Source organism: Blennius ocellaris (assembly GCF_963422515.1).
Source record: "Blennius ocellaris genome assembly, chromosome: 15".
Classification (NCBI taxonomy): Eukaryota; Metazoa; Chordata; class Actinopteri; order Blenniiformes; family Blenniidae; genus Blennius; species Blennius ocellaris.
This window is the reverse complement of record NC_137664.1, coordinates 8,088,377-8,376,734: the sequence shown is the minus strand read 5'-3', so window position 1 is coordinate 8,376,734 and position 288,358 is coordinate 8,088,377. Positions and strand designations below refer to the sequence as shown.

The 288,358-nt window shown below is 40.5% G+C and overlaps 8 protein-coding genes across 13 annotated transcripts; 3 read left to right on the top strand and 5 right to left on the bottom strand.

Annotated features, from left to right (window-relative positions):
• Window positions 1–7,756: 7,756 nt before the first annotated feature.
• On the bottom strand, window positions 7,757–18,597 carry tmem38b (transmembrane protein 38B). 2 transcript variants are annotated; one of them, XM_080510169.1, is made up of 6 exons: window positions 18,229–18,597; window positions 11,703–11,859; window positions 10,799–10,983; window positions 10,436–10,523; window positions 9,581–9,698; window positions 7,757–8,657 (listed from the first exon to the last, which is right to left on the bottom strand). In XM_080510169.1, the coding sequence occupies exons 1-6, from the start codon at window positions 18,350–18,352 to the stop codon at window positions 8,364–8,366; spliced, it is 966 nt and encodes a 321-aa protein (XP_080366295.1). In that variant the 5' UTR covers window positions 18,353–18,597; the 3' UTR covers window positions 7,757–8,363. The 2 variants fall into 2 exon arrangements, with proteins under 2 accessions (XP_080366295.1, XP_080366296.1); XM_080510170.1 differs by lacking the exon at window positions 18,229–18,597 and adding an exon at window positions 15,756–15,850.
• Window positions 18,598–72,550: 53,953 nt separating this feature from the next.
• prag1 (PEAK1 related, kinase-activating pseudokinase 1) lies at window positions 72,551–87,617 on the top strand (the record flags this gene model as incomplete). Its single annotated transcript, XM_080510625.1, has 5 exons — window positions 72,551–72,808; window positions 72,917–74,667; window positions 80,760–80,905; window positions 82,753–83,519; window positions 85,185–87,617. 5 exons carry the CDS (start codon window positions 72,551–72,553, stop codon window positions 86,322–86,324), a joined length of 4,062 nt encoding a protein of 1,353 aa, XP_080366751.1. The 3' UTR covers window positions 86,325–87,617.
• A 3,785-nt stretch (window positions 87,618–91,402) lies between these two features.
• On the bottom strand, window positions 91,403–96,231 carry edf1 (endothelial differentiation-related factor 1). Its single transcript, XM_080510478.1, has 5 exons — window positions 95,980–96,231; window positions 93,656–93,707; window positions 93,013–93,173; window positions 92,110–92,203; window positions 91,403–92,020 (listed from the first exon to the last, which is right to left on the bottom strand). Exons 1-5 carry the CDS (start codon window positions 96,055–96,057, stop codon window positions 91,959–91,961), a joined length of 447 nt encoding a protein of 148 aa, XP_080366604.1. The 5' UTR covers window positions 96,058–96,231; the 3' UTR covers window positions 91,403–91,958.
• Window positions 96,232–97,052: 821 nt separating this feature from the next.
• LOC308140341 (uncharacterized protein) lies at window positions 97,053–99,021 on the bottom strand. Of its 3 annotated transcripts, none has more exons than XM_080510068.1 (4): window positions 98,887–99,021; window positions 98,010–98,170; window positions 97,803–97,907; window positions 97,053–97,414 (listed from the first exon to the last, which is right to left on the bottom strand). In XM_080510068.1, exons 2-4 carry the CDS (start codon window positions 98,145–98,147, stop codon window positions 97,250–97,252), a joined length of 408 nt encoding a protein of 135 aa, XP_080366194.1. In that variant the 5' UTR covers window positions 98,148–98,170; window positions 98,887–99,021; the 3' UTR covers window positions 97,053–97,249. The 3 variants fall into 3 exon arrangements, with proteins under 3 accessions (XP_080366194.1, XP_080366195.1, XP_080366196.1); XM_080510069.1 differs by having other exon boundaries at window positions 98,010–98,167; XM_080510070.1 differs by having other exon boundaries at window positions 98,010–98,199; window positions 98,887–98,995.
• A 1,037-nt stretch (window positions 99,022–100,058) lies between these two features.
• golga2 (golgin A2) lies at window positions 100,059–119,076 on the bottom strand (the record flags this gene model as incomplete). The annotated part of the gene is given in 28 exon segments (XM_080510555.1): window positions 100,059–103,485; window positions 103,644–103,836; window positions 104,282–104,388; window positions 104,482–104,643; window positions 104,799–105,099; window positions 105,230–105,321; window positions 105,766–105,865; window positions 106,035–106,259; window positions 106,466–106,579; window positions 106,854–107,072; window positions 107,236–107,378; window positions 107,933–108,020; window positions 108,760–108,867; window positions 109,166–109,255; window positions 109,447–109,588; window positions 109,712–109,770; window positions 109,930–110,036; window positions 110,135–110,228; window positions 110,958–111,020; window positions 111,152–111,190; window positions 111,737–111,817; window positions 112,630–112,689; window positions 113,239–113,302; window positions 113,817–113,866; window positions 115,293–115,361; window positions 117,572–117,712; window positions 118,988–119,064; window positions 119,067–119,076. Coding segments are annotated over 28 exon segments (3,267 nt in total). The 3' UTR covers window positions 100,059–103,216.
• A 3,332-nt stretch (window positions 119,077–122,408) lies between these two features.
• hspa5 (heat shock protein 5) lies at window positions 122,409–126,033 on the top strand. Its single transcript, XM_080509957.1, has 9 exons — window positions 122,409–122,542; window positions 123,051–123,203; window positions 123,304–123,535; window positions 123,644–123,781; window positions 123,871–123,983; window positions 124,084–124,474; window positions 124,591–124,828; window positions 124,912–125,079; window positions 125,198–126,033. The coding sequence occupies exons 2-9, from the start codon at window positions 123,088–123,090 to the stop codon at window positions 125,764–125,766; spliced, it is 1,965 nt and encodes a 654-aa protein (XP_080366083.1). The 5' UTR covers window positions 122,409–122,542; window positions 123,051–123,087; the 3' UTR covers window positions 125,767–126,033.
• Window positions 126,034–126,339: 306 nt separating this feature from the next.
• On the bottom strand, window positions 126,340–129,624 carry rabepk (Rab9 effector protein with kelch motifs). Its single transcript, XM_080509714.1, has 8 exons — window positions 129,435–129,624; window positions 129,054–129,124; window positions 128,815–128,969; window positions 128,078–128,233; window positions 127,472–127,636; window positions 126,931–127,080; window positions 126,673–126,822; window positions 126,340–126,594 (listed from the first exon to the last, which is right to left on the bottom strand). The coding sequence occupies exons 2-8, from the start codon at window positions 129,104–129,106 to the stop codon at window positions 126,371–126,373; spliced, it is 1,053 nt and encodes a 350-aa protein (XP_080365840.1). The 5' UTR covers window positions 129,107–129,124; window positions 129,435–129,624; the 3' UTR covers window positions 126,340–126,370.
• Window positions 129,625–137,130: 7,506 nt separating this feature from the next.
• Window positions 137,131–286,209, top strand: rgs3a (regulator of G protein signaling 3a; the record flags this gene model as incomplete). Of its 3 annotated transcripts, XM_080510106.1 has the most annotated exons (23): window positions 137,131–137,209; window positions 146,765–146,815; window positions 148,931–148,989; window positions 149,074–149,168; window positions 149,969–150,037; window positions 153,424–153,484; window positions 157,030–157,120; window positions 173,598–173,665; window positions 187,634–187,715; window positions 188,333–188,438; window positions 189,017–189,449; window positions 191,330–191,369; window positions 191,655–192,034; window positions 193,564–193,641; window positions 197,715–197,826; window positions 202,998–203,041; window positions 219,631–219,765; window positions 249,887–250,888; window positions 270,984–271,054; window positions 281,739–281,840; window positions 282,706–282,767; window positions 283,832–283,998; window positions 284,113–286,209. In XM_080510106.1, the coding sequence occupies 23 exons, from the start codon at window positions 137,131–137,133 to the stop codon at window positions 284,311–284,313; spliced, it is 3,588 nt and encodes a 1,195-aa protein (XP_080366232.1). In that variant the 3' UTR covers window positions 284,314–286,209. The 3 variants fall into 3 exon arrangements, with proteins under 3 accessions (XP_080366232.1, XP_080366233.1, XP_080366234.1); XM_080510107.1 differs by lacking the exons at window positions 137,131–137,209; window positions 146,765–146,815; window positions 148,931–148,989; ... (3 more) ...; window positions 157,030–157,120; window positions 173,598–173,665 and adding an exon at window positions 183,584–183,838; XM_080510108.1 differs by lacking the exons at window positions 137,131–137,209; window positions 146,765–146,815; window positions 148,931–148,989; ... (14 more) ...; window positions 249,887–250,888; window positions 270,984–271,054 and adding an exon at window positions 277,328–277,477.
• Window positions 286,210–288,358: the final 2,149 nt, after the last annotated feature.

The window sequence follows — 288,358 nt, the reverse complement described above, 5'->3', positions numbered from 1 at the left end:
TTCCGTGGATTAATGGCTTCTTCTTTATCTGCTGCGGCTGCTCCGCTCAGATGTCTGGCCGGGCCAGGAGTCTCCTGCTGGAATACTAATGACAGACAGACAGACAGCTCCAGCTCTCCCTGTCCCCAGCCCCAACCAAGCCCACACGAGACGTGTGTGAGGGCGTGCGTACGTGAACATGTGTGTGGGTGTGTGTGTGTGTGTGTGTGTGTGTGTGTGTGTGTGTGTGTGTGTGTGTGTGTGTGTGTGTGTGTGTGTGTGTGTGTGTGTGTGTGTGTGTGTGTGTGTGTGTGTGTGTGTGTGTGCCCCTCTCGCCTCCTTTGTGAGGTAGTCGCTGTCCTCCTTGTCCAGGCTGACACCTGCTTTGCATACAGGAGGGGCCAAATGGCGAGCAGGGGAGGGGCAACGACGGTGAAACGGGAGTCCCCCAGGACATGGAATAGGGACACACAAGGGACAAGAGAGGAGGAGACGAGAGGGGGGGAAAAGGAGAGCAACCAACAGCAGATTAGCAGAAGGAAATAAAGCAGAGTGATGGTTTCAATGAAGACACCAAAGGAGGAAATGACAGGGAAACAGACAGAAATAAGAACAGATCCCAGCAAGTGGAATACAGATTGTTGCCCTTTTCATTTGAGGTGGCACACTTGTATGGACTTCCATTCTGCAGTAAATACCCTCCTGTAGGGCGTAGTTATCCCATGGTAACTCCAAGTCCATTCCCCCAGCAAGGTCACATTTACCCCACACAGACACTGGGCTAAGAATATCTCATAGGTCCTTTATGAAAGGGAAAATAACCAACAGTAAACGCCATCTGCTTCCTCGGTGAAAGAAGAAGAAGAAAAGGAGAGGAGGAGGAAAGAAAGAGGAGGGGGAGCAACTGAAGCACACCATGTACCAACTACTGGCCATGCTTATGTGAACAGGAATACAGAGGACAACAAAAGAAGACTGTACGCCCCAATCGTACCTCATTTCCACATCGGAGCAGGAACCAATGAGGGAACATTAGCGGCATGAGAACATCCAAGTTAACAGTGCAATTCCATTTTGAGGGGATGCTCCAGCTTCAAACGTCACTCTTTCTTCTAGATGTAAGCCAGTGCTGCCACAAGTTCAAGAAAAAAACAAACTACCAGATAAACATACGTACAAAACAAACTGTGAGGAATAAAATTATACTTTCAGAAGCAGCAGAAGTAGCTTACCACCAGAGATAAGTTAAAATGATGGCCACAAAACTGAGCATAAATTTAATTTTCACAGCTCTTTGAGTCTTACCCTCTCAGGAAAAACCCTGGCCAATATGAATACTGAATACTTATTTGGCAAAACTACCATTCAGAGACCTCATATGACTTCATCCACAAAGATTCATGAGCTCCTCTGAGAAGCACAAAACTTGAATCCCTGAAAAATATAGTCTGATTTATCAGATGTGGACCTCAGATATAAGCTCTCCTATTAAGCACATAAGCTGTCTTTCCCTTTACCTTCTGGACCAAGTTGAAATATTTCACACAGGACGGTAACCAAACGAAGAAACAAACTGGTAATATCAGCATTTGCAAGTCACCCAAAGTTAGACACTTGTTTGTCATTTTTTCTCAAACAATAACAACAAATTCAATTCTGATTGTGCACATTTCTACTCAATAACAGTTACTACCATAGTTGCTTCATTAAAAACTAGTGGTTTCACCAGTGCCTTAAACGCTACTATACAATATCTTCGTCGTCATCACTCTCTAATGACTCACCTATTAAGTTCACTTTAGTTTATTAAACATCATGTTGTGGTTCAACACACATTGTTTTGAGCGCTTTGAGTAAACTATGATCAAAGTCCAATACAGCAATATTGAAAAGCGAAGTTAACATTAATTCGACATCGTGAATGCAACACAGCTGAAAGCTTTGCTGTTCATCAAAACTACAGATTTCTGTAGAAACACCGAATTTATCCTGCATTGACAGCAGTTTACCAACATTGATCTATGTGGATATTTCCAAGTAAATTGTGCTCTTAGCCAATAAAGGACAGATGCTGCAGGACAGATACAAGAGGAAGAATGATTTCAGCGAGCACTGTGTGGCCTCAGCTCGTTAAAAAACACAACTCTAATACTGTTTTAAGTCCAGGGTAACACATCATTCTTCTTAGTGACGTTTACACTGACTTGCATATTTGCATGATAAACCTGTTTTTTTGTTGTTGTTTTTTTTAAAATATATATAAGCCTTTTCAGTGTTTTGGTCCTTCAAACAGCCAGCATGTTAGTCACATTACTGCAGCTTCATTTATTTGGCACTCTCCTCGCAGCTGTTCTTTACAAATCAGATCTTGGACAGTGGAAGACACATCAGGCCGTTTCAATCGGAGTTCAGTTGGAGCACCATGAAGGGACTTCTCTGTTAGCTTGTGTGTGAGAGAGAGAGAGAGAGAGAGAGAGAGACTGTGTGTGAAAGAAAGAAGCAGAGCTAAAAGGGATGTCATGAGGTGACTCTTCATTCCTGCACCACATTCTCTTCCTCTCCTGTCCTCTGTTTCGACACCGCTAAGTTAGTCCCTGTCTGTTTCCTTCTTGCCCTCTATATGCCTTTCTCTTCCCTTCTCCCCAACTCAGTCTTTCTTTTCCTGTGTGGTCCCAAGCACTCCTCTCCTCACTTTCATCTCACTTGAAGAGCTAATGAGTCTGATTGCATCACCCGCCGAGTCATTTGTCAAAACTTTGGATTTAAAAAAAAAAAAATACAAAAAAAACCCCAGACTTTGATCGTTTTCTTTTTTTTCTCCCCTTAAATGCCAAAAGGAAGAACTTGTCAGGGAAAAATAATGAATGTCTTTGCTGTGATGAATCACCTACAAAACTTTATATTGCATTAGTTCTATTTCTTTAATTGATATGTCACATGTGGCAAACATCAGCTCAGGAGAGACGGTGGGGGTGAACACGTCGTGTCAGTGTGGGAAGAGATCGAACAGCATCGAGCCTGTGACATTGCTTTTCGACACCACTGAGTCGGAGCAGGTGCACAGCCACAAGACACAAGATTGCAGGCAGTTTAACACTTTCAGTTCTTTCAAGATGAATATTAAAATATTTCCCCAAAATAGGATATTTATACGAAAAATACAATACTTTCTTCTGATCAAAATTGTTTTATTTTGGGTTTTTTCTTGCTAATTTTCATTCCGTTATTTAACATTCCGATCAGTGAAAGGAGAACAGAGAGCACATCATAAATGCTATGACTTCTCCATCTATATGCAATGAGAAAAAAAATGCAATATACAAAACACAATAATCTGCAGGGGAAAGGTGCAAACTTAACACATGGAAGCTCCCAAGCCGTCAATTAAAATGGAGGTTGTCTTTCTGTGAGGCGGGAGTGCTTACCAACTACAACACCATGCAGCCTCAAAGTTTCAACAGTTAATAGAGTCATCAACACATTTTGCAAAGATAAAACTGATGACATGTTCTCAAGACGTGAGAGAAGGTTGTGAAAAAGAAAAGTTGTGAAGCTTTTGTCTGACTTGGAGCCGTCAGGAGATCTGCTTTCGGGCTCCATGGAAACACTAAGCAAAGGAAGACGCCTCTCCTGAAACAAAATAGGAAAGATTATATGATTGCAGAGACTTTCCCAATAAGCTATTATCACCCTTGAATGATGTGAAAAGAGCGAAATGTTTCACATGAGCAACAAAGTAAGAAAAATGTGAAACATTGTTGAATTGTGGTCCGAACGTGATGTGGCTGTATGAAAAGGAAAAATAAAATCTGAATTACAGTCAAAAGAGCCATTGTAAATCATTGTAAATCTCATTGTGAAGTCAAGGTTTTGTGCTCTTTCTGCAAGAACACAGGTGGGACAATCGTACCAGGGAAGATTGAACCAAAGTGAGTTTGTGTGAAGTTGGAAAAATGAGATTCGCAAGGAAACAAGTGGTCGAGAGGAGGTCTGATGATTGTTGCTTAATACATCGTCTGGTATTGGAGACGTGATGTATGAGAATAATGATGAAAAGTGAAGACTATGAGGGATTCGTGAGTCCATCAAGCCTTCCAGAAAACTCACCTGAAGTCAACTCCTTCTAACACACACAAAGAGAAGCTTGAAGGGATGGATCAAACTGGAAATAGCATTTTGAATCAAATCTAATTTAAAACTAGTTAAAAAAAAAAAAAAAGTAAATTGCTTGATTGCACCACAATGGAGGAGTGGTCGAACACATCATGTGCGAGCATTCAAACACACATGCATTCAAACACACATGAAGAGGGTCTAATGTACTCGCACTGTGCTGTTGTTCTTTTCCCAATAATCTTCAGTTTCAAGTTCGTTTTGTTCTTAAACCTGACAGATGAAAGTAATTCCTGACAATATGACAGCATATCTTGTAAAGCTGGGGTGATTACAAAACAGTAAACTACAGAAAACCAATTTTCAAGCAGTCTCACTTGAGCCACAAAGATACATTTTAGGCTGCAGTGGACAGGCTGACCAAAACTGGCCAGTTGATGGTTGAGGGAAAAAAAACAAAAAACTGCCTGGCCTCATGAATTCCAAATTCTGGTGAGGCTACAGATGGTGGGCTCAGAGTCGGGCTTCGGCGGCATTAATTCACGGACCTGCCTCATGTCAACGGTCCAGTCTGGTCATGATGGAGGTGCAATGGGGTGGAGAACACTGTCTTGGCACAGTCTGTGCCTGTCATTATCAACCAGTCATCGTTTTAATGCCATAGGCTGTTGTAGTATGGATGCTCACCATGTGCGTCTAAAAAGTGATCTAATAATCCGAACGGGGGGGGTTCAGTGTTGAAGCTATCAAACCAAAGTGAGCACAAGTGAGAAGAAATGGAGGCGTGTAGCCTGAGGTTGGTAGGAAATTTGCTAAAAACAAGTTATGATGAAATTATGTCTGTTTTGTGGCCGACATGACAGAGCCTGAATCGAGAGCAAAGTAAGTCCGGCCCACAGTGGTGATCTGAATAGGACCCCCGGGGTGCATAGAAAACTGTTAAATAACAACTCTATTTAAAATATGGACTACACATATGCACTCACAGCAGAGGTGTGAATGTGTGTCCGGATTTGTGCTGGTTTCCCGCTCTGTGGTCTCTCTGATGGATTGAAGGGTTTGAAGACTGTGCATGTGTGTGCGTTTGCACCCCAAAGCTCTTTGTGATGTTTTTTTTTTTTTTTTTTGATGGGCTCAGCCTTTGTTGCCACTCTACATGTCACATGGACATGCACTGACACAGACAAACACATTAAACCAAACTAGGTCAGTGTTGTTGTAGTTAAAAGGACTTTTATTTTTCCTGATGTGACTCTTCTGTGGGAGAAGATGCGTTGAGCCAAGAAAGAACAAGGAAGACTTCAATACCAACACGGCTTTACACTACTGGTTTTACGAAAATGGACAGAATTAATGATAGAAAATCTCAATTGACTTTCATCACATCTACACTCATCTTAAAGTCTCTGCGAGTTTTGACAGCTAACTATACAACCTAACTAAGACCCTGCGAGTCTCGATATGTATTCACAGTAGAGCCTCACAAGCACAGCTAAACCACACAACACACACACACACACACACACACACACACACACACACACACACACACACACACACACACACACACACACACACACACACACACACACACACACACACACACACACACACACACACACACACACACACGGAGCCATCATTGGCTCTGCAGAGAGGGTCCCCTCCTGTCCCCATCCTTTCTGCCTGCAGCTGCCGGCCAGCCTGTCAGTTCCCAGGCATCAAGCCATCAGAGATGACGCCTCCTCACGCCACCAAGTGGTAATCACCTTTCCTGCACCTTTGAGGCATCAGTGGAAATTCAAACCTTACCTAAAAAAAATTTGGTGCACCTATTTTGAGCGCAGAACAAATCCCATTATGAGAAATAAATTACTTATAAAGAACTTTATGCTAAAACTGTGTTGGCACAGTCATTAAACTTTTTTTTTTGTAAACTTCAAAATGCAAAAACAGTATTTCTGTGGTCAGTCACTCAAGAGTAATTTACCCAAATAATGTAATTTGTAAAGTGTAAATAAATGCATAGGAAAATGAAAATGGTGTATTATCTTTAAAAGTGTTCAAAGTGATGTAACAGGGGCAGTGATGGACTTTATGGGAGCAGTGTGGTGTAAATGGGATGTATTCAAATTAATTTCGGTGCTCATGTTCATGTTCATTGAAGTTAGCTTCTGCCAACATGTGGCACACAGTTTTGTTTTCTATTAATGGAAGAAAACAATGCATAAATAGAATAAACGTGGCATTGTTTTCTAAAGGAATGTTTTTTCAACTTATTGTACCACGCAAAAATGCAAGCATGAAAGCAGCCACAGGCGCTGACTGTCAATGTCAGACATACCCCGATGGCCTCCAAATATTCAGCCAAGCTGTCGCTCTGCTCCCTCTGTTTATGTGTCCGATCTCTCCTGGGTTTGTTTGTGTGCAGTATGCCACGGTCTTGGTACGTCGTTGACCTCTACTTTGTCACTGTGTGTTGAAAGTCACGCTAAAATATGTATAGGAATGTCTACGCTTTTGCATCCAGGTGCATTAGTGGTCTTTGAGCGCGTCTGTCTGAGTGGAGGATATGTGGATAGTTCAGGGCCATATGATGCTAAATCCTTTGTATCTGTGACCTTTGTTCAGGTTCAAAGTCACGTATGCGCGTTCTGCGTGTGTAAAAGCCAGCTTATGTGCACACATTTAAGGATTAATCCTCCGTACTTGACACATGGAAAAGCGTCAGAAGAAAAGGGATAAAAAAGAAGCAGAGATGTGCTACGAGGCAGGTGAAGCATAGGGATCGACGGGCTAAGCCCAAAGGAAAAGAGGGAGAATGGGGCTCGACGGTGGGGGGGCTGCTCACTTCAATGCGTAATTGTGGGGGGGTCACAGGTCCGGACCTCATTAAGAGAATTGTCTGGGAACATTCAGGCTCTGAGCTGTTGTCATGTCACCTGCCTTCTTGTCATGCGAGGCAGTGTGAGGAAAGCGGCGGCTTAATAATGTGCCTTTTTTTTTTCTTTTTCCACTTTTTCCAGGTCACATAGTTCACCATTAAGAGTCAGAAAAGATCAACACAAAGCAGTTTTGCAGCAAACACTCCTGAGAAACAAGCTCATAATTGACATGCAAACATCTGACATCTGTGGACTGGAGGCGCTTTAAAGGCAGGTACATCATCTCAACCGGCATCGCTTTTGATCGCCTTCTCTTTTTCTCTTCGACACCCACCCTCTGCTTTTAATTTGTATTCACAGGGGGGTTCGTTGCCGTCTGAGGTTACACAGACGAGAATTGGGGGGGATTTGGGGATCTCTCTCAAGCAGCTTTTTAAAGAGGGCGAGGTATCAATCAGGTGCTGATGTTACACTGATGCAACATTTCAGCCTATAGAGGAGCTCGCCGAGCTGCTTTATATCAGCTTACGAGCATCTAAAGTAGTTATCAATTATTCTCAGACACACGATACTGAGAGAAAATGTAGTTTTTGTTGAGCTCATAAAGTGTGATTCATGTCTTGTATAGACACGTGTACTCAGACTACTAATGCTAATCGGCTTTGTGATAAAAAATTTAGGGAGTGATTGGTACAAATCTTTTGAATCCAGCGTGACAAATCACAAGACCACTTTTGACAGCGCATTTAAACATGTTTTTATTCTCATGCTCTCAATTTTTTAAGTCAAAGCATTCACCGAAGAACCAGATTCAAAACTGTATTCCGCATCATACAATCAAGAGTGCAATTAGTATAAATAGAAGAAAATACCTGCATGTCATAGAATATAATTTCTCTTTATAAATGTAATCATTTCAGAGTAAGAAATTCAGCATATACATAAAGCAGAATATATACAGAGAGGAAAAGAAACAACAACATACATACAATCATCGATCAGCAGGTGCACAGCACTGGTCCCTGAAACAAGAAATATGAGGATCAACTGTTTGTTTTCGGTATAAATATATATGTATTTAAGAACGCGCTACACTCTGTACTGCAAGTGTGCAATCAACCCGAGGATAGCTTGACGTTCACGTCCAAACTGTATGGACGTTACAGTACTTTAAGGGTGGGGTGATTATCACAGGATGAGGTGCAGGCTCCGTCGAGTCCAATCTGAGTGGAATTTAATTTCAGTCGGCGTGAGGAAACGGAACAACAAGCTTTTGGAAATAAGAGAAAAATAGAACTTTAGGTGAGCTCTTGACATGACAAATCTGAATCATACGTGACTCCACAACCTTGTGGAGGGCAAAAGGCGCTATGGGGCACGAGCTGACTAGTCGGTCTTCTTGCCGTTCCTCGCTGCCGAGTCTTCTTTGGTTTCGACTGGGCTGCTTTGGCCGTTGGCGGGAGAGGCCGGGCTCCGCTGCTCTGCCGCCCCGTTCAGCTTGGACTCTTTGGTCGAGGCGGTAGAGGTCTTCCTGCCCCGGGCGCTGTCGTCGATGCAAGATTTCGTCATCTCGCCGGTGATGGCGGCGTAAGGAGAGCAGCCGGTGAACAGAGTCTTGTAGATGACCGACTCGATGGCTGCGAAGGGCGAGGTGGAGGAACCCGTCAGCATCATCCTCGACTGAAAGGAACAGAGCAAACGTGTCAAAGGACGGGCAAAGCACTGGGAAGAAGACAAGAGGAAAATACTTTTGAGATGAGATTATGTCTTTTTAACCTCTTCATTCACGTCACCTGTGTAGACTTGGCATACTTGTCTTGTGAAAAAGTGCTGAAGCACATGCAGATTCATTTGTTTTAGTACATTTCAAATCATTTTCAAGCCAGTAACATTTATAATACCATAACATATGGTCAGAATCATAAAACAATTATTTTAACACGGAACCTTCATTCATAAAAACAGACATCGATTGAAGAAATCAAGTGTGTAAAACAGCCACTTATTTCACATAAATAGCTAACCACATATGTGACAGTGGTCTAATCTTATAAAACTACTATGGGAATGTGCAATGTACTAGCATTTACTTTTAATTAAGGGGTGACAGCATCTAATCTACATCATCAAGGGTGCAAAATAATAAATCGCAGGTTTGGACACAACGCTTGAATCTGATGAAACGGTTCGCCATTAATTTGGAAGATCAGAGTCTTTGGGAGCTAACAGAATGAGAGTTGAAAGAAGACGTGGTAGATTTATCTGTGTCTCAGTCAAGAGCACAAGTTTCCCAGAGAAGGAAAAAAGTGGATGATGCAAGCTGATGAAAATGATGCAAAAGCCCCAGCCCTGCGGGTAATACCAGGCTAATGTGAGTCACCGCGGCTAGAACTTCAAACAGGGAGAAAGGTCATTTAGAAGACAAGACACAACACATTCCACGGGAGCCGTGGCACCAAACATTGGTTATAAAAACACGACATAAATTCCGGAGAACACAACACGAACGAACGCGGTTAAATTGAGCACTCTCAATAAACCCCTGGGTTTGCATCCTGATCACGGCTGCATGTCTGAACGGCACCACGGACGGGCGGACTGACCTTGTTGACAACGGTAAAGGTGGTGTAAACCAGCATCAGGTGGTGCTTCTGGACAGGCAGGTAGTGGGTCTGCTGCAAGGCAAACAGCACCGCCCCGATCAGGGTGATCTTTGTGGGGCTTGACAGAGACGCAATGAGAAAGATCAGTTATGATCCCAGAATTTACGACGGAAAAAACATGAGAAAATGTCTACGCGGCAGTGAGAATGACACTTGAAAGACGGCAGATTTTATACGCACATATAAACCAGAGTGGAGGTACATAATCACATGGGGCTGCTGAGATTTTCCGGTCATCAGAGGAACATAACTCTGCTTAAAGTTTTTGATGAACACAATGGTGCCAATTGCACCACATCCACAGTTTTGTTAAATGCACGGTGTGTATTTTTCTTTTGATCTTCTGATTTTTCTCAGAATAATGTAAATGTGCTGCACATAGACTCCAGATATAATTAAATTACTGTTAAAAGATGTTGTTGTGTAACATAGAAGTGAAGTGTATACGTTTTAAACTACCAATGAAGAAAAGGTCCAATACGTTTGTCCTCCCTCCCACTTGAATGAATGGCTGTAATTCATAGAGCGTTTTGTGCAGGTTATATTATTCCTGAGCAAACACTCAAAGGGGTAACTTACTTTTAAATTACGTTTAAATACACAATCACCACTGCAACTCAATGATACATGTTTTTTTGTATTTCACAGAACATTGAACAAGTTTTCTTCTTTAAAGCATTTTGAAAATATTTTTGTTTGTATTCATTGCAGTAAAGTGTATTTCATGAGTACAAAATAACAACAACACCAAAGCACATGATTTAGCATCAGTGGGTGGAGTTTGTGAAAACTTACTAAGACATTTTGAGAAGCTCATTGGTCTCTGGTTTCCACACGCCCCGAACGAGCTGCTCAAAATTACTGATCAGACCACCTCCAGCACCTAAAGAGGAAAGAGAAGCGAGATATCGTTAATACATACCATCATGTGACACGTGGAACGTCAATATTTTGAAATCTGTCACAAACTGATGCTGCTATAAACAAAATTAATGTGGGGAGATACTCGATGTGGACTCACTGCTTTAACCGACACTGCCAGTGAATACAATGATAATCCACTCATCCATTATTTTAATTTTGAAGAGTCGTGACACCCAGAGGCACCTCAGAGGCGAAACCTCTGTATGTGACACATGTACACAATCGCACACTGACCTCTGGCCCACCCAACAGCAATCATAACCAGCAGGCCATCTTTGTACTTGTTGTGTGCCTGCGTGACGCCTCCGAGGACCTTCCACGTCCTGGTCACCTCCTTCATTCCTGACAGCACCAGCCTGAGGGGCAGCAGGGCAGCGCAGCAGTACACCAGGTCCATGGGGCAATAAAACACCAAATACCTTTAACAAAAGAAAACACTTGGATGACATGTGCACATACATATACCAATTTCTGACAGAGGTGTGTTCAAACTGCAACAACAAAGTCAGGGATTATATTGACAAAAGTAGGAATGTAAAGGAAAAGTTGTTTTTTTCCCCAAAATAAATTAATTCACACATCTTCTATATAGATACATTCAAATATTTGAAGCCTTGCTTGATTTATTCTGTATAATGTTAGCTTATAGGAAAATTATAACATAAATTGAAGAAAAAGAAAAAAAAAACCTCAATGATAATATTTAATCAGGTCTTTTTCTTTAAACCAAAATGGTCACAAATAAACTAAGAATGGCTTAAAACTTTCAGTTTAGATATCATTTCCATAAATACCTGGAAAAATAATGAACGTTTTGTATTAATTAGTATTTCACTTCAACACATCATACTTCAGAAAGGTTGGCAAGCACCTGATACTACCAACAGAGGGCAGTATTTATTTTCATACAATGGATGGAATTATACATACACCCAGCAGAGTGTGCCAAAGGACCCACAGCTAGAAACACTACAATGACTCCTCTATTTCATCATGTGTGATCCACATTTCATGCTCCCTTTCCAGAAGAGAAAGACATAAACAATGAACCATTTGTTGACGTGTTTGCCTAAAAAAAAAGCCCCCCCCCCCCCCTTTACTCTCAATATAAATATATCTTTCAGTCTCAGAAACTTACCAGACAATTGAAGCAAGTAGGACACTGGTGCTGTTGGATAAAGGTGCGACTGGTGGCTCGGCCAGCATGATCCCGGACAGCACGGCTCCACCGAAACAGAAGAGCATGGAGCTGAACCAGCAGGCTAAGGGACTGACTCTGGACACCTCCAGAGCTCCTGCACAAACACAGATGATCCAAGTATCAGCATCAAGCAACGACGACAAAGTCCACTATATGCAGTCGAATTCCCATATGAGCAATCCTACAGGGTCTCGGCAGGTGAGTCTGGAAAGATGGGTCACAACTTGGGTATAGTGTGTATTCTTTGTTGTCGTTTTTTTCCCCCAGGCTTCCTCTCACAGTCCCCCCCCCAAAAAAAAACGTGTTTAAAGGTTAACATGTGCCTTTAAACTTGGTGTGCATGTGAGTGTTATTGTCTGCGTCTGCATGTGACGGACTGGTGACCTGTTCATGGTGTGACCCGTCACATTTCATCCACACCCCTTAAAATAAAGGACTCAGCCCTCAGCTGTGAATCAACCGCTGTAAATGATGTCACTTCCTGTATATACAAACGAACCAGAGGAAGAAGCCGGGGGGGGGGGGTCAGCCCTCCTCTCCCACAGTCCCACTAATCCAAAACCATTTACTCATATATTTCTATATCATAAAACATAATAATATTCAGTTTTTGTACCCCTAATTATACCTCAGAGCAGACACTGACAATGATTATGGGTTTTCTGAAGTGGTCATCACCGAAATCAGTGTTATTTGTAGATGCTGTGTAGGGCCCGTCATTAGTGAAAACTTGGCAAAAAAAAAGAAGAAGGATGCATTCAACAGTTTTGTTCTACAACTGGCCAATAAAATGGAAGAATAAAACACAGTTGAAATTACATTTTGTATCGTGTTGAATTCTGTGAGTCAAGTCTACAGATGCAGGTGGTCTACATGGAAGGAACAGGAGTTCCTTCCATGTAGATTTAATACAATGACGCAGTTTGTACAAAACTCAGATAAATCACTTCAGTAGAAGAGAATGAAGGCTGCTAAATGTGGCTAAATATTAACCAGGTTAGAATAGAACAGTTGATCAAACAGAGGTGCAGCACTAGAGCCTGACTTCACAGTTCAAAGTTCAGAGCAGAGGAACAAACGCCTTCAGTCAGAGTCACTGATGAGATTTCCTCACCGAAGACACCCCATTTAAAAAGGACAATGTAGTCCTTTTTCACCCACCATTAGAGCCACTTTCATGCTAAATTCCTGATATGCAACAGTCATGAGTTAAATACATGGCGAGTTACATGTGTTTCATGGGAACTCGCTTGATCACAGTTACTAGTTACCTTTGAAAACAGAACAGTTGCTGACTAGTTCCTTAAAATAATCAGTTACTTGAAAAAGCAGGTTCTACTTTAATTGTCTCAAATAGGATGTTTTCAAAAAGTTCACATTGTTGGATTATTGACACATGAGCTGAGCCAACACCCCTGCGAGGGTCAGTCAAAAACTTGAGCCACTAATTAAATTCAGTACAAGTTCGTCAGCAGTATATTTTAGAGTTTCATGAGTCTGTATGAACTGGATTAGTTCAGGACTGATCGGTGTTTCTCCCTCCCGCGAACAGGACACGCATAAAACCCCACAGAGATTCACGGTGTACATTAAGACCTACTGTACAATGTGACCTGTGGCAGATCACTCGTCGTAGTCAACCCTGAACCACCAGCCTGCAGTCACTGCCGCTGCGCACAGGACCGGACTGGTAATCTCAGGATTACAGACAGATTATAGAGTCCTGGAGAGAGATCGGTAAACCAGGGGGATTTGATACAGTAGCTCTATCTGCCCCGTCTGCAGCCTGCCCTGGACTCTTAACTGCCCCGCACACAAGTTCTCACATGCAAAGTGAATGAAACCAATAGATTTCAATTCAGTCACCGGTTAAACGATTTGTAGCGGCAGATAGCAACACATCAGATGTCAAGAGGCATGAAAAGCATCGGAAAAATAGCAAAATCTTTACTGGCGGAACATGAGTGGTCGCAGACATGAAGCAGTCGCATACTGCTTCATGCAGACTGAACAAAAACATGCAACTGAACTGTGATTATAATGTCCACAACAATAATCTGTGTCGCGCTGAATGCAATAGAATAAAGCATAATGGAAAACTTTAAATAAAATGGCATCACTGGTATTGATGTGTTTTGACCGCTCCCCTCCTGAATCATGTGATCCTGCATGTTTTAGTCGACAAGTTTTAACCTTTCCTCATGTAATCTGAGAAGTTTGTAGTTAAAAGCCTATTTTCACTTTATGAAGAGTGCATGAGCGCAATGGTCGACCGTAGCTCACATGCCCCGATCGGAGACGCTGATAACTACAGATCTGAACAGATTTGCGTTGTGTTTGGCGTCTGTGTTGACAAAGTCTGCCGTAAAATTATATTTTATGGTGAAAACCACATTGTCACAGTGAGAGAAAGAAGTTCAGGAGAGCAGTAAATTGACATTTGCACGCCGAGTCATGCGCAGGCTCCGATTTTTAGCACTGGACTTAAAGAATTGAATTTGTGCTCGAGTTCACAGAAGCAGTGCGACAGAAAACAGTGTTGCTCCGTCGTCACACTTACTCGCAGAGCAAAACAAACTGCTGCAGTCGGTGTCTTCGTCCGACTGGCCAGACCACAAGTGTTGAGATGAACGAGAAGAATGTCAAGAGTAAAAACACAGGCTTTAAAAAATGTGACTACACTGTAAAAAAAACAAAAAAACAATCTAAGGAAGCACTGTATAAGATGCAATAAGTTAAATTTTGAAAACGTATGACTAAACAAAGAACTCCTGACTTATTTAAAAAAAACAGCTTTGCAGGTAAATTTCCTGTAATGAGTAAAACTCATGACACTTCGCCTGACGGATTGAAATGTGAATAAAACACATCTTAATAAAGGCAAAGAACACACTGAGATGTTCCCTTTTTTGTTGCGTAATCATGCTTGTATTTACACAGAAATATAAACACAATGCACGGACTTTACTGCTCCAACAAGTTGAGCTACACGTTCGCCAAGATCAGATCATCTGAACTGGTTTTACATTAAAAGGCACATTTACAAGTCAAATTTAAGCAAACTAGCCCACAGTGTTGATCGCGCTCTCAGACGTTTTCTTCTTTAAAATGAGAAGTTGTGATGTGGAGGAAAGTTCCTCCACTCATTTCTCTCAAAAGTTTAAACCAACCGACGAGCAGATTCGTCCTCTGGGTCACTTTGAAAGAAAGTACCAAGCTCACATGGATTACCTCTGATTACAATACTCAACCATAAGTCCACAGTTACAAGTAAGATGGTTGTGACGGTGAGATAGTTGCTGCTCAGCAGCAGCCGGATAAAAACCCTCCATTTAGGGCTTTACCAGAGAGACGCCTCACAAACATGCACACAAAAACAGCCTCACCGGCTGTTCCAGGAGAAACTGACCGCCACAAACGTTTAAGATGGGATCTTCTTTAAAACGGTGACAAATGTATGCATGAGAAGCAGAAGCTTTAACATTTTGACGTTTAACGATTTAACGTTTAATAATTAACCAATAAATAAAATACTATTTCAATCGATATATTAAGTGAGGACATTAGGTATGATAATGGTTTGATCAGAAAATATAATAAAAAAAAAAAAATCACATATTTTTGTGGGAACCACTGCTCCTTGCAAGTTTGTGTCTGACACACGAGTGTTTGATGCAAAATGAGCCTTTTTCTCGAAGTTAACTGGGACAGGCTCCAGCTAAAGATATAAGCTGAGATAAAGAAAAGCAGTTTGCTTATTTGATAGTCACACATCCGCCTCTGACCTCTTTTTACTAATCACGCTGATTACCACCCTGATCTGCTTTGTTTTCGCCTGTTGCTCCAACAATGTTTTCCTTGTTTCTTGACAGCCAGGGATTTGTCAAGAATGAACTGATGGCTTCATTTAAAAAAATATAGATTTAAACATTACTTTTATATATATATATATTTAAAAAAATTCCCCTCTCGCCCTCCGCGGGCGGTCACCTGTTTTTCTATTCCAAGCTCGGGTCCTCTACCAGAGGCCTGGGAGCTTGAGGATCCTGCGCAGTATCTTTGCTGTTCCAAGTACTGCACTTTTCTGGACTGAGATGTCCGAGGTTGTTCCAGGGATTTGCTGTAGCCACTCCTCCGATATGTATATATATATATATATATATATATATATATATATGCAAACAAGAAAAGGGATAAAAGCGACATCAGAGATACTCAATTTGTTAACAATTTCTTATTTTTAAATCTACAAAAAGGCTTTTTTGTAGAATAAATCCAAAGTGGAAGACTGTTTTCATTAAATGATTGAAATACGTAACTTTTCAATTATATTCTATTTGTTTAAGACATGCCTAATCACTTCTACATTCATTCCTCTTTATGTCTTTACTTCTGGTAAAGTTGGTTCCTCTGCCTCCCTCCGTACACACAACCATGACAAGATAACAAAAAAAGAATATTTGGAGATTTTCAGTTTGAGAGCAGGACCACAGATTGTCCCACAGCCACTGCTCCTCAACTCTGGCTTCCTAAACAATCCCCTCACGGTGTTTACAAATGGAGCGAAAATAGCTCCACATTGTGACGAGCTCTCGGGAGAACTGGCATGCTCCTTCTAAGTGTTCTGCAGAAAGCTTGTTTGCATTCACATCTCGAGTTCTCCTGTTATAAAAGTTCTCTTATGGTGTGCTTGAACGTCTCGAGGCGGACGGGAAGCTTGAGTTTAAACGAGGGACAGTGATGGGAAAACGGAGGGTTGAAAACTTCATTCCTTTCCTTTTTGGGGGGAAACAACAAGTGTCACTGCCGCCGTCATTGTTTAATATCTTCACTTATGTTCGTGTTTCATTGAGTGAGCAAGTAGTTTGTACCCCAATATCCGTGCACATTTTAAGAGCATGTGTGTGTCCCCGTCACTCGCCTTCCAGTAGACGTGGCGGAGGACAAAGGGTTAGAGGGTCACAGCAGCTCAGATGCTTGGCGAGGCAAGTTCAAAAATAGACCATGGCTTTCCAGCAGGACTACAATGGGTCGCATGTGTGTTGCTGCATGTTTGTGTGCGTGTGTGTGTTGAAGGCCAACTCGCTTGTGCAGTTAAAAGTCCACCTGTCGCCAGAGTCACTATCTCAGTGACATAACATGGCCCAGTGCCACGTCTTTGGACTGACCTGGAACTACGAGCTGCAAAAAAAACACACAAAAAAAACCACTCAAGCTTACAACTGTTCCTCTTTATTCACTTCACTGGTGCATTTGGAGATTTTTTTTTTTTTGGGGGGGGGGGGGGGGGGGGGGGGGGGAATCAAACATCCGAGAGGTGGGGGATGACTGTCGCTACACCATCAGACGAAAAGCCTTGAAACGAATGGACACATTTGCTCTTTTCCATGTTGACATTATACAAATTGTGTTTAAAAATTTAGAGCAGGAGATTGTTCTTGAGACAAACAGGTGTTATGTGTGTTATTTTTAACTTATCTTGAGAATCTTAGAACTGCTTGATACACTTAATGGTTAAGAAATAACGTCTTCTTCACCTGTGTGACGTAAAAACAAGGAAAACCTGTTTCTGCCTGTGCGGATACTTTCATTCCCGAAAGTGCATCATCAGAGTTCAAATATATTTCTTAAACATAATTTCATCCCAAAAAAAAGTAACTTGAATTTACCTGCAACCTCTGAGATTATAGTCCCTCAGGTACTAATCTTTCAATAATTGATCATTTATAGAATGAAGAAGAAAAACAACCTTATCACAAATTTTTTTTAAATAAAATGAATGTTTTAAAGAGTATAGGTTTAGTACAATATTTGTTTTGCTCGTACTTGAGTAGAACTACTGTTCTGCTTATATTATCCTCAATGTAAAGTAGAAGCATTATTGCAAAAATACTGAAGTACAGGTTATAGTTTCCAAGACCACATTTTCAAGATGTTGGTCTTGACTCGGTCTTGGTTTAGGTGATCTTAACTAAAATACTAGTACGTACAATGTACTCTTTGCAAAGTATTGCTTAATTGGAAATATATACATCCAAAGCACATTTCTCAGCGAAACTATGAATCTAGAAATGACCCCAGGTGAAAAAAGTTATGCAGATCAAAAAGTTGCTTTAACAACAACGGAGTGATTCAGATGTAGTAAATTGTGCTCAAGTTTTGATACAAGTACATACTGGTAACCCGTGTGAGGAATATGTGAGGTTTTTGACTGTTTAAATATAATGCACTGATAAATAAGATGGCATTGGGTGTGTTGCAAGTCAGTAATGTCACTTTGGAGCTTTTGAAGACTCGTCCATTAATGGCAGCTGTTTGCCATTAAAGGAGGGTAAATTCAGATAAGATAGCTGGAGGCCTGTGATCCAGCATCAAGTTTCATTGGGCTGAACTTGTTTGACACAGAGCTCAACAAGCCGCCTTTAACCCGGGTTAAAACTTCAACTCCCCCCCAGCTGCTTACCTGGCTGCTCGCGCAGAGCCATGATTGACACGACGTAGTGCGACATCTCAAAGTAAGGAAACATGGACAAGTTGGCCAAGCCGTGGGACAGTTCGTCCAAATGGAGCAACTCCAGCAAATCCATTGTCCCTCTTTTTTTTTTCTTCTCTTCCCTGCAGCTTTTCTAGATCAACCCAGCGGGGACTTGAGGAGGAAGTCAAGCTCGGCTCCAAGTTCGAGCATCAACACTGGAGCCCGGTGGTCCAGGACAGCTGTGTCTCTGATCGGGAGGGGGAAACGGCGCTGTCAGCCCGTCACAGCTGGTCAGTTCAGCCCGAGGAGAGCCGCTCGTAGCCGGACTACAGAACCGCACTGCTAGAGGATGGTCATCATCCGTGTTGCCCCATCAACGACGCTGTCAGCGACGCATAGGCGGAATTCCTGCTCGGCGCTCCGCCATGCTGGTGATGTGGCGGGCGGAGCCAGCGCCGCGCGCTGATTGGAGGACGGAGAGCAGCGCGGGCCAATCGCGTGTCACCGCGAGGCTTAAGCGAGGGCTTAAACACACCAGCGCAAACAAAGTGTGCGCACCTGAAGCACACATTTTGTGTTTAAAGAGTTCATATCGGTTGAGTTTTATTTGCCTTTTTGTGATGCTTTGACTTATTGGATTAAACAAGATTTTCTTTTTAATGTGATAATTGTACCTCTATATAGTTCACTCTACCTGCAACATGATTCATGTCATGTAGTATGTTTTATTTTTTGTATATTATCCATCCACCCTGCAACGTCTTGTCCTCTGTCGGTTCGTCCTTGTCACTTGATAACTTGCTAATTGGTGACTTTTGGTGTGAATGTGAGCGTGTGTGACTGTCTCTCTGTGTTCACCCTGTCATGGTCTGGTGTCATGTCCGGGGTTTATCCTGAACATTGGTTTGGTGGCGTGGTTGTGATAAGAATCATGTTTCATGATAATCAAACTAAGCTGAGCACACATCAGAGGTCACAGCAGATAAACAAACCCATTATAAATTATTAATGGTAAAGAAAACACTCACATTCTAGCATTAAGATGAACTTTTTTGAAACCACAAATGTGGTTATTTGTTCTCTAATAAATGTCTTTATTATTATTATTTAATTTCCTTTAAAAAAAAAAATTTTTTTTACCATTTTGGTCAATACTAGTTTGTGTGAAATCTACAAGTAAAGAAGGGAAACACTTTTCATATGAATTCAATTAAAAGATTCTCTTCTCCATTAACATTCTTCAGTGTTTAAGCATTTCAACCTCAACCAGGAAGGTCTATTGGTCTGACGTTTGTGGAGCTTTTGTGTTGGTTCTTTAACCTGTTGTTAAAGACATATGTGAGAAACTGCAGAGGAGCTGTTACTCTACCACTGCAACAAAATATGAACATTTGAACTAATTATTGTGTGCAGTTGCTTTGCACGCTGTACACAGTACACAAGTAGTACAGAAAATGTTGGCATCACAATATTTCTGAACCAGACTGATCCTGTTATCGTGCAGTGAGTCCCGGCCTAACAGCTTAAAGATAAGCACTAATCATGTTTTTGCAGTAACTCATGGAAACGATACTGAAACAAATTCAGAGGGTCAGCGAGGGGGAGGTTTGTTGATTATATTTACTGCACACTCAGTAGATTCACACACTCACACACACACACACACACACACACACACACACACACACACACACACACACACACACACACACACACACACACACACACACACACACACACATATGAATACACTGAGTTAAGATTTAAGTTAAGATTTAAGGGTGTGAAGATCATAGCAATAATCCAAACAGTATGAATCAATGTGATGATAAATTCTAAGCTTGTTGCTGAGGGACCTTTGTATGCAGGACCATGACACCTGGTGGTGTCAGGACACTAATGTTTTATTCCCATTATAGAGCCACTTGTTGACACAATAGCCGCCCAGGCTATTATTTATAGACTGGGATGCACAACCTTGTTTGATCTCTGAAATAAGCCATTACCTCAGAGCCACGTGAAGCAAATAAACAACACACCTAACATTAATAATGTTTCTCTTTTTTTAGAATAATTCTTCTAAATGAACTTATATAGGCTATAAAGTATATGAATCTGGGCTGGTACGTTCATCCTGCTGACAGTATGGGGTCAAATGAAAACTGACAGGAAAAAGTGCAGCTTGCTGCCACCAACGGACTGTATACAGGCATTGAACTTAGAGATAAGGTAGCATATCAGAACTTGAATGAATGAACAAATGATAGGTGACCAAGATGTAATAAAACAATTTAACAAATGGATCTAAAAATGCATGTTAGAGTCCATTGTAACATTAGCATTCAAGGCCAGGCGGTTGTTTCTACATCGTAAGATACAACATTGTACTATTTGTACCTTACTTGTTACAGTAATGGAACATAGATTCGTTTCAACGAGCCAATCCAATCATGTTTTACAGGTTTTCTTGCTTTTTCTATTTTTGATTTATAACACATTGTCTATGGTGGTCCGGTAATTCAATGAGTTTGAGATAAACTTTAGCTCTTATTTGTTAGTGCCCTCTTGTGTAGGTAACAATTAAAGCAATGTATTAATCTGAAGTGAAGTTTTAAAGAAACATGAACACCTCATGTCTCTTTGAAACCTCATGTGTTTTATGAGGATCGGCTCAGTATTTTGAGATATCTTGTTAACAGACAGACAAATAAACGTGGATGATTTTAGAACCTCCTTAATGGAGGCAATAATGGTCGACAGCAGTGTGCACAGATAAACACTAGGTGGTAGTAGAGTACTTGCCTTTAGGCGTCAGGAACAAGCAAGTGCCTTTTATCGACGTTGGGCCCAGTTTGCACAACAACCTTTGAAGTGACAATACCTCTGTTAAATTGGCTTTTTATAAAAATAAAAAAATAAAAAAAAAATTTAAAGCTCCAACAGTACAAAAGTCATTGTCATGTTTGTCTTTCATTTTCAAGAATGAAAAATTATCTAATACAAGAAATAACTACTACACCGGTGATTTATCATAATACTGTTCTATAGTCTATCAACAGTTTATTAACAAAATGGCATAATCATTATTCTACTGTCTCTGCTGTCCTACAACAGACCATCCACTGGCCTGGACGATGAAGAAGATAAATCACCAGAGTACACAACAGACAGCAGAGAAGCAGAAATGTTGGAGTTCAGAGCAGGACGATGGTTCATGGTCAGTTACAGAATCAGTGTTCTCTGATGGTCAAAATGAGAAGACTATTTTGACACTGCAATAATAAGGTCGCCATGTGGCGCACAAGGTGCCCTTATTTCTCACTGAGCACCTGCCCTCAAAATGTCTGTGCGCACCACTGATTGTTGATATTAGTGGGCTTCTTTTATGTGCTACATCAGAATGGATGTAAACATGTCGATTACTTCCCAGCAACTTTATTTGGTGCAATTTTACATTCTAATGTGATCCTCTTTAACAACTTCTGCCCATCAAAAGATGACTCTGTTTCACGTTTACTGTAAATATTTGGTAATTTCAGAGGTTTTAGTTGAGGGTTGAGTTAACCTGTGGTCTTTTGTATTTGCGGGTGTTTATATTATAATATTTAGCAAAACAAAAAGGAGAACAATGGCTGGTGACTGTGTTGTCAGGTTTTGAGTGAAGCTGCAATAGGAGGTATTAGCCTCCAGAGGACAGCCATTGACCAGCTCACATTTCAACGTCTCCCCTCATGCATCTGTCTATTGCTTTACTTTACCTAACTTATGATTGCGAGGGCCATCCCAAATGCACAAATTCCACAGATACACAGGAAGAACATGTAAACTCCTCACAAACCAGGGATCTTCTGGGTGTGAGGCGAGAGAGATAATCACTACAACAATGAGCCCTGCCCTCGAACAATTTCAATAAAATTATACCGAGAGTGACTGGCGACATTTTATTTTAAACACAGCCATTAAGATAAGCCATTAAGATAATGGTTTGATTTAATGTGAAGAAACCTCATGATGATCAGTTTGATATTAGTCATCAACTGTTATGCTTAATTCTTAACTGAGGCGTGCAGACAAAGAACACTGCTGGCATACACCTCTTAGTGAGCTTGGTACCACCCATCATGTTGTTGTTACCACTGTGTTAGCAACTCCTGCAAAGTTTGGCAAAGTCAGCCATGATGACCTGATGAATATCGTGAGGAAATAATGTTGAAAGAGAGAGTGTGCAGGTGATGTAATCACCCATTGAAAACTATTATTCACAGTGAGACTCCACCCGGGACCACTCCTGTGTGTTCGTGCTGGTGGCCAGCACAGCACCGAGATGTGTATCGTCTTGTATAAAACCTCTGACTTGTTCAGAATGTCGTCAGTGGAAGGTGCAGATTCACTTCTGTGCCAGCATTTCGGAAGCAGCGAATGACAACTCCCACCAATATATAAGTGGACTGTGGCTGTTTCAGGTTCAAGGCTTTGCGCTTGTAGTTGCTTTCAACACACAGTCTGTACATTACACCCTTCTTATCAATACCTTCCCATTAGTAGAGGATTAAACTATGTATTTAGTTTCTACAGTTGAGGAAACCGCCTCCCATTCCTCAGATTTCTGGGGCCCACCTCAAAGACCCAGAGGCTAAAACTGGGGGTTTTCACAACAACCGGGATCTTTATTCAATTATGTCTGTGGCTGCTTCAAAGCTCTTGGCCTTAAAAAAAAAAAAGAAGAAAAAAAGTCAGGAAGGGGTAAAACCAGATTAAAATCGGAAGTATTTGTAATAAATATGTACAGTATGTGAGCACTTCTGGTCCTGGAACTTGTAGGCGTCCGTTCATGTGAAACAATTAAAGGTTAAGTGCTTCTAAAAACTGAAAAGAAAAGAAGCAGTCTGTACTTCAGTGAAAGCTAAATATACACTACAATTGTTTAGTTCCTCAAAACACACTTCCAGAAAGCTGATGGTGGTGTTATGTCAAACTGATTTTATTTACAAAAAAAAAAAAATTACACAAAGGTTCTGAAACACAGACTGTAAATCCATGCAGCCTCAGGTGTCATTATTGTGCAGTTAGTTACGTTAATGTCTTCTTATTGCACAATAGTCAATCCACAGGATGACGAGTGGGATCATTGGGGCAATAGGAAAATACCTGCAAGTCAAGCAAGTTTATTTCTTAGCCGTTGGTTGCTGGGTACAAGGTCTCTTCTAACAATGTCTCAGATCTTATTGTTTTTTTCTTTTTTCAATGTAAACAGCTGCCCACAGTGCATCTGGAACTGATGACTCTAATGAAAGTACTGAAAGAAAACCAGAAATCGTAAAGTTACAGGCCGTAAAACCAAAACAATGAGCTGAAAGGAGATAAAATGCTCCATCGAGCCGAGTGGAACTTCAGAGTAAAGTGATAATTATGTGGACTTGTTACTACAAGTGGCCTCTTCACATACACATACTCTGTTGTGATTGTTAAAAAAAAAAAGAGGATTCAGCAACTTTTAAATTATATTATCGTGTGTCTACATACTGCATAGAGGAGGAGATAAAGCATTGCTCTCATTCCCATTAAAGAAGTGTTTTTGTTTTTCCCAGGAGTGTCCATAGGGGTACATTTTGTCGAAGAAAACGCAGGCTTTTGGTTTGAGGTTTTCGATTGGGCAACTAAAGTCAGACATAAGAAACAGATACTAAACCACGCCTTTTGAAAGATGACATCAAGATAGTGTGAGTAATCCAGGACATATCACACACTTGTTCTTCAGGTCTTCAAAGTTCACAGTAAACTGCCCGGGAAGATATCGCACAACAACAACAAAAACGATGTATTTTATATCACGTAACAAATGACTACACTAGCACTGAAGCGCTCAACTGGTCAGTTGTGGACAAATGTAGGAAGAAAGCAGAATCTTTGGTATGGCGAGCACGAACACAGAAGTCCATTAATCAAACTTAGCCACAGCGAGCCGATCCATTATGTGTGTCAGGAGTGATCTTACTCACGTTCTGAGGACCTTTATTTGTTTGCACGGTCACACTCTGGGTAATAAAATTGTTTTGAATGACGAAACAAAAAAGAGGCCCATATAATGAAAATCATCACATCTTCGGTCAAAGTGGTAATTTAAGTTCCAGTTATGGAAGTAATTTTAAGGTTTGGGGTTTAAGAAATAAATGTAAGTAAATGCAGCCTTCTGTGAAGTGATGGAAAGAGAGTGAGCGTGAGATAGCCTCTGTACTCTGCACTAAATTACTTTCAAAAGGATATGAACTTGTACAGGTAGGATTTATTTTTCCATCTTGTAAAGGAAGCTTCAAGCAGAAGGTTTTGTCCAGGGTCAAGTTTTACAATTATTTGCAGAATGACGGGTCATCTAAGATTACACCTTTAAATTTTGGAAGCAGTTTATCTTAGAGGGGTCTGGAAATAATTAAAGGTTCTACCAAAAAGTGACCAAAATGAGACTGTAATTGCTTCATATTGACTCTCCTTTGTGTGTTTGTTTAAAAGCGAGCTTCCAGCTGATCCTCCAGGTTCACAGCTGTGGCTGACTTCTGCTCCACGTGCTCATGGACTCCTGTGAATCACTCATTCTGATGGCTTTTAATTATACTGTGAAAGACTAATCTTCCTTAAACTGCCAGCTTACGCTTCTGAAAACAATTGTTCTTCAAAGTTGAACTCCAGTGGCTGTAAATGATAAAAGATAAATGTTCTATAATTGTGCAGATGAGTTCAGTGGTGTTTGTTTTTTTTACTGAACTTAAAACTATTATTTTTCATGTTGTATTACTTCTTCAGTAAAGTCAATACATAACTTTAAATGGACATACGTATACCAGGGTACATGGAGGAGTAGTGGCTATACTGCTCTCATTTGTGAACAATTGGTGACTTTAAATTGCCTGTGTTAATGTACAGTACATGACCCTGAATTGGATAGAGTGGTAGAGAAGGTGGATGTATTTTCATACTGTTTGATTTTTAATGAAAACACATTTTAACTACAGTTATACCGGTTCCACACTGTTTCACCTCTTCAGGCTTGTTGAGCTTGTTAGAGACCTTTTGGATGTTTTCATGATCCACCCCAGAGTTGAAGTTAGATTTTGAAAAGAAAATAAACAAATAAGAAAAATAAACAAAAATGATAATGAGATCACCTGGTCCAAATAATTGAAGGGAAACTATGTGACCTAAGTGCATTTCAAGTTAACAGACATTAATGTTGAAGGTGTATGAGAAAAAGATAAAAAACATAAAGTTGTTAAATGAAGATGAAGAAGCTACTTCATGGATATCACTTACCTACAATCAGACATATTTAATTAAAGTTACAACTATTTATAGCTCTCATGATAATTAAAGTTGTCAGTCCTTATTTATTAGTTGTTATATTACCATTTCTTTTGTTTCTGCCACCTGACCTAAAATGTATTTGACACTACTGTTCTACATGTAAGAGAAGAAAAAAATACCTCAATCATGATACATTTCTTAGATAGTTCCTCTGCAGGTAAATAAAAAGAGACTTCGTTGACATCAACGTCTATCTCAGACCTGATGAGTCAGCGGCTGTGACGCGACACCTTCCCACGTTAATCCCCAGCAACACAGCTTAAAACAGAAACAAACCCCAAATTGCCTCAGAATAACCAGTGACATTTTGTGGTCGGCTAAATATGTCAAGTGACAGCAACATAAAACCCAAGCTGTATTGCGCTGCAGCTGTTTGAAGAACACGGGTGGGGGTATTTACAATGGATACCTGGCTGTGATTGTTTTCACGAAATTTACTTGACATAACCGCACAAGCTATGCCCAGGGGGGATCAGGTTCCCAGGATGGGTAAAGAAAAATAAAATAAACAAACACTCGAGTGTAGCTACAAACACAAAGCTGCCAGCTTCCACCTCCGCGACGCTTTATTCTTCTCCGGAGAGCGGCAAAGTGCTGAGGCCGCGCACTGAGTCTTATGATCGAGCTTCCTCAGCAGACACAGAGAAGTTGGTCAAACAAAGATTCGCTTGTCCTCGTCGCTGACAGTGTACTCGTATCAAAACAGAAGTGTCGTCTGCTGAAGCTCAAAAGAGGTTCGGGATCGGCTGCTTCAAGCGATGCCAGCCCTCCTTCCAATTCCCCGTCTCTCCTGACTGTATTCAGCTGAATATATCCACTGCAATTACTCTCAATGTGTCAGGCAGGAATATTGATCGGGCCGCATTGATTTGAAATTCCTAAATTGTGTAGTATGAGCAAACACCATTCCATAAGCCATATAAGCAAGAATGATTTCATCCTTTCGCCTTAAATCAATGAGGCGTAAATATTGGATTTGTCATCAAAATTAAATGCCCTTGTATAGTAGAAATACCACAGAATGGGAGTGTTTTCATGGTTTGTCTACATTCAAAGGGAATGTTTACGTCTCACTCAGCTACATGTTCTGTGCATCTATTTCACTAAATCTGTCTAGGAATCTGGTTGGATAGGGAGGGGATGGGGACTGGGGCCTTACTTGATCACAGAAATCACAACCGTCACACACTCACATAACGAACGATGAGGGGAACGAAAACTGATTACTCTTACATGTATTCTATCAGCCAATGTCATGGTTGGTGCTATTAACTCAGTTATCTCACCCACTCTATGATCTCTATTTTGAGATGATAACAATGCAAGTGTGCCCTGATGTCTTCAAATTTGTTAAGATTGTCACACATGGACTGCATGACAACAAGCAGTCTTCTTTCTATCAATAATCTAAATATATATTCTAAAATGTTCCAAATGTTATTTGTTTGGCCTGTTTCATCACAGTTTGTGAAAGGATTTTTGTAATATGACTGACCGATACAAAACAACAACAAAAAAAATGTATTTGAATTCCCATGTATATGTTTAATGTGATGGATATCTGCATGAAAGAGAACTGCGCCTCCAGCTCACAGCTTTCATGGTCATGCAAGTGGTAAATAATTGACTTTTATAACTTTCTCTGGAAAGTGACTGTGACCAATGTGACCATGCAGCACATTAAATGCACACAGAAGGTCAGTCAGTGAGTCAGCTTGTTGCTTTCTGCCTCAGGGAACGAGATGTATGTGGGACATTGGCTGCCTCTGGGTCTGGCTGGAAAAACCTCTCACCCTCGAGACCTTTCCACAGTGCTCACACACACACACACACACACACACACACACACACACACACACACACACACACACACACACACACACACACACACACACACACACACACACACACACACACACACACACACACACACACACACACACACACACACACACACACACACACGAACGAATGCAGTGAACTCTATCTGTGGCATCCTCTACCACATGTGTCAGCCTGACCACACAGCGACGCAGGGAGTCGTGTGGCTGGCGTCACTCTGTGGTAAATTAGTAGTCGTGTTATAAACAGATTATTTTAGTCTCTGATTACGTGTGTACTAAATTACGGCTCAGCCTAAACACCGCAGACTCTGCCCTAGTGCTCCTTCTTTGATTGCACAGACGAGGTCTTGACAATAATTATTATATGAAAGTAACGTGCACAGAATTAAGGATAAAGACATTTCCAAAACGTACACAGCTGAATGGAAATGTGTGTTAGGGAGATCAAGGGTTTTAGTTATAGCTGATAGGCAAAAAGTACATATTTTTTGCCAGGCAAATGGAAAGATAGTTAGTGAATTTACACCCCAGAAGTGTCTTTATTACAGTCTGAAAGATTGTTGAGAAGTTGAAAACTATATGCATTTTTTTTTTTTTAAACCAACATCTTGCTCTGTAGTTCACAAAATGCCTTATACTAATTACTTCCCTTGTGAAGCATTACTTCATCTCAAGTATGTACTTAAGTTAGGGAAAACTAGTCAGATGAAATAATATAGCTGCTCAAAACTCATTTTTGTCGAATGAGAACTCAAATGTTAGACATTTAAATATATCTCAACAGAAATACTTCTGTCTTTCTCTAAATGCTGGACTTTAGCTTCTATGTAACCTACTTTTTTCTATTTGCATTCTCATTAAGTGAAGGATATGAGGATCTGAGGACATATGACGAATGTCCGATTATGATCTCCTTCCATTTCCTTCTCTATTTCTATCCGGATGCACTCAGTATTTTTGCATACAACCCAGGAAGCAAGAAGACTTAAATGCTCCGATGTGCCACGCCGTCGGGATTACACACCCTCCCAGGGCAGAGTTCTCTTTCTTTTTTTGTTGAACTACACCCACCAGTTTATAAAACAAATAAAACACACATTAACACTGTATTCATCATGGAGTCAGACACATGGGCAAAGGGTGGAGGCTGAATTACATCCTCCTCAAAAATCCCAACCAACCCCTTCTAACGCTATAAAAAAAACACACGTAGACCCGGAGATTTGCAATCAGATCAAACCGTATCATTTCAGGAGAAGCAAATCTGGGCGTTGTCTGTTTCTGGTGAAAGCAGACATAATTGGTTGGAAAGACTTTGGTGAAAAAGCCTCGACTGAAACTCTGAAGGTTTATGTTCGTCAAAGAGAGTTGAGTGGAAACTCAAGTGGTGACTCGAAAATAGAGTGTTTCTCTCAAATCTGGTGTGTGATTTATACCCTCCAGTGTGTGTGTGTGTGTGTGTGTGTGTGTGTGTGTGTGTGTGTGTGTGTGTGTGTGTGTGTGTGTGTGTGTGTGTGTGTGTGTGTGTGTGTGTGTGTGTGTGTGTGTGTGTGTGTGTGTGTGTGTGTGGCTAATGACAGGAAAGAAAAAAACCTGGAAGTTTAACAAGCGGACACGTAGAAAAGTGAGAGCGAGACATAAAATACACTCTGGCATCAGAGAGGTCAGACCTTTCACATTGACCTCTCACACTGACCTTTAACTCGTCGACCAGCAGCGATAGAAGAAGACCCACAACATTGCACCATGGGAATGAAGGCCACGTTCCCATGACAGAGACTCACAGGCCTCCTAAATTATCTCAACAGCTTTGCAAACTGACTAATACAAGTGATCCGTGCTTTTGGTTGACAAGTCATTTATCATGGCTCACAAGGAAATTAATATGTGTTGCAAATTCATGCATGGACTTTAAGCAAATAAATATTCAAACCTGTTATTTTCTCTTGTTTTTCAACCTTTCATCATAGTTGCTCTGTTCTTGAGAAGATAAAGGATACATTTGCAGGACGTTTTAGGGGAGAAGTGTTCTAACCCTAACACTAATGTTCCCACCTATTAGACCTCATTTTAAATATTAATATATGCCAATAACACAGTGTAGGGACTCATTTTCTCAGATTCTCAATTATTTACTGCTGTTATCGTGTAGCATTACGTGTGTTATGGTAATTATGATGATTAATAGTATGAGAGTCAGCTCCATTTTATTTTTTTACATAAAGTCTGATTGTCATTATAAATATTTTCACCAACTGTCCATGTGTCACTTGGACCAGTGCTTCCTTAGCTGTGCTTAACTGAGATTCCCATAGATTGCCTCAAATGGCTCCAACAAATAGACAGCCAAATATCGCACTGTCTGAGACAAAAGTTCATGTCATGGGGGAATTGTAAAATCGGTCGGCTTGATGCACAGTTCTAAGATGGCCGATGTATTGGTCATAAGCTCACGACCACTATCGGACCGCGTCTGACAATTGGGGAGTCATAGCGGCAGCTGCAATCACGTCAACTTAAACAAACCAATAGAAATGCACAATGACGTGACATGGTTATCCTCCAATACCAGAATGCTAACATAAAATGTTAATACATGCTTACAAGTACTTTATTCAAGCTCTCTTTGCAAAATTGGCCTCCCCAGTTCGCCTATCTTTCCGAGCCACGGCCACGTCCATGTTCTCCTCTTCTGTTTTGGGGGGAATTTTCTCTAAATATAAGAATACCGCAAGGGCGAGAGTTCTGTCAAAGTTTAGCACTTTGATTTTTCCTGAATGGATGGCGCACAATTATGATGTTTTATTCTCATGTAATCACGATGACACGATTACATAATCACATCAAGTCAGCGCAGATTCAGCTCATACAGTCTGCAAAAACAATTATAGAAAAATTTGTCTCGTACAGTCCTGAACAGTGTGAAGGCTTAAGCCTGAAGAGAAGCCACAGACCAAGTTAGGACACTAAACACACAAAGATGAAAACAAGGACGTCTTGGGGTAAAAAAAAACGTCTACAAAATATATGCTAATATATACAAAGCCTTCTCTGTCTGGATGAGGCCAAAGAGAAGCCTGTAAAAAAGCCATCATCATTTGTATTAGTCCAATTAGAACTTGGTGTGTAGACGAAATTCACTCATATAATGTATTTTCACTATCAAGAGCTACTGAGTTCAACATTTTTATGTCATCCAGATGTTGAAGCCATTATATGTTAAAAATGAATAAATAAAAAAGAGTTCACTATAGCAGTACACTAGATCTTTATAGGAAGCAAAGAGACAAAAAAAACATATAAAGTTGAAAAGTGCCAAACATGGAGGAGTGTCGGGCTGCTGCAACATTTCGCCACATTGGGAGGCAAATATGGAGATCATAACCTCCAGTGGGAAGAAGAACATCCAGAGCTCAGTTGGTGGTGAAACTCCCCCTTTTAGATTTGACGGAGTAGGCACTAAAATACAGAAGTATGCAGCAAGAAAGTTGTAAACTCAGCTTAATAAAAGAGAGTAGCGTGGTGACAGAAAGCAGGAGGGGAGCAGATTAGCAGGGTGAGATTAACAGAGTAACTAGGTTGTGTCAGACTCCTCACCAGATGCTGCACAGTTTTGCTGTTTGCCAACTGGAGCGAATGCAAAAGCGACCGACGTCAGCATAGGCTTGTGCCATTAAAAAAAAATAAAAAGGAGAAGTCTAAATGTGACTTCAAATGACTTCATGTCTGACCCGCAGTGGTTAGCCTTTCGCACATTTCACATTTCAATAATAATCATCAGCTAAAAAAATTCAATGAAAGCAATTTATGCTCATTTAAAAGCAAACTTGATGTTTCATATTGACTTTTGGAAAATTTTCTCTCTCTCTGTCTATCCTCTCTCTCCATTAAAAGAGTGTGTGAACACAGCAGAGATCAATTGAATCTGCTAAATCTACTCAGACTCAGCCAAAGTCTGTGCCTCCTCTCTGTTTGCTTTCAACTGCAAACTACAGAAAGAAAAAGAAAAAGAAAAAAAGCTTTAGAGAGTTTGTGTGTCAGGATAGATTGTGGGAAAACAGGCGACGCTTTGCACCCAGTGAAAAGATTCGCTCCCTCGGCGTTAAAACCACAGTGAAGTCTTCTCCGACGCGCTCCAAAGCTTTCTGTCAAGAGCACTTGGCACTAATTGCATCTGCTCAATCTTGAGTGACATAAACATGTTTATGATGGAACTGTGATTGCCAGATGACACTAATAAACATGTTCCTTTATATCTTGAGACTAATTAAAACACCTCCATTATGCAATCAGCACCATTTTAAGTCACGCTGTTTAAAAGAAAAACTTAATTGCCTCTTTTTTTTTTTGTATGTGTGCGCATTGCCACTAATTCCTCATGCTCCAGACAGGCATTTAGATTAATCAGGCATGACTGGGGCAGTCGTCGTGCTGAGGAGGAATTCTCCTCTCGACTCTCTCCGCGTTTGATGATAATTGGTACTGATTACCACCTCTTACCGTGTGTACTCAAGGCTCACTGATGAGGAATGGCATAAACACAAAGATGCTCACAAACACACTTTTGTGTGTTTCAAATTAGCTGTAAAGACAAAGCAGATACAGTTCACCCCCATTATCTGCGGCGGTGCATACCTGCAGAGGAGGGAGCATGTTTATTTGAGGTGTTATGTCTCTTAAAGACATTCCACAGTGGGGTTTTTTTCCCACGCTGAGGGCAGGGTGGAGGTGCAGGGGCTCGAGGCCAGACTTTGTGTTGATAGTTGGGGCATGAACTGTCAAAAATGCCTTGTCTGTCAGCTTCAATACATAATACACATTCCTCTGAGACATGTCCAGACACGTTAGAGAAGACCAAGCAAGGACAAGGGTACTTTCTCTCCCAGCTTTGGTAGTTTAGAGAAGGGGGATGTTGGTTTCACGCATGTGAGTATGTATGTGGGTATCCGGATGAGGGTGTTCCAATGCAGCAGGATCGCTGCTGTTGTGTCTAAAGTTACCCCGGTATATAAAGCGTTGCATAAAGCAATGTCATGTTTGAATAGAGGGCAGTAACAGTCAGTCTTTTTTTTTTTTTTTTTTTTAAAGAGTTGATAGTGCATCTATCATTAGAGACGTAGTTAAAACAGGAGAGAATAACACAGGCATGGGTTGTCCTGAGCCGTGTGGCTCCAAAATAGATCTTATCAGTGTGGCTCCTGTTGCCAGACAGGGTGGGACGAAAGACAACGGCTCACTCTGTCTATTTACGCATAGACGTACTGGTGGACGACACACACGCACACACACACACACACACACACACACACACACACACACACACACACACACACACACACACACACACACACACACACACACAGGCACCTTTCACTGTAGCATCCCCAAAGCTCACAGCGTCAACGTATACAGACCCCCCCCCCCCCCCCCCCCCAACATGACGGGGCCAAAGAAAGAGCAGAGAAGAAGAAACCCACCCCTCCCTTTCTTTCTCACCACCAGCTGCCAGAGAGGGGCAGCAGCTCTGTGCTGTGGGTTGCTGATTTATACCCTGCAGGTGTCTGCATGGCCACGTCCATGCATGCATAAGTCCACACACGTGTGATGTCGGAACAAATCAGCCTCTTCAGTGTATTGCACTATTTAGTTAAGGTCATGGAGAGAAACACTGAGATGAATGCTTTGAGACCGCTCTATTGACTCTTCACAGCGCCTCTAAGAAGTCCCTTCTGCGGTGTGACGACAATCAAATTTAGTGTGTGTGTGTGTGTGTGTGTGTGTGTGCGTGTGTGCGTGCGTGCGTGCGTGTGTGCGTGTGGACACTCTATAAAGTATGTGATTAATTCCTACAGAGGCCACATAGCGCAGGACAGCAGTGGATTTCACGTATAAATGGCAGTTGGCCCACATATTCTCAGATCACAACATAGGAGCAGATCGGTTGTAGGAAGCAACAATGCTGCTATGCATTCAGAATACGTCCTTGTACATGTTCAGACTACTACTAGGTGTTCACACATTTCCCTTGTATTTGTTTTTGTTTTTTAATGAATTCCATCACCAACAAATTACACACGGGCATGATCCTGATAACAAAGGTTGCCCATGCACTAAAAAGCCAGATAGAGGTAATACCTCCATGTAAGGGAGCTTCATCAGGGTCCACAAACTACTGTAAACATATCAGTGACTCACACTGTTGCACAGGAGGACATGCTCCTGCATTTTAATGAACATGGGTGCTGTCGTTCTCTTTTCTGCTCTCTTCTTCTTTTTCTGAGTTTGTCGCACACTAACAGTGGCTATTCAAATGTGTTTTATTCTGCAGCTCAATGAAGTCTGGCACAAGAACCCACTTTTCCTTTTGCAGGACTATGTATTGAAGTGATTAAGGATTGTGTTTTAAGACATTCCTGCCCAGAAAGCGCATCATATTTATGATTGATTATAGGATTATAGGATGTTAAGAGTACATTTTCCAATTTACTCTTAACTCACATGATTCTCATCCTAAATAGTCATTTTTGGATGTGTTTTCTAATTAAAAGATGTAGTTTTGCTGATGATTGCAAATAAAAGGTTTTCATTTTGGGGGGAAATTATTTAAATCAACCGACAACAATCATATTTGCTTCAGACCAGCAAATGTAATAGTATGCATGTATTTATTACCTGTCATGTATTTATCTTTTAAATGTTATACACTTATGATGCTATATTTGAGTTTTCCACTTTTGTTATTCTGTATTAAAATCACTGCAAGCACATCTGGTAAATACCATGAAGGCACATTTGACAAATATGTCACCACCTATACACGATCGCTGCATTCACTATTTTATTTCACCTCTGCCAAAAACTGAGGCTACATGATATTGAACCACACACGATTGTGCACTTGCTGGCTTGTTGACACTGATAAATACAAACACAGTTGACGGGAATATCACTGAATTAGATAACAATAAGTTTTTTTTATTTTTTTATTTTTTTTAATAACTGATGACACATTATTGACTATATTTTCCCCTTAATATCATTTCTCTGACGAGGTTTCCACTCGGGACAATAATTCCTTCTTTCAAATTGAGCTGTTGGCTCCTTCTTTTGTTCTGTTATAAGATGAATGGACATGATATAGGAGTTACAATTAGAAAAAATGGAAGGAAAAATAATGGAGTGACAAGAAATAAAGATGTTGGAGTGGGCAGTTGGGTATTGAGAGGGCTCAGGTCAGAGCAAAGTGCTGAATCAGCCCTTCCCAAACACCCATCACAGGATCTATTCCCGATTTTCCCCAGGGAGCAGTTATGTTCTCATGGCTGCACTCTCTATATAACCCGAACACTCACAGGACAGACAGCACTTAGTGACAGGGATCACATTACTAGGATGGAGCAAAGGCTCCACATAACTGCTCATATATCCAATGAGTCAAAGTATAAAAGCAGTGGAAGCTCGTGTGATTAAAGATATAAAAATGGCTGGAGTTTCACTATAAGCATTGTCATCATGTAGCCTTTATTTCCTTCTGTCCTAGAGGAAACGTATGAAGTCAAATGTACCGAAATATAACGGAACGTCTTCACACGTCTGTCAAAACAATCCTGTTTGTCCCCGGCTCTGTCTTCCTTGTGGTGCTCCCCGGCATTCAGCCCACTGGCTGCATTCTGACATTTAAACAATAGACAGAAACCTGGAGTAGGTCAAGGCTGTCACAGATATCACCTAAAAGCCAGCTGAGCTGACCGAGGCGGCCCCCAGCCTCAGACCGACCAACCTTTCTAATTGGCCGACAGGAAGGAAGCGGATGAATGCAAGGAAGTGAGGTTCATTGAAAACACCCCGCGGCTGCAGCGGTGGCCTCGCCTGATGGCATGAAATGAAAAAAAAATGAAAAAAACCTGACTCTGCCCATGTCTGGCTGCTGTTGCTTAGCAACAATGATTAAATTCAATCACAGAGATTATCTGCATGTGACTCCAAAGAGCAGGGTGCACTTTACCCCAGACCTGTGTGAAGCCATGATACACTGATGTGTATCTCAACATGACTACATCAATTAACCATTCTATTGTATCAGGACCAGTCAGGTATCTGGGCCTTTATAATTAGTCATGATCTATATCATCTTATCGTACTGGCACTCTCCAAAACTTTATCAAGAGATTATTCACACTTACTTTATTTAATTTTTTATAGGGGACTCAGATTATTTATGTAAAAATGCTTCTTTGTATTTAGGGAAACAAACTGTTTATTGACCTTTAAATGTATGATTGTCCTGCTACAATAATCGGCCACCGGATATATTATATCAACCAACTGAGAGGTGTGGGATTAATATTCAGTATCTAATAAAAGCTGTTTAATGAGCTTGAATGGTCTCTGGGCCTGGTGATGTGGGAGTGAAGTCCCAGATTTTAGCAATCTGTTTAGTAAAGCACTACAGAGACAGCTTTAAACAAAAAAGGAGAGGTCAAGTCTCTATATTTTACCCGCCCTCATCAGGGTTGGTAATGATTTGAGTTCTTGATATACAAAACATCAAAAACAAGTAAATGGGTCTGAACTTGTGTCCTATCTCTGGTCCAGACTTTCTGTTAACATACAAACAGTTAACTGATGACCCGAAATGGCCTGTTGATGTGACTGCCGGTGTGTGATTGTGTGTCTCTCTGTGTTTGTCCGGTGATGGACTTATGACCTGGTCCAGGTCTACCCCGCCTTCACTAGATGGTTAGCCTAAGATGGATGGACAGAAAAACTGTTGGTAATTCTTAGAGAGGTATTGTTAGGTTTGGCTCAGGAGAGGACTCAATATAACAGACAAGGAAACCACAAAGACACTCATATTCACACAGAAACACAAAGCAACAACCAAAACACACAAAAGACGCCCAATATATACCAAAGCCACCAGGTGAAAACAATTGCACACTCAGGCACAGGTGAAAGACATCAGGGCGGGCAGCGGCAATCAGACACCACAAGGGGAAGTCAAGGATCCTGAGATGAGAGACAAAACAACACAGGAAATAGAATGCTTACCGGGACAACTATTTCTAAATGGAGAGTGGAGTGGAGAGCTTAAGGAGTGCCAGACCACTGGGTATTTTACATTTTTGCCCCCACAAGTCTGTGCCAACACAGCTTGAAATACGAGACACGCACATGCACAGCCAAAGCAGATACGAAGAAATACTGCTCCTATCACGTGTTTCCATAATCCATTCATCAAAAATACATTTATTAAATCAGTCTGAGAATCCACGAGACATTGCTCTGTTCTCCCCTGGCTTTATCTCCATGGTTTTCCCCTATCCTCTGTTCATCTCCTTCCTCCTTCGCCTTCTCTCGTTGCATGTGTCTGACTCACCTTTCATCTTCAGTCTTGTTCTTTGTGCTTGTGTGGAAACAACAGGTGGAGACTTTTCTCTCAAGGTCTTCTGGCCCTGTAAGGAGAGATCTGAGGAGGAGAGTGGGAGCGTGTTGCCCCTACTGAGGCAATAAATAATTCATTGTAGGTTCAGACGTGTTCATTTCATATTCATCCTGCTTGGGGTACTGCTTTCTTTTCATGTAAAGGTGGAATGCAAAGGTAAGAGAAGAAGAAGAAGAATGACAAGGATAGCTATCATAGAAATGTCACAATGTAGGGTGGTGGAAAAACTCAACAAAGTATTTTTTTATTTTTTTACACTGTCTTCTCTTTAACTATGTCAGGGTTTTTTTTTTTCTTCTCTCCTTTGGATCCAAATGTTTCAAATCTTGTTTGAAAGTAGGTACCTAAGTTTGTGTTCTTTTTTTTAATTCAGCTTCAAGTCTTCAGGTTAGTTTTGCGCTGTGTTCGGGTATCCATTTAAATTTTGACCTTGAGTGTGGTGGACTTGTGTATGACTCTCTTTGAATACTAATTAAGTATAAGATGAAAGTTGTGATGATTTACTGTGGGGTCCCCCATACCAAAGATCAGTTTTTATTCCCTGGAATTTATTGTCAAAAGATTAGAATTATTTTTGTTTTGGCTGCTTCTTTCCAGAGTCACCTCAGTGAATCAGGTAATCCAGATATTTGATTTGGTACAAGTTAGGGAGGGTTTAAGGTCTTTACTCAGTTGTAAAATTAAAACTAGGGAACTTAGGGACTTAACTTGGGGAACAAGATGCCAGTTTCCCTAACCTCTAGCCCATTTATATTCAATATGCAAATAACTTTAGAAGCAAAGTTATAAAAGAAGTGCAATCTTTATTATCAAGTAGGTTACCAGAATAAAATTACATATTTCTCACTATATTTGAAATTTGATCTACCATAATTGGTATTGTCAACAAAAGTTGAATCAAGCCCAATATGCCATAATTTCTGGACTATTAAATGCACCTGAACATAAGCCTCACCCACCAAATTGGCAAAACAAAAAAAGTTGGAGTTACGTGATGCACCTGAACGTATCGCCCATGTATTGGTGGCATGAAGCTCATTAATCCTAAAAATCCATAAAATAGAGTCACTGTTCAAGCTGCAGGATTCAAAGCATGTGAAAAAAGTAACACTCGTACTCTATTCTATTCATTTATGCATTTTACATTTGTCATCTATACTTAAATCTTACTTTGGCGACTACCACCCTTTGTTTCAATCAACATTATTATCGACAATTCATTCATTTGTATCAAAGAGTCTGAAAACACAACTGAATACAGGCGGAGCAACAAACACACACACACACACACACACACACACACACACACACACACACACACACACACACACACACACACACACACACACACACACAACCAGAAACTGTATCAACACTTAGTGCCACAGGACAGACAGAGACAGCTAACAAAACCACAGAAGTTATTAATCAGCACACTGATACGAGGAGACAGATGGTGCATATGCGTGTGTGTGTGTGTGTGTGTGTGTGTGTGTGTGTGTGTGTGTGTGTGTGTGTGTGTGTCAGCTGTGACTGTCATACTTGTTTGACGTAGACCTTCCCAGGTGTTGCCTCCCGGGCTTTGCTGTAGGAAGCACGGTGTGGCGCCGCATTTTTCTGTGCCGGTGTGTTTGTGCAGATGTGTCCGAGGGCAAGACTTCGCTTTCATGAGTGTGTTTGTTTTCCTGTGTGTGTGTGTGTGTGTGTGTGTGTGTGTGTGTGTGTGTGTGTGTGTGTGTGTGTGTGTGTGTGTGTGTGTGTGTGTGTGTGTGTGTGTGTGTGTGTGTGTGTGTGTGTGTGTGTGCGTGTGTCTGGTTTAAGTGTCAGTGTGTTGTGCGAGTGTACATGTCATGTCATGCCTTTGTCAAATCCAGTGTTGGAGGTAAATCTCCTGCTGTGCCTCAAAGCAGTTGGCAGAGACAGAGACAGAGCGAGAGAAAGACAAAGGGAATTTTCTTAAAGCCGATGCTGCTCTCACGTGTGCATTCTTGCCATACCAAAACCCAGTCAACGCCTTGATTAAACAAAGGAAAGACATCTTTTACTCACTGTATATTTGGTCAGGAAATTCCCCCGAGACCCAAAAGGTTGTGAGACAAGAACAAAATAAAACGATCAAGAAATGAGATGCATTTTTAAAGATAGAAGCTGATAAATGATGGCTATGAAAGTAAGCAACAATGAAATAGATTGGATAATCTCCTAAAATTCAGACAGTAGTTGAAAGGTTTTATTCAGGGTGAAATAAGTTTAATTTAATGCTGCTGATTGATCACTCTAGAAACAGGCTTTTAATGTTATTCATGGTCAGGAATCCAAAAGTTAGTTAGATTAATGAGGGTCTGATTCACTAGTAAACATCAGTATAGTGAAATAGTAACTTTGTTTTAGCTAATGCTAATGCTAAACCTGTACGAAATAATAACGACCCTTCCACAAACTTTAACTGCATTACTTACTTTAGAATAGCAATTAGTAACTAACCCTAACCCTAAATTAATTGCATTTCAGTACTGGGTCAAACATTCTCCACAACCTGTGTTGATATTAATTATCCCTTTTAGAGATACAGGTTACTGCCATATGCCACTATTTTTGTCAGTAAAGCACTCAACTATGAATCCTATTTTGAAATTAAGAACACAGTTATAATTCCTCTTTAATTAAGCTCCTACTTTTTTCAGAAATACTGCGGTGGAGGTGTGCTCTTGAACGACACAGTCCTCTATGCTGATTTAATCTGTATCCACAGTAACTTGCAAGCCTTTTTTTTTTTGCAGAACTAAACAACAATTATCTGGACTGCAATAGTTGTGAAGTGATTAACACTCCCACCTCACAGCTCAGCTAATGTGTCACAGCAACATTACAATAATACAGCGAGGTGCATAGTGTTAAAATCTCATATGTGAGGAAGACATTCAGAAGATATATAAGATAACACAGTAGGCTATTTGAATCACTTGTAAGGCACGATATCACTTTTTCAAGAATTTGAAATCAAGTACATTTTGGATGCTTGCGTAAGACTGTCCACCCCATTGCTGTATTATCTGTTTAATTCAAAAGAACTGCAAAGTAAATCTGTATTGAAAATATGAGAAGAACCATCAACCTGAATCACACACTATATGAATCATTTTGGACAAAGTCCTCTTCTAAATGTAAGTTATACTGAGGTTGGTATTTTTTGTTTATTGTCACATGGCTGTCTGACGCAGTCATCACTGTATCCTGGTATGTGTGCTGATCATGACAGAAAACTAAAACAAAGAGGGAAGTGTGTCACGAAAACAATAGGTTTTGACTTCAGACTGCGACGAGGGGAGACGTTGGAGCGAAGCGGCCGTCACCTGCTGGTATTTACACGTGCTGGAAGCAGGAGGCTGGCTGATTTCACTTCCCTCTACAAGCTCAAAATTAGGAAGTCCAACTGATAAGCAAGAGTGACCACGGACACGGAACAAGTCATGCATGTACGCAGGCTTAGTCACACCGTGTGACTGGCCTGCGACCGCGTGCGCAATTATGAAACATGATTCATGAACAGAGAAGTGCTTGCACTGTTTTCTTTTGTGTGCAGCACCCTAAATGAGCTTATTGTTTCGCTATCTTGCAGAGGGGGGAGAAGAGGCACTCGGCAGATTCCCCACGACGGCCAAGATTTATCATGTTTCCCACAAAAGTGTTTTTCTCATCAAAAAACAGCTTGAGGGAAACAAAGGGCCGTATTCTGTACTTTGCAGTTGAAATCAACAGAGGGAAATAATAACACTCACTGGCACATATTCAGATTGTTCCAGCATTAATGAAAAGCTCAGGAAGCACCGGTGAAATTCAGGCACCGGAAAATTCTTTGGCCTTATTCAAAATGTTTGCGTGGGAATGGAAAAAAAAACCACACACACAAAAACAGGGATTAAAAACCTGCTGTAGTGACATGCCGCTGACTGGTAGATGGTCTGTGAACCTTTAGAAACTCCCAAATGGCTGAAAGCATCTTGAGGATATCCTGCTGATACTGGTGTTTCCTGCAGGACAGCAGGTCAAAGGTCAACGCGTGACAGTATGTTTGGAGCCTCAGAAATGGGAAGTCAATGTGTTTTTGCCTGTAACCATTCAGGATGAGGTTAAAATAGAATCCTCCCCATAAAAGTGTCGATGAAGTTTGAAAGAGTACCGGTACTGTAAATTCATTTGGATAATAATCAAATTTCAACTGATTACAAATAGGAAAGTAATTGTGTGAAATAGTGTAAATCTAGTCAAGGTATGAGTTCCTTTCTAACTGCACTTCAATTTGTTGTCAGTGGCAGATGTTAAATTCAATTAAATATCAATTTGAATATCTACTTTCAGAGCATCTTTCTCAGATAGATAAAGGTGAAAATACTCCAGATATGTGGAGGAGCTCCAAAGTATTTTGAGTCTTATTCTTATGAGAAATAGCAGTAATCTATTACCCCTCCAACCCCCACACCCCCATGATCAAGACTGTTGAGCCATAACTGAAAGAGACTAAAATGTGTCATGTGAAGGGTGGTGAACTCCTCTTCGTGACACAATTAAGAGCTTAAACACCTGGGAGACTTTCAGACTAGCATCCCTGAAAGTACTCTTCCACATTAGGGAGTCAGTTGAGGGGGTTCTGATTAGGATGTCGACTTGTTTAGCAGGTTTAGCAGGTTTACCAGCCACGTCCAACTGGAACAAGGACTACAGGTTGCCTCAGGGCCGAGAGATCATATGATTGAATCGCCTTCAGGGTCCCTCCATAAAAATCTGGCGGACGTTGTGGACAACAGGGATGTTTAGGCCTCATTGCTCTGGATGAACACGTGTGGACTGAGAAAGTGGACAAACAGATTTCATTGCATGAGTAGTTTTCCCAGAAACACTTGATATGTATAGTCATAAACATGATTATGCAAATGGAATCCTCTCATACTGACAATAAAGTGGACCTCAAGTTCAACCTCGTGATTCATACTGGCTCCTACTGTCCAAAACCAGCTCTTTGCATTGTTGACAAGTCTTAATGACTAATCTTATGGTCATCCTTCCCCCCAAAACACACACACTCTCTCTCTCTCTCTCTCTTTTCTTTTTCCCTCAATACCACAAACAGAGCATAGCCAATTAAGTAAGATGACCAGCAGAGCTTGGGGTTACTGGAAGTGTACAAAAGGCTTTTGTACAGCTGCCCCAAACTGACACACATTGGTTGAATGTATGGGAAAAAGATTAACAATGCATACGTTACTATTTGACAGTGGCCACCGAGTCCCTCTGTGATTCACACGCTTTGCACCTCATTTCTGTTTCTTCACGCCGCATCTGAGTAACGTCTCTCGCGCCAATTATTTTGAGAGGTGAAGCCTGTGAGAGTAAGAGGCTGGAAGGACGGAGGTTTCCGGTGGTATTCATCAGTAAAATAAGGACAAACTTCGCAATGTGTTTGATCTCTATACAGAAGACGGGAGGCAGGAGGAGGAAAACATCATTAGGAAGTATAGTGGAGAAAACACATTGATGTCTGAAGTGAGGGGAACACACAACCTGAGAGCGAAGACAGAGCAGAAATTGGGGGGATTAAATGGCGTGGAGAAGTGGAGGGGGGCGACAAAGACCGGCCCCTTCACACAGAAAAAAAAAGGGAGAAAAAAAACAACATTGTTCAGGCAGAAAAGAATGATTATTAAATGAGACAAAGGAATGGAAAAGAAAAGGAAAACAGTAGGAAAAGAAAAGCAGGACAGAGGAGTGGGCATGTCTTTACAGATTCAGACGGACAATGGATGCATGAGACAGTGTCTCCCCAAATTCACCATAAGGTGTAAAAAAAACCAACAAAAAAACCCCCTGAAAAGATGAGCGCGCAGCACGGTGTTTGAAAGTTTCAGTGTATTTTGTATATCTGAGGGAATTTCTGTAAAACTCAGTCACAGTTTGTTGGAGACATTTATTTCGTTTACTCATGCTTTGCTGATGGTTTTTTTAATATTTTTATTTTGTCAAGAGTTGCAGTGCATTGACTTCCCAGGGCCACTGCACAAATAACTTCCAGCTCACAAAATACATCCATGTGTGCGAGCATGCTCCGCAAGACAAACACATTCTGACAAGCATACAAATGAAGACAGTTGTTTTGATGCTTTCACATCCCCCCCCCCCCCCCCCCCCCCCCCCCCACCAACACACACACACACACACACACACACACACACACACACACACACACACACACACACACACACACACACACACACACCCTCCAAAATCATTCTCCAATCTGGGCAGGGCTGTATGAAATTGAATAATTCAACAGCAAGGCGAGTGCCTTTACTCAACGTTTCCCTTCCCCAAACACACCTGCGTTGTATGTGCTGTGTGTTTGTACAGCTTACAAGGTCAAATCTATCAATGTCTCAGACTCTGAAGATGCGTTGAAACAATAGGGCTGAACTGCATGAGCCCTAGAAGAGGATTAAAATGTGATCTGACCTCTGACAAGAAAGAAGGAGTAAGGTTTCTGATAGTACTTACATATGAGAGCAGCTACATTATTCCACAGGTTGCTACAGCAATATCTTGTGCAACTTGCTACATGAACTTGGGTATTTTTTGCAACTTCCTGTTGCAACTGAGATTAGAACGCAGGTCCCCCAAATACCAGGTCAAGGCTTAATCCAGTGCAGGACCAGGGGGGACCTGGTAAATCCAATAAATGTGAGGCTGAATTAATTTATCAGCGATGAGCAAGCAGTTGATAAAACAAGACTGGCTGTGTTAATATCGTTTTCCTCTTTTTGCCACAAACTAATTTAGCAACTATTTTAAACATTTCTGACTGTGAGCCTGTGGAAGAGAGCTGTTCCTTTCTTTTTTCAGATTAACCCTTCTACCATTTAGCCAATGGGCACCCTGTGGCATTGCTATTGCTATGCTATTTCTTCCTTCTATTGTCTTGTTCTTTTTTTATTGAATTGTTCTGTAACATGTGGTATAGTACTTTGTATAAATAAGCTTTTTAGGGGTTCTCTCCATTGCTCTATTTGAGACTTTTCTTCATGTTACACACAGCAGTCCTGAAATTACATAAAGTGGATCAATACACAACACTACATGTGAGAATACTACAGATGTATCCAAAACAAGGTATGTGTTGCTGTGAAAGCAAATTAATAAATGAATCGAGAACACACAAACAAATTTGAAATGTCATCATCACCTGAAAAAAACAAAACATATTACTAAGAAAATCAGCATTTAAAACAAACAGCAGAAATAAGTGATATCTCATAAGAGGCTGAGTAAAAGTAGGATGGATGGATGGCTGTTTTTCCTCAACTAAACAATCATAATCAATTAAATAGGACTAGATGAAAGTGAAACTTGAATATTCCTCCCCAATTCTCATCCTTTCCTGAGACGCAAATCCTTCATGGGTCCTTTTAACAAAAACGATAACAGCAACATATTGCCAAAGTTGCAAAGCACAAAGCAAATTTATTATACATTTATTTTAAATGTATTTATCGTCAAAATGTAAATTTTCACCTTCGTCATGCGAAACATGGATCGATGTTAAAAGTGCAAGAAAGCAAAGGTGACGTGTTCATATCCTCTCTTTGATTTATGTGACATTTACATGGAGATGTTCCATTTGTATCTCCTCCACAGTAAATGCCACCAGATACGGGAAGAAAGGTTGTAACCTTAAGGATTCAGTGTATTGTTGTCTTTCACCTCTGTCCCGGTGACGGCGTCAGCGAGGAATGCAGATCTAATCATGACTGCTGGGCGAAACTGTTCAGGACAAAGTAGTCATTACACTTTCCCCTTTTCCCGTGCTGGAGATTGTTTCCAATAAGAGGGAAAGTGTGTGTGTGTGTGTGTGTGTGTGTGTGTGTGTGTGTGTGTGTGTGTGTGTGTGTGTGTGTGTGTGTGTGTGTGTGTGTGTGTGTGTGTGTGTGTGTGTGTGTGTGTGTGTGTGTGTGTGTGTGTGTGTGTGCAGCAGGCAATTTTTCTCTCTCTCTTCTCAGCCGAGGACTTAACCGAGAAATTAATCAAAATGGAACAAAAAAAAAAAAAAAACTGAACCCAATCGAGATAAAAATGTGTCTTTGGGGCTTTCTACCTCGGAACAGTTTGGGCTATAATGGAATATTCAAATTAGGGTTTCAGGGTGGTTGTACATTCAGAGTATTTTCTTCTTTTACTGGTGCACCTCTACCGGAAAACACTTCCCACAACACTATCAATCATTAGCATGTTGATATTATGTCAGTATCAAGAGATATATAGATCTATACTGAATGGGCTTGTCTTTCACGTAAATGAAAACTCTTCTTTCTCACTTCTTTCTGCAGTTCAGTGTCATTTTTTGCTGCCGGCAACAGAATATTTTTGGAACCTGCAACGCAAATTCAAAAATAATGGGATGATGATGTGTCTCATAAACACATTGTATTTATTACCAATAAAGCATAAACAACATAATAAAAAACTGAATACAAGCGTTAGATGATTATGCATTTGTTTGCAGTTTCTTCTTGCTTTGCAATGTTTCTGCCTTTCTTAAAGAGGATTTCATTAAGTCTTGTTTGCATTCAATTGCATTTGCAAACGACACAGAATTTTGATTATCTTTTTAAACACTCTGTGTCCTTTACAGTCTTTTCATATGGATAATCCCATAAAACTCGATAGGTGATTATGGATATGTATTTACAATCTCTGCTGTACAACACTTATGGCAGCCATTAAATTGAATTATTTGCAGATGTAATTTCTTGATAGGTAAAATACAAAATCTTGGGTTGACTATTTCATTCCTCTCTTAGTGTTGCAGTAATGCAATGAAATATTTAACAGTAAGTTCTGTTAGCTCAGTTACCTCTGCTGCTTGACTGTCAAGGTCAGATAAAAACCCCTGCAACATTTATGTGATATTGATCACACACACACACACACACACACACACACACACACACACACACACACACACACACACACACACACACACACACACACACACACACACACAGACTATATAATTGAGCCTTTAATTTGCATATTTTAATAGCTTAAGTGAAGATGAAGAGAAATAAAAATGCCATCATGACGATGCCGCCAAGCCATACGACAGACCCATTAATGTGTGTTCATGTTCATGAAGCAGGGTTTATTTTACCTGACACAAAAATTGAGAATATATGTCCCACCTTATTCCTAAGAACCTATTTATTCCCCATGACTTTGTGCTTTGGAATACAATAGATTTCTTTCAAGTGAATTTTTAACAGTGTTGCTTCACATAGATTAGTAAAGTTAATTAGTACAGTAAATAGAATAACATATTAAATAGGAATATATCCTTTTGTATCTCGACACTTTAACAACTGATAGAGTTGGGAAGTCTCAGCTTTTCAGAAACATCTGAAGTGAGTGAAGGTTGGTTAGCAGAACTTAAATCTTAAAATGAACCATAAACAACATTTTCAAACCAACTAATGCAGGTATGAAACAACGGACACTTCAAAGCCACATGGTGCAGTGGTTTGCACTATTGCCTCACAGGGAGACGGTTTGAGTCAAGTTTTCTGTGAAGACTTTGATCACCCTGTGTGGGCTTGAGTTTATACCCGATATTCCAGTTGCCGGGGTGCATGGTGGAGCAGTGGTGAGCACTCTCACCTCACACTAAGAAGGTCATGAGTTCAAATACCAGCCGCATGTTTTCCCCGTGTGTGCATTGGCTTCCTCCCACAGACCCTAAATTGCACCTAGGTGTGAATGTGAGTGTGTGTTTGCCCTGTGAGGGACTGGCGACCTGTTCACGGTGTATCCTGCCCTCGTCCATAGCTGGGGTTGGCTTCAGCGCCCCATGACCCCTGCACGGGATAAAGATGGATGAATGGTGCCTTCAAACCTGAGTGTAGTTGTGCGTCTCTGTTTGTCCTGTGATGGGCTGCTAAGTCGATGTACCAGGATGTACCAGGATGTACCAGCATTTGCAGAGCAAATAGAGAGAATATAACCAAAGAGTCTCGTGCTAAACAGTTTGTCCATTCTGCATCAGTTGAGTGGTTTATAGTCAAGGTTTCGGAAGTGAGCATTAATCAGGTTTATGACATTGTCGCACAGCAAAATGTTTATAGTACAAAGTCGTGGCTGCCTCTAAGGCAGCTCACTGTAAGAGAATATTTGAAGCAATAAAAACACACTCAGCTACAAACGTATTGGGCACTGTGGGCTATTTGGCTGTCCTGTTAGGGCTCTTTTCAAGCAAGCCCATTAAATTGCAGCTTTAATGTAGAAGGAAGATGAGACTGTCAAGTGTAAGACTTTTAAGACTGAATAGAACAGTCCCAGAAGGTCACAATGAAACAATAAGGATAGTCTCAGATGCACCTCAGTGCTCCTGCTTGTTTACCGTATTTAATTATGCATGAATGCAGGTTGTTTTCTCTGTTTTTTAATCAACCACTTGCTTTCTCGAACAGCAAGAAAAGAGAAATTTAGACCTGTATACAAGCCATATACAGTTAATTTTAAAGCATAATTTTAAAGCATAATTTAAATGTTAAAATAAATTTGAGGACTATCTGTCAAAACAAGCTGGAATTGAAAAGAAAATGAAAAAAATTTAAAGAACCAGACCTGCTAAGCAATTTGCAGGGTCACAGACAGCAACTAATTAAACTGCAGCTCTCTAACAAATAAATAATGAGAATGCCACTGTTTTTACCCATCCGCGAATTGTTAAAACAATTAGAGAGGAGGGTTTTTTTTTTGTTCTCCCCCAAATGGAAGCATCACTCTCTTTGTACTCTGACCATCTATTATTGCTGCAGGCCAGTGTAATTGCACTGAGCCCATTTTCTGATTCAGCACATCCACTGTGTTAGAAAAGCAATCAGAATTGTCCCACAGCGGTGCAGTTTATTGCTCCAGTTGCTCTGTCTTATTTCAAACGACATGAAGTGAACCGCTGCTCGGTTATACTCCGAGGAAAAATCAGGGAGAAGTTTTTGTTTTGTTTTATTTTTTTTCCTTCAATGTGTTGCTGAAGCACTGGTTTTGCAAGGGGGCACCCTGCCTGCTGAGCTTTGCTGTATTATGTCTTTACACAGGATTTTCTGCTTTTGCCCTTTTGACATTTTGGTCTTATTGTTTCCTCTTCTCATGACCTCGTCATGATATGTCAAATATGTCCCTTTCCTCACCTTAGTCCTCAGTGTCCTGCCATGTCTCCATATCACTCGGCATGTCTTCACCTATGATGTGTGTCTGCATGTGTGCGTGTGTGTTCACCTGCTTTTTATTCATCTATTTTATCTTTGCACTGTTTTAAATTTTTGTGGAAGCACTTTGTGTTGCTTAATGTATAAAAAGTGCTATAGAAATAAAGATTATTATTATTATTATTCTGCTATCCTTAACCTCCACACCTCACTTTTTCATCAAAATTGATTTAAACAATAAAACAAAACACTTCTAATGTTTATATTTAGACACACCAGATTAAATCTGACAGGGTCTATATCCTTTAAAGCACAGTCACTCATGAAATGACTGCTCCATGACATTTAGGAGGATTATTAAGCATGTTTAAGGGGCCTGTTTTATTTATTAATATGCCTGGTGATATAGGGTATTTTTTTTAATCTCACAAAACAGATTCATAATGAATGTTTTTCTTCACACCAAAATCTCATCTGGATCATATCAGCAGCAGGTTGGTCTGCATTATGGCCGACTCACAGGTGAATCCGACTGTTTGAATACTACGGTAAGTGTTACCTACATTAGTTGTAAAGCTTTAGCAGCCTTATATGTTTTGGACGACTTGTGCGTTGGTATGTGTGTCATCTGTTCTGTTGCTGCTTCATCTTTTGAAATTATTTTACTTACAAACAGCTGAAATCTACAACATTGTGTATTTATCCGTATGCATTGTTGAGTCAGACAGATAAAAACAATTTATGGAAAATAGCTGCATGCTTTGTCACTTTCGTCTTAACTTTTGGATTGGTTACCCCTGAAAGTTAGCAATTATTTTACAAAGTAACAAGTAACTGCGATAATGCAAAGTGACCTTGCATTCTTATTCAGTCTGAAGTTTGTTTTAGTATCTTGCCTCCTCCAGTTTTACTGGATACAACAAAGATAGATCATGTTGGAAATGTTACATGTTTTGTTTGGCCTGGAATTTGCTTTGTGTCCTCCAGAATAAAATGGAGACTGTTATGAGGAGAAAAGGAAATCAAAGCTTCTTTTATATGTTGGATGGATCTTACACATTAGAACACAATCCAGTATCCTCATCTTTTCCAATTTCCATCTAAATTTCTGTCTTTGGCATCTAATGAATTATTTTCAACACAATAAGAGTTTAATGCCTTCCAGTAGTCGGGCTCAGTGACACTTCCTCCTTCTTAAACTGCACTTTGTCTCTGCATTCGGATCCTGAATGACTCTACAACTGAGTTTGATGAGATGAGATGAAGACAGTACAGGCCAAGAGCTGACGCACAAAGACTCAACGGCGGTCAAACATTTGTGCCTGTTTAGGCTCAAATCTCCATCTAAGCTCGCTGTGAAAAGAGTAATAGAGCAGGAAAAACCTGCACCTGTGTCTGTTCCATCAGCGAATGACAAGTGATTAGTGATCTGTGTTGTGATGGGGCTTAGCCAACATGCACACAGAAACCAGACAGGAATTTCTGGTCTCTCCCTCACGACAGGTGCTTTACAAGCCACTAAAGCCCCTTTTTTCTGCTTGTTTCTGGGCCCAATTTGACTGAAGGCCAAAAGACTGAATATGAGAGGGGGGGGAAAAAAGCAAGGCAGAAAGTGAGAGAAAGATTTGAATCCAGACCACCCACCGTTCTCAGGACCTCTGTCTCTTTTTTTTTATGAGTAATCAGAAAAACAGAGGGACACGCTGCCAAATCCTTCCCCTTTGTTTGCCAACTGTTTGAACAACAAACCTTGTAGCTCTATTTGGGATAAATAAGCATCGAAAGTGGTTTTGTTTTTGTTCGTTGGGCACGGATGATGCCTGGGCTTTGTCACGTCTCCAAGTTTCCAGAGAAACTGGAATTCCTGAGCAGAAACACGGAAATCCGTATAATTCATTGAGCTTTTGAAACGAGATCACAGGTTGTAAGTATGTTTAGTTCTGTTTCCATCCTCAATCCAGATTCATTGCAATCATTTTAAGGCTGCTGTTTTTTTTCTCAATAGAAGATTTTATGATCAGGCAACCCCCCCCATTCACAGTGATAAAAATTCCGGACAATGCCGGTTTCTGCTGAGCGCAGCAGTCTGAGGCAAACTCTGCTTTTAATATTCCTGCCATTGTTGTGGCTTTCCTCGCCCTGCTGCTAATCTGGAAGCTGTTTGATATGTGAAGCCAAAGCGCTCCGGGGCGCCTTGTGGTGGGTATTGATGTTCTTTATGAATCTTGGATCAGTGAGATTGTGTGGGAGCAAGAACAGCATTTCCGCTGTGGGTGGATGGGAAGTTTGTGGTCATCACTTATTCTGTGTGTTTTCTTTTGCTTTCCTTAAGTTAGCAGGAAGAGTCTGTACAATGACGGATCAGACGGGAAGGTCGCAAAACTAACAGAACTATGTGTCTGTTTCAGCATTTCTTTATGCGTTACACTTTGCGTGTGTGTGGGCACCTCCGTATGAGTTGCGTGCTTCAAAGGAAAGTTTGTATGCTCTTGACAGCTCTCATTAAGCTCGGTTGAATGGATACTGTAACGTATTAATTCATCATTTGGCATGGCCTGCTGCATGTGTATTGAGTCAGAAAAAGCAGCATGAAAGCCATTGAGAGAAACTAAAGGGCTTAACGGCGAACAGGAGGTAGATCAGACTGCATGGTTTAGATAGCTTTAGTGCAATCAAAGACATCAAATGTAAGTGATACATGCCTTCGCTTTCTTGTGCAGAGCCATATGAAGTGGTTTTGTTGGTGGAGCAGGCTGTCCTGCAACCCCCAGGATTGGTAAGTTGATCCACTGACTTATTCAAGTGTCCTTGGGCAAGATACTGAACCACAAGATGTTCCCAATGGGGTACAAGAACCGTGTGTGAACTGGAGTGTGAATAGGTGAATGTGTATCATTATGTAAAGGCACTGAGACTGCTGAAGGGGTCAAATATACAAGAAAAGTCAATTTGCTATTTATGAGAAGACAGAACTGATATTGAAAATCAGTAATCAGTTCCAACCCTCAAAGGTGATTGTCATTCTCTTATTAAAGCTCAGCATTATATAAGTTTGTTTTTTTGTGTTTTCATGGAGTGCTCTTGAAAACGGTAAAAACTTTAAAAAATGTCAAATAAATACATTTTTTTAATTAAATCATATTCAACACAATTAACATCACGTCACGTAAACTATCTGATTAGGTTTGCCTTATCTAACTGACATGACGAGGTGTTGTAGCTCTCTTGATGATCTGATCATCAAGAGAGACGACAACATCTCAGATTGCTGCCTATTGTGTCCATGTGTGTTACGTGAAGTCACTATGTGACCCTTCTCGCATGGCATTGTGGCAAAAATGAGGGAGATATAAGGCAACTTGTCAATGCAGGAACTGCATTGACAATGCAACAATGCAACTCTACCAGACCAAAGCCACACACACAAAAAAACTAAAAAATCCTCTGCGTTCGTCTCTTCCTGATCACACTCTCAACAAGGCGAACATTTTTTTGTTGGTGCAGTCTTACATAAAGTTGATTTGTCTTCTTGGTAAATCTTGAACGTGGCATGTTACAAATAGCCACAGTGCAAAGCAATATGGGATGGATCGACTGATTGAATGAGACCACATTCTTGGAGCACATAAACAGTGTTCATGTAAGCAGAACAATCTCACCCCTCAATCAGAAGGAATTCAATCAGATCGGTAAACACAGCCTATGACTCATGTCTGGCTTACAGACTCTCAATATTTGTTTGTGGACGGCCGTTGTCACGATCAAACACAACCTGCGTTCAAATTCTGACTGTGTCAGGAAATTGCACCTAAAGTTTTGACAGCGTCAGAATTTTGTGGGTGATCGTGGCTGCTGCAGCGAGCTCCACTAAACTAACCAATAGAAATACAGTATGAAATGACCAAACACTGGCGTGAAGAGCGAAATGGATTCTTTGTGGCTACAAAGGAACAAACGCATCAAAAACAGAATAAGGAATGCAAACAAAAAGTTTTGGGGGATTTCACTCAAAACACATAAATGCCACAAGGGCCAGCGCTCCGTTCATGTTTTCCTTTGTCATGATTGGACATCATACGGTTATGATGTTTTAATCTTGCGCAATCACGTCGACTCACAAACGTTGTAGGCGGCGATTCAGATTTAGTTTTTGTTGTACAATGTGCAAGTACAGTGTGGCAAGCTGTGGACTGAAAAGAGGAAAATCACAGCCTGTAGCCTCATCATATTTAACAATGAATTGTGTTAGTTTTTGCATTTACTGTTTGCAAAAAGAAAAACGCTTTTTATTCCATTGTTATCGTCATTCATTAAGAGTGTAAAAAGGCAGAAGTTCCTTCAGTGCCTGCTGACATGCAGTGTATGAAATGGTAATGACTTTTATGTCCCAATTTGCACTTCCTGCAATTAAAGCTTAATCTCAGCCTGCATCTCTTCCCCCAGTCACCATATTATTATTAATCACCACATTTTAATTTAGCATCATAAACACTGACCTCCATTCGCCGTCTGATAATAGCTGCGAGAGCGAGCAGGTGCTCTCATCATACTAATGCAGTGGGTTGGTAATGCGATCCCCCTGCTAGACGGATCGTAAGGGAGTGGTTTCCTATGTCATCCCTTCAAATCCCACGGGGCAAAAATTATGCTCATATGAATTATTAAAAAAGACACAAGCCCGAATGACTTACAATCAGCTGCGGGTTTTTTTTTTTTTTCCTTCACCTTAGATCACCTAATCACATTACAGCTTTCATTCTATCCGTAAGTATTTATGTGGAAACTTTTCCTCGGGATTCATTATCCTCACATGCAAAATTCCCAACATGCTGCATGGAACCACAAACCGCAGTTCGTGTTAAGTAACCATCCATCTCTTCATCTCCGGCCCTCCCTGCTGAGACAAAGTCTGGTATGAGAATGTGTGTGTTCAGTATGAAGGAGGAAGAAAAAAAAAATTAAGTGTGCAGGATCATTTGAGCATGTGTGTGGTCAACCATCAGCACCACAATGGCACTGAGTGCCAGATGTGTCCCTGATACATTATAGATGATAACGGCAAACATAAGGTCTGCATGTGGCTTCCACATCAACGTCTCATCTTCATCTGTCAGCTCGATCATTTAGAACGGAAGTGTCCCAATGTTTCATGTAGTATGTTCACTTATTGGTGCTTTGTAGCTGTAGAGTTTTTTTTTTGTTTTTTTTTTACAATAATACAATGTTTCCTTCATTTGACAGCCTTCACCTACATCAACATTTTATTTTATTGAGTTGCCTGTTTTTGTGTTCATTTAGTTAGATTTTCACATCTTCTCTTCCAAGGTGGAAAGATAGCAAATAAATAATTGTATTTTCGCTATGTAAATTATTGATCACAGGACAGTTAAATCCACTGCTTTATATCTGAAAACTACATCACGATTAACTTAAAGCATACATAAATCTTACATAGAAAGACATTCTTAATCTACTATTTCAAATCTTAAAAACTGTTCTGGACATTGTGTCACGGTACTGAGGTCAATTGACAAGCTTTCACACTGAATTAAGACAATTCTCTTCTTTCCCCTTCCTGTCTTGTGTTTTCTCCCTCCGATGCTTTCAAATTGGTGAGCAGGTGTTTGGGTGCAGCGGAGGTTAATGCATCAGTCTTCCATCTCCTTTGAGACCCGAGTCCACCCTCGTGTTCCATGCCATTAAAAAGTAATTGGGATTAATGTACACACACAAGCACAAACACGCATACGCTTCATGTCAGATTAATTTAAGTCAGAGCATCTGTTTTGTGTGGTTTAAGATACACAAGCTATACTCCTTCAGTTGTCCCTATAAATTGAATTGTGATAAATTAGCGTGTTTTGAATGTGAAAATAGTTCTAGCATTGTGTGGAGCTATTCTTTGTGTCCCAATTTCACATTCATGTCGCTTGCATTTTTATAGAACGAAAATATTTCCTCAGTAATTTTCCATTTTGGACAGCAAAAAGTGAGCTCTTCCTGTTCTGCATTTTCAGTTTTTGCAAAACCTTCATGACGCCATCGCTAGGACTGGTCTATGGGCAAAGCACAAACCGACAAGTAGAGCCAGAGGAGTGAGCACCAATACACAGGTGCAATGAACCGTACATTATGGCCACAAACCCAGAGGATATTTTGGCTCAGCAGTTAAGGCAAAATCCATTTTGTTCAAGTAACCAAAGTGTCGCCTTCGGTGTCTAATATCTACTTCCTCTTAATGCACTGTGAGTCATTAGGCCAGGGAGAGGAGGTTGGGGTGACTGGAGGAGTGCATTAAACAGTCGACTTCAACATGCTCTCTTATTGCACATTGACCATAGGCATTATTGCAATTCATCACTTTAAGCATAACAATGAATATCCTGTTCAAAATGTCCAAATTGTCACTTTCAAAGCAAAATTCTTTGCTTGGTCATGATAATGCCCCATTGTTATAGAAAATAAGTTCTCCGTGCATCACGAGCCATACAGCAGTGTATAAAGGTTCAATCCCAAATTTCTGTGATTCAGAGGTGAACGTGCCCCTCGCATGGCTGCTGTCGCTACTGGTGTGTGAGCGTGAACGTGTTTGCTAATGGGTAAAAGTGTCTGATCCTGTAAAGTGTGTTGAAAACTGCTGAAGCAGTAAAAAAAAAAAAAAAAAACATGCACCACATAAATACAGTCCATTTACACTCCTGCCACGGTTTCGTTGTCACATTGAAGCAACACCTACATGTTATAGCATGACTTTTTAAACCTTTGAATAAATAAAACATTCCCCAGATAGATGATTACTAACGTGCCTGCTGTTTGTCACTGTGGAAACTGTGAGTAAATTGTCGTGCGGGTAAAAAAAAAAAGAAATCTTCCCACAGCTGCCACCAGTTTATTTATGAAAAACTCTGGTTATGTTGGTTGGCCTTGACTCAATGTTTACATGTAAAGAAGATGACCAGTCAGTGTTCCTCTGCAGATTCCAGAACACATAGCTACAATAAATTTGTAAAAAAAAAAAATAATAATAATCCTGTGTGCATATCATGGTGAAGATAGTCATTAAAGCTGGATAATTGTAATCACGATCCCACCGCCACAGCCACTGATAAGCGCAATGCAAGAGGAGATGAATGCTGATTTGAATGCAGATGAGACGGCTCGCAGACGCATCGCGCCGTGTGAAACCTGAAAAAAAAAAATGTAAAACAGGTTTATCCATCATGGCAGGATTACCAGAGTGAAGCACAACAGATTGTTTTCCTCGTCAGACACTTCATTAAGAATCTATTCTGGTTTGCAGTGTGAAAATATCAGCTTTGATTTGTGCCTCTTCGAAAAAGGTTTTACTGAAGCACGCTTCCCTACTGTAATAACCCTCCCATATCGATTTCCTTTGAACTTGGTTAATATTAATGCCTCTGGGGCTGTGTTTCTCTCTCACGGGCTGTATTTTAGGACTGCAGTGTGGTTTTGCTGTGAGGCAGATTTTAGCACTTAGGTGTTAGAGGCGTCCTCCTTTCAGCTTCAAACATCATTTTCTGCTAATACACTGACATTTGCAAACGCATATTGGGTTTTGTTGGGTTTTTTCGCATTTCTGCACGAGTTAAAAAATGTTAAAAGAAAAATGTCAAGCAATAAGGCTACTTTATGAAGCTGTGTTGGGTAAATCCCACTTGAGACAGCTTGTAAAGCTTGTTTCCTGTCTGAAGAGATGATCCGGTTTCCTGGTTTCAACACTGACGTTATTATTCTGAAGAAGAGGCATGTAAACAAAGACTGCGGTGAGTAAGCTCGTGCAAACCAGCCTAAATCCAACACCTTTTGTCTTGGGTTTCGACTCAATACACAGATGTCAGCAAGTAAGGAGGCCAAAGATTGACTGATTGAAGCAGTTTTGTTTTTTTCCCCCTACAACCTTTGGCTAACCTGTGAGGAATTTCAAGGTTTACCGATCAAGCAGCATTTTAGATGTTGATGAAGATATGAAAGGTCATGCCTTGCTTAGATTGATCTCGCAGCGGTGTTCAAGAGAGGTGCACTTCTCTAGTTTCTTTTAGAACAGTCACAAATATACGAGTGGCACTGGCTGTGTGGGGAACAATCATGATAAATACTGCAAATCCACTAATTTTGCAGTAGTTACTGATTACTTGAAAAAAAAAAAACATAATGCAGCTGCATTTACTAAGGTTTGAGTCATTGCTCATTGCAGCTGTAGAGTTGCTTTCTCAGGCGGCTTAAGTGTTAGCCAATCCTGTCACCACAGTATAAAAGATGAATTTCCAGCCCCTAGATAAACATTAATCCCCCTTGGTAAGAGTTGTCCACTGCTGTCTGCTGTTTTTGTCTGTTGATCTCTGATCTCTATCAATTTTCTCAATCATTATCAGACGTTTCACCTGCAGGCGTTACACCGCTTGCAGTTAAAAATCCCTGACTTTGATAATGACTGATTAACTCAACTCGACGTCCACCTCGCCGATATAGCCTCAGAAGATTTTAATGAGTGAATCGGACATTAGACTGACACACAGTGCTGACAGCAATACAACTGCACAATTAAGGAATCCCGAATGAGAGACGCAATGTACTATTCTAAGTAACTTGCCGTTCTTGTTCATGCGGCTACCTAGTAACATGCACAGCTCACTTTAAGATAAGTTCACATTATGAAATGTTCGTAAGGTTTATTTGCTTCTGTGTGAATACTAGAAATGCTTGCGTGGGACTGTGTTGATCAGTTAGTAGCACCCAGCACCCTGGTTTCATTTCCTGCAAAACATTTGAACACAGTCACACTGATAAAAAAGTTTTGCTGAGTGGCAAAGAAGAAGAAGAAAGAAGCAGGTCATTGTAAGGTGGCAAAAACTGATCTAAACTTAGAACGGCCCCAACAAAACTCTAATACAGATGCAAATCTGCGATATAATCACTCAACCACAGTCTGTGAAAAATGAGACGTAAAGTATCAAAATATGCTGTTTTCATCTTTGTTCTCCCCGACAGACAAAATCTATTTCTGAGAATGTGACGGGCTATTTTTACATGCTGAAGACGCCGCCTTCTTGTTTACCGTGTCTCTTCTGTCCCACTTCACTGCACACCCACTTCTCTTTTACTGTTTCTCTGTCCCAGTGTGTCTGTGCTCTTCAAACCACAGATTTAACAAGCACAGATTAAGACAGAGCCGACACACCCGGGGTCCAGCTTGATGAGAGGTGCATTCTCCACATCTGTTCATGTAATTACACAGCAGTCTGCTGCCATTCTCACTAAAACTGTGCTCTTTTGTTCTCATTGGCCTGGATTATTATAATTTTTTATTTTTTTTTTAACTTTGTGTTAAGCACTGTTTTCTTGTCCTGGCTGTGTCTTAGTGTGTTGTCTCTTCTTTTCATACTTTCGATCCATTGAAGTAATTAAGTGTGTACTATGCTGAGTGGTGACACAAAAATGTAACTGGAACATGGAGCATATTTGGCAACTATTTATTTAAAGAACATGTTCTATCCTTGCCCAACCATCAAATGCATCCATGTGCACAATTGGGTATATTGTAAATCAAATAAATGGAGAAAAACATCTTAGTTTACTGAATGAAAATATGGATAAAAGCTAAAAAAGCCAAAAGCAATCTATAAACCCATTAGCTGTCAGTATGGTGACAGTTTAGCCTCTGGGGACGACGGTCAATATTTCAGAGATTCTGATCTGGTATTCAATGGGTATCCACAAGGTCAAGACTCCCTCTAAGGTGCACTGGAGGCATTGTTCAACGACAATCAATTTTACAGTTTTTCGAAACTCTATAAATAGATAACTGCATATGAATAAGTGTGTGTAACCAAAGCATTTGAAATTAGTGAGAGAAATAATGCACAGACTACAAACTGACCCAACAAGAAGACTTCTGCTAATCATAAACTCCTCCTATTGTCTGCATATTCAGCATCTATAGTGTAATAAATTCATATCATTGTTTAAGTCTGAGCATATCTTGGATGTCAGCCTAATTCTTACACGTTTACTGGAAATGAGCTTTTTCTTATATCTTGAAAACTTTGAAATGTGATTTGGGTATGCAGCAAGGGATGATGGTATTCAATCTGTAGATTCAGTCAGCTGTAATATCTTAAAGTTATTCAATGTGAAGCAAAATGTTAGTATTTAGCTTGAAGAGCTTTTTGTTCCAAAGTACTAAAAGACATTATGGAGGAAGCTCATGCTTACTGCAACAGAAACCTGCCATTTTGTTGTTTTTATCTAAGAGTATTAAGATATGTATCTATTCTACTCTATTACACTTTTATCTAACTGAGGGTTATGGTGCAGCAAACCTTGAACGAGCCACCAGGGAGACAGGCACTCGCACAGAGTCACTCTCACACCTACTGCAAATGCCTTTTTCTAGTGTCAATAATTAACTTTGAATACATGTTTGTGAACTGTGGGAGGAAAACATGCAAACTCCACATGGAGAAGTCCCTATACCCAGGCAAACTTATGCTGATAATTCTCACTTTCATCTTGGAAAATAGTGAATGTATCTCTGTAGTAGTATCAATATAAAGACCATATCAATGAAGCCAACAGGTTACTACTGTGAGCAAAGCTAGGAGCTCTACTGGTATAAAACAGTATATACCAGCTTGAATTTAGACAATAGATATGTTACATCACCGCATAAGCACATATACACATGTGAAGACTCCTATTCAAATGTGAAAATATCATCCAACACACATGAAACCGACACGTGATGCACATGCAGGCAGTCAGCAGTGAGAGAATCTGATTCATGTGCTGTTAATGAAGGCGATCAACTCCGACTCTTTTCATGTGTAGCCCTCCTTGGTGTTTGACATGATATAAAGACGTGCTGACCTCTGGGAGGTCATCGCGGGGTGGAGAGATGAGGCAAAACAAGAGGGGGGGGGGGGGGGGGGGGGGGGGGAGTCTGGGGCAAACGTGCGTCTGGGAACCAAGTGTGATTCACACGCTACTCATCCCCACGCAGCTCCGTTCCACACTGAGCCCGAGGCACTTCACTGAGAGGCGGCTTTGTTTGGAGTCCGCCGAGTGTTTGAGAGCGAGAGTTGAAAAAGACCTCCTGTGAAACAAATGCACATTTCATTTGTCTCCTCCTGAGTAATCAAGGCTCCGTCGTTCATTCACTCACTTTCCTGCTTTACTAAAGACTCCAAACACCCTGCAGGAAGATTTAAGTTATGGAGGAATGGGCTGCAGAGCCGAGAAAGATGAGATGAGCTCAGGAATCCCAAAGCTTCGTGATTTTAACTTCTTGCTTTGAAGCGTATTTATGTTTTCTGCTTCAGAGCCATTTCTAAACTTGTAGCCTGTTGATGTTTCAGCACACGTGGCACTAAGTGGATACATTGAAAAAGGGGTGTCATTACCTGCAAACAAGCCTGCAATTACAGGACAGGCCCCTTGACTTCTTGGTGGAGGGGCTGAGAGTGACAACAGTTTAATTACAAGGCTCAAAACGTTGCACCGATTCCCTCAGTTATCATTGTCTTCATTTAAGGCTTTTAAACAAGAGAAAGTTGGAATGATCTCCTCAACATTTCATCCATCTTCTATACTGCTTACGAAACAGTGACATGTCTTTATTTAGTTCAGCAACATGACTAATAGAGGAGATTAATAAAATGCCAATCTTCTGAAACAAAAGGAAAACTGTTTCTCTGTCTTCTTGCTCCCTTTTATATCCATTTACCATTTACCATTTTATATCCAGTGTTCCTGATTGGCTGCCCAATCAGACAGGAGCTCTGCAATCAACTCACATGTTGACTCAAGCTGCATTCACACTGAGCCTTGCACTAAACATAAGAACTGCTTTTTCATTGTCTTTCTCTGTGTCCTTCATACCCTGCTTTTAGAAAATATGCCCTTGAAAATATGCAGAGTGCGGCGCCTCGAGGCGAGCTCCGTTTCTTTGTCTCGGTCAAAGTCGGGTGGACGGGTCCGTCCCAGATACTGAGAGTCATCGCTTCATAAAAGCAAATGCAGTGTTGATGAGAATTTAACAGGGAGTCTAAAGCTTCATCATTGTTTGTCCCTGATTGTCCGGACAAAGAAATAATCAATGCAGGGCAGATTATGTTGATTTTCTTTAAGTAAGGTGCTTGATGGATTTAGTGCAGAGTGAGAGGGAAGAGGGTGATCGACAGAGTTCAATTGACTGTGAGGATTGTCGAGGTCTTAGCACAGAGGATGATCAATCCTGTGGGAAATCAGACTCACACAGAAGGAAGAGACATTTCTGTAAAGATGTATGAAATGTTTAACCACTGTTGTAATATTTGTTGCATTTGTATGTTGTTGAAGAAATATTTTTTTTTCTTCCTTTCTTTAATGATTAGTGAATTCCTTTTTAATGTTGTTTAGCTCTCAATCTTAATTTATAGTATAATTTATCTGAGTGTCACATTATTTAACTTTTTGTGGCCACAGACTACAGACCACGGTGACTCGATTCTAGCAGAATAAGGGTGTTTATGAATATCAGGCTGCCCAGTGACTTCATATTCTAATCATTGACAATGAGCTTCTTGTCACGAATTTTGCGACAAAGCCGTAGTCATTTGTTTTTGGATGAGACTGCTGTAGGTTTAGACTGCTGAGAAACCTTCTTTAATGCACTGAATTATCCTCTTTTCTGTATCCATATAGCCACACATCACCATTGCATGTCATAAACATTACGTTTATTTATTTATTTATTCAATTGTTTATTTATCTATCTATCTATCTATCTATCTATCTATCTATCTATCTATCTATCTATCTATCTATCTATCTATCTATCTATCTATTTATTTATTTATTTATTTGTCTATCTATCAAGTTACACTGCAATAAGTCTAAAATTGTCATGATATGTTGCAATACAACTGATGTAAACTGAACTGTAATGAAGAAATGCACAGATTTATAGAAGCTGGAGGCGTTTTTTTCATGATAATCACATGACTTGACATTTGCTGAGAGAGACCGGAAAAGAGGTTTGTGGCAACAAGTCTAACCAGGATATCTGACTCAGTTGTGAAGCAGGTGTTTCACCCTCTTGTAGGCATTGAAAGAAACAGCTGCAGACTGTTTGGGAACTCAGTCAAAGCCAATACGTCTGATTTATTGAAAATACCGGATGTGTTACACCAGTGGTTAACAGGTTTTTAATTGTTGAAAATAACTGCAACAACAAAAATTCATTGTGATCAATAGGTTTATTTTTAAGATGTACCGGTAGTTTGATTTGCATTTAACCTATATATAAATTATCCAAACTCTACTTATTACAATATGTGGACATTTTGTGCTAAAGGCTCCATCCAATCAATTCATGGCAAGCTCAAGCAATTAATACATCATAATACAAGCATAATCTGACCGTGTGAGCAGTCTAGCACATTTTATATAGGATCTTAGTGAATCAGTTCGAGCGAGTTGATTTCCACTAAAGTTTACTATACATCAATCACAATACCTTCCTCAGGATGTTATGAGCGACAAGTTCAAACATTATCTCTGAGCTTAAAGTGCAGCAGGTAAAATATGACAAATATTTATACTGAACATTTTATCTACTATTACAGTGTGGTTAATATGCTTTGATATATATTTGATTCTTGGCAGTTACAGGAGCTTTTATTGCAATGGGGTAGCAGATTCAGAGTCTTGTCTAAGTGAGGGTGGCTGAAGGTAGAAAATCTTGATCTTACTTCTTGTACATGTCAGTCCTCTGGAGATTTTAGATGTATATTTTGGATAATAATATTAGTGCGTAGATGACTGTGAACTACATGAACTGAACAGTCTGTATTTTAGTACATAGAAGAAATAACCGGGAATATACATACCAGGACATAGACAGGAGAGAAGTGCTAAAGTCGCTGCATAGATGTTAAAATCATTAGTTTGCAGCCGCTCTGCCTATTTGTGTGGGTGTGAGAATGTGAGCTGGAAAACGCCCCCCTCCGAGTAACGAGGGCTTCTTGGCTGGCTTGTTAAAATTATCTGAGCCCTCCTGTGAACTCACACACTCCCAATGCCCTGCTAAGATAGCGGAGCACGGACTGACCTGGACACCCAACAGCTAATGCATCTGGCAGATGGCTCTGCATGCACATTTGTGCATGTGTGTAGGTTGGCATGTGTGTGTGTGTGTGTGTGTGTGTGTGTGTGTGTGTGTGTGTGTGTGTGTGTGTGTGTGTGTGTGTGTGTGTGTGTGTGTGTGTGTGTGTGTGTGTGTGTGTGTGTGTGTGTGTGTGCGTTTGTACATCTGTGAAAACTATGGTCACGTTTGTGTTTATGTGTGTCAAGTATTCAAGCAGAACAGTGGGCCACTCGCAGGGCAAACAGGTCAGTGGTGTACGATATGTATTAAAGTGGTGTAGTTTGGGAGGCCGAGCAGCCAATCACAGAGGGAACAGCTGGTGTGTCTCCGTGTCTCCGACCTGCATGTGGATCTGACTGTAAAAACCGTGATCAGCGGGGTTTCTCCATTCAACCACTTTTTTTTGCAAATAAATGTAGCAATTTAGTCTATAGTCGAGCTATCTCTTCAAATCTTCTTTTTTTTTTTAAATCTCTTCAAATCTTTATTACATGTATTTAGTAAATGAAATCAAGGTTCAAATATGATTGAAATGTTTTCCTTTCATGATAACTTCCATGTATCAACAGTTAGAAACAAACAGATGCAGGAAATTGTGAAGTATTTGTGCTTTCTTGCTGTACTGGGATGGATTTTTCAAGTATCTAAAGTTTACTTGAATATACATTTTTTTTTTAGCAACATTGAAGTTTTACTTTCAGTACCTGATTGCAAACATTTGAACTTTTTCTCTTCCTTTCCTTCTCATCTCAATGTATAGTTATGGTGAAGGTTTAAGGCACGGTAGAAAGGGAATAGTTAAGTACAAGACTTCCTGTTTTGAAAGAAAGACTTCCTTTTAAAGTATCAAAAATACAATCATGCAATCTATTATTTATACTTTTTAAAAAAAGTTGGTTTATTTGGTCTCGACCACTATGTCTCATTGTATCTTGACAGTTTATTCATCAGTTGTTCTTTGTTCCACCTTGTGTTAATCTTTTACACAAACAATAGCCTGGATATGGTGTCATGAGGTTTTTCTTTTGCTGTGTTTCAAGGTGACGAAGTATGAGATAAGGATCTCGTGCTGTGTTGTATCGTGCTGTAACTGTGGTGAACTGATGTCTGGAAGACAAATTGCCCCTTAAGGACATGAGGTGTTTTACATTTTTAATTCTGATACACGTAAGTAACAGGCTCAAAGATTTGCCCAAGGTACAGCTACTGTGACTAATACCATTATGAGTAATATTGGCGAATTACATAGAGATTACGTATGAAATTCCCCCAATCTCTATAAACAAATGATGTGTCCCATTGAAGTGTTTCCTAATCAGAAAGTCAGCTTGTAGGGACAGGTACAGGAACGCAGAGAGCAATGGAGGCGGTCGAGGACAGTAGAGGGTTTTCTTATAGAGACTATCGGAGTAGATTTGTGTGTATTGTTAGAAAAAGAGAGAGAGAGAGAGAGACAGAGACAGAGAGAGAGGGAGAGAGAGAAAAAGAGGTGTGGCTATGCCTTGCGTTATCTTTGCATTCCTAACCGCACCAACCCCTCTACACCACTGCCATGGAAACCCAGAGGGTAAAACACACTAAATCAGATGCCCGCCTCTCTCTTTAATAGAAAGACACACACGCACACGCACACGCACACGCACGCGCACACACACACACACACACACACACACACACACACACACACACACACACACACACACACACACACACACACACACACACACACACACACACACACATTTGTACCACATCACTTGTGGGGCCCTCTCACTGAAATCTCAATGTGTTCCCAAGCCCCTAACCCAACCTTCGTCATTGTAACTTCAGCCTTAATACTGAAACTTCCCTCATGATGGTCTCCCTAATGCTTATTCATGTAAATCACTGTGTAGTCCAACATTATTCTGCACAAGAAAGGTAAAGTCCAGACACCACAAAACGTTTCAGAGAGTTAAAACAAGACCAGAGTTTTAAAAAAAATAAAAAATGACACATATATGCACAAACTCACACAGCAAAACGTGAATTCCTGGTTCTCAGCTGCATATGATTACACGAGGGGGCAACTTTTAAATGTCCAGGTTTTTATTAGGGACGACCTGTGGAGAAGAAAGTGGGTCCCGAGGGAACTGGCGTACATTCTGCCCCCTCTCACTCTTTGTACTGTTTCCGACAAGCAGTAAACAGACTGACTGCAAACAGAAGTTGCTCCCTTCCTTTTCATCTTTCCTTTCAAGCACCTGTTCAAAATGTTCAGATTTCGCTTGAAGTTTGGTCCCCCCCCTCCTTATTTCACGGTGTACAGGAATCGGAGAGAAGCATTGAGTTTCAAGTGAGAAAGTCCAATGTCTCCAGTGACCGTCTAAAAGAGTATTCTTCACATGCAGGCCAAATGCAAACAAAGACCTTTTGGTGCAGTGACAGGATATCTTTTATGGGGCCTCCTGTGGTAATGGGAAGTGACACTCAGAAACCAGAAACAGACAGAAACCTGAGCAGCACAATACCTGGTTTGTCAATTAACCCAAATAGAGAGAGAGAGAGAGAGAGAGAGAGAGAGAGAGAGAGGGAGAGAGAGAGAGAGAGAGAGAGAGAGAGAGAGAGAGAGAGAGAGAGAGAGAGAGAGAGAGAGAGATTGCTTTGGGAGATCGCTTTGGGTTTCACTATATATAACTTAAATTATACTTTAAATTGGTCTCATCTCATCCATACACTAAGAGATTAACTGTGGCTGCTGGTCCTTCAGTTGAAATGACACAAACCATCACTTCAATAAAATGTACAACAAGAAAACAAATGGTCCAGCTCAGAGATTACCAGGACTTTCATCTTGTCAACTCCTCCCCACGCAACCCAAACCTGGGTAAAGATGCTTTGATGCACACATGGAAACACTGATGAGGAATTATTGGGTGAGAGCCAAACGTTGTTTCTCAGATAATCTGAAAATGTTGATTTTAGTCCAAAAAAAAAAAAAAAAAGATACTGGTAAATATCAAAATATTTTTACAGATAAACAGCACCTCAGAGCTCTTCAATGTCATATTGAAGTTCATGGTGGTCAATTCACTAGAAGGATTGATCAATTCGGAAGAGCTTGACAATACAAAATGGTCTTTTGAACTTTTTTGTATCTGTTCATTTAGTTTGTTTTCTAAAACTATATGGAATAAATAGTCACCAGGATTTGAAACTTGGACATATTTAGCTATTCTGACAAAACAAGGGATTATATTTTCCCCAAATAAGCAAGCTATTCAAATGAATATGGTTGCATATGATAATTACAAATACTTAAAATATTTACTTACTAAACACGTTAACTTATTAAATTCAATGTCCTCAGTGGCTAAAATGGAGTCTGTTCACTAAATAGGAATTCATGAATTAATTCTTATTCATGGACATTGATACTGTCTATTCATATCTAATTGTATAACTTGTCAACTGCAATGCAGTGCTATATTTTCTGTGTATAAAAAACAAAATAAAAAACAAAGAGAGGAGCAGCTTTGAGACAGAAACGATTGACCTCTTATCTATGGATTTTCTGGAAGTATTTTCTATCCAACTTTAGGTGGTTGAAGGTTGGAGCAGATCCCCACTGACTATAGGTGAAGCCAGGATACACTCCCGGACACACACATACACATTCACACCTCGGCCAAGAGATTAACTGTCGGGGAATCGAGGGGGGAAAACTATAAATCATTGGATAAATTTCACTCTTCGCTCAAGCTCATTTGGCTTTAATTCACGCTGTGTGTGTGTGTGCGTGTGTGTGACCGTAAGTGCTCTAATACTGTACTTATCAAAGGGCACACTAAAGGAGATCCCCTGCTGCTCCGACTAACCTCAGGATAGCCTTATGTCATCAGAAGAAGTCTATTTCTTGCTGCTTTGCATTAAAAACCTACTTATCTCCGCTCTGGATTTCATTTGAAAAGATTGGCTCTTTAATAATACAGTGAAAAGAGAGCAGGTAGAGTAACGTGACTGCTTGCAAAGCCGTGGATACATACAGTCGGATGGGGATTGTAATGCTTAAATCTATATCAGACTATATTGCAATTCCATTAAGTATTCAGTGTGTATTATATTAATGTAGTGATCAAGGTATGGGATTGGAAACACATCAGGGTAGGCAAACATCACAGGCGTCATATGGAAGGCCGTGTTTTAACCCTCCTGCTGTTGTATCTGTGGCCAGGACCTGGGCAGTTTGTGATTGGCTCTCCTCCAACGGCATCCTCGTGCTGCAGAGTACAGCGAGGTTCCTTCTCTCCCGCTCTCTCCCTCTCTCTCCCTCTCTCTCCCTCTCTCTCCCTCTCCGTCTCACACACAAGCCCACTGCAGCATGCAGCGTGCCAACAAACTGCTAATTCATCAGTGTGCACGGAGTAGCAGAGGCAGCCAGATTGCCATCAACTGGCTTTGGTTGCTTTTTTTTGGTATAATTTATGAAAAGATGAGCAGCTCAAAATGCTTCATGGGACTTATTGTACACATTCTGAGAAAGATCAGATAACACAAATCTGGATGATGGATGGATGGATGGATGGATGGATGGGTGGATGGATGGATGGATGGATGGATGGATGGATGGATGGCAATGAAATCAGCTGAAGCTCTGATCTGAATAAATTTGATGTCAAATCTGATGTAACATTTTTGTAATGCTTCATTTTTAATCTTTTTTTTTTTTTTACTCTGGGGACCCAGCTAAAAGGAACATACAAAAGAGCAAGCACAATATGAATGCATAGCATGCGGTTAATGGTCTTGAAGATATAAGATGAAGTGAGGAGGAATTACAACAACTACATGTTTCACCTTCCCGAAATCCCCCTCCGCTATATGATTTCTGCTGCAGAAAAATATGTGCAAATGAGTTTTTCCTTGACGCCAGTGTCTGCAGGGGATTTCAGTCCATGTTCCAGCAACATCTCAGTTTTACATGACAGCTCCTCTTGTGACTTTGCAGAATGACACCTCGCGTGGTTAACAAACAACGTCTCAGCACGGATAAAAGACGCAGACAAGATATGCTCCCTTCTGCACACGCTGATTAGTACACCGGTTTATTTCGCACACGTGGATAGTCATTCAGACAGTGCCTACAATCCTGAGCTCTCCTCAAGTGCCATGGCACATTTCCGTATGATGCACAAGCTATGTAAATTACCCAATTAACAGAATCACCACGCTGCCAGAAATAGAACGAAAGGCAACAACTTCCTAATCCTCCTGAGAGGTTTGCAACTCTCTCCAAATGCAACAGGTGGTCTTGTAAAAGATATCACTTTTGCTGGATCGAGTCGCTGCCGTGCCACTTATGTTGATTGTCTCAGCTCTGCTATAAATCCTCATAGGAGCCTCGGGAAACTGGCGCTTTCTGTGTCCGTGCAGTTGAGAGACGTGTGGTAAGAAAGAAAGTGAGCTCAGCCATGCAGTCCTTAGATTTGGAGGGTGACCATTTTTTTTTCTACATTCCTGGATTGGGCATGCATCATTTTCATAACCATAACTCCTAAACTGTTTGTGAAAGCAGATGATTAGAGCTTTACACAGCAGTTATTATAGCAGTAAGTATGGCCTTTCAATCTCAGACAAGATTCACCAGTGTGTGAACCATCTGTAACACGAGCTCCCAGTCCAATCAATACTTGAAAGTTGAAGTCATCTTGGAAAAAGAGACACAAGCACTCAGTCAATGAACCCTTTTTTTTTAAACAATTCTACAGCTATGAAGTTGAAACAAATCTCATCAATCTAGTATTAAAAAGGTCAACAGAGCTGCTGTTGTGTGTTTTTTTTTCATTGTCTGTCAATGAGGCGACAGCAAAATGCCTAAAAAAAAAGCAGTGATCAATGCAGATTCCACAAGCGTTACAGACAGTTGTGTTTAAATGCTTCAAAAAGGCAGCAAGATAATACCTCGTTTCAGTGTTATTTCTCGGTCAGACATGAGAGGACACGCTCAGTTAAAAGGTTAATCTCTCAGGATGCCGGGCTTCATCTGACACTGTGCCTTGTGTTTTGTGGCTCCCTGAGCTTTGCCTCCTTTTGCTGTCAGTAATGGAAAGCAGCAGGGGGGGGGGGGGGGGGGGGGGGGGGGGCGCTCGGTAGCACTGGCAGTGTTTTTCTATCACTCTGTCACCCAAAGCCTTGATGAACAGAAGCAGAGGGTTGTAACAGCAGGGCAGGGGCAGCAGAACCCAGAGAAGACTGCATATTAACATCCACTTCAAAGAGCCTCTGATCAAGACACGTTCCTATGAAGCATAAAGCTACAAACTTTTAAGTTGTGTAAGTATCTATATATTGACTCGATTGTGTATTGAGAAAGTTCTGAAAGGCATCTGGACAAGGGATGTAGTGGCAATCTGTGAGTGTGAGGCAGACTGCATGGCTGTGGCTGCTGAGGATTGAGGAGCTCCTCCCACCTCCCTGTGAGATTTCCCCACGCTGCTGCAGAGCAGAGGAGACTCCTGCTCACTACCTCTGCACACACACACATACTCACACACACATACACACACACACACAGTGCAGCAGCAGCAATAGCAGCAGTGTGCCCAGCGCTCAGCCTGCAGCAGCACCCTCTTTAACCTGAAACACGGGAATACGGGCGGATATCAGCTTTTCTACAGGGAGATCAGAAGAGCTGCATTTGACCTGATCATAATTTTTTTTTTTTTTTTAAAGAGCTTTTGGGTTGCCACTGAGGAGAGAAAGTCCGAGCAGGTAAGGAAAGCAGCCTGCAGGCAATACATAACCTTGTCCTACTACAGCATGGTCGCGTTGTATTTGTCAGTTATCCTCCCTTCATTTCCCTCGGATTCACCTGGTTCAGTGTCTCCAAGGATGATGCAGGTTGAAGCGACTCGTTCCATGTGCGCATTTCTTATGTTTTATTAATGTGGGACACGAAAATTGTCAGTACAAATAGATGATTTGTGTGTGTGTAGAGGGAGATCATTATCCTCAAGCAAATCTGGCAACACGTAACATGAATAACAAAGCAGATTTTTTTTATTTTTTATTTTTTTTTATTTATTTATTTATTTATTTCACCACGTGGGGTCCACCTGATCAGCTGATAGAAAGCAGCTGCTGTCAAGACGTTAAAATATATCACGCTTAACTGGAAGTTTTAAGAAAAAGTTCCCAAGTTTTGGGCGGAAATTCTTCCCCCTCTGACACCGGGGGTTGGGGGGGGGTTGAATGAATGGGTTGTGGTGTGAAGAGTGATCAAGAGAGACAAATGTGGCTTGTAAAATAATTTGTATTCAAAGTGAGCGACTGCACACAAAGATGTGTCCTGCTGATGAGACTGTGAAGTGGACTCCACTTACTGTGATCGTCAGTGACTGTGGATGTAATCCAATTACATTTTGTTTGTCTTTCCCTGTGTCCTGACACGGCAATTCTGTTAAAGGAAAAAAAAAAAAAAAAAAAGGCCGTCAGTAGGACAAAGCAATGAATCAATACCATTAATAACCATCAGATGTGCCCGGACTTCATAAACGTGCGCGTGTTTGTGAGATCACGTGCGTGTCACATCCTACTTCCTGCAGGAATGATTTCAGCTTTGCCAGTTGTTTTTTTGGCGTTTAAAAAGGAGCTCTGAAATTCTTTTGTCGCCGTATCTGCGGGCTATTTAAGCTCCTGCCAGCCAGTCTAGCGAACTGCCTCAGCCTGTTTTTCAAGGGAAACACAAATGGGTGATTTTAGCCTGAAGCAGTAGATAATAATGCTTTGAATCTCTTTGAATGGAGAAGAAAAATTGGATGTGTTTTTTTGAGACCTCTAGTGGCTGTGTGTGATGATCAGTGTATGTACAGAGGTCAAAGGGACATGAGGTTTATTTACTGTCTTGGGTGAGGTGGTTCAATAATATAAATTCCACACCTTACCAGCATCTGGTCATTTTTGTGTCCGTCTTACTTTTGTAGATACTTGATTTCTAACATGACCCTGAGATATTCCTCATAGTCTGAGCTTTATATTGCATGGATTTTGTCATGTGGCTGAGCTTCTGGTTCGTTTACCTTGTGTGTGTGTGTCTGTTTTAGTCTACAAGAGGAAGTGAGAAATATTGGACCTTGAGCTTGAGAAGGTGTGGGGAATGTAGACAGGGGGGTCTATCTCTGTTCAAACAAGCAGGGCTGAACATGTCAACAGGAGCCAGACAAACCTACAGTTTAAAGTGTCCCTCAATCTCGTCTGCAGACTAAAAAAATGTTGAACATTCTCTAGGTGAACCTCCCACCCTCCCTCCTGTCCTCCAAATTCCCTGCTGGGAAAGTAGAACAACTGAGGCCAAAGTGACAACCTGTCATTCTGCTCCCCGAAAACAGAAGGCCTAGTAGCCTAATGAGCCGCATGTCTCCTGTTCAGACGTCTCTGCCTCTGACTCATGCACGACAGCGTAAGACGTCTGTTTCCTCTGTTGTCGCAGGAACAGTTAAACAAACAGGGAGGTTGTGGGTGCCTTCCTGCCTTAACTGACTCAGGCGGGACAAAGAAAACTGTAAACAGGCTTTATCTTCACCAACACTGGAACTCCTCATTCCTGTAGGGGTTAGTAAGTTACAAGGACAACAGACTTGAATTACCTCCAGATTCACCACATATCACCAACAAATTATTTATTACAAAGTGAAAGCCTGATATAACAGCAGTTTGGATTGAACTTAAAGCCTGAGTGCATATGGGCGATTTCTGACTGTCACTGAGAGTAATTGTTGATCCTCCTGCAGATATTTTCAGACAGTCAACCTAAATAGTGAGCTTATGTTGCCGTGTGTCAGTGCAGCACCTTGTTGAGAGCTAATTAAAGCTGTGTGCGGAACATTAAACGGACCCCCAGATACGAGAAGACAAATGATCCCTCTGAAACAGTGTTGATCTTCTCACTGTCAGTCCACTTAAACAGGACACAACAAGGTGCGTGTGTGTGTGTGTGTGTGTGTGTGTGTGTGTGTGTGTGGGGCTGAGTTTGTTTGTGAGAGGAGGTGGACACACATGTGGAGTGGCCGGGTGTGTGTTTTTGTGTGTAGACGTGGGGGGGGGGGGGGGGGGGAGGGAGGTTGTAGTGGGTGTGAGATTCACCCTGGTGAGACTTGCGCCTTTTAGACATTCCTGACATTCCGACCTCTGGGACGTTTGAGGCTCCTCCGTCTTCTTCGAGCATGTCGGGGGCTGCAGAAGACTCTGGAGGTCTTTTATGTTGCTGGGCTCACACCGGCAGGCCCTTTGGTTGAGTAGAAACCACATACCCTCTAATTTAAGAGAGCCTGGGAACATGTAGCACAGCACACATCGGCTCTTCTTAGGTTACATCCACGGATGACACTTAAATCTTAACAGAGGTCCTCTGTGAGCGTTGAAACACTTGTCAGCCTGGACTCCTTCATCACAGCACTTGCATTTTCAAACAGGTGTTTGACCTTTTGCTAACTTCTTTTGCACATTGCACATTTTTGTCATCTTGATGGGGAAAAAATAGTATTGAAATTCATATTGGGAATGAGACAAAGTATTTCCTCTCAGGATATCTATTTAATCTCATCTTAGTCTATTTTTTCCACCTTGTTTTAAAAAGTTGCAATCCTTCAGGTCTAGGATTTATTGGGTTATATGAGCTGTCCCTCGTACGAAGGTGCATTGAGGGGGGTTAATACAATGGAGCAGTTCATTTTTCACATGATTTAATTTAATCACTAAAACTTCCATGCATTTACTTTTTTTATTTCAAGGTTTAATGTGTTATTCTTCATTTTAGCAAATTAATCATGGAAATATAATCAGAGTGCAATAAGATATTAGAATATTTCATGAGATCATATGTTTTTCCTAATTTTGTAATCCTATATCTCAATTGTCACAATCAAAATGTTAAAGTTTCAGTGTGGAAAGACTAAACAATGAACTTTTTTAATGCTAATATATATTTGGTGATGCTCCTGTAGTTTGAAGCAGTCAGAAAAGTTGTGCAATCAAAGCACTTGCAGTTAGCCACAGAGGCATGTGGAATTATGATTATGGCACGGCCTGTAAGCTAAAAGTGATTACATTGACTTCTCGACTTCACTCTTGATAACAATGCACCTCTTTCTTCTTGATGTCGTTCCATACTGCCTTGTGATCAACATCTTATGGTGCTGCGATCCTCTTGTGTGCCAGCCATGAGAGTTCACCCTGGATCGGCGGGATACCTTCACAGCAACTTCTGACCGAATCCGTTTGAGCAAACCCAAAGATGTCAGCGTGCAGCGACTTTGCAGAACACGTGTGGAAACCCGGCTCTTGCAAGAACTGCTTCCACCCGCTCAGCGCGCACAAGACCCTCTTGGATGGCAGCGTTCCAGCTGCATGTTTGAAGGGCAGCCTTGGAGGAGATGAAGACGCTGGCGTAACGGCACCTTCACTCTACAGCAAGCCGACCATCGCTGTCAAACCCACCATGATAAGCGTCGACACCAACGAGTCTACTGACATCAACATGAACATAGAGCAGGTATGTTTCTTAAATGGGTCTTTTCTGTGACAAGTCATTTAATGTTTTTCTGTTTAAAATGAATCACCCTGTTTTTTTTTTTTGTTATTGTTTCTTTTTTTGCAACAGGAGAACGTAAAGAGTCCAGCAGAGCGATTGTCCCTGAAGAAGCTCTTGGATCTGTCACCTATTTACATTGACAGCAATGGCTGCAGTAAGACCCTTAGAGATACGGTTCTTCAGAGCCCAGATGCCAAGATGGACTACAACAACTGCTTTTCTATGCCTCCTTTGTCACCCACTATCTTACCAAAAGATTCCATGATCATCAGCAGTATCTTTGTAACCCAGGAGGATGGTAGAGGCTCTCAAAATGTAAAGAAAAATGCCAACGTGGACTCCTGCAAGCAGCAGACTAGTGTGGCTGCTATCAAAACCAAGAGTACTTATAATGGAACCGGAGTGGCTGCCAGGGCAAATCATCAAGAGTCCCATCAGGCGTCTGTGGAGATACCTTTGTCAGTGGACATTGTTCCATCCAGTCCTGCCAAAGTTTATAGCAATGGTGTAAACACTGGGAGTACGACTACTGTTACTACAAAAACATCCAGCACTTCCTATACATCAGTTTTAAGTGTGGAAACTACAACCCTCACTAGCCCAACATCCCCAAACTCTGTTCCTGTCCTGTCCAAACAAAACAGCCTGTCAGACTCCTCTTGTTCCTATCGTAGCAGTACAGATTCCCTTCATGGTCCCGAGGGGTCAGGAGGAAAAGGAGACACTTCAGGAAGTCCCCAAAGCCCACCAACCATCAGTAGCTCAAAGTCAACTCCTAACTCTCCTGACGGACAAACTAACTCAGAACCCATTTATGCTGAGAGCACCAAGAAAAAGCGCAGGCCGCAAGAGAACGGATTGCAGTCCCAACCCGAGTCACCAAATCAGACCAAGCAGTCCCAGTCCTCTGAGCAAGAGTCCTTGGGAGACAGTCAGAGAGCAACTATCACTGTGATGGCTGCTCACACAGAGGATACCAACAAGACTTTCTACCTGTGCAGCCCAGATTCAGCTGTCAGCACCCAGTGCCACTTCAGCCCCACAGCGCGTAAAGACCCCAGCAGCCCAGCTTTCCGCTGGCCCAGCCCCAGCCACAGCTCACCCGTTTTGGCCACTGAGGTCTTTCTCACTCCCACTGTGCACACCAAGCCCCAGTCTAGCCCGCCCATTCCCCCAAAGAGGAGCAGTCGCTCCCCCAAACTGGGCACCTCCAGCCTCTCTCCGTCCATGTCTTCCCTGGTTCCTCTTCCCGATCTCCCCAGACTGGGTGCTTCCAGCCTCTCCCCATCTCTTTCGTCCCCAGTACCGCTGCCTGAACTGCCCATGCTTTTTCTCGTCTCGGCGAGAGAGGGCCACTTCAAGGTCCCGACAGAGAGCCACAACGCGGCCTCCGAACGCTGGCACAAGCCGCACCACCACAGCTCTGGGTGGAACTGCCGCATTGAAGAAGAAGAGGAGGAAGAAGAGAGGGAGCGGAAAGAGATGGAGAAGAAGAAGCTCGCTGCCAGCTCGGGGACAACCTCTCGTGTGACAGGCCCGGTCAATAGTGCTGCTGTCTGGAAGGAGGCCAGGGACTGGAAGGCCCACAGCAGCCCCCCTCTGATGACAGAGCCAGGCACGGCCCCCCCGGCCTCCCCCGACAATGGTGCCTGTCAGGGGGAAACTGAGGGCACCGGCACAGAGGAGGAGGGCAAGCATATCGGGAGCATGCCGGCCAAGCAACCGTTGCATGGCGGTTCACCAGAGCCGCTGGCAGCCGGGAAAGGAGCTGCCAACAATGAGCCCAATCCGCCGCCCCCACCACCTAAGAAACTGCACAGGTAAGAAAAACAAAGAGCTCCTTGTTTAAAGCTCGTAGACTCACTTATTAACTCTTAAAGAGGACACAACACTAATATACCATCATGGTTGAATGAATTTTATGACAACTTTTGGAAATAGGATTGTTTATTAATCAACGATTCTTTTTCTTTTTATGTATAGTTTTTTTGTTTGTTTTTTTTAAACATGTGACACAGTATGTGTCAGTTAAATGCACAAATCATATCAAAATATCCTGTGTTGGCAGTGTCCAAATATAGCTAATGATGGTGAGTTGTGTTAATTGGTGTTAAAGAATATTTTCTTTATCCTCAGTTGTGGATATTTAAAGAGAGTGAACATCTTGGATGCCTGCAAACAAGTAGAAGATAACACTAATAGACACAAATCAATGCAAGCAGCCATCAAAAAGAAAGGCGAGGATAAAGTATTATTCACAAGGTGGCAGCAGTTTAAATCGAATACACGCTTAATTACAGGCTCATAAAATATGTGCTCACAGTCAGAGATGAAAGCAGTGTATTAATCAAACTTGAGTTGCCCTGTGTAACGGTGTGTCTCTGTCCTTTTGTTCCCTACCTGTGACATGCATTAGCATTAATGGGACTGTAACAGCCATGTGACTGTGGCTTCATTATATTACATAATTCAGCACTTAGCAATACACTTATTCTAAATGCATAAAGGCATTTTGCTCTCATGTGACACTGTATGTACACAGAAAGCGAGAGACGGCTGGTGCTTATGGCCCATAGCATGTGACTGCGTGTATCAGCACTCTGCACTTGCATGCATGCAGTCTCACTGCAGTCATCTTTGGGAATCTTGCGGTGCCTTCTCCTTTCACAGAATCATTATTCAGCCTTGAATCAGCCTCCATTCTGACGCCTTGTGATCATTCAAACTGTTCCTGCATATTCCTCAATGCGTGCCTTGTTCTATTCATTCTGCCAATGGGACTTTTTTCAATTCTAATTAACACACAAAATGGGTCTGTTAAACAGTGTTTCTGCCATGTCATGGTAGTGTAAATTTGTTTTGGCTGCAGCACAATAGACATATTTGTAAAGGAAAAGGCCTTTTTTTCTGTTACAATGACAACTCTGTCATTTCCATGTTATCAGATGAGTAAATAATTATATTTGCACTGTTGTTGCAATTGCACTTTCAACACACTGCACATCCTGGTTGTTTTTAAGGCTTGGGAAAGGATATTTAAATACAGGAGGACATTCAAAATAGGGAATGTTTGCTTTTGAAGGGCTCACAGCAATTGCAGCCATTAATTTGCTGGAGCAGGAGCAAATGAATCCCCTTAAGTCTCAGAATACATTCGCTGCCTGAATCAGTAAGCGAAAGCAGAAAAATAGAAGAGGCCGAATGCTGCAGTTATTAGAGTGTCAAACAGTCCCCTTAAAATAATCTTTGCTTTGTCTGGGCAGCACAATGAGGTGTAAAATATTCACTGCAGCTTCCTCCAAACATGCAGATGTTCTCTCGGCGTAAGCAAGACTCTGCAGAAGCCTGGCAAATACAATTTTACTGTCAAAACCACAAATTGCTGATCATATTTCAAGGATCCTTATGTTTGTGGTAATTCTAGTAAGTAACCATTTCTCATGTTATGACATTGCTGACATTCTGTGCAGATAAAAATACCTTGTAGAGACACATGTGGGAAGACGCCTTTAGTCGGCTGGTGACAATTTTGGCTGTCTGGCGTTCCAAATGTATCCGCAGGTTTAGTTTGTTTAATCAACAAGTGTGTCTGGTCACTACGCTTGCAAAAGAGACAGCACTGCAGCATTATGATTTGGAAATAACAATTTGTTCTAAACTGGGCTTGAACTGCGTTCAAATGAATGGAAAAGAGTCAGAACACATGCACATGAAAAAAACGTACATGCCCCCCCATGAAGCAGCATTTTGATTATCTGAATCATTTAAAAGCTGCAGATGGTCTGGCTTTTTCTGCCTTCTCGAGCCTTTAGGCACCAAGGAAAAGACAGCATTTCTGCTCTTTTACACTTTACTACAGGTCAAGCACCGACTCAGGTGGGTGGGTCAGCCGACAGGATTGTGCGGGTCCGTGCATTTAGCTGCGTCATGTGTGACTGCGCATTGGGAAAAGCTCTTCAACAAGGAGGGCGTGTCTGATGATCAGTGAAGGTTGCAAAAAGGCGGGGCTCCCGTGAACAGATTGTTGCTCCTGGCAACTCCCAAACTGTCCAAACCTGGCAATGGTTTGTCACCACTAGATGTAGAATTTATAGATAAGATCAGCTATTCACATTGCAGCCTACTGAGTTTGACTTGGGGTCTGAATTGCCTTTTGCTCTGTGAACTACTGCTCCAAGACATGGTGCCCCTCCCTCCGCTGAGCCGCCTTGAATAGATAACGTGTTGTTGCCGTCTGACAGAACTGAAGCTGCGCTAAAGAAAAGCAGTAGGTGAATGAATGAAAATAGAGCTATGGGTGCTTTATTTCCATGCATCTAATGGGTGCTGTTGCCTTTCCTGCTGAGACACTTTAAATACCCATATGACTCGTGTGGGACCAGGGTTGTGTTACTACTCATGGCCTGGCTTTAGGGAGCCACCAGTCTGATCCGAGGGCATTCTGTGCCCACCAACCCGACAAGGACCTCTTATTTCTGCAGCATGAGGTAGGCACAATGACTGTGATTTGATTTTTTTTTTTTTTTTTTTTTTAATGTTATGGGTCTTTTTTAATACATTGATTCAGCGTATATATTTAGTCTTGCAATAGGTGACAGTCATGCTTTTGCTCACACAGAATTGTGGTGCAGTTTGTATTTCAGGAAGAACATATAAAATCACAGTGAGCAGTGGCCTCTTTTTTTACTTCTCTATCAGGAGCTGAAAAGCTCAAATTCAGAGGTAACTTTAAATGTCACACTTATTTCCTTTCTGATTGATATCCAGCTTTTACTGTTCTGCTAATATCGTATGATTGTTATCTATTTGCATATCCTGTTGGTAGGATTGAATTAGTTATAAGAACTCCCATATATACAGTGGCCATTGCGGACCTTTATTGTGCATAAATCTGTTGTTTTGCATGTAAATATAAAACTGGGTTGCAAAGAATGAGGAGGCAGCCAATGGGAAAGAAGACAACAAAGCAAGGCTGGAGCAGGTTGCAAGAGATAACAAGGATTTTTGTGTCAAACATTAATGGATCTTTTGGTTATACGACTGTATAGCCATGGCAAATAACCTCCTGCCATGGGAACAACAACAATGGGTGTCTTTCTGCTCTGCAATATATTGTACGATGTAGGAGTTGCACAATGAGCAAGGTAAAATGTCACCCAATTCACCAAGAATGCAATAAATGCTACTGTTAGTCTTTATTTGGAAGTAACTGAACAGTCTTCTACCACAATGACATCACAGTTCATTTAGTTCCTCTGTGACGCATGATTAAAAGATAAAAAAGGTAACAATTTTGTTGCATGGTAAATAAGTAGATAGCATTATGTGGAACTTGTGCTCATATTATGACCTTTTGTACTGCGTATGGCAGGCCGAGTCAAATCTGCTTTTCTAGCCCAATCCACTTTCAGTTAAAAAAAAAAAAAGACTCAAAAAAAGACTTAAAATACATCATGCATGTATATACTTTGTTCCTTTCACATCAGCATTCTATATATATATTTACCACTGACAAGCGGCAAAATAAGAGTGAGGAAGTGAAACTGGTCGCGTCAAACTGATACACAACAACACTGCCGCCGTTTAGCTCAGGTCCCGTTTTACACCATCACACTCGTATCTGAAGCTGATTAGCTGTAACCCCAGTCTGATCTCTGTTTAAAGCTTTCCCAGTTCCTCTCAAACAGCTTTATTATTATCACACACAAGTCAGGATAGCATGCGTGTCAACAGACAGTGTTACTTACTGTAGCGTGGCGGTTTATATTTCAATCCTGTGCTGCTGTTGTTGCTGAGTTGATATTGATAACACAGTGTGGAAGTTGTGTGACAGGCTTAACAAGGACATCGTTGGGGTCTTGTGTGAATCTTTCGAGGAAACGGACAAGGAGTGGGGTTATAATTATATAAGAAAGAGGAAAAATTATTACATTGAGGTTCAAATCTTTTTTTTTTTAATGTCATGTTGTGTATGATGCGTGGCTGGCATGTAAAAATCATTTGTCAATCGGAAATGCATTTTTTTCTTTGTAAATGGTGTTGAGAAAACAATTAATAGAAAGATCAATCATCAGAATGCAAAGTAATTACAACCTTTCAATGCTCACAAAATGTAAACATCGTCCTCTTTGCGTGCCCTTCCTCAGAGAGCTCAATCATCCGTGCACATCCTCCCTCTGGACAGAAGCAATGACATTTTTTTTTATTTTTTTTCACCGAGGAAAATCTCATGTTTTGGATACAAATCTAAGAGATCTCAAGTGAGGCATGCACAGGCGCACACGCATGTGCACGTACCCCTAATCCCTTCACCCATTACCATTTCTCCCGTGCCTCAGCATTTCCATTGCCTTTCATCACGGCTCTTTTGTCTGTAAAACGATAGCGGATCTGTTAGCTAAGTGCCCAGGGAGAATACCTAACCCTTTGTCTCCCCCCTGTGCTCCTCTCTTTTTCTCCTCCTCATCTGTTTGTCCTGCTGATTTATGGAGGAATAGAAGTCAGGGGCCGGCGAATGAATGGGTAGCGGAGTCATTTTGTGATGGAAGAGAGGAACGAGAGATGAAGGGATGGAACCTTGCTTCCATGAGCCATTAGCGGGAATAATGAGACAAGTGAATGGCTGTCACTCAGCCTAATTGGTCACCTTGATTAGAAACTCTGCTCATGCACAGATTCCACTGGTGTTAAAGGAGGTCATCGGGGTTGTCAGGAAAATGACTAAGAAGAAAAGACGGAAAGGAGTACCACTTCTGGACTGTCCACTACGATTTGGGGCTTTGCAGATACAAATTTCGAAAATTGTTTTAGTTACATGTTATGACTCATAGTTGAGACATAATGGCAAGCAGAAAGAAATTAAGTTGACTTGTTTTGCACTTTTAGATGTACAATCCGTAGTCGACTTATTTGTACAAAAAAGATGTGTGGCTCACAAAGCTGCAGAAAACATGGTCAAAGACTGGTGTGCAAATAGTTGCTGATGTAGCCTCATGTTGTTAACCACAAACTTGGTTTGTGGGTGTTAAATAGGCTAATTTTTAAAGTTGTGAAGTTCTTTGTACATCTTAGAGTGTGCTATATTTGTATTCTGAATGTGACCGCAAAGAGCCTTTTCTTCTCTAATACTTGAGTTTAACAATTCATTATGAACTTTTTTTCAAAGTTGTGAAAAATTTGTATGCAATACATCAGTCATGAGCAAGACACATGGATTTTCTCTGTACATTGTGGGTTTTAGGTTTACATAGCTCCACATGAATACACCAACAAAGTTGTTCACTGGAGTCATATGGAATGGAATGCTACGGTGTGTCACTAAAGAGTCATTTTATGGCTTAAAATAATCAGTTATATACTTAATTTTACTTTGATCAAAAACAACAGGAAGTGTGACATTGTTTTCAGTAAGGTATGTTGTAATAGTTATACATTTATTTGAAATGAGTGGGGTTTACTTCCTCAAACAATAAATTCCAAACACTTCTCACAGTAGGATGTGTAATTTAACCCTTATATTGTTGCTGCTGACAGAATTTAGTATGCCTAATTCTCTTCTCCTCTTGGACCGTTTATGACATCTGATGAATTTATTGTTGCGGCCGGATATTGAAAGCTGAAGTTATCTTTGAATGGGGGCAGAAGCACTTATTGCACATAATGACAATTATACAAAATAAATGCTGAATATAATAAGTCATAAGAGATTTCAATTGAAATGCTGTGCCTTTTTTGCATGGTTATGGTAACCTGGTGGCTTGCAGGAAGAGGAAGTGAAGTGGCTCCTCATTTACAAACAGGTCGATGCATCAATTGCAGCAAACACAATGGAGTCAACAAAGGCTGATGCATGTGTGTTGAAATCCTCTTTTCCTTCTGATATTAATCTCCCTCCTTGTTTGATTTATCACAGGGTGTCCGGTAAGATGAGTGGCAGCAACATGGAGCTGGACCGCTGTAGCCAACAAGGCTCAGCTGGGAGCCCCACTTCATCCCTGCGGGGTCTGAGCAACACCAGCCTGCCAACTGCCTCCACTGACAGCCTGACAGCTGACCCCGGTAAGTGTCAGCTTGGACCAGTGTACAGGTGTTTTGAGTGGTGCTTTGTATCCAGTGCAACTGAAACGCACATCATGTGATTGTGTATAAATGGCATGAAACTGGCGTCTGAAAGGCTCTTGGCCTTTTCGAAACTTGTTGCTGTAGAAGTGCTCTTTCTTCAGCTCTGAGGGCGAGGAAATGGGGTGAGTACAAAGTTTTACAGCAGAAAAGGGCAACCAGAAAGTTGATTTAGGAATGTAATAACATAAGGAAGGAATAAACCAGATTTGGACCGTATATTAATTTCAATCATACACTAGATATTTTAAAACTGAATGTATTTTGGCTCAATAGGCCTGATCGGCTGCAGCTTTGCCTTTTATGAAAACGCGCTCAAACGTGAGAGGCTGATCGACTAACGGGAGGTACTTGGGTTCGTGTCTAACAGCAAAACTATATCCATTTATTGTGATTGTCTTTATTAATATGTAGTATCTGGTATATACAAGATCTTGCAAAATACTAGGAGTTTAAGCCTGTTGATTAATGTGCGACACGCTGATGTGGAATGCTTGCGTTCTTTATTTTGCATTCTTGGCACATTTGAAAACGTTTGCAAACCAGCTTAGTCTTCAACAGAGACGCTGCTGGTATTCATCCAATCATTTCATGGTGAATGCAAGCAAATATGTATAAAGTAAAAAACCTCCAGCAGATCGTTTCTTTGTAAGCAACACTTGAACCGCACAAAATCCGATAAGTCAATTCAAATCAAAAGTCGTAACAATAATTTTAATGTCACTTATGGTGTTATTCTTGGTAAATTGCTCAGAAAACCCATGCAAATTGAGTGAGCAAGCCAATTTACAAGCTTAGTAAATTATGCCAAGTGTCATTTTCCGTCAATCAGTTGGCTCTTTACATTAAAACTCAACACACGCCCTTTGTCCATCACCATGATTAAAGTTACTCATTACTGCTATATAGCCACAGTCTCTCAGCTTATCTCTTCTGTGGCGTCTCTGTTATGTGCACATACTACTTATAATATCAGGAAGATGAGTTGCATTGTTAAATTCTGGATTTACTTTTCAATATTGAAATACGGTTTGGACTAAGTGGCGTCCGTTCTTTGAAACTTAGTTAGAAACTGCTGCCGTCGTTCACATATAGGCTTGAAACCGCCGCGGTGCTCAGACGTTTGTAATTGCTGTAACTTCCTGAGCAATGTTGTTTGAAGAGATAATTATGGACTCTGATAACGAGGGAAAAAGGGCTTGGCTACATCCTACAGAGTACTTCTTTTCACTTAGCAGTCCTCCCCCTCTGTGAAAGCAGTTATTGAGGACTGCACCACGCAATTATCTCAGTGCCTGTCTCCTTTAGTGTAAAGTCAAGTTCCAGCCGTAAGTCTTTAATTGACAAATGGATCATAATTGGATGGAAGATGTTTTGAGTGTCACCTTAAAGCCGGGACTGTGGAAATTTCCATCTCTTTTGAGGAAAGGAGGTATGTGTTTGGATTGCGGCTGTGCGGCAGGCAGTGGCAGAAGTGGAGCGGTAAATAAATCACACTCACAGCTGTCACCCAGGAATATGCGCGTGGACTGCGAGCACTGCGAGGTTAAGAGAAGTTAACTTACAGGGAGACTTGGGCAGGTGGGATTCTTGCTGTTGAACCACAAATGTGACAAAAGCTGTGTGCAGGTCAGAGTCTATGTTTTCTTACAGGTTATCTTGTTTGTATTTTTTTTTTTTTAATCCAGTTTGGCACGTAGGAACACCGAAGCCAGATCTGATAAACAGATATTTGAGTCAAACTTTGATCTTCAAGCCATCTAATTTAATATTTTTCTCTTTCTAAGGCTCTCGAGATGCGACACGTCTGTCGTGCTCGTCGCCGTTTGCACGGAGTCCAGTGGCTTCGGCTCCAGGGTCTCCGCACCCGCCCGCCTTCAACACCTTGGGCAGCCAGCCGCCGCCTCTCCCGGAGAAGAAAATGGTCAACCGCACCGTCTCGGCTCCTGACAGCGCCAATGGGAAACCCTTCGTCCGAGCCTACCCGCGCCTCCCGTTCACCGGCTCAGAGAGCAACGTGTGCCGGTCCACTGATGCCGGCTCCCGATCCAGCTTACCGTCCAGCCCTGTCGACCCACGGCCCATCTTCTCCTCCAATGAGTCTCTGGAGCGCTGCCACGCCCCGTTAGGCCGGTCTTCGAGGTCCCGGACTTTGGATGAGCCCTTCAAGACTCAGGGCCGACTGGGGGTACACTGCCGCAGCAGCATCACATGCTCTTCATCCCCACAGCTTAGTGCACCTTTCTCAGCCTCAGAACCAGGTTTAGCCCCCAATCTGGGCTCCAGTTTACAACTCCAGACCCTTCTGAGTAACATTGACAGCAGGGAGGGCGTTTACTCCAAACTGGGCGGCCTGTACGCGGAGTCTCTTCGGCGCTTGGCTCTAAAATGTGAGGATCACTTCACTCGCTCCCAGAAGAACCCTCTCCGATTTGAGGAGAGCAACTGGTCCCTGTTCAGGCTCACGTCCAACAAGCCCAGCTGCAACGCAGGGGATGCTGTTTACTACTCCGCTGCCTGCGCCTCGGATCCCAGCAACTCCTACGCTGTGAAGGTAATGCTCACACAATGAGCCCAATTTGAAAGGATGTTTGAGAATGTAATTTATTAATAAATTGCAACAGGGTCATGAAACTAATCCAAAAGCAACTACCTTGATATAGCAACAATCTGGAAGAGGAAGGTGGAATACATTTGGTGTACAATTTGAACTTTCTGTGTCTATTCACTTTACAATAAAAAAAAAAAAACAGATGATCATATGTAATACGGCTTTTGTGCATTAAATGGTTATAATGAGTCATTCTAGTAATCAAACTGTCCTCAGTCCAGCTCTGTTTGCTGTTACTTATTAGTGTCAACTAAACTAAAGGCCAATGCCAGACTACACATTACTCACTGCACCATCTTGTGGTTTCTCATGGTATTACATGACTGATTAGCATTGGCTCGTTGGTCGGATTCCATTGAATTTGTAGAGAATATTAATTTCAAGCCACAAAAGTATTGCAACTCTGAGAAGTAAACTAAATGTAATAATGAATAATGTAGATTAATATTCAATCTTTAAAGATTTAACATTAATCAGATCAAGAAAGATTAGAAATTCTGCCACTGATGTATTCATCAAATGAATATTTCATGGAAAGAATATTTTTACACTACAGTAGTCGGTTCTCACATTGTGTTGTTGGCTGTGTGCTTCTCTGGAGAAGTGTTCAAATATTTTATCTCTCAACTTCGAGGTTGTTGCTCCCCGAACCAAAGTGCACATCCGTTTAGACGACCTGTACTTTGCTCCAGTTGACAATTTGTGCTGAAGATGTTTTTTTTTTTAATACCAGTTTGAAAATGGAACAAGGATATAGAGGTCTCATTTGTCCTCAGACCACAAATGGGATGCACCTAGTAAATTCAGATGTTTAATATACACAACTAGGAAGAAGGGTGTGGACTCAATATCCCTGATCTTTGTCCTAAATACATCATGATCACACAAGACAGCGACTGTCTGTGTGTGTGCATGCATGCGCGTGTGCATGCATGCGCATTTGTGTGTGCCCACACACTTGCTCAATATCTGAAGGCCCAATTAATCTTTAAATTCCAGGCAGGATTTGTTTGCAGACCAGCCCTTCTCGTCACGGCCAAACACACCTAGAAAATGTAGAGATCATCCAGGAATAATTCAGACAATCATAACCTCAAATCACCATCTACTCGTCTTATTCAGTGTGAGTGTGTTGCAGTTGTATTGACTTGAATCTGAAACTTGTGAAAGTGGGATTTCAGTCCAGAACGGATTATAGTAATAAATCTGATTTCCACACATAACAAGAATATTACCAAACCTTTCCTTGGATGCATTTCCATTCATTTTAGACCTAAATATTGAACTTTATACAGAGAAGTTCCCATTTTAATGCGATTACCAAATGAGGAGGTGCTGTTTCAGTTTACAGTCCCGGAACTAACCTGCCCATTAAAACGCTCTTTTCAAAAAGCTTTCTGCTGAGGAGAGTTTCAATCCACATCAAAGACGCTGATTTCACTTGAATGAGAGCAATGGCTGAATTGGCATCGACCTTGGATCTGAGCTAACAAGCATTCCTTTCTTGTGTTTCTTGGCTCCACTTCCTTCCCATCCCTGGAATTCCCCCCCTACCCCACCTTTCTCTCTCTCATTCTGCTTCATCCCTTTGTCTGCATACTTTTACAGATCTGCAAGAGTCCGTCCATAGAAGCCAAGCAGGGCCATCTGTATGGCCTGTCGGTGCAGCAGAGCATACCTCCCCACTTCAACCTGCAGCAGGACTGTGGCCACTTCCTCGCCTGTGTCCCCCAAAGCATGCTGCCTTCTGATGAAGTCAAGCTCCCGTCCACGCCTCAGTCCTCCGCGTCTGCGCAGGGCCAGCAGGCGGAGCGAGAGCGAGTGGTGGTCATCACCCCTGAAATCCCCCATCAGACGACGGCCGACTTCGTTCGGGAGTGGGAGGGTTTCCACAAAGCTCAGCCGGAGATCTACGAGCGGCGAGTGTGCTTCCTCCTGCTGCAGCTCTGCAATGGCCTGGAGCACTTGAAAGAGCACGGCGTGACCCATCGAGACCTTTGCCTTGAAAACCTGCTGTTGGTGCCTCACCAGCGCAGGTCTTCCCAGTTCGGCCAGCAGTCCACCGCCGACAACATCGCCAACAACAACGGGTCAGACGTTCAGCGTCACCTCCCCCGACTTCTCATCAGCAACTTTGCCAAGGCCAAGCGCCGCTCCTCTGAGGACGCTGCCTCGACCAACGTGGACCCGCGCATCAAGCGCGACCACGCCAGGTTGGCGCCCGAGATCGTCTCGGCAGCTCAGTATCGAAAATTTGATGAGTTCCAGACCGGCATTCTGATCTACGAGCTCCTCCACCAACCCAATCCATTTGAGGTGAGTCCAGCACTGAAGGAGCAAGACTACCGCTGCGAGGACCTGCCGGCAGTGCCCTCCGTCTCCCTCTATTCGGCGGGCCTCCAGAAGCTGGCCCAGCTTCTCCTCCAGCCCGACCCCATCAAGCGTATCCACATCCAGGAGGCCAAGCGCGTACTGCAGAGCCTGCTGTGGGGTCCCAGGAAGGACCTAATGGAGCAGCAGTGGGAGAGGCAAGGACAAGGGGGCGGCTTCGTGGACGGCTCCCGGCACGAGGGCCTCCTCAACTGGCTGGATGTGAAAAGAGCCCTGCTGATGATGAAGTTTGCCGAGCGATCGCTGGAGCCGGAAAGGAACGCCGAGCTGGAGGACTGGCTGTGCTGTCAGTACTTCTCCTCGGCTCATCCTCTGTCTCTCTGCCACACTGCTGAACTGCTCTACTCACTAAAGTGATCTCACTTTCCAAAAAAAATAAAAAATAAATTCAATAAATACTTGCGAGTGGAGCCATAGTTGTGTGTGAATTTGAGTGTATGCAAATGACCAATAATGTAAAAGCTATTGTTTGGACACTCCGGATGGGTCCAAAATGTGTGAACCCCTCCGAGAAACTGTGAACTTGCCCACCTGTCTGCGTCACTTCTGCATGAACGAGAGCCATTTGTTAAGTCAGCTGTCCATTTTGTACTGTACACTTTTACACCATCAGCATCCTGCTGCAGACAGTCCACTTAAGAAGAATCGACCTCCGCAAACTGCTGCTCCTGCTGTCACTGAAATATGGACCGAACGACAATATTTCACACCTTATCACCTTTTTTTTTTTTTAACAAGCTCATGAATACGTCCCATTTAAAGGAGAATTATAAACATGACTCGTGTTTGTATTACACTTACCAAAGTTTCCGAGTTGACACTGTATTCTGTGTACTTTATAAGTATCAGTGGAAACATTTCATGCTGCGAGGACAGGCTAACAATCCATAACACTTTCTGTGTGTTGATGCTGTGTCGTGTCTGAATGTGCGGCTAACTTTGTCTCTGTGTGTACGGCTCATTGGTATGATGATGAAAACAAGAGGTCCCAATATGTTTAGTCATGGGCACATAGTCCTGTACTGTATATTGTGTGAACAGCAAACATGGCTTCAACGTAATCTGCAGAATACTAGTTTTTTTTTTCTTCTGTGGATACTGGTTTACTAGTTGGAGTGATCAAGGCACATAAGTGTGTTCAATTGGCCAAAAACTTTGGGGAGGGTAACACATTTAAAAAATGGCTTCTACTGAATGGACGATACCCAGTTTTCCCTTATAATTACTTTTAGCATATATATTTAAGTCTTTTGACATTTGTCACAGTGCCTTTTGTTTTTTTGTTTTTTGTATATGTTACCGTGACTCAAGCCAAATGTAAATATTACTCATCATTCGTCCTTTGTGAAACTGGCCTTTCACAGAATGTTCTCGCAACATCTTTGTACAGTGATTTGTAGATGATATGAGATGAAAATGAGCCCAAGCAGGTCTTAAAAAGCCATGAATATGAGGAGCAATTAAAAATATTTATAAATTAATTTGTTATCCTGTAGTAGTCACTGGAAGTTTTCAGGTTTTTTTTGTTTTTTTTAATTTTAATATGTGGGTTATTATTATATTAAGTTTTTTTTTGTTTATTTGCCACAGCAGTATCTTTTTTTTCCTTTTTCTATATTTCTTTTATGGGCTGCAGAGGACGCTTCAGGTTCTGGAGTTTTTATCCCCAATAAATAATTTGCTAATAAAGTCCAGAGAGGCAAAAAAGGTTAACAGCCTGCATAGCGCAGGTTTTTTTTTTTTCCTCCATGACTGAGTCAGAGACAGCATGGCCTGAACTCATAACTAATGCGGTTTTGATTTGAACTACTTTATGTGTGCCTCACTTATTTGCATCCATCAATAAACTGCATATATTTTTTTTCTCACAGTGGTAACTGATGTCTTTATTTATTTATTTTTTTAATGCACATTCATTAAATGACTGGCATATCCATGTGACATCCAATGTAAAGTCATCTATCCTTATGTGTCTTACTGGGTTTTCTGAGTAAATTATGCCAAACTGCAATACCAATAAACAGTTGGATAACTTGGAAGAACATTTTCAGCAGGAGACGGTGTTGCAGTTACATAAGATACAAAGAGAACTCTGCAGTGAATAACAAAATAACATTAGATTTTTCAAGATTCCCAAAATTTAGAAGCTCTGAAGGCAAATAAACTCCTGCAGTTATAATTAGAGGAACTCGTGCAGTTTCTTGAAGGATAATCTAAATGGATATAAAACTAATGGGGTGAGGAAAAAGCTGGGAAACTCCACTCAACTAATGGAAACACATTTGATTTTGTGATGTACACAACGTGCACTGCACCAGTCAACACAACAGGTTGGTCGTGTTGTGGAATCTCAATTAGAGTTTGGAGCCTTGGGCCAAAACAGACCCCAGACTTTCTCCCCCCCCCACCCCTGCCTGCCGTCACCCCACCCCACCCCGGCCCCTCACCCACCCCCCTGCCTCCGAGAACAACCACCACACCAGCACCACACAGCTTTCTGCTTCACATCACTTCTTCAAAACCGCTGGCAGCTCCCTTGTCATAGGTGGAACTATGTTGCTATGGTGTTTTGACCAATGGAATGGCATTTCCAGGAAGGCAGTCAGTCTCTCTCTCTCTCTCTCTCTCTCTCTCTCACCAAGTGAAGAAGCCTGTTGAGCAAGAATCCAAATAACCCCCCCCCCACCCCTCCCCCTGGTAACAACAGCAAGGCCTCTTCTTTGTTTGTCCAGTGAGCACCGGACAGGACGCTGCATACTTTATGTGGAGGAATATCAAGTTGGGCAAACTTGTAGCACAAAGAGCAAGAACACAAAAGCAAACATGTCCCACACTGAGATCAAACGGGATGGGATGGGGCGAAGTGTAAATGCTCTTTAAAGCAGTATCGAAGTAATTAAGTTTACAATTAAAAGAGAAAAAAATGTCCCCATCACACATAATTTAAGGATTTCTGTACACAGGGCATACATGTAAGCAAGTGCTTCATTTAATTAATGGAGACAATGAAATTGTTCTTAGGATGAAGGGAACATGGTCCTATCAATGCGTCACTTATATATGCTACATCTTTCAAAGAGTGGATGAGCCCCCCTCAAAGAGATTAAACCAATTCCTTGCCACCACTCCCCCAACTCTTAACAACTGTGAGGATAAAAAGCATCACTCTTCTCGTGCTTGTTGGAGAGTTTTAATTAAATGGTAGGTCTTTATATGTAGTCTGCAACTGTTCTAACACTTATGGTTTTGCTGTAAAGCTGATCTTGTAAATTAAGTGTGTCTTCATAACACTTAATTGTGATGGATGGAAAGTTTAGTTTACTCAGCTTATGTGGGAACAACAGCAACAAAACAAAAATGAAAAAAAAAACAACACAACAAAACATAAACATAGCAGAGCAAGCAAAGCAAAAAAAACAAACAAACTAGTTAATAATAAATAATTAAATAGAATAATTAAAACATTCACTCCGCATTTATTTGTATCTATCAGTTCTTAAAAATCAAAAGGGAAAACCATCCCAATGCCCTCCAGATGCTGCTGTATCCACCCTGCAGCTCTCTGGCGCCCCCAAGCTGGGGGTACACCAACATCGAGAACCACTATTAGACAAATATATACAAGTAAATAAATAAACAATACTACTAATGAATGTTGTTTCACAAGCAATTAAAAAAAAAAAAAAAAAAGACAATAACTTGTATAACGTGGTCATGGATGCAATGCACTTTTCAATACATTTATTCCCTTTATTTTGAAACATTAAGAATCCCAAATAGAACAGGGTTATGGTGATACCTCAAGGGCTCTCTTTTGTGCACAAGCTTTAACTCCTCGTCCCACTAACAGTTTAAATATTCTATACTCGTTCACTGGGCCTTAAGGAAATTATCAGGAAAGTTTGATGGACAAGAGTTTCTATTCACATAGTTAAAATGCTGCCAGCGGCTCATTGGGCGCAGCCTGGAGTGTTTCAGCTCGCTTCCTTCCATCAGTTTAACATCGTTGCCTATAAAATGTGCTGCAGTATGTGGCACCCAGCACTTACAGCTTGTTAGTCCCCAACAAACACCCAGAGGCCATGAGGCTACACGTGATCCAGAATGTGTTCGTTCGTCGAGGACATTTTGACAGGTCAGGGGAGGAATAGCCCAACTATGACAGTTGAATTCCATTTTCTTGCTTTAGTTACAGATTCTTGGGAGAGAATGGTCTTGTTGCCTCACTAGGACAAGATAACGATGCAAGCTTGAGGTGGGATTGTTTATCATCCACAAAAGACATGAAACGTGGGCTTGAAGAGCATTTCAACGTGAAGGCTCCAATTCATTTGAAACGTAGCAGGAGCTGAAGATACTGTAGAAACTGGAAGGGCTTTTATCCATCAGCCGACATAAATGCACAGGTCTTTATTATTGTGCTCCGTCCCGCTTGCACTGCACTTGCACATGCTGCTTTTGCTGTTCTGCAACAATGAGGTCCATCAATCTTTAATAAAAACAGAAGGCAGCCTCACCACAGGCAAAAGTAACAGGGAAATCAATAAGCCATGGTCTGAAGTGGGGCATGATAGAGGAAATGGGGAAGCGCAGCAAGTCACAGCTTCATCAAGGCCAGTTGTTTTTAGAGATGGAATGTTTTATTGAACTGATGAACAGCTTCGATTGGACTGTATAAATGTTAGTCAGTACATCTGAGGTTAACTGGTGACGGGATTTAGCATATGAACATGCATTTGTCCTGAAAAATGTGTACTCTGCCTTCTCCCAGTGAGCTGGTTCAAATACTATGTGATCCAGATGGAAACGGTTGTCTATTTTAAAGACACAAGCCTAAGCACTGTCTTTAAAAGGAACTTTTAGCTCATAAAAACTCCAGAGGGACCACAAGATGGCTTATTGAGGCTGTGTTGGCAACAGGTGGAGCCAATTCCCCAATTTGTGATTCGTTCATGTCAATGAGAACAGTAAAAAAATATATATATATATATCCATTAATGACTGTAGTATGATAAATAACTTGTATTCTCGTGGAAGCAGGGATTAACAATAACCAACTTCTTGTTTTGCTTTTGGGTTTAAATACATAATTTAAAAACAAAGATTAGCAAGTTGATATTGTTGTTGTTGGTGTGGACATTTTTTCTTTTAATCAGGAAACGAGATTAACAGCCAGTGAGGAAATTAAATACTTTTTGTCAAGTCTTTTAGTTCCTTTACCAATGGCAGGTACGACGCAATTGTGGTGATATTCTGCCATCTAGTGGCCCACATTGGAACTTTATAGCCTCTCCTTCAAATTAATTTGTATTTCGTCACCACCACGTGAGGAATCCAGAATATTCTCAATGAGCGAAATCTGTTGGAAGTGTTCAAGAGGTAAGACTGGCCGTGTTTTGACGGCATAAATTCACACACACAAAAAGAAAAACAAATGAAGTGTCAAACTTTATTGTGAGACCAAAACAAAGTACAGCATTAAAACATTTCAATACTGTAATGACATCCAGCCACTGTCTGAAAAGTGTGAACAACAAAAAAAAAAAAAGATGCAATCAAGCACTTTTGGTTTAATGTCATGCTCAGAATCTAAGTCACTCGAACTACTTCGTTTGATCACGATAAAGATTTCCCCCTTTTTTTTTTTCTTTCTTTTTTTTTTTTTTTTAAATGATGGACCATCACTATCCAGGAAGTTAAACTTTATCCATGCCAAAGCCCAAGCAGGTGAACAGTAATCGACAGAACCTGGCGTTTGTGATACTGGAAAATGAATTGGATCATTTGTTTTAAGTGGTCAACAGAGTGTTTTGAGAGAAGGTGTTAGTAAGCAGCCTGCGACGAAGCAGAGGAGCACCAGGTCCTCGGACAGGATGCTGGAGAGATCAGCCCAGGTAGAGGGAGGGACGGGAGAGGCACCAGAGGGGAGGGTTTTATTAGAGGGGATGGGGGAGGGGGGGATGGGGGGGGGCTGATTTCGAGGCTTTGTTTTCATTTCTTCTTGGGTTTGGCCTCCAGGGGTAGGCCAATATCCCTTCCACGTAGTTTCATCCCTGTTTAAAAATACGTGTGAGCTCACGTTCATCTCTTTAGAGTTGATCAGAAGGGGTTGGAGTAGGGGGGGGGGGGGGGTTATTCTTACCAATTATTCTCTCAATCTTTCCCAGGACCTGGTTGTTGGGAATCGCTCGACCGCACTCGTAGTCGGCAATGATTTGAGGCTTCTCGTTAATTTTCTACAAAGAAAGGTTTGACACACAGTTTAGTATTTTGCCACACTGCCCGAGCATCGAGTTATGAAAACTTAACTGCAGTAGGAACTCTGTATTGCCTGAATGGGAATATTTTAAGCAGGAGTCGTCAAACTTAAGGAAACTGAGACTCACTTAAAGAGCAACAAGAAATATGAAGAGAAACTTTTTACGAGCCTCTGGAATTATTAGAATTACATGGCTCACACTCACTATGAATATATTCACATACTTTTAAGAGTTTAACAGTTAATAGCAATAATTCCCAAGAGTTAGAAACACTATATAAAATATTTTTCTTCATCTACTTTTGTTTCACCACTTGAGGATCAGGTGATGCTATTTTGTAAAAGTCTTTGATGTAAAAAAGTATTCAAAATGACACATATTACAGCACTTTTTTTCCACAAAAGGTGAAAACTCAAATTTTTAAACATGTTTATTATTTTTACCACCTCATAGATCGTGTGCTGTGGAATATGCGCTCATTCATCTCCGTTTGATATAAAGTCTTGGTAAGTCACAGTTTGAGGATCAGAAGTTAAATTACGGTAGTAATAATGCAAAAGTTTGAATAAAACAGCTTTTCTACTTGACTGCTGAATGGGTTTTCCGTAAATAGCTCATATTTACAACTTCAAGCTCAATGTGCTTTAAACAACCACAGAAAAAAAAAAACACACATTGGAGATAGACATTAAATCCCTGCACTATCTTTTAGACCATGCCTCCTCAATGATCTCTAAATTACATGCCAAGTGTCACTGCTGAAGTGTTGCAGTCTGGATACTCACAGTGGCCAGGTCTTTCTGGGTGAAGCCTCTTTCCTGTCTGCCTTGCTGAATGACCTTGCCGACCTCCAGAGGAACCCTCTCGTGATGGAGCTCCTCCGTCTCTCGGTCCAGTTTGGCAGTATTTTTTGTCACCACGTGTTGTTTGTTCTGCCCCGCAGACCCTGTGTGACGACCGGTGAATCAGCATCACATGACACGGTGCGCGTGCAAAAGCACAACATTTTCATAACGCAGGTGAATCAACATGATTTCTTTCTTGAGAATAAGACTTGAAAGGGTCTTCTCATATCTGCGATCCAATATTGAGCTCCAGGTGTATGGGGACTCGTATGGAGTTCCATAACTGTTGCTTTAAAAACAATAATTCACATTTGTTTTTATGGGTTGGGTTTTTCTCTTTTCTCTGTTAAAGGCACCTAGGAATGACTTTGTTGTATTTGGTGCTATATAAATAAAGTTGAATTGAATTGAATGACCTTTTAAATAAAAATAAAAATAAAAAAATACAAATATGAACTGTGTAAAATTTCAGCATTAGTCTTACATTTGAAACAAAACAGCAAGTACTTAGTGTACCACTGAGTCAAGCAAATAAATGCAACAATGGTCTTTAAAAAAAAGAAGTTAAAAGTCAAAAGTTTACATTTCTTGGTTGTCTCAACATCTTCTCCACGTCTCTGCGCAGCAGTGATAGCCTGGAAAAGAGACGGACAAAACAAAACAAGTCAATAAATATATAAAAATCAGAGACAAGGTCCAGGTTTATTCACTGTGAATTACATGACGACCAGGCTTGTTGTTACACCCTGATCAGCTTATGACTCAATGATTCCAGTCACAAACGTTAATAAGTAACCGTTCCACTTATCTCAGATTATTGACAAAGTTAAATAAAGATTACAAACACTGTGCCACATTCACATCTGGTTGAACATTTCAGCCTTAACTGAGTGACTCAGCTTATTCCATGTACAGTGGCAAAAGTATTCAGCCCCCCTGAGTCAATTACTTTGTGGAACCGCCTTTTGCTGCAATTACAGCTGCAAGTCTTTTGGGGTATGTCTCTACCAGCTTTGCACATCTAGAGACTAAGATTTTAGCCCATTCTTCTTTGCAAAACAGCTCAAGCGCAGTCAAATTAGATGCAGAGCATTTGTGAACGGCGGTTTTCATATCTTGCCACAGATTCTCGATGGGATTTAGGTCGGGACTTTAACTGGGCCATTCTAACACATGAATATGTTTTGTTTTAAACCATTCCATTGTAGCCCTGGCTTTATGTTTAGGATCGTTGTCCTGCTAGAAGATGAACCTCCGCCCCCAGTCTCGAGTCTTTTGCAGACTCCAGCAGGTTTTCTTCCGAGATTGCCCTGTATTTGTCTCCATCCATCTTCCCATCAACTCTGACCAACGTCCCTGTCCCTGCTGAAGAGAAGCACCCCCAGAGCATCATGCTACCACCACCACGTTTGACAGTGGGGATGGTGTGTTCAGGGTGATGTGCAGTGTTAGGTTTCCGCCACACATAACGTTTTGCATTTAGGCCAAAAAGTTCAATTTTGGTCTCATCTGACCAGAGCACCTTCTTCCACATGTTTGCTGTGTCCCCCACATGGTTTCTGGCAAACTGCAAACGGGACTTCTTATGGCTTTCTTTTAACAATGGCTTTCTTCTTGCCACTCTTCCATAAAGGCCAGATTTGTGGAGTGCACGCCCAATAGTTGTCCTGTGGACAGATTCCCCCACCTGAGCTGTGGATCTCTGCAGTTCGTCCAGAGTCACCATGGGCCTCTTTGGCTGCATCTCTTGTCAGTGCTCTCCTTGTTCGGCCTGTAAGTTTAGGTGGACGGCGGTGTCTTGGTAGGTTTGCAGTTGTGCCATACTCTTTCCATTTCCGGATAATGGATTGAACAGTGCTCCGTGAGATGTTCAAAGGTTGGGAAAACTTTTTATAGCCTAATACTGCTTTAAACTTCTCCACAACATTATCTCTGACCTGTCTGGCGTGTTCCTTGGACTTCATGGTCCTGTTTGCTCCCCAATATTCTCTTAAACCTCTGAAGCCGTCACAGAACAGCTGTATTTGTACTGAGCCTATATATACTATAGACTATACGTTTGCAAGCCACTGTACTTCTCTGCTTATTGCCACTGAAAAAAAATAACGTCTGTCTTCCGGTATTTATAGTGGTAAAGAAACATTTCAGACAGTATGAACTTTAGACGGTATGATTGTTATTGTCAAACCAGATTTTAAGGCGTGTACCTGCACCAGGTGTAATGTCAACAATATTAAAAGCCAACAGGAAGCGTATGATGAAATCTGCTCCCCGCATAACACAAACACAGTCTGCTTGATCAATAACAATCTATGTTTTATGTTTAGTTACTCATCATTTCCACGAGAAGAGGAAAATTCAGGACGGTACTTTCAAACTACAACTGTTTATGACATCTCGGGACGTTAATCACTGGAAAATCAAAAACCTACGCATTCACACTGGGTTTTTAATGATCGCCTGCTCCAGCAAAAACACTTAAAAGTGTGTTAAAAAAACAAAACTAGCGTCCAGAAATGAAGCCAACGTCAACTTTCGGTGCCTTAGCTTAGCTTGCTAATGCTAGCTCCTTTCTGTTGACATAGCGCGATTTAACTGCTGATTAAACCGAGTGAGGTTTCGTTTGACTAAAATGTGATATCCAAGTTAAAATGCTGATAATTAGTTAATATACGTAATCTCTAGAAACACAGACGAGTGTGTTTTAGTTATGATCGTATGAGTCATTGACGTTAATGGTAAAGGCAAGCGTCCATCGCTCCGAAAATGTCGAGTATGACACTAAATAAAGATATTAAATGGCAGCACGGCGCTCGGAGGACATCCAGAGGATCTCATTTCAGAGGATATTTTCAGTTCGGGACGAGTGAGGAGCAGAAGTGGAGTGTTTCGTCCACAGTCACTGACCTGCTTGGATTTGGCCTGGGCAGCAGTCGGCCCCTTCTTCCTCAAAACAGTCACGGTGTCCCAGTCGCTCTCTGCCATGTTTCCTGGGCTTCACAAAAAATACCCGTAAACGTTTAGAAGATATTACAAAAAAATTAAATAAAATATGTAGGAGTCACTTGTGTTTTAGAAGAGGGTCTTTTTCAAAGGAGGTTGGTGCTACTTTAGTGAATCACAACACGCTCCTTGCTCAAGTGTCGTCCACGCGTTCTGTCCGAGCTTTATTTACACCACCGTGATGAACAGTGAACAGCAGCAGCGCCCCCTATTGGTACAGCAGGTGACGCGCAGCAGCGCTCCCTGCCGGTCAAGCGCCAATGAACCACGTCATCCACTGTCACCCTGAACTTTCATGTTTTACACACGTGCTTCATCACACAGTTACGCAACAATTGCTATGTCACTGAGATCAAAGTGCACCAACTTCAACAATTAAGATTGAATATTCATAGTAGATTAGAATAGGATTTAATCAGCGGTTTGTTTTTAATTCACAAAACAAAATAACCCTAATTAAAAACTGAGGCTGCCATTGGGATGCCACTTTATTCTTTAGAATAATAGTTGGATTATAACACACTAAAAGAGGCAGAGGTGGCCTATACTTAGAGAAGTAGACTTGAGATGTTTGCGTGGTTTGAATCCCACCACTGTGAGTCCCTGAGCAGGACTATTGAACTGCCTCCAACGTGCTCTCCTGAACAGTATAAAGTGGGATGGATGGAACAGGGAATTGATCAAGATATTTAAAGTTTTCCAGTTGAAAAACACAAAACCTAATAGCTATAGTTTATCTTCATGTTTAAGTATTTTATATTTGTAAATGAGCATAATACAGGCTGGTAATTCAACTATGTATCAGTAATCCTTTATTTGTTGCAGTTATTTAATAAACAGTATATGTTTACAGGCATATGTGTATACATAGACTAACTTTTTATGCTGGTATTTTTTATGTCACTTTTAAGTACCTACATTATTGAACTAAGAATGAATAAGTCCATTTACTTTACACAAAGACAGAACCGACAACGTTAGACGGATACGCTTTTATCAAAAGTCACACCACAGTTCACCTTCACAAGAGGTGCTGAGAAAAAAAAAAGTAGAAAAATGACATAAATTCTACGGCGACAACATGTGAAGAAAGGAATAACTAAACAGTTCACAATACTCGTACATTACTCTGCAGCTGCAGTCGGAATGTGACATTTCTTTTCCCCCCCCAACATCACCAGTTACAGGACATTTCAGAGGCGGCGTCGCTGTTGCGTCGGGTGCGGATGGGGGACCAGCCCATCTCGGACAGGGCGTCATCAGCCTGGTGAAGACGTCCCCAGCGGTAGCTGTGCTTGGAAGACTGTTTTCCTGTCCATACTCGAGGCTTTGGATTCATCTGTAAACAAAATGAGAGAAGAATTTGTGGATTTTTTTTTTTTAATAAAGCATACCGTCAGTGTTCATTCCACCTTCTCCACATTTTTTTTTTTTTTGAAAATGATCGCTAATTTTACACTTTTGCTTCCAAATTGTATTGATAAGGTGTAAAATGAGCAAACTATTTAGATGCAGAATGGAATCCCACTGTGTCAGATAACCTGCCAATATTCTAATGCTGTTGTACAAGTTTCAAAGTCAAATCAAAGTTAACAATGGGATTGTTTTGCCTTTCTTTGCTCAAGTGAAACACAAGGTTTTCAGTAATAAGAACTTCACAATACAAAACAAAACCGAGAATTCTACATGGATTTAATCGACTTCTCATGAAGCCATTCATTTCATACCTGAACAAAGACAGCAGTGTTCATGTGAAGCGTATCCACTCGCTCAGACAGGTGATTCAACCACTCCAGATGGTCACTGACGGACTGACTTAAATCACCATTGCTCTGTATCACAACAAAATGACAAAGACAAAGTAGATATAAACTAAAATGGAGTTTTGAGCATTTAGTCTTTCTACATCACGGTGGCCATTGTGATGGTTGTACCCCAGAGAGGTTGTCCCTCAGCTGAACGGCAGCGAGACGAACGTGCTCCAGTTTGTCGATCTGCTCTTTCAGCCGGTCGTCGAGCTCCTGCATGACCATCAATCCTTCATCCGGCCTCGCCCGGCTCTTGGTGGCCATAGTGGCTCACAGAAACAGACCTGCTGAACACAGCACGAGATGGACGATTTCACTGAATGAAAAGCACAAACCACAAGAGGGAGACAGATTTTTTTTTTTTTAATTTTTGACAGCAGTTTTAAGGTTTCTGTGCAGAATGACTTACAATAATAATCCTAATCTGCCCAACAGTTTACAGATTCTTACCATTGTGCTGTCAGGTGAAGATTTGAAAAGAGTGTGTGTAGCTAATGAAGTGGCCAGCGAGTGTTATTATCAGAAAGGGTAAACTGTGCAATCCTAAAGATTCAGTAACAAGTAGTTTCTACAATCACCAGATGAGCCTTTTATGTTAATCAACATCCACAAAAATAAATGGAAACATCAAGAAAAATGCATTATTTCCTGGTCTCACCAAAAACACAAGAAAAATGACAACTGCGCCACATATTTTAGTTTTTTAATAGAATGAATAAATTAAAATGAGCAAGATTTGAGAAAGATGGCAGCCATGTTTTTTTTTTTTTTTTTTTCTATTTCAACACTTATTGGTTGAAAAACAAAAGTCGACATTCCGTCTGGTTTTAACCGACACTTGAATTTAACCGCGAGAATTAAGCTAAAGTTTATTGTGTTTTATCGACCTTTTAGGCTTTAAGTCGACATTAGAAAGTTGCGCTTGCTTCTCGGTAGTTTTAATGTCTGCAGAATCCGAAGAGCTCGACTACTATGAAAAGTTTCAGACAAGAAGCGGAGTTACCTTGTTTATCTGGAGGGGGAAACACTCGGTCGTCAGTTACGCCCGGTCGTTAAAAGGGAAACTTCCTCGCAGCGAAGCGGAAAACATTTGCTCGGACCCAGAATGTGTTCAGACTCGCCTCTTTTGTCCCCGAAAACATCCCAGGAATCTGAGGCCGATGACGTCACGGTGACTGACAGGAGGTCGCGCGCTGGTGTCAATGTAAACAGAGGAGCGTTCACTCGACACCCTTTAAGATAATGGGTATAACCAGATGAATCAATGATTTTACATTTCAATGAGGGGAATAAAAAAAAAAAAAAGATTTTTTTTTTACAGACGAGCTCGGTTAGTGGACAAGAGGTATAATCATGTGTTTGACAAGATATTAAAAATACCATGTGACCTCATGGAGACAATCCCTGCAGGATTAACTCCATCGGAGCGGAAACACCAATCACCAGCTAACCGTACCTGCATATTTCTGGACCGTGGGAGGAAACCGACGCACAAGTGGTCATTATTCTTTAAAGCAAAGTGTCATTGGCTCATCATTGATCTCCTTATGGGCACAATGAAGCAGGTGTCAAATTGCAAGTAGTTGATGCTACAAGCCAACAGGCTCATTTCTGAAGGTGTTCATGAAAAAAGTGATTTTCATTGAGGAGAGATGTCAATACCATGGTCTTGACCACAACATTACATAATCATCATTGACTTATCTTCAGCAACAACAATGCTTCAATTTCTTATGTCGAGGAAAATTCTTTACTTCTGTTCTACTTACCTAAAATCACAAACATTTTGAGAAAAAAAACCCCACCAACAATTGACACGTTTTCAAGTTGCTCAATCAGTTTTATTCAGGAGAAGAAGAGAAAATATTACTCAAGAAAAAAAAAAAAATATAATCAGAAAGCTTCTGTCAGAAGCAGCACTCCAACAAATCATTTCTCTCAATGATCCTTCATTTCCAACTTTTTCACTTCGAGGTTTAGATTCAAACTGATTTGTTGAGATACTAACTTAATTCCAAATAAATAGAATATCTTCTCATTTTTAGTCAACATTTGTAATAAATCACAGCCAGTCAGTAACCGCCAGACACCGCGACTCCATACGACAGACATACAACCCACACCACCAGTAAACGTGGCAGAGCGGGTCCCCCCCCCACCCACACACCAGGCATAATGAATATACAATATGTTACACAGGTACAGTATATACACACCACCTCTTTTACAGTAGAGACAATAATTGCTTTCTCGTTCCCATTTGTATCACGTGTAACATATTTAACAGTGAATCACAAAGCAGGGGAAATCTCTTCATCCACTTTGTTATTATTTGTTATCTTACAAGCCCCAAAATCAAAACTAAGAGGGTTTTTAATTGGTGTTTACATCTTGGGCTGACCACTACCAAAAAAACAAAAAAAACAAAAACCCGAATAAATCTATACTACATCCAAAAGAAAACCCAAATTTCAGCCCAAGGAAGAAGCGAGGAAGTAAAAAGTGAGGATGATGGTGTAATTGTACTAAAAGAAAAGCACTTGATACTACCAAAGTGGTGTAATTCAAGAAAGATGCTTTAAACAACACCAAGACATATGGAAATTATGTTTAGAGTGTAATAATCCTTTTTTTTGTATCTGTAAAATACAAAACTCTGCACAAATGCTTTCCGGCCTGTTACTCTTGGGGACAAACGAAGCCAACTGTGTAGTATTTAAGTTAATCTGAAACATTTTCACGACCATAAGGTTGCCGGTACCTACTTATTGTTTTCCTTAAATAATGGTGCATTAAACATCTTGCTCACTTTGTAATTTGCACGGAAACTAAAGATTTTGGTCTCGATTTGATTTAAATCAAGAGGAAAATGAAGCTAAAATGGGTTTTGTCTTGGTTGTGAAAACTAAATCGCCACACTGAAAAATCCCCATTACTCTTACTTAGATTTCCGTTTGAGATCTACTGTAAAGCCAGATGCTGGCGCCGGACATGAATTCCCCGTCATCACGTGTCGAATGACCATCAGTGACTCAAACAAGCGTTACAGAATATGACCAATGTGGCTCAAGTTTCTAAAAAGCTGACGTTTTATAACCTGATTGGTCCCTCACCTTTGGAAAGAAATTACTGGACTCTCATAGTAATTTCACGTTCGGCTTATATTTACACTGCAACTGTATTCCAGGAGCAACAACTATGGATAAATTCACCTGAATCCTCAGCAGGAATAGAAAGCTTCATTGGATCCCCATTTTTATTTACTTATTTTTTTGGTCTCCTCAAGAAGCGAAGAGGCTCTGTACGGTGGAAGCGTCTCTGTCCAACCAGCCGGAGAGGACAGAGCAAGAACAAGAAGCTTTGTACATGTTTAGTGCAATACTACTTATATAATATGATAAAATTCTACAAAAACAAAGAAAACAAATCATATAACTAATGTAATTTTGGCTAAATAAGAACATTGTGATTCCACACACACACTCACACAGTCCAGTTGTTAAAGATGTGCAGTAGTTTATCTCTGATATGCAGGACTACAAGTAAACGTAACAGAAACCAGGAGGCTCATGGTGTTAATCTGCACAGAAACTAACGATCTGCTCAAACTTGTTAAATTTGACCGGCTCACAACAAACCCTGGTGTGATTGCAGTTAGTGCAGTTTGTTTAAGTACGACCGCCACCGTCTTAAAAGATGCATCCACCAGACTAAGAGCCCCTCCGAAGGAGCAAGTCTCTTCATCTCTAAATGACTTTTGGTTGTAGTTGATTGATGCATGACCGCCGCGCGGACTAAACACCCTTCAAAAAGACTAAACACACCGTGAGAAAGGCATCGGGAAACGGCAGATATTGTTTGCTTTTGTATATTAAAAGAAAAATGCTGCATCTCCTGGACTCTAAATGCCATTCTGGTTTCTTAAAAAAAATTAATAAAAAAAAAATCACAAAGCACATTTAACCCCATGTGTGTTCTCAGCATCTATCAATCATTTTGTTTTGAACCAGGAAATTGCACTCCTTAAACACTTCACAAAAACCACAAAAGTTCAGTGGAAGAAGCTCTGCAGAAGAAAAAGTAAGTTATGCAACATGGATGTGAACTGAGTCCGAGAAACAAATTAGCCAAATGCCCCGAAGCACCAGAGAACCAATAATCTGAGAAAGACGACTTATGAGTACAGACACTGAGACGAAAGTGACCTCTCCCAGAACGGTATACCTTACTCATGGAGAAGATAAAGTAGAACACTATGAAGAAAGAAAATGAGAAATAGTCATTCCCAGCAAAGCAACTCCATCTCATTCATCATCAAGACGAGGTGGAGAATCTGCCCAAATACAATCTGTAACCTGAACTGATTCATTGTGTTCTACTATTTGGAGTCTTTGAATTACATTTAAGCCCTAAATTATTCTGATCAACCACTTGTTCAGAACAGTGACGATCTTACTCAGTCCCACAAAAAACAAAACAAAAAAAAAAACACTTTACAATTTCATCTACAAACAAGGGAGAAGAAGAAAAAAAAAAAAAAAAGACAACGAAGAAAAGGAACGGTACCTATCAGCAACATCTGCTTCCATCTTACTGATCTCGGTTGTGCAACTAAAACTTCAAACCAGAGCAGCAGCTGCTGTCCCAAAGTCGATATGTGCACTCGTGTCTTTTACCAACTTAACCTTGCCTTCATTATTCTCCCTGCATTTTAAATTAAACCACCCAATCTCCCATCCTCCCGCTGGAACCTTCTCTTCACATTAAAACAAAGACAAATACTTGGGTTATTACATTCAGGTGCTCTTAATGCGATGCTCCATTTTGGCATGTGCACAGTGAAACAAAACGGAGATTTGCAATTGAATGAAGTTGCACACGAACAAGCCGCTCGTCTATTTTTAAACAGCTCCGTGAAGTACTATATCAGTTGAAGGGAAGGAAAATGAAGCTCCCTTTATTGCACATATGTTTGAGAAGGGAATTTTAAAATTGCAGGAAGGAGGATAATCAAATCTCGTTTAGGAATCCTGATCATCTCCTCTCGGGGAAGAGCATCACAGATAAACAAGAAAAAAAAAAAACCCCAAACAAACACAAATCCTCTTTCAGTTCAAGCACAAGAAAGTGCTGGCAAACAGAAAAAAAACGGGGCATTTTAATGCGGCTGGCTGAAGATATGACCGGTCGTGTGCAGGGGCTAATCTTTTTTCCGTGTTTGTGAATATGATCAAATAAGCTACAAGTAAACTGAGAGGAGGGACTCGACATTCCCCGGACTTCACCACTTGTCCAATATCTCAACACACTCACGCGCATACACCTCTCACGCCTCACACCACCAGGATCTTGACTTCATCCTGCTCGTCGGGTCGATAAAAGAAGGGGATGCAGGGGTTCTCCCCGAGGAAGGGGGGTGGCCGCGGAGCCCCCTGCGGGTTCTGGATCTCGTGGAGCAGCTGCATGATCTGCTGAGCTGTGGCGTCTTCTTTGGGTGCCAGCGGTTTGGAATCAGTCTGAATGGCCCCGGTTAGATGCGCCTGGGAAGAGGCGGACTCCGGGTCCGCGGTCGGCTCTGATAGAGGGATGACCTCCATGGCTTCTGCGCCAAAGAGATAATCATTATAAAAACACACCGTTTAAACAGTAAAGTAAAAAAAACTTGTACATGCTGGTTTTATTCCAGTTTATTTGAATGCAACTTTTGGTCTCAACTGTTTGCGGTGATCTCTGTTGTAGAACATCTATGGTTGTGCGTACCTGCTCCGTCGACTGCAACCAGCTCTGGGTGTGTGTGCGCTCGGTGGTCCGTGTGAATGTGTTCCTCCCCGACGGGAAGCAGGTCTGGGTTTGCGGTGCCCACGCCAGCTACGGCTCCGGTGTAACGGTTGTACCAGTCGTTCCTCTCTGCCACCAGCCTCATGACGAGATCCTGCAGCTCCGCCAGCTTTGCCTGATTGACAGCGGAAACGGGTGACGGGATGCATGCAGAGACTATGCCAGGTCAAGTCTTCGTACAGTGAGAGCGACAGACTTCCTTCTCTGAAATAGCATCTTTCAGTTGTTTTCAAGAAGCATGTGCCTGTAGTCTTGATAACTCGCTGTACAGTGATCGTCTCTATCCTCAAGGCTCCAACTCTATCTCGCCATTTCATTTCAGCAAATGTCAATGTTATCATGGCCATTTAAATTATTTTTCAACGGAAATCTATTCCAATTCGATAGAGCAAGACTAATGAACATGGCGACAAAAGAAATGAAAGCAGAGCTATTCAACAGTTGGTATGTCAATGTGAAACTTTATTATATCAATGATAGAAAAGCTCAAAAAAGGTTTCGTGTGGAAAAAGGCTGAAAGTTATCCCCCGCTTCAAATTCAGCAAAGTGTTCAACAATACCTTCATCTCCTCCTTATCCTGGGCCAGCATGCTGATGTATTGCTCTTTTTCGTGGTGCTTCTGTTTCATGATGGCCCGCTGGCTCTGGTACAGAGCTATATACTCCCCTGCAAAATCAAAGGATGAGAGACGAAAATGTTCACCAAGTATTTAAATATGAAATAGAACAAAATGGACAGTTCAATATTTCCCAGTCTCACCAATAGTGTCAGTCTCTCCAGACAGCTGGATGCAGCGGTGCTCCAGCTCCTCCACCCTCTCTTTCAGGTCGGCTTTCTCCTGCATGAGGCTGGTGAAACGCTGCTGAAGCTTCTCCATCGCAGCCTGAAGAGCCTGATGGACTTCTGCCGGCACGCCTCCATCTGGTCCACAGACCGCAACAATTAAGAGTTGATACAAACTCCTGTTACTATTTGTAAGGTGAAAGTTTTACAGGCTGTAAACAGCTTCCCAGAGTGATGTTAAACAATGAAAAAAAACTTGAAAGTTGTCACACAAACATTGTGTTTTTCCTAACCTGAATGCTCGTGACTGTGATCACAGTGATTATGCTGGTCATGGCTGTGACCGTGACCATGACCATGATCGTGACCATGATCGTGATCATGGTCGTGACCATGATCGTGACCATGATCGTGACCATGATCAAGTTCATGTTCATGGTCAGCCCTGTAGCTGTGTTGTTGCTGCTCAACACTGAGAGCCATAGCAGCCTGGTGCCGGGCTGCCATGTGAAGCCTGTGCTCCTCCTCCAGCTGCCGTCGGGCCTCGTCCCGCTCTGCTTCCAACTGTGACAGCGCTCCACGGATAAATTCCTCCTGTGTGGGCAGGGCAGTGAAGAGCAACAGTGAAAGATGGTTACAAAAAAAACCAAACCAAAGTGTTTTGTGGCGTTCGGTGATGCGCATGAAAACTGAGACTAAATCATTCCCCCTTGGCTCGTCTTACCATCTCTTTTTGGCTGTCAAAGTCATCTGGGATCACTATAGAAGTCGACTTCTGTGGACTCTCTTGCAGAGACTGGCTTTCCACTCCATCTCCTACATGACATAAATGACATTTTTAAAGTCCTCAATGAATAACACGGCATTTAAAGTGATTATTTTCACATTTATGGTGTGGCTGCAGCAATCACTGCCTCTGCCGAGCGCTCAAACGAATATCTTATATTCAAAGGTTATAAAACAAGCTGCTCTTACATTACTTTGCCTTTGGGTGGCACAGATTTGAGACTGCTGATGCTGCAGCTCTGCTTTTAGAGCTTGTGAGGCAGTTTACATCAATGATACTATGTCATTGTTTGCTGAGAGCGACTCCTCTTTTCACTTTCTGAGCCTTTGATTTATTTTAAAGCAAAATGTAGGAAAACCACAAAGTCGGTTGAACTTTTTTTGATCAAAACAACAATGTGCCACACAAACAGGTAGAGAAGGTTTCAAAATTGACTGAATAGACAAAAGGGGTAAATGATAAGAGAAAGATACCCTGGTCTCTGGAAGATGTCATGAGAGCTGAGCTGTTGAGCAGCTCCTTCACTTCAGCCTTGAGGTTCTCGTTGTCTCTGACCAGATGATCCAAGTACTCCTGGAAAAGGACAAGTTAAATGAATGAATAGACGAAAAAAATAGCTCATGCATGTTTAAAAGTCTGTAAGAGACCAAACAAAGAAGTGATAGTGAGTTTTGGCAACATGACTTTTCGATATCAGGGACTATACGTTTCCTGGATGAAGTTTTAACTTAATAATACAGACCTGGGCTTGTTTGAGCTGATTGTGACTGATCTCCAGCTGCACTCGGCCGTGGCTTTCGTCATGCTGCAGCCGGTCCATGAGCTGGGTCTGCTGCAGATACTGTTGATGGAGCTGTTCCCTCTCTGAAGCCAGGGCCTGGTAGCCAGCACAATACTGCTGCAAGTGGGCCACAACCTGATCTCTCTGCTCTACCAGACTCTGAGACTCCGTAGACTTCAGCTCCAGCTGGAGGAGACAAAAAGCAAAGCCAAAAAGATGCTGACAATAGTCGACTGCAGTCAATTTAATTTCTCCTTTGGATGTTCTTGTCAACCTTGGTATCAAAATAATGAGCCGTGCTTCACTTCGTTGCAAAATGGACGGTGAAAACAACATCGATCCTGCAGACTTGCAGCTGTGTTTGTGTCAAAAAGTGACGTATGAGATGTTACCTCTTCTTTTCTGTTGTGCAGCTCCTCTTGCAATTCGCCCATTCTGCGAGCCAGCTCTTTTTTCACATGCTGCTCTGACTGGATGGCGGTGGTTAGCTCCATGTTCTCATTAGTCTGTCAGGTGCAAAGAATGAAAGGAATTTTGGCTTAAACTTAAAGCCTTTGGCAGTAAGACTAAGGTCATGAACGGATTTTTTGATTTATAATAAAGCTATTGCACTAAAAACATTAAAATTAGTCAATGACAAAATGAAAAGCTGATCATGCAGTATTCTGCTGCCTATCATCTTAGAAACAGGCTGAGACAGAAAATAATAGAACAATAACAGAAGTAGAAGTACATGTATCACGCGACGACAGATGGACAGCATGATGTATTTAACCTCACCAGTTTGACGAAGCCGTTCTGCAGCTCAGCCAGCTGGTCCTTCAGCGTGCGGTTCTGGGTGAGAGCGCGGCTAATAGTGGCCTTGTCCGACTGCACGTCCTCCAGCATGCGCCGGCGGTCTTCCTCCTCCTGGACCTGGCTCTCAACCTGCCGCTCCAGGTCCCCGAGACGCGTCTCCTGCTCGGCACATAGGCGGCTCAGCTGCTCGTTATCTCTCAGCTGGGGGGAAATACGTTAGAGGATGAGTTTAAAAAACAAAACAAACAAAAAACAAAAACAAACACGTCACATCAGAATTACTGTTGAGTACTGATCTTGCATATAAATGACAAATTCTCCCATAAACCAAAAGATTTGGGGGAACCAAAAAAGAAATGCGTACTTGTGCCTGGTACTGTGCAGTGAGAGCTTCCTTCTCCCGCTGCAGGCTGTGGAGGGCTTCTTGTAGAGCCACCTCACTCTCTGAGGGTCCTGAAGGCTGAGGTTCTGCATCATCCTGAGCTTCCCTCTCCTGGGCCAGCAATGCTATGAGAAAGTAAGGATAGTGATCCTGTTAAACATACCAGACTGCAGTAGCCGTGCCATCTGCACATTGTATTTTAATATTCAGCTCAAACCATCACATATTGATGATAAATAATTATTACCAATAATAAAAAAAAAAAAACACTGACAGGAAATTTAATTTTGTTTTCAAATACTGATGTAGGGAATGAAAGACTGAGGAAAATGACTCTTTTAAAGCTTAAGAGTGGTCGGAGCAGCCGATGGCGCAGATTGTCAGCCTCGCTTCCATCAGTCTGCCCCAGGGCAGCTGTGGCTACAAATGTAGTTTACCACCATCGAGGATGGAGGGAATGAATAATGCAATGTGAAGCGTCTTTGAGTGTCTTGAAAAGTGCTATATAAAACCTATGCATTATTATCATTATTATTAAGGCAGATGACGATTTTCACTGCGGTAAACAAGCATAAAACAAATACACTGTTTCCAAACCAAAGCAATTGTTCACAATAAACACAGATGAAACTTACTGAGGATGAGGAATAAACATGGCAGAGTTGTAATGGCCTCTCACCTGCAGCATTTTTTAGTTCTAAAATGGTGGCTTCCAGTTCTTCAACTCTGTTTATGTTTCTGTCCCTCTCCTCTGCAACCAACGATACCTTTGTAGACACAAAAATCGCCATTAATCAATCACTCTGTAAGAAGTGTGTAAAAAAAATTACAAAATAATGAAAATACAGTGAAATATAATCTGTGCATATTTTTTCTGCTGTGGCAACATGAAGCAATAAACAGCAACTCTGGTGTTCAGCAGCTTCTCTTTTTATTTGGAAACATTTACAACTGCTTTATGGAGGCTTTCTTTTGTCTCACGTCTTTGGGAGCTTTCTTCCTGATTTGAGCTTCCCAACACAAAGCAAGAGGAGCACTGTGCCAGGAAATGCTGCACTTGAGATTGGCTTTTGTTTGCACTGTGGGAGAGTCTGCAGGTTTCTTTGGCTTCATTCTCCGAACTGTTTTAAGTGGCTTCTGACTTTAAATCTTTTGTACATGTATGAATTATTGGCCAATATGAACATTGATGTGGGTGGCACTGTACAGGAGTGACTGTAACCTCCTTTTAGGTCTTCTGGGTTGAACTTACAGGTTCTCAGTGATTTTGCATTTACATGTTCTTCCTGAGCCTGGATACATATTATTCCCAGATTAACAAAGACAAGCTTGTTTTGTTATTGTTGAATAAAATTTGATTTGGATAATCGTTATGTGGCGCACCGTCTCAGATGAACCCTGACTTTTTTCTAATGTGAGCCTTCTGAAGCCCCAAAATGGCTAAAGCGGTGACATATAGATGCATGGATGGGCCGACCATAAGTTCTCATTCCGTTGCTGACATACCTGTGTTAGCAGCTGTTCGGTTTTGTCTTTCCAAACACGACCTTCCTCCTGGATCTGCTCTGCGTAACGATCTCTCTCTGTCTTCAGCTGGTCAATGGACTCCATCAGCTACAACAACACAAAACCGAATTGTGATTAAAAAAAAGTGAATTTATAGCATTTAGAAGCTATTTGATTGTAGCCTTGGGAGTCAAGTGTGCATTTTTGTGTCGTAAATCTCAAAATGTCAAAAATGTAAGTGACTGGAATTAGGAGAATAGATAGATGGCATATCGAGGTTCATGGGTATTGATGTAATGATAAAAATAAATACAGCAAGAGTCATGGTTATCCCTGTGAGAAACAATGTCCTGCTTTACAGCACACAGATCATGAGGATAAGAGGAAGAGACAGGCTTGTCTTTACCTGGTGATTGTGTACCTCCAGCTGCTGCTTCTCTTCCAACAGTAACTGCACCTGCTGGCTGGCACTGCTGGGATCTGACTGACTGGAGTACTGGAGGAAAATCACAAAAAGCATAAAGTTGAAGCAAAAGGCAGCAGAAACATGAGGAAGATCAGGCTGTTGGAAAATAGACAGTGGTTTGTCTATACAGACGTGGTGTTGAGTTGGTCCACCACTCCCAGTTATTGCAACAGTTTAAATGTGTCCGAGTTGTGAAATTGCTTATTTGCGGATTAACCCACCTGCTGCAACATGAGGTCAGCAAACTCGAGCCTCTTGCGGAGGTCTTCCACCTCCAGCCTCATTCCACCATTATCCTGGGTGCTCAGCTTAAACTGCTCCGAAAGCTCAGACTTCTGCTGCCTCACCTCCTCGTTTAAATTACTGTCAACACAAAAATGCATATTTAAATCGATCCAACCAGAATAGAAAGTGCTGCTGATTTCAAGGTAAGAAAATCATCCCCTCTAAAATGGAAGGAAATGCCTTGTGTGTGAATAAACTTACTTTACTCTAAACACCTCCAGCCTCAGACTGTCTCGCTCCTTTTCAAGTTCTTTATTGTGCTGAGATAAAAAAAAAGAAAAAAAGAAACCATTTATTGGACAATGCAAAGACACTCAAAGATCAATTTTAATCAAATAAGTTCATCTTAAAGTGCATCTACATCACCAATTTAACTCTGGATTCTGAATTTGTGGGGAGATCACAGCAATGGTAGCTACCTTGTCAAATTGTTTCTGCTGTGTTGAGACAGAAGACAGAGTTCTTTCCAGCTCAGACACTCTCTGCTTTGTTGCGTGCAGACGGTTGTTGAGCTCGTCTGCATCAGCTACACACAAGCACAGAAAGAGGGAGAGGCACACAGTGTGAAGTACCTACTGTCGGGGTGAGATGTTGCCAAGCTCATTAAATAACAAAGACACACACCGGTCTTCTGCCGTGCCGCCTGTTGCGTGTACTGTAGTGCGGTCTGTAGCTCTGATTTCTCCGATACCAGTATGCCAATCGTCTGGATATGAACCTGGGATAAGGACAGAACACAATTAGTTATAACACTATCTAATATAATGAGCATTGATCCACAGCATGTAACTCTAAACAACCTTTGGGAAGGGGAGGTGGTGTTTTTGGATTGCAATTACATTCAATTTATTTCTAGGTAACATTTTACATTTTAAAGTCAAACATTAAACTGCAGAAAAACGTTTTTATTATATAGATTATTACTTTGTTATTACTTACATTTAACAAAGCTTCTTGACAAAAACATTGCACAATTTGAAAATCTGTTTACTTGTTACATTTTCTTTGGTGCCACATTTGTAAGCAACATCCAATGCAAATTTGCCAAATGTTCTCAACCAGTGCTTAACAGTTTGTCTTTATTGTCTCATGAATTTGATATGTGGAGTCTGAAGAAGGAAAAAGTAAATCTAATATATTCAACACTATTTGTACCAAGTAAGCGAACGTGGTTTTCTTCATCTGTATTGTTCACCTGAGGATATAAACACCTCCAAATAAAGAAAAAGCTGTTTGAAAAGATTTAGAAGACATTTAATGGGCACACCACAAATACTCCCTTCTGCTCCACCCACAATTTAATTCTCAAAATGTTGCACAAATTAAAATGAAAATAATCAGGCTTTATGAAATCTACTGCCAAGAGGCATTGTTACAACTAATATATTGCACCAAAAAACAACTTCCATCAGACATGTCCTCTGTATGGGTTTGGAGAAACATTTACCTGCAATTGCTCACGCATAGCCCCCTGCTCTTTTGAAAATCTCTGCTCAAATTCTTTCCGCTCCTGGAGGAAGTTAAGAAAGAGGGTTGAAAGAATGAAAATAAAAGATAAAAGAAGGTTAAAAAAAACAAACAACAACTTTAGGAAGGTATATATGAGATTGAAGTGAAAAGGGAAAAGAAAAAAAAGCTAACCTTTTGGAGCTGGTCGGTGAGCTCCTGAGATTGCTGTGCCTGGTAGACCAATAGAGTAAGAATTAATGTTTACTAAAAAGCAATTTTTCATCATCCATAAGTTTAGCTTAGTGACACCATTTTCTTTAACTGAGCAAAACCGTGGAGCAAAAGACATCACCTCCATTGCAGACGGGGCATTGATGGTGCAAACCATAAGAGAACCAGTTCTGTTACATTCAACTTTAGCGGCTGTTTGAAGCCTTGTGTTTATTGCAGTTAGTTTGCTAAACAGGCTTGAAAAGCCATCAACACTACAATTAGGCAATACCTCAAAGGAAATATTAGCCTTTGTCACAATGCACACCCCCACAGGGCTCCTTACTCTGAAGTGATGCTTTGTAAAAATGTATTTTAGTCACACTCAGTAAAGTGTGAACAAAAACTAAGAAAAACCGCACATGCTTATTCCAGGTGATGATTAGTCAAGATGACATGCATACATGCACTGATGCAATCTTTTTTCATGGGGTGAGAAAAAAGGGTTTCTCCAGTCACACAAAGACATACACATACACACAAATGTGCAGACACGCAGCTTCTTACCAGCTGGTCTAGCTTGGTATTGAGCTGAGAGTTTGTTAGGTTGCTGGATTCCAGGGCGGCTGCCAGCTCCTGGTTCCGACTCTATCACGTGCACACATGCGTCCAGGAAAAAGGGAGGGGCAAAATAAAGGAGAGGGGAATAAAGTGCAGTGGCCAAAAAAAAAATCAAAAAAAGGAAGACATGGGAGGAGATAAATTCAAATGTAAATCATTATCATGGAAGAAAACAATAACACAGTTACAAATGGCCCAAAATGTGGTTTCAATGAGAGGTGAAGGAGGAAAATATGTGATGGCTGCTAAACCCAGCTGGGAAGTAGAGGAGCCTTCAGGATCATTTGGTGTCGTTTGCAAGATGTTCACAAGATCCACATGAACTTGTTCATCATATCTGTGACCCAGTGCTAAAAGACTCCAAGTACTATTTATAAAACCTAATTAAAAATCCTCCTGCAATGTGGATTACACACACACACACACACACACACACACACACACACACACACACAGAAAGTGCTAAGATACATTTCTGGGCAACATTTGCTGCAGGATTTTGATAAATCTCCACAGAAATTGCTATAGTAAAGAACAAAGTCTACTGGCATATGTTCATTATCAGAAAACTCTGTTTCCTATTTGCAGGCATGTCATTTCTACTTCCAGTATTATCTAATTATTAGAAATTAAACTTGTGCACATATTCACTTGGTGGTCAAAATTGACGCAGCTGATACTGAGAACCTCCCATATCCTATACTAGTAGTAATGAAAAATATGACACTGTAAGCAACAGGTAATTAAGACACTATTGATATGATATACATGTTTCCAAACTCACATTTAATATGTCAAGACATGAGAAACATCAGAAAAATGTTAGCCGTCCGTCTTACCTCCAGTTCTCTGTCACTGACAGAAGGTGCACTATCTCCATTCACGTACGCAGCAGATGACTGCAATGACACAATGAGACCAACATTATTGAGACGCCGACACAGGAAAGCAGTTTTTTGATGCAGATGTCTTGGGGCGACCAACGTTTTGACAGTAAATTTCCCAGAGTGCAACAACAACGACTGTCCTTTAGAAGTTTGATTTTTTTTTTTTTTTTTTGCTGACACAAAATAAAAAAGAAGTAACCATATTTGAGGCAGAGCACGTGGGAAGGGGCAAATCCCTACAGCTGATAAGAGCTTCAGAAAAACTTGATAAACAAAATGAATTTGCATAATCAGCAAAGACAGAGAAGATTTATCAAGCTGGTCCGCTGTACCGGCTGAAGCTGTGCCACGGTGCCCGAGGACACTGGAAACAACTTAAACTGCTTCCAGTGCATTCCTGCCAAAAATAGATGTGATACACCCTCATTGAGAGTCCACATCAGTTGGCATTACTCATTGTTAAAAGCCTAACAGTGTATGGCACAAAAATAGAGTGTGTGTGTGTGTGTGTGTGTTTGTGGGAGAGATAGAAAGATGACAGTGGCGGCTGCAGCTCTGTACCTCGGAGACCAAGCCATTTAGTTGTTGTGAGAGCTGTCGCAGGCTCTCTGTGGAAGAAAGCGGTCTGCAACACAAGACAGACACAAATACTCAATCAGAGCTTCTAAATATTTTACATTACAAGCACTTTGAATACATACTGGAGCAAAAGTAGTAGTACTCATTATGCTGGATTACAAGTGAATACAGGTCTATTTATATTAATTCGGTGCACTCGTACAATCTGATCTGATTCAGTACAACAGATCTGCTACTAATTTCACATTTACAAAGGCATTGATATTCAGTCAATATTGAGGTTTATGTCTCGCTTATATTATCCCTTTTAAGACTGCAGTTTGACATGTTTCTAATACTCTGTGAAGTTGTCATGCATGTTAATATGTTGCCTGGAAAGTGACATGAAAAATGTATGACTGGGGCTGTTCTACTCGATCACATTGCACTGTGCAAAGCAATAAAGTGGCTGAGAAGTAAATCAGCGACACAGAAGCTCCCAAGCTGAACACTGAAGTCACATGATGAACCTAAAATCTATGAGATGGCACCAGTGGAAAAAGTGAGGAGTCGTAACGTACCGGTTCTCATCCATAGAACTATCATTGCCATTTGTGTCGGGGTAGTCCTGCTGAAAAGACGAAAAGAATAAAAGTGGACGAAAGGAGTTAGCCAAATGAATCAAGAAGAGAGAGAAACTAAGTTCATCAGATAAAATCTTTTTTTCTTTAGATTTGTTGCTTTTAATGACACAATTCCAATTCTAAGAGGCATCAATTACACCAAGGTCCATTATGATGCAATGAGGCAATGGCCTGGCAGGGTGAAGAACGACAGCTGCAAGATACGCTCTGTGGTGTTCGTGCTTGAGAAAGAAACCAGAGGGAGACACACACCTGCAGGCCAGTGCTGTGACCAACAGACTCGAGGTTAGTAGCAGTGTTAGCGCTAGCGGGGTTAGACACAGGTGAGTCGCGACCAGGCTCGCTGTTCAACTCCTCCAGCTGCTGGGAAGCCGACGATCCCACAGCCTCCACTTCACGGAAGGTCTGACGTGACACACACAGACACACACACAGTCACCATTCAGGAAAAACACAAGTTCTGCAGAAAGAGCTGCAAATTTCCTGTGCGTGCAGGAATGAGTATAATTTGATGACTTCTGACTTAGAATAAGGTGAGATGGCTGTTAAGGTTATGATAATAAGTGTGTAGAATTAATTGCTAAATCTACTGTCTGGACAGACATGGGTAATAATAAAAAAAAGAAAACCAAAGACATTTTGGGATATTAATTTTGTATAAAAATAGAAAAACTCTTAAAAAAATAACAAACAAACAAAAAAACCTAATGTAACCTTTGTTGTGACGATGAAGAAATGCTTTGGTGCCACTGCCTAAAATGTTTTGCCTCACTTCTCTCCATTGTGCAAACATCTGCTGAGTAAAACACGAAAAGGACTGCATTTATTTGTCTTAAATATGAACGACAGTTTTGATAACGGACAAATAAAAGTTTGCTGTAACTTGAAGTTTGCATCCTGATTTACAATAATCTGTGAAAGCAACACAACACAACACAACATGCAGAACAGCATAAAACAAAGGTAAATATGACAAACACGAAGCCATAGAAAAAATATTTTTTGATAAATAACATCTCGTACACACATTGTTGTTTGGTAAAATGCCCCTATTGATGGACTCATGCATGGAAGTTCTAGAGACTGCAAAATGTCAACAATCCTGTTTGAGAAAAACAAGACAAATCACTCAACCAGATCAGTAACTCTTATGTGAATTCAGAGGAAATGAAAAGAAGCAAACTCCACATTTCTAAACCATTAATGCGGTCTTGTTTGAAAAAGCACATTCATAAGGTCTTGCCAAGTTTCCTGGTCTATGTGACAAAACATATAAGTGCAACTGATGAAGAATGAGGAAGCAGGACACAGTATTAAACATCACCAGAAGATCTGCTATTTACAGCTGAGCAGTGCGGGGTGAGACAAAGCAGGGAGGAATGAACTGAAGAAAGGGAGACAGAACAGGCTCACCTGACAGTTGCCATAAGAAGGGAGGGCTACTCCATTGCTTTGACTAAGTGCTTTCAGAATACTGTCAAACTACAGGAAAAGGAAACAAAGACAGAAAAGACAGATGTGAAAGGGGAGAACGCAAATCCAACAATGACAAGAGAGGCAAACAAAGAAGCAGATAGAAGCGGTCACTACAGGAAGGAAAGGGTGCAAACATGAAGGGTGTCCAAGAGGTCAGTAGAAATTAGTCGAATCAAAATATCCTAATCTGAAAAAAGTTTTTTTTTTTATTATTATGTAATGAGAGGTGCAACATGTGCTTACATAATTATAAAATAAAAATATTACTGTAGTGCAGCATCATCATCACCGAATACAATCAATGCTGCAAAAGGAGAGCGACTGAAACAAGAGAGGACAGAGATAAAGTGCACAAGTCGGAAATTTAGAGACCAGGGAGCATGCATGTGCGACAGGCCTCTGAATTCAATCCATCGTCTGTGTGGTAAATACTGGAATCAAATCAACATAACTCCCAGGTTAACAGCAAACTGAGCGGCACACTGGAATCCATGTTAACAGTGAGAAGCAGGTGACAACAGTCACATGATTGAACTCAGCCATGAGTCAAATGCCAATGAGACCCACATTCGATGATCTTATCCCGTCGAGAAGTGGTGTGCATGTCCTCAAGTGTTAAAGGGCTTTAAACAAATCACTCAATAAGTGGCCGTACTGAAGAAGAAGAATTAAAGGTGATGAGAGGTGGTAGAGAAGCAAAATATGGGTATTACAGAACTCACTGCGAGAGAGGGTGTCACAGGTTGACACAATATTTCCACAAAACTACTACATTGGATATGATGTCTATCTGACAAGTCTATTTATCAGTTTTGATATCACGAGTCACTGATTCAAGTTTGGCTCGACCAGAACAAACTCTAATACAACAACGCTGTCCGCGTCGGGAATCGTGAATGCAACCATTCAAATTGTCTCACCGAACAAACAGATACAAACTTCACTAGAAGGTGCATTCACATTTGTTAGATTTGGTTCAATCTAAGTAAACCTTGCTGCAACTGCTCCATTAGTGCGATCCATTGGTGAACCCGAACCCAAATCCACAATGACGACAAGCAGACAATCGAATGATCTGAGTTCACTTCTGGACTACCTTTGGGTGCAGATATATTGACCTTTACATGCTGTATGGACTGGAGAGGAAATAATCCCACATGCATTGCATTCATTCATGTACGGAATATACGTCACAACAGGTGATATGCATGACTTTTATTGACATGTTTGGGGCACCTGGCAAAACTGCCAAATTAAGCACAAAGCATACAGAAACAAAGTTCCAAGAAATTACACTTGCATTCACAAAGTCATATGAATATTATAGAAGATGCCAGACGACATCGTTAGCTAAAGATGAATTCATGTGATCGCTCAAAAATGCATCTCCAGACTGCTTCAAAAGCATGGGCCTCTGTCTTTAAAGCCTCTGACGTCTAATGTAACAGCAGCAGAACAAAGCAAGCAGGTATTTATAGAGAAAGAAGAAAAGTTACAGCTCGCCAAACTGAAAGCCCGCTATAATATATGTTCAGGTACTATAGGCATAAAAGACTATTCAACATTTTGTTGATAAAGCTGAAACCCAACTGAGACTACTGAATACAATTCAGAAACACTCATCAAATTCGCAATATAATAAAAGTTCTTGCAACCACTACAAAAACGTTTACATACTCATATCATCTTTGCTGTACTAAACATGACGGAGTTATGGTTATACAGTACATTTAACTACCTATACGTGTTGGAAAAGCTTTGCAGAATGGAAACAAATATAATTTCTTCATCCAACTACAACAAATTGTCAAAGGCCACTGCTGCTGTTGGCATTGTGGCTGTATTTGTGTTGTACAGCAAGCAAGGAAGCATTTGTCAACTTAATAAAAACCGGCTACTCTACAGGCAATATAATGTGTGAGCAATACAAATATGCTTAAGGCAAAACTATTATTCATAATCAAATGGATCCGTTTCACCAGGTATGTCGTATTTTCAAAGCACTATGTAATTGTATCATGATAAAGTGAGACACTTTGCTTCTTAGTAGCAGCCAGTTTCAATCTAAATCTTTCTCGTTCATTATCATATGGCCTTGTGCCCCCTTGAGCAAAAATAAAAAATAAAAATAAAGTAAGGCCTCAAATTGATTGTGGGGTAAAATAGCAGGATTGTACTTAAAAGAAAAATAGGGGAAAAGTTAGTGACGAACTTACATTATCTGGAGAGTTTCTGTCTGATGGGGGCGTATCCAGTTGGTTCGGTCCTTTCACCTTCCTCTTCTTCTTGGCCCCCGCTCCACCTCCTCCTCCCTTTTCTACACTAACAGGGGAGCTCTTCTGCTGAAACTCCTTCAGCTGAGCAGCACATGAGGAAATATAACAGATATATGAGCAAAGGTGTAAACCAGAAACAAGAGACAACAGGAACGTAAGGCAGTCTATTTCATAGTACAAATGTCTTTCGGTTCTCTTTACGCATTCAGCAAGTCTCCAGGACTGCTTGGGCTAACAAAACAACTAAAAACACTGTGTCTGAAACAGTGTGAAAGTAGCTTGAGATGGAGCAGTCATGCACTACTAATTTATCCAGTTTCCCGGTTAGATTTGACATCATGGGTGTTCACAGCTGCTTGATTAACCTGCTTGTTCAGCAGATTACTCTACCGAACCCAGCAAATTGAAGCTCATGCCTTGTGTTTACTTTAGATCGTCTCTGCATGCTCTATGACTGAGAAATGCCAGAGCACGTTTGGGCAGGGGGCCCATGACAGCTGTCCATGGGAGACCTTGGGGAATTGTGGGCACAAACCCATGGAGCCACCATTTCTAACGTGGAGCGACAGAATCACTATTATCGCCAAGACCTCTCATTTAAGAACATCATATGAGAGCAAGAAACGCTGACAGGTCACATCCTGAAGCTAACCTCTCTCATCCTTCCTGACTAGCTGAACAACACAGCACACACTGCAGAACAGAGCAAGGGGGGTGTCAGCTGTCAAAACAGCCCCCATCTCCATATCCAGCTAGCCATCGTAGCCTGCGAGCGGCTTTTTTTTTTAAATTTCAAAACCATTGTCTTTTAGTGGTTTTTTTGGGGTGTCTAAAACACTCAAGACAGGACGAAAAGCTGACCTGCTGCTCTACATAGTCTCCATATGCACGCGTAGCCAACTATTCATTAGCCCACCCGCTAACGTTAACTTGCATCAGTGAGCACATTAGGCGGTGCTAATAAATGCATTAAACGTTTTAAAAAAAAGAAAAGACAAGTGAAGCCAACGGGCAGTGAGTTCGTGAAGTAAATCGCGGACTAACTAAATAACGCTGGATGCTATAAATGTCTTTTCCGACTAAAAATAGTCAACATAATCTGGGAAAGTTAATGCTATCAGTGGAGGCCCACAAGAAGCCCCGGGATCTCCTGCGCTAAGAAGCCTCAGACAGGAACAAGACAGGCGGGACGAGCGACAGCGCAGAGGTCGGACGACGTGTAATGACAACACCCAAGCTCCGTAAAGACATTCATAACACAGGCGCTAAAATACACCGCGAACACACACTCCCAGTCAAGAAACACTCCTGGTTGTTCTCGGGATGACGAGTCAGGTCAGTTGAAAAATACTTTACCTTTTTCTTAGCTGCAGCGAGTTTTATTTGCCTACTCTGGTCGGCCATCCTGCTGCTGCTGCTCTGGTCAACCGACCGCACCACGTCATCAGCCCAGTGCCAGTAGAGACCTCGGCCGAGAGAGGGCGCTACAACCATTTATTTATTTATATGTATATGTATATATGTGCGTATATTTATATTTACTCAAAGTATTTTTCATACATTTTTTATTTCAATATCACCTGACCACAGCTAAATATTTTAGTAAAAAAAATGTTTTACAGCCATGTACTGTCTTTGTTTGTTTTGCAACAAGCAAATATGAAATCTATATATGTAATGAGTGTTTTTGACAAGTTTCTGTCACAATTTAAACATCAAGGTTATGCACCAGAATGAAGTATACAATGGGGTTTCATTTACAGTTTTAGTAAATGTAATATTGATTATCTTTTACATAAAATATATAAAAGAGGTACTTGCATGCAATACTTAAAATCTGCCAGGGCCATATACCCTGTGAGTAAGTTAATGTAAGATGAGCTGAAAAACTTCCTTATATGACATATTTAATGGGTTTTGGACATGACATGATGACCTTTGACTTGTTTCAGATTACAATATGTTAATTCTTCAAATTTGACTGACCTCTTGGGCATGTTTTCTCCCTATCGCACACTCATTCACAGTTCATAGGAATGAGACAGGCCTGATTTCGAATAGCCAAAACCTGACGCTGGAGCAGGAAAACCTCAAACTGAATGAAAAAGCTCCTCAGTTTACACCAACTACAACCTGCTTCATCATCACTTACTTTGCATTTTTCAAAACTTTTAATATTATGTGATGTTTAATGTTGATAATTTTCGAGAATATTTCTCAATTTATTATAAACAAATACATTCTAGTTTTTTCCTCTGTAAAGAGTGCTTAACCTTTCTAAAACTAATTACAACCCAATTTTCACGTTTGAATTTTAAATGCATTTTAAAGAATATCAATATATTTGACTGGTTATACAACCCAAAGTAAATGTAACAAATCCAGATGCAAAGAAATAAGTAAAATACAAAGAAAAGACCGTTTGGATAGTTTTCCACTGATTTTGAAAAATAAAAAAAAGAAACCCAACAGCAAACGTCAAAAGCCTTCAGTCCCCTCAATCAATTGTTCCTCTTTTTTGTTTTCTCCTCTAGGTCTGACTATTACAAATAAAGGCAACGATTTATGTTAAATGTTTTATTTTCTCTCTCTTTCACTTGTCTTTTCTTGTCTTCTCTCACTCCATACTATCTCTCCTGATTGTTTTCTGTACTCTTTTTGTTGTTCTTTGTCCACTCTTTTCCATTCACCCCCTCTTATTCCCATTCCTCACCTGTCAGATTTACCATTCACTTCCTTTGTATTTTCAGCTATTTTAATGTGAGCTTCATTTAAACAAATCGGAATCAACCAACATTCAAAAGCAAGTAAAATGTATCTAATTTGTTCAGAAATAAAGTGTATTCAGTTGATGGCTGTATTCTTTTTCAACATCTGTTTATAAACTGCTGATTTCTTTTTTGTTGTTGTTTTTGAGTGTTTACATTTTTCACAAGTTTATTAACATAATGATACTACGTATGTGGTGACAAAAATCAAAATGACCTCTTAGAATCAACATTTTCTTTCAGAATTCAAATATTTTGAGACATAGGGAAAACAGAAACAAAACTTTCACATGAACACACTTTAAGAAAATCTCAAGACCGGTTCAACAAGAAAGGTTGGATGACACAAACAAAAATACTTCTACCAGAATGCCTTTTTCCTTCATGGAAATCTTTATTTTTTCTGTATGTTAAATCAGTGTCATACACCAGTCAATGAAATGTTTTGTTGATATACCATATACCTCAGACGAAAAATACTTTAACGAATCATACAAAGACCTTCAAAAACACATCTCTGTCTGACACTTTCTTTACTGTTTAAAAATGTTGGCTTATATGCTTAGTTGTTTATAGAAACAACCATATTTCATTAATGAAAGTGTTCCCCTTCATTCTTGAATGTTAAATATGTGGCTGTGTTAAGTTGTTTTGCTTTTATATTTGGAATTAGTTAGCTGGGAGCAGCAGCAGCAACCAGCAACCTGTTGGATGAAGGAAATTACCAATTTACTGTCTCTTTAGAACAAAGTTAAACTAGGTTTAAAGAAAACACATTTTGCATTTACTACATTGCAGCTAATACTGAATAACATTTGAATAATGTGTAAGTTTTATCTTGATTTTTTTAGATGAAGTCAAAATGGAATAAGACACCTTGCCAGAAGTGCATCAATACAGTGATTTCTAATAAATTCTTGATGCAACCCAAGAAAATAATCAAACTAACATGGAAAGCTTTGGAAAACAGAATGAGATCGCAATATATTCCTGTGGTTTCACCAGACACTGACATAATGACAGGGCCTGGAGTTACAATAGAAGTGTTTTGTTGAAAAAAAACAACCCCAACCCATCATAGATGGATAAACGTCATGAATGAAACCATTTTTTTTTTCAATTTACAGCCACTAATATGTAGTATTATATTTTTTAGCTTATATCACATCTATGACTTTAAATTGGATTATTTAGGTTAAATTTGGAACTGGCCTCCCAGTTACCTAACATTGACCTAATTAGTTTTTTTTTTCTGATTGTCCTTACAGAATGTATTACACACATTGCATTACAAATTCTATTGGGTATATGAATACACCCTGCTTATATTGGCCTGTGATAAGCAAATAATCTCTCTCTCTCTCTATATATATATATATATACTCATCTATCTGTGAATACATGGCTGATTATTGAAATGAATACAGTAAGCTGGACATGCATGCTATAACTATTGTGATTGTCACAATATATACAAGTAGCATTATTTGATTTACACTGAATGATGAAATGAAAACACAATCCTGTTTGTCTGATGTAACTTTTTTGTCAAAGATGTAAAAGATATGCATTCAGTATCATGTACACAGTTTGACAACTAATTAGTCATCGCAGTTGAGTCATCGTTAATTCGTATCATACTAACACAGCATCCCCAAACCCCCTCCTTCATAAAACAGCACCACAAAGTCATTTGAATATATAGAGAGTCAGGAATTTAAAAAAAGGCAACACAAACTTGGAAAATTTAAGGTATGTCGAAATGCGCCCATCCCGGCTGTTAGACTGGCGTGTCGCTGCACCAACAGCTATCATGCGCCCGTTTGACAGACAGCCAATCAGCGCCCGCGCAGTGGACACGAGCGATGACGTTGCGTCGTACTGTCGTGTGCAAATCAGCTTCAGCCAGCGTGCTGGATGCCACCAATCGACGCGTTCCAACGAGCACCCGATAAGCCAATCGCTGGCCTCCACGACGGGGAAGAAGCGACGGCTTATAAATGACGAGAGCTCAATTCATTCAACATCACTTGTGAAAGAAGAAAATTCAGAGCAGACAAAAGAAGTACAGGTAGAGACACGTAGTGAAAACCAGTTAAGACACTGGCAAGGCCCCTAATTCACCGACAAGACTGCATTCAAGGTACGTGGAAAGATTTTTATTAATGATATAATGGAGTAGCGCTTGGTGTGGTGTTACACAACGATACGTCATTTTTATCATGCTGAAGCTCATGCTTTACGGCCATTACGTCTCGAAACGACATTAATGGATTAATTTGGTTTCAACTATTCCATATATTTCGCAATGGTTTCACGTGTACACAAAGTAAATATATGATTTGCGATTGGTTTTCATTGTGACATTTCGCATACTCGTGTCAACGCTGCATGCTAAACCGTTTTAGCTTGATACCGGCGGATAGCAAAAACGCTCTCACCCATTTTGTGAAATCTAGTAGAATGATCACGCTTGATTCCCCCGAAGCTATTACGTTTTCTAAAATGTCTTTTTCGAGAACTTCCTTGGTCGAGACCACGCTTTCTTCTGTCATGAGCCTTAGCAGTTAGCTCCTCCAGCCTCCGAGGGAGAGCCCATGTCGTAATCTGCAGCGCCACGTTGGTTTTAATTCGTACCGTTTCCTCCGCAGGATTTTTCTCTCAAGGTTTGAGGACAAACAAGCAAACATGAAGCTGTTGTGGGTTGTAATGCTGGTCGCCGGCACCGCGTTTGCCGATGACGACGACAAGAGGGACAGCGTGGGGACTGTGGTTGGAATTGATCTGGGCACCACTTACTCATGGTAAGGCGAGAAATTAATTAATCGCTTATTCATTTTGTGAAGACAGTTGTATTGCTAATTTTTGATTTGTGTAAATGACATTTGATCTACTTCCCCCTAGTGTTGGAGTGTTCAAGAATGGCCGTGTGGAGATCATCGCCAACGACCAGGGTAACCGCATCACCCCCTCCTATGTGGCCTTCACCAGTGAAGGGGAGCGTCTGATTGGTGATGCTGCAAAGAATCAGCTGACTTCTAACCCCGAGAACACAGTTTTTGATGCCAAGCGACTGATTGGGCGCACTTGGGGTGATTCCTCTGTGCAGCAAGACCTCAAATATCTGCCCTTCAAGGTGAGCCTTAAGAACTATATCTGACAGCTGGGGTTGGAGTGGCTTATGGGTGATATTTGAAGGGGGGGAAAAAAAGTGACGTTGCTAATGATGACATATTTGTTTCAGGTTACCGAGAAGAAAAGCAAGCCCCATATCCAGATTGACATTGGTGGTGGTCAAATGAAGACATTTGCTCCTGAGGAGATCTCTGCCATGGTGCTGGTTAAGATGAAGGAGACTGCTGAGGCTTACCTTGGAAAGAAGGTAAATAAACTAATATCATGCTTTACATGGTATCGGTTCGAAATGATTGATGTCCAAGTTGATCTTATTTTTCTCATGTATCCCCTCAGGTCACACATGCTGTTGTCACTGTCCCTGCCTACTTCAATGACGCTCAGCGCCAGGCTACAAAGGATGCTGGAACCATTGCTGGACTGAATGTGATGCGTATCATCAATGAGCCGTAAGTGTCCCAACAAGATTAATTGGGGGGGGGGGGGGATTATAGTAATATTCTGTTTCCTTCTGTGATAATAATACTCATATTTTTGTCTTTTTTGTAGAACTGCTGCTGCTATTGCTTATGGCCTGGACAAGAGGGATGGCGAGAAAAACATCCTTGTGTTCGATCTCGGTGGCGGCACCTTCGACGTTTCCCTCCTGACCATTGACAACGGCGTGTTTGAAGTGGTGGCCACAAACGGTGACACTCATCTGGGAGGTGAAGACTTCGATCAGCGTGTCATGGAACACTTCATCAAGCTGTACAAGAAGAAGACTGGCAAAGACGTGCGCAAAGACCACCGTGCTGTGCAGAAGCTGCGTCGTGAGGTTGAGAAGGCAAAGAGAGCCCTGTCTGCCCAGCACCAGGCCCGCATTGAGATCGAGTCCTTCTTTGAGGGAGAAGACTTCTCCGAAACACTGACCCGTGCCAAGTTTGAAGAACTGAACATGGTAAGTTCTCTTTTTCTTTTTTGTTGTAAATATTACACATTCACAACTTTTTTTTCTTGAACATCATACATGACAACAACTTGACCTTTGTTTTTAAAAAAAAAAATCTTTTTCAGGACCTGTTCCGCTCCACCATGAAGCCTGTCCAGAAAGTGCTGGAAGATGCTGACCTGAAGAAGCCTGACATTGATGAGATTGTCCTCGTTGGCGGCTCAACCCGTATCCCCAAAATCCAGCAGCTGGTGAAGGAGTTCTTCAACGGCAAAGAGCCCTCCAGAGGAATCAACCCTGATGAGGCCGTGGCATATGGAGCTGCTGTTCAGGCTGGAGTGCTTTCTGGAGAGGAGGACACTGGTAAGTTGCCACATCTACATTGTTGCACTGAATTGTGCTCAAAAACTTTGCATTGTATACTAAATGTCTCCTCTCCATTCCAGGTGATGTGGTTCTTCTGGATGTGTGCCCACTGACTCTTGGTATTGAGACCGTTGGAGGAGTGATGACTAAGCTTATTCCCAGGAACACTGTGGTGCCCACCAAGAAGTCCCAGATCTTTTCTACAGCTTCCGACAACCAGCCAACTGTCACCATTAAAGTATATGAAGGTGAGAGTTAAAACTGAAATGATTGCACAACAAAAATATGAAGTATACTTTTCTTGGTATTTGTATGTAGTAGATTGGTATCTTGCACAAACCTAATTGTTGACTCTTGTCTCTTTAGGCGAGCGTCCTCTGACAAAGGACAACCACCTGCTGGGCACCTTCGACCTGACCGGCATCCCTCCCGCTCCCCGTGGTGTTCCTCAGATCGAGGTCACCTTTGAGATCGACGTAAATGGCATTCTGCGCGTCACCGCCGAGGACAAGGGCACCGGCAACAAGAACAAGATCACAATCACAAATGACCAGAACCGCCTGACACCTGAGGATATTGAGCGCATGGTGAACGACGCCGAGCGCTTTGCTGATGAAGACAAGAAGCTGAAGGAGAGAATCGATTCCCGCAACGAGCTGGAGAGCTACGCCTACTCCCTGAAAAACCAAATCGGCGACAAGGAGAAGCTCGGCGGCAAGCTGTCGGATGACGACAAGGAAACCATCGAGAAGGCGGTGGAGGAGAAAATTGAGTGGATGGAGTCCCACCAAGAAGCAGAGTTGGAAGACTTCCAGGCGAAGAAGAAGGAGCTTGAAGAGGTGGTTCAGCCGATCATCAGCAAGCTCTACGGCAGTGCAGGTGGGCCTCCACCCGAGGGTGAGGGCGAAGGCGAGCCAGAGAAGGACGAGTTGTAGGCAAGGTTGAAGTCATGTGTCACCACTTGCCTCTCTGGTAGTGGCAACAATCAGTTGGACTGATGGGACTCAAATAGTGAGAGGGACGTTGGAGAAGGAGTGATGACAACAAGCAACCATACTGATTCCTCAGAGAGACCTTAAAGTGACTTTCAGTGTGCAAGAGGTGTTTTTCTTCGCTGAAAGGCGGAGGTTTTCGTCAGCCCGGATACGAGGCTTTTGCTGCTGTTCTCAGGCAGTCATGATGGGGGAGTTCTGTAAAGTGGAGGGGGGATGTACATGGGGTGGGTGGGCTGGTATTTGTGGGAACATAAATTGGGGTGTCTGTGGGTTTAAGGGCTCTTTATGTTCACAGGCAGTACTAAAAGTTATTTATTAAATCTGGTCATTGTACGTCTGCAAGGACATTCAAATAAATGTTTCATACAAACTGTCATTTAGCCGTCTTATTCTTTTATGGGTTGAGTAAATGCCAAATCACTTGCTGAATCCAGCACATTCACTGGTTTGAATGAGTTGCAGTTTGAAGTTTTCTTGGTTATATGCAATATCCAGTTAAAAATGACACTGCGGTATTTACAAATATTTTATTGCCACAAAGTCTTCATGTCACAACAGTTACAACACAGTCGTCATGTATGACACCTTGAGTGTCCATCCCTCCAAAGATGAAGGCCAGATTTACAACCTCGGGGCCCGCTGGGCTCTCTGCCTGCTCATTTCCATCCTCCTCACGATCCAGCTTCCATGGCAATACACACATGGAGTGGTCAAGACGGTTTGGGGGCGGGTCTCCTTGAAATTTCATTACCATCCATCTGCTTTTGTCTGTCACAAAGAATAGGATTAATATGCACAGCATACTTTTATTTAGCAGTTCAGTTAAAAACCATAAAAGTAGAGTACCAGTGTTGAATCTGTACATGGAGTTAGTGGCTCCATCTGCCGTCATTCCTCCAAAAGTGTAGATGTTCTTGCCCAGCACCAGAGCTGAGTGGGCTGCTACTCCGGGGGGGATATCTCCTTTCATTTGCACTTTCTCCCACTTCATGTGCTCTATATAGAGATGGTAATTATCAAACACTTCAAAGTATAAAATCACCTACTAGATGTTCAATCTGAGATGAATGCAAAACACTCCTGGAACTGCAGGTGGACTGTTACCTGTGTCAAGAAAGTACATATCATTGTAGAATTTGTCTCCAGTCATTCCTCCATGTATGTAGATCCTTGAACCCACCGCTGCAATAATGTGGCCGTGTCGGGCTGGTGGGTGTCTTCCATGTGTTTCTGGCTGGGACCAAGAGGAAGACGCTGGAAAACAGAATTTGTAGGTGTCCTTGAAACATACATAATGTTGCAGCACTTGAAGTGGAATAAAGTCCAATTTTCAGACTATTTAAATCGACAAAGTAAGTATGTGAAATATCAATCTTAATATAATACACCTACATATATAATACAGAGTCGGCTTGTTTTAGATAAAGCAGACATCTTTCTGAGTAAAGTTGGGACATAGCAGGCATACAATAACACTGTCATTCTGGTCACTTAAGTGAGTTCTTAATTCTTTCCATTTTTGTACTCCGTCAGTAAAAAAGTGAATTAGCAAAATGAGTGATCTAAGATCTTTGACAAAATATCTTGTGTGGAAAAGAACTTCTTGTTTCCCTGAGGATAAGTAGCAAATTGACGCGACACAAACCCGCATCAAAGATGTGAACTTTAGAGTCTGAGACGGGTGCGGCTCCAGTTTCTCCACCAGAGAAGACGTACAGTCGGTCTCCCACGCAGGCTGAGTTAGTATGGTATGTCCTTGGACTGGGGAGTTCTCCATTTGCAGGTACATTCTTCCAGCGAGGTTTTTTATCTGAACACATGCGTGCACAAAATGTACAGATCGAGCCATTTTAATTAAATCTGTGGTAACACACGGAGCACAATCAAATTTGGAAGTAATTGGAAAGTACAGATTACTAATCTCTTCGGCATCAGGCATCCTTCCTTTTATCTTGACATGAATCATCTGTAACTACGTCATTAAAATTTAGGTTTGCAGGGGAGGGGGCTGGAGCATTTTCAGGCTCGCTTTGCAGCATGTACACGCTGGCTAACGCATGCACATCACAAGGCTGACACAAATAAACAGACAACAACTCACACATATATTCACATATCCATAAAGGTATATTACTGAAAGCACTTCACTTATATAGTGCATTTCCACCAATTCAGCAGTCAGTGCTTCATATAATTCTTAATTACCCTTTAATGTACAGTACAAACTCACATACAGCGTATTGTGATTTACCTGTTAGCTGCACATTTTGGATGCAGTTGCGATTGCCAGTCTGTTGTGCCCCACCAAACACCCAGAGACTCTGCGGGGAGCTCTCAGGCACAAAGCAGCAGTGCTCATACCGTGCCTCCAAACCTTCCCACTCAGGAATGTCCCATTCAAGGTTATCTGGTGAGAAAGGACAACAAAACAAGACAAGCATACATTTTGAGACCCACTGTTATGTATAGAATAGAAAAAACAAAACTATATTAATGTGTATTACTATATATAGACTGTTTAAGCTGATACAGGATGCAATATCCAAACACTTCATAACTTGTATTATCTTAGTGAAGTGTGGCAAAGAAAATGTTCTATTTTCACACAATATTTCTGCAGCATGTTAGTTGCTGACTTTGCCCTTTAAAGTGCTGTTCAGCCACAGGCACATCTAATGTGATCCAAATAGAATGAAAAGACTCCAAACCAAATTTAGTATGATTTAATCTGAACGTGTACAGGTGCAGCTTCAAAATTTCTTGTCATATATTAAGGGTCCCACTTTAGGTTGAAGGATACTGTGTCTTTTTAAAGGGTTCTGCTCTTGTTAACAATATATTTATTGCTTTTTTTCTATTTGAGTGGCTGTTAAAGTGTCAAAACAATTACTGTTAACTGCCTTAATATCTTGTGTTTCCTGAAAACTAACCACTGAAGCACTTGTTATGCATAATAATCATACAAATGTTCATTGGAGACATTCTCACCCAGATTTATAATGTGGGATTCTGAGAAACTTCCACTGGGATTGGCTCCTCCAACAATGAGGATTCTTCCTTTTCCTCCATCATCCGATGGAATAAATATGCAGGCGTGACCCACACTGACTCCCGGAGCACTTCCTCTGGGTATTAAGGAATACCTGGTGATAACAGAACAAGGTCAGAAGAAGAAAGATAAAAAGTAATTTTCTTTTTAACATCTGAATTGGCCTTAATCAACTTACCATTGTCCCTCCTTAGGTTTATCAAGAGGATCCAGTACCTGGAGAAACTCCATGGCTGTCAGATACAGAAGCTAGACAGAATATTGTGATATTGTTTAGTAATATGTCTTGTTGTTAGGAGTAAGCTGTCACTTTTAGCGTAAGTGAGAAGATAGATAGATAAACATATTCGTAATGGTATCCACAGAAGGACTTATGTGAAATGTCACATGAATCAAAACTATACAAGGGCCTACGTTTTTAACTGATTTAAAGTGCTTCCTTCACGAGAAAAACGTGATCAAAGGGACTGAAGGTAAAACACTCCGTAATAGCTTAGCAACAACATATGCACGAGAAACTATCGCGTTCAATCAGTACACACGAGGAGCTTGCGCTGACCTGTTTTCAGGAAAGACGTAGAAGATACGATACATCCGCATCATTCAACTTAAATCCACCATCTTCGAATGTCGTACAAATAAATTACTAAAGGAAGTCAACCATAATGTTCCTAACTCGTCTTCGGTACTGACGGCAACCCGTAAAGACACATGCAGCACTACGCAAGGTTTACGTTAACTACGTTACCGGCCAATACGACGTTCAATTGCTACGGTTTCTTATGCGCATGCTCAGTTCCGTCTCATTTCCGGTTTACCTCCACACATGATCACGAGCGCCCTCTACAGTTGTACTTTTTTATAACATCAAACATTCGCGCAGCCACATAGCACGAAAAGAAACCGAAAAAGAAATGTAAAACTGTTCAGTTTAAGTGAAAACTAAAATGTAATTATTCGTGCTTCGGACAAACAAGTAAGGTATAGGTGAGTACCATTTATCTTTCTGGATAGAGAGTTGTCATGTTAAAAATCAAATATTAGATACAGTTTTTAAAACAGCCAGCGTGGTTTATTGAACAATAAACAAAATACAGGGGTTAGGAAAGAAAAATAAATATATACATGTATAAACAAAACAATATTTGCCAAAGGCAAAACGTATGTAGAGTGTACGAATAGAGCAAAAAATAAAAATAAAAAAGCAGGACTAGAACCAAAACTGTGGCAGGGAGGTGATCAAGTCCTTGATGGGATTCAGGTGTGCTGCCTCGCCTCTCTGCCCTTAAAGGAGGAGCCGCCCGGACACTGGTGTGACAGCCGGAAGAGACATAACGCAGGACTGCAGAGTCTGCATGGGACAGTGTCAGTTTTGGGTTGGTTTTCATTTTATAAAAGAAGTAATGGTTTGTGGCCACACAAACATTTGAGTAAATTCATTTCGATATGCCTTCTGCTTTAGATAAGATAACCCTATCAAAAATTATAAGATCTCTGGTTAGCCAGCAACTGAGGTTTATATTTTCCTACATCAGTTATATGGTTGGATATATTTACATCTGATCTTTTAATGTTTTCTTTTTTTGTTGTCTTGCTTAAGTATTTCTCTTCAGATACAACTTTTATTGAGGAAATGGCAGTCAGTACTTAAATGGATAGGTAATAGTTTGCACCTGTTGATATTAAGTGAAAGTCCTGAAATCATTATTTCAAACAAAAATGGGACCATATATATAAACTGGCAGTCTCACAAAAGCAGCTCGTGTGTTATTGGTGTAAGTTTGTCTGAAAGGAAACTACTTTAAATACAATTGGTGCATGTCTTTGTTGTTTAGTCAATAAAAGATGAGCGACTATATACATTATAGTGCCCTTTAGCTGATGCATATCAATGTCCAAGTAAAAATAAATGTGTGGAGAATTAGGAAAAGAAAAATCAATCAAACATATATACCTCTTTTCATGTAGATTGGCACAATCCAAAGCGCTTCACATGAAGATTGACACATAGACAGACAAGACAAATTCAAGTAAAACACTAGAATAAAGTACCTCCATTGTTCAAGAAACTTAAGATCAGTTGCAACAAAGCCACTTAATGTGGCCTCCAAAATGATTTCTATTAGTCACTGTTTGCTGCAGATTTATTACTTTCCTTTCAGGCTTATATCTACTAAAGTGTCTGGTACCTATCTCACACAGTTCCATTCATCTACCTTTGTTCCTGCTGCTGTTGTGAATAGAAAATGTACAATACCAGGAAAAGACAAACAAGCTGAACTGCAGAAGGGTGCACAGTAGGGAGTGGTGGCCTCTTACAGCTGTGTAGATGACACAGTAACTCCCCTGAAAATTATCCCTGACAAAACATTATCATGCAGTTTTCTATATTTGATATTGAAAATACAGAATGAAATGGACACAATAAAGGGCATCTCTAAATGTTTTTAATACAATATTAATATTTATTTTTCTCATAATTATAATTGCTATTTTTAAAATGTTTCATATTTAACATTTTCTATAGACAAATTGATATTCAAGTAGTTTTTGTTCTATTTTTCTTCATCTGAACTCACGACTTGTAAAAAATTAATTTAACCTGATAATATCCACATATTTCTTGAGGTTAGATGTTTTGATGACCTTAATTGTCAAAGCAAAAACGTGATTTATAAAACTTTTGTTAACAAATACCTGTGCCTCTATTAGTGACGAGTGCGTTCAGTGAGATTTAATATCACGATGTTGCATTTATTAGTTTGTCCAGTAGGGCGCGCCATTGTATTTTTGAACTGACTTGTTTGTGACGCTGTCTTGAATCAATGAGATGCTGATATGTACAACGTTGTGCTCCTCTTTCATTTCTGTTTTGATGTACTGTTCTCAAATACGAATTCTGAAAAATATTTGAACCTCAAACCTATCAATCCGCACACTTCTTTGCTGTGAACAATATGAAAGGCAATGTGTCAAAAAAATAAATAAGTAGAGACACAATGAACAAGACACTTAACATTGAAACTGCTAGTGATTCATCCATATCAGAATTAAAATAGAAGATACCTTAAGTACTTTTATCCAGCAGCCCTCTTAACAAATTGAATCCACAATAAAGGCAACACTCAGTTGTATTTATATGTAAAATAGAATAGGAATAACAGGAGCAGCACAGATGACCATTACTTCATGTATAACCGGAATGAGCCTCTGAATGAGTATTTCAGCAGCTGCTGGCTCACAAATATTGGACAGTACAAGATTGGAAAAACATTGCCTGGTTTGATGTGTCTCCATTTCCTAAGGTCATAATTTGGTGTAAACAGCATCAAAGCATGGACCCATTCTGTCTTTTATCAACAATTCAGGAAGCTGCTGGTGCTATAAGGATGTGGCAGATACTTTGGACTCCTTCGTATCAATTGTTTGAACCCCACTATAACTATGCTCAACCCACACATCTTCTAATGGCTGCTTTCATGTGTAGGTGTGCACTTGACAAATCTGCAACAACTGTGATGCTCTCATAGTGAAAATTGAACGAGAATCTCTCAGGAATATTTCCAGCACCTTGTTGAATCAATGCCTGAAGATAGATGTCTCAAGAATGAGACAAACTCAACATTGCGTGCAATTATCTCAACCGGAAGTATACAGCAGCATTAAGTGACAGACTGTCATAGTGCAGGCGTATATCACGGTTAGTGAAGTGAACAAATGTCAGCCTGTCAAATCTTTGGTGTACACTGAGTTGTATTCTGAAATAAATAAATGAGCAAGTGTACGAAAGGCTGAGCATGTTTGGATTTTGCCTTTTAAAATATGTTTGGCAGAATTTAAAATACATGCGTGCTGGAAATGTTCCATTAAAAACTGTTTATGAAGAAATTAACCTTGATGAACAGTGAATCGGTTTTTCCATCTTAGAAAGGTTAAATAAAACTGTTCAGTGTTACCTTTGATTCGCACTCCAAAGGAAGGTTGTCCAAAACGTTCAATGTTACTTTTAAAGTGGGAATCCCATTATGTGCTCTTTCCAATTTGTTCAAAACCAATTTTTTTCTTTGAGGCAGATTTTATAGCTTACAGTCATATTAAGCTCAAAACATGCCCCGATTTGAAGAGTGAAGCACATTTCATAGATGCTGTCTTCAAAGATATATTGCGCCACAGGGTAGACTGACAATTTTCAGTTTTTAACCGACGCTTTCCCATCATTACAATTTAGCAGTGTTTCTAGCATCAATCCACATACAAACATGAATTCAAAATTGTGGCAGACCTAGCAATTATTTAATAATTTGACCCTGTGCATCACATTTGATAATGTCATGGGAAACGTTGCTGTCAAAACATCTTTACAAACTGCAGACTTTAAGTAGTGAATTTGTGTGACGGAAATTATGAAAAGGGTGCTTCACAGCCATGTTGAATAGACAGTTTTACAGTTTTTGTATAACAGACGTGGGAGATTTACAAAATCATTGTAGAACTGTCAACAAGCCCTCGGACCCTTTGATGCAATGCACAGCCCCACAATGGCTGTATGTCATTCTGAAATGTATAAGAGAGACATGGGCTTTCTCGGTGCATCCTCAAAATAAGACCAGGTGTAGAATAGAAAAGACCACAACTCGCTATGCTCAAGGCAACTATAACTCACAGTGGCACAGAATTGATGCACTGGAACAAACTGTGATGTACATCAACATAACTGTGTAATGATGTACATGACGGCCCTGAACGCTCTTTATTCAGCCAGTAATCAGTGATTAACTACCGGTTGGTAAGTGAAGAGAATCCAGGTTATCGGGGTCATTTGAATATTGACTTTATTAAAGGTTTCAACCTCAGACAAATATCCACATAACTTTTCAGGTGTCGTCTTTTTTTTTTTTTTTTTATGTTCAGCCGTAAAATGGCACAAATTGCTCGATCTATCCACTCTTGCCTCTTAAAAAGACAGTTTATTGTTTGAATTAAAACATTTTTTTTTACTGTGTTTATTGCATTTTCCACCACCTGTTCTTCTTGGTGACTGTGTCTTTGTGATGCATAGATGACTCGTCCAGACTGTCCTTTTTTTCTGGAGGCTGGGGTAAGCTCCATTCCTCTGTGAACGGGATGAGGAATGAGACACAAGGAGTGAAATATTTGAGGAAATGAAAGCTTATTTAATATAGACCTGTATATTCCAATACGACCAATTGTAAGGGGATTTGTTCTTGGAACCTTCATGTTACAGTTTTTTGCTCAAATTATGAGAACAAATCATTGTGTGTCTCTTATGAAATGAATCTTGAAACATGGTGCTGTAAGCGTACTACAATATCCCACTGAACTCATTGACGATATTCATTCTCTTTTCCATTTTGTTTTGTTTTGAGCTGCATTTCATTGAAATTGCGGCACATTTTAAGCCAATGACGGCAAACTACAATTTGCTATACTTGGGTATTAAGCAATTGAATGTTGCTTTTACATGCACTCAAGTTATGACAATCAACTCTTCCTACATCATAGTCCTTTTAGCTAATTTTTATAGAGAAAACTGCAAACACTTAAATATCCCAAGGTGTCTACTCATGTTATTGCATCAAAACATGCTAACATCCAGTTTTTTCTAATAAACAATTGAAGACAGATCAAAACTTACATTTTTAATCACTTTTCTTTTCTTTTAGATGTTTATTAATAGCTTTACCTATTCAAGCATCCAACTACAATTTATTGGTGGGATTTGTTTTTACGTAATTAGATTTTTTTGTTCTCATCTTGCTTTTCTTGTAATTAAATGTTTTATTTATTTACTTCCTCATCGAAGTGGCCATGCGCTCCATGCCGTTCCCACCTGGTGCTCGCCCGTCCCCCTTGTGACTGTGTGGACATCCCATCATTTTACAGTAACAGAACTCACCCCGTGTCAAAACTGCACTGTCATCTTAAATCTTGTGGCACAAATTGAAAATTCATCTCATCTGAACATGTCCCTCTCGCACCTACTTATCTCCCCCATCTTAATTGAGTCTCACTCGCCTTTACCTCCTGCTTTCCAGTTGCACCTGATATTTCTCCTTCCTCAAATTTCTCTGCCTTGCAAAAACTAGATCGGTTTACCTTGCGGCCCCTTATCATGCCTAAAGCTATTGGTGACATAGGACTACTACATCTTATCATCCTCGCACTGTGGTTTTGACTCAACAACTTGTCACTTATGAAACTGACCCTCAAAATATCTAAAATCCCCACAACTGCACTCAAGTGTCTCTAAGTTGGGCTGTATAAATACTATATAAAACTATATTTTTGGGTTGGATTGGAACTCTGTGTGTGTGTGTGTTTGTGTTTGTGTGACTGTTCCTGTGTTTGTCCTGCCGTCATCCATGGTCAGATGCCATTGTCTTCAGTGCCCTTGTGACCCGAGACCATTAGAAATATACCTGGATATTATATTGTTTTCCTTTCCTCATTAAAGCTAAAAAAAATGCACAAAATGTCACTCACAATGATGGCACTGTCTTGAGGTAGAACGTGTTATATGACAGTTTGGAGTGGAGCTATTAGCTTCATCATTTTGGTAGATTTGCAACATTCTTGGGATACATACTGTATAGGTTGTCTTTAAATTTTAAGCTCTGTAATGTTATTGTTTTTGCTTTATTGGAATTACAAAAACTTGTATGTTTATTTTCTTTACATCCGGGTCTGAAATTGATATGTGGAAGTTCTATTCTGGTTCAGTCTCACACAGTCCAGGCCGTCTCTAAAGCAGTTTTTATCTGTCCAGCTTCCTCTTTCGGGAAGCAGAGTGTGCATTTCAGAGAGTGTCTTTGTTTTCCCCTCACTGTAACTGATAAGGACCAAATGAATCGGGGACTTTTTCTGAAAGGACAGAATGAGAGGAAAAAGGAAAACGATTATGACTCCTCAAAGTCCCGAGGAAGGGACCAGAGGCAGGAGAAAGAGATAACTGGAGATACAATTTCTGTCAGACAAAAATAGTTCTCAACGGTGCTTGCTTTGTGTACAGTACTTGTCAGTTTGAGACTCAACACTGTGTGTGTTTCACAGGAGAAAAACCTTTAACCAGTTTCTTTTTTTTTTTTTTTTCAGCTTCTTTATATAAAGCTTGATTTAGAGGCCGTCTTGTTTGGGGGCCGGCAGTTTACTAATCAGGATTAAAATGGAAGGTTCATCTCTAGGTTACTGGTACACTGCCATCGAGCACTTTGTAAAAACAATGACTGAGGCTATTGATGTTGTATCACCCAGAGGTGTGTTAATTCATGCTGTCAAGTAATCTGGATTATAAGCACGCAAACACAACACGGGATTAGTTTTATCTACTCCACAGTGCATGCTCACTGATGATTTAATCCAGCTATTATAAACATGTTTTTGTCTTTCTCTTTGTCTGCTTGAGTGCTGCTTTTGTTTCGGTTTTTGGTTTGTTGTTTTAAATTGTTGTGGAATATATTCTAACAAGAAAAAGTACCCAAAACCTTTTGACTCACCTTTTTAATCTCACGAATTATCTCCATTGCTAAATAAGGGTTGTGAGCGTGTCAGTAAGCAGTGAAAGACTACATCCCTTTGGAAAGAATTCTAACAATAGCACAGGGAATGTTAAATTAACCTTGTCTCTCACGTTTTATTCATACCTCTGTCTATTCGTATTCGTCAAGTGACTTCAATTGCATCTGACAGCTGCAGCTGGAGAATACTGTGATCATCCATGTCTTTGGCCATCTGTTACAGTGTCCTTTTTCTTGTTATTTATTTATTCATTTTTTTGGTAAAGGCATGTCAAACATACTGAAATATTCCAAAAAGCCACTCGCCTACCTTGATTGGGATTTGTTAAACCCCTGATGACACTATAAAGGGTTTGATTTCTTATTCGCTTGTTCGAGCAATGCACTTTTTAAAAATTGAAACAAGCCAGGGAGAGTGATAGATTTGTTTCACTCCTGGGGCATCATTTACAGGTATGGGAATGCATGTTACTGTTGGAAAACCATTGGAAAGTGAATTTTGCATCATATGACCCCTTTAAAATAATCCATATTGTATATGTACGTCTCATGTCTATATATGCTTTTAAAATATATTTGTATACATAGTCTCTGTCTTTACATTCCTGCATATTGTCCACACACCGACACACAAACAGGCATCAGGTTTCTCTCCTGTGTTCTTCATAGCTGCTGAAACCGGCTCGTCTGCTGTAGCTGCACCAGCATGTCCTCTTCAACATGACTTGTCTCAGAGTTTACTTGCGAAAACCTCCTGCCAACTCTCTCGAGGCGTCATCCTTCCTCCTCAGTACCCATGGTGAGGTAAATTCCTCTTCTTTTTCAGTTGTGGGGGTAACGGACTACAGTTTTATTGAAAACATTTGTCGACCTGAGATGTAACGGTGTCTCTGTATCTGTATTTATCCATGTCTAATCTGTGTGTGTGTGTGTGTGTGTGTGTGTGTGTGCGCGCGCGCGCGCGCGCGCGCGCGTGTTATTCATTTACCACAGTAGCTGTGAAGGAATGTGTTTATGTTAGGTAAAGGCTTGAGTCCCATAAGACTGATACCACAGACATTTAATCCTGTTGTGTGTCTTCAGATGAGAAGGATATTACCCACAGCGACAAGTGGGCTCAGATGTAACGTCATGTCCTTTGGTCTGAGGCCTCCCTCATCTGGTGACACCCTGAATCATTTATGGAGGGTATTATTCAAACGGAGGGAGGGTGCATCGGAACTGTTTATGGAAAGTAAAGCTTCATTAATTATCCAGTATTTAGCAGTCAGCGCGGATGAATATGGATTAGGTATTACAGGGTGCTGGTGGAATTTAAGATTGCAACTTTATTAAATTTTTTTTAACATTTGTAACACTCAGTGCAAAGCTTTGTGCAACATTAATTAATTTATATAACTTTATTGTCACAACTCTAAAGAAAATAAGCACACAGATGTCGCAAGGGATCCCATCGGTACACATGAACAGGCACAATAGTAAGATTACTTTATTCAGCGTTCATATAAAGCTTATCTTTTAGTCAGAAAAAAAAAAAATCTGATTGACAAAAAAGTGTCCATGTAAACGCAACTCACGATGGGAAGAGCCGACATTGAAGGATCAAAAAGTCACATAGCTATGAGTGCTTGGCTGCCAAAAGCCAGTTATTCCTGTGGTTATTTTTCTGACACCTCCTGCTTAAAACCCAAAAAGTCTGAAGGATCATGAGCCCCCGCTTTCAGAGTCTGTATTCATACTGAAAATCAAGATCAAGCGAGCTTTTGCCCATCTACCACTGTGTTGTGTTTGTTTGATCAAAGTCACATTGAGAGCCGTCTTTGCCCAAAGCCAAGATGTGGAAGCTCCGTGTGCTTTGCAACAGGCTTTGCTGGGTTCAGACTGCTGCAGTTGTTGTTTCTTTTGTCTGATCTTTAAATTTAAAGAATAGAAAAAGGTACTTGCACTTATATGCATATATGCCCTCTGTCAAAAATAACCTGGCCAAAAATAGTGTGGTTTACATTTTTAGCAGTACTTTGATATATTGATATTAAAGTTAAGCAATGACTTTTGTTTTAAGAGCATATTGAAAATGTATAATATATGTACATGATGATTTGCTCACTCATTAATTACAGCTTTTTTCCATATGAGCAGGTGGTGTCAAAACATAAGGCGGTGTAGCCGTCACTAATAAATCCTTATTTTTTATTGAGAGAGTTTCATCTTGTTCAATGAGTAAAATTACACCCAAGAAGCACATTCAAACCATTTGCATTCAACATTAATTTGAACTTGGACATGCATCTTTTCTTTTATAGCTTCACTGTTTTCCCTCTGCAGCTTTCACATATGATATGTGTGTTTTGGAACTTGCTAAAACAAGAAATTCTAGGCTTTTATTCGTCCATCATTCTGAATAATTTATGTGGTCTTTGTGCTTTCTATGTTGTTCAGACTAAGTACTCCGTATGTTTGAGACACTGGCACTCCACATCAACAGAATGTGTGCAGCATGTGTTTTTACTTGGGCCTTCCATCACTGTAGCCATTATAAAAGCATGCCCTTTCAGAAGTAGGTCAAAATTGGCTATGAACTTTGTTTCCCTCAGAAAATGCCTATTGTTTGGTGAAGTGTGCCTTTGGACCTCTTGGGGGTAAGATGTTCATTCAAAGAGTGAATTACTACCATGAAGTAGGTGACGGCCTCATGCTTTCTTATTCTCTTGGGCTTCAGTTGGTTATTTATAGTTAAGTGTAGTTTTCTGCTCTGGATCGGTTCTGAAGTAAGACATATATTATAAATTGACTGCTATCCACTCTGGAGCCCCACTATCATTTCTCACAGCAAGAATATCCCCAGTTTCGGTTTGGTTTGGAGTTTTTGTATACTCTCCCCATACATGTGTGGGTATTTTCCAGATACGACTTCCTCCCTCAGTTCATGAACATGTGTTTGGGGTTATTGGTAAGTCTAACATGGCTGTAGATGTGACTGTGATTGTGTGAATGATTGTGTCTTTGTCCTGTGATTAACTGAGAACCTGTGGGAGGATCCAAGATGCGTGGATGTTATCTATTGTATTTGATGGTACTTTTTATAATCTAGTTGACTTATAATTGCATCATTCTCACATGTTAAATCTGCAGTTTGATGCAACGTCTTCAACTTCCTGAACCCAACAGTCTCGTCTCTCAAAACACGATAAAAATAAACAACAAAACACCTTTACAGTCCCAGGCTCATAGAGACGCTGCTAACAGTTATAAATACCTTTTCTTTCCCCCACTTGACGGCCCATTTTTAGTGCCGTGTAATTTAAAGTGACCAAAGTCTTGGTGTGTAGCTCCAAACTTCAGTGGCTCGAACTAAGTTTCTTCATTGTTCAGCTTTTGTGTCTCTTCCTACCTTCGTCCTTGAAGTATAAAGTTGATAAATGCACTCCTTACCGCGGCTTGAGGCAATGCCTGAGTCAGAGACGGGATGAATCAGAGAGGAGTAAAAGATGAAGGCTTGAAAGGAGTGACGAAATGAACGGCAGAAATGTAGATGTTAAAAAAACTTCTCCTGATTCAAGATGAATTGTTTTGGGTTTTTTTTAATGATGCAACTTGGAGAATGACTCATTGGAATAATTCCTGTATATTATAATCCTTTTGACAGTGAGTAGTCACATGCAATAATGGCTAATTGAACTCAGAAACCAGATCTTAAATATGCAATTAAGATGGGTTGTACTTCTGGTATCGGGGGGGGAAAAACGCCAAACAAAAATTGTTCTGGCCTTTTTAAGTTGATATTGCACACTATTTTTAAGAAGTAGGACTGCCGCTAAATTACTCTGCAGCAAAACTCCGTCATTTCCAAGTATATTTATATATCCTTCAATGTCGCTCTTCCTATCATTGTGAAGCAGAATTGACCCGCATTGGATGGTTCACCCACTAATAGGGAACGTGTGCTGGGCTTAGACTGTTGTGAGGCAGGTTAGTTTTACCCTACTGATGATGTGTTTTTGCAATAGAGAGCTGTTCCTATTACTAGCAGTACGACAAAGCGTAACCAGAGCCAGATCTGGTGTGCGTTTCTTCCACAGAAAATAGGATTAGAGCTCCGTAGATATGCAACGTTGCAACAGTAAACTCAGCCGGGGCAACTTGATGCCTCAAATTTTCCTCTCAAGAAATAATTTTTCCCAAATATTTGGCCAAAAACTGGAGTCTTAGGAGTTTCCAAGACATGGATAAAATCCGTCCTCTCCTTACACTTTTTTTTTTTTCCCTCTCCTGTTCGGCATCAAAAAAATATGTGATTGAGAGCCTTCCGGTGTCAGAACAGTTTTTGCTCTTGCAACAGGAAGAGACTTGGATTCTCCTCTCCAACCTGTAGAGGAGCATGTCATATTCCTCTGTGGGAGAACCACCAGACTTTGAATGTTGATCTGACAACCAGTTCATACTCCTCATCTACACACTGTTCCAGTGCATGCTGGTGGAAGTCATGTGATCCAGTCATTTGCACAAAGCAGAGATGAGGTCTTTGTTGTCATAATGAAGTGCACAGAGCAAAAGAAATTTATTGAATACCACATACATGCTAAAATCTTTCAGAATTAATGTGCAATTATCCGAATATTGAATCCCTGTAGACCTTTCTCTTTGAAGCCATTAAGGAATGCTTGCAGTCTTTCTTCTGTGAAGGCATATTGCCATTTGACAAATGGGTATCTCCCTCCGTAAATTCAGCGGGCACAATAAATTTGATCTGTTACCCCAATTAGGCAATGCAGCAAGAGCAAAGTTGTAAATTTTTTGGCAGCTAATTCAAAAGAACAGTTTTGTGAAGTTATATAAGGAGTCCATTAAAAGAAATCCGGTGATGAAATGAGAGGACACCTTGTTAATCTCTCTGCTCTTTGTCTCCTCCCCCTTTGCCTCAAATGGGATGATTTGGCACTCGCCCAGACGAAACCTTTAAATCCTACATACAGCAGTTTCCAAACTTTCCAAAATGTCTCCCGTTCTCACAGAAAATGTTACGGAACAGGGATTAACTCGGCTCTCTTTTCTTGTTCCTTTGTACTGATAATTGTTACTTTAACTGTTACATAAAGACTGACAGGGTCTTGGCATGGCCCTACTGGGTGTGCAGGTTTTCAAATGTAAATCTAACAAATAAGTAGCAAAGCCTTTTGAAACCAGGAAGAGAAGAAGTGGGTGGTAGTGGTGCACAATGAAGAACCACACAAACTCAAGCACATACACTATATAACCTTGTCTTCAGCTGGCCTCTTTTCTGTGGCAATTTGATTGATCCTGTTTTTGGAGGTTACATACTTCTTCATGCACTTCTCTGGTTTCAGAGCATTCATTCCTAAATTGATTGAGCAAAAGGAAAAAATCTCAAGGGTATTGAAAGAAAGAGGAGGACATGGCTCTTGTGTCCTCAGTAGCAGTTATTCAGATTAAAGTTGCACTCATTACACATTTTGTTGGTTTTTGGTTTGAAAACACATAGACCTACTGTAACATCTGCAGCAAACACACATTAAAATAAACCTTTCTTTCAGTGTTAATATGCATTCTTTTCAGAATGTGACTGCACTCAAAAATCACGGGTCTCTCCAAGCCCAGGGGTGTGAAAATGAAGTAATGCTTACAACGCAACAAAGGCTATAAAAAGGTATCAAAGACCCTCTAGCGAGCAAATCCCATGTTGGAAACGTCATCAGAAATGAGTTGAGTTTGGCTGTGAAAGTCAAGACAAGGCCAAGAAAACTTAAGAGAAAACTGCTGGTCTGCAGGAGAGAATGGCAGACAAACCCACCTCTAGGACTGTGACATTTTTTAGTCGTTAAACTAGTTGTGGCTGATTTGGAACAGTTACCAAAAAGGGGGGGTGTACAAACAAAAAAACACAACTTGTGACCACATCAATGCAACATGACAGTCCGGTCTAATTTTACACTGGGATTAAACTGGAGTACCAGGGAAACATGCCAACTCCCCAGAGAAAGGCTCCCAACTGGACTTGAACTCAAGGTTTTGTTACTGTGAGGAAGGACCGTAAGCAATACACCACTCGAGGCAAGTGTAAAATTTATGAACATTTCGAAGTGTAAAAAAATAAATGAGTAGTGTTTCAGTTTGTTTGCTTTTGTCTCTATAAACGTCCATAACAAAGGTCCATAACATTATCTAATCCCGTATCAACTATAGATTAAACTAGCGCAGACACAGTTGTGCTCATCTCAGACAGAATATAGCTTTTTTTAGTCTAATTGAGCTGGTCTGTTGTGTCTAAAGCATCCTTTTTTTTTCTTTTTCTTTTTTTTAAAGTATCTCAGCTTTTAGTCTCGGTCTTCATTCCTAAATCATCCCTTTTCTTATCTCACTAATTGAATTTATATACATTATTTTGCTACTCTGACGGATTACAACTCAAGATAGTTGGATAAATTTTAGGTGCCTACGAAGAATGATCACAATTCATGAAACATGGGGGTTTGTTGGTGACATCGAATATTTCCGCAACTGATTCAAATGTCAAAGTCCCTTGTAAACAGACTGATACTTGACAAAGAAGAGAAAACCTCTGGAGGCAAATTGAAATCAGGTCAACTCGTCTTGGTCACACATGTAGGAAGAAGTTTCATCCCTTATCTAAATGATCATGCTGAGCACTATAGACGGGGCTGACTTGTCTTATTAGATGGCGGAGAAAAGTCAGGGCAGAGAAGAGAGAAAGACGAGAAATGGAAAAACACCAAATTGTGTTTTAATGATGATGCAATCCAGTGAAAATATTTAGTGAATAAGCTTCATGCAGACAGCTCATCATGATGATATTTCCACTGTTGAAAGGGTTATATATATATTTTTTAACTACGGTTATTAAAAAAGCTCATTGCTGACCTTTTATTTTCCTTTAATTTAATTATAGACTCCCCTTTTCTGTCTGTAAAGGTTGTGCGGTGTCACATCTCTTAACACTTGGGTGTGTTTTTTCCTGACCTTCCTAGTCTTGACATTTCAAATTCTGTACCGCTTAAGTGGACAACATCTCCACAACCAGAGGGTGCACCGACCGCTGTAGCCCAAAATCAGAATTTTGCATTTGCATTTTAATCATTCATCAGCGTTTGCTGAAATTTAGGAACATTTTCTAGTTTCCCAAGTTCTTGTGCGAGCCAAACTTTACTGCCTGATGATGGAAAGGTTTCTGATTATGACAGATTGTGTGGTCATGCATAAATCCAAGTAATTTATTCAAATGTGGAGCAGTTCACAGTTTCTGAATCATCAAGAAATCGTCTTTGAAGGGGTTTCTTCAAAGCTAATCAAACACTATATGGAATAAGCCTTGTTTGATTTCGCCCCATTTAAAAATTTGAAGTTAAGAGAAAATAGGATTGGATGGATAGAACAGGATGTAGTTAACAAGTGCATCTAAATAGTTTTTTTTTTTTTAAGGCGAGATTTAAAGGAGTACAAAGACAAGGCTTGCAGGTTGATCCAGAGCCACAGGTCACTGCTGACATAAAAGGCCATGTTGCCCTTGGTTTTTAATCCAGTTCTTCAAGTCATTCAGAGGGACCTGTTTGAGGTCCTCAGGCTACATCCAGGGTCAAAAGGAATCAAACATTTAATTATGCATTGATGGCATCATCTATAATATATTCACATGGCTTCGGTTTTCGAGCAAGAATGGTGTATTTCTCAATACAGGTTTTGATAGGCTAATTTCATGTAATTTGACTTTCAGTTCATTAACTCGTCCATTTACGTACAGAACTGGCCTTTTAAAAATATCAAGGATGATTAATATCGTCGCAATTCTATATAACCTCACAGAAACTTGCCTCCTTCTACAATGAACAACAAGACATTTATGTGTTTTTAACCTCATCCTTCTGAATATCAATATTTATCCTTGAGCATTACTCAGAAAGGTTGGATGCATGATGTCCTCTGTCCATAGATGTGTTTGAGTGCAACTCACATGGGTTTGTGTTGTGGGCGGATTTTCATTTATGCATTGACTGTCGGAGATGTCTCGTCTGCCGTGCAGCATTAAGTCACTCCTCCACTTGTAGGCCATAACCTCGGTGTCCTGCCCTCACAGAGCGTCTGCTTTCCAAACAGACGGCGCTGTTCTTTTCATTGGCATCCACTCTTAATTCTCTCCTCTCGCCATCGAGAAAAAACCGCTGTCAGTTTATTTTTTTAGATGTTGTATATTGAACGTCCACATTATGTTGTGTGCTCTCACAGTGTTATAAGAATGAAGGAAAATCCTATTACAGGATCAATACAACAGCTGTTGCTGCCACCACTTTATTGCAAACATGAATAGCTTTTGAACATCATTGTAAGCATATTGAGGGCTACTTAAACCACATGAATTTTCCATCACCGCAATGCAAGAAGCAAGAAGTGATAGCATCTGCTCCTGTATTAGATTCTGTAAACAGCCCTATATCAGAAGGGTCTTTACTTTCTATTCTTTATCTTTGATCTGTATCAGATCGAAAAATTATGTTATGAAAGAAATAACATTTTCAAAGGACTAGAATTTTACAGCATTGTTGTGTTTCTGTATTTTCTTGGTAAACCCATGTTGGGTAAAACGTAAAGCCAGATAAAATAAACAACAGCCATGGATATATGCTAGTGTGTGGCAACCAACTCCAGTGTTTCATTTATTGAAGAAAACAAAATGTATTTTGTGGGTTTTTCTTCAGCAAAACAGAACTCTCAGAGTTGTATGCATTTTTTCCAGCTGCTTTGACTTACAGTGGTTAGTATTCTTTTGTTCTACTTTTCTGTCTACTTCCTGCCACTCTTTTGTGTTCTGCGCTCTTCATTTTCCATGCGGTTAAAGGCCTATGCCTGCAGTGTGATATAGGTTGCGTCTGGTACTTTTGAGATTGCTTCATAGCTGCTTCAGTATAAGGCATGTTCAGACCAGGAAGATTTTTCCTGCAGTTTTTTTTTTCTTCTTCACTTTGTTCTCCCACCACGGGCAGGAGCATAAAACCATGCCAAGTTCAGTGTGGGAACGACAAACATCCCTTGTACCCAAGCTCTGAAGTGCCAGCGGCGTTATCACACGCCGAGACTCCCTCATTTAACTTTACCCTGCACCCTTATGAACAGGATTAATTTAAACTAGCACAAAGCCAATGTTAGCAGTGGCCATGTCAACGCGACTAACAAGTCTCCCGGAGTTATTAGCAGCACTCCGAGATGTACAGGAAAGAGAAAACGGAAGACAGAAAGAAAGTGAGTAAACGCAAGAGAGAGTGACAGCTGATAGATGCTGGGCAAAGAGAGTGAAGTACATACACGCACACACACACACACACACACACACACAGAGACACAGACACAGACACACACACACAGACACACACACACACACACCTACTCGGAACCTCATTTTACCATTTAACCAAGCAGTTTTAAAATTTATAGATGGACCCGAATCCCCATGAGAAGAAAATGTCTCATTATGGTGGCTTCAAACTTAAAAACTGAATTATTAGAAACATAAATGAATCAGTCAATTCATGAATGAAAGTCAGGAACTCTTGGGAAGGAATAGAAAGGGAAACTCATAAAATGTCAGAGTGAATGGCTCTGCTCCAAGGCATTGTAATGTGTTTTTGGGAAGTGTTGCAGTTTAAATGGCTTCTTTGGAATGTGGCTTGCTCAACATACACATCCCATATGATGCTACATTTGAAGCTATTTGACATTTCATTTTATTGACATTTTTTGTTTAAATGTTTACATTTTCTTCTCTTAGAAATGTGTCAACCCATTTTAAAGAGGGGTTCCAACATAAGACAATCACAGGAATTAAAGCAAAGCAGTTATCAGTATTAAGTCGGATGTAGACAAAATAATATTACACCCAAACTTAGGCAAAAGAGAACAAAGCAAAAAAAGACTGGTGTGAGATCAGTTATGGGCCATCAGCAATTATGGTATTTAACAAACTCTCATTGATCACATAAACTATCATCTCAAGATAATAAGACCGTAGCTGCTTAAACATAATGATAATAGAATGGATCTAATGATGTTTGTTTGGCCTTAATCGATTGCCGGGTCTTATCCTTGTGACGTCTACGCTGTCTATTTGTGTCCAGTTAAAAAAAGTAGTTAAAAAAAGTATTTGAAATGTACACAAATGGGCAGAATAGAAAAATAGGTATTTTTAAGTGCATTTTGCAAATCAACTTGCATTTTATTGTTTAAAAACATCAAAAATGAGGGTCATTCATTTGCCCCAAGTTGTTTTCCGACATGAAACATCTTGTCCGCAGTTATCAAACTCACATTTTCCAATTCTCCTTTTCAACAGGACAACTCAAGCTGTCAATCGTACAGCAGGATGATGAGCTTGTCATCAGTGGTGAGTCTGTGCATACTGGACTATTGTTAATTATTTGGAAGTACTATACTGTTGGCGTAGACACAGTGAAGAATTGATAGGATAATACAGTGAGACAACTCAATTTGTATGATATGCATTGCATTAGTTGCACCATATGAGTGCTGAATGGCACACTGCAGATCACAGTTCAGTTGACCATTATTGAAAGAATGTCTAGATGAGTGGGTACATAAATCCAGTTTATTTAGGTTTCCAAGCAACCAAAACCATGCGCTGTCCTATTTCTGTGACTCTCCTCCAGCTCTCCTCTCTGTATTCTTTCTTGCTCTTATTACTCGTGAAAGGCCATTTTACTTTTCAGAGTCCAACCTGGATGTTTTTTTCCTCTTTATTCTTGAACAGCAGTACCACAACTAGAAATGGCCACCAGTGTGGATGAATACCCGAAAAGCTGTTTCAGTTAATGGCACACATAAAATACATGTGAGAGCAACACGTAAAAAGAAAAAGAAAAGAAAAAAAATGTTTTGTCTGTGGTTTGTTTTCACAGAAAAAAAAAAATTCTTGTACAGTAATTGTGGTCAAAGTGCTCTGGAAGCTTTAATTTTCTACTCTGTTTCTGTGGTCCTTGTGCTACAGCATGTTTATCATAAAAGGGATACAAATAAAAAGGATATAGTCGTGTGAACTGTATATAATTAATTAACCAGTCATTTGGTAAGTTTAGATTTGCATGATGGGATCAATAAGCACAGCTTCACAGACCTTAAATGATTCGATTAAATGCAGCTCTGATTAAGATTGCGCCATCTAAATGTTTAGATTTGACTGGCTTTATCTGATATTATAATTGGAGCCGACGATGTGGTATAACCATGACTCCATGTAAACAGAACATTGGGCTGCTTTCCACTGCCTGAAATCTGTGTTTATATCTGTGACACAGCATCACCGCAGCAAGCCTAATTTATCTTATTTCAAAAAACAAACTCTTCAAGATAAACGGGCTCCTGGGTTAACCTGAATGCATTTTGCAAATGCCCATCATCACAGTGCAAAGCGTTATGGGATTGATCCACTGACAGAATCTAATGATATTCTTTGTACATATCATCTGCAAATCATTTTCTTCCATGTTCATGTGAACCGTCCAATCTGTAAAACTAGTTCTAACCACACACTGTGCTGCCCATGGCGTATTTACATGTCAAGTCTATTTTACTTATATAATACCTTTTCACTGCTTTTTGCAGTCTCAAAGCGCTTTACACGTTCAAGCACTCATGCACGAATGACATCGGCTGCCACGCAAAGTGCTTGTCCACTATTGGGAGCAGCTTGCTGTTCAGTGTCTCACTGAAGGAGGCTTTGACACATGGCCAGGCCTTTCTGCAGAATATCCAATTGCTGATCACTGAATTTGAGCAGCTATGGCCACTGTAATGTTGTCCATGCAAACATTCCAATTTACTCTTATATTTTCCATGAGTAAACATCAATCTGATTCAACGTTGTGCTATAACTAAGCAGAAAATACAGACAACAAGGTGTCTTTATTGCAAAGCTTGAATATGGTTAAAAAAAAGAAAAGTGCGTCAAATATTGATTTACTCGTCCAGATAGCATCTTTTTCTATGAAGTATGCAGATCTATTTTTGGTCCGCGGCCTCTGAAAATATTTGATTGCTTCTTGCAGATCATTTTCACAGCTTGTTACTTCAGAAGTCACACATTCTCTCACTCTTGATCCATATATTTCAAAGAATCTAAACTAGGAGTGACTTTATAGAAATCAGATGAGCTAGTTATGGACATAATTGTTTTTTTCCTTATAGCAAGAGCTTTACTGGTGCATATCAACAGAACATTTAACTAAATTCTGCTTGACTGTGTGCCTTTTGGTTTAGTTATACAAACCCACGTACTTTATAATTAAACCTCATGGCATTTGCCATGCAACATCATGCTCTCTCTCAAAATATCAACAGTATCTGAGCTGCTGTACACTGAAAATGTGTATTTTCGAGTGACGCTGAAAAATTTTGACCTTAAAAACAGGATGTGCATTTTGGTGATATGTGTGTTTGGAAAACATTAATTTCTTCACCTGCATTCATGCAAATGTGTTGACAGTTTTGGAGGCAAGGATCATGTTGACTGAGTCCCAAGAACCATGTGACTCGTATGTGAAGGTATGTACCACAGCATGGTATGAGGGAAAGCCATTTTAGAGCCTCAAAGTTTACCAGACATGGTTTCTAAATACTTTTATTCAGATGGGCATGTTTCCTGACTCCGATCCCAGTGAGAGACCGAAGACTCAGATGGTCCCATGTTGTAGGAACCCCATATTCTTACAAACCTTCTATTTGTAAGTATTCAAAATTTTTTTTCACAATGTTACATATTATTCTATAAACTGTGTATGTCAGTTTGACCCCGGCAATGGTCAACAGACATGATAATGAGTTTGTGGAGCAATCTGGAAACCACACAGACATGCATGCAGAGAACAATACGCTATAAACAATTACAATTGCAGCATACGAAGTTGGATTTGTGTTATGGGTGACTCTCAACTCTACGAAGTCCCACGTAAATATTGACGAGGTCTCATGTCAGTCTGGATGTCGCCATTGTTATTGTCCCGCTATTTGTGCATGTGCAGCAGAACTATTTACCACGTTCATGGTGTGCATGCATACTCGCAGCCTACAACGAGACGGGCGCCGAGCGTTTTCAGAAAGTCTCATTTTCGCCTGTCTACACGGCGACGGAGTCTCAGCATTTTCGAAATGTTCCACCCTGGGAGCCCTTTCCAAAAAGTTGCATTTTCAGTGGCTCCGAACGCCGTTGTCGTGTAAACAGACATTCAAATCCCAATGGAAGTTTTGCAATCTCACTTGAAATCATTGAATCGAACTCACAGGAAAATTCCCCCTCTTTCCTCTTGTCTCCGTGTCGTCATGAAGTAGCTTCAGGTACAAGTTTTACGATAAGCACCAATATTTTGCTGAAGTCCATATATTTCTGACAATATTTCAAACAAAGGAGAATCTGCCTTTGTCTGTCCTTACATCAACTTTTTATCTGTACAACACCTAAAACTCGCCTCGCTTGCTGTTTCTGAAGACACAGTGGGAATTTAAGGCTTGTTTCCTTTGTTTTCAGTGTTGTCACAGAGGAAGACCTTCATAAGAGGCTGCTCTTCACGATGTGGAACTCCAACTCGGCAACAAGGTACCTGCCAGGAAACTTACAGATGGGGATTGACACAAAGGAAAATCAAAATTGGATTTGCGCATCCTAAATACAGCAGGCAGTGTTTTTTTTTTTTTTTGTGAAAAGCTGCACGCCGTCAGCACAAATACAGGGTTTTCCACCAGGGAAGCAAAATGCCATTTTATAATTGATGCTGCTGCGTGGGTCCATTTCTTTGTAGCCTGTTTCTGAATCTGACCGGCGTGAATATGTTACTCTCGCCTCCCTGCCTCAGCAGTCTGAGGCTGAAACAGGGTCATCGCTGGGGATGGAGGACATATGGCTGAATGACTCACATTTTCTTGTGCAATGTTGAACATTTAATGCAGAGAACACTGAGGAATCACTGGGTTTCCCTCTAAATCCCCTTAATGATTATTACTGTTGTCCTTTGAATAAAAAACAAAACAAAAAACACAAATCATGTTTTTAAACAGACGTGTACAATCTGGTCAGTATGTACAGTACGTGCAGTGGTTGAGTTTAGACTTATTGTAAAGATAAAGATCCTTTAAGACAGTTTCTGGGACAGAGATTAAGAATGATTCTCTCTTCCTTGGTAAGCAATTAAGCCTCTATTAAACCAAGTGTTTTCCTGGTATTAATTGGGAAAAGCCAGTAAGAGCACATGTTCCCAAAAGATTTACACATTTGATATTGTACATTCTTGCTGGATCCAATCGGTACCCGCTTGCTTGAATCCTGAAACATTCTCAGTGCATTTTTAGTGAAAGATGTGAAGAAATGATGGTCCTCTTGTGCCAAAAGCTCCGTATGAAAGAAGTGTAATGTAAATATTATTCTGTCTAGTATAAAACAGCTGTGACCAAACGTACATATAGTTGTATGCACGTGGCTTCGTTCAAAAACTCTGTCGAAGAGCTATTTCACACATCACCGAGGAGTCTGCAGATGCTCTGTGATGCAAAGACAACATAAACCAGGGCAGCATCTGTTCAGTACAGGCTGTGCAGAGCTTCAGATAAACAGCAATCATCTAAAAGGAAATCCAGCGACAGCTGTATTGTGGAGTAAGTCAGGGAATAGACCTTAATATCAACCTGTTGGGTAAATAATCATACATACGTTATTCGTTTTGTAATTTGTGGACATGCTTTTTTCATGTTGATATCAGCAAGAACCAGACTTGTGGGTCAATGTATAGCCCTGTGCCTCCAGTTTTCATCTCAAAAGCAATTTTTTTTTATTAAGGCCCGGCTGAAATGTCATGAATTGTGCTTATTCAACTTCCCCTCTTGTGCTGCTGGGTGGAAGTTGCAGGAAGTGGTGCCTCTTCAGCAAATCCTCTTAAATGCAACCGAAATGTTGGCCAGAGTGCTACTGCAGCCAAACTCGGCTTACTTGGACGTGAAGCAGCACTGTGATGTATGGGCGCAAAGGCAACACGTGCAGACTCGGTTAACTGTGTCTAATCTTAGTCAGGCTGTTTGATGGACTGGCAGCTTGTCTAGGCTTTACACCGCCTCTCTCGTCATGTCAGCTGGAGGAATAAAGACACGACAGTTGCTTGCAGATACATTTTAAACATAATTTCTTGCACAGAAACTGTTGCCGATGAACACAAATGTGAAATTATAAGATTAATAAACTGATCACATGAACAGCTTGAATGCTTTATAGTCTTGCGTTTTAATCTCTCTTTTTAGTTAGTTATTTCTATCTGAAGAGATCTGCTCTACAAATGTGTCTCTTTTGGACAGCTGCCAGCTTTTCAGAAATGTTTATTCACAGCCGTGGCAGGTTGAAGACTTTACAGTGTTTGATCATAAACTTGGAAGGGAAAACAAAGGAAGAAGAAAATGGGAAATCACACCGCACAACGTTCATTGAAACAACGCATTCTTGGGCTTCGCTCTTACAGTTATGCATTATTCAATTTGCACAAATAGATAAAAAGGTTAATTAAATCAACTTTGATTACAACGCTCTTGTTAATATGTTTATTATTATGGTTTGTACTTTCATAGAAATACAAACAATTGTCCTTTTGGAATGAATGTTACTCAGTGTTACAATGTGATCAATGAATCGAGTTTTAACAATGTGTGCTTGTGGTGTGGCTTCACGGATGCAGGTTTTTGAATTTCGGATTTTAAGTGTCTGAGATATTTGGTTGGCCAGGGATGTGCACAAGTGTCAAACTGATTGACATGCAATTTCACAGAATATATGGCTCCCAGTCACTTCAGTGACTGTGTGATTCTCCTCACTACTATTTTTTAAGAAATGTTTGAGTGAGTCATATTTGACAAAGGTTCCATCCATACATTCATAATTTATACCAAATCAAATTTCAAAGTCACCATTTCACTCAACAATCCTAATTTTGGTTTATGGGTAGAAGCCAGATTAATACACGCACGCGCACACGCACACACACACACACACACACACACACACACACACACACACACACACACACACACACACACACACACACACACACACACACACACACACCTTTCGCTGTAACATGAGAGACGTAACCATGACATTGCTCTGTTATCCAGAAATACTTTGTCCAACATCAACTGTTATTTATTAAAAATGGTTTACTTACTAAACAAATTCAGAAAAAGTGCAGAAGATAGACAACAAATCAATGGTTGAAAAAAAATCAATGTCCCATGCTTTTTACTTGCTTTGATACACCTTTTAGTTTTTTCAGATCCCATTTAAAATGCCTGAAAGTTTTTCAGGCTCTTTCCACTGACTGGAGCCAAAGAGTATTTCAGGTGGTCATTAGTGCTGACAGCCAGTTTGGCTTCAAAAAACAACACCAACAGCTACATTACTCCTGTCCAGCTGTGAGGTTGTCGAGAGCGATCCCTCTCTGATATGCATAATTAATCATCCTCCACCCCCTCTTCTACCACCATGAACAGGCTGCCATAACTAAGTTAGGGGATATTTGTTCAATGTCAGTTCGTTGGTCATGAGAAAAATATTTCCCAAGCGTGGCATTTTTGCAGCAATGCACTTTTTATTACTGTTTTATTTGTGTTCATTATGGTTTATTATGCTTCCGACATCGTCAATTTCACCCAGAGGATCAATTTTATGGTTTGTGTTTTATTATAAATGAGTCTTGCATGGCACCGCGGGACAAGAGTGTGCTTGACAAAAATCTGACGCAAAGATGAAGAGCACTATAAAAGTTTAAACGGCATCATATTGATTCACTCGGTATATATTTTTTTTTAACAGTTTTTGGAGGGTTAAAACAACCCCCAACATATTTATAGTCTGACCTGACTGGGATGATCTATTGGCTTTACGCAAAGGTATCCATAGATCATATCTATTTAATCATTCTCTCTGTCTGTCTGTCGATGAAACAACAGGATGAGTGTGTTGCTTGGCTGCATGAGCTTTGGTATGCGCTCCCTCATGGAACAAGATAAGGTAAGTTGGAATTTGGTTTAAAGACATTCTGTAAACAGTCCTTTTTGACATCAGCTTTTTGTGTGTTTGTGTCTCTCTAGCAGACCATGAACGTTGGAGCCTAATTCAGTGTGAATGATTCCCAGTGACCTTAACAGTTGGGAGGAAACACTTTGGGGTTTGCATGTGTTACTGCACAGCAGTCTCGCCTCGAGATATCGAACTGAACATACCGAAATGTTATGGGTCACATTGATGCTTTCTTCATTTAGGTCTCACAGAATGTCGTATCTGTTATATTCCAAGTATGAACAAGAATCCAACATTTTTGCCATCAAACACAATGGTAGGTGCACTTATTCATTACAATACAATACAATACATATAATGCAGTTAAGCTCCACACCACTTCAAATAACAACAACTTAACTTCAAAAATTTCTGTCAAAACTAAATTACACAGTACATACACATGAAAACCAATTTATAGGCGAGCTGTTCGACTGGATCGCATTTTCTTGGATGAGTGGACCTATGAAGAGGGTATGTCACGCATATGCTCTGATCACAGTGATTCCCTTCCCGTTGTCACGTCTCCATTTTATTGCAGTAGTCAAAGTTACGTAACCAACAGGCCGGACAAAACGCAAAGGACTGTTTTATTTTAAAATCCACGAAAAGCATGGCTGCTCACTCACACATAGAAGGTTAAAGTCATGTTGTTTCATCTAAAATTCTACTTGGCATGTGTAAACTGCAGCAAAGTAGCTTTTCAGTAGATGTTGTAGTGTTGACTTTGTTTGCACTAATAAGAATTTTTAGGAGGTGGACTCGTTAGAGGCTTTTAAGTTAAGTTGGTCTTTATATATAGACCTGCAGATGCCATATGTGCTATACTCAACTACTATAGTGATTTGTTGAAAATATGAAAACATGTCTTGAAAGATGAACCAAGCTTTTGGGAGACTTTTGATATCACTGGCAGAAATATTACAGAAATAGATTCTGACAGAGCTTTGCAAATCAAAAAGTTGATTCCTCTCGTTTGTGTGTGTGAGCCGTCAAAAGCAGCACATCACGTTACCATCACACTTATTCTCTTTTACATGTTGCTCTGGCCAGTGTGTCTGGCCTGTCGGTGTGAAAAATGCCCCTTCAAAGGGACAGCGAAACAAAATGAAGAGTCTGCAGCTTGCTTCAGTCATATCAATTTATCAGTCACAAATTTACAGATGTTTATGTTGTTTTACAGATTATTATATGAACCATTTCCATGTAATTAATTTGCATGCTTACATTTTTGAAATAGAACTAGTTACAGTGGAAAATAATTACATCAATGTTGCCATCATTGTCTTCTAGTCATGAATGTGGAAGTTCAAAAGTTCATCTGTGCTCTTTGAGTTATAAGTAATAGCCTGTGTTCCACTGTACAGAATATCCCCGTAACTGCATTTTTCTTTCAATTCCTTAATTATTCAGCTCTAATTCATCCTTCCGTTGGCTGTCTGTGTTTGCTGATGTGAACATTTTCCATGCTTTAGCAGACCGCAGATTTCCCGTTTGAAAGGAAATCCATGTTAAAGTGGTTATATGGTACCAGATGCTTAGTGTGTTGAGCACTTATGATAACACCTTTTAGGACATTCTTCTTGTACTGTACTGGATGTTTTTAGCGTATAAAGTAAAGGACAGGCAATGCCTCTACACTTAAAAAAAAAATCTATTTATATATTCTTGCTTTTACAAATGCTTAGTTGTCCCCTTCCAGATGCATAAAGGTAAATTCCTAAATGAACCTGGATTAGATATGTTTTTCTCAATGATGCCTCAGTTTCATATTTTCACAACATTAGATCTCAGAGCAATAATTGACCAACATCAGTGCCTTTTTTATCCCTTGACTTTTTTTGAATCCAAAAGTCACAAATGTGGATCAATGCGAGAAATGAGAAATCGACATGAGAAAAGGGAGATACAGGACACAAGCGTAGAGGCCCTGCCAATCAAAAATGGGTCCAACAAAGCGATCGAAGCCAGACTGCAGAAACGCTGAGCATCAGGAACTTGAATATTGCAGAGTAATGGCCAGGTCAAGCATGCATATGAGCACCCTCCCAGTCAGACATGGGAAAGTGAGATAAAAGAGCCTATTGAATCGACATTCCCAATTAGTAGATTTTCTTAAACCTCAAAGTTTTGCTTGTAATACATCAAGAAACATCCTGAAAGAATAATTTACACCTACAACCTAACCTAACGTTTTATTATAAATCAAAGACCTTTTAATTTTGAATCCTTCACCCAAACTTAAATAAAAAAACAAGGATAACGAGTATGAACTCAGCTGCAAAATGACCAAGCTTCTTGTTCTCTCGTACACAATCCACTCTCGTATATCTTGACTGCATTTTCAATTAACTTCCGTGTCAGCTCTGAAAGCAACAACTGAGTGGAATTATGTTTTAACTGAGCCTTATGGTTTCCTTCCTTTAACATTTATCCCAATGAATATTTAATTGGCTTAATATGGTAATGAGGGAGATTTCGCTTTGAGTCATAGGGAGTTATGTCTCTGCCTCCTCCGCAACACATCCGTTCTTCTTTTGTGTTGTTATTTTTTTTCCCATTCAACCCTTCCTAGAAGCCCATCCCTTTCTTCCCCCCTTGTTGTGGCTTAAAAGTGCTGGCTGCTATGTTTATTAACCTGCTTCACTTGCTTGTCACATCTTGTTATTTGTTTGCACCCTTTTAGCTCGTTGTGCTTTTTTTTTTTTTTTAAAGAAAGTTCTGCCTTTGCCCCACACTTCACCCCGTTAGTCATATGTGCATGGCGGTATTGAACTATGGAATAAATCCCTCCCCTGACTTTCAGGACACACACCTTCCCCCCCTCCCCCCCCTTTCCTCTATGCGAGTTCCCTGCCCGACCTCCCCCCCCCTTGTCCCACAGCCTGCAGAAATCTGTCCACTCAGATAAGATGCTTTTAAAATGGAGATTATTGTCACTGTCCATAGAGTCACATTATTCCTTACAAAAGAGTAGACGCGCGCGCGGGCGGGCGGGCGTGTGTGTGTGCCTGTGTTACACAGTAATATGATGGTAAACCACATCAGTGCTTGTTGACTGAGGCCACATCAACGGGATTATAAATCAGACTCTCTGTGCCACAGTCTATGTCATTTTATTTACCACACATGCAGTAGTTGCAGATACACTCACACACACCATCTGGCTCACAAGGCAGTACTCAGAAGTGGCGGCATCAGCTGCTCGAATAAGCTAAAGCATTGTGAGTGGTAAGTGTGTGTGCGCCCAGTGTTTGCAGCCCTGGAGGTGCAACCAAATGGAGCCCTTGCTTTTGTGTGTGCGTGTGCATGCGTATGTGTGTGTGTGTGTGTGCACGTACAACATGTTTATGCAGAGATGATTCATGTTAAATATAGCTCTCATTAAGTTGAATCACTTGTCCTAACATCAGCATCCATGCACAAACGTGTTCACACGTGGGAGACTCTGAACCTAAAAAATACATAGCCCTTGTGTGTGTGTGTATGTGTTGTAGGAGGTTGGAGGATGGTACTACCTCCTTGAAGAAGAGGTAGGGCGGAAGAAGCATCTCAAAGTGCCCGAACAGCACAATCATCACACCATTGGTAAGTCATCTGAATTATTGATCAGATTGGATGTTTATACCTGTGTATTGTAATTGAAATGTTCCTTTTTTAATTTCAAAGGCTGTATCAATTGTAAATACATTTTGGTTGAACTCTTCATCACGGTTATTGTGCAAATTAGATTATTGTGACGAAGCTAAGGTTTAAATATGCATCACAATTACAATTTTACTACAATGTGTGGCCACTGATAGATAAATGTTTGAAATAATGCCCTGCTCATCTGAAGTTGATACATAAAAGTCATAAATGCTAAATGGAGATGAAAACAGAAATGCAATTATTTGTTCAAAAACAAACATAAAGGTGAAACATTAAAGTACATTAATTTGGAGTCATAAAATACATCTGCAAAAAATATTTTGGTATGTTTGTGGATGCTGTCTTCATCAGTCTTTCAGATTGGGAGGTGAAGCGACTGGGGAAGTGAGGGATTAAGAGAGGAAGAGAGAGAGGGATTGGGAGAGCGATTGAGAGAAAGACAGAATGGGATGGATGGAGGAAGGGAGGGGGCGAGACGAAACCCTGACGCGTCACAGTTGTGAGAGAGAGAGATAAAGAGAGAGGGAGAGAGAGAGAAAGAGACGGACGGAGCTTTCCCTTTGCATTCGCTACTGGAATGGATCTCCCCTTACTCACTGACACACACACACACACACACACCCAACTCACACGCACGCACACACACATACGCACACACACTTGTTTGGAAATCTTTTTTGTTTCTTCTTCTCACCACCTTTGAGAGCTCCTTCTCTTCCTACTTATGTTTTCACTCACTCGGTGGAGGTGGTGGTGGTGTGTGTGTGTGCATTGCTTCTCTGTGCCAGCCATAAGGGCAGCTTAGACTAGGTGAGTACTCTGTGTTTTCACACTGTGTTTTTAGAAGTTGTGTGTTGCATTGCACGGCAGCAGATTTGCAGCATGGTGCATTTTGAGGATGCTGTGGCAATGTATGCTCTCACTACTTCTGCTACCCAGTACTTCTCTCTTCTGTCTTTCTGACTCTTTCAAAGTTTTTTTTTTCTTATGTTATTGTCTTACGTATTATTTAAATTGTTTATGACTTTCGTTCTCCCCTTTGTCCCATCATGCCTGTGCCGCTAATCTGTCAAATCTCGTCTAATTTTCTGTTGCTGGCTAAATTGGTCACAATTGCTTTTCATGGGAAACCCCTTAAGGGAGCTTACTGTTCCCATTCAGTGGATTATTATGTACACTGACCCTATATTTTTGTCTACACACACACACACACACACACACACACACACACACACACACACACACACACACACACACACACACACACGCGCGCGCACGTGCACAAAACCTTCACAGTGAGCTATAAGAAATAGAACATAACTCCAGCTCTCCCTGTTCTCAAGTGACACAGAGTCTCCTCTCCTTATTCACGTCATTCTACTGTGGGTTATGGGAATGACGGTGATACCATGAGACGTTAGCTAACCCATCCAATTTACGCTGCTTGGCTGAACTAGGCTAATCTGCCTCATGCAAACTTTAAATGAGTTTTTATGCTTCTGTGGATGGAATTGGGACAGGGGTATCAGATTAGACAGGAAGCAGTCAGCATGAGGGCACCCTGACCTTTAAATACAGTATTTGTTTGTGCATCCAGCTTGGGCGTTCTCTTAAAATTGGATTAATTAATTGAAACTTAAAGCGGTGATCAAGGAATCACTACAGGATGTCTCAACTATAAATTTAAAAAAAGAAAAAAACAAACTGTACTTGGTTGTATTAATGAATGTAGAATGTCTTCATCTTTCCAGTGGCAGCACTGCCCACTACTGTCTCATCTAATTCATGCTTATGTGTGTTTGTGTGTGAGTGAATGGTACAAACTCATGCGTGCACTCGTGTGGTGCCAGCTGGCAGAATGTAGGCCATGGAGGCACTGCTGCAGCATGACATGTACTAACATGGAAATGACCGGAGCCTCATTCATTACAATACTGTTCATTGCACAACTCTCTCTCTCTCTCTCTCTCTCTCTCTCTCTCTCCTCTCTCTCTCTCTTCTCTCTCTCTCTCTCTCTCTCTCTCTCTCTCTCTCTCTCTCTCTCTCCTCTCTCTCTCTCTCTCTCTCTCTCTCTCCTCTCTCTCTCTCTCTCTCTCTCTCTCTCTCTCTCTTCTCTCTCTCTCTCTCTCTCTCTCTCTCTCTCTCTCTCTCTCTCTCTCTCTCTCTCTCTCTCTCTCCATTCTCTGTCCATTTTGAATCTGCATGTTAATGCTGATTATTTATGTGTTTTGACAAATCTGTCTTTCCAGTTATTTTGATTTTACACGTCTGTTTTCCTCACCTGATAATTTGTCACTTTCTCTGACATCTCTTGTCAATCTCTCTCCATCTTCCTGTTAATACTTGGCTTTACCTGGCAAAATCCTCTTAATGTATCCCGTAGAAGTCCAGGATCGGTAATTTGATGCATCATTAATGGAGACCGCAAATGACAGGAGTGAGCACGAATTTTACTCAGAGATTGGCAAGCTCACTCTCTCTTGTTGTACTTTACATCATGACCAATTAATCATTTTTGCTGAACTGTAAACCATTTCTGCTTGCTACGTTTAAACAGAGTATGACCTGCTTTGCCACTCTTGCTGGAAGATCCCTGGTTGAGTCTGTGTCGTTCTGGCACATGAGTAAATCTTCTCCAGGTTCTCTGGTTTGAGTTAATTGGTGACTGAGGTATTGCATTTGTCCTGTGATGGCCTGGAGACCTGTCATCCTTTCCAGCCACCACAAGTTGTATGAAATAATGTACAGGATGGATTAATAACCTGCTGTGATTCTGGCACTGATGTTTGTGATGTACCATCCTTCTCTGTGATTTTATTACGCTAAACACTAAGGAGTTCCCAAATGGTCAAAATCTATTCGAAAACGTCCGAAATGGACTAAAAACATGGCTCGAGAGCCATTTGCCAGCTGGAGCAGTTGCTGGTTGCGTGTGTACATTTGATTAAATGTTTGGTGTATATTGCTTTTGTGTAATACTTCGGAGAATTGTGTTAAGCACCGTTTCCGGGTGGCCCTGGGTTAAGGAGTTTCAGTCTGCATGCACTGCAAGCAGTACAGTTGGGGTCACATGAGGGTGAGACAAAATATTAATGCTGAAAATGATGTAGAATCAGGATCGGTTGGGAATAATGAAATGACGTTTTTGCACGGAATTCACAATTTTCATTAATGTTTTCCATCTGGGAATAGGTTATGTGTTGAGCTTTGTGTTCCGGATTTGTAGGTAGGAAAATGGATGACGTCAGGTGAGGCAAATAAACACAATGTAGATGAGTTATAAAGCCTCTTAGTGATGGTTGAACTTAATATTTAATAGGAGTTTAAGATTGATCACAAAAATATATTACTTAATACACCATTGTAGTGTGCAGATTAAAGATTGTACAGGACAGCTGTTTTTGTACATTGTGTGCTAAAATTAATTGTTTTACAAAGTTACTGCAACAATACCTTTTTGTTGGTTGTAAGAGGGTATGATGAGTTTGTAATATTATCTTGTATTGTATTCATGTTTAAAATGTAGTCAGATTCAAAATATTGTTTGCAATAAACTATCCAGTTAAACTGAGAATTAGTTAAATTTTTTGCTAAAAAGTAAACTTAATTTTTTGAAATGTACATCATTTACATTTGCTCGCCGCTTTCCATCAAATCCTTGCAACATCACAGTACTAAATTGCTTGTCTGTAACCAGCCTTTATGCAGTCATTCTGTGTCAGAGGATTGTATTTTCAGAGATTGTGCAGTACTTGTATATTTACATTGCAATAAACCATTTCCTTCAAACTGCGCTGGAGTCAAAGCTATTAAAAAGAAAATTATCAGACTAGAAACTGAGAACAAAACATCCATCCATCTGCGCTTGACTTGAAAGACTCTCCAGCAGCTATACACTACCATGATGCTATGATCCCATTAGAACTTTACCACTTTAAAACAATGGCAAACATCACCTGTTGAAAAGTGTTTCCACTTTCCCACCAGGTAATCCTGTGCAGACCCTCAGCGGAGGAGCACTGTTTGGATCTGTGTGTCCGACTAAAGTCATTTCAGAGGCTGTGCTGCACAAAGCCAAATCCCTGTAGGCAATATGATGTTGTACTACAAAGCTGGCGGCCCAGTTATACATGATACAAAATCAACCTGAACTAATGGGAATCAAATACCATTGACCGTGTGTGGAAAAGTAACAATGAACATATTATATAATACATTTTTTTACTTAAGAGAGCAAAGTTGTATTGTTGTGCGCCACAGTTGCTGCTGCCTTTTCCACACATCATTCAGAATTTACAGTAGAAAATAACAGTCATTATGCAAAAAAAAGAAAAAAAAAAACCTCACAATTTTCTGATGAGGGAATTATCATAAGTCGTACTTGCCTTTGCTTCTTGTGCCATTGTGATTTTGACAGAATCTTCTCTTGCGTTGTTCATGCATTTCTGATTCCACAACAAAACCTATCTGCAGAGTGCTGACAGCTAATTACACTGTAGACTACAATCAAAAGGCTGCCATCTTAACTTTGCTTAATATGAGTTGAGAGGCTGTAATAGAAAAGCGTGAATGGCAGCCAAACAGCATTTTTTGAGATAAGGCGTGATGGAGCAATTAGTTTTGATTTTCAGAACACTTTTTGTTTAACTGCAGCGCTACAGACTTCGATTAAACCCCTGTAATGTTGTGCTCAGCATTTAAAATGCTATTAATATTAACAATGTTGGACATATGGATATTATGTCGACCTTGGACCGTATCCAGATGCTTTATTGTGATTGCATAGAATGAAATACTGGGGCCCGTATATCAACAGTTTAGCACAAGTAAAATAAAACACATTGTCATTGTCTTGTAATTTATAAATTACATGTCGTGTGTCTGCATCTCTAGCTTAGAATACCAGATATAAAAGAGTGTTTGAGAGACTCCTCGAGCCTCGCTGTGCTGGCAGGGTTACAGTGCTTCGGTGGCGACAGCTGACCCACGGTGACATGTACGTGTGCGTGTTTTTGACCGTGGCTAATACACTTCCCTCCAACAAACTTACAATGTGGGTCAGGTGGTCTGTATATGCGTGAAATCAAAAATAGCAGAGGACCCACTGGGTTTGTGCTTAAAAAGTGTGTCATCTGAATCACACACACACACACACACACACACACACACACACACACACACACACACACACACACACACACACACACACACACACACACACACACACACACACACACACACACACGGTCGTTTGACATTTTATAATGGAGGAATAGGGACCCAGACACTTTGTGTAAGGCGTACATATGAGCTGCCAAGCTTTCCCAGATGGCACACTGCCTTTAAATCAGCAGATTAAAATGTACACGATGTGATTTACTTATATTGAAGGGGTTTGACGTGGGGGAGGGGGTATTCACTTTTTTGCAGATTCCATTGGATGTGAAACGGTGTGTCTGTCGGTGACTGTTGGCTGGAGTGATGGGTTTGTGACGTGTCCTTGATCGCGTGTGTTCTCCGAGGGTAACATTGACCCTACCGCGATGTCGGCTTGATCTGAAGTGAAGTATTTGGCACAATAAGTTATCTCAACCCTGTGATACTGTATTACAAACTCTGCAATTCTGACACTATCAGTTATTGCAAAATGGAATATTATTCGATTTAGTTCTTCAATGATAATACACCTTTACATATATATACATACATTGTCTCTGGTTTCAGTTCTAAATGTAAATTTTGCTTCTTAGGTTTTTTTTTATTTTTTAATTTAACCTCTGTGGCCAATACTATAGCAAGAAAACACTTGAAAATATTTTCCTAAATGCTTACAGGTTAGTTCTGGAAGGTGTTAAGATTAATATCTCAGTTAGACGTATACACAAACACAGTATGATTAACTTAATACCACATGCATCTTCTATATAAATATGTCCACCCACCTCGGGGTCACTTGGGGCAGGAACTAGTCACGGCTGAGCAATGTCGCAGAACAAGTACAGAGATACAGACAAACGCATACATTCACAACTAATGGTGAGTTTAATCACCAAGTAGCCTCAAACCCATGTTAGATTGGACTGTCGTTGGTAGGATGCTAGAATAGCAGGAGAAAAGCCCCAAATAATTGGGGCGCAAAATCTTTACATGAAAGCTCCCAAATGCAACTCAACTGCAGAGTGCTGCTGAGTTCTGGGTACTTTTAATCATGTGTCATTATTTACCATATTCATTAAACATTACTACCATCCATTACTGTGGGATTAAGTAATTGAACCCTAGATTTCATGATTAGTTGAACCATTTCTAGCAACAAGTGCTTCTGGGAGCTGCTGATCAGAACTGTAACGTTCAGAAAGAATTTGATTACCTGACAGAATGTTTTAATCTGGGACATATTGTTATCACGCTGTGATTGTCATTCTGTTTTCACAGCACCTCTTTAAACGTTAGCCTGGGCTTCCACCGGGAAATGCTAAAAGATGAATTCTATCATTTTCTAGGTCAGTCTTATAATCTTACTTGACTCATTGAAGATCATTTTGCTTCCGCATCACTCAACTGCTGCTGAGCTTCAGATGGGAGGCAGCCACTCTGCCATTATTCTATAGGGTATATTGAAAGCAGTGTCTCAACAGTGCAATGTCATATTACATCATATCTCTTCTGTTGAATGTTTTGGTTGTGGAAGGTGGAAGTCTCATTAAAAAAATCCTAACTTCTTCCAGTGTTCGTTTGAAGTCTGAAGCCGCTCCTTCAGGCATCCTTTTCACATCACTGAGCATAGTTTGGAGGTAATTCATATCAGCAGGTGTTTCTTATAAAAAAAAAAAAAAAAAAGCAGATTTGTTTTTTTTTGTTTTGTTTTTGCAAGTCAGCAGCTTTCTCTTAAGTTGATTGATTCAACTTCAGCTTTTCCATCATTCTATTTTCCTCTATGTGGAGTCATTACCATCAGGGTTTGGATACTTTTTCCAGTCTATGTTCAGATGCTGTGTTTCATAAACACATGAATAATTTATGTGATATGAGGAAACTTGTCTTCATTTTTTCTTGTGTCATATGCGGGTCAACAGATTATGGTCACTGTCGTGTATATCATGCCATTCCCTCACAAGAGTTAAAACGAAGAGACTGTGAACACCGATTAACCTCAAGCTGCAAGGCACATGGAGAAAAGTGAGGTGTCTGGAGAAAATCTATGCATGAGAATAACATGCAAATTTTTCTCCAGGGTGTGAATTAAATCAGTGATTTCTCTCACTGTGTGGTAGGAGTGGAAACCACTACGACATCACGCTGCTTCTTAGGTATTCATTCTGGATAACTTCATTTCTTTTCAAGTTCAGGCTGGGTGAAGGTATTCTGAGGTCACACAAGTTTAGGGAAAACCACAGGTATGATGAATAAAACCAGCCATAATTGAAATTCATTTATATCTGGAGTCCTGGTATGGTCTTTTATTGTCACATTGGTATGGCTTACTGGGGAGTTTGAAAAGAACAGAAGCACTGTAAATGTTATTAAAAGCACAATGTGGCCCAATATAAATGAATGTACCTGCTGAGAAAAAAAGTGCAGCGTACTCCCCCTAACGTGTTGTTAAACTCTCAAGAGGGTCAGGGAGAAATAAACCAGGCACTGTGACCGTGGGGGTGTCGCATTACGACCATGAATCTCTGCAGATGTCAGAACTCCAAACAGCACAGCCTTTAATCGAAAGTGGGAGGACACATCCATGTGTCGGGGTCAGAGGCAATGAACCTCAACGGGCTTAAGCTGACACGGTCACAAAGTAAATTAGAATTAATTTACCAACGGGCACACACGTGGAGTCTGCAGAAGGTTGGCGGAACTAAGTGGGCAAAACTGGAGAGAGTGTGACTGTGGAAAACAAGCAAATACAGATCCTGCTCTGCAGAGGCTTTAATCCTGTGTCACACGCTGACAGCTTTGCCTGGCTGACATATTCTCATACCAAGAACACACATTTGTCATCAAAACACAAGAAAGCCAATTTGTTATAATGTGGATTTTTGAATATATCTTGAGTGAGATAATCATTTTTAGTTCAGATTTCATGTAATTTATCCCCTTTTTCTTTGAGCATCTGTGGTATTACTCACCAGAATTCCACTGTAATGTCACACATTCAATAAAGAAAACTGGTTTTCTTCACCATACACAGGCAGTGTGCAACTTCGAGTTGTATGTTTGAATGTCCAGCTTCAATATTAGAACATCTTATCAATAAAATAATAAGAGAGAATAATGACTCAGGCAGATTTTTCTGCCTCTTAACAGGGTGATGATTAAGCAGTTTTTACCGACAAACATTTAACACCACTCCAAGTGTGAAGGATTTATACATTCACTGTAAAAATATTTGAAATCCTATCATTGAAAATTTATATTTTTCAGCGAAACATACAGTGTAGCACTCTAAAGGCCATGTAGCTTGTATTATTATGTAAATAAACAAACTCCCTATTTGGCAATGTATTAGTTTGTTCCCCTTAAATGCCAATGTCTATCAGGTACCATCTTGCAACAAACAGCTGACATAATTCTTTCTGGCTCTTCCCCATTGCTCATGATAGAAAACAGGAAATTAAGTGAGTCAGTCACTGCTGTACCAGCTAACGCGGACAGCCAATAGTCATCAAAGTGTCTCACTTCCGGTGGAGTCTCGAGAGAAATGAGTCTGTTGCTCAGTCGTTGCCGAGGTCAAAAGGTTCACAAGCTGGTCCCTTACTGGTGCTTTGCCCTCGTGCCATGGCTGGAGTGTCTTTAGGCCTTTGACTGAGGGCGAACAGGCAAAACAAGGATGAAGGATGAAGTACATCCAAAGTGCTTTTACAGGGAAGATGTTTGTATTGCAATATACATGTGTGTACTTCTTTTGTGTTGTTTTTAAGAATAACAAAATAATGGAAGCGCCTTATCCAATATAGCAAATCAATAAACATGGCCTGATCAATGAATACTATTATTATTTACTACTTCAAACTATGAATGAGATCTTAAACTCTTATGATCGAATTTAATTTTGAAGTATATACTTGTAGGTATTTGTCAAAAACTATGGATTGTTTTGGTGCCTGATTTATTTTTGCTTACTTTATGTACAACATTGAGTGAATATAAACTTCACATGCCTCTTTCTTGCAACATAAAAACAGGCCATCTGCATATGTTGTCCTGTATTGTTAGAAATAACCCATTTATATAGAAGAAGGTTGTTAAAAGTGAAGAGCTTGGGGTTTTTTTTGTACGCATAAGGTGACGGGCACGTCTTTTTGCTCCCTTTCAATGTAATATGAGCAAAAACCAATGTGAAAACACGCTCCATGTTTATCGGTCGAGTTTTTTCAGAAAGTGAGTCGTGTCATGGGAATGTGAATTTGGCAAAAATGACGAAACCAGATGAATAAAAGATGGTGTGGTTAGGCACTGCTGGCTCATACCGGAATGGTTGTGGTTCAAACATGCTGGCCGACAGGGCTTGACCATCTGAACTTTGTTGTTCTTCCTGTGCCTGTCTTCACATACACCCACTTCCTCCCACAATGCAATTGGTGTATTGGTTTCTCTAAATTGCACACGGGTGTGCCTGTGAGAGTGATTACCTGTCCTGCCCGTCTCCGGTGTTGGCTGGGATAAGACCCAGCTCCTCTTGATCCTAACTTGGATTAAGTGCATGGAGAAGATGGATGGCTGACACATGTTTCACGAAGAGTTGTTTATTGATTGTTTTTGATTTTGCTTTTTCTCACACACGGTTACCAATTTGATTCAGTTGAAGATGGGTTGTATGCTGCAGGACTTTTGAAAGCTAGCATCTCATTAAATTGCTGCAGTCCAGACCCCAGAAAATGTCCTCTACTACCAAAGTTATTTTTAGAGGGAACAAAGAAGAAGTCCGGTAACAAGAGGAATGAGAATAAAGATCAGCTGAGGGAGTAAATTAAGGTTGTCAAATTGAATTTTAGAAGACAAATGAAGTGAAGCAATACCACATAACCCTATGGTCCGTTGTTAAATGTTAATTATTTGAGAATCTGTTGCATAATGATCTCCTCCAAAACAATTTTCACATACCCCAGGTTGTTCATAATTAAGGTATCTTCAGAATGAAGGAGTAATAGTCCATAGTGGTTTTGTATGAATTCATATTGTTACTGAAAGCCTGTCACTTCATTTTTGATGAACTCGCATATATCAAGCAAGATTTCACAGCATCGTCTTGCTGCCAGTCGCTGCACAGTTCAATGTCTGTGTTGTGCTTCATCTACTTATCTTTCGAAAATGGTGCGGCACACCGTGGACAAATTCCAATTGGACATGCTTTGCTTACATTATTAACTTTTGCACTTTGGTTCAATCTGTTTTACAAAACCAGGATTTTATCCTCTAAACTTGGCAATAGTAATCAGCATTTTATTAGTTTAGTTATTGTATGCTCTTAAATGTGTTAAATCTTTTTGAAGTCTGCCTTAAACGGTGGGATTTTCAGACGTTGGAGATGAATAATTGGACTGTGGGAGAATTGTTAGTAAAATCTGTGGTCAGGGGTGTAATTGGTGGCCATACATGTGTGCAAGGTTCACTAGCCAGCCGAGTTGGTGCTCGTAAGCCTGCGATCAATACCGGACAGTGTCAGATATTTGCAAGCTTCTCCGGTGACCTGTAGCCTGTTTGTTTCGTTTACATGGAGTGTGTTCTGCTGGGAAATGAAACACCACAACAGTAAATACTACCGTAAAATGTTAGTAGATGCTAAGGGTGCTTTTCCTGGTTAAATAAAGGTTAAATGAATTGAAAAATTAATCAAAAAAAGTGCAGCCAATGTCTGCTTTGTAATTTGCATTGAACGCTTTTCTGGGATGATTTTAACCCATGAGCCATTTGTTTGATGCCACTGCCCTTGATTCTCTGTTTACATGATAAATGTATAAAAGTTTGGTAATGTCAGTTTATATCTCTTGCCGACAATCATCCAGAGAAAAAACTGTGAGCCAGACTGTTATGGTCATTGTTATTTTTCTCCACCTTGATAATTAAATCACATTTATTTAGGATTCATAATTATAACCCCTAATGTCAGGAAAAATATCAGCATTGGCTGCATATCAACTTCATGTTGTTCTTTGGATCAGTGCATTAATTGACCAGAATATAAAACACCTCAAAGCTCGATGACGCACTCGCTCTGAACAGTGAGTCATGCATTTACTTACCAAGAACACCCAAACTGTATTACTCATATATTGTACAATTGAAGTAATACCGAGGAATGAAAAAAAAAACATCTACTATAATTAAGACCCAGTTATGCTGCTTGTGCTGCCAAACAAAACAGAAAACCCTCCAAAATTCCAAACACAATAGGACACATAAACAATAAAAACAACTTCAATGGCCCAAAGCAGTATGACTCAGGCAAATCTGGTTTAACTTTTCGTCTGCTTCAAAGACAAACTTTAGGGTCGATGTCACCTTGATGTCGCTTCTTTTCTGAAGGGACTTTTGAAGATTGATTATCATTGTGCTTGTCATTCCCCCAACATTGTGTAGCTCTGTTCTGTTTACCAGAAGCTTCGCTACATCAAGCATCAGTCATGCCACATTACGAAGACCTTTGGCGGTTCATACTTGTGCCTGCAGTTGTTATTCTCTCTGATCTTTATATCAACTCTTTTGTAGTGCATGCGTGTGTGTGCGTGTGTGTGTGTGTGCAGAGATTGACCTGGGAAAGAGAAGGCTGTTTTTTCACCCTTTTATTAAATCTTTCCAGTCCAGTTGTTCAATAAATTGAAGCAGTTTTTCAGCCACTCTCAGAATATCCTTTTGTAAAGTCACAACAACAACAACTCAAGTAGAAGGACTGTAGTTAACTCACATTTAGAAAGTAGTTGTTTTTATATTTTTCCTGTATGGTTCTGTATTGCCCCGTGATAGACTGCCAACCTGTGAAAGGGGTTTCTTTGCTTTTGCCTGTTGATGGCTGACATTAACTTATGCTATATATCATTTTTATTTAAATTCATATTTTGAATTTAACATTTTTTCTGGGGTCTGAATATTACTTTTGAGATAAACAATATTGCATTGAGATGCATTTTTTATAGATTGAATGAATAATATACTTGACCTTCAGGAGGGGTATGTTTGATAAAGCGAAATACTATGTGAACACATATTATACTGTAGTAATGTTTCCATCCATCCATCCGTGGGGACTTTTGTAACCTTTCAGTTACTTTTTGAAAGAAGTTTTCACTCTTTCAAGTTTTATTTTTAAAACCACATTTTCTGATACAGTTTGAACATTGCTTCTAGCAAGCAAGACTCAAACATATTTACAATTAGTGCACATGAGTATCTGTTTAAAGACCTGTTAGTGCTCTTCAAGCCAGAGGATCTCGATAACTTAATTCTGCTCGTCGACTTGAAAAGTAAACAATCATTTCTGGAGGCTTGAGTTTATCTCAAGATATCCACAAAGTGAAGTGGAGGCAGTACCCTCCCCTCTTGGCTTTTTTCACCCTCTTCATCAAGTGTTCATTTGTTTGTGGGCGATGGCAGGTGAAAAGAGCGACGTAGTGTCAAGTGAGTAACTGGTGCAATGAGGGACTTGAGCAAAGTAGAGGGCTTTTTATTTTCTGGCCGATTCACGGCTGAATGACTCGACAGCAAAACACCAACACCTTTTCATTTTATGTCTGGATGCTTGCTTTTTGCATGTCCTCTCCTTGTGCTTTTTCTTCTTCTTTAGTGTCTTTCTCTGTTCGCCCTAAATCTTCCCCCTCTCTTCTCCCTTTGTGTCTCGTGTATACTTTTCCCACTGTCCACTGTTTCATCGTACTATTGTTCCACCGTCTTCCCCCCTTTTCTGTGTTAGTCATGCTGGATGTTTCTCGTTGCCAGCTGCTCCGCGTCTCTACCCTCGCATGCCCTGCACTACTCATGTCTTACCCAGACAAAAGATTCCTCTTCTGGGCTTGATGCCAGCCAGGTTAGCCGTTCTGTTTTCCTGGACCCCTGGAGGTTTCGGATTCACAATCGACAGAAACCTTTCCTTGAAGAACAGCTTTTGGGTTGCCATGACAACTACAACTAGACTACTTCTGTTGGACTGTAAGGTTACAGTGGAAAGGGTGGACTCTAATGAGTTCGTAATCTTTTCTGGCCGATAGTTGGAAATGGTTTTCTTTGTGATTCGCATTCTTCACTCTTATCGTGCGCAAAGTTGTATTTGCGATGACTGACAATAGCTCTTCAGTCATCTGTCAAAGATTGACAAGCTCTCCAAGATTAGCATGAATCTGGTGGGAGGATTTACAATATGAGTATAATTTTGGGATGCCACAATGAGATGGTCCAGTGTATGACTTTGTAACGTGGAGATTTAAAATGGAGGAAAAAATGGCTTTGTAAAATGTTGTAAGAACATTTTATTTGCACCTTTTCAGCAACAGCCAATCGTTTTTACTCCAACTCATATGAACAATGTGGTAATTGCAGTATAAGAGCAAGTATGGCAAGGATGATGATACAAAAAACCAGTCTAAAAAGAAAAGTGATTCAAGATTTAACCCTTTGATGACTAGGAATACTCATATAGAGTTTTAATATTATTAATTCCTCTTCAATCCTATCAATGGATACTACTGCAGAATTCCTGATTCAGACCATGATCAAAATCAGAATACTTAAATGGGTAAGGGGGGTATTTTTTATGGGCACAAAACTTGATGTGTCAGCTTTCTGTTTTTTTTTATTTTTTATTTTTTTATTTCTGTACATATCATTAACAGTGTAGAGGTTATGGTTACAAAACGGATTAACATCATGCCAAATCCTGTCAGCAGTGACAAAATAGTTGTAAAAAGGGTGAAGAGAATCTGTCGTATCAAATTAATACTCACTTTAACCAAAAGCCACCACAACCAAAAAATTAAGAAGCACATTATGCATGTTTGGCTCTGATTCCAGAGACACCTGAAAGGTCGGGATAGTTAAAGACATAACAGAAGCTCGAGCAAAGACGATGTTTCCTCATCTATTGAATTTTTGATGCAGCGTCACATAGAAATAGGTTGAATAAGCATGCATTTTTTTTAAATAATGTGTAACACAACCTCGGCCACGGCACTGAAATACACAATCCAATCAATCACATTTATTTATTAAAAATACATAAATGAGATTATTTGTCAACATAAGTACATGAGTAGAGAATTGCATTGCAAACCAAGTTGGACACAAAACAACAGGAAAAGTGACAGAAGCTCTGTGTTTAGTATGGGAGTGAGAGACTGGCTCATAATGGAGCACTTGCACACTTGCTCCAGGTGTAGCAGTGCTGCTGATGAGCCCCTCATGTCCTAATGATCCTCTGCTCCATCCATCCATCCACCTCCAGTCCCGCAGGAGAGAGTAGCCGGGTTAGAGGCAAACAAGTGGATTGTCACCGTTGGTATGATATCTCTCTAGAAAGTCGCCTGGAAATACAGCATATTTTTTGGGGGAATCGTGTTTCTGTACATCCTGTCTATCTTCCCTTCCCAATTGGGGGCATTTAATTCAGCTGGTGATTTTCCACTCCTACAGTATGACCCCTCTGCCGGTTCTGTCATTAAAATGTTAAATTAACAAAATGAGAGAAAAATATAAAATTTAAAAGCATGGTTTTGAAGCTGGTTTGTGATCATGGATTGCCTTTAGGTATAAATGCAAGTGAGTGCAAGTTTATGTGTCCGTGTTTGTCCTGTGATCGACGGGATATTGTATTTACCTGCTTTTCTGGACTTATATTGTTATTTTTCAGGTACTTCAGCCACTTCCCACAGCTTGTTAGGTGACTTAGTGATCTTGCTGAAGGGGTGAAGTTCAGTGTAATTGATTTCTCGAAGTAAACTGAATCAGGTCAATTGGACTTGGTCATATGTCTTGGAAGACGGCTTGCCCCTCACCCCCAGCTCCATCAGCTCACGCTGTTACCTTGACTAGGCTGGCTAGTTAGGTCTTCCAAGACATATGATCCAGTCCAGTTGACCTGATTCAATTTGCTTTGAGATGCCAGTACTGCGCCGTTTGCCCAGTGCCATGAGAGAGAGACTTCACCCAGTCTGCTCTAAAACTTGGCAAAAGCTGATATGTATGATTGAGGAATGGATTTCTCTGCAACTTTGTTGTCATGATGATATGTGAAATGTTTTGAAGCTGATTTACCAGGACGCATCTCCATGAACACATTTAATATAAAGACACTGTGGGGAACACTGTTCTGCTGTGTTAAGGCAGCTGAAATGAAATTCAAAGGTACGTGCGGGACAGGCGAAGTACAGTACTGTACCCTTCACGTGGCGTCAGCAGCAATTGGCTCCAGCATCCCGCAACCTTAAATGGATAAAGCGGGACGTAAGATGGATGGATTGACGGATAGGTATGTGGAGGTTTAGTATATGGTTATTATATCTTTTCACAGGGTTAACAGAAGATCACTTATCCTTATTGTGCTGTTTGACACATGCTGGGGTTGTTGTGATTGTGCTTGCATAGTTTTCCATGTCTGAGCTGGGATTATGGTGCTTCTATAGTGATGAAGATGGGGTGTGACAGAAGAAGTATAGAAAAGAGAAGGATAAGCAAAAGGGTAGACATATGGCTGTAGTGGCTTGAGACGGATGGACGGGTGTCCCCGTGTGAAGTCTGAGAGACACAGAGGAAGGCAAGAACTTGACAATGAAAGGTATGCATGAAGCGAACGGAGCAGACAGATACAAAAAAGGAAAGGCAGGAGGAAAGAAAGAAAGAAAGCAAGAAGGAGAAAGTGGGGGATCTGTATTGTGGCCCAAAGCTGAATGCTGCCTTTATGAGCGATAGTTAAAAGGACACTGAGGCGTGAGTCCCTGTAACCATAGCAACTTCCCAGGAGCCCTGTGACGGACGGATAATAGAGTGAGAGAGGAGTTCCTTTTCTCTTCTTCAACCCTCCCTCTCTACTTCCCTCTCTCTCTTCCTCCCCCCTGCTTCCCTCCCTCTCACTTGTTCTCACTTCCATTCCTCTCTCGGGCAGTTTGTTGGATCCTCGCATCTTACGGGAGTTTCCTTGACGCGCCTGGCCTGGCCTGGCCTGTTTTTTCTTTTTTTGTTTTGTTTTGTTTTGTTTTCCTCCTTTAATATGCAGTCTGAAGTTTGAATCCCAGACCAGCAAAAGGCTGCTCCAGACAACTGCTGCCATAATTGCCTGTTGTCATCCGTTATCTGAGGCACTTTTTTTATGGACTCTCAGAACTATTTGAGGACTTTATTTTTGTGCATCCAGAAGAGGGTTTTGCATTGGTGTGGACAGAAATGTGCTCCAAAGGCACTGTCTCAGCCCGTGATTCCTTTGTCTACATTTCAGAGGCTGTGCTGTCAAACCATGGTGCTGCCCCCGAGACTAATCGCCCTGAGAATATGCAATGCTTAACAGTAAGTGGATTCATTTTTCTTCAAATGACATGCTTGTTTGTTTGTAAAAAATGTATTTCGCTCAGATCTGTGCTTTTTTATTGTTGTTTGCGTTGATGCATGTAAACGAGAGCATAAAAATAACATTTGAGAAGTTTAAGGTGCTGTGTGGAGCGTGTGCACATGTCATATTAAAGCTATTGCTGTCATTGTACGTTTGAAGTTTGGCGAGTTTTCTCAATGCTGATACATCACTTTTTTCTTTAGAAGGCAAAAGAAAATGTTTTTCGTTTTTGTGCATGCCCAGTGATTAGCTAGCCCTATACAACATGCAGAAAGCAGATGACCCGTGACACTGCACTACGTCCAACAACCTCGTCATGCATAAATATGCCTTGAGTAAGATATTTACCGCATGAATTCCATGTTACACATTCTCAGCAGCCATAGCAACTAATTGAGCCAGGCACTGTGGCTTCGAGCCGCGGAGGGAGCAACATGTCATTTCTTGAAAGACAATATTTGTCAGAGGGCTCGCTTGCATGCGAGTCACATGTGGAGCAGAATGAAGGCTTGTCATGAGAAGGGAGAGGGGGGAATCATGCAGCCAGATGTGAAGACAGTTTTTCTCAATTGTTGATGGAGATCACAAAACCCTGCATCCAGTACATGTTTCCCATCGATACAAGTCTTTTTGAAGTCAGTTTTATCATTGTCGGTGAGTAGTGCAATATTAAAAAATGAATGAGGAAGACCACTTAAACTGTTTACTGTGACACGAATGAATGACTGATGATACTTTTACTGATTGTGCAGTCGAGCGAAGGAATCACTGATTAATGGAGTTTTTATTTTGACGGCGAAAGAAGCAGCAATTTTTACAGGGATACAAACAAAAATATATTTTAATTTGTAGAGACCACGGTGCTTCACTGGATGAAAGCTATGGATCAGTAGGGACATTATTTGATGATTGGTCATTTTCTCCCTATTTGGAGTTTCCATTGCTCGCCCTATTCTTGGCGTTGTGCTCGATGTGCAAACTCCTTGACTGTTTAGCATATGGATGGCATATATTTTTACTAGCCAATGTTGAACTTCAGTGGGAAGGTGCAATATTCAAGGACTTCACACACTCAAGCTACTTTTCAGACAAATCTCAGCAAAACATGTTTTTTAACAGCTTGGTTGCAGTCTGCAATCCCTGCACTTGGTTCTTTTTTTTCTTTTTTTTTTTTAAAGAACAGAAGGCTTAATGACATTTGCTATTCTTTTGCAAGCTAGCAATACAGGCTATAGATGCAGAACACTATGAGTATTCAGTCAAGATACACCCAAAGGTGTATCTTGAATGGTGTGTCCTTTCCCAATTTTAATCTCAAGGTTTTTGGTATGTTTTTTCCATTTCCAAGTATTAAAGTAATTCAGATTTTAATTGAAAATGTTTTATTAAATGTTGTTCTAATAGCCTAATGTTATCTGTTAATCTGCGTTAAACAGAAGTATGTTACATTTATCATGATGTAACTATTAAATTGTTAAATGCACAATTATGCTCAAGTTGCTTGAGTCAAAGAAGTGTTTTATTACTGTTTTTATCTGCTTGAAATGAGCCTCTAAATTTAAAGTGGCACCTGGTGAACCAACATTTAGAAATATTAAGCACTCGTATTTTATAGATACATAAAAAAAGGACTCTATTCTTTAATGTTTCTACAGAGATATGATTTTCTTGATGGCTGTGGATACTGCATCAGTTTTCACAATAGGAAGGATACATGTCTTCGTAGTTCACTGAGCTTACTGGATCCTGAGTTTGGTGGAGACAGGGTGGGTGTAGAGGGTCATTCATAGAAACTAGACTGATTCCTGTTGACACTCAATATGAGCATCTAACATATTTCGGCAAATTTCCTTTTTCAGGATAAAATGCAGGCGTTTGTCTTGTTTTTGTTTTTCGTTTTTTAGTCGGGGCCTTCCCTTATTGTACAATAGTGGGAAAGGCCAGACAGCATTCAAGAGGCATACGATAGCTTCCTATGTTGGTATTTCTGTGTGAATGAGATTCAGCTCGTCATGCAGCTACTTGTTGTTGACGACAGTGCAGAATATGGAGCAGATTACATGAATGTGATGACAAAAGACACTTGAATGAAAGAGTATCGTGCCACTTTCAGTCCAGTTATGCAATCCAACTCTGTCGTCAGCAAACAGTATAGCACTTTAGCCTCAGCAACATTTGAATAAAACATTTGGACAGACCACAAGCCCGGGAACAATGGAAACCACAACCGCTTTTGACTTTCTGCAGCTAAAGGGAATCTCCCAATCTGCCCCAAATATTAATAACGCATAACTGAAAAGCTTCAACTTTCAATAAGAGCAACTTCTGAAGACAAAAATAGGTTGGAGCCTCAGGACTAATCATGTTGTGGATTTAATGAGTGCTGAAACTGAAGAATGCATTTTCATGGTAACTGCTTGACGAGGTTCATATATTTTATTTTTATACCTTCACTTTAGGATTACAATCATGTCCATGTTGTGGTTATGATTGAGAGAGACGGGTTAAAAGATGTCAGTAGTCACTCGTGGCTTGAAGCAGACAGCAGCCTCTAGTTGTAAACTCCAAAGTTTTAATGTGTTATTATGTGGTACTTGCTTCATATTGACACTGAATTAGTTCAAACTTCATTGTTGTCATATTTAGAAATCGTTCAGGCAACTCATTTCAGTCAACTCAGGTATAATTTCAGTTAAGACGAGTCAACCAGTCCAGAAAACAGTAAAAACGTCCAGAAAGCAGCCAACATTGTCCCTGCAATAAACTGTGCATGACTTGGATTGCAATATTGGATTCTAAATGCTGCTGGTGTACTTGGGGAGTCGTACTGTGCAGCACTCCAAGTCGTTTTGTGAGAGGACATCTCTTTTTTGGAGTGAACTTGAGCACTGGGAGCTATGACACATAGATTTGATGGATCTATCTTAACTTGTGCCAGTTGCCTGCATGCGAGTTAAACATTGCCTTGTACACAGATCAAACACAGACCGAATAATATGTTGATATTGATGAGCAATGAGGCAGATGTTTATTTATTTAACCAATGATTTTCATGCACCACTACTCTAACTGCTTAAACCACTAAAATCATGTAAACAGTTGTCGTTATGGGAAAAGACCTGTTGTTCTTTTTGAAATGAGAAGCATTAACGTTTAGCTTGATACATAATGTGTGCTCAAACAGCTGCGGTTGTTTCGATTGTCATATTCCAAGAATTAATAACTATTTTCTCATGGGACGGGAAGAAGGGAAAGTAATTGGCCGGTGTCATTACTAAGTATCACCAAATTGGATATGGTCGGCCACAAATGGTCCTTGCTTTTGAAAAGTGACCATTATGTCTCGCAGCGTCCCGGAGCGGCTGACAGTTAGAGCTATTCAGCAGACCAGTGTGACACTGAAACATATCCGTATTACTTTGGAAACAATCCAGGATGTGAACTCTTTGGAAGGCAGTGGTTATATGGACTCTCTGCAGCTATAATAAGCCTGACTGTAAGGGATTAAACAGAGGAGTCACTTCACTGCCGCGCTGTATTCTTCCTAAAGCGTAAAGCAGACTGTATGCAAGTGGCATCTTCATGCCTTGACATTTATTGTTTAACTTAAACCGTTTTTGTCCCGACAAAGATTATAAGTGTCCATATTGTGAACCTACTAACACATTTAGGTTTTCACAGAAGTAATAAATACATTGAAACCTCAAGTGTATTCACTTCACTCTTTACTGTTTGAGTATTACATTTATATTTTCCTCATGTGTATTGAGCCATAAGACACAAATGTTGAGCTTCTCTCGATGTGCCATTGAATTCATTGTCTTCCGAGTTGAATAATGATGCAACATCAACAATGTCAACAGTTTCAGGAGCTTTCAAAGTCACATGGAGCAAGGAGAGCAGCAGTCATGTGGAAAAGTTGTACATCCGTATTTGTGAATGGTCCTTTCCTCTCCCCCACCCCTCCTCGCTTGTTCTTGTTCTCTTTCTCCTCCTCTTTATCTCCGGGTGAATCGGAGCAACATTGTGTGGTTTGTGTGGGACACTCTCAAGGGGGAGTTCAGGGAGGCAGTGGAGGAAAGCACATTCACAGACTAGATTAGGAGAGAATGGAAAACCTTTTAGACTTTCTCCCTTTTCTCTGTATTTTCTGATGCCTTGTTCTCGCTTCCACATATTTTCTCCATCGCCGATGTCCCCCTTCACCTCCTTCTCCAGCCTTCTCCCTCGCTCTACTCGGTCTGTGTCCCTGACCACACAAAGAGCTGTGGTATCATTACCTGCCCACTACTTACTGGCACAAACATTTTTTTAGGGTTCAACGACGGCGGCAGTGATTTACACAGGACTCGTTAAAGGCTTTAGAGGCTTCAGATGTTGGTGGAGATAATATTCAATATCCACAAAGCCACAGGGCTATTTCAAGAACATTTTCCTGCCCAGTGACTTCACTTTTACAACGGAGTGTTTTGCTTGATATATTGTTCATGTGTGTTCCAGGTAATTACCGCATACTCTGGAGATAAACTGTGCCTTAAAAAATGCTGTGCCAATCAATTTTCTGCAGCTTTGCTTTATCTGAGTCACTGCGAGCTGAACATTTATTCAATTTATCCCAAGCCGAAAAGGCATTCATGCTTTTTTTGACGGTATTAGTAGGTGTTGTTGGCATTTGGAATTAATAGTCAAAAGAATGGCATTTTGTGCTGACAAATAAGTGCAGCTTTGGATTAGTGTGACATTTAGGTTGACGTTTGCTTTCTCTTTAGAAAAAAAAAGTGGTTTTGTTAAAAGAATGTTATTTTCTAATTGTTTATCATTTACAAATGAAACTTGTAGTTGCTAGATAACTTTTGAATTGAATTAAAACTAATTATTAATGAATGAATGAATTAAACAAATCTTGTTCCGTAATTTATTTCAATCAGCTTATCCACGTTTTCTCACTTACATGTATCAAAATAATTCACCTACTATTCTCGTTTGGTGTTTAAATGATGCTCAGTTGAAATTAAGTGGCCCAAAGTCTGCCAAGAAAATATCCCCCAAATAACTAGACCAGCAACAGCAGCTTGAACCAATAATAAAATTAAGAACAATCCAAGCTTTTATGTTGTTTACTCTAAATTGTGATGGGAAATGTAGAATTTAACAACAGAAATTGAGTCATCGGACCAGGCAATGTTTTTCAAATGTCATATTTTCCAATTTTTGAGAACCTCCGCAGGCTGTAGCCTAAGATTCTGACGGGCTATAGTATCAGACCACACTGGACATCACTCCTAGCAGCTTCAAGGTTCTACAGAGATGTTTTGCAGCATTTCTAACCTTGGTTGTAAATAGTGGGTATTTGATTTACTGCTGCCTTTCTACCATCTCGAGCCAGTCTGGTCATTCTGCTCTGACCTCTGACATCATTAAGGTAGTTGCACTTGGAAGAGAATTGTACCTCACTGAGTATTTTCTCTTTTTTTGCACCGTTCTGGTTGTGGTTGTAGATCAGCAGTTTCTGAAAAATGCAGAGGAGCCCGTCTGACACAAACAAGCATGCCACATTCAACGTCACTTAACTCAAATGTGTTGCTTGTTGTCATGTTTTTTTGTGTTTTCTATGTCTATATGTATGAATACATTAAGTTCCTGTGGTGTGTGACGCTGATTTTACACAAATGTTTGTAGTTTTTCCTCTTCATGTTCTTAGAACTGGCTCGCAGCCTCTTTAAACCTTTACATATGACGATTGAATGAAAGGATGAAAGCTGCTGCTGCTGGTCATCGATGCTCAAACTGCACAAATTGATGACCAAGTCACATTAATAGTGGTTCAGAGCCAAGACTTCCTGTTTCCGTTTTAGATAGAAAAGACCTTCCTCAATGAAAATAATTAAATTGAATTAGTAGTATTTGATATAAAGTCAACCTGGATTTAGATGTATACATATATATAACAGTGTGTGTGCTTGCATGAGAGGGTGAGAGAGACAGACAGAATGACAAAGTTCCGTTGCCTTTTGGCTGCTCGTTGAAAACAATGGCGTTGTCAGTCAGTGATCTATTACACACAGTGCAGCGTTTTTAAAATGTACTGCTCTCGGTCTCTGACAATGCAACGGGGATAACCCAACTTTTCTGCCATCATTATCAAAATGCTGCTTTCTTGTCATCAAACCTTTTTTGAAACTAAAACACAAACTCTGTGCTCTTTCCAGTTTATTGTTATGTGATAACAAAAGGCCTTAAACAGCAGGTCTACCACTTTGCTGCTACATTTCAGTTTCATTTCAGACAAAGCAAATTTTCAAGAACTCTAAAATCATCCCTTTTTTTTCACAAGACTCTGATTTAATGTCAGACATGATTCCACATGGGTGATGAAACAGTTGCACTAATAAAAGTCATCCATCCCAGGCGAACAAAACCCACAATGTTACCCCTACAATCTGATCCAATAATAATAAAGAAATGGAAGTATTTGAAACTATAATTTTAGTTTTACCATCTTTTTTCACCTAAGTGTTGGTTCTTCTACTGAAGTAAAGAGTGTGACTATTAATTACCAACTCTGCTAGTTCTTCATAAATACGAGTATATTTTATTATACATTCACACAATACCGTTATTATCAGTGCACACGTGTGAATTGCGACGAAAACAGATGAAGGGATGTTTTTAATATGATATTACAGGTTCACCTGTTGCAGAGACATACTACAATTTAAAAAAATAATCCATCAACAAATTACATTTTTGTGACAATATCTTTTACCTAGAGAAGAAATTGGGCATTCAATTAAAACAGACCTTTTGGTGTGAGGCAAAATGCATCACGAGTATGAATTGTTGAGGTAATTGTGTGAGTTACATTTTGGGAGCTGACAGCTGTGTTTTACAAAATACATTATTTTATGTATTGAAATAGTTATACATGACAGATGTTTTTTTTTACATATATTATTTAGCAGAGGAGGAGATGCATATACCAGAAGAGGACTATAACCCCCATAGAAATCACACCTACAGAGTTATGACATGTTACATTCTCCAGCACATGTTCACTCCAAGAGTTCACTTTTTTCATGACATCTCAGCATTTATCCCAGTGTGTTTACAGGCAATGAAACAAGCAAACAAAAGAACATCCAAACAATCACTACATATCATTTGAAGAGAGCACAGTATTCATGAATATTAACAGTTGCGCCCTGGACAGCGTGTCCTCCTGCATCACTTTGCTTGTCAGCCAGCATTAGTGCCTAAACCATCACTGTGTAAATGGGTCTGACACTTGTGTCTGACGGGAAAGATAGGAAGGAAGGGCGAGGTGAGCTGAAAAGAGGACGGAGAGGTCAGATTTTCTGGCTGGCGTCTCGGAATAAATAAGGAATCGTTAGTTCCACTGCCAGAAACTATTCTTTTGTTAAGTTATTGGACAAGACTCATTTTTTTTTCCCTCCTGCAAAATCTGGACGTTATGAATGTTTATACTTTTAAAGACACTTGGGTGACACCTCATGTCTTATCCTTAAGCACAGCCTTGACTACTAAGTTGGCCTGAGTAGGGAAATGCAATGAAAAGTGGTCTTCTCACTGCACAAGTGAAATAACCACTTTCTCCAGAACTTTTATATTCTTCATTTAAAGAGAAATTGATGCATGAAAGTTTATCTCAGTGAGTGAGTCACTTCAATCGAGAACGCAACTGTCTTATTTGATGGTTCAGGAATAAGTTTTGAACTCACAATATGTTTCTCTCAGGAAAACAATGTCTGAACCCTTTTAGTGACAGAAAAATTATTTGTTGAAGCGCTCTCTGACAGTGTTAAAGGTTGAAACCACGTGGCTCTACAGTGCAGCACTGACTGACTAAAATGCACAGTGAGATTGGTTTGCCCGTGGTATAGTTATGAATGCGTTTGCCGATCATCAGCTGTTTGAGTTGTGACCCTGAACTTAGACCCATCTCGTGTGTTCATTGGCTTGGAAGACGCCTCCTCTTTTGATAGCTGTTTATTCAGGTCAGAGCGAGAGAGATGGATAGAGGCAGAAAGAGAGTGAGAGAAAGAGAGCGAGATCCCACACTACTAAAAACCAGATTGGCCTCGCCTGGCTCCTAGACAAGCCTTTCAAACTCTTCTTTCACTTCTCTCCCTAAGACATGCTTTCTTCTCTGCTTTTCTTCACTCCCTCTAATCCGTCCTTCTGCCTATTTAGAGGTGAACAGCGCAGCTTGAAAGAGAGAGAAAGTGTTTTTGTGCGCTTGACGGGTAACCCTCGCCCTTTTGAAAAGGCAAACAGGGAAAAGCTGCCATTACCACTGGCATGAAGGGATCTTAAGACAACGGGCCTTTCTGCCACTTTATTAACATTGTAGAGACTAGTGCAGCGCTGCTCCTCTTTCACCCCGCTCTTTCTCTGTCACTTCTCTGTCCGTGTTTCATTTCATGAGTCGGACATCCAAATGATTAGAAAAGAAAACGCATGCTGGGAATTAATGGGGCTGCTCAGGGTTGAACTGTTTTAACTGTAATTCAACAAGCTTTTTCCTGCGCCGCCATCTAGCTGTTTATTGTTCATATTTCGCAGATTATACCGACTCATTCCCAGACATGCGGATATTGAAAACAAAAACAGATGTAGTGTTTTGAGTGCGGAATGAGAAGGGGGGGGGTTGTTCAGAGATCCCAGACCTGTGAATTTCCGTGTTGTGTAGTTGGAGGTGCGAGCTAGCCACTGAAAGGAAAAGCAGAGGAAATATGGAAGTTGAAAGCATAACAAACAAGCCTAATGCCTGAACAGAGGTTGAGGAGACTGGTAGCCCTTTTGGAAAGACGCTGATGAGGTAGTTGATTTGATTGAGGCTTCTGTGTGCGAGACGGTGAAGAATGTCACGGAGCAATCCACTTTTACTTGTCTCTTTTCGAGAAAATGTGGTCATTAAATTTTGCCCAAAAGTCATAAGCGATCTGAACCGTTTCCTCTTGAAGCTCGACTCCTTGCTCGGGGCGCTTCCCACACTTCTCATGAAAGTCCAGCCTTTTACACTCTTATTCATACACGTCTCACTTGTGCCACCTGCATTACTCACCCCCGAGCATGTTTGCGGGAGAGCGAGGCCCGCAGCACCTCTCACAGCTTCATAGTGTGGACTCAGGAAGCAAACTGGCCTTATCGGGGGCAGACACACAAAGCTGCTCTGCCTGTAGGATGGCGAGGTATGCATAAGTGCACGAGTGTGTATGTGTATGGATGAGGGGGTGGCGGTGGGAGGCACTTCCTCCTATTCTTCTGCTGTTGAAGAGTTCCCATGAGCGCCCCTGCCAGGAGCTACAGTGTGGCCTGAGCAGGCCGAGCCAGCTCCAGTCTCGCCTGCGTGACGCCGCCTCTCACACTCTCACACAGCTGATCTCAGGCCACAGAGCGACGGGGACAGTTCATCACAGGACAGGACAAATGCAAGAGGAGAGAAAAGGACAAAAGAAAAGAGGAGTAATCTGAACTTGGGAAAGTGAAGCTGCAGCTGTGGACGAATTGATTGGTTCAGAGTGTTGACTTGCATGCAGGAATGTGCATCGATGTCTGGAGTCATTATTAACCGACCCTGACGAGAAAAACAACTGCAACCAGAGGTCAGTGGCAAAGTGATACCAATTGTGCTGTAAGGAGGAGAAAATTGGACCGAGATTCATTTTGAGGAAGACTATATTTGGATTGAAGGCCCAGCTGTCTGAGAAGAACTCTCCAAGGATTTCTTTTTTTGGCGTGAAATTCTTGTTTACATTTCTGCAAGGTGAGACACGATATCACAGTACAGAGTCCTGGACAAGGCACAACTAAAAGTCAACTCAGCCACACTTTGGGCATCTCTGGCTGGTGAGATGATCCATAACACCCTGAAGTCCTCAGAAACGCCGGAGCACAGCCCTAGGAGGACACAATCAGCCGCCCAGAGAAGACTGTGGCGGTACTCAGGCTGCAGAGGGGCTGCAAAGGTGGAAAGCCAACGCCGCAGCGTGTGCGTTTTGGCTGCCGACTTGAACTCTGGCGAAGGAGGACGAGGAGGAGGAGGTGGCAGTGTGATACACACTATCCACGGGCTGTGCCACCTCTGCATCGGCTGTAGGCTGCCTCAGGTGTGTTTCTGTTACAAAAAAAACAGAAAAAGAAAGGTAGAGGGAGGAGGAAGTAAGGTTAAGTGCCTCAAGTGTGCAGAATGGTTGAAAAGTTAGAGTTCGGTGCCTTTTTGATTTATCATGAAAAGATAAGTTGCAAGAATTGGAGTTAGCTCAGAAACTCTCTCACAGTGAAGGAATATATGAAAAATTTAATCGGTATGGTTTCCGTTCACACACCACTGCATCCTCATATCATTGCACGCAAGAAAATGAACTTTCAACTGCACTTTTGCAACACAGCCGGAAAAGTGCCTGTGAGCGAATGGGGGCGATACAGTGGTGTGTGTTTCATGAGATAGGAGTACCAGCTGTATGTCCTTTACATTATTTACCCTTCATCTAGCGAGTAGCGGATTAGATGCAGGCGGAGGCTTGGAAATAAGCAAGAGGAGACGAATATTTGCAGTGATTTGAACTGATGGTACTGCCACGAAGCCAGTTGAATTGCACATTAAAAAAAAGCAGGGGTCACATAAGGGCATGGTTTAATTGACTAGGGATAAACAAATTATGCAGATGAGACTAAAAAGGACTACAGTAATTAGACTGGTTGGCTGTATAAGACTGAGCTCACATGCCAAAACACTGCATGCCACATTAGACAAACGAGTGTGTTTTGCTGTAGTCACCGAACATGCTGACCCAAATAACACTGTTCAATCACTTACTGTTTGTGTGTTCATCCGTCATCAGATTTAGTATCTACCTCTCCTCTACAAGACGTGCACTATTATGACGGCATTATTGTAGCAAAACTATTTGTCAATGCGTATAAAATGTTGTCTGTCTGTATTTTAATCCGTCTGTCCAAAGCCAGAGTTGTCAATGTGTAAAAGTATTTGTCAATGTGAGCCTGAATTTGCAAAAGTCGTCTTGTACCTGCCTGTGAGCCTGAGCTCAGGGCAGCAAAACCCTGGCTTTACAACTTCGAATCCTTCAAAAGGCAGAATTGTAGCAAAAGTCACGAGTAAAAAAACAGCCAATTGTGAAACTGCTTGACTAACAACTGTGGAGTTGTCTGTATTTTCAGGATTTGAAGCTGAAGACAGACTTTTCAATTACAAATATCTTTGTACGCATTGACAAACATTATTACATGTACAAATTGTAATACGGATGAGCGGATTCTTTACACATTTAAATACCTAATTCCAGACACACACATTACAAGATAACTTTTGCAGATTCACATTCACATTGACAACTCTGACTTTGGACAGACATATTGAAATGCGAACAGACAACTCTCCATACACATTGACAAATAGTTTTACAATAATGCCCCCATACATTGTCATCATCGGCAGTTTTCTGCCTCTGTATTCGTAAAGTTGTGCCGAAGCTGATGCTGATGTAGGAGCACTAAGGCGTGACTGTAGGAAGAGAAAAGCTCAGTCACACATGCATGAACACATGCCGTACACACATAGAGTCCAGGGCTTGACTGTATTGAAATCCCTAATATGGAAAGTAGAATCTGGCCCTTGTTTCTATGGTTGAAATTCATCAGAATGGTCCAGCTTATACCATTTAAATACTTCATGCCTACGAGCAACTTCTTCCTTCCTTTTATCTTCACTGAATTCAGTAATGTGTCTTGAGATTGGCGCATTAGAGGAAATTAGTCTCCAAACATTTGGAAGCGATTTGGTGGATGATTCCCAGTATTCTCTTTTCACTTTGAAAGTAACCCTTCGGCTTTCATTTAGAAGTGGAAAAGAGGGCATCGGGCTGCTTTTCCCAGGCAGCCCAGAGGTAGTCCAAGTGCCTTGGACTCTACTGTTCTCACAAATTGAATTAACACTCTCAAGGCTCAGGGTTTCAGATGAATCGCGCTCAAATTAGGCAGCTTTGAGAGCTCCCGTAAAAAGGACCCACTGTCTGAAAAAGCTTTCAATGAAAAGACCCGGGCAGATACAGACAGATAGATGAGGCATGATTGATGGATCTCTGCTTCTTTTCTGTTCATTTTCAGCCACAGTTGGTCACACAGTTGCTTTTCTCTCTATATATGTCATGTTCTAAACCCTGAGCCAGTCTTTCAAAAATGTTTTGTGAGCGCTTGTTACCTCTCATCTTTAATTCCAGTAAAATGCTTTGTTCCTTTGTTTATTTCTGTCATTTTTTCATGTCCCACTGCCCTCTTTTGGCTCTGTTTAATGTGTTTTTATCCCTGTCTATAATCTTAAAAATTTTGCTCTTCAAACTAGAGTCTTTCTTGGTTTCGGTCACTTTTCTTCCCCCTACGTTTTTGTGAAGATTCTCCACAAACTCACAGTTTACAATGATTACTGTACAAACATATAACACCAATACAAAAGCTACTGCAACATTCTTTTTTTATTTATTTGCAGTTTTATGTATGTTTCAGCATTTCTTCAGGCCCGGGAGAATAAGGTCACCCTCTTTAAAGGTTGTCCTGTCAAAGTACATATGCTCATGAGAAACTCACATTATGAATACTCCTTTGGCTATACTCTGCGTGTACTGAAAAGAAAACAAGTTTTAATAGTCATGACAAAACATGAGTAAAAAAAACATTGTTCCTATTTTTTGTAGGCTGTTATATACTTAAAAAAAAAATTCAGGCCTGATCTAGTGTGTAATCCTGATGGTGGACAGAAAAAGACAGGGTTAGAAAAATACAGTTGAAAAATCGTTTCCCCTAACAGTCTGACACAGGACACGTAACGTCACTGGACTAGAAGAAACTGCAATTGTACGAGACATTTTAGGGTCATAACGAGCTTCAGGCCACTGAATAATGACCATATTTCTCCAACTTGCTGCATTTTGCTCATAGGCAGACTTTGTAATTTAGCTGTAAAAAGTGACGGTAATACTGGTGTGTAGGAATAAAAAAGAGAGATGGGGGTGGGGGGGGTGGGTTGTCCTGTGTGCTTTGGGCCCCTGGTTGTCAGCAGATGAGATGGAAAGTGAGATGTTTTGGACGGATCGTTGTTGACTTTGGCTCAGACTTTCGGGCACAGGTACCGAATGTTGGATGACACGACAGAAAGAGAGACAATGGGAACGAGCCATCAGCGTTTATGTGTGTGCATGTGAGGATGTGGTGAATTTCAACAGATAAATCCTGTTTTTTAATGTCGGATTTTTTATTTTTTTTGTCTCTACAACATGTATCTTTGAATTAATTGTAGTCCAGTAAAAAACTATATTTGTCATAATGAACATGTCTTTTGTAATTCCTTCATAGAAATGAATGGAAATATAAGAAGAATACGATAGAAAATCATTTGATTGTACAGATGTGTTTTATTGGCACGTTAGAACAATGAACTTCTGTTTTTTTTTGCTTCACATAAATATCAGTACCTGTTTATGACAGGTACTGATATTAAATTTTTAATTGCTGAGTAAAATTCATGCACCGAATATATGCTGTCTAACTGTAAGTGTTTCAGCGCACTAATAGGTGGCTTACATTTGAGTGGATTCATTTTCTCTTTCAAATACAAAGACCGACTTATTCTTAACTGTGGAGTTGTTCCTCCTTGGAACTCATCTAATTGGGTTCACCAGGAAACTGCTGTCAGGACAGTTTTAATGGGAAGTCGAGGCGAAATACAAATCTGGTTAATCATGCTGTTGGAAGCAAGTTGATTATTGTGCCAGCATGCTCCATTGGGTGCCTCAGGTAGTCGGGTAGAGAGTGTGTGCGCGCCTGTTTTAATCACAAAATGACTGTGTGTCTGTGTCTGTGTGTGTGTGCGTGTGCGTGTGCATGTGCAGGTGACCATCCTTCGAGGAAAGGATGGGTATGGATTCACCATCTGCTCGGATTCCCCTGTGAGGGTGCAGGCTGTTGATCCAGGTAAGTTTTGCATGAACGTCACTCGTCCTTGAGATCGGTTCCTGAAATTAACATAGCATTTCTTATTTCAGATAAAGTGACTGTAAAGTAATGGGGGAAAAAACTAAACTTATTTCACTTTTCATAAAATACATTATTTTATTTTACTAATAAGAACAATGATATAATTATCATTGTTCTTATTAGTAAAATTGATGAATATGATGAACAGACTTTCATGCTAAGCTGCATATGATGGGCACCAGAATGGTTCAGGCAGTTCGCAGCAGCAAGAAACATGGCTTTCACTAACATATTTTTTTTCCCTTTAATTTTGAGGAGAAATCTTGAAACGAAACAAGTAACAGATAAAACTTTGAATGACCTTATCAGTAGCATTTTAAGTGTCATGGAGCATAACCTCAGTTAGCAGGGTAACACGGTTAAGCTTGTCTGATAAATGAATGAAGTTGAGTCAAACCCCTTTATTTGGCGTGTGTTGATGTATTTGACCAGCATTATCAATCTTCAAAACTATGATCATTATTGCTTGTCTGAACTATGTGAATGGTGCTTGTATGTTTTTTGGTTTTTTTTTTATATAATTGAATCTCTTTTCTGTGTCTGCACTCTGGCAGGGGGTCCTGCAGATCAGGCTGGTCTGCAGCAACTAGACACCCTCCTGCAGCTGAACGGTCAGCCGGTGGAGCAGTGGAAATGTGTGGACTTAGCACACGCTATAAGGTAACAATCTCAACACAACAGAAAACGATGATCTAGTTTACATCCAAGTGTTAAAAGAACCTCTTCTAAAGGTTTCTTTATAACGACTCAAGACGAATCCTTCCTAGAGATATAAGACTTGAGGGGTTTCCAGAATTAATTTTATCGCTATTATTGATTTATAGGCCAGTCTGAGCCTTTTTGACAGGTTCGAGTGCCACAATAAAACCTGCGATGGTCATTCTTTTGAAGCTGAATGTGCCTGAGGGTGATAAGGATTCAATTTGCAACAAAGTGAGGAGGTATTACTCTGTAAGGGGATTCTGTGGGCTCAAGATTTATCAGCATTCAACAACACAGCTGAGATTTAATTGTGAAAGTGTCACAATGAGATGCCTCATTCGTACTTTTATCAACAGAAACATTTTATTGATTACATTTTTTACTTTATTGTGTTTTTGTGAGTTTGAAATGTCAAAATCAAATTGAAAAAGGTGTTAAAAATATTACTTCCAAATGATAATTATTGGTCAGTCACTGTTGTCAAATTATGTGTAGAATCCTTCAGATTTTCTCATACTTCTTCTATCTTGTTGTAGAAACAGCGCCAATGAAATCACAGTGGTGGTGTGGCGTACAGGCCCATCGGCGAAACCCAGTTTTGAAGGCCTCATCCATCGACCCTCCTACAAGCCCTCCGCCTCAAACTACGATGCCCCCTCACCCCCGACCCGCAGGCGTGTGCCAGATGTCTGCGCGAGCAAAACCCCCCCAGCCGTCCCTCCTCTCCCCGCCCACCACCGCGCCACCGCTGCTCGCAGGCTGCTGGTCAACGGCTCCGAATCCGGGAACAGCAGTGGGATGGGTATGGGTACTCTGGCGTGGGGGGCCCAGGGGGGGTCGGCTGAGGAGCTCGACGGGAAACCCCGACTCCTCCATCACCCTCACACTGCCACACTGAAGGGAACCAGGGTGAAGGCCTCTAACGGGGACAACTACATCATCCTAGCACCCATCAACCCCGGAAGCCAGGTACCGCAGACTGGTGGTGGGCTGCATCTTCATCATCTTCTCCGTCCTCCTCATCCTCACCATGGTCATATGGTGGCTCATCCTAGATATGTGTCCTTGCCTTTCATCCCCGGTGCTGGTAGATAGACGGACTGCATGTACATCATGTCTGGGCCATTTGGGTTCATGTTGTCTTCATTATTGGAGCTTTACCTTTTTTTTTTTAACACACCACATATTGCCGTTGGAGTCCAGTGTCTTGTAAACAGATGAAGTGATACAATAAAAGAAGAGAGGGCAAAATTACATGCAACTTATATATTTTTCAAATATCTTTTACATTACATTAGGGAAGCAGTGCACCTGTACATGACGCCATTTATCTGACAGATATCCTATAAATACATTATATATGTGCCATATACATCAACAATTTAAAATAATAGTTGTGTCATACAACAAAGAGAAAGAATTTCTTATTTTAAATTATTACTTTATGCATAATTAATGAAACATTCACTAATCCAAGCGTGGTCTGCTGCATAAAATACAGTTTCTGTTTAACATGCATGTACATGCACAGTATGACATGTATATGACATTTTATACAGTATGTGCTTCTTTTTGCATCCAGTGATCTTGTATAAAGATTTCATCTTTTAAAAAAAATAAAAAAATAAATAAAACAAATGTTAAATCAAAAAAAGACTGATCTGAATTCCTCAGCTAACACCTGCGCAACACCACATTACTAACCTGTCTGCCGGCACGGGGCAACAAACATATTGAATCAAATGATTCAGGATGAGTTTGAGACCCTACAGCTGTCGATCGGCCCCGAGGTTCATCCTGTGGTTGTACCGCTGTTCAGTACACATAAAACACATTGAACTTATACTTCGAATGCCATGTGTAGCTTTCATAATGAGGTGCAATTGCCTTTCTTTTCCTGTTCTCTGGATCCCTGCTTGTTAGTCTGTCTGTGGTTTGAAGTGGAGTGCGTGTGGTTGTGTGTGTGTTTCCCTCTGTGCTTCTCATACTGTCCATCTTCATCTTTCTGCTTTTCAGGCTTTAGGTTCAGTTAAAGGACACGACTGCGCTTGGCAGAATTGTGCAATGAACAGTCCAAAACAAAAGCTCCAGTCGATAATGTCGAGAAGGGCACAAATTGAATCGGAGAAATAGCAGACAGTATTTCTTAAGGAGAAATAGATTCATGCCGTCACCTTCAATTTCCTTTCAAAATTTTCAATTTTCTGTTTGAAATAAAAAAGACATTGAAAAAGGAGGCAGGGATTTGGTGAGATTTTGGTTTGGCTGAGCTTAATATACTGAAATCCCTGTGGAAATGGGTCATGTTGGTCACATACCATGCAGACACACTTCAGCTCACACACAAAAAGCTTTTCAAGCCTCTGCTGCAGAAAATAATTATACCAATAGGCTGCCACAGAAGATATAGTCCTAAACATTTAAGAGTTTCAGCTTTTCATCTTTACTACTTCAACAGAATGCAGTGTGTGACGAGTCCTACCAAGTTATGTCATGCACAAATCTATGTAGTATTCTATAGCTTTGGCAATTAAAAATCTAAAATATATGTCTAATGGTGGAAAACAATAGGAAATAAATATCTGAAGAGGCTTTTTCACAAAAGAACTGTTCTTTGATTTCTCAAAACACCATTGTTGACAATCACCCCGTCTCCAAATATTGCCCACATGACATCATCAGCGTCATCGTAGAGTTGTGTGTCACTGTAAAACAAAACAATGGCATGTCGTCTGCTTCGTCATTGTTTTAAAACACCTTTTACAGAAATTTTGTTATTGGTGCAGTTTTAATGCTTCTGAAATGAGCCTAACCAGTAATGATGTGATCTCGTATTATTGTGCTTTCAGATCTTGAGGCCTGTTTATCAAGACAACCAGGGAACCTTAGGTAAGACGCAATGCATTGTTACATTTGGAGTCAGGTTTGATAAGTTGGAGTGAATATTTAGCTGTTCGACATTCAAGTTCTTTTCTTTAATCAATCAAATAGTCTATTTCCTTCAACTTTTGAAACTCCTAAATACTCTCAAGTTAAAATGACCGGAAAAATATGATAAACATGAATTTTCTTCTGAATGATAGTTTTCTGACTTTACATTTGGCCACCATTTGTGGCTTGATAAAATCTCTCTTTTTTTAATCTTCAGCTGTATCCCCTTCTGTATTTTTTCAGCTGCCAGATTATATCCCACAAGACAAACCTCTGGTCCGCAGCCCCAGGGGGGGGGTGGCAGCGGCAGTGCTGGTGGAGGTGGTGGTGGGTTTTCTGGAGGGGGTGGAGGTGGAGGTGGAGGTGGCGGTGGAGGTGGCGGTGGTGGCGGTGGCGGCGGCGGCCTCTCCAGTCGCACTGGCTTCCTACGTCGATCCAACAACTCCAAAATATCAAAAGGGTTGTCCACCTCTGCCAGTGCCGCCACACCCAACTACCAGCAGCAAAACGCTAACTTTGCCAACTATCAGAACTGCACAATCGTCCGCTCACATACTCCACATGCCAATTATGGATACGTCAAAGTGGCACCCAAGATCCTGATCTTCCCCATCTTTGTTCAGGTAGGCCGGTCTCTGTCTCTTGTCACTGGTATGTGATTTGTTCATTTTTCAAGAATGCATCAAATGTTAAATTTGAAAAAAAAAAAAAAAACATATTGTGGAGGAGGAACAAGTATTGTCCCTAAATCATTGAGCTTATGAAAACTGTCTGTCTGCCAGAGAACTCCAAAACAATACGGCCAACTACTTAATCTAGGAAAACATTTTGAAAGAAAGAAATTACATACACACAGAGCTTTACGAATTACAAGTACCTTAACAAGTAAAAAAGACTGATGTAGAGAAGGAGTGTCCCTTATGTATCGAGGTCTTAAAGCAAATTGGTCCATCAGGGAAGGGCAGCCAATACAGAGCCAGGCCTGCTGTACTTCACAAGTGGAAACAGTCCAGTAGTTTCTAATAAGAGAGGAGGCAGAAGCCAGGCAGAGTCAGTTGGAGACACAGAAAGTGAACCAAACACTGCCTCTGCTGCAGGAAAGCAACAGAAGTAAAATACAAATGTAATAAGTAGGGATTGAGGACAGAGAGACATAAAGAAAATCTCCCAGCTGCACATCCAAGGTCAATAGGTCATAATAATCCTCTTAAAAGCAGCCTTTACAAGTCTTGCAGGCAGACACGTGTGATACTGTATTACATTGCACCATGCTAGATACAGTGTGACAGTGTGCTTTTGCAGATTTGGCTCAGGAAACTGATGTTTGGTGTTGCCGTGTTATGAAATCATTTTGACCTTTCTGTTTGAGCTTCCTAAATTTTGCATGTGGTAATGGTGCCATTATCATATGCAACACTTTTTACATATACACACTCCTCTGTAAATGCACTTGAACAAAGGGCTTATTTTGCTGTTCAATTATGATATATTTGACCATGTAATAATTGGTTATTACTCCAAAACTAGGAAGACGAGACAAGGTATGCTAACATTTGTATATAACGCTGAATTCTCACTTCTACATTTGCACCATGCAAATGGATGTTATATGGGTGGAAAATATGGTTACAATAGCTGCAAGCTGTTAGATGTTACTCTCCTGGGCTCTTTATTATTTGCAGAAAATGCAGACACTCCGGTGGCACCTCACATTATTATAGATTTCTCCATGACTATGGAGAGTGCACGTTTTGCATAATACCGATGTTACATTTACTCGCTCATTGAATTGGCCCTTTGTCATAATCTGGACCCAACAGGAAGTTCCTCCTCCCACGTAGCCACATTGCCTTTTTTTAGGCGACACTGTCACTTCGACCACACGTGGCACGTGTCAACTTACTTTCTGTCTGAGTAGTCAGTTTCAGTCATTTCTTTCATGAAGTGAAAAGACGTCGCCTTTGCATTTCAGCGGACTGACTGAGGCTAACATGGATTCGGTACTGCAACAATTGACCCGTCTTAAGTCTTTGGTTCCATCTCTAAAATGTGTTGTGGGCCACGAGAAGCTGTTTAAATTGAAGGTGTAGCTTGTTATAGACTTGTTATGCTTGTTTTGCTGATTTATCTGAATGATCTGTTGTGTGTTCAGCCTCTTGACCTGTGCAGCCGAGCTCTCATCATATCCGAAGAGATGATACTCCATGAGAGCCAACATCACTCTCTCAAGGTATGTGACATGAAATGAATTATGCCAAAGTGACAGATGAACGGCTTTTCCATTTGTGATTAGAACGTATGCATGCTTAGATACATTATATATTGAAAATAAATGTGTTTTTTTTTCTGCAGAATATAGCTGTACAGCTGATCTGAGCCTCATTTGAAAGCTCATATGTCACTTCTGTACAGGAATTGTTTTTGTTACCCCTTTGGATGAATAAAACATCATGCAGATTGCCATCTAAGACTACAGTCAAGAAAAGCTAAAGAAAAAAATTAATCTGGCACCGAGTACAGTTGTGCATGAACTTTAAATGGAATATTATTTTCTTTATGCACTTACAAAGAGTTTTATTAATTCCTTCAGTGGCATTGTCCTCTAGGGTTTTTCTCCAGTTTCTTCAGACTGCAGGAAACAAATAATACTAGTGGCAAACATTTTTGTCACAACTACTTATGTGAGTTATTTATTTGATCAAACTGAAAGCGATGGTCCATTGCATTTGCCCTCAAATGTTAAAAATGTGCGTGTGTTACAGAGACATGCGTGCATCTGAAGAAGACAAAAGTATGAAGCAACATGTCTTTAGGAGGGAAACGACAGAGATGAGGAGATGTCTGAATAGCTCTCATGAATTTGTAACTTCTCTGAACTCTCAGGTCCACATGAGTCAAGGAGGATTAATAATAGATGCGTCTGGAGAGCACCAAAGATCTGGCTGGCAGATCAATTCTGTTTTATGTATCAAAGGGAGGAGTAGTGACTTCAGCATGTATTAATCATCCCTTCACATCACGTTAAGATCACCTTGAATTTTCTGCATTATGTGGTGTCTTTAAATATAACCCTTATTCCGGTGAAAGTGAGAGGTTTGTAATAATATCAAAGGCTTTCACAAGTGAAGGGCCATCCTTCAAGAAGTGCCATAGATATCAATTATTGACTTTTATTCTGTAATTCCACATCTGTAGGAAATAGAAGCAAGTAAAAGAATAGAGCAGCACTGTTAAAATTTGCAATCGAATTTAACATGTAATGTGGAATGCTACAAATAATGACAAGTCTGTAATGTGATCATATATATAATATATCAAAGATTGAGAACTGATGTTTGCATTATATTATCGGGTCACCTCAATTAATATGCAGCTACGCAGAGAAAAACTGCAATGCAGATTAATTTTCAGCCCCAGAGTTGGAAAAAGTTAAAATATCCACATTGTGACTTATAACATCCTGAAAATAATACTATACAATTAGACAGGATTTGATATTTTAATGTGTTTAGGCTGCTAAAACAAGTCATTGGCGTTCTTTGCATGTCAAGTATAATAATATAGGAATGTTGGACACGAAGAAACGTATATTTTAGTTCTTTCAATGCATTTATCTGATGGTCTTTGCCGTACAGTCGGTGCCCTGAAGCGCAGCAACTGCTGACATGGAGGCGTAATGCTGGACTCTCTCTTCTGTCCGTCGTAAAACAAAATATTTAGCAGCCACGCTTTATCAGGAGGGAGTTTCTCTCCACTGTGCCGTGTGTTTTTAATGACCTCTGTGTCGCGTTAAAGCCTGTCTACTCTTTACCCACCAGCGTTGGGACGGTTTATCTGGCAGCAAAACAAATTATTCATACAAATTCATGTTGCTGTCATCAAGAGTTGTGAGCAGGAATAGATGCAAGATAAGGTTTGATTAAAATTAAATGAAATTCACTTAACTGATTAAATCAAATGCTTAACGCTTACACGATAAAAACTAATCATCAAACCTTTTGCTTTTTGACCTTCTCCGGCTGCTGTTGGATGGGTTGAATGCAGAGAACAAATTACACAGAATGTTGGTTGCATGTGTTACAAATATAAAAGCATTCTGAGAATGTTATCTGGTGCAGTCATCGAATAAATCACATAATGCTTTGCCCTATGTCGTTGGCCGTATGTGACAAGCGCACATGAACTCATATCTAGTTTTACCCAGAAGCCCGTATTCAAGATGGATTCGTGAACTGAGCCATCAGCCGTACAAAACTGAAGGTCATGTCTGTTTTTCTGCCTGTCTTTTAATATTTTTAAAAGCAGCAGTGTCTTTTACACCAACTTTGCACCATTTTTTTCACACAAAGTGTCACACCGGTGGGAAGCAAGTGATATTGTGACGTTTAAATACAGCCAGTGTTGCACCTTCTCCAGTGATACCATTATAAAAGCAATGGGATCAATAGAATCTAGCGTCATTTAAAGTAATCTAACTTGCATATTTCTTAACATAACCTCAAACCTATCAATTATTTGACGTGCTGCAGAACATCTACGACCTGTGTCGGCTTGACGAATTATTCAGAATTCTTAAAATTAAAAAGGTTTCCTTTTAAATGATCTGCGCTCTGCACATAAAAGTTATGCATCCACTAAACAGTTGTGGAGGAAATAACAAAGAGGTAATATGTAATCTCTTAGGTTTTAATAGAGATTTTATTTTCATTTAGAGACATTTTTAAAATATATGAGATGAGACATGTTTGATCTTGGTAAGCTTTTTATCAAATACAAATGCCATATAATTATGTATGTCTTTGTAAATTTAATAAGCCATTATTATGGAAAAAAACAGAAAGCTTTGTAATTACTTGCAGTGCCATGGTAACATTTTCCAATTTCCATGTATTATTGTCAGTGCCCTGCAAAAGGTTAAAGTAATCAGAGAAAATCTCTTTTGTCTTCCTGATTACAATATCAAAGAGGACATATGTGATATATTCTACAGAATGGATTAAAGTCATTATAGCAATCAATTAGAGCAAAGAAATCATGAGGAAGTTCATTTGACCATGAAAAAAAAACAAGCGATTGCTGTGATATTAATGATCAAGTGTGTATGAAAAAGTCTGTCATAGTTGGAAGTATTTGTTTTTGTATGCAAGGTTTACATGCATGATGCATGCAGGTCAGTTCCTCCCATAAGCAGCAGTTTGCCTCATATGCTCTGTGTGTTTACTCACCTACATTTTCTTCCACCCACCCACACACACAGCCTCCCACACGCACACACACATATACAAACGTGTACAGTCTAACCACATGCTGGCGACATCTGAAATACCCTCGCTGCTATCTCACCCTTCAAAGGAAGCTACCAAAGCAAGAAGCTTTGTCTTGAAACATTGCTCATCGACATGAATTGCACTGTGTCCTGTGTTGCGTGAAGAAGCACTGGCGCACATAAGTATCCGCTGTGCGTAAATTGGGTCCATTTCTTCTTGCTTCCTTTTCTTCATTCCTCTACCATTTGTGTCAGGCTTCATTTGTTTTCATTTTAATGCTTTACTGGTGTGACTTTTCTCACCTCGCCTCTGAACAAGCATAAAACCAGTCATGAGCTGACATGGTGAGAAATTTAGTCAAATCTTCAAAGCAGCTATTCTTATTCTGAGGTGTGGAAATAGGTTGTTTTTTTTTATATTGCTTTTTTGATGAATATATTTGTTACAGGTCCCCACATTGAGCTATATTTTCACACGAGCAACAATTTATTTCCACTGATATTCAGAGTTTGAATGATATGTGGAAAACCAGTGAAAGATGGATGCACATGGAGATTAGCTTGCATGATCTCAATTTAAGATTATTATAAGAGTATTTCAATAGGAAGACAAAATCAAAGGCATAGAATAGGCTAGATGAGAATAAAATATTTATAATCAAGTAGAATTGATATTTGGGATTAGTTTTGAATTAAGCCAAAATACATTGAAAAGTTTATGTTTACCTATATTCAACAGGCTTAATGTACAATTAAGAATATTAATGATCATAATCTCTTATATTTTAACTGTATTTCTCATTCCCGGACATTGGGGACGGGTTATGTGCAGGGTCAGATCTGGTTAGCATTCAGTGGTCGGTCGGTGCAAATACAAATAGTTTCCAGATGTGTTTATAACGTGTGAAGCCGCAGTGAGACTGAGGAAAATGCCAATGTGAAATGAGATTCAGTCTCGCTTGCGCTCCTTCCCCTCTGCTGTTTCACTTTGCTCATTCGCACTTCTCATCTGAACCTTCCTGCTCCATCTCTTTCAGGTCACAGTGTTTGTCTACAGCGACTTGATGCTGGTGACAAGAGAAACTGAGCCAGGAAGGTGTAACGTACTTCAGAGTCCCCTCTACCTCCGACAGTTGCGGCTCCAGGACGGTACGTATGCAGGCCTTAAAACACATGTTGAGGGAACTTTTCTCAGGAGATTTGTAAAATGTTGAGACGTAGAGCCTCAAGCATCCATTATTTGGCGATTTTGTCAATCAACACGAAAATGCTTGCATTGGCACATAGAAAACACAGAAAAATGCCAAAAAACTGCAACACAGACAGAATTTCCAAACAATCTTATCTGCTTGCTACCATATAAAACCAGATTTGACTCTTTGGAATCGGAAAGGAAACATAAGGGACACAAAGTGCACACCCAAAAATAAATACACAGTGCCTTGAATGCAGAGATATTTTCAGTCAAGCTTAACCAAAAATTTATTTATGGAAAGGCTGCATGATTTCCTGTTGCTTTGTCTTTTTATTTCACCTTGGTGTAAACAATCATCTCCTCGAGTAGGAGAGAGAATAGTTTGGCCGCCAGGGCCACACACAGCTGGGGCAAATCAAATAAATAGGCCCGGCTGTGAATATCAGTGTTTAGACTGTTGGTAGCAGACATGGGCATGGCCTGGAGGTGGGAGGACACAGTTATTCCCGTAAAAGTGATTTTACTGTCTCTTTAAGAGGACAAGTTTCCTAATGTTTGAAGTGAGTGTTGTATGTGATAGCGAAGTGACATTAGAGTCAACAAGAGGTCAGGATAACAGAATGGATTTATTGGGAATTGGGTGTTAAGAAGGCACCATTGTGTCAATATAGACTGCTCTGTCATAGTGACTCTATATCATCCCTCTGTGTGGTATAGGAAGAGCCTAGTGTGTCTTCAGGCAGGGATTGTTGATTTCAAACTCATTTAAACTTTGAAGCAAATGGTAGTATTAAAGAACCTCGACAAAACTTTTGCCTCCAAATTACGACAAAACAATTACCTCATCCTTGACATGTTTTCTTCTTTTGTTTTCTTTGCAACTTTATTGATTTCTTTGCTCCTCACTGATTGATAACATTGTCTTCTTTCAACACCTCATTAACTTTTTCTACCCCGGAGGTCCCTGCACCCGGTCCACAACCAATCTGTTATAAAATTGAAACCATTTTTAAACTTTTGTCAAGCCTGATACATCATTATTGCAGAGTAATGCTCCTGCTTTACGTGCTGTTAAATTGATGTCTTGGAGCAGGCACAGCCAATAAAAAAAAAAGGTCTAAATTGTCAATGGAAACAAAATGCTGACAAAAAAACAAGACTGAAATCCACGACTCAAGAGGCAGACAAATGTTTTTGAAAATGTATTCAAGTTAAAGAAGAAGCTTGATTTCATTGCACAGAAAATATAAAATATAATAAAGTAAAAATATACAATCAGAATATAATACAATCAATCCTATAGAGTAGAAGTGCAGTTATTGCAGCAGTATACAAACTGCGTGGGGACAGCGAGGGAGCCAAAGGGGGTGTGTGTGTTTCAGTGTGTATCTATTCTTCATTGTATGTGTCTGTTTGTTTATGTGTTGTGGAGCTGTGTGTGTTTGTGTCTGTGAATATAAATGGTTAGAACAGACTAGCAGCCAGTTTGTGGTTCCTGCAGCAGTCTCTTTACAGCCACGTGGATGAAGCTGTGAATATGTCTGTTCGGTGCGGCCTCCAATGGTTGTGAGCCTGCCAGAGTCGAGGTTGAAAAGAGTGTCGTGGGCGGGAGGGCAGTCAGAGTTCGGTGCGTGAGTGGTCAGGCACCAAAACAGATGATGGAGGTCAAGGAACATGAGGTGGAAAAACAGTGGACAGACTCCTGGAACATATATAGATATGTACAAAACACGCGGCGTAAAGAGAACTGGGAACTGTCTGAGAATAGGTTCAGCAGCACCTGACAGTCAAGACTGAGGGAGCACAAAGTAAGACATTAGGGGTCATGCGAGGTCAGACAAGCACTTGAAACCACCATAATCTGGAATATGAATGTGCAAATGCGAACAAATAACAAGAAAACGCAACAAACCAGACAATGAATCAGTAAGTCTCAAATCTCATGAAGCCATACTGTATTCACGGTAGAACAATGACAGCATATGAAATGATGAAAAGAAAATATTTTACTGTGTCAAAAAGAATTCCAGCTTGAGTGGAACTTGATAACTGCAACGAATCTCAAAACTGTTGAGACAGAGACAGTTGTATTGCCGCAACTTACAATCAGGGTGTACAGCTCTGGTTCGCACCAAGCTCCGATAGTCAGGCCAAATTTGGATTCATCTGACCTCAGAGCAGTTTTTTGGCTCAGCTTATTTTAAAGACGGCGCCCTTTTCCATGTGGCTTCTTCTTTGTGATACAGCTTCAATTCAATTTTGTGGATCACACTGCAAATACTGGTGATTTCTGGAAGTTTTCCTGAGCCCAGGCAGTGATATCGAGTTGGAGAAACAAGCCTATTTTTAAGACAACACTGCTTAAATGTGGCCAAAGACCACGTTAAACCTTTAAATATTTCTCTGTTTTATGTCCATTGGTATTCGGATGAGTAGAACTAAATCCAAAAAGTGATGAGAACACAACCTCACCAAAGTGGTGATGGTTGGGATTTCTCTTTCACCTGTCGAGCTACTACATGTTGACCAGAGAATTACACTTGTGAAGGGGTCGCCCATGTTGAATAGATGGAAGAGTTGAGGCCAGAGGAACAACTTTCATTAGGAAAATATGGTATTAGTACATTTTAATTGTGGAACTTTTTTTTTTAAAGATGTGTTGCTACCATAAGGTTCAAAATGAACTGATATTTTTCAAGTTATTCTGAATTATACCCAAATAATGCATATCAAGCACATTTACTTTAAAGCTACTGACTAAATCAACACAAGAGCAATGGGTTTCTGTTGAAGATGTCGAGCCGAACTTGTCTTTCCTCCACACAGACACTGCTGGTCTCCTCCGGACCACTTCTGACCTCCACCCTGTACCTAAACAATCAGTGATCACCAGGGTGGCGGTTCAGTCAGGTTTGTGTGTCTTTGGGTCTCACGAGGACCCACATGCACAGGCACAGAGACACACACACACACACACACCCTGCTGCCTGTCATTGTTATTTCGCTTCGGCAGCGTCACTCAGGAAAGAGGCGCCGGGGGATTGTGTTTGTTTCAGTGAGGGTGTGTTTGGCGTGTGCGTGTGTGTGTAATGACACAGTGCGAGTTCAATAAAGGGGCTTTCCTGTGTTCATGTGACCCCGATGCTTAGCTGAGGAGCGTGGGAAACAATGAGAGTGGAAGAAAGGGGAAAAAAACAAACAAACCACAAACACAAATTACCACATGTCAGTTTAAAGATCACCGTTCTACTAAACTGTACCAGGGCTTACCTTTTTATCGAATGATATAAAAACTCTTGACAGTGGCCAAGGTTTTTATTTTGGCAGAGAGAGAATATGTCTATACTGTAAAGGCCATGTTAGTTATCTAAATGGAATAATAATTAAATGTGAGTGACAGTCAATTAATCTGGTTATTACACCTCTGACACTTCAGTTTGTCCCTGCTGTCTGCACAGTGTCCCAACTTCTCAGGTGACACCTATTCAGATTTGAGCAAGAAGCCACACATACATTAACATGTCTGTATAGTGATTCAAGAGCTCGAAAGCATTTGACCAGGATTTAAAGAAAAAAAAAGAAAAAAGAAACAAACAACATTTTGAAAAATAAAATTGGTATGGTTGTCCAAAAATACATTATATGCTTTCAACAAGCCTCTGTTACATGTGAGACCACGCTTTTTCAGTTTACAAACGATATCCAGCAGTGACCTCTGCTGTTGAAGATGAAGAGACACACATTTGTAGAGTTGGTTGGGGAGAGTGGTTCGTGCTGACAGTGAAGTCATGCTTAGTTATAGCATGCTTAGTCATGCTTAGTTAGATTTGCATGTTGTCTTCGCTCTGGTTACACTGGTTCTCTAGTTACACTGCAATGCTGCCTGTTTAAGTCCTTCTGGACACATGAGGTTTTATATTATAAATTAAAACATATTGGCCAGCCTATGGTTTATAATAATTGTGTTGTTTAGAAAAGTGTTTTTATTAACCTCATTTTTGCAGGAGCAATCAATATTGTTTAATGTGACAAAAAAAATATTATGTTTTGGCATTAGTACATTTTATAATGTTGGACTTGCCAGTTAATAAATAAGACAAATGAAGAAAAAAAAAGCAGTTTTATAACATACATTTCTCAATTAATGTTGATGTCAATGGAGAAAGCCTCCATTGCTAGAATGTTAGATAAGGAACGATAACCTATGAGGAGAAAAACCCACACTTTTGAGGGGTCAAATAACCTCAACTGCTATAAAGACAATTATTCTTGTTGTGACTGTAATTATATTCAGGACTTTGAGCTATATTGTAACTTTATGATTGTAGATTTGTTGAAAAACCTTTTTCTGAAAGTTGGTGTTGAATATTGTCTGTGATTGAACTGTACTGTTACCATAATGAGTATGATTTAATAACAAAGCATTAAAGTGGTCTTGGATTTTTGTAGACAATCTGACTGGTGGAGTTCTACGGGATAGGAATATAATAAGCAAAACCTATTTTTGTGTGTGAGTTTATAACACTCATGAATCAAGTTAATCGGATATAGACTCTGGATTTATACACATTCCTGGAGGTGTACTCGACGCTTTCATGATACACAAGGGGGAAAATAAACAGATTAAGAATGATTACATTGGTTTTTGTGCTTTGATCATCACACCTGTCATTTTGCCCATTGTAAAATCCCATCATACATTGAATATAATGTAGAAACTATACTTAAAACTCAAGATCAGTGGCATCAATTCACCATCTGACCAAACAGAGATTCATGAGCTTACAGTAGACAGACAGATAAATAATTTGGTCTTTATGTGTTTATGTGAGAGTGTGTGTGGGGCTTATATGAAGTAAAATAGTCATAAATATCACCACAACATATAGATTTTGTGGGTCTGTGTTGGAGTGTGTGTGTGCGAATATACGCTCGATTAAAACCATTTATCTTGAGTCCTGACCCACAGGCCTGTCTCACAAAGCTCTTCACCAGTGAATTATGAGACTCTGTGAGGCTGATCCACAGAGAACGCTTTTCATCAATAAATGTATTCTGCCAAAATCATGAACGGAAATCAACAATACTGCTTTATGTACGATACCTTTCTCACTTTGTTTTGCAGATTATGCAGAAGAGCTGAGATTCTACCTTATTCACATGACGGAGGTAAGGAAAAGAATTGTGTTCCACTTTTGTCTTTGTGTGTTTGTAAGACGAAGGAAAACAGAGAAAAGACTAGGGTGAGGCAGGATCTAATGTGAACTGTCTGTGAGCCGGAGGGGCAATTGTCTCTGTTGGAAATTACATTACATGGAGGACACAAGGATTAGCAGAAAGCACTAATGAAAATGTCTTTTCTCTGTGTGTCTTGTTCTGATCTGACTTCTGTCTCAGACCTGCGTCTTTCACACATTCTCACGTTTTCATCTACATTTGAGAAACGTGGTAATATAATAATATGATAAGCAATAGTCCTAAACGTTGTTTAATTTTTCTGATGACTTTTTGACTTTCAATCAATCAATCAATCAATCAATCAATCAATCAATCAATCAATCAATCAATCAATCAATCAACTTTATTTATATAGCACTTTTTTATACAACAAGGTAATGCAATGTGCTCAACATGATTTAAAAACAGTGCAAAGAAAAAAATAATGTAGATAATTAAAAAGCAAATGAACCTACACTAGCACTATGCTTTTTTCACTCAACCAATCAGAAGGCAGTGTGGTAAAATAAAAAAAGTGTTTATTTTTGTTCAGTGTATGTTTCAAGATGAAGAAAAAAATGCACATATCACTGAAACAGGCACATAGGTTTTTAGGCAACAGAAAGCCTAAAAAGCAACTTAGAAATAGACAGAAACAGGGAGTGTACGAAAGCTGTTGGACAGATAGGATCTGAGTGTTTCGGAGGCTTTTGAGCAGCTGTTTTCCCGGCAGCTCGGCCATAGTCAGAGTTTATTTGCAGACGATGGTAGACAGTATTTCTGCCCCATTTTCCTCTGATGTCCTTCCCTAACAATGTGAGTCTTTATACCCATCCAATGGTCATTTTTTGTCAAGGGTGAAATGTTGCAGTCAATAAATGACACTCCAAGTCTCCTCATCCTTTTAAGGTTGATGTACATCATCACCTTCTTGCAGCAGCTTATAATATTCTCTTTCTACACTTCTTTGGATCGAGCTGCAACAACCCCACGAGTTCCACCACGTTGTGCAAGGGTGGGGATCTTATATGTAGCATATCTGATGTGCATGCTTTGTGTCTTGAAACTTTATCAGACCCATCTCTGGCAGCGCCATCCTGATATAAAGCATATCGTCGAACAGAACATGAGAAGTGTTCTCCTGATGGTGGATGTTTACATCACTAACATGTGAAAATAGCAGAGCTGCAGCCAGATTCAGGACTCCTGCACATGCAAAGAAATATACTGTAAATGTATGGCACAATGCAAATCCCTAACCAAATAAAAGTCTGTTCAATATTGAAGATTTGCATAAAATGGCAATATTCATCCATGTACTGCATAGTTACTACAGAGAGCAAGCATATTGGACTTGTAACAACACCTTGAAAAAGGGACAAGAACCTCAAGCTACCAAATGGATAATTTAGTATCTCAGAGGGAAGTAATAAATGCAGACTGATTACTCTACCTCCCGTTTTTCCACAACCTGGTGAGATTACATGTAATTACTCTTAATTGTAATGACCACTGATTTGCTGTAATTCAATATTTGTGAAGTATTGCATTTGATCCCACAATATATATACTCACGTTGTGCTGAAATAGAGACGGCTTCACCTTAAGGGTTCTCTATATTGCTGAATGTTGTATTTTGACAATGGGAAACTAAATCCACAAACGTAGCTCATTCTGTATTGGATTTCTTGACTATGGGATACTGACAAATAAAGGCGAGTTGAAATGGCATCAAAGGGGATTTTTTTTAAGGTGTAAAAAAACCCCCCACATTTTTCTACTTTCTTAGTTTAGATGCATATAGAAAATAATCCTGCAGAGGATAGTGGGAACTACTCTCCCCATGATCCGTGCATCCTCTCATCTGCTGAATTAAAATCCACCAAAAGAATCTGCTGTCACCTCACACAGTGAGAGTGAAACTCACAATTAACACTAAGCTCGCAGGCCGGGTTTAGCGTTCAGGGCTTAAATAAAACCAGGACCAAATTAATCTGGTTTAAATTAATTCACACTAATCCGGTGGCTTTCTGAGGTGTGATTTAGTTCCAGACTAGAGAGTTTCGTACTACTCAGTGAGAGTGCTGGGGTGGAAGGTTTTTAATGGAGGTTTTAGCAGCGTGCTTGTGTGTGAAACTGGAGTTTGACCCCTGATACAGCATGGAAAAGGGAAAAAAGAAAGCATTAAACAAACTACAGTGAAAATGAGAAGATGCTTTTAAAGGAACTTTATAAAAAGTTCCCCATAATTGAAGACAAACATCATGATTCAAACCCCCCCCCCCCCTTCTTGTACTCGTCCGTTCTGCATCCCTCCAAGCCCCAAGAACCAACCTCGGCACTATTATTATTATTATTGTTGTTATTATTATTATTATTATTACTATTATTCAGCATCATTGATGTGTCAAGGTAATCCATTTTCAGCATGCACCATGAGACATACAGCCTTTAATCTGAAGTTAAATTTGCCTCTGGCCAGGTTTGAATTTTAGTCTTGATTTAGACTTGGATCAGCTCTGGTCTCAATTCAAGAAAAGAGATTACTTAACACTAGGACATGTCTGAGAAAGCCATTTTAGTAAGTCCTGGTTTAAAATGCGATTTAGTCTTGACAATGCTTAACGATTACTTTACACCAACAAAATGAGAAATGGATTTGACCTATAAAGTCAATTTCAGACATAATCAGACAAAATGGAAGTTTAATGTTTTGCCCAACAAAACTTTGACAAGTAGACATGTTGAGGTGTCAGATGAAGCCGCTCAAGACAACTGGCCCTACTCCCTGTGTAAGTTTCTAGTCCATTATAGAAAATAGAAAATCTCACACTCACATCAAGAGCTAAGTTTTGGGCTGTGGGAGAAAACGGAAAGAAATCCATACATGGACGGGGGGAGACATGCAAAATTAACACAGAGAGGTAGCCAAGACCAGCTACATTTTTCTTTAATCGAAAGAAAATTTGAAATGAGACTAAAACATATTCAGTTATCTCTCTGCTCTGCAATTAATAGAAGTCAGCACATCCCACACACTGGCCCTGTAAAATTGCCTTTTCCCATTCATATCAATACATTTTCTACAAAAATAATTGCCACTTTGGATTTGAAAACAGCTCTCAGAAGTCTCCTCAAAGCTGCAGTAAAACTTTTGAACTCATTTTTCAAATTAGAGCTTTTCAAGACGCAACACTTAAAGGTCTTGGAAGGTTTTCAGAATATAAGCCGAGGGGACGGCTCAACTGTTGAGAAACCCGTCCAGCCACTGTGACTCGTCTACAATTTGTTTCAGCTACAAACGTCTGCTGGTATGGTTAATCTTTTCACCGAGCAAATCCCCCCACAAAAAACCCCAGCCCGCTTTAACTGCAGCCACACAGGCACACACGCTCATATTGTCACAGTATTTTCTGCTTTGAAATGTGCTACATAACCTCATTAGCAGCTTATGAATCTTTTAAAGGGTACTTTTTTTTCCCCCTCTGAAATTCCAGACAGAATGTGAGGGCCCTGATAAGTGTCCCACAGGCGGGGAAAAAGACGAAAGAAAAGGCTCCAATATTATTCAGACTATCCAATTAGGCAACATATATAAATAGAAGCACTTACATAAGACAGCATGGGAAATGTAGAAGGTTTGATAAACTTTAAGCCTTACTTTGTGTTTTACCCAGCATAGAAACAAGAACTGCACGACTGGCTGTATTAGTACCTTTGCCTTATATTTCAATATTTTACATTATTTCTCAAATTCTTATTGTCCCTAAATAGCTAAATAATGTATTTGAAATAAATAGATAAGTACAACGTTTGGAGAATCTGACTCCCCGGGCTTTATATATAAAGCAATTCTGTACTCGTCTCCAGTCAAGAATCGCTTGCTGCGGCTTCCTCTGCATGCAATTTGTCTCTTTCTCTTTCTACACGCACACACGCACGCCCGCACGCACGCACGCACACATACACACACACACACACACACACACACACACACACACATACACACACACACACACACACACACACACACACACACACACACACACACACACACACACACACACACACACACACACACACACACACACACACACACACACACACACACACACACAGAATCAGCAATCATTTGTTATAGTTGTTACACCTGTCAGCAGTTCATTTCATACCTGGGGGAAGTAACAGTAGCCACAATGAAACACAGCGTCCATTTCACTCTCTTTTTGGCTCCTTTCACTCACATATAACGCGAGAAACACTAAGAATTTGACAATTGCAAATATATATATATATATATTCAGAAATATAAATATTTGCTCTCCTCTCATCCTTTAATTGGCAAATATTTAAATATTTTTGGCTGAACATGAGCAGCTGCTCAACCACTGTAGTATTCATTTATCTTTAAGTGATGACAGTCTTTACAAGGTTGCTGACCTTTTTTGGTCCCTGTGGTGAGGCGCATTGGTGTGTGAAGTGAAGGAACATGTGAGCGTGGACCAAGAGAGGGATGAAAGAGATACAGAGAGGAAAACATATCAAAGGGGACTTAGGGAAGGGAAAAAAAAATTCTCTAGAGCTCTTCAATCACTGAAGGGTTGAACTCTGCTACCCATAGACGATCAAGATATATCTAAGTGACCCTGATTCTCACTGCTCCTGCTGTATTTGTTTGTGTGTGTGTGTGTGTGTGTGTTTGCTTAAATTAATGATGGGTGTGATGTGATGGTGTTAAATTGAATCGCTCTATCTGTGCACAGGTCAAGAGCAGAGAGCGAAAGAAAGAAAGTAAAAAGTTTAAATTTTTGGTTCTTTTTCCTAACATTTCATTAATATTCTCACTGATTCAGTGGAATTGTCTTATCATTTGTTTGATACCTTTTTTTTGTATGCATGGTTGATTTTTTTTCTTTTCTGCAGGATATACTGAGTTTATTCCCTGTGCAGGCCTTTCCTCTCTTCAAACATCTCTGCTCTGTATCCACCATAAAAGCGGAAAAAATCCAGACATTCGCTCAAGTAAACAAAACACTACATTTCTGTAACGCCGCTACAGATAACTAGAATTATGCTTGCTGAATGCAAGAAAAGTTGGAAAATCAACACATAAATGGGAACATCATATAAAAACAACCACAAAAATGTTTTTTTCCCAACTCAACCTGCAATAACATTAACTTTGCATGTGTTTTATCCATATCGGTGCAAAAAATTTAATCTCAACAGTTTTGTACATAATTGTGAACATGATATGGCACTTGCTTTTTATTTTGATGCAAGGAGCTTGTTTGGATTGTGACCCTTTTGAATCACTTAAGAAGCTTTAGCACAGTTTGGGGTAAATGTGACACAGACCCTTACATTTTTCTTCCATAAAACTTGTTTTTCCGTAAAGCAGTGAAAATTGTACTTTCACTTTCATCGCCAAGTCCACTCTCTTTGTCTGGTCCCGCTCTTCTCCTCTGTTTCTGGAGGTCGTCCTATTTTAGCACTTGCTCAAAACGGATGTAACCTAGTTTCTCCGTGGAAGATAAGTGTGTGTGTGTATGTGTGTGTGCGTGTGTAGGAAGAGGGATTGTATGCAATTGTGTCTCTTTAAAATCGAGTGTGCGTAAGCCTGTCAGCGACGCTGGAAGAAAGGACGCAAGACGGTGTTGTGTAGGGAAAAGGGAGCGGCTCGAAGAGACAGGAGAAAGACGGCGGGTGAAAGTGTTGACTCGAGGAATCCACCGGGGGTCAAAGCAGAGTGATCATGGGCAACCTGGCCGACCGCTTTGGGCCTAAGAAAAGGTTCACAAGGGAAGCAAGCTCTCTTCAGCAGCACCTGCTCTCTGACAGCGGGGATGTAAGTCTAAGAATATATTGAAAAGACTTTAGTGGCTTCATTAACTTTTACAGTTCAATTCAGTCTCAATATATGTAAAGTAATACCATATGACATTGTGCTTTGAAGGCCATAGATAGTTAGCTATTACTTTTTCAGAACTCTGTTCCCAAACTTTCTGCATAAAAGTTGTTGTAGTGGTAAATATGCTAATGTGTCTGAGGTTTCCAATAAGTGTGTGGTCACTGATTTTTCCACCATTTCCTTGAAATTGCCATCTTGGCACAATGCATCCTCACTAATGACAATTAAAAGCCATGAATAATCTCCACTTACCAAAGCACAGCGGTAACAGCGAGTGAAGCGACTTACCTCGTTTTTAACACAGCCTGCTTGCTGCTCATTCGTATCACTCATCACATTTGTTGCTCTTAATTGGCCTGCCATTACAGACAATTTGACTCTTGTATCATGAATGCAAATCATAATTCACACGTGGGGTTTGCAGTTATCGGTTTAGAAATATTAATTGTGCACTCGTAGCGAGTGAGGAGATGCGACGATTGAGGAGAAACGAGATAAGCAGATGCTCCACCAAACTAGGTGAAATCACAGTGTGAGAGTTTGCATGTGGGCTGTGGAGCTGCGAGGGAGCTCAGTCATCAGGCAAACACAGGACTGCTCTGTGCATACAAATATTTTCTTTTTTTTTGTTTTGCAAGCATCCCGTACTGTAAAAGGTCAGAGTGTTCCCCGTGCAGTGTGTTCCAGGATGACGTCTCTGTGACGTTTACAGACACGTCGAATAAGAGACTCACTGTTTGACGCTTTATCCAGATCTAAATATATTTTTGGACTATTGTCTCTGAATAAACAGCAGCACTTTTTTTTTTTTTTTTTTTTAACTCTATGGCCTGGTTTGCCATACACGGATTAATCCCAGTTCTAGACTAAATCAGATTTTTAACCAGTACTTGCTAAAATGGCTTTCTTTGGCGTGGATTAAAATAGTCTCAAACTGTCCAAGTCTTCAGTTAAATAATCTGCATTCTTGAAGGGGGACTAGAGCTAATCCACGTCTAAATCAAGACTTCTGTCACACATTTCAAAGTGATCGAATAGTACACGCAGGCCACTAAAGATTAATCAATCTTCCATGAACTTGTTGGAGGTTCCTGCCGGTACATTATTTGAGTTCTATTCATTACAAATCTCAGTCCATGCATTAAGTTTTTTGTTTTGCTGTGGTTGAACATGATGTTTGTCTTCACTTATGGGGAAGTTTGTAATAATTTCCTTTAAAAATGTCTTCTCATTTTAACTAAAGTTTGTTGATCACTTTCTTGTTTCACGTCTCAGGTCATAGTCCAGTTCCAGACACACACAAGCTGCTAAAACTTACATATCAGTACACTTTCTTTTTTCCCTTCTCCATTCTAGATCAGGAGTCAAATTCCTTGATTATCTTAGTTTGAGACTTTGTACTGAAACTCGCTGATTTGAAGTCAAACGGCATCTCAGAAAGCCACTGGATTAGTGCTGATTAATGTGAACCACATTATCTTAGTCCTAGTTTTATTTAAGCACTGAAGGTGAGTTGAAATTTGTCGTAGCTGTTGGGTGCATCATTGACCGCATGACGTACGGGCTGTCGCCTGCAGTCTGAAGGCAGGGCATGAATGATACGCACCTAGAGGCTCTTGTCAGCAAAATATCTACTTTATGGTAGTCATCCATAACAGGGCCAGGGCAGGACTCGTCTCTCTGGGGTCTAATTGAACCGAGTTGTAACCCTCTTCCTTCAAGCTGTGCCACAACTTAAAGTTTGCTTTGCTTTTTGTCTGATTTAATATGCCAGCACAGATTGGCAGGACTGTGCCTCAATAGATCAAACTATAATCACTTCCACATCTTAGTAAAATGATTGCACTGAGATCTATGACAAAGACGAATTGTTTCCCCCCCCAAACCTGGTCTAAACTGTGGTTTATCACCCCATGCCATTGGTCAGAGGGAAACGTCTCAATTATTCAGCAGCCTTTATGGTAAAAGTGCAGAAGTAAATAATTGATGTCTTTTAGTGTTATAAGTATATACATGTTCAACAGCATTTGAAAATAAGTACTTAAAGTACTTTCCATTAAATGCATGGCCTCTGGTGCATTATAGTTTTGCACATTCAAATGTCAAAATTTTAAATGAATGTTAAACAAACAACATGAATGATGATCCAGTCCAACTATGTGAGCGCAAACTGTTTCAATAAATGCTTTGATGATAATATCGAGTTGAAATGATCAGTGAAGTCGATGATTAGTGATCCTGATAAAAGAAACTAACTGTGCTTTGTCCCGCCTCCCTCCAAAAAGAGGCAAAGGCTGGAAAGGAAAACTTTTTGGAAACAGTACTTGAATCCAGAAAACATCCTGTAAGCTCCGTCATGTGCTTATCTGTCTCCCTGGTGGCTGCAGGGATTGAAACGGGCCAAGGACTCTGGTTTATACGCTCTGTTCACGGCAGCTTTGTCTAGGCAAACCACAGACGAGATCTGAGCTAAAAACCAGACAAACAAACTAGAAATAGATAGAAGAGTGTGGGAAAGCCACTGAGACGAGATGAAGGAGCATTCCAGGACTTCATTTTCATTTGGAATCCTAAACGGGCATTCTGTGTGTATGTAGTATGTGGGCTGGGCATTTGCTTCATCACCTTAAAGATCGTGTCCCATTGAGCGTAAAGCCAGTTCTTAATCCAGATTCAATAAATGCTTCACAAAGTGCTCCAATCTAATCTGAAGCAGGCTTTTGTCCAAATATAGCTTTTTATTGATTATTTTATAGTGCACATCTTAGCTGTGGAGAAACACCGTCTCGCCCAGCCAGCCATTACATAAACTCAAACTTTCTAATGAATCTTTCAGCCATCCTTCAGTGCAGTCATGAGGCAGTCATGCATAAGAACCAGACTTGACTACCTTTCGCTGACCTCTCTCAGACCTTTTAATGTAGTGAGTATATAGTCTCTTACTTCGCACGAGTAAACATTAGAAATGTGAATTGCTGAGCACAAGACCAAGAGTCTGCAGAAAACACACGTGGGATTCTCTGCCTACTTTTACGTCAATAGGAGAGCCTGGAGTTGGAAATCAAGGTCTTTTTTTTTTTCCCTCCCTAACTTATAAAAAAATTAAAAAGCAATGGGTTGATTACAATGTTAATACTGTTAAATTGATAACAACCACCATTGATGGGTCACCACTGTGGGTTCCTGAGAAACAACCTTGACTCGGCTCTCTGGAGCGCCGTACTGTGGCCACACCCCCACATCATAGAATTGGTCAATGTGGAAGGTAAAGGAAATTTCTCAACGGGATTAAAGACGTATGATTAGTTTTGGTTTGGTTCATGTTTTTGTTTGCGTATTTGCTTTTTAAGGTCCGAAAACTCAGTGCTATAAATATATGCAGATAATTTATGATGTTCTCACAGTTCGTCCAGGAAAGATTTGAGTGTTCACATTAAATTTGAAAAGCCAAAAGACTGCCAATATCTTACAATCTCATCTTCCAGGTACAAATGCCCGCTTTATCCTAAATAAGGCTGCAGGTGGGCTACATTGGCAAAAGGGAGGTCTCCAGTCCATCACAGGCTAAATCCAGAGAGACATTCACCCTCACATGTCCATACTTATTGTCAATTTAATGTAACTAATTCATCTAATGAGTATGCGTTTGCATTGTAAACCAGAATACCTGGAAAAAAAAACAGGCAACCCCCCCAGAGGAAATTATTCTTTGTAAATGATTCACTCATATTCATGTGAACCAGATAGGAGGAATTTTATATATACTTTATACGGAGGAATACACGCACATTAAAAGAAGAATGTGTCAAAGAGATTATACAGTAAGTTGCTTCAACATTCAATGGCAATAGTGAGACTGTTCTGCAGAAAAGTCAGCAAGTTTTTTTTAACATCATTTGTGCCTGTTTATAAGCCTGTTTGTAAAGTACAAACTCGTTAAATGCTACAAAGTCTTAGAAATTCTATCTTATAGCCCACAGTAGAGAAATGGAAGTTCTGATTGAAGCGTTTCTACTCTCCCCGGCCATACCAGCCTGCGCCTCATGAACCGAGCTACGCAGTATAAGAACAATGACGTGCTGATAGTCAGATCTCCAGCTAACTCAATTGTGACAGTGAGTCACGATACCATGCTCAGCATCAGTGTACGGGGCTATGACTAACAGGGTATGACACTTGCTGGTGTGATGGTGTATGGGGACTTTCTCTGGAAAAATCCCTTTGATCTCTGAGGAACACAGACGGATATAATACTTTATATAACAAGCACTTAAAATTTCATATCTCACCACTCCTGCCTCTGTGTGTTTGGCAAACGTCATCATTTCTATTTCAGAGATTTACAAGATTACTAAAACAAGAAGAACAAAACACGACTATTTTCACACACATCGTCATCATCCTCTAAGTACTGCTCGTGGGATTATGTCTTCATTTAGCCCCATTTTATTGCCTTCGAGAGATAATTGTTGTCATATTGAGGGAATGTGTACTCTCAGTGCTCAGATCAGCTTTATGTGTGCACATAACATTAAACAGACCATTCTTTAGATTTCAAGCAGAGGTTTAGAAGAAAACCAAAGCTGAATTTACATCTTTATTTGGGAGTGCGCAACTATCTTTTCTTGTTTTGCTGTGAGCCGCTCCGTTGAGACGTCAACACAGCAGATCATCTGCTGCCTTCTCACACAATCTTCTGCTCTCCACCCATCTCCATGTCCTCCTTCATCTTCTCCTCCAGGCTGGCAGCTCCATTTCCAACATCCTATGTCTGTTATACTACTTTCACTCCTCAGTCGGCCCAAACTTGCCCTAAACCCGAAACCTTAAATTCTCAGCATCTTTCAGTCTCCATAAAGTTAAGCCTGTTTGAAGCAAAGTGTTGATCATTTAAACATTAAAGGGCATCCCAACCTAAATAGGATTGCTTACTGTAAATGTCCATCTTGAATCGGCAGGTATAAATATGAGACGTGTCTAAAATTTCTCGGACACAAGCAAGAGGGTTCTCTTTTTTTTGTAAATGTGCTGTGCTGTGCTGTGCTGTGCTGAGTTTGCTAAATGTGAAATCGGAGATTTCTGGCCTGAATAAGCATTTAAAGCAGAAAGAAACAGCAACATAATTTGCACACAGTGACCTGACAATTTTAAAGGTCCTCCAAAATGTCAAGGAACTTTCAGGATACCTAAGTTTCTCTTTTCTGCATGCCAGCAGATCATTAGCATAGTGTAATTATTACCCTGCAGTGTGATGGTGAGGAGGTGAGGCTCCTGACATGGGCTGTCACTGAAACCATGCTGACCTGTGCTGAGGCTGCTTAGGTGAGCTGTGTTGACAGCAGTCCAGTGACACACTGAAAACTCATCTGCCAGATGGCTCAGGGGGAGGGCTTCAACCAGGGAGCACTTTAATCAATCTGATTAAGGGGAAATGCTGCTTGTATTTTTAGCTACTCCATGGCAGGCCTGTGGCCATTCATTGAATTTAGTTTCATTAGCTCTTACGTTTATCCCCAAGAAGGGGTGGATTTATAAACATGGGGGATGAACTAATGTGGGAGCTGGAGTAAAAGCGCTATTAGCTATTTCAGCCAATATGGTTCTTAAGCTGATCATTTTCTGAATGATAATAATGGTCTCATCGTTAATCCATTAATGACAACTGTATTTATGAACTAACGTGGACTCCAGAAATGGATCATTCACAAGCTGCCATGTAAAAATGTCTGTTGTTTCTGTAAGTGCGGCGTGAATGTAGCTTAAAAAGTAACATGAACTTTATCTGAACATCGGACTCAATTTTTCTTTAAGACACCGTGTCAACATTCCCGATGTGAAATGTGAAATTGAGAAAGTGTGGAACAAACTCTGAGCCAGGTGTTTTGCAAAACCGATTGTAATGGCATCATAATTGAAAGATCCAGGTGGCTCCAGATCTTTCCTGCCTAAAACATGTGATACGTGACCATCTGTCAACATTTTACCGGCATGACGGATTATTTACAGCATTATAATGCAATGATGTACAGAACTACCGCAGATGGATAGAGTAACGTAGAGATAAAGACTACAGCACATAATTCTATGAAATGAGAGGAATGGAAATTAATTGCTGAAAGGGACGGCTGGAGATAAATGAATCATCCTTCGTGGTACCCATGCATGGCGTGGTGCATTTTTAAGATGCCACCCATAAAGAAATGCAGTGCTCTAGATGCCGTACTCCTCACAATACGTGTGACGTCAAAGACCTCAAACACATAGTGATATACAGTGTAATACACAACACGTGTCTCATATTTACACGACGAAGATTGTGTACACAAACCCACTTCCTGTCTGTGATGGATGAGCAATGTAAGCCCCCCTGCGGCCCCGAGGCGCAGCTGTGACTCATTGTCCCAGATGATTAAATTTTTTTTTGTTTTGTTTTTATATTCGAATCATTACGTCTTCTCAACATGTAGCTACAGTTCGACTGTATATATAGTGAAGACACAGGTGTGTTTGTGCGTGCTCTCACACACGCACGTGTGCAAGTGTGTGCAGGTGCAGGCCTGCCTCTGGGACCCCGAGCTGCTCTTAACAGATGTGTTCTTGTCTGATGTAGGGCAGTGGGGAGCACCCCGGAAAGGCCAGGCCATTAGAGGCGATGTTTTCTGGAAAGCTGAAGAAAAAAAAATCTTTGAATTGATGCGTTTTTCTATCAATGTTAACCTTTTACTGCCTTTCTCCCAACAACCATCCAGTTGCAGACAACATTCATCATCTTCTCAGTACAGTTAGACTCACGCTAAGGTAGAAGAACTATCAATTATTCAAAGTTTAAGTTGTTTGGCTGCAATTCTACTGTCAAAAATTTCAACAAATACACTAAGACTCAATGTAAAAAAAATAAGAATAAAAAAATCCTCTCGGTAAACTGTGGGAAACGAATATGACCTCTCCTATCTTCAGGTCTGGGATAATCATAAATAATGAAGTTGTTACAGCAATTATGCCATCATTGTCCACACCTGTCAAACTTTGGATAAGTGCATGGATAAACATGGACTGCTGCTGTCTAATGCTACAACTCTTCAAAATACATAATGACATATTCTGCATATGCCTCGAACCAGCACAGCACAACATCAGCAACGGATAAGGTTTTGAGAGAACCGGGGAGACATGCACAATCTGTAGGCACGTTGTGAGTCACCTGTCTCTGCCAATACACAGTACTTTAAAAATAACAAGACTAAAGTGCCTTGTCAACTTAAGACCTTGTTTCAATTGGTCAGATTCAAGCCAATCTCGATTAACCGCATTGCTCTGAATATAAGACAAGGTTTTTTTTCCCCTGGGTAATGGGTCTGAAAAAGTGAGGTCATCTTATATTTGGGGTCTAAGGAAAAATACATACTGACAATGCCAATACAAATGTGCACATGAATGGGTTCAAGTATATGTGGTATTTCAACAGCACTGGTGAAGTGGCGACTTTGTCTTTTTGAAACTAGCAGACACTTGAACTGTGCTTTTTTTCACTGTTGCGCACGCAAACCAAAAACATCACATATCCAGTTTTGTCTTGTGTCCCATATATGCAGTTATATGTGTGTGCATGTATAGTGGAGGCGTCTGGAAGAGTTGTCAAAATCTTTTTTTCGCATTACAAGTACAGCATCGGCAGATGTCATTCCCATTAGTACGGTGGTTTCGGCTGTGACCGCGTGTCACATCGGACAACCATGAAATCAATCAATAGCCATTAATCAGCTGAAGTCGACTCTGCAATACATTACATGGGGACTTGAAGATAACCTCAGACAGCAACAAGAGAAATATGTGCCTCTGTGTGTCTAGCTTTTTGTTGAATACTTAAAGACTCAGATTCAGTCCAAGTGATGGATATCAAAGAGCCAGGCCATTGATTTCTGTCGGCGGAGAAAAAGCTCCTCTTTCATCATTTTGTACCGCTATTGAAAACAGCCAGTCTCGATAACACAAATGTTTCAGCGTTCTAACTTGCTTCACTTTCCTGTTTTTGTGATGTTATTTCAAGTTGGGGGTTTTTTTGTGGGTTTTTTTTTTTTTTTTTTGAGTGGTCACTTTTTCGACACCTTTATCCCCACTTTTATTGTGTTCAGCACTTTACAACAAAATACTGCTGTTCTAACCCAAGCAACTCCATCCATTCATACTCCCAGACAGTAACACAGTGCCGTGCACGGCCGTGCATTCATACACTGCCAAGATCAGCACTTCCATTAAGTGCCTTTTTCCTTGCATTAGCATCACTAACAGTGACACGGCTTTCGCCACCAAACACTTTGTGCCACCTGACCCCACAACAACAGCATCCCAATCTTCAGCAGGACATTGATTGTCAGTGAAGGTGACAGTCCAAGCGATAACAACACAGTAGGGCATGCGAAATACTATTCAGCCGGGAAACCGGCAAGTAAACTAGCGTCATGATTCACCACTGGCCCGGGCAGCGGACGTCAAGAAAAGCCCCAAGGACCCAAGTCAATCTCTGAAGACTTGCACAAAATGGAAAATGTCTATTTATAGTCTGACTCGTGCCCAAAAATGTCAGGACACAAATGTTTTTTCCCTAGCACTCCCGGAAGCAGAGCAGCCACCGAGGTAGATGGAAATCGTGAAATAGAAGCGAGAGAACATGCGTTAACACAATATGCTTCTGTCATTTCAAGCAGGAAAAAAACCAAAACAATGGGCTCTTGCCTTCAGCTCAAGTTTTTGTCCCTTAATGATATGACAGCAAGAATGTACCTTGTTTAAAATATCACATACAATTATAGATATTATAAATTTATACAGTTTGAAAAACCACTGATCTAGTCCTTACATTAATTGTATAGAATGTGAGAGTTGTATACAATATATTCACTTCATCAGAGAAAGAAGTGAGGAGCCATTTCTATTTTCATTGCAGCATAGATCAAATGTTCCTGAAGTTTTATCAGTGCAGAAGCAAATGTGAAGGACTTAAGTGCAAAACAAACAAAAAGCGATTTTTTATTAAGATGAGAGGTGAATTTACGGAACAATGACGTGGCTTGAAAATGCAGATCTGAAAACAGGAACAACACAGGACAAAACATCGTCAAAAGTCAGAAAGAGAGAAAACAAAACAAATTGCATGCAAATAGATTACGTTTTGTCTTTGAATCTCTTTTGTGGGTGATCAACCAAAAAAATAGTTGCACACGCAAACAGGCATATTTAAATGAGAATGTCATATCAATTAAGCCATTTTTACATCTGTATGATCTGGTGGTAGTTCTATGGTTTCCGTATTTGTATGCTTATCGTCATAATGGAGTGATTGGATGAAGCGCTGAGCCACAAAATTAAATGTGATACCATGGAGCTGGAAATGTTATTGGAGGAAGTTATCAAAAATATCGGAACTTTACAGCAAGTAACTCTGAACTTGGCAAAAAGAAGGAAGAAACTGCCATATGAATGCTGTCGGGGGAAGCAATAACAACACAAAAGACACCAATTAACCTCAAACCTGAAGAAGAAAACAACAACAAACAAACACATTCACTGTGAAAACATGGAAATTGGCATACAGAAAGGCACCAGACTCAAGCTGTGGATATTCCCACTGTGAGGCGAGAACACTAATCACTATACCACGATGCGGCCAGGAGATTAAATGCTTGCACAAGAAAAAAAATTATGTTTTCATAAATCCTCCTCTTTTAACTTTTTTGGACCAAGATCTGTCTTTCCTCCAAAGTACATTGCCAGATCTCTGGCCAACAACAAATGGGTCCATTAAAGCATTAAAGATGTAATCTTGACATCAGTGAGATCAGACACAGAGGATGGTTTCTTAATGTTTTGGATATGGCCGAGGAGGGTTTGCATCCTTTTCAGAGAAAAGGCTTTTTGACCAAACATTGTTTCGTCCCTTAAACAACAAAGAACTGTTTGTCTTATATTTGGTGTCATGTGTTTTCCCATGCAGGGTTATATTGATTAAGAGTCTATTTTGCTTTCTTGACACCGGTTATGTAATAATTTTTTTGCTCAGCATATCAAATTGTGCCTAACCTGGATACAGGGCATCATTTAGTTTCACTGACGCTGGCATTTTGCTTCCGACAGTCCCTCTGGGTTAAAATAGTTCAGATGAAGCCTGAATATATGAAAGTAATGGTTTTTATCATTATTTTCAAATACCGGACACATGAAAACGCTTGCGCACACACTTATGGGTATGACACCCTTGATACGTGGACCATTTAAACTCTCCTCTTCTTAGCCATTATCCCCCTTGAAAGCACTTGCTGCTGTCTCATCACACACACATTTATTCAGTGGTGGTCTTAGGGTCTCAGTAAAGAGGGCCATAGAGTCGAGAAAAACCCTCAAGTTTGAGTGTTTATTTCACAATTCTTTTCTCCCCCCAATAACTTGCTCTACCCATCTGCAACGGCTTTGCTACCCAAGGATCACGAGACGTTGCTGCTTCGTTCTTTGACAGTTGATGCCTAATTGCCCGCTGTCTTTTCCTCCACCCCCTTTGCTCCTCTCTCTCCCCTCTCCCTCCCCCTCTCTCTCTTTGCCTCCCTCTCTCTCTCTCCCTCTCTCTCTCTGTTTCTAGAAGTGTGACTGCCTGCTCAGTCTGGAAGCCTACTCAGCAGACCAGAAGCGACGCGTGTGCCAGTGCCTGAAGGACAACATTGACAAGCAGCTCCAGCTTCACAGGAGGGAGCCCCCTGTTCAGCACTTCGAACAGGTACGACGCATGGACACCGAGCATTTACTAATTCATTTAAAGGCCCGGCGACGAAACGGGTAACACATGAACACGCGGGTATGCATATTCTTGTGCATACACCCCCCCATCACACATGAACCGTGAACATCACACACTACCCCCAGCGTACGCACCCACCCAGCCAGAGATGTAAAATTGCCTCCTGAAGCTCACACTACCATCACCCATATGGTTTTCACACTTTTGCATTTGTTTCTGCAAGTTTATTGCTTCCTCTTTGTGTGAATTGTTTTTTTTTTTTTTTATTGTCACCTCAGTGCAATCTGTGCCCTCCATGGCTCTTTTCATCGGGTAAACGTAGAAGTGAACTTGATGTTCTGCATATTCTGGCTGTCTTATTTGTCATATATACAAAAGTGATCATTTGAAGACGCGAGAGACTCAAATTGAGCCTTGAGTTTTGCAACAATCAGGCCTCCTTCAGTATGACAATAGGCTTGTGTTGTGGGGAAAGCCTTGACACAGATAGAATAGCACAGTTATCTTAAACCTCCCCTCTGTGGGGTTTTAGAGATTGCTGCTTGATTTGTGTGCATTAGTCTCTCAAGTGTTGCTCTTTAGTTAGGTTTTCTTTGGGATCAGTATATACTTTTGACCTCATCTGAAAAGTTGAATCCAGAAATGCCCTATGGCAACTTTTCAAACGGTTTTGTGCAGTGCTTCAGTTTACCAGCTGCTTGACACACACAGCCACATTAGCTCTACAAATGCATGGGAGAAATATCTGGCATCTCAGTGCTAAAATGTTACATCCACATTTATCACTCGCCAGATGATGACTTGTCTTGGATTGCAGAGAAGCAGCGGACAGTTAACTTGTGACCTATACCATCAAAACAATGTGCTTAAAAGATGCTAACGAAGGTACAGATGACCAGCCCTGCAGTTTTCACAAAGTTCTTGTTTGCATTCCTTTTAGACATATATAAACTATACTCACTCTTGGTTTAATTTCATTGTTCACCTCATGAGATGTTTTATACTTTTTCCAAACCCTGAACCGAATGATATTAGATTTAGTTGAATCCTCTTCTCTGCTCTTAATGTAGCACCTCACTGTTCAAAGTGCTGAATGATGCAGCGTAACTGGTCTTTAAGTGCTCAGTGTGCTTCAACCGCCCTGATTAGGAGGGTGGCTGCAGAAGAAGCTGTGGCTGAGATTACCATGGCCCACTTTGGTCATTTGAAGCTCTCCTCAGGGAAATTAGCTTTTCTCATTTCTTTTTCTTGAAAGACAAAATGCCATTCTGACATAATCGTACAACAACATTGATGTACTTTTTTCTTCAGTATGAAGGGTTTTTGTACGTCTTTCTTCTGTTCAGTTCCTTGACGTACCCTCATTCACTGCCTTATCTTTTTTTTTCACTCCTTACTTATTTCACTTGACATGAACAGCAGAGCCAGCTCCTTCATTTCATCAATGTGAACTGAGTGAAACTTGTCCATTCAAAAGTGGAAAGGTGATTAAAAGGCATAAATAGCCTTGTGTGTGAATGATTCACCTATTTTACATCATGGCATCATTTCATCAGCACATGAAAGACCGAAATGAAAAAGGACAAGCCGACAGTCTTTCATCCCTTTTTCTCTCTGCATGTGCCTGCATGTGTTTACCTGTGTGGATAAATCTGTAGTGGGGTCTATAAAGTTAATCTAAAATGATTTAGAGGAGAGACCTGTTTACCAAGAAGACTTCCTCATAGCTCGTTTAGAGTTTATCATCCATGCTTCAGCTGACATTAACATTTAAACACTATATACAAAGAAATAACGCAAGCAAGCTTTCATGCTCTGTTTTGCTGCTGCAATGCAGGAATATGTTACAACGTGTAGCTTTTCAAAGACATGCAGTGAGCCATGTGCAAGATACCCTTTCTTGGTGGTTTGGTCAAGAAAATTAGGTGCACTCAGCTGGATAAATGAACATATTTGCACTGTGTGCAATTGTGTGTGCACACATCGTGTTCGATAACCAAACAACCTGGCAGACACGCTAAGCCAGGCAAGTCAATGTAATCTGTGCAAACCCCATTGACACACTGGACTAATGCTTTCTTCAGACATGGTCCATCATACACTTCATTTTAGTGACATGACTAATTTATTAGTATTGAAGGAATGGCTGAAATGACAAGTGTTTAGTTTTTTTTAGTACTCCAGTTGCTTTATCAATCTATTCTATATCAAAAAAAGAGTAAGAAACAGGGAGGCTTCAGGTTGAATTTCGAGCTGAGTTTGGATTGCTCGCAAGTGGGCAGGGCTTAATTGATGCAGTGCGATACGAAGCTGCAGAGAACCATTGGACTCAGCCCCCCACTTCTTCTACTGTCGAACTAGGGTGCAAAAAAGAGGGAGATCATAAAATGACAAGCCAATGTTGGAAGTTTGTGCCCAGTGCAATAAACCAATGCACCTCAAAAGCTGATGAGATTTTATACATAACATTTATGTACATGCTCTAAATTCCTCACAAGCCAAAAATGCAACCCACTGGAGTGTAAAATTATATGTGACAGAAATACACTGTGAATGCCCTCTGCAGTTTTATTCAGGTGTGCGGGTATAAATACCCACATTACCAAATCATGCTGAAATGCCAGAGAAGAAGCATTTAGCATAACACAGTTGTGATTGACATCTATGAAATATCAACAATATCACACACAAGGTCATCAGACACATCAGCAATGCACAGCGAACCATTATTTTTGCTACTTATGAGAAAATCTGATTTAAGTCATAGGCATATGCACATTTTTTATGAATCATGCCATCTTTTTTTAACACTTTCATACTTGATGTCAATCACTCAAAAACAATAAGTGCAATATATTGGTTATATAGCTCAGTAGTTATTTTATATAACTATCACTGCAATGTGAAAAAAATAGCAAGATATTCCCTTCCCTCATGGCCTCAGTGCACCGCGCTGCAGTGGTATTCACCAGTGGGGGATGCTTGTCATTTTCATACACAAACAGCACTTTTCAATAATTCATAATGAATTCTTCAGCAGGTGATGCTATAGTCTTTGACATCTCCTTCCCAGTGGAGACGCTGTTTTTTCCCCCTTTTTTCTGTTCTCTGTGCAGTTATTAAAACCATTTTATTGTGATCTCTTATTAAACAGAAATCCGAACGCTGTCCTGAAGGCAGGGGAATACATGCTTAATCATAGCATTGTACATCCCAACAAATTAGTTCACTTTTGATTGAATTTCTCAGAGTACCTCAGAGGCAAATCGTTTGTATTTAGTGACTTTAAAGTGTATTTAATGATATGCAAATCAGAAGTTGCACATATGAACGATGTGAGGAGAATGCCTTTATCCTCACTGTTGTGCTTTTGCATTCCGCCTGGCATGTTGAGCAATATAACTTCATATTGGTAGAATTGAGAGGTCATCACTCATATAATTAAAGTTTTACTATTGAACATATATGTGGTGAACCTCAAGGATCATGCATCAAGATTTTGTGTAGATCAAGCTTTGATTTGCATATTTCAAAGTTGAGAACATCTCAAAGGACGTTCCAGGATTCTGACATAGAAGAATATTACTTTGCTTTTACCTGAATCCACTTCAGCTGCATAATCGGCTGCTGAGTCAATGCTTTAGTGTGTTTTTCAAATTGCATAGATCACGTACGCCATGCTGCGTTTCCCTGTGAGTGAAAAAGATCTGCAACAGTGGAGCTTCAGGAAATTGCCCATTGATTCGTATTTCCCTGGTGTCAGAAACTGCTTTTCTCTTGCATGTGTATAAACCCCAGTAAATCCTTGTGCTTGTGTGCAGAGAAAGCAGAATTCATTCCAAAAGAGGAAAACTACATTCATTTTATCAACTCATGCTAGATTGTTCATTCATGTTTTTCCAGCAAACAAGCTTATTCCGTCACTGTGTTGATGTCAGCAGCTGCCCTACTTTGAAAGCTTCACATTGGCAAAATAGAAACGCGAACCCCTTTTCACTTGGACTTTCTCTAATCTCCTCCCTCCTGAGAGAGTGGGGCCCAATGAGGATTTGTCCATTTCTGTTTTTGTTTGGAGCTTTATTTATTGTGTGTCTATGTTAAGCAGAGCCTTTGGAGCAAACATTTGTGGTGACTCGCGTTGAAAAACCCAATCCTTTGGTTCGTTCATCGTTTCAGTCCATGTTATTATACTGACTAGTCTGACCTGAAGTTATGCGTCACACAAGGTTGCTCACTTTTGTATGTGGTCAGAGGGATGAGATGGTCATTGAGAGTGATGATTAGACAGCAGATAATGTTTAAGTGATGTTCAAGTGTCAGGTGTACGGATTGGGAATGATACCGGAGTTTTGGAGAAAGACGAAGATATTAGTGTTAGCCGAATGCTGATGGATGGATGGTTGGATGGATGGTTTAAAGCAGTTCTTCAGTTTATATTCAGCTCATTGATACACTGCATATTTTATCTATGGTACATTTGTATACATATTTGTACATACTTTACAATACCTGCATAGCGCCCACCTTACTGTTTTTTCCTTCTGTTTACCCTTGTAGCCAATTACCAGATGACAATCTGCATTTTCTTTCTTCTTTTTTTTTTTTTTTTTTACATGTTACATTACACCACATTGTACCACCACCTACTTCCAAGGGTCTGAGTGGCTGGAAAATGTATTGCTGTGTGTCTGCAGAGGGTGGGTCAAGTGCAAGGTTTCAGTTTCCCCACGAAGATCAATAACAACATCCTCCTTCTCATTAAAAGGAAAGCTAATGTGACCAAATGTTTCACTGTGCTTTTAGCCCTCAAAGTAAAAGCAGTTAAAAGTGTTGTACAAGCAACTTCACAATTAGTATAGATATTTTATTCAGTGTCAAAGCTTTTCAATTGAGACCTATGATCCCAAATAAAACATACTCCCCAAACAGAACATAAATATATCTAACATTCATACAAACTGTTTTATTTGCTTCTATTTTCATGCAGATAAGTAAACATTTACCTATGTGGTATCCCACAGCCATTAAAAGTCTCCGAGCTACTTCACTGGAAAGCTTCCGGTACATTCTTGTCTCAGCAGCATTATCCACTAAGCTGCCGGAAAAAAATAAATTTGCACAGCTGCACACACGCGAACACGCACACATGCACATACCCTCAAATGGGAATTCAAGCAGGACAGGCCATTCTGAAAATGACAACCACACACACATAAGCATTTGATGAACACTGCTGCTGCTCCTTCTCTGAGTCAGACGAGCAGAAGCAAACTATCTCCAGTAAAAGTTGCATAAATTTTCAACATTGGCGCGTTTAGCTCACATGAGCAGTGAGAAAAAGATGGCTGCTGCTAATGAACAAAGTGTGTCTTGTTGAGGTTCGGAGGCAGCTCATTCTGTTCTCTCGATGTCTCATTTCACATTTATGAGAATCTGTTTTAGGCGCTGAAGTGCTTATAATGCTGCATTTATGTTGGAGGAAGCAGTGACGTAGTGTGACAAAGACCCTCTCTCACTCCCTCTTTGACGTACTCGTCCTTTCAACTTGTCCAACTGTTGATTCACGATGAAATTACAAGAATGTGGCGGTCGTTTCTCTTCCCTGTTTCTCCAATCCGCCATGAATCTCCACCTCAGGCAGGCACTTATGCACCTAATCAAAGATACATGAGGGCTGTGGACAAATTAGGAATGCCTGTGAAAATATAACCAATTGAGCCACACATCTCACCAGTGGGAAACACTGCATTTTAAGCAGCGACACAAAATAACAAACGGGAAAATAAACTGATTGCTCTATGTCAGTTTTGGGATTCATTGCAAAACAGAACAGCAATTTTCAAACTTTTTCTTTCTTTCTTTCTTTTTTTACCGGTTTTTGTCATCAAAACTTTAGCACAACACACACTGGCAACATCTTGACAGTGTCAGCTTGTCAGGATATGACACCACTTCACCGCATTTTCCAGTGTTGCACATCAGCTCAGAAATTCAGCAGCTGCATGGTACCACATTCATTACTCTGATTGGCACATGCCTGCTTCTTCAGTCTGTATGAAGCATTCCATGTGACATGCAACTGGCAAATGATGTCCATGTGCAGCAGTAAGACTGTAACGCCGCATTTTCTTTCCCCCTCTGAGAATATTTTCTCCATATGGAGCCATTACAGCTTAATACTGTATGACATATTTTAGTTTTTCTTGTTGGAAATTCAGCAAAGTGTACCAGCTTTAGCTCTGTCTCTTGACACTCATTAACCACAAACAGATTAAGTGCAACTCCTGCTACCAGATTAAAAAAAAAAAAAACAATAACATATTTCTCATTCACATTTCAATCCCAAGAGCATGTCTGAGTCCCTACATGTAAAATCATAATACTCTGCAGTGTTTTCGATATGAGAATTCGATTAATCAATTACCTTTCAATTTTTAGTTTTTATAAATATGGTTTAAAACCCCCACAAACAAACCATAAAACCACAAAAGACATCGACATTTAGACCAATTGGCACTTTTATAGTCACCAAGTCACCTCAAATACATGCTTTTAGACTGTGGAAGGAAACCACACTGTGGAGAAAATGCAATGCATTCAAAGGAAGACCATGCAAACTGCACAGACAGCTCCAGCTTGGATTATAAACTAACTTTCTCTTTCACTGTGAAGCACGAGTTCATAACACTACACCATGTGGGCCATAGTAGCTGTAATGGAGACAAAATAAAAGGATTAAAAATGTTGAGTGTCAAACGTATGTGTCACAGTGACAACATCTGCATGCTATATATAAAGACTTGCCATAGTTTTCAGATATAATTGAATTCAAACCACCATAACTCGCACAAGAGGAGACATATAACGAGAGGAAGGATTCTAACATCTGCTGACAATAATATCTGATGTGAAAAACATTAACAAGCGTGACATTCAACCAAAGAAATGTTCAGTGGGAGAGTTTTAGAGGGCAGATCATACAAAAGCTGCAAGGTGGTTAGTGACAGTCCAACAGAAAGCATGTGAGATTAACTGGTCTCTCTGTTTGTTCTGCTTTTGGGAATGGTTAACTAGGATTTCCTCCAGTGAGCTGCAATGGCGGATAAAGATGTAGAGAAGATGGATGGATGTCCTTTCAAGTGTGCTTCATGCTGAAAATAACACATAGCTGTGATTCCAGAGACATTCTGCCCACCTCACCTATATATGACAGCTGCCTCACTGAACATGAGCAATTCATGCAGCGCACATGGTACACTGTCTTACAACAGCCAGGTTTACCCTTGATAATGGCTGTGAATATGACAATATTTGATTTAATTTCATCATAAGGAGGACAACAGAGGTAGGAGTGGCCAGGGATACTACAATATTTGATTTAGTGGCATTGTAAAGAGGGGCAGGAGGAGGACAATGGAGCTCATGGTGGGAAAAAAAAACAGGAAAAAAAAGACACAATCTGTTCAAGCGAAGAGCTCAAACAGACATTGTACTGAAATGTGTCAGTTCTGCAGGGTTGCTCGTATGACGTCAACAGGACGATCAGCGCATCTTTTCACCATGTATTTTTTAGCTGTTGGCTCCACATGTCATGCATTGAAAAGAGACTCCATGCTGAACTTCTAGATGAGGCGCCACTGTAGCGGCGCCTCAGACGTATGCATCATGCAGGCAAGTACTCTGGTAGTGAGGGTGACAGATTCAGTAAAAAATAGAGCGGAAAAATGTCTTCGTCAGACTGAGATTGTTGAAATTTGACCTGACAGCGTTGTGCCTTATCTCTGCTGAGACTATACTGTTGAACAACTCTGTGGAGGCCAGGACTGTAGTAGTGCTCTCATGACTTTATATGACATGTAATGATCCACATTTAAGTCATGTTTAAGTCCCACTTATACGGGATTTAATGCAATCGTTGAACTGAAGGAATATGGATAGAAAGTACTGTATGCCCTTGACAAATTTGTAACATCCATTGATGTGCATGTGGATTTCAATTGTACGACCTTTCTAATAACTACTGCATTCTGTGAAATTACATAATATAAATTGATCATGCTCACTTGCTATATACAGTACACATGCATGCAGATACAGAAAAAGTAGAATTAAACTATAAGCTTAGCATAGCTACAAACAAAGTATTAACAGCACCGGAAGAATATCAGAAATTATCGTAGGTTGAGGACAGCAGTCCAAATGCAAAAGCAGGTTTTCAAGCTGTGAATTGGCACCGTTAAGAGTGCAGAAAATGTCTTCCCTTGGTCACACTGTGCCACAGTGAGTAACGCAGGAGAGTTTGAGAAGAGTTTCCAGATAATTTAAATAGTAAGTGGTTTGTTTTACCCAGACATCCAATTAGAATAAGTGTTCGCTGTGGTTTACACCTGCCATCTCACTGGACCTGTTGTTAGCACATTATTACAAATATTTAGATGGTGCGCAACAGATATAAAAATCCACATCTTTCTGGAAAGACCACCGCTGCGGCAGAGCTCAGTTCGGAGACATGATCAAAAAAGGTGAAGTTTCTAAAAATAAAGTGAAAATACATCTGTCGCAACACAGGCTCATGTGATTTACATTTGTCTTGCTCTTGTTGTTTCTTGAGAACCGAAGCGGACTTTTCCCTTCATTGTCTCTAATTAGACACGGATGAATTCCATTTTTCTTCCCTTCATCGTTTGCTTTTACTCACACACACACACACACGCACGCACGCGCGCACACGCACACGCACACGCACACGCACAACAGACATGTCTATTTCTGAGACGTGTTAGCACCGACATCCATATTTGGAACTCGTACAAATAGCGTAGACATGAGGAACATGTCTGAAACGTATCACTCTTGATATTAATTTGTATGCCGGATGTGTCTTCACGGGTTGAACAGTGTACCCAGTCTGTGGCGCTCGTCTTTTGCAAAGATTATATGTGAGAGGGAGTTGATCTGCATATGAGAATAATCAATTCAGAAATCAAAATAAGTGAAATAAATATTCATACCAGACACAATTGTGGTATTCACCCCTCAGCTAAATTTGAACTATCATAAAATGGTCAAGTGTTTGAAGTTAAGTCCTAAAGTCAGCAGATGACTCATTCAAATCAGGTTGATCAAAAATTGGGAGATAACCCTTTATACTAGTGATTAAGGTGAACCACGGGACTTCCACTGTTTGACTATTAAATCACAAGCAAGATTTAACAGCTTGTCTCATATCTCTAACATGAGTGTTTCATTATGATTAAACAAAAGTAGAAGATATCTTGGAAAAGGGGGCAGAATCAATCACTCATTCATTACACATTAATACAGCCATATAATTGAAATAAATCTGATAACTTTAGCTTTATTTTTTATTCCCTTAGAACTATTATATCTAAATACATTCCACTGACTTATTTAATTTGAAAAAAAAAGATTAAAAAAAAAACTTGGATCCAGAAAATAAAAACAATATTTCATATTCCGTCCAATGCACATACACCGGTTGTGATTATTTATGCTACTTTTTTGCAAACTCTGCATAATTCTGAGAAAGAGTGGCACTTTATCAATAGATTAAATCCTCGCATTAATATAGAAATATATTATTTTTAAGGAATATTTCAATTCATTTTTTGGAAATAGCCAATGCTAAACAGATGTTCAACCCAAATCTCCATAGATTTTTCGTTTCTAGTTCTGTTCAGTTTGGTGTTTTTCTCTTCCCTTTGATTTATCGCCGGCATCAATTGCAAATGTATACACACTCTTTCACCTTCACTTTCTGATCCATGATGTGCATCACTGCCTTTGTTCCCTTCAGCCATCCACCTCTGTCAGTCACACACACACACACACACACACACACACACACACACACACACACACACACACACACACACACACACACACACACACACACACACACACCGAAGTAGTGTTAATCATTGTGGCCTGCAGTGGTGGATTAATTCCCCTGGCTTTCTTTAAAAATGAATGATTTCCCTTTGATGGAGTCGTGTTTGGCTTTATTTTAGTTCACCTTTAACTATTCATAACTGTGTTATATAATGGCAATGCATCAGCACAGGAGGTAGTATAGATAAGAGCCTCCTGGTCTCAGTCCTAAGAAGGTATTGCATGAAATCCATTTACTGGAGTTTTAATTATGTACATTCTCTCCTCACTGAGATGACGTGTGCTCCACCAAGCCTGTAATGGAGTTGGGATAATAGTTTCACTCACAGATTATTCGGCTCCTCCTGACGCAAGCACATTTTTGATTAACACAAGTATTTGATGACAGTCATGGGATTGACAACTTCAAACATGAAGCCACCAATTAAGAGCAGGAGCAGCTAAAGAGCCAACAGCCAACAGCCGATAAAAAGACGCACGTTGGAATACAGCTTTTCATAAGTTAATACTCCACTATTTAAATGTGACTCATTACTTTATGCATCATCTTGATCTGTGGCCTGGAGAATACCTTCAGCCGGAGTTGGTGTGGGGTACAGTCGCTTGGGCTGTGTAATTGACACTGTTTAAAATAGCTATTTGCGAAGCACATTAAATATTCGCACATGATGTGATTAGATAAGACCTGATGAATAGCTTTCACCGCTGCCTGCAGACATATGGTTATTGTAACAGACCGTGTGTGTGTGTGTGTGTGTGTGTGTGTGTGCGTGTGTGTGTGTGTGTGTGTGTGTGTGTGTGTGTGTGTGTGTGTGTGTGTGTGTGTGTGTGTGTGTGTGTGTGTGTGTGTGTGTGTGTGTGCGTGTGGGTGTGGGTGTGTGTATTTTGTTAGGTGTGAAAGACATGGCTCTTAACATCCTGTTATTTGATAGGTTTTGATTCAGTGCTTTGATTTGAGACAGAGCAACTTCTAAAAATAGCACAGAGAGAAGAGAGTGTGTGTGTGTGTGTGTGTGTGTGTGTGTGTGTGTGTGTGTGTGTGTGTGTGTGTGTGTGTGTGTGTGTGTGTGTGTGTGTGTGTGTGCGCATGAAAGAGAGAGCGAGAGAATGAAGGACACTGGCTGCTTTGGTCTCCAGAGTTAGTTGCGTTTGATCCCTTCATAACTATCACCCACTTTACATTTTATTATTTTACATCAGACAATCACACCTCTGTCTTTCCTTCAGTTCATTTGTCCTGATTTCATTTTTCGAATCACCCCTCCTTTCACCAAATCCTTGATTTATTCCTTTTTCTTTTTTTTTTACTCCCCTCTCACTCTCTCTCTGTCTTTTGCACATGTTGGCATGCATGTTATCACCGAGCTAGGCGGGCGAGAGGGGAGTGTGTGCGTGCGTGTGTGTGTTTATGTGTGTGTGTGTGTGTGTGTGTGTGTGTGTGTGTGTGTGTGTGTGTGTGTGTGTGTGTGTGTGTGTGTGTGTGTGTGTGTGTGTGTGTGTGTGTGTGTGTGTGTGCGACTGCAGCAACAACACAGACAAGAAACAGAAGGAGAAAGAGAAAAGAAGCACTGACACATTCAGAAAAAGGAGCTGAAACCCCCCTCAAAAAAGATTAAAAAAACACTTCTGTTCACACTGGATTAGCAGTCTGTATCTATTTGTGTTGCACACGTGCTCCGTCATTGTGTGTGTGTGTCTGTGTGTGTGTGGGTGAACTGTACCATTGTACGCTGCACTGGGACACGCCACAGACACAACACACTCACAGGACCGAGCGAGCACAGTGCGGGTCCAGATGCCGATGTCTAAGGTAATGTGTGCGCTCTTTTTATAATATTGCTATGAAGGTCATTACAGAAAGCGCTTCCTGAGGCTTGTATTGCTCTCTGCAGGAAGGGGTTAGGGTCATTGTGTATGGTTAGTGGAGATCTCAATGTCTAAGTGTATATGAGGTTTGCTGTATTTTGACGGTTTATAACAGATAGGTATGTAGCAATCACGGAAGTAAAGGGTTTTGTTTGGGGTTTTGTTTTTCTTCAGATATCTGTGTGAGGCAGTGAGTGCTTGGACTTGAGAAGAGGAGATGAGTAACTAGCTTTGAACTGTTACCTACACTGTATGAGCCCAGTCTTGTTTTGAGCTGCACCTTTTCCTCCTAAAGGGTTTTGCCAGTGGTTGATAGTCACTGACTGTGTGGCAACCCAGCAGGTGTGTGTCTTTCACCTTTCATTGTCAAATGTTCCTTGTCACTGAGGAGATTATTAAAAAAAAAAAAAAACCTTTCTCCTCCTCGGTAGTATTGAGAGGCTTTTGAGATAATGGTGACAGAAAGATGACAGACTTGACAAAGTAAAAAAGATATATGGTTCGATTTGACACTCACTGAAATAGCGGTTCTTTGGTGCACTTGACAAACACAGCTGTTGTTGACTGGTTGAATCAGATGTTTTCTCTTCTTGAATATTAATTGTATTGTGTATGTTTCCAACTCTGAAATATATGTACTTCAGCTTCTCATGCATATTAAATCTTCTAATTATATTGCGCTGAGGTTATTGTGTCACTTGTTTTATTTGTGTGTCTATTTTGTGTCCAAGCCACATATTTTACAACGTACTGAGTACCTGAAATTGCTCAACGTTGAGGTAATCTTCTGTAGTTTGGTTGGCTGAGGTTTTGTTCTTTCATGACTACTTCTGGAATTTGTGTTGGATTGGTTCAACAAAGTGATTTATCCATACGATATTCTTCTTATCATTGTTTTTTTGTTGTTTTGCAACTTCTTATCAATATTGTTTTGGAGATTTAGTACATGCGAATCAAAGAAGATATTTTATAAATGCATGTTTGATAAACTTAAGAAGAAAAATGTCTTGGTATGTTTGGGTAATTATGTAATCATGATAAATTCAGTCTGATAAAAGTCCCCATTGTGGTCAGCTGTGTTATGTCAAGCACTGATTCTGCCTGCAGTGCGGCAGATTTGACAGAGTATCTTGTGTTTATACAATGTCGGACATATAACTGGTTGTTTGCAACTTTTAGATGAATGTTTGTCTGAATCGGGGGAAAAAATTGTAAAGTCAGTTTGAGGGAAGCAGAAATTGCCTGTATTAATATGACTTACTTAGATGAAAAAACATGCACATTTCTAAGGTATTTTTTTCCCGCTTCTGTCTAATCGAGGCTTTTCACTGAATTAAAAAGGCACGTTTATATTATTCTAGACAAGGTTATAGTGGTCGGCTATGGCTCAGTGCAATTATAGATGGCAACCATGTCTATATATCATTCACTTTCACTAATTGCATATCTACCAAGACAACAACTATAAAAAAATAATGGAGCCCCATCTGCCAATCAATCATAACTGAGCCATATGGAATACACTAAGGCTTTGCAAATGTACACATTATATGTTATTGTACTATGTAAATAAAAGGCACTGAGTTAAGTCGTCTGTGGGCTTTGGATATGTAAGAGTGTGACATTTATGCTATATATTGTTGCGTTTTTTGCATTCAATATCTTTTTTGTATAATGCTTGAAGAAATCGCCATACTGTATAAGATTTAAAGGAACCATAACTTTTGTATCGTCGAATTTTGGACGAAATATGGCAACTGTCTTATATCAGAAAGATGCAGACTGGCATTAGCAGCCAATCTATATTGAAGAGCAGCTCTGGTATTATCTTTGCATTAATGCTGAGCAAAAGATACTTTAAATCTCTGAATATACACTTTCAGGATTGGTGCATTATGTCTGATGGTGATTTGTTTTTCAGTGTTATACTTATAAGTATAATATTCTGAAGATTGGAGGGAAGATATTGTAGGACATTTTCAAAATGTCTTTCATGTTCAACTGCGATGTATGTGCCACATGTTTTTTTTCCCGAGACATTTATTTGTGTGTGTCAACAGTGGATATGTGTTCATTGTGTTCTTTGTGCATCCTGTGGGACCTGGCTCTAGTGCCTTAATGTCTTCACTAAGAAATGTAGGGCGGGGGTGTTGTGGAGGCTGAAATGGACTTAACACACTATATGAACACAGATGTCAAGCAATATTTTCATACACACACATAACCTCAACCATACACACACATATACTTAATGCACACATCTGCATCCATGGGGAGATGGTATAGAGCAGTTAATATATGTTTGTTGGACAATCACAAACACACACCACATGTTTCTCTCTCAGCTCTCATTGCTCATTTGTCTCTTCTCATTATCACTGTCTCCTCCCTCTCTCTCTCTCTCTCGCCCTCTCTTCCCTTTTCCTTCTCACTTGTTTGTGCAGCTTGGGAGTCTACCTTCTTAGCCTCCTGGGCATTCGCTTGCTCTCTCTCTCTCGCTCTCTCTCTCTCTCTCTCTCTCTCTCTCTCTCTCTCTCTCTCTCTCTCTCTCTCTCTCTCTCTCTCTCTCTCCATATCTCTGCACAGTTCAGCTGGCCTTAGCCCACACTGACAGAATCACACACATACACACACCAACCCAGCTAGGCAGACACACACACACTGACATACACACACACCAGTTTGACAGAGGAAGTAGGCCACTTTAATAGGAATGTGTGGAGTGCCTGTATCTGCCTTTAGTGGATTATAACCTGGAACTGCTTCCCCTTACCAGGTACGGTTTATGTACCATCACTTTATTTCTCATTTGTGCTTTCGTGTTGTTTTCTTTGGTTTGTTAGGTTTTTTTTGTTGTTGTTGTCAGCAGAGTGGTTGTGGTTTTATGCAAATGAGTTTTGTGGTGCCTTCCTTTGGCTCGAGAGGAAACATATTCTTTAGGGCATTTATGCAGTTATTTTCAGTTGCTGCGCTCATTCTGCTTCTGGGAGGGAAGGAGTGGTTAGGTCATATGGAGAGAGGATAGAAAAAAGCCAAGGAGATGAGAGGAAAGATAGGGGGAAAGCAATAAAGGCCTATTTATCACAGGAATCTTTATGACAGGCTCATATGAAGGACTGTGTGTCAGTGTTGTGTGCCATTTTGATTTGTTTGACTTCCATTTGTCCCTTCAGATGATTTGTTTCTTTGCACTATACCTTACTCTCTGGCTTTAATTATTTGTGCCTTATTTGTCTCGATTATCTCTGCAGCCACTTATCCCTCCTTCCCCTCATAGCTTTAATAGCTCTCATTAATGATATTGTCCCTGCAATATCACCTCCCTGTGGATAAACAAGACTTGTGAGCAATGTTACATGAACCAGAGTCTGTTTACATCCCCTATTTGGTGCTCTTGTGTTAGTAGTTTCTGCTTTGGCTGTGTGCCATTGGACATCATTTGGACATCTACATAGTTGGAGAGTTATGGGGTGAGACACAGGGAGACCACGGATGGTAGTGAGATAGCCATTAAGAACACATACTGTAAAGCATGTTAGAGCCCAGCAGAAGGTGATAGTAACAAGAGGGAGAACAAACCAAGACACCGGAGAGGGAAAAAAAAAAAAAACAGAGCAAGCACACTAGGGAGAATTGCTTTTCTCCTTTCCTCATTAGGAGAATTGTAGGGTTAGCCCACTCTCGGAAGTAAAAGGAGAGTGAGAGAGAATTATATGCAAAGTGCGTGGTTTGTAACACTGCCTGTTGATATCCGCAGCAATAATGCAGTAGTCTGGCTAAATTATAGTCTGTGATTATGTGAAAGGGAAGCCACAGTGGTATGAAGATATTACAGCTGGATGTTTACAGGCAAGGAATAGAAAATAAGTGGGGAAATAAATTGTTTCCTTTTCCTTCCCTCAAACTTTCCCTTGTCCTTGATCAATAGCAGACAGTGGCCCACCAATGGCCCATCCCTCTGCTGTGTTCACATTGAAACACACACAAGGTGAATATGATTCATCCAGTTGCTGTCATAGGCCTACGACAAATTAGGCGTTTGTCATAACCAGGAAAACACTGTCACGCACATAACAGTCCCTTGTTTGTCACACAGACGTGCGCCGACACACAAAGAAGATGAGGCAGAAATTAAATATGTGTGCGCAGTCATACATGAACCTCTCACCACAAACCACACAGACACATGTCTCCATCTCCCAAGAGGACATTGCACTTACATTCAATATATTAACCTGAACTAAACCTGAACCTTACGTCCATATTAAAGCAATGCTTCTGATTAAAAATTGATATCTGATGCTTTGGGCTTTTAGTGTGTAGATGGGAGGCAGGCCCTCACAATGTAGCTGTTTAAACAGACTTATAGTCACACACACGCGCACGCACGCACGCACGCACGCACGCACGCACGCACGCACGCACGCAGAGTTAAACAAAGATCTCTCCCTTCTTTCTGTGAAGGTCTTTTACAGTCTTTCTCAGTGGTCACATTGTCTTCAGCTGCAGCGTCATGGGACAAGTTACGTCAATGACATTTTCTCTCTGAACCCTCGGCTTCTATCAATAATGCCTTTGCACCAAAAAAAAAAGAAGAAGAAAGGCCACCCCTTCTTTCTGCTCTCTCCTCTTTGGCATGGACTCCTGTTTTCTGTGAGTCTTCTAAAGGTTTCTGGAGGAGTGGCAGTGTGCCATGCTTCCCCCACAGGAATTTGATTGCAAGTTAATGATTAGAGATTGGTTTTGTCCAACTTTTGTATCTTGTTCCAAGTTGGTGAAATACCTGAATTCGTTGTGCTGCAGCCAAAAACATTCCCAGGGCCCATATTTCATTCATGGTCTCGCTTTGGTTTCTTCAGCCTCCTTTCTTCTAACACTTCAAGCATTAGAACACAAGTTCAAAAAAAAATTATATGCACTCCATAAGCACAGCTTAAAGGACAGATTGCCTTGCATTTTAATTGGCATCTATATTCTATTTATGATATTCAAAATCAGATTAAATACTTGCCTTCAGAGTTCATTCATTTATCATGAATATATTCATTTATGTGTGATTTGTCAAACTTGAAGGCAGGATTTTCCATGAACAGATTACCAGTCCATAACAGGGCCATCTCTTTAAATGCATTAATTAAACCTAATGCACATAGTTTTAAATTGAAAGGAGGTTGGACAAACCCCAATCATTGTGTGAGGAGAGCATGTAAACTCCACAAAGGTCCTCAATTGCAGAATCGAACTGGGGATTTTTGAGACAAGCTTACCTTGTAACATGGTGTGGCTCTATTGTCAATCAAATGCCAATACACTGCATCTCTACAAATGACTAGATGAAATAATGAAAACACAAACACGTATGGACCCATACAGGCTACCCATTAGACTAATTCTCAAGCTTCCCGTTCAAGCTGAAATATTAATGAGAATAGATTTTATGGTAATAAATTGCAGTTCACATCTCCAAGGTTTAACTCATTGCCAGGTATTCCAGTGAGATATCGAACCTCTGTTTTTATTATGCTGCAATATTCCCGCAGTCCTAAATTTGGTGCCTTTGATCAATAGTGATCTGGAGCGCTTAAATTGTGTGCTAAAAATATTGTGATAAAAAAAGCTTTCTTGTCTAACTTGTTTATGCTTTCTATGGTGAACACTAGCAATAGTTAAACAGTGAAATGTTGATCAAATGTTGTACTAGCTGTTTCCCACAGTTTTCCTTTGTCAACCATTATATTCCTATTATGTGGCGACAGAAAAGACTTGGCTTTTGTACTTTATGTAAAACTTAATCCACATTGATATGAAGAAAAATCACAAAACTACCAGACAGTAGAGAAATAGATCTTTGCACATATCCGAGTCATTATGGTGAGCTGAAGGATTTCTGTTGTATAGCCCTCCAGTCACAGTGTGTCACAATATCGCCTTGAACTTACCTCGAGAGAAAAAAGCCTGAAACACTCACTCACTGTCCATTTATTACTACCCATAAAACCAGAAGAAAGAAATACTTTTTTTGTTGCCTTCTCTCATCCTCAGTCCCTTTCACACTTGCTTCCTTTGTCCTTGCTCCCTTTTCTATATTCACTTGCCCTATTTTGGCCTGAATACAGCGGACCAGTCTGACAGATAAATGACTATTACCATCACATCGGTCTTCTCTCACTGAAATCGAGGGCAAAAGGGGCCAGTGCGTTGAGGTGCATATAATGAGGCCATTCAGAGATTGATCATCTATATGGTCGGTCCCTTTAATGAGGTATTGGTATTACACAAAGCAATAATGGCTCTTAAATCTTCCCCAGACTGCAGATTGTTCTGAACGGAACTCTCAAAACACGGTTAATGTGTATCTGACAAGCACGCCGACACACACACACATGCACGTTTAGCAGTGACGTGCAGTCAGGGTAGGCAGTGCCTAACCAAGGCTGAATTGAAATTAATGAAATATAAATTTTTATTATTTGTTTTAAGTATATTATAATTATAATTTACTTTTCAATTTTCGGTAGTTTACAGTTGAAAGTGTCAGCATTTTGTGCTTTTTATGGCCGAAATGACTCAACACTGCTCTTTCCTGGTATGGCAGAGAGGCTGCACAGGTCACCCCTGCGTTGTCTTACTGTGAAGGCCACACCCTCTCCTGAAAGCCACACCCCCTCCTGAAGGCCGCACCCTCTCCTGAAAGCCACACCCCCACCTTAAGGCACACTGCTGATCTGCCTTTGCCGGTCATATCCAGTGTATGGATGTGTTTGCACATGCGCAGTCAGTTCCCCAATATGAAAATCATTTATGTAAAAAGAAAGATCACTACGCTGCCTTTGGACATAACTGTGCTATGCTAAATGCTATATGTACGTTCACAGTGCATTAGTGAATTGATACAGAGCTGCAGCTAGTTGGCGGCTTAACAGGCAGGATGACAGCGCTAGAGACGATAAGGTCATTTTCACCACCTTCTTTTGAGGAAAAACACCAGCTTTTAAAAGATGGGAAAGTGACACCTGAGCTACCAGACCTTCAGCAAAGGAAGGGTCAGAAAATTGTTCGTACTTTAATGTCAATTTGGAGTGCGGACGCGCCGACGGAATGGTTTCAGCACTGCTGACAGCTCCGCCGTCAGAGTTGTTTTCACTTTCTTTGTGCTTCCGTGTTTCCAACATAAACATGAGATATATCTTGTTGGGAGAGTGTGGAGACTGCTATTGAATTTTTTTTTAAAGTTTCTTTAATGGTGTTAAAACATATTGTAGCGACCACAGAGCCGATTGCTGCAATGCATTATGTGAGTGGGTTTGTGGTGTTTCAAATGTCTTTGTTTGGGGTTATAATAGTCTTGTTAGTGTTGGTAATCTTTGTGTTGTGTTTTTGTTGTTTAGTTTGTATAGTTGGTTAGTTGATCTAGTTTAGATATTGGGAAGTTAGCAACCAGGAGTGACAAGGGTTTTGTGTGTTATGTCCTCCCATTGGTGTTCATGTTTGGTGAGTCAAAATAAAAGTCTCTGCTGATTGGAATTGGTATTGAGGAAAAAACGTATTCTCATTTGTGAATACTCTGGAGTTGAATTGATGGTCTGTTTATGCAACGCCCTGCCTACCCGACCTTGTTGCTCAAGCCACGTCGCTGGTGTTTAGCCTTCTCCTTTCAGTGGCAAACATCAAGTAGCTGACCATATTTGTTACTGCATTGCAGACGCTCCGCTTCCACATTAAACAAAACACCTGTGAGTCTTTTAGCATGTGACCTGTGATTGTAGGAGGTGCCAGTTTATGTAACAGCCTGTGACGTGGGCCGGAACGAATGATTTCACTTAAGACAGATAAACAACTTGCGGCCAAGTGTGTATAACAACGTTTAGCGGAAAATACTGTGGCTCACAATCACCACGGAAAACAAGTTTGCTTTCACTCTTGAGAGAGATAATAAGCAGCATAGCATCTCCAAGGAGGCTCACAGTCTCCAAATGTCATTTGTACACAGTATCATGCTCTCCAGTGGCCCTTTGCAGAAAGAGTGTGTGCTTTCACACCAAGCAGCTTAAATTTATAGATTCATCCATTTATTTTTGTTTTTTTTCTTCTATTTAATTACATATACTTTGTCTACCTCATTTCCACATTACTGCAGCTTTAAACATGCATACATCATTCCTCTATATGGTATTCAAAGTACCATGAGTCACAATTTTAACAATCAATTAAAAAACTAAACAAAAAGACAAGGAACGGTAAAAATGAGATTGCATTAAGTCAACATTTGCATTTCATATATATATATGCTTTACTGACAGTGTGCAAACTCTTGGCCTTCTCTCAGTGAGCTTCATGAGGTTGTCACCTGAAATGGTTTTTACTTCACAAATGTGCCTTGTCAATGTTAATTTTTGGAATTTCTTGCCTTCTCAGTGGGCTTGGATTCAACAGTTGTATTGTGCCGAAGTCTGGTTGGTACAGTGCTGAAAACCCTATTTGACAACTATTAGAATTCATAATATGGCAAGAACCAATCAGTGAAATAAAGAATAAAAATGACAGTCCATCATTACTCTAAGAACTGAAGGTCAACCAGTCCGGAAAATTGCTAAATCTTTGAACGTGTCCCTGTGCAATCGCGAAAAACCATCAAGCGCGACGATGAAACTGCCTCACATGAGGACCGCCCCAGGAAAGGACGACCAAAAGTCACCTCTGTGTCTGAGGATCAGTTCATCCCAATCACCAGCATCAGAAATCGCAAGTTAGCAGCATGTCAGATTAGAACACAGACAAATGCCACTCAGAGTTCAAGTACCAGACACATCTCTACATCAACTGTTCAGAGACTGTGAGAATCAGGCCTTTATGCACAAATAGCTGCGAGGAAACCACTGCGAAGGAAAAGCAACAAGCAGAAGAGATTTGTTTGGGTCAAAACACACATGGAATGGACATTAGACCAGTGCAAATCTGTGCTTTGGTCTATCTCTTTTTGAGATCTTTGGTTCCACCCACTGTGTCAATTGGAAACATGGAGGAGGAAGTGTGATGTGGGTTTGCTGGTGGCATTGAGGATTTATTAAAAACACTCAGAACCTGCATGGCTGCCACAGCATCCTGCAGCGACATGCCATCCCATACGGCTTGCATTTAGTTTGACCATCATTTATATTTAAACGGGACAATGAGCCCAAACTCACCTACAGGCGGCGTGAGGGCTATTTGACCAAGAAGTAGAGTGATGGCGTGCTGCACCAGGGGAACTGGCTTGGGATGAGATGAACCGCGGAGTGAAGGCAGAAGGACCAACAAGTGCTCCGAATCTCTGGGATCCTTCAAGACTGTTGAAAAACCATTTCAGTGTACAACCTCATGAAGAGTGTACAAAGCAGTAATCAAAGCAAGTGGTGGCCGTTTTGGAATTTTTTTTTTTTTAATACATAACCTGTTTTGAGTTATTCCACACTTTTTTGTTTACTACATCATTTCATATTGGTTATTTAATAGTTTTAATACCTTCAGTGAGAATCAACAATGTAAATAGCTAAGAAAATGAAGAAAAAAAAACATTCAATATACTGGCACTATGCAACCTACCATTTTATTTTCAGGGGTGTGTTTGTTTTATTGTCATAACTGCTAAGAAAACCCTCCAGAATAAAATCCCTGGGAGAAAAATCTGCACAAAAATATTGTTTTTTGAAAACATATGTTGATATATTTAGGTTGATATATGATCAAATGATATGAATCCAAATCCAAATGAATGTATACGAAAAATGATCAGCAGTCCAACTGCGGTTCTCAAGGAAAACACTATTTGTTGAGGGAAAGAATTAAAGCTTACTTTCCTTCTAATCTTCGCTATCTTCATTCTGTTTTCTTTCTTTTTTTGTTTTCCCTCTGGACAGTATAAACAGGATGTTTGCACTAAACTCCTCTGACCTCATGCATCCTTTTAAAGAAACCAGCCAGTTTGTTAAAAAAAAAAAAAGAAAAAGAAAAGACTTGCTGAATAGTGTAAATAAAACAGCCGTACAGGCTGACCAGATGGAGTTTCGTCATGTACCCATCTGCACATCTTGCTGTGATTGCGATCAACCAGTGAGATGATAAAAAGCAGAGAGCGACACAGAAAAAAAAGTTTTTTTTTTTTTTGTCTGGTATTTTTAGCGGCACAGCTAATTGAAATGAGCTGATTCATCGAGGCTTGAAGTAGATTTGGCAGGTGCGATGTGGGATACATTAAACCATTACCAACAGTATCAGATTAAGTGGAGTGAAGCATGGGAAGACTTTAATGCTCTTTCGTGTAATGTCTCACTTAAAAACAAGCAGGACACAGGAAATTAAAGGAAAAAAAGAAAGGGAAGGAAGGGGAGATGGAAATGAAAGATGGCATGTCGTAATAGAGGAGGGTAGGGTTTGGGGGACTATGATGATAGAGTTCACAGGTACATCTTTGACTTTTGGAGAACGCCTTGCACAGCTGCTCCCGAGGAGATGGGTCTCCTGTTGCCTCGGTAACCGGAGGACAGAGGTCACAAGATTGTCCCTGGGTGCCCGTCCACGAGTGTATATGGATTCTGACTGTCTTTATGAAGAAGAAAAAAATTGACCTTCTGATATTTAGACCGTCACAGCAGGAATATGTTTTGAACGGACGTCATATTTGTGAATCTTGCTTTTTTTCTCAGGAGTATTTTATATTAATTGCTCACTGCTCCGGTCTGGTTTGTTGATAAATGTAGTGGATGAAGGTTGAGAAACATTGATGCAATCGATAGATTTCACCATGTAATTTGCAAAAAGGTTGGAACAATGTTTCAAATGTAAGTAAATGCAGGATGCAATGATTCGTAGGAACTTATAGTTGAATTATTCATAGCAGAACATGGATAACGGGGCATCTATAGTTTCCTAAAGGGATTTCAGATTTGATTATCCTACTGCAGAGGCAGCTTTCCAATTTTTTTTTTTTCCTTTAGTCAGAGAAGACAAAGATTTTTTGGATTGTGTACACACATGGTTTCCTCTTAGCATTATACAGCTTTAAATTGCATTAGAGTATTACATTGCATTTTGTGTTTGCAGAAAATTATTTTTGAAATGGTTTCTAAGCCTGTGTGGTGGTTTCTAGTACAGATTCATGTCTGTTCTCAATGCTTTGCTGCCTGAGGGCACAAAGAAGACAAGCATCAAATATTGACCTCAGGACTTGTCCCATGTGATCAGAGTCTTCTTTAGATTATTTACCAAGTTTGATCATATTATGATGTTGATATGTTTACAGTCTTGGAGTTATTTCACCATTCTATTTCAAATGTATTTGATATTACCCTTTCATCAATTTACCAGTAAACCCAATTTTTGACCTTTTTGATCCCCTTTAGTTTTTAGATAATCTTCATATGAAACGGTTAAGTATGTGATATGTTGTTGATCTAAATGATCAAGGTTTTATAAGGTTTGCCAAAATGGGAAACGTGATCCAGAAGATGGTGAAGAAAATGTACACTTTATTGATAGATTTTATTAATAGTTTAATTCAGCAGTGAACAGCAGAAACGGAACCATTCATCGTTATGAATGAATCCTTCTCGCACACTATTTACTGTGCCTGGAGTGTGAATGTGCAGTAACAACATAAGGGAAAAGTTCCGTTTTCACTGTTTACATAAAGACAGAGACAGAATGTTTTCAAAACGTTCTTTTTTTAGTGAGTCTGAGCTGTGCTTGGTTTGTTGGTTGATTGGTTAGTTAATTAGTTGATATGCATATCAACACTTGGGATTTGCAAACATCTTTTATGGCAAGATATAAAGGCCCTATCCACAAGAAATCGGAGCCAAGTAAATAGCATTGATTTTGAAGGTATTTGGCTGACAAGTGATAATATTGCCTGTGTTAGAAATAGAACATTTACCAGCATGATTACCTCTATAAATATGAATTTAAGTGGATTTACCTGTTGTGATGAAGGTAAATGATGGTGCTCGGTGAAAGGTCAGACCACCACCGATGTTTGTCCTGCGTATTGTAGTTGTGTTTTTTTCACTTTGGACTATAGTGGTAAATTGATTATCATCTGTAAATGCATGACCTTACTGTGACTAAAAACCTTGAATTGCTAATTATTTCCAGATTATATGGTTTGAATACTTTCCTCTCGATAGAAACTGACAACAACAACACATTGTGATTTTTGCTTCTATTCGATATTGTTTTGACACACAATAAAACCTCCAATGTATGAAATAGAAGAATGAAATTCAGTGTTTTCCATCTGGAGGGGGACAAATGTCACTGCCCAATGTGGCTCTCTCCCAACCCCACACACAGATAAGAAGCACTATCGCTGACATCGAGCAAGTTGAACGCTCAGCTGCCAAGCAAGTTAGTTAATCACATCTTCTCAGTGGGATGAATACAGCTTTTCACTGTGTGATCTCTAACCACAAAGACATAAATTTCTGTTCGGAAATCCACATCAGTAGCACTCTTTTATTAGCAACCGTAGCTTCTTTCAGTGTATGTTATTCTGATTATAATTACATTTGCTTGTGAGGCCAGTTATTCTGTCGATATTATCTTTTGGAAAAAGTTACTAAAGCACTAAATCTCCTCCTATTCCTCCTCTTCTCCTCCCCTCCCATCTGTTAGCCGCCTATATACCGTCTCATCTCATTTCTGTGTCATTGTCATTCATTGACTCCCCTCCTCCCCTGTGCTTTCTCTCCTCCATCTTACCACTTGTCTCTGGCCCTTCCTCTTCGCTCTGGTTTTGTTTTCTTGCTTAATTGAGGCAATGGCAGTGATTACATTGTGCTGAATCATTAATGACATCGAGACGCGTTTGAGGACCACGTGTATTGCACGTGCACCTATGCACGCATGCAAATACAGGCACAGAAGCAAAGTGTGTGCACACTGACAAACTTCTCATTGCCAATTAGTTTGTGTCTGTTTATCTCGTAAGGCCGGTGTGCTGTTTGAGAGTAGTGTATGTCCTATTTAGAAAAATGGCTTGGAGTTTATGGTCTTCTCTATCTTCTGAGGACAGTGCATGCGTGCGTGCCACATGCGTGCATGTTTGTGTTCACTGTGGAGGGTGTGAGGAGGAACAAGTGTATCTGACAGGACAGGTGGCTCCATTGTGTCTCAAGCCATATCTTCAGCAGTCAGGGATTTGTGAGGGTGTAAGACTAATGGAGCGGGAGATGAAGGTCACCGAGGTGCAGAGAGAAAAAGAGAAAAACTCTTTAAATTTATGACGTACGGTGTGAAGTGCCCCATGTTTCAGATGGCAGATGAAGATATTCATGCTATAACAATCCTCGTAAAACAATCAGAAGCTGACAGTCCTCTGACGTAAACCTCCACGAACAATGAAAGACCCGGGGAAAATGAAGTAGAGGCAAAGGCATATAAAAAGAGAGGCTCGACTTCTACTTCCTTCTGTTTTTGCTGTAATGAAAGTGTATTTCATTGTGCAGCTACCTTCGCAGCGCCAAGAAGCCTTGAAATCTTGGGTTGGAACACAACTGTGAACCATTTAGACGGGATCACAGGGAGGTTAAGGAGGAGCAAGAGAGAGAAAAGAGAGGTCTGGATCACCTTGAGGCAGTTGTATACATCCATGAACATCAATTTTGTAACCGAATCACTGCTCCAGCTTCAAAGGGCTTTTCAGGGACCAGAGTGAGAAACTGTAAATAAAACCAACGGCACCCAAACAGAGGAGGACGCGGTCTGTCAAGTCTTGATGTGTGTGTCTTGGTGCTTCCCAGAATGAAAAGTTCAACCTGTAACAAAATGAAGCGAAGGCTACACTCTTGCTCTTTTTCTGTGCTTCATACTTGACTGCACATTGCTCGTGTTTATACTGAAAGTCTTATCAAACAAGTAAACTGGAACAACTACAAAAGGTAAACACACAATTATAAGCTTCCCGAAGTAAATATGTAGACCACCACATCCATGCTTTCTTTAATTTTTTTTAAATTTTACTTTGGATACCAAGACTGCAGAAAGACTTGTTTTTTTTATGCCACATAAAGTGCTGCAAGCTGAAGCGGTATGGACAAGTCCATTTCTAATTGGGGTGAACAAACAGAAATGCTGGCAAACTACTCAAGCTATTACAATCTATTAGAGAGCAGCTTTCAAATCAGCTGTGGCTCATTTTGTAGGAAAGATCATCTTTCAATTCAGAGTTTGGTGGTTGTCCATCTCACCCTGGCCATCTGTCAGTATTCTTGGGCAAAACACTGAATCAAAAACTAAATTTATTTTCCCAATAGTCTGTGATTAGTAACCCCCCACCCCAAAAGTGCAATTTACATATTATATGGAATTTAATAACGACCTGAACTGTAGAAATAACAATGGTGACATTTTTAAGGAATACATGAAACATTTTTAGAATGATATTTGATTTCTGTATATTTTAAAATTTCTAGAAAAATAAAATACTTAATTGTACAGAGGTTCTGTTCAGGAATCGTTTAGCACTTCCAGCCCATTGCACTGAATATGTGTTTCTTTTGACGGAGGAGAGGAGATTCCTGCCGAGTTGCACATGCATTTGCGAATACGTAATGAGTCATCAGACATTCAAAACGGTTTCACTGTTAAAAAAAAAAAAAAAATGAGGACTGCTGTGAAAACACACCAATGATATTTTTTGTTTCTTCTTTTGCAATGACGATGAAACTCAGAAACGATTACACACAAATAGAAATTGGCACATTTATTTCCTCTTGTATTTGAAGATGTGTTTGTCTTCTGGCTATATGTATTTATTAAACAAAGTAACGTCAGTATCGTTACATCACTATATAACACTATATAACACAAAAATGTGTTTGTTGTCACCCTGTGTCCAACAAGGGAATTGGTAGAAAGAGCAATAAATACAACCTGAGTGAAACTCAACGAGCCAGCGTGAGAATACTGAAATATTTTAGTAGTCGAGACCTATATTGTGTACAATGGTTGACAACTGTGGAAGTAATAACAAAACACTCACTGTTATTAGTATTGTTGGTGTTTTTTTTATTTTTTTTTATTGAAGTACAATTTTCACTACGTAGTGGCTACTTTTAAAGCCATAGGTTACTACTAAGAGGACCCACTTTTATCTAATACTTTATGTGCAAATTTGCCAATACTTCTGTTGTTCAAAAGTTTTTAGCGTTGCTAAACCTGTAATTACCACAGTGTCTATATAAGTACTATATTCTGTCTGAGATGCATGTTTTGAACCTAAATATTTGTCACAAGAAAGCTGAATCAGTTAATCACATCGCTCAAATTACTTCCCAAATAAAATGGATCCAAAAGGAACTACAGTAAATGTTTTTAACAACCGTATTTTATCCTGTAATTATCATGTATGATTTACACATTGTAACATGGGTTGTCAGCCATTGTCAATACTCTCCTCTCCTTTGGTGGTAGGTTGTCTTCAAATTATAGATCTGTTGATAGTTTTGGTGAATGTTAATGTGAGAAATCAAAGAAAAGTGAGTTGGATCGGAACAAAACTTTGAGGCACTCCACAATCCACATATTTAATGTACAACCATTACGTTCATCATACGGTGGAGTACGCAGTCACATGAGTTTCAATTCCACGTGTTTTGTTTTCAAACAAAACCAGACTGTGTTTCGTTGCTGTGCTAATGATGCAAATCATGCTCTGTGTAACATACAAACACTACCTTGGTTCACATTTGTATCCACTTCAGGGTTTCAACTATAAAACAAAGGCAAAACAAGCAAATTTGTGTATATATATATTGTACTTTTAGATGTAATAGATAATGAAAACAGCTGTTTTTGTTGATGCTGAGTAAAAATCCAAATACCCCACTGCAGAGCTCATGAATGCAGGTCAAAAGTTTAAAGTAAAAATAAGCGGGGCAATCGTATCTGGAGAAAACTAATTTGAGCTGTAAAAGTACACAAACAGCTTGGGAAGTATCATGAGAGCTGCCCAAGAGGAGGCAACATTATCTCCAATTATAGCAGAGCATCTTGTGACTGCGGCTTGTCATCATAGGTTAACTCATCCAGCACAATGGGGCCCTTTCATGAAACCTGTTTCAGCTTTAAAGGAAAGTGGAATTGATTTTGTAAACTAAGTTGAGAACTTGTGATCTCAGAGCGGTACCAGGCAGTCCTTCAAATAAGAAATCCAGTGTGTGGCTTTCCCTTGTTTTTTTGTTTAGTTTTTTTAGATTCTTTAATCAAAGTTTGATGTAATTTTACATTTCAAATGTAAACCCAGTGCCCCACCTCAATATATGCCCTCTGGTTTCTAGATGTGCTGTCTCACTGGAGCACAGACCACGTGCGTTAGATGGTTTCAGCCAAAAAAAAAAAAAAAAAATCAGAAAACTGCAGCAATTAATCTGAAAAAAAGAATTTATTGACAGCAGTGATCATGAACTCACACTTTTCTAAATGTATCCCCAACATGTTTTGTGCTATTTAAAACTTTGCAAACTGTTTACATCGAGGTTTCAATGGTGTCCCACTGAAAATGCATTTATAACCATCCACCCATCGAGGGCCACTGAAGAAAACACTATAAAAGCATCCAATTTTTGAGAAGTATCTATAGAGTAAACAGGACAGAGTTAAAGGACAGGCATTATGTTCAAAGTGTGTTTGTTTTACAGACATATTCAGAGTAATGGGTGAGAGGAAGATAATGTTTGGCTCTGTGAAATGGTTGCGAGTCATTTAATTGCAAAATAAATTTCTGACAGTTAAAAGATTTGTGCACATTGGTGATTCGCTCTGATATATATAGTCAAACTTGAACACATTTCAATAGAACAAATCACATCTTGGGCAGTCCGAACCCTAACAGTGGATGTGTTGCTTGTTGTATACATGTACAAATGTAGGGATTACTCATGGGTGTTGGTCATTGCTTTGGAAAGTAATGAAAATATTTTTTTTCCTAGTATATAAATGTCTCATTCCCTAAGGAAGTCACTGTTTACACATATTGCAGCTGTATTCCTGTCAAGTTGATTTGAGTCGGGTGGGTCAGTACGGTGAATATTTACTTGTCAAGTTCAATTTCGATGGAAGAAGATGATCTATTGCCTGCATGTTAGTAGTTCTTCAAAGAGACACATTTATAAATACATTTTGAAAAAGAAGCAACAAAACCGACACCATGCAAACTTGTAGCAAACAGGCCTGATAATTAACTAACGTTTGAAAAAGGCTGATACCAGGTTCTGTATATAGGCCATTCACTTAGATTTTACCTATTTCATGTTGCTGAGACAGCAGCTCATGCTGGTCATTTAAGTCAGTCCCTTTTTACTTTTTTTGTGGGGGTGAGGGGGGGGGGGGGTGTTGTTCAATCCCCACCCCCTTCTGCCGACATACCTGAGTGTACTTTAGTGAGACCCGTTAACCCCAAGTTGTTTCAAATGAAGGCTCAGCACCTTTCCTGACAGCTCCTATGATGTGTGAATTCTGTCTGATAAGCAGAGACTTACACCTTGAAAGTGAAAACATTTTGTATGTGTCGTTAGACTTTCACCATTAAATGCCCCCATAAAACACTCTCAGAGTGCTTTTTGATTTCGCGGAATTCTATGGCGCTGAATGTGAGTTATACACCCATGCCAGTTGATGTTGTTATCTGAATCTGCTGCTGGTGCCTCAGCGACACATGTTGAACTGCTTTACCTTCTCCATTAGATGTAGATGAAGCAAATGCTTGTGAGTAAATTATGAGTCAAACACAATTGGACACTTATTCACAAGTGAAGTGAGGATGTTTATGTAAACATTTGAGAAATGTGATATTTCTTGGCATATCCAAATAGAAAGCCTTTGGCATTTCATGTGGTCTTTAAGGTATTCCTGCTCTGTAACTTCTGTCTCCGAGCAAATCATGGCAAGACTATCATCACTTAAACTGACGCCCTGACCTTCTCAGAAGACGTTAATCTTGTTTTGTGCAACGCTGACATTACGGCTCAATGAAGTCAATATGTAGCATTACAGGGATTTATTTTTTATTTTTTCCAAACGCCATGCCAGCGAATGGAGACGTTGCTATAAGCGGATTTGCTCATAGCGGTGAAATGAATTGCAGTCATGCCGAGTTAAAGCAGTTTGATTTACCTTCTGCTAAAAGCTACTGCAGGAAGTGTCTGATCACATTTCACTAACCACCCCCATCTCTCTCTCTCTCTCTCTCTCTCTCTCTCTCTCTCTCTCTCTCTCTCTCTCTCTCTCTCTCTCTCTCTCTCTCTCTCTCTCTCTCTCTCTCTCTCTCTCTCGTTCTCTGCTTTCCTAGATGTTGGAGCCGAAGGTGGATGCCCCTTCATGTGAGCTGGGCGGAGTAGGAGACAGAGGAGGTGTGTGCCTCCACCTTCCCCCACGTAGCTCAGAAGGTGAGGAGAGCAGTCTGTATCCCTCCAGCCCCTCAGAGCCCCGGACACTGGGCAGTCCTCACCCCTCAGAGCCGCTCACCCCTCTGGATGACATCTACATGCCGCTCGGTGGCCTGATGGGATCCGAAGAGCGACATAAGGTGCCTCCCACACCGCCCCCTTCCACTGAGGGTGAGGACTGGAAGAGCATAGAGGGGCAGGAGATGGAGATCTGGAGAGAGGGGAAGGATGAGGAGAGCAAGAGGGAGGAGGAAGAGGACGAGGAGGAAGAGGATGGGTTCAGCAAAAAGAGTGCGGGGAGTGAAGGTGGCTATAAAGAAGAAGTTGGAGAGGAGGAAGAGGGAGACAGGAATGACGAGGAGATGAATTTGAACCTGGTGGCGTCAAACACCGATGAGGACAATGTCTCAGAGCCGCCCGACAACGCTCCACCTTCCTCCTCCTCGTCCTCTTTCGTCATCCCCGAGTTGCGCCTCGATCGCTCTTTTAGTGCCGACGCGCTCTCCTCGCCCAATACCGACGAAGAAGAGTACGATGAAGACGAAGACGAGGAGTCTGAGGAGGAGGAGGACGACGACGACGAAGACGACAGCGATGACGCTTACCTGCAGCGGAGCGACAGCAAGCGCCGGAGCATGGTGGAGGGCGCCACCTGTGAGAAACATGGAGGAGGGGGCCTCAGCGTGCAGAACTCCCTCCGCAGGCGCACACACAGTGAAGGCAGCCTCCTGCAGGACCCTCGCCAGCCTTGTTTCACCTCTGACAACGCCATCAACTGCCTGGAGGTCGGGGGAGGCCACCACAAAGGCGGATGGACGCTCCCGTCCCCCAAAACCTTGAAGAAGGAGCTGACCAAGAATGGAGGCTCCATGCACCAGCTGTGTATGCTGTTCTCCGGGAGGAAGGTGAGCAATTCCACTCTCAAAGTCACCTCAAACACGCAAGCACACTCAGTGATTATGGCCTTTTCGGGCATCTCAGTTTTTCCATTTGGTTTCACGTGTTAAGGTAAATTTGTTGCGCACACCTTTTGTTTACATCTCTCAAACCATTGCATCAGCAACGCTCAAGCGATCTCAGAGCTCAGCCCTCAGCCTCGGTTCACCGGTTTCTGCAGGAAGGGTGACGTCAAGTGGCGAAATGGAGCAAGTGCAAACGAATGCTGCAGGCTGCACTGTGCCAATCAAACAACAGTGTTCTTCATGATTGATTAATGCCAGTTAATCTCGCGCAAACACCCATTGTCATTTCCACAACATTAGACAAACACAAACACATACTGACCGCACAGTTGCAGCTTCAGTTGTAGCACAAGCACAGATCCGTGCCTGAATAGCCACCACTCTGTTGTTTAAACTGTGAACCTAATTGGAAACAACACAATCGTTTTATAATGGTTTTCTAAATTAAGACACACAGTATATATACATACAGCGTATATGCATCTAAATCTCAATGGATTGCAAGCAGAATAATGATGTTAAAATATTAACAGCACATAAAAATGCACTTCACCTCATTTGCATTTATATAAACTGCCAGTTCAAGTCAAACACAACAATTTCCTCAGCCCGTTCCCACTGCACTGCAAACATAGTTATAGAAAATGTTAATGCATATAAAGCAAAGCAATTTCCCACAGTTTGTCTGAGCAATATCAGGGGAATGAAATGGGGAACTTTAACTTTAGAAACGACTTCTGCTCCAAATTTACATTTTTAATGCTCCCACACACATTTTGATGGTCGAAAAGAGCCCAAACAAACAAACTTGAAAACAAAGACATTTAAGATCATTAAAAAAAAAAAAAAAAATCCACTAATGTGTTTTCTTGCCTGCTTTTTACAGACTGCACATTTGTTGAACCTCTTATAAAACACCAGTTTTCTTTATATAATCATACACAGGGTGCCTACACATGATAGTTGAATGCCGTTTCAGTCACACACAGATGGTGGGGTTTTATTTTTTTTCACACATTTTGGCACATTTGCATCAGAGTGAATTTTAGCTTAAAGTGATTTATTGAGCATTTTAAGTGTTTGAAACAGTTTTCAGACATATGAAGGAAAATGTAACATGTTTTCGCAATGCAGTTTGTCCTGAAATCTACATCCAGAGAGGAAACTGGAAAAGGACTTTGATTGACAAACTAAAGAAGTCAAACTAAAGATTTTGAAATGTTTAAAAGATAGATAAATTATTAATTAGTCACAAAATCAGGTTAGTTGAGATGAGAAAAATATTCACAATGCGTTGATATTTCAAAAAATAGAGCAAAAAAAAAAAAAAAGACTAAGCGAGCTCCGACGCAGACGACATTGTTGTTCTGCAGTCGTTCTCCAGCAGAGGGAAGCAGACAACACAGTGACGCAGGTCAACCTTCAAGTGAATGTGCATCTTTTTTTCTTTGTCAGTGTTGAATGTTTCACAATAAATATACAGCTTTGCTGTGTCACTGTAAAGTTCTCAGAAACCTGTGCTTTTCCCTCAGATAGAGGATAAATAATCGCACGAGCAATGATTTCCTTCGTCACTGTTCACTACACATCTACTATCTAAATTAATCAGTATGCTTTTGCAAAAACAATGCACACCCACACACACACACACACACACACACACACACACACACACACACACACACACACACACACACACACACACACACACACACACACACACACACACACACACACACACACACACATATATAAATATATATAAAACCACACAGACATTAATAATCAACAGAGTGGTGATGTAAGTGGTCCTGCAGCTTTAATAATGGGCCAGTAACCGAAATGATCAAGTGCTCACTCTATCACCAGAGAGTATCAGAAGTGCTGCTCCTCTTTATCTGCCTCTCTTTCCACAAGTCTGTCAGCACACTCGACAGCCTTAAATGGCAGTGTGTGTGTTCGCTATGCTGAGGAGGAATGCAGCAGACAAGGCTGCAGCCTATTGGTCTTGGCAGATTCGAGGAATAATTTTACTACCTATTGGCGTCACTGACTTGGATCCGTCGAGGCTCTTTGTTTTTCCATTATTCAAAATGATCCATCAAATCCCTCATGTGTACGTTTGAGTCCAAACCCTGACCGAGAAAACTTCACATGACGACCTAAAACTGGCCACATTGATTCATGCGTCTGTGACACAGACTGAATACACGTGAAAACACGAACAGTAGAAACCAGAAATCTTCAGTACATATTGTTAAAGGGTTGTTGAGAGGGTTTCAAATAATCCTGGAGATTTTGATTCCCTTTTCATCCTGTTTTAATTTTAAGATATTCTCCTGTAATTCACAAACTACACAGTAATTGATATAGCCACATATATTATTGAAAGATATGCACAAAAAGCACTTAGGTCTTTTTTTGATTGGGTGACGTGGAATTGCAGTGGCAAGGACTGCACCTTCACAGTTAAAAAGTTCCATGTTTGCTCCTGCGAGCCTTTTGGAGTTTTCACAGTTCTGCAACTAGATGCATTTATTCTTTATTTCATAAAGTATTTGTACTCATTTAAATGATTTATAATCCATCCAAGCCTTAGTTTCCTTTTTCAATATTCTCTGTAGCTACTACCATTACTACTCACTACAAATGACTTAGTAATAAATCCTTACGTTGTTTTTGCTTGTGCGTGATGCAATATTATGTCATATAAGTGTTATTCAATCCTGACTCTTGCGTTTGCGTTAAGCATTCAACTAATAATTAAAAAAAGAAAAAAAAAGTCGCACACCACTCTGGATGACACGGATTGTCTTGTTGGTGTATGTGCCTGACAGACTGAAGACTGTGACAGAGAAGTCTCTCACCATTTTAATATGCGAAGCCCCTGCCTCATTCTGTCTGTCACCTCCTCTTTTCGTCTCTTCTTTCTCTTGCCAGGCAGTGTTTACTTGGCTTTTAACAAGCGCCAACTCTGATCCTGCCTTTCTTTCCGCTCTGAACCTCCCCCCCCCCTCTCTTGATGGTTTTAGTGGCGTCCGAGGAGAGCCAGCAACAGACATAGAGCAGTTCAAGAAAAATAGTGTCAGTTTGTTTGACTAAGAGATTTTCTTTCTGGCCTATTTAAAAGAGACTGTTTTAACCGCAGCCACTGACTGATGAAAACTGTCACAACCTAACGAATCAAACCTTCCTTTAACATATTGGTTGTTGAAATTGTCAGATTATTGAACAATACTTTTACCACAGGTGCAGATTTGAAAACTGTCCTATTTCCTGGTTGTGAAACCTTGATACTTGTGCGAGACTACATTAAAATTCCGGCCCTATAAATCAGACCTCTATTAACATCAATCTTTAGCCAACAGTCGAGCTCAACCAACCCAACAATTTCAAAAGTATAGCTGGATATTGACAGTGAAAGTATACTTTGTTTCTTTGACTGAGTTTCACAACTGCAAAGCTATACGGATAGTGTGCAAGTTGAATGAAGTGCAAGCAGTGACTGATGATCTAATCCCCTTTAATTAAACAATCCCATCATTATATTGAGAGTAAATAAAATTCACCAAATAAGCTTGAAATAAATACATTTGATATTCAGTGTGGCCATTTTAGTCTGGAACCAAACTTCTCAGAATGTTTATCTCTTGATTTTGTCACTTTATCTTCATTTTAATCTAAATTGGCTCTTTACTGTCTCTGCAACATGCAGGTCTTCACCATATATGTGACAATTACTCATTCAGAATAAGACTTCCACTTTTATAGGCGATGGCAACATGGCCGTGCAAGAAAGAAACATCATAAAAGAAAAAACATACGACTCCACACATTTACTAATAGATTTCCATCTGGTGGTTTTGATCGGTTTTGATGACCATATATGACCAAATCACTTCGTGTTCAAACGCATAAAATCCCCTCCCTTTTTCCAGACCTCACGTGATCATTCATCACGTTTCAGCTTGAGATTGCGAGCTTTGTCGGAGCTGACATGACTGGATCTAACACAGCGCTTTCAACTCCAACAGGCCAAGCATCTTGTTTATGGGCTCTGAATGTTTGTTTGAAATCCGGATAAATATCTGCCTCTCTTTCCAGACATTGAGGGGAAACAATTTGAATGTGTTTACCGGTAGTTGTGTCATGCTCAAATTTGTCAAGTATGTCGAGAGACCGTTAACATGTTGAGGACAGTGGTGCTGACGACGCCAACACGCTCGCGAGCATGCACGTGTATTCAGTCTGACAAAATTCATAAGTAAAAAGTGGCTGTTAAAAAGGTTTGGTTGTACTTTACATGTTAGTCAGATGAAGCTGCAGCCAAGTCTCTCCTTTATCTCCACCATAATTCATGTCATCTTCCCCTTTATTAGCATTATAATGTGTAGCCTTGATAATAGCGGTGCACCATTATCTAACACTGAAAATGAGACCGAGATGAACTGTCGTGTTTGGATTGCAAGAACACTCACAACTCAGCACTTAAAAGCAAACAATTTCCTCTTAATGTAGGTGCACTTTGCACACACTCAGCTCATCTATTATATCTGTCTGAAACAAACCTTCAGGGTCCTACGTAGCTCAACTAAAGTAAAAATAAATGTTCGAATGGAAGATTTGGTAGCATGAAAGTTGCACGTTATTTCTTGGGTTAAACAGTAATGGATAATCTGATCCAAAAGAATATATGAATCCGCACCTGATTCATTTGTATTGTTTCCACCAAACTTGCATTTTGGTTACGTGTCCAAGCAGTCTTAGCGTTTGTTCATAAAAGTACAGCTTTGCTTACAAATACACATTGGTGGTCTCGAAGAACTTACGACATGTTTTCGCGAGTGTCCCTTCACAAGCATTCATAGACATCTAGTGTACTGCTCTTATGAGAATAAACAACATCAGGAACTAAAATGTACTTTTCCCCTTAAAAGAAAAAAAAAAAATAGACACTTGATGTCGTGTTCAGTGCGTCATCCACACCAAACACTCAGTCGTCTTCCACAACTATTAACACTGACCTCTTACCATTCCCCTGGCCCTGATGTGCATGTTTACCTAATTTTAGCTCAAAGGTTATATTAAAACTTCGGCACAGTACTTGTTGATGCCAAGATTGTGATACAGTATTTCACTCACGTGGATCAGTCCACGTGAGCGCCTCTAAAAATAGTCTGTTTTTTACAGAATGAACCGCGAAAGAGATTCATGGAAAAGGCTTCTAAATACAGAGTATGGATGACAATTGTTCTGTCATGATACGAGTCAAAACAAGACTTTTCTTTTTTCTTTCTTTTTTTTTTTTTTTGTAGGCCAAGGTTGTATGTCAGACCTGGCACGTGTTGTTTGGCAACACTGTGACACATTGAATCGATTGCATTGAAGGTAAATATGTAATCTTCTTCTGCTTGGCTGCATAGATTTTGGCCGACATGGGACAAAAGGTCTCCAGAGTTTGAACTCTTGCAGGACATAGCCAGGCTGGATATGTCCAACGAAATGCCAAATGAGTGACGAGTAAATATTTACTGAGGAGGCTGAACAAACTGTCAGAACACAGCATCCACCCACTGGAGTATTTATTCACAAAAATGTGAATGAACTGAATTTAACGGATGTTTTCCAGGTTGTAGTGCTTCACAGCTTACTTGTGACAGTCCAACTGTATTGAGGAAGGCGAGACGTCCGTCTGTAAAACTGCCACACAAATGGAAAAACAGTTATGTAAGCCAGACAGAGAGAGACAGATCTTCGTATTCCAATTTAGAGAGGAATTCTTGTCACTCTTGAAATCAGAGACGTCTCCATTTATTTGTGGCTGAAGTGCTTCTGTGTTTTCTGGAAGCTTCCAGACAGATTGTATGTTACTCTGCCCTCTTGCTTTGTTTCTTTATTTTTTTTTTCTATTTTTTTTATTTTTTATGAAGACATTGAAAAATGAGCAAGAAATGCAGAGTGCAGGACAGTGTAAAAGTAGACCAGTAGACAAACATAACACATGGATGGAGCTATGGCATAACAAGCTTTTCTCTGTTTACCAAGCAAACATGTCCACGTTAGTCAGACGGAAAACTCTTCAGAGATGACCCTCACATTCTCTTTCTATAATTCCACACAACTGCTTTCATTCATGCTATTTCCAACTTCGGCTTGAAAGGTTATGGTACATTATAAGAGGTAAAGATCTGTGGGAAAAACAAAATACCTTAAGTGTGTCAACCTGCAGGGTATGATATATTTTGATATAGCTTGCAATGATTTCCTGAAAATGCTCTCCTATTTTACAAAATGTTAAACTCAGCTGTGAGTAGCAAATTAACACGTCTAATTTTAAGTATCCTAAATTTAAAGGGTGTTTTGGAAAAACACAAGATAAACACATTAACACATATTGTGTTTTCTTAGCCTTGAAAATTGTCATTAGGGAATAAATGTATTGGTATTTTATTTTTCTTTACGTGGATACCTTATCCAAGTTGAAAAGTCCCAACAGTTTGTGAATGTGATGAATCGAAGTCCCAACAACAACAATAAGCACACACACGTGTTGCACTATAAACAAACACACCAGTGACAAGACTACTCTTGAAAGGCTGAGTTTAATGTAAAAACCTTCAGAACGTGTTACATTTAGGACTTTGGTAATTTGCGTTATTCAGTCTTTCTTCCTGTGTTCTGTTTGACAGAAGTGCCACCATGTGTGTGTGAGAGTGTGTGCGTGCGTGCGTGCGTGCGTGCGTGCGTGTCTGAGAGATTTTCTGCCTTTTATGCCTGTGAATGAGAATGTTTAAATGTTTTGTGACCCTGAATGTGACCCTTTAATAAATCTAACAAACAATAAAACTTACAACTCTTAAGAAATGGATCCAAGCCTGGTGATGATGTACATTTTCATACTACATAGCCAAACCTTTTAGCAGAGTATTATAATCCCGGAATAGAAGATTATTTCTTTGTAATTCCCTGAATAACCCTCTTAAATCATTAAATGCTTTACGACCCTCAAAGGAGCGTGAAAAACTTTTGTAAGTTTTATACTGTTTCTCTTTTAGACTACGAGGACTAATCCATTATGAATTTTGGGGATTATCTTCCAAACACCTTTCATTGCTCTCCAAAATCTACTGCTGTGGTTAAAATACATGCATGATGCAATAAGGCCATATTTCAGTCAATTTGAGAAATGTAATGCAATTGGAGACAGTTTAGGCTATTTAAAGAAACCATGAAAAAAAGAACTAATTCAGCTTTTTATTTCATATCTGCAGAAAGTATTTAAGTATTTACAAAGAGAGGTTCTGACACGTCATGTTTTGAATCCATGTGAGTTACACCACCACCTGCAGAACTATTTCAGATCATTTCCAAGAACAAACTGATGCACTGCTGCTATTTTCCACCCGAAATGAAAGCCATTTATCTCGTTGAACTTCATAACGCCTCGCGACCTCATGAGAGTTCAAAGCTTCCCACGTTAATCCTTCTTGCCAGGGAAGCTCCCACATGGCCGCTCAAAAAAAAAATTTTTTTTTATACTCCTTTATTTGTTTTCACCCTCACGGCACAAAGACGGATCCATGTGGATTTCCATCCTTTCACAAATCTGCACCTAAACGTGCACTAATCCCAGACTAATGAAGCTAGCCTATTGTTGAGTGATGATAAATTGTTTGGCTTAATGTGATCATTCAGGGGGGATTCATGAGCTTCTTGGATGTTTGCTGCTGTGTGTGAATCTGTGAGAACACACTGTTTACATACATTAAATCGAACATCCCCCCAAAAAATACTGGGAAGGCTCTGCCCTGATTGAGTGGAAATTGAAAACAGTCAAGCACTAGTTGTTTGACATGTGCTGAGAGCATTGATGCAATAAAATCACCAATAATGCTACAGCATTGGTGTTGTTTCCTTTGGGTGAAATAAATTGAAGAAAACAATAGAAAACATAACTCTTATGAATGCAGCCGAGATGGTCAGAGCCGGGAAACCGCCACGTGCCGTGTGCAATGTTTTATCAACAACCGGAGTTGATGGTAAACATGACTAATGCAATAACGCTAAAGCACATCACACACTTTCTGTGTGAGCTTTGTGCAATACACAGCAATTACAAACAACCCTGCGATTTTCCTGAGTGACCTTTATAGTTAAACACTCTGTTATGTGTTTTGTTGATGTCTCTGGGTCGTCAGACGTGACGCCCATGCCACGGCACTTAATCGCGGGACTCGTTCCCGGTTGACCGACACTCAGCGCCCACCTCAGTGGCCTGCGGTGTGTCCCAATGGGTCATTGCGGGTTGGGTACTCGGATTGGCGTCACTGGCACAAGAAAGCCCCCTCCTGACATTCTACTAATCCAAGAGAGGATCCAGAAGGCCTCTGGTTTCATAGTTGTGTCCTGTGTGTGTGTGTTCGTATAGAGGTGTTTACAGTGCTTGTTGCCATAGCAGTGTTTTGCCTGAGTCAGGGAAGGCTTACATAAATGTTGATGAATGGTTTCTTGTATACTAACACGCATGTCGGAGCACCAACGCACACAAACTTCATAAGCGTTGCGTTTGGATTGCAAAAGTTTTGATTCGAGGAATGAACTTAATGTACAATCTGCCTCAAATCATTTCATTGAGAGAACATAACATCCATACAACACATTTGGTTGTATAAAAACATCCAAACGTACTGTACGTGTTCCACAACAACATAGTTTTATAAGGACGACACAAATAGAGATATACTGCAGTCATCTGTTACAATAATATTAGAATTATTCAATAAAGTGATCAGGTTAGATAATGGCGACTTTTTCAGATGTGAATAATCCATGGTAAATGATTTACTTTTCTAAAATTCTACTTGAAATAGCTTAAAAATGTCAATTTTTGAACACTTTTGAAAGGTTTTTCTTCTGAGGTCACTCTGTTCAAAATCAGCACAAGATTGTTAGAGTAATGTTCAGTTTAATTGTTTGCAACTTAATTAAGTTTCTAGGATAATTTGTGTATTAATCGATCCATTAGGACTGAGAACATCATGTTCACAGTTTGTCCTCCAGAAAATTGACGTCATCTTCTTCATGAAACACTTTGGAGGGAAATGCACACAATCAGGAAAGAATACACAGTATGTATGTGCTAAAATGTGCAAAAATGTGCAAAAAGAAAGATATAAAATAAAACTTAATTGTAAAGAGAAAATATTTTTAGTGCTATTTGACAAATGGCTTCAGCACCTGATGCTGAAATGTTACAATTTGAGGAATCTGCTGGTATGTTGTTCAGCAGAACCACACAGCAGGAGACACTTTGAAGGCCTATATCTTTTTTTTTTATGTGTACATCCCACCAGACACCCCAAAAACAACAACAAAAAAACATTGTACCGTATCTGTATATGAAGTATGTGGTCCAGACCAGCATCTTGGACTCACAACTGTGTAGATGCACATACAATAAACAGGACACGGCCACACACTCTCACTCACACTTCCCAGGAGGCGAGTGTCAGGATGAACAATGCTGGTGGGACGATGGGAGCACACATGCCGTCCTCACAGGATGAGAACAGGGTCAAGGGAACGATCAGCCCCGGAGGTAGACCCACGGAAATCAGAGTTCATGCTTTGATATTAGAATAAAGCATGTGTTATGAAATAAAACATTGGATTAGGTTGAATAACCATTTTTCTGGATGACTGGAGGTTTTTTTTTGGGTTTTTTTGCTGCTAGCAGCTTCCTATTATGATCAAAACAAATGTCCAGTATGTTCAACATTTAATCTCGGAGTAGAGCTCCTAAGGTGACGAGCGCAAAAAGTAAAAAATTTAAAATCCAGTTAGTTTTCTCTGGAGACAGACTATCTATATTTTAATCAATGACTGTTATGGAACAATTGCATAACCTGAATAGTTTATGAGTTGTATTCACGAGGAATCTCTAAAACAAACCTTTTGTCACAAATTCCATTTGCAAAAAAAAAAATCACACTGATTTTGTTGTTGTTCTTGCCGTTTCGACACGTGTCGGTTTGAACTTGATGTTTTTCTTCAGTACTGCAGCAGTCCATACATCATAGGGATTTCTGCGTGTTGGGTGTTATTTTACACATTGGGCTTGGACCTATTTGCGAACAAACATGAGCATTCCTGTTCAAGCTGTTGCTTCTCTTTCAATCAAAAGTCCTTTGCGGCTTGGAGCTGAGAGTCACAAGATCAGATGCTTTAATGTTTTCCGTCAGTCGACATCTTGAGGCCAACAGTGCAGCCAGATATCCCCCCCGAGCGTTTGTTGTTGTGTGTCGCTCGCCCCACCCAGGGGAGGTGAAGTCTGACCTTAACCAGAGCAGGTGTGTGACCCTCTTCATTCCCTCGCTGCCTCGGCTGGAATCTCTCTCACACAATTCTTCCCCTCCCTCCACAAATGCCATGACTCGGTAGCCTTTCTTTCCTAGAAACGGTTTTATGGAGCACAGTCGTTTGCTTTGGACGCAGAGGGAAGAACCTCCGAGTACAGACCTGCTGAAGTCGGTATCGAAAATACATGCTGAAGGTGGTATTTTGTCAAATCTGCAGATCGGTCTGCAGGTAATAAAGAGATTTATTGCAAGTGCCATGTTGCAACATGTGACTGCGACGTCGGGCCAGCGTGACAGTGATGGATGCTTCTTATATAAATGTTGAGATACTGCGTCGCAGTGTGTTTTGAGAAATTAGTTTAAACTGAAGCAGTGTCACTTTATGGAAGTGTACTGCATCCACAATCAATTACAAAACAATGTCTCTCATATACCATGATAGTTTAAAAAAACAGAAAACAGCTCAGATTTATTTATTCATTAATTCATTTTTTTCAACTATGAGTTTCTTTTTAATTGAGTAACAGTTTGAATTATACTTATATGTCAGAATTTTTTGGGGAAGAGGTTAATTTTTGGAGGTGACGGGTGTTTTTAAGAAGAAAATGTTTAAAAAGTCGAAGTTGTGCTCTTAATATCTAAACTACATACATTGGCTGCATTCCAAAACATATGCTTGTGGTTATTTTTTTAAATCTCAATTCCCCTTATGTGTGTCCAAATGTTTCTGTCTCTCTTACACATGTGCAGGCTCCAGCTCATTGCAACCCTAACTTGAATATAGTGAGAAACAAGGCTTGATGAATTAATAGATTGATATTCAAAGTAGGTTATTCACAGGTGGAAATACCCAATTTTCTTGTAACATTCATTTGAAGTAAATTCCTTCCTTTTGAGTAGGCGTGTCAAACGCACAGCCCTCTGGCTAACACTGAGCCACCAAATACCTTTCTGCTTCCAATTTGTTGAGTATTTTAGTAATATTAGTGTAGTGGACATATCGCAACACTGAGACCCAAGCTGGGACATGAGTGATACAGCACAGATAGACAGAAAGAAAAAACCGTGGGAGAAATATTTTCAGAAATAATGATTAGATATAAGTATTAGTACTTTTTGGTGGCAACAAAATTCTCTGAGAAAAAGTCTTTTATCGACATGTTTCATTTCATCGTGTTTTGCACTAGTATCAGTCACTGTACTGCCAATAATAAAATAGAAATTAATTAAATTAAAATAATTTTTCTCATTTCCAGTTGTTCAGGTTTTCTAGAAAGATATTCATATAAATTAAATCAAATTGAGTTGTAGATACTATATTAGTTCTTGAGAAAAGTTAGATGTAATATTGTAAAGAAGTGCTAGAGTTGCCGCAACTGTTTGAAATTCACACAATGCTGCAGAAGTAACCTAAATAAACAGAACAGCTTTATAACAAAACCTATTTTCATGGTCTGCCCCAGTCTGCCGACAGCCAGTTGGGAATCACCGGAGCTCAGTTTCTCTCGATGGTTGGCCTGAGCATTGGTACTTTCTTGGGGAAATCTTAAGTGGCTGCAGCCATTCAAAATTCCGAGCAGAAAGGTCGAGCGCTGGTGAGAAAATCTCAATAGCATTTTGAAGGATAGCACCAGTTCCCGAAGCTGGGTAACCCAACGGCCAGAGGCAAAGGATCGGAGAAGTGACGTCGGCCCCGGCATTGTTCATTAACATCCTGTGGCATGGGAAGCCCTCATGGAGGAAGCAGCCATCTCCTTAAAAGTGTTGAATAACAGGAGGCAGAGGAGAGTCGGATCACAAAATACACAACCTCACACACACATATCCTTTTCTGTGCTGCCTCTCTTTCTCTGGAAGAAAATCACAGGCACATGCACACAAACACACACACACACACACACACACACACACACACACACACACACACACACACACACACACACACACACACACACACACACACACACACGCACACACAATGTCTCTATTGTACCTGCTTTCATTATGCAGTTTGAGTTCGACTGAGTCAGTATCCTGTTCGTAGGTCACTGAGTTTATTTTCAGATATTACTGAATATTGTATTTCTTGTCCCATTGTGTGCTCTACAGATGTGTTTGTGTGTGGGACCGTGTGTGTTAGCCCGCCATCGGGTATTCAAATCTACAAGGTACACACACACACAATCGCACTGCCACGTCTTTAACCGAAAGTTTACGTAATCCCAAATATCCTAATATTTTGTAAAGGAAGTTGGAAAAATATTTCCTGTGACATAACTTGAAATTGTGTGAAAATAAGCCCATGGCATTTTGGCAGTTATGTAAATGCACATAAAAGACAATTGTAGCGACAAAACATGTCAGGAATGTTTAGACAAGGATTTTGATATAAAACAACACATGAAGTACTGAGAACAACGTATCAGACCTTAAAGAAAATGTTTAAAGAGTTCATGGACATATAATTAGAAGCCTTTGGAAAAGTTGATTTGAGGCCCGTTTCATATGTGGACAAGAATTCTTGATTATTATTATTAACGCACCCAAACTGAACGAAGCATTTCTTCCTTGTTTCTCGAATAGATTTGAAAGCCTTTATTCAACTGTTTCCCATAACCACGTGTTTTCTGGCTCCTATCAAGTCTCCATTGTTTCTCCTTTGCTGATATGAGAGAGAACAGAGACTTCTGTTTTTTATCTCCCTTCACGTACTTTCCTTCAACTCTTGGCATGAATATAGGCGAAAGCGTTGACACATTCAAAGGCAAGAAATAGCAAAGATTAAAATCTATGGTGTCTGGGGCCTCATACTGTCCCAATGCAAGTGGATACTTATTGGATTTTAATAAGTTACCAGTTTTCTAACTTTATATACAAACAAATAAGCATTGTATTAGCAGAATGGAAGACATTTTGACAATAATCAGTCCTTGAATCTGACTGACCGGATCAAACTGAAAGTTTTATGGATGCTAACGAAGCAAGATGTCAGTAAAATACATTATACAAAAGTAAATAAAATTTTAATGTAACAATATCTATTTTTTTTAAATATTGCTTTTCTACTGAAGGAAAAGAGTCTAGAAGCATGCATCTCTTATAATAATGAGACTCTTTGGCAATAATTGCACTTTACTCTCAGTGGAGCTACAAATTGCAGTAAATCACAGCAATCCTGCGGGGTATCACTGCGGGAAGCCACTGTATTAGAGTTCAACTAAGAGCTAGCTGAAGTGTTTGTGTAGTTTTGAAATTAAACCATAAATAAGTTGCACAAACCTGGAGACAACTGCAATTCTCCTGCAATAGTCCTGCAGTTTAGTATTTTAACTCTGGCGAAGACTGATTTGATATATTTAAATGTTCAGTATAAAGCAGCGTGCTGCAGCCTAATAAGTTGTTAACACGTGCCTCACACTCCTGATGGAGAGTGTATCGCAGCAGACTGTGACTGTGACTCATGTCATGTCCCATCCTGTGTGTGCTGCTGTCTGTCTGCTGCAGGCTCAGTTTCTCATTACAAGAGTGAAAACAGGAGGAGTTTATAATTAACTCACACTAATTCTAGGGTGAAAAAAAAACATGAAAAGAACAAGTTATTCAGATTTTGCCTTATTAGATTTTGCAAACATAATTATTCTTGTCACTCCATATGACTCTACAATGAAAATATGTTTGGCCACATGGAGAAAATCATGTGCATTATTATCTCTTCTAGTTTTATTTCTTTTCAATGTATGATGCTAGAAAGCGTCAACCTTTAATCTGCAGTGCAGCTTTTTTTAATGCTAGAGAAGGTAGTTACAAAGGAGAAAAGCTTAACAAGCACTATTTTTGGACTTCTTGCAGATATTACCCTCACAGAAAGTTAAAGGAACACAGCAATATAATGGCAGCAAAGCTGATCAGATCTCGGATCACGGCTGGGTATGACACAATGCCAGGAAACTGGGCTCAAACCCAAATGACATATCTAGCTTCACTTCATGGTAATGGAGATTATCTGGGTCCCTCTAACATTGTACAGACGTCAGCTTGTCATCAACAACATGACTGGTGAGTGAAAAGAAAGGCTCAGAGGAGGTCTATTGGAAAAACAGAGCAACAAGGATTGAAATGGTGAGAAGATTAAATACGCAAAGATCAAGATTAATTCGTTCATCCCTGGGGTTCAGGCTGTTTGAGCTGACTGGGTCAAGAATGTTTCTGGGCTTCGTTCAAAATATTTTCTCTTCAATGTGTTTGTTAGTCCAGCATGTTTAGTGAGACGACACCGAGGGTTCTGCCCTTTCCCGTCAGGGAGTCACAGCCCGGTGTCGCCCACCCTGGCCACGTGCACATGCAATTGTTTTCATGAATGTTTAAGTCCCGCTTTAGTGTTGTCCGAAAACGTGTTTGGCCATACGATTTCTTCCACTGGTGCGTGCATATATGTACGTAGTTGCACTCCGAGTGCACGTGTGTTGCACACATGTTGCCTGTTAATCCCGTATCTGTGCATCTGCACAGCCATGCTGCAACCCTTGACATTGGTTCAACATCTACATCCCCCGCCTCGGGCGGCCGTACCGTCATGTGGTCTTCAGCAAATTCTGTGTTCTTTGGCTGACTTCGGTGTGGCATGGGAGGAGTGTATCTTGCACATTGAGACACAAACACACATCGAGGTTATTTTTAGGATCGACTGTTTAATGCTCCACTGCCCATTGCTGTGCGTGCGTGCATGTCTCTGTCTTAGTCTCCTGTGCAGGATGCTAAGTTGTTTCTATCCCCTGAAAACAACTTGACAAGAACTAAAAACTTAACAATATAACATAACAACAATAAACTTAAAATGTTGTGATATAGATTTTTGCTGTACTCGTAATACTAGACAGTTTGATCCAATAAGCAGCTGTAAAATCTATTAAAAAAAAAGAAATTATAACTCAGTCTGATTGTGTATGAGGATGGATGGCTGTTGCCTTCCTTGCGGTGCGTTTAAGTTCATCTGCACACTAAAGCCACAGCAGCTGCTGTACTTCGGTGTATTGTTATATTACAGGGTGACCGGTCTGCAGCTCACATTCGGCCCCCGGTGATTTAAATCAATACCAACGCTCGGGTGTGAGGTTATAATGCTGTCCTTAAAACAAAGCATGTAGTAGAGTTTAATGTGACTCTTGCTAGACAATCACAAATCTTTGGGTTCATATTGATAATACGAACAAATGTTGTTGTTATTATGTGTCACTTTCCTCCTACTTCAAAGTTATGTGGCAGCTTGTCACATAAAATCCCAATAAAATACATTTACTTTTGTTGTTGTAATGTGGCAACATGTGATAACGTTCAGAGGGTATGACTACTTTTGCAAGCCACTGTACATCTGGAATACCAATTTTATGGGGACGTTTGTTTAGACTAAAATCAGTCTTTATATTAAAAAAGACAAACAATAATAAGAAAAGTCATTACTGTAAAATGATTAGTATTTTGCAATAACAAGGTCAACACTGAGTTTTTTGGGATTGTTAAATGAAGCACAGATTCCAAAAAAGAAAGACTCTCCACCTTGTTACACTATTAATTCTCATTTCTGGCTCATGCCCTTGTGAAAGCATTGGAGAAGAATACATTTAAAGTGTCGTCTATCCAGTAATAGGAAACGTTTTTTTTTCTATTCAAGGTTGTTATTCAGGAAGGGTGGTGGAGATTTGTTAAAGCCAGTTATGTCTCTTCTCAGGTGGAATTTAGTCAATGTCCTCTTGCACTCTCACCCTTATAAATACAAATTAAAAGGAAGCTGGGAAGCCATTTATACTCTTTATGAAACTGTACTGTTGTAAATTAAACAAGTTCTTTGAACACATATTGGACTTTCCACTGACATGATGGAGCCATGTTCCTTAATTTTGTTCATTGTAATCGTGTTCAGACAAGAGGTTTAGCATGGTGGGGCATATGAAAGTTGATTTCATAAATCTGCATGTCGATTTCTTTAATTTCACTATATGTTTTTTTTTCCTGTTTTAGCTCAAGTACCTTTAATAGCACAGTTGTGCTCTAAAGTAAGAGTAAGAGTTTGCACATATTTCTATGAGAATGGCCTGTTATTGCAAGAAAACAATCATATTTCCCACTGTGTGCATCCATGTGGATCTCATTCAGTTGGCACGTAGCAGTCTGGTGTGAAGGCAGCGTCCAGCCTGTACATTCGCGCCGACCTGACATTCGAGGACAAACGTCTCTAAAGAGGGCAAAGTCTGCGTCTTTTTCCAGTTGTGGTCTGCAGTTTCAGGGAAACGTCTGGCTCATGGCCCCACGGAGACTGGGACTCCCCTGTTGTGCTGCTCCCTCTGAGATTAATCATTAGGTTTTTTTTATGTCCCTTGTGAACTGCCGTGACTCAATCTCCATTCATGCAGATCCATCTGCACTGTATTAAAAGCCAGTTGTTAAAAGATTACTTTCGCTAACTAGAGTTGGGCGCCCTTTAATACACGGATGTTTGGACTAAAAATGCATCGTTTTTGTATTGTAGTTTCATAAGAATTTCACTGTAATGCAGAATGATTTACTTTGACCGTATTGCACATGTGCAGTATCAGAATTTCAGGAAAGGTCAGGTTTCCCCATTTATGTGGAGGAGGGTTTTCCAAAAGTTTTATTTTCAGTGAGTCTGAGCACCATTGTCTCATAAACAGACCCCCAAAACTGATTGTAACTTTATCGTTTTCACTTGAAAACCTTGTGCAAATTGGCCCTTAGTGGCAAAAAACTGCAACTTCAGCGCAAAATTGCTCTGTTAGACATTTTTGATCCATTATATCAAACATGAGCGAAAACTGGCCTGTGACAGTTTTCAGTTCGTCCCACATGATGAACTTGCAAACTGTAAAAACAAAAAAATAAATGTTAACATTTGCAGAACCTCTTTCTTTTTATCTTTTTTTTTTTTTTTTTTTTACTTTAAAACTGGCAGAAAGCCCAGAGTTGTGTACATCTCTGGTTATTTTTATCATCAATTAACTGGTCCAGCCTGATTTACATACTATTTTATAAGATTAGGGGCAGCTCTGGCTCAAGTGTACAGCAAGTCCAGACACTGGCAGTTTAATCTCCAGTTCTTTCCGTGTCTGGTGTTAAAGTGTCCTTGGGCAAGACTCTGAATCCTAAGTTGCTGTCAATGCAGGAGAAGCACATTGCATGGCTGCTCGGTTAATGCAGTAGAAAGTGCTTTGAGTCTCTTCAATCACTTGAAATGTGCTACATACGTGAAGTTTATTTCCAATAATGTCTCCAGCAATTCTTCATAATGTTTGTTCCCGACAATAACACGTTTTGCATAAAATGCCTCATTGATCTGAATATATTAAGTCCTTCTGGTATATTTTGTTATATTGCCGTGCAAACTTAACACTTTTTGTATTTGTGCAAATAAAGACAGATGCATTTGTTAACCCATACAGCCAGTGTAATCTGGAACTGGTGTTTTTTGTTTTTTTTTTCCATCGTTTTGCAGCTCTATTTTGCTTCTGCTCTCAGCCTCCACTTATTTATAGATGGCTCCTACATAACACACACTCATTCACCTTTCACACTTAACTGTGACTTCAGCCAGAGAGCTTGGAGTGCATCAGTGTACACTTCCTTCAATGACAACCCCCAATCTCAGTGGGAGAGATGAGTTACAAAAATGGTAGTGGTGCTTTCTGTACTTACAGGCTTACAGGACAAATCCACGAACAGACCTGAAACATGAGAACAAAAACGAAATTGAGCACATTCAATAAGAATGAACTCGCTATAGTGTGGGGTTTAAAGCTGCCCTGAGGTCGAAAGTCATTAATGCTTTGTACACACCTACATTAGCATCCAGCATGGTGAAATTTACAACCCTGGCTAGACCTCCTCCATCTGTCTCGCTGACAGAAACCTTGGGAGGAATGAAAAGAACAAAAGCACATCAAACACTTTGAGGAACCCAAATGGCTTTTGTCTGTAAAATATTCAAGATACAAGGAGATTGCTTGAAGATTTGAAAGGAAGATAAGGCAACAGCTCAGCTTGAAGAGAGATATTGCTTTTGGAGGAAAAAACAAAAATGGGCTCGATCTCGGTGGTGCAGGAAATCAAAGATCCGATGTCATGAAACTAATAGCAAGAACCTTAAATAGCCCTGAAGGTTAAAAATGTCCACGCTGCCTTTCCAACATGAACAAGCCAACAGCCCACTTGATGATTTAATTCTGAATGTCAACAAATAAGCAATAACACACAAGAAAAACTCATAAAATGAGTGCATGTCTCATGGAGCAACCTTGTCTCATATTCCACCTTCTTTTTTGGTCCTCCTTTGTCGTTGTCGGTGTAATTCACTGCCCAGGCTCACCAACAATGCAGAAGCACAACAGGATATGAGTTTGGACAGCTGGTACATGTAGAGTGGCTCCACATAAATGGATGCATGATGCAGGAAATCTTTTTTTTTTTTTTTTTTGCTCCCCAGGCTCTGCATTATTGTTTAAATACAATAACAGCCACACAAACACAAAGAGGCTGTTCTTACTGAATGCACGCACATTTGGACTCATGAAATCATTTGGACCCTCATATTCATAACTTATTATTATATTAATGAGAACACTCGGTGCGGCATGTGGGAACTCATCAGACAAGAGTTCAGATGAAATCTTTAACAGTGCATGTAAAAGTGTCTAATGTCCTCGACTGATGGAAAACAGCAGCTCCGGTGTGCACAACATTGTGCTTATTGTAGATTCCAGAGGCAAAAAAAATATTTTATAAAACACTCGTGAAACCTTGTCACCAACTGCTGTTTTCGATCCCGAGAGAAACTTTCAAAACTGTCATTTTATTCCCACAACGTGACAACACCTTGAAGAAATCAGGTTTCTCTCAAATCTTCTCACTCTTTGGAAAAAAAAAAAACTGCCAAGGCTGAAACTCAAATTTGTGTCCCACACAGATACAAACACACACCATGTGTTGCCAGCTGTGGTCAGTATCTGGCCCAACTGTGTGTATTGCACTAATACAATGGCTCATTATGTAGAGCCTCTCTCACACACACACACACACACACACACACACACACACACACACACACACACACACACACACACACACACACACACACACACACACACACAATGGGGCTGCTTCAGGCCATCAGATTAGTGGAGATTGACCCCTTCCCCACCCTGAAACAACTTCCCTTTTTACTCCGAACCAATGAAAATGGTGGGTTGGCAGAAAGTGTAATGTGAAACCATGGGTCTTGGCTCAACACTTTAAACCTCGGGCACAGTTGGAGGCCATCAGAAACAACAGCTGTAGCCTTTCACACTCTCTCACTCTCGCAGTTTCCCATTACTTCGTCCCGTCCCAGACGTTCACTGTGTCCGAGCACCATCACATACCTCAGACAGCTTTGCGGGATTTACACCGGGGACTACTGCTATGGATTAACCCCTTTGGTGGCTGGCTGTGTTTGTTACAGACCCGACTGGTCTGAGTTGAGCTTAGCTGGACACACTGCAGACTTACTTACAAGTCGCTTTCTGTTACCTGCTGCAGAGTCGAAGTCAACTGCCCCGTCTGCATGAGACCACAGGGCCCTCTTTCTGTGTGGAGGGTGGATGATGCATTTTGTCCTCTCCTTCCTCTCCCCTCAGCTGAGCTCCGGATCCCCCTGTAGCTGCGAGGTCAGCCCCGACGGAACAAAGAAGAAGAAATCCAAGAACCTGTAAGTCCTCAAATCACACATTATCCTCCTGTGTTTCGTTCTGTGCGGTTGTTTTCAAGTTCCCTGCCTGGCAGGCTCATGAGTTGTGACTCAGAAAATAGCATTTTCTTATTTCTCTCCATGTGGATTTAATATAAAACACCTTCAAACCTCCACCACAAAACCAAAAAAAGTATTGAGATACTTAATAGAGACTTCATCCATAATTCCCTCGCTTTGTTGACTGGATGTGACAGTGGCAAGGCTTTGATAGTTACTGACAACTATATCCACTGTTCATTCAACAGCCTTCAGGTTTCATGCTAATTTAATCAACACTATTTCATTTGGCATCAGTTTCAAAGCCTCGTCCAAACATTTCTTGTTTTCAATGGTTGTCTGGCATCCAAGCACATTGTGAATGACAACGATGGCCTGTATCACAGCCAAGTGGCGTAGATCTGAGACATCTGGCTTTAGTTTGAGCGTGTGAGCAGGGGTGCGACCCCGAAGAGCTGAGAAAGTGACAGTTAATCAACACCGTAATGTCCATTGCCGTTACAGATTTAATGGTGAATAATTAATCGAAACAAAATCCTCCTGATTTTCTTCTCTTACAATTGAATGTAAGTGTATTTGCAGCTAATTCAGTTCACAAGTGTTTCGCCACTTATTATGATCTGTGTAGTGCCACGTGTGCCCACGCAGACCTGCGACTGCAGGAGCATGTTTGAGGACGGAGGTGACAGTGAGACCTGTGTAATGCTGCTCATCGACTCCCTAATTAAGTGATAAAAGATGTATGTGTGCTGCTGCTGCTGCTGCTGACGTGTGTGGCACCAGATGTGTGCCTTGTGTTGTCAGCGGGGCGATAAGAAGGACGCAAGGGTCTTTGTTTGACTGTATTTGCGGGTGTCGACACTTCGGTGATTCATCAGCTGTTCAGTCTGCTCCTCATCAACATGAAAGCACTTCTTCTGCATCACGGACAATAAAACAGCCGCTGTCCTTTTAGTCCTGGTTGTCACCCGTTGTCTTGCTCGCACAGTTAAAAAGTTCTGTTTGGTAAAACAGAAGATTAAGGGATTAAAATTCCATTTATTTATTTTTTATTTTTTGGTTGCTTGTTCTTTGTCAGCATAGTTTCACTTTAATTGCTTCAATAAAACAGGAATTCTGTGAAAACAGGAAGAATTTGGGGGAATAGGAATGTCTCATTTTACGTTCAGTTGTTTTTGGAGCCTTTGTTCCGACTCTGAGACACAGTTTATTACTTTATCGATGTTATCAAGGCTGCACGGTGGCCTCACAGCAAGGTTATCCTTGTTCCAGTCGAACTTGGAGCCTCCCCGTTGTGTGGAGTTTGCATGTTTCTCCCGTGCATGTGTTTCCTCCCACAGCACAAAAACACGTAAATCTTGACTCTAAATTGTCTGTAAGTTTCAATTTGACTGGGAGTGTTTCCTGCTTTCACGCAGTCTGCTGGGATTGGCTCCAGTCCCCCGCAGCTCTGAAATGGATCTAGGGATCTGATCTTAGTGATTGATTTGAGAAACACTTGTTTGTAAATACATATGTAAACACTCTGTACATAATTTTAGTACAGGATTTCCTCAACAAATTGCATCTCTATTTTAATATCCATTTATTTGACATTAATCTTCAGAAGAAGACATTAAGGCGTCTTGCAAAATTGACCCAGCAATGTGGTAAATGTCTGTGCATGCCCAGCATCAAAAGATGAAGTAAAACCTTGATTTGAAAAAAGAATTACATAAGCTTTTCCAGCCTAAGAAATGTATGCAAATGATTTGATGACAAGGCAGCTTTTCATAAATCTGTGAAAGCTTAGGTATATTAGCAAGTAATCATTTGGAGTGTAGTGAGTTTCTTACACAGTTAGTAGTAAATTAATAAAAAGCATCAAAATTATTTCCAGGATTACCAAGTATTGCACTATAAGCAAAACAAATATGTAGTTGTTTTCTGAATGTGTTTCGTAAAGTTTAAGACTTTGCACTGACCTGGTAGGATAAACAGCATAAACACTGATGCAGTAATGACTCAGTTTAATGTGAGCCTGACAGGATCAGTCATGGCCTCATGTAGCAGCTCTGACAGAACTTGTTGTCATAGTTCACAGTAAGCTAACATTGACTTGCTCGCCATTGATCTTGGTGGCTCATCAGTTCTTACACATCGCTCTGTTCCTGTGCAGAATCCCTTTTTAGTCAAAACAAGCCAAACTGTGGTTTAACTAAAATGTGAAATTACTGTCATGCCTTATCATGCCGCTTCCTGACCAGGTGTACATCTGACTGTGCTGAATGAATTTGATATTACCAAATTTACACATCTGGTTTTAAAACAGTCTTTTAGATAAGAGAAGGCTTTTATCTTGAGGCGAATCTAAAGATGGAGTGCTGTTAGGTATAGAGGGCAGCCGTGGCTCAGGTGACGAAGCGGGTTGTCTTCCATCACGAAGGTTAGGAGAATGATCTGCTTCTCCACCGGTGGTGTCCTTGATGAAGAAAATGATCCCAAAGCTATTAGCATTGGTCGAAGAGCACCTTGCATGGGATCCTTCTCTAAGATTGAGTGTCATAGTGGTCGATCATTTAAAAAAAATTTTTTTAAATGCTACAAAAGTTATGTTCCATGATGGTCATCTGGTGCAAAATATCTGCCAAATCAGATATGCAGATCACAACATCTGCTGTAGCAACCAATGAAGAAGTAAAGCTATTGATTGAAGGATTTACGAGACTTTGCCCACTTTGTGCGTCATTCCGGTCCTAGCCTGAATTAATTTATACGCATTAATTCCTATTGTCAATGTCTGATTGTGTCATCAGGTGAGTTGCATTTTTTTTTTCTCTGTGAAAGTGGCACTATAAATATGACATTGAATTGATGTGACCTTTATCTTAAATAGGTCTTACTGTGTCAAGTGTGAAGCATATATCCATCAGTTGTGACATTGATGAAGGTTACATAGAAGAAAATAGTCCTTGTATCATTGATGCAACTCTCCTCTGTCATCATTAGTCAATAAAACGAGGATGAGTCACACAGCTTTCTGAACATGTTGTTTCCACATTGAGCCCCTGCATTTACAGTCCTTGTTTCCACTAATTCTCAATGTCACAAGTCCATTGTCACTTGTTTCATCCAGTTTATTTTTCCACCACCTTTGAAAACTAGCTGCTCTCAATATCTTTGTTTGTATCGGGGTATAATTATAATGTCTGTGCTACTGATTGACAGCACACACATGAAATCTTCTCATACAATCATGCATAAAGGAAATTAAATTATTTTCTTCCAGATGTAGGTCACTGATATGTAGAGCGGTGGTTTGAAACCTTCTGACCATTGGTCAAGTGATTACAGACTATTCTGCTGTAACTAGTTAACGAGTAGTGATAAAGTAAAATACAATACAATACACTGTACACTTGTTATGTGTGTTTAACCTAGACTCTTACTTTTGTGCAGGTTCATCTAAACAATGTGAATATTATGGAATATGTAGTTTCCACCAATTTAATTCAAATGGAATTGTCCATTTCATATTTATTTATGAAACATGAAATGATTAATTTATGTTATGTCATAAAAAAATTTTTTTAATAAATGCAGGAACTAAAAATATTTGCAACATTTCCCAATATCAAATAATTTAACAATTTTTTAATAACACAAGGCCTTAATTTTCACAATCCAAATTTTAAAAGTGTTTCTTTAAATGTTTTCAGTTTATGTTATCACTATTATTGCTGGAAAAACTGACACAATTAACTTTTTTGATTAATTTGATTCACCTACGTAAATAAATGTATACTTTGTGAGAATTGGAAAAAAAAAACTTCAAAAAAGATTTCAAGGGTTTGTTTTTGCAAAAGATCTGGAAGATAAATTAACTAACTACAGTCATTCGCTGAGGAGACTGGGGGTAAGTTGTGTTGGCTGTGTCACCTCTGACTGACACGAGTCTCCATTCAACAAGCGGCGAGGGCCTGGTGACGAGGGTCCGGTTGAGAGGAAGGTCTTGGGGAATGTGCCGGAAGTCGTCTGCTCCACGTCCGCTGTATCTTGTCGCTCTTGGCACTTTAAGAATCTGCGTCTCACATCTTGGTGATAGATACCGCAGTGCACCTTCAGAGGTCTTGTGGAGTACATGCCTATATCAGCCAGAGTTGCTTTCAAGGCATCTGAATGCTCAGCAGCAGCATGTCGGGCAAAGGTGGTCACAATGTTTTGCTTCATCTGTGAATGTCCGTGTTGGTACTTTATCTCCTTTGAAACATCAGTTGAATGGCACAAAGCACTTTGCTGCAGCACAGTGGCTTCCTTGTGTCCTCTTCATTCCTGCATTTTTTTTTCAATCAGGAAAGATATAAAGCAGGTCCTTTATTTTTCAAACATTCTTTCTCACGTCCGCGACGTTATTTTTACAAACTCAGAGCACTGTCTTATATTTTCTCTCAGCTCTTTGTCTCCGTTCCTACTTACTTACGACTTTATCCGGATTTAACTTACTTTGTTTAGTTCTCTGGCTCCAGCGCAGCTGTTTTCCTGGACTTGCTCACATGATCTCTGCCTCAGCCTTCATCTCTCATCTCTTCTTTTGTTCTTAGTTTGTTCAGGTGTTGTGCTTCCTCATTGCGGTGAAGTATTGCATGGATATGTCGTTATGCTATGTTTTTCCACATCAGGTAGCGAGTACAGCATATCAGTTAACGCACCACTGTAATTATATTTTAGGAATTAGAAACTTGTATCTACTTTATTCCATATTTTTGTTTGTTTCAGTATATAAACATACATTCAGGGCCAGTACTTCAATGTAGTGAATCCAACTTCAATTCATAAGAAAAAAACAGACAGATGGAGAGGGCAGAGAAACACAACACTCAGTGCCTGTGAAACACAAGCACAAGTGACCATCTGTGTGCTTCTGCATCTCTGTCTGGCATATGTATGGTTTACATACTTTGAATACACTGTAAACATACTGCCGTAATGGTAGGTTGAAAGTGGAATATTTAACAGGTCATTCTGACGCTGTGTACGGTAGCAGTTGCTCTAATTAGTGTAGTCTATTTTGTAGCAACAGTATATGTAACCGTGTTTATTGTGGTGTGAAACTTGGCCAAGGTGAGTTTTGATTGTGCTGTTGACCGTCACAGATAACTATGTCTTCTGTGAAACGCTGCCAAGGAAATGTAGAAAAACAAAATCACGACACCTAAAATTCTTGACACTTGAGCGTTATTTTGACTAAATCAATTATTCTTTCATTATGGAGTTCCCTTCAAACAATATAATGCAACTATTTACAGGTATTCAAAGCATTTTTTTTTTTTTTACACCTGAACAATATGAATGGAGACCAGTGATGCTCATACAGAAGTCATTGTAGAAAAAATGAATCATGTGATGGCTTCCAAGTCTAAAATAATTGGTGTGGGCGTAGGCAGAGATCTTTGTTCAATTAAATCAACTATATTTGTACTTTCAAACTTGCAAACACACATTGATTTTTATCACTGGACAAAAGCTCTGGTTATATAGAAGAATGATCCACCTAAAAAAACCCATCATCGTCCAAATGTGGACTCTTTTCATAATTCTTATGCCCATTTTCTGCTACATTGCACAATCCTTCCTAACTATTGTTATAATGGCATTCCAGTTCTCTACAAACTCCTAAAAATGTATTGCAAGTTGGTAAACGATTTGGATGTGTGAGGATACGCTGTTGACTAAGGTGAGTCATCAACATATTTATCAAAAAAAACAAAACAAAAAAAAATTCCTGGCCATGTAAAAATATGAGTTGTCAGTCCTGAAAGTTGTTAACGTTTAATCTTGGAATCTGACATCGGAGGTTAATGCTTTTACAACTTTTGCTGATCAACTTTGAAAACAACCTCAAATTGAATTTAATTTAAATGTCCAGTTGGATTAATGGGAGTTAAGCTAGAGAACCTTAATCTACTTGTTGAATCTGACTCCAGGTAACTGCAGCCAAACGCTTAAAACTGTGTTTTGCTGCTTCTTGTCACTTTGAACACAGACCATTACAATAGTCATGTTATTTATTTTATGCTGTCATCTAAAATAAATTTGACCCCAACTCAAACTTTTCCAGACCCCAGTAGAGAGAATCTGGCCTCTAAATGCTGTTTGTCGATTGGATGAGCCCAGGGTCCGCCTTCCCCAGACCCCCTTGGACTATATAAAGCTCCACCAGAGCCTCTGAGGGGTTAGAGGAATGTGATTGCCAAACAAACCCCTGGGCCCTGACCAGCAGCACTCTAAAAAAAATTAAAAAACAAAAAAAACAAAAACAAACTGCTTACATGCAGTTCATGCTACATTCATGCTGGCACCTATGTTCCACACTATGGTTGATTTCTCTGAGAAGTACCTCGAAAGGTAAGAGCAAGGCAGTAGACAGATTTGTGTGCTGCTCATTCTTCTGTTCTTATCAAGAGGTTGGAGGCATAAGAAGGGACAGTGAGAAAAGCCTGGGTGCAGGCTATTTTGTGTGTCTCTCGGGCTGGTATAGGAAGCTCTCTGACCTTTAAGTGGATCTCATTTGACAGTCGCAGTGAGGGAGAAGGGTCCCCTGTGAGGTTGAAGCTCTGAAAGTATTTTGGAGGGAGCTGCTTTAACTTCTAACTTGAGGCTGTCCCTTTTTCTTAATATATGCAGCCTGGATTTCAGGAATAGGATCGCTCATGTGGTCTTTGTGGCTAAAAAGGTGATAATGCTCAGAAATAGAGCTCTTTCAAGACTGTTCATATTATATTCAAGGACAAAATACACAACAGTTTGTTTATATTCATTGTTTGTCCAGTGAAATAGTTAGTTAAAAAGTTCATTCCTTTTGGTGAAGATGCACTTTTTGATCCCTGCTCCATATCATATGTATTTATATGCTTAATTTTCTTTCACAGAGCATTTTTGAAACAATTTGCATGTGACAAAATTGACAATACAAGTGCTTAAAATAACTATGTATACATTTATAGACAGATCCCAAAGTGGTAATGTCTTTTATTAAGGTAATTGAGACGGCAACCAAACCCTTGACCCATTATACAGTATTTACAGGCACAGACAGCCTCAGACAAAGTGTTACTTGTGTGTCATGTTCTATTTTCACTTCACAGGCACACAGCCTTCTGTCAATAGACTGTTAAAGGGAACGACAACATGCTTGAACATTGCTCACCTTGGGCCCGCTTTGCATTATTGCAGGACTTCGCAGGTCAGGCTCAATCAAAGCTGAACGCTTTTTCATTGTGAGGGGCAAATGAAATCACCCTTGCTGGGAAGAGGAAAGTGGGATGAAGTGGGACAGTGGATTTTTGGTCTTGCGACTGTGCGGGACATTATAATCTACAGTGTGGCTGTCTGCAGCTCTCCCCATGTGCTATCAGAGCCTTTCCCTGAGAGTGCGGCCTACTTTTCAGAACACCAGGAATAGCCAGCGGGGTGCTATTAGTGCGACTAATGTGAGCCAAGCAAAGAGGGAATAAAGAGCATGGAAACCTGCAGATAATTGCAGAACTAAAGACCTATTGCTCCTTCACTCGAGCACATTAAGTGTTCTCTGTCGCATGGACAGAAGTAGACACTCCTGTGTGTGTACACATCACTGCAGACACCTGTATGCATTGGGCAAACATATCTAGTGCTTTGGAATAAAGATCATCCTAATGCAGAGGTCGGTCTCTTAGCATATCGAGTGAATCATATGTAATTGAGGATGATATGTAATAGTATTATTATTGAGGGCTATTAGCAGCTCAAGAGTTGCAGAGAAAAATGAAAAAAAGTCGCAACATTCAACAGAGAGACACTCAAAATGAGAGACTGTGAGAGGAGCCATCAGTATTTCAAGTACTGTATCATGGTCAAGTGATGTGTTAGTCAAGCACAAGATTTAGTTTTCGCTGAACAAAGTGATGTATCTGTGCTTTCTTTTCTTTGTGTTTCCATGGGTTTTCTTAGACTGCATGCCGCAGTTTCTTCTCCTTCTGAGAGGTTTTTTTTCCTTCAAGCACTTTCTTTAGCTGAGTTTTCACATCTTTTTCAGCATATAAATCGATGCATCTAAAAGAACATGGGCAGAACTGGAAATCCCAAGCGTACTAAGAATGATGCTTGTGGTTTAGCGCCTACCAGAGGTGCAAGACAGGTGAATTAGATATTTGCTTCCATTGAGAAAATAATCACGCTGGCAATTTTGTTTGTTTTTGCAGCTGCTTGGGTGTAATTTCAAGGTGAAACTCTCATCTGAACTCGAGAAACTTCACACCCGTGGTGTTACAATGAATGCTGATTTACTGAAACAGCAGCTACGGAAGCCGGTACTGCAGCCAAGTCTCTCTGAATTGTGTTGATTGAAATGAGGAATCCACATTTGTGTCACTTGTTTGAACGTATGACGTCGGCTTCATGTCGGAGGCAGTGAAAATGGATTGATACATTGATGGGATGATGGGATGATGCGAGCTGCTTGCGTTTGCAGTATCCATGGATTCCCACGTGGTGGCAGGAGAGAAACATACATTTCACTTTATGCTTGTGTTGTTATGACATCATCGTCACATCATTACCATGGCCTCAGCTTGTACAAAAGCAAAACAAATACTAAAGTTTCCTTTGTCAGACGGAGAGCGTCTTAGTTTGGCTTTTATCAAATATAAAAATATATATTTTCCCTTACTTTCATGCTCCGCATGACAGAGTCTCTCTTTTAGTTAACACGCGCACAGCTCAAGTTTTAATTGCCTTGAGTCCAACCTAAAAATAGAGCAATCTAATAAATTCAGCTCTGATGTTACGAGTTTATTTAACAGCAAGGGAGCTTTTATTTCGGTAATGATGTCCTTCAGGCCTTGCAAGTATGAGCTATTCAGTGCACAAGAGCACCCTGTTGTTTCCATGTGCCAGAGGCCTCCATTCTGTTCATCAGTAAAGCATCTGGATCCACGTCTGCTTCATGCAGCGTGCTCGTGTTATTTCAATCAGAGGATGAGTCATCTCTCCACTGCTAACGGTGTGTGAGATGTTTGGATATTCCTCAGAGAGATCTCCAATTTTTGCCTTACCTGGCCTGAGAGAGGAAATAGCTCCCTTGTGGCTGCTGCATGAATTTGTTTACCGTATTCAGGAAGTGTGTGTGTGTGTGTGTGTGTGTGTGTGTGTGTGTGTGTGTGTGTGTGTGTGTGTGTGTGTGTGTGTGTGTGTGTGTGTGTGTGTGTGTGTATTTTTTCTCCTGGCTGAACTAAGTATTCGGCACGAGCTCAGTGGTCCTAACCCAAACCCACCCAAACTACTCGCTCATTCTAGTTTTAAAGGCTATTTAGCTACGGCAGTTCTCGCCCTTTTTCTTCCCCACTGCATCTTGGAAAAACTCACGTCTGCAGTTGACTGTGTTCTCTGTTCTGTCTGACACACACAGACACACAGACACACACAGTGGGGGAGGCTTGGAGTTTTCCACCACCTGTGACTGGCATGAAAGCACCACTGAAGTGGGCATGAGCTGGCACAGGTGCTGAGGGGGCGCTTTGAAATTGTCATGCTGGGTTTCTTTTCATCGCCGCATGCATATTCATGTACAGTATTTGTGCTGGTCTGCCGTTGTGTGCGCCTTTGCTCTTCTGTGTGTGCGTACTCGAATGACAGTCGTCTATAATTGGAAGTCCTGTTTCTTAATTCGGGGTGTGCACGGTCTCCGGGGGGGCCGTGGGTTGGCAGTGGGACAGCTTGCAGTGATTAGGGCCAACCGGCGCACAACGCTGCGCTGCATTATTAGCGGGCCAGTCAATCCACAGTGGAAATCAAAAGCAGGGACTCAGGAAATGGGTGTTGAGTGAGGTCAAATCCCAATGAGGCAGCACGTGCTCCAGGTCGGGAAAAGCCAGGACACCTACCAGGGGATTGTGGGAATGCGCAGAATCCTGTCAGGAGCCCATGGGTACCGAGGACTCTTATCTGAGATTTAGGGTGGCGCTTGTGCGTCTCTGCATCAGAGATGGTTGGAGAAAGGTGAAACAGGTGAGGGTTTTTTGGCTGCGGCTCCTGGAGTGAGGGTGTCACTGTGCCCTGTTGCCTCTGCCCTGGGTCAGCTCCCTCTCAGCAGCCCCTCTAGGCACATGGAGAATGGTGTGATGAAACAGAGGAGTGAGGACTGAATCTCTCTCCTCCTTCTCTGCCACATTCGTTTAGTCCCTGCCGAGGAACCTGCCAGGGACACTTCTACAGGAAAGACTGTCAGAGTTATTAGATTGACAGGAGAAGCACTGACAAGAAGAGAAAGGCGGAAGGAGACCTGACTTTTGGAAAATCCTGTCCCATCATACTGACACACCTGGCTGAAGACTAGAATGTACACAACAATAATTTCTTGTTCCTCTTTTCTGGCATTTATTGGTTTGCTTTTACATGGATTGGATTTACAACATTGAAGATCGTGACCTTGGATTGATTTCAGTTGTGGACTTTGGATTTGAAGACTCAACACACTTTCTTTTCTTGTCTCTTTTTTTTTTGTCTTCCTTCTATATCTATATTATCTCCCACCATTCCTATCCCATTCCTCTTCTTATCGCTACTCTCCTTCGCCTCATCATAAATCTGTCTTTTCCTGTCTTTCTCTCTCCTTCTTTCTTTCACTCAGGGCCAAAGACATGAAGAATCGGCTGGCTTTCCTGCGGAGGAGGAATGAATCCCCAGGAAGCAACCCAGCCGGCAAGTTAGACAAAGCCATGAAGTCAGTCAAGTAAGTGGCCACTTCCTGACTGCATGTGCATGTAGGCGTGTGTTAAAATGTTTTCTGGATTTTGCCACAACTGGTGACGACCTGGTCTGGCTCGACAGACATGTGGGCAGGAGGAGCGATGAGCTCGTGGCCGTAGGGTTGCGTCAGTCAAATTAAAGAAAGAGTGCGTGCATAACATTAGCATGTATGTGTGTGTATAAACAGTGGATTTAATTACGTCTGAAATGTATTCACCTGATGAGTAGATACTTTTTTTCAATTAAATTTATTAGCCAATGTGAATTATTACACTATATAGTTTATTCGACCTATATTAGAATATGTTGTGATATATATATTGGCATGTCCGTTCTCTAAACATCAAGAAATATGTCCATATTAAAAGAGTTCAAATCATGTTAAAAGTGGCTGGTCAGATGTGTATTGCAGTGAGGGCGACATGGTCACTGTAAAGACGCATGCTTCATCACAAGGTAAAGAAAGGATGAGAAGCAGCAGGGGGCAGACACAAACCGTTGGTGGGGTAGGAGGCTTCGCAACCCAACAACATGCTCTGATTGGCTGGCTGAAGCCCCTCCCCCTCCCACAGTCTAAGAGCCATTGAGTGTGGGATATAAAAGCCCTCGCCCCCACCACAGTGAGGCAGACAGACAGACTCATGGCTCTCAGTGCTGTTATCACTCATACAGCAGGAGCTAATGTGAGAGAGTAGAGTGGAGGGAAAACGGAAGCAGCATAGAGGGATCATCTACATCCACGTTTCCACTCGTCTACCTTGCATAGTCAAAGTTCTGCGGATGGGTCACACAATGAGAAACCTGGCTGAAATGGGCTTGTTAAAGAATCGCTCCGCTTTCATCTGCAGGCCCACCCCAGAGGAAGCGCTGAAGTGGGGGGACTCGCTCGACAAGCTGCTGGCACACAAATGTAAGTTGACTTGAATTTATCGTCCACCTTCGTGCTTTTTTCCCCCATCACGTGCTTCTGTATATGCAAGAAATGTCTATCTTTCCGCTGCACATCCTTTTCACATATGGATAACACTTCAAAATGAAAAGTACGGCAAAGTTAGTTGGAGAAGAAGACATGCAGGGTTTGCTTGAGGTGGTGGGGGGAAGGTGGTGAGCCCAGAAACTGTGCATGCATTCCTCGTATGCATTGCACAAACGCATCCACACACTGCTTGTGTGCGTGCAGCTTACTGCAAGCTTCCCTAATCCCTTACAGACAAAGTCCATGATTTACATACAGAGATGAAGTGAGACTAAAAGAGGCAGCCTGCATGTGCATTTCTATTTTTGGCTTCTACAATTCATCTTTTCACGGTTTGCTCCGGGTTTCTGTTTCAAAGCAAGAAGGCTGATGCGAAGCCAGAGCTACATCTGTTCCCCATTCGGCTCCGCTGGCCTCTTTATTCTCCCTCTTCTAATTTCCTCTCTCTTACCTCTTACCGCACGTGTGCTCACCAGAATGAGGTAAGAGATGACTGCGTGCACTGGCTCTGCTTATCAGCGTGGGTGATTCATGGGAACGGAAAGGTGCAGACAGGAGCTGTGGGTGGACACGGCTTCCTGCCATTCTCTCTTCTGGATGCCTTCTTCCTCAAATCATTAACTCACCCGAAACTTTAGAGAAAATATGCCAAGAGAGTCCGTCTTTTTTTTTTCTTTCTTGCCCTCGTCACACCAAAACAAGCGGCCTTTTGTGCATTCACAGCGTGTATATACAGGCAGCACAGTTTTCATGATTAATAAAAAGGAATTCTAGAGTCACTGGGGTGATGTCACCTAAAGGATGTGGGGAACTCGAATATGTGCAGCAATGTTGAGGTTTTTCTTCTCTCACTTTATTCCAACCACATGACTCAAAGGCCATCACAGAGCTATTTCAGGCACTGAAACTCCAAGGAGAGCTTCAGCTGTGAGGTTGCCATGGCACTTTAGTCAACTCTCCTTTTGTTTATCCTCCTCCTCCTCTCTGCTCTCCCTCAGATGGTCTGGCAGCCTTCAGAGCTTTCCTGCGCACAGAGTTCAGTGAGGAGAATCTGGAATTCTGGCTCGCATGTGAGGAATACAAGAAGATCAAGTCGCAATCCAAGATGGCCTCAAAAGCCAAGAAAGTCTTTGCAGAGTACATCGCCATCCAGTCTTGTAAAGAGGTGAGCGAGCGTGAGCTTGGAAAAAATGCTTAAAAATGAAACGTGAAAGCAAAACGTGTGTTTCCCAATCTGTTCTTCTTTTTTTACTCACTTCTCATTCTTCTTCATCTGCAGGTTAATCTGGATTCGTACACCAGAGATCACACAAAGGACAACCTGCAGAATGTGACACGCTCCTGCTTTGACCTCGCGCAGAGGCGGATATACGGGCTGATGGAGAAGGACTCATACCCTCGCTTCCTGCGCTCAGAACTCTACTTGGACTTAATCAACCAAAAAAAACCCAGCTCCACTTCAACTTCGTCTTCGTCGTAAGAGATGAGGAGAGAAAATAGGGGGCAGACTTGGAAAACAAAAAGTAGAATGGGTGGGATGTGAGCTTTTTGTTTGCTTTTTTTTTTGTTTGTTTTCAAAGTGTGTATGTCATCCTGTTCATGTTTTGTTGTTGTGTTGGTGTGAGACGACGCGGCAAAGCTATGGCACTGCAAAGGAATGTAGTTTACACAGTTACCAGGTGGATGCATGAATGGATGGACTGGTGAATGCATGGATGAATGGATGACTGTTTCTAAAAATACAGGCGCCCATGAGCAAAGAGCAGGAGCTGGATGCTTGTCTGATCACTGGTTTTTTCCTTGCTTTTTTTTTTTTTTGGTGGGGGTTAAGTGTATTTTTGTCCAGTTGTACTGGAGAAAAGGAGGGGTGCACCAAAAAAAAAAAAAAAAACCCTGCAGACATGAAGACAGTCCGGTACTGTTTTGTCACCTTTTTTTCCTTTATGTCCTTTGAGACTCCCTCTCTAGATCCCCTCCTTTGCTCCACCATGTTTTCCATGAAGCTGTTGGTACGACATAAAGTCCTTTTTCTTCAAGACTTTTTCACCAGACTTCAACTCAAGAAGATGTCTTGAGTGAAAACACATCTGTCTGACCCTGCATCTCCTCAAAGCGCCCATAAATGGCTTCTTCATTTCACAGAGAAAAAGATACTGTGAGTGCTCAACCGGGGACAAAGACGGGAGTTGGGAAATGGATAAATAACAGACTGGAGTTGTGATGGAACACAGGTTTGTGTCCCTCTCGCATAAAAAGACGTTAAAAGTCGCATTCAAAGCCGGAGGTGGGAAAAAAAAAGAAGAAGACTTGCGTCCTGTCTCCAAAGACTGTTTACAACAAGGAAAATCCAAGAAGAAGAAGAAGAAAACTTGTGCGGCCAAACTGACATTTCCTTTAACGTTGTAGCTCATTGTGGACTAATCAAGGAAGCGTTCTCAGGACAGATTACAGCTCGGTTAATCTCCACTGTTTCTGTTTTTCTACACACTCATTGTTTGTTTTTGTTTTTTCTAATATGCGCTAGGGTTCAAACCTGCACTCCCTTGTTTTACTGAGCAGTACACGACAGGTTGCTCTTCTCACAGTCTGAAAAAGAGAAAAAAAAAATGCTTCATGTGTACAAAAGGTTTGCCTATTTATTTAGAATAACTCGCTGGATGCTTCTACAGACACCCTCACGTCCTCTAAAGCACTCAGCTAGAAGCTCTCACTTTCCTCTTAACCACCAAACAGGTCCAATGCTGTCCTGAACTTTTAAGTGCAATATTTTTTTATTTCTTATTTTATTTTATTATTATAATGTTTGGTTTGTTCATTTATTTGAATAATTTTTAACGGGGAAGACGGAACAGCTTGAGCTCTGTATTAACTTTATTTGTTAAGAAAAAAAAAACCTAGAGCTATAAGGTTGACTTACAGCATAAACTTTCAAGAAGCATAAGTAGTTTAATGACTTTTAAGCAAGTGATTCTAACTGTATGTTAATCCCTGGCAGCAGGCAGCCAGGGCTGATAATGTTGTAAATATAATTCTTTAAGAAAACTATGTGATGACACATTTAAAAACAAACAAAAAGAAAAAAAAGCCAATAGGTCTCTGCTGGTGACGAATGTTGTACCCAGCTGTATCTATGTAAATATGAGAGACTCAAAACTATAAGATGACATGTATTGTTGGAAAAAAAATATAAAAAGATCCAGAATAGATGAACAAGAGCAGTGTCCAATCTGTTCTGTACGCTGGTCATACACTGCTTGTAAGGAGTTTCTTGAAATGCATTTTATCATTTTCACTGTTTACAATTCAAAATGCATCTCCTATGATAGCAAGTGAAAACAGTAGAGTACATTTGGTGTCATTGCTAATGATAAATAAACCAACCAACTGATGAAGTAACGTGTGTGGTGTCTGGATTTCTTCTTGTGACGTCATCTTGTGTGTTTCACAGGCCTCGATTACAGTTAAAAAAAAAGTAAGTTGATGTATTCTTAGTTGATGTATTGCTGTCAGGACATGGTCAGTCCGTTTTTTACGCAGTCATACAGAACATGTCACTGGATGTTTAAAACCCTGATTAATCCGTGAATGACAGTAACCAGAGATAAACAAGCAGCATGCAGACAGTTGCAGACAGCCATTGAAGAGGTAAGACAATATTTATATAGAGCAGTGGCGTTCAACACCGGCCCTTGAGGGCCATTGGCCTGCATGTTGTCGATGTCTGCTTCACCACACCTGAATCCAATCAATTTGTGCCCAATAAGGAACGCCCTCATTGCCACCAGGTGTGTTGTAGCAGGGATAGACCTTAAAAATGACGGCATGAGCTGATGTCAGCTAACACTAAAGCTAATAGCTGCCTCGGGGAGCGGGACGAGGAAGACAGTGACCTTACCGCTAATGCATGTTTTTGGACTGAGGGAGGAAACCTGAGTGAGTAGAGGAAATCCCATGCACAAGGAGTACATGCAACCCGATCCACTGTGTAGCCCACCAATCCTTTCATCCGTAACAAAAAGAACAAAATCACAGAAACTCCAGTAACTGAAACTGTCTCATGAATGCTATTAAGAGTAGTGACATGCTACTTTACTCAGCTTTATTCCCAACACTTGTTTACATCCTCACACATGCTTCTAGGAGGATTCCTTTGCACCGCACTTCTGTTTTCTAAACTCCACAAGGATAACTACAGCCAGAACACCATTAGATTGTCTCAGCATGAAGCCTGGAAACACTGAGGTGACCCAAGTGTTTTTAACCTTGCAGTTAAAGAGACATTTTACATAGTATGTCTTGGATACAACTTAGGACACAATGTGTTAATTGGTAATATTAAGGACATCCACTCCTGATGAGCAAGGGACATTGGTCGGCGTGTTTTGGACATCTAATGAATGCATCCTCGAGTCACATGTTAAGGACAATGACGACTTCTAAAGCCAACTTATCGGGCCTCTGAGGCCTGGATTGGACCCCGTTTGTGTTTTTGCACATATATTCCCAAACTTTAGAGGATGGATGTTTCAGTGTTTATCTTCGAAATGCTGTCATGATTAAACTCCAAAACATGTGCTTCTGTTACATCTATCTTGGCAATTTACTGTTCAAACAGTCACTCGAGGAGTTTGAGGTGGAGAGGAAACTCACGGACAATAAAACTGCACTTTATGTGTCGTATGCTCATGGAAGCTCTTCAGATCTTTTTGCAGATGTGGGTTTTTTTTTTTCTGCTCGTCACGTTGGTTTTCCTGCAGTTTTATGTTGGGTTTTTTTGCAACATGTTTAATCTATTACTTTCTGAGCTAAACCCAGTGCTAAATATACACGTACTGTCAAGCAGTATTTTTATGTTCTTGTGGCATGGAAAAATTTTAAGAAACAATGTAAGATGGGATATATTTTTTATACCCTTCCCTTGAGCAAAACCTAATGTAATGCCAACTTCTGCACTTAATGTGATTTTCCATTGCCAGTGTTGTATTTTTGTCCATGAAGACACCATTTTTTTTTTAAAACATCCCTGTTCGTATCTATTGTCAAAACTCTGCACTCTGTGAGAAGTTATTCTAGAAAATGCAGTATGCATGTATATTATATGTATATGTATATTGTTCTGACTCGTGGGTGGTCAAAACATCCTGATCAGTGCATTCACATGACCACCATATATCAAACTAACCTTTAATTCACTTTCATTTTCATGACCTCAACCATCAGTAAATTTGGTATTTGTAATATTTATGTGACATACAAGGTTTGATCATGACCTGTTCATCAGTTTTGACTGGTAAATATGGGCAGAAATGCCCATAGCTAAAAAAATAAAATAAAAATGGTTTGTTATGGTACTTTGTCAACATTGAGGAAGGAGCAGTGTAGTTTCAGAGACGGCGGTGACACAGAACATCAACACTTGTCCTGATCCCAGCTGTCTGGTTTTCTGAAAAGAGGAGCATGTGAATGTGACATCGGGGTCGAGTGTTAGCGGGGCTGTGATGAGAGGAAACAGTTGGAGGTTTGTG

Coding starts and splice junctions, on each gene's coding strand:
- LOC308140341 (XM_080510068.1), bottom strand. CDS start 98,147: ATGGCCACCAAGAGCCGGGCGAGGCCGGATGAAGGATTGATGGTCATG. Junction 97,908..98,009: donor TGAGGGACAACCTCTCTGGG/GTACAACCATCA, acceptor GTTGTGATACAG/AGCAATGGTGATTTAAGTCA. Junction 97,415..97,802: donor ACACTGCTGTCTTTGTTCAG/GTATGAAATGAA, acceptor TTTTGTTTACAG/ATGAATCCAAAGCCTCGAGT.
- rabepk (XM_080509714.1), bottom strand. CDS start 129,106: ATGGAGTTTCTCCAGGTACTGGATCCTCTTGATAAACCTAAGGAGGGA. Junction 127,637..128,077: donor CCAAAATGTGCAGCTAACAG/GTAAATCACAAT, acceptor GCATGTGTTCAG/ATAAAAAACCTCGCTGGAAG. Junction 126,595..126,672: donor CATGTACAGATTCAACACTG/GTACTCTACTTT, acceptor TCTTTGTGACAG/ACAAAAGCAGATGGATGGTA.
- edf1 (XM_080510478.1), bottom strand. CDS start 96,057: ATGGCAGAGAGCGACTGGGACACCGTGACTGTTTTGAGGAAGAAGGGG. Junction 93,708..95,979: donor CCCAGGCCAAATCCAAGCAG/GTCAGTGACTGT, acceptor TCTCTTTTCCAG/GCTATCACTGCTGCGCAGAG. Junction 93,174..93,655: donor TGTTGAGACAACCAAGAAAT/GTAAACTTTTGA, acceptor GTCGTCACACAG/GGTCTGCGGGGCAGAACAAA.
- tmem38b (XM_080510169.1), bottom strand. CDS start 18,352: ATGGATTTGCTGGAGTTGCTCCATTTGGACGAACTGTCCCACGGCTTG. Junction 11,860..18,228: donor GGCTCTGCGCGAGCAGCCAG/GTAAGCAGCTGG, acceptor GTGTTTGTGCAG/GAGCTCTGGAGGTGTCCAGA. Junction 10,524..10,798: donor TGCTGTTGGGTGGGCCAGAG/GTCAGTGTGCGA, acceptor TTTCCTCTTTAG/GTGCTGGAGGTGGTCTGATC.
- hspa5 (XM_080509957.1), top strand. CDS start 123,088: ATGAAGCTGTTGTGGGTTGTAATGCTGGTCGCCGGCACCGCGTTTGCC. Junction 123,782..123,870: donor AGGCTTACCTTGGAAAGAAG/GTAAATAAACTA, acceptor GTATCCCCTCAG/GTCACACATGCTGTTGTCAC. Junction 124,475..124,590: donor AGTTTGAAGAACTGAACATG/GTAAGTTCTCTT, acceptor AATCTTTTTCAG/GACCTGTTCCGCTCCACCAT.